The sequence below is a fragment of the Amblyomma maculatum genome, chromosome 8, assembly GCF_055883805.1.
Source record: "Amblyomma maculatum isolate TAMU_Amacu chromosome 8, ASM5588380v1, whole genome shotgun sequence".
NCBI classification, from domain to species: domain Eukaryota; kingdom Metazoa; phylum Arthropoda; class Arachnida; order Ixodida; family Ixodidae; genus Amblyomma; species Amblyomma maculatum.
In genome coordinates, this window is record NC_139351.1 from 116,641,417 (window position 1) to 116,922,733 (window position 281,317).

General features: G+C 45.5%; 11 protein-coding genes, 1 long non-coding RNA gene and 1 other non-coding gene across 19 annotated transcripts; 4 read left to right on the forward strand and 9 right to left on the reverse strand.

The window, feature by feature from the left end:
* Positions 1-3,750: 3,750 nt before the first annotated feature.
* Positions 3,751-11,703, reverse strand: LOC146182266 (putative hydroxypyruvate isomerase). 2 transcript variants are annotated; one of them, XM_084577329.1, is made up of 9 exons: positions 9,560-11,703; positions 7,518-7,733; positions 7,348-7,459; positions 7,157-7,256; positions 7,020-7,095; positions 6,863-6,924; positions 6,721-6,790; positions 6,263-6,397; positions 3,752-6,173 (listed from the first exon to the last, which is right to left on the reverse strand). In XM_084577329.1, the coding sequence occupies exons 1-9, from the start codon at positions 9,636-9,638 to the stop codon at positions 6,121-6,123; spliced, it is 903 nt and encodes a 300-aa protein (XP_084433455.1). In that variant the 5' UTR covers positions 9,639-11,703; the 3' UTR covers positions 3,752-6,120. The 2 variants fall into 2 exon arrangements, with proteins under 2 accessions (XP_084433457.1, XP_084433455.1); XM_084577331.1 differs by lacking the exons at positions 6,863-6,924; positions 7,020-7,095 and having other exon boundaries at positions 3,751-6,173.
* A 140-nt stretch (positions 11,704-11,843) lies between these two features.
* LOC146182267 (isocitrate dehydrogenase [NAD] subunit gamma, mitochondrial-like) lies at positions 11,844-16,072 on the reverse strand. The gene is made up of 2 exons (XM_084577328.1): positions 15,183-16,072; positions 11,844-12,626 (listed from the first exon to the last, which is right to left on the reverse strand). The coding sequence occupies exons 1-2, from the start codon at positions 15,673-15,675 to the stop codon at positions 11,935-11,937; spliced, it is 1,185 nt and encodes a 394-aa protein (XP_084433454.1). The 5' UTR covers positions 15,676-16,072; the 3' UTR covers positions 11,844-11,934.
* A 2,472-nt stretch (positions 16,073-18,544) lies between these two features.
* LOC146182268 (uncharacterized) lies at positions 18,545-22,421 on the reverse strand. The gene is made up of 3 exons (XM_084575922.1): positions 22,237-22,421; positions 21,229-21,975; positions 18,545-19,534 (listed from the first exon to the last, which is right to left on the reverse strand). The coding sequence occupies exons 1-3, from the start codon at positions 22,419-22,421 to the stop codon at positions 18,586-18,588; spliced, it is 1,881 nt and encodes a 626-aa protein (XP_084432048.1). The 3' UTR covers positions 18,545-18,585.
* A 6,108-nt stretch (positions 22,422-28,529) lies between these two features.
* Positions 28,530-37,611, forward strand: mRpS35 (mitochondrial ribosomal protein S35). Its single transcript, XM_084577332.1, has 8 exons — positions 28,530-28,766; positions 29,271-29,347; positions 30,066-30,291; positions 31,658-31,797; positions 33,992-34,101; positions 34,762-34,831; positions 35,560-35,685; positions 37,204-37,611. Exons 1-8 carry the CDS (start codon positions 28,622-28,624, stop codon positions 37,426-37,428), a joined length of 1,119 nt encoding a protein of 372 aa, XP_084433458.1. The 5' UTR covers positions 28,530-28,621; the 3' UTR covers positions 37,429-37,611.
* Positions 37,612-40,024: 2,413 nt separating this feature from the next.
* Positions 40,025-46,949, forward strand: LOC146182270 (uncharacterized). Its single transcript, XM_084577336.1, has 4 exons — positions 40,025-40,177; positions 40,884-41,285; positions 41,818-42,184; positions 45,012-46,949. Exons 1-4 carry the CDS (start codon positions 40,173-40,175, stop codon positions 45,744-45,746), a joined length of 1,509 nt encoding a protein of 502 aa, XP_084433462.1. The 5' UTR covers positions 40,025-40,172; the 3' UTR covers positions 45,747-46,949.
* Positions 46,950-47,941: 992 nt separating this feature from the next.
* On the reverse strand, positions 47,942-159,829 carry Kank (KN motif and ankyrin repeat domain-containing protein 2 kank). Of its 3 annotated transcripts, none has more exons than XM_084577334.1 (17): positions 159,525-159,829; positions 91,498-91,547; positions 84,404-84,541; positions 82,398-82,537; positions 81,113-81,277; positions 76,758-76,980; positions 74,916-75,076; positions 72,709-72,912; positions 67,139-68,859; positions 63,514-63,601; positions 60,966-61,115; positions 60,801-60,899; positions 59,557-59,670; positions 58,377-58,577; positions 56,187-56,285; positions 51,322-51,407; positions 47,942-50,351 (listed from the first exon to the last, which is right to left on the reverse strand). In XM_084577334.1, the coding sequence occupies exons 2-17, from the start codon at positions 91,502-91,504 to the stop codon at positions 50,309-50,311; spliced, it is 3,639 nt and encodes a 1,212-aa protein (XP_084433460.1). In that variant the 5' UTR covers positions 91,505-91,547; positions 159,525-159,829; the 3' UTR covers positions 47,942-50,308. The 3 variants fall into 3 exon arrangements, with proteins under 3 accessions (XP_084433460.1, XP_084433459.1, XP_084433461.1); XM_084577333.1 differs by having other exon boundaries at positions 81,113-81,283; positions 159,525-159,828; XM_084577335.1 differs by lacking the exon at positions 72,709-72,912 and having other exon boundaries at positions 81,113-81,283.
* On the forward strand, positions 93,668-102,664 carry LOC146182272 (uncharacterized). Its single transcript, XR_014700343.1, has 3 exons — positions 93,668-93,825; positions 94,541-94,648; positions 102,460-102,664. It is a non-coding gene; the product is annotated as an uncharacterized LOC146182272 (long non-coding RNA).
* An 8,219-nt stretch (positions 159,830-168,048) lies between the features above and the next one.
* Positions 168,049-187,060, reverse strand: LOC146182273 (uncharacterized). Of its 3 annotated transcripts, none has more exons than XM_084577339.1 (12): positions 186,965-187,060; positions 185,987-186,059; positions 184,884-185,045; positions 182,570-182,817; positions 180,948-181,716; positions 178,357-178,968; positions 175,254-175,454; positions 173,705-173,914; positions 172,974-173,071; positions 171,462-171,663; positions 170,335-170,483; positions 168,049-169,475 (listed from the first exon to the last, which is right to left on the reverse strand). In XM_084577339.1, exons 2-12 carry the CDS (start codon positions 186,021-186,023, stop codon positions 169,257-169,259), a joined length of 2,907 nt encoding a protein of 968 aa, XP_084433465.1. In that variant the 5' UTR covers positions 186,024-186,059; positions 186,965-187,060; the 3' UTR covers positions 168,049-169,256. The 3 variants fall into 3 exon arrangements, with proteins under 3 accessions (XP_084433465.1, XP_084433463.1, XP_084433464.1); XM_084577337.1 differs by lacking the exon at positions 186,965-187,060 and adding an exon at positions 186,461-186,863; XM_084577338.1 differs by lacking the exon at positions 186,965-187,060 and adding an exon at positions 186,461-186,860 and having other exon boundaries at positions 171,462-171,624.
* A 1,762-nt stretch (positions 187,061-188,822) lies between these two features.
* LOC146182274 (uncharacterized) lies at positions 188,823-195,715 on the reverse strand. Its single transcript, XM_084577343.1, has 7 exons — positions 195,302-195,715; positions 195,136-195,202; positions 194,838-195,006; positions 194,667-194,758; positions 193,316-193,504; positions 190,962-191,207; positions 188,823-189,771 (listed from the first exon to the last, which is right to left on the reverse strand). Exons 1-7 carry the CDS (start codon positions 195,490-195,492, stop codon positions 189,616-189,618), a joined length of 1,110 nt encoding a protein of 369 aa, XP_084433469.1. The 5' UTR covers positions 195,493-195,715; the 3' UTR covers positions 188,823-189,615.
* Positions 195,716-195,740: 25 nt separating this feature from the next.
* Positions 195,741-199,538, forward strand: LOC146182275 (CDAN1-interacting nuclease 1). The gene has a single exon (XM_084577344.1). It carries the CDS (start codon positions 195,880-195,882, stop codon positions 196,735-196,737), a length of 858 nt encoding a protein of 285 aa, XP_084433470.1. The 5' UTR covers positions 195,741-195,879; the 3' UTR covers positions 196,738-199,538.
* On the reverse strand, positions 198,610-229,830 carry LOC146182276 (uncharacterized). 2 transcript variants are annotated; one of them, XM_084577340.1, is made up of 23 exons: positions 229,675-229,830; positions 228,551-228,595; positions 227,538-227,627; positions 226,966-227,109; positions 225,496-225,537; positions 225,313-225,396; positions 225,147-225,188; positions 224,563-224,622; positions 223,548-223,739; positions 222,885-223,054; positions 221,982-222,153; positions 218,968-219,092; positions 217,785-217,956; positions 216,489-216,551; positions 214,920-214,967; positions 212,464-212,613; positions 210,501-210,677; positions 209,391-209,441; positions 208,151-208,241; positions 206,064-206,143; positions 205,446-205,497; positions 205,100-205,176; positions 198,610-202,075 (listed from the first exon to the last, which is right to left on the reverse strand). In XM_084577340.1, exons 1-23 carry the CDS (start codon positions 229,699-229,701, stop codon positions 201,770-201,772), a joined length of 2,460 nt encoding a protein of 819 aa, XP_084433466.1. In that variant the 5' UTR covers positions 229,702-229,830; the 3' UTR covers positions 198,610-201,769. The 2 variants fall into 2 exon arrangements, with proteins under 2 accessions (XP_084433466.1, XP_084433467.1); XM_084577341.1 differs by lacking the exon at positions 216,489-216,551.
* A 593-nt stretch (positions 229,831-230,423) lies between these two features.
* Positions 230,424-239,194, reverse strand: LOC146182277 (ribitol-5-phosphate transferase FKTN-like). The gene is made up of 8 exons (XM_084577345.1): positions 238,910-239,194; positions 238,166-238,201; positions 237,727-237,912; positions 236,537-236,835; positions 234,699-234,955; positions 232,950-233,083; positions 232,343-232,467; positions 230,424-230,846 (listed from the first exon to the last, which is right to left on the reverse strand). The coding sequence occupies exons 1-8, from the start codon at positions 239,003-239,005 to the stop codon at positions 230,618-230,620; spliced, it is 1,362 nt and encodes a 453-aa protein (XP_084433471.1). The 5' UTR covers positions 239,006-239,194; the 3' UTR covers positions 230,424-230,617.
* A 17,469-nt stretch (positions 239,195-256,663) lies between these two features.
* TRNAT-GGU (transfer RNA threonine (anticodon GGU)) lies at positions 256,664-256,737 on the reverse strand. Its single transcript has one exon. It is a non-coding gene; the product is annotated as a tRNA-Thr (tRNA).
* Positions 256,738-281,317: the final 24,580 nt, after the last annotated feature.

Here is a 281,317-nt window from a genome sequence, read left to right on the forward strand (position 1 = left end):
AGCTAATAAAAAAAAACACACACAATTGTCGAAAGAGACATCCACTAAGAAGTTCACAGCACTTAACCCGGACACACCCCACGACCGCGCCTACCCACACCACACACACACCCCCACTGTTACGGATGGTGTTGAGGGGGAGTGTGAGCGCTGTAGGAGCGGCCCATGACTGTAGCGCACCAAGCGGCCGGCAGCAACTACTTCCGGTCTTGCTGAAAGGCGCGCGATTTGAATGCTAGCATGCGCTGCGCCCTTCCCTGCTCTTTTGGCGCACATTTTGGTTTTACATGGTCTGCTAGTGTTTCTATTTATTTTCAGCATGCATAACAACATGAAAAATAGATTCCCAGTTCTCTAAACTGGTCATCAACGCAGCTGCGCCACAGCCTTTGCAAAACAGTACTGCAGAAAAGACGCCAAGTGCTTTGTGAAATGAACATTTATTTTGCTGCATATAAAGCACATAAGAGATGCAACAGATGTAGACGGATGCATTGACAAAACTTGGCACACATTAGGCGATGTGCACAGTACATAAAAATAAAAATACACAAGGCGACAAACAGCACTTAGGTAGAGACAAAAAATAGCATAACGTTGATTTCCGAATTATGGCAAATGATATGTAACGAAACAGGCATTACACAAACTACACATATATTATGGTGAGGCTACCCAAAAAAAATAAAATAATGTGCCTCTGCCCGTGCCACTACGTATAACGGGCTACACAAACTACACAGTCGCGGCTACCTTAGCAAGGGTAACTTTTATTGTTCAGGGCAGAGAGGAGTACTGACGCTTGGGGGAAGACGACACCGGCATCTGCCGCGCTTCGGCTGCAGTCCGTGGGTTCATGCAGTGCTGTTGGAAAAGGAATGAACATGATGCAGAAGGTTGCAATGAAATGTAAGGCCACTGCACCGTGCACACATCTGTGCATGTGGGTGCGTACTGAAGACTTGGTGAGCAGCAGTTATGGTCCAGAACAGAAAAGCTGTCATTCGTAAAATTTATACAAAAGCTACTCCTGCAACGTGGAGGTCAGGAAATGCAGGCTAACCGAACCTATCTGAAAATGCATTTCTACAGTGAATGAAACAACAGCCACTATACTAAAAATATTCCTCAAAAGCACTGAACAGCTGAAGCAATGAAGCTTGCAGCATAATAAAACATTTCTCACTTTAACTTTGTCCCGTTAAATGCAACGCGACACTACCATAGCGACACCACGCAAAACTAGCCGTTCGCCATAGAGTTAATACACAGACTTGTATCTTTGTATTAACTCTATGCGGTTCGCAAAACCGCGGCCGGCGAGCACGCCATGTTGGCGACGCGCGCCTTCATACGAGACTTTGTGAATCGCAAACCGCCGTGCTGAGCTAAACTGCCCGAAATGCCTCGCAGTTTGACAAAAATGAAACATTGCACCTTGCAGTTGCCCTGTTAAACGCGACACCACGCAAAACTAGCCGTTCGCAAAACCGCCTCATGCCGTGTCACGTCCCCGTGGGGGCCAGCGCACGCCTTGTCATGCCTGTTAGCTTATTGCCCTTCACGCGCAACTTTGTGAAGCGCAGTCGCCGCCGTACTGAGCTAAACTGTCTGAAATACTGCACAGTTTGACAAGAAAGTCAAGAATACATTTCTCAGCCGGGGTGGTGCAGTGGTAAGACGCCCGACTACTGTGCCGGAGTTCCCGGGTTCGAACCCGACCACGGCGGCTGCGTTTCGATGGAGGCGAAACGAAGTGGCGTCCGTGTGCTGTGCGATGTCAGCGCACGTTAAAGATCCCCAGGTGGTCGAAATTACTCCGTAGCCCTCCACTACGGCTCCCCTTTCTCTCTATCCACTTTCACTCCCACCTTCATCCCTTCCCTTACGGCGCGGTTCAGGTGTCCACAGAGCAAGTGTGACAGATACTGCGCCTTTCCCTTCCTATGAACCAACCAACCAACCAACCAACCAACCAACCAGCCAACCAGCCAGCCAACCAACCAACCAACCAACCAACCAACCAACCAACCAACCAACCAACCAACCAACCAACCAACCAACCAACCAACCAACCAACCAACCAACCAACCAACCAACCAACCAACCAACCAACCAACCAACCAACCAACCAACCAACCAACCAACCAACCAACCAACCAACCAACCAACCAACCAACCAACCAACCAACCAACCAACCAACCAACCAACCAACCAACCAACCAACCAACCAACCAACCAACCAACCAACCAACCAACCAACCAACCAACCAACCAACCAACCAACCAACCAACCAACCAACCAACCAACCAACCAACCAACCAACCAACCAACCAACCAACCAACCAACCAACCAACCAACCAACCAACCAACCAACCAACCAACCAACCAACCAACCAACCAACCAACCAACCAACCAACCAACCAACCAACCAACCAACCAACCAACCAACCAACCAACCAACCAACCAACCAACCAACCAACCAACCAACCAACCAACCAACCAACCAACCAACCAACCAACCAACCAACCAACCAACCAACCAACCAACCAACCAACCAACCAACCAACCAACCAACCAACCAACCAACCAACCAACCAACCAACCAACCAACCAACCAACCAACCAACCAACCAACCAACCAACCAACCAACCAACCAACCAACCAACCAACCAACCAACCAACCAACCAACCAACCAACCAACCAACCAACCAACCAACCAACCAACCAACCAACCAACCAACCAACCAACCAACCAACCAACCAACCAACCAACCAACCAACCAACCAACCAACCAACCAACCAACCAACCAACCAACCAACCAACCAACCAACCAACCAACCAACCAACCAACCAACCAACCAACCAACCAACCAACCAACCAACCAACCAACCAACCAACCAACCAACCAACCAACCAACCAACCAACCAACCAACCAACCAACCAACCAACCAACCAACCAACCAACCAACCAACCAACCAACCAACCAACCAACCAACCAACCAACCAACCAACCAACCAACCAACCAACCAACCAACCAACCAACCAACCAACCAACCAACCAACCAACCAACCAACCAACCAACCAACCAACCAACCAACCAACCAACCAACCAACCAACCAACCAACCAACCAACCAACCAACCAACCAACCAACCAACCAACCAACCAACCAACCAACCAACCAACCAACCAACCAACCAACCAACCAACCAACCAACCAACCAACCAACCAACCAACCAACCAACCAACCAACCAACCAACCAACCAACCAACCAACCAACCAACCAACCAACCAACCAACCAACCAACCAACCAACCAACCAACCAACCAACCAACTAACCAACAACATTTCTCACCTTACCGTTTTCCTGTTAAACGCGACACTTAGGAAAACTAGCCGTTCGACAAACCGCGTCAGGCCTGGCCGCACCGCCCGGCTAATACGCCATGTTGGCGCAACGGCGTGCCTTGGTGCCTTCACATGCCACTTTGTCCAGCGTGCTGGGATAAACTGTTCGAAATGCAGCTCAGTTTATTAAACCTCGCCGCAGTTGGAAACTGCCGGAGCGTCACGAACTGCGCCTGAACAGCCGGCGCGCCTGTTCACGAGCTGCGAAACTTAATTGGCACCGGCCGGCGTGGTCATGGTAAACTGATGATGGTAAAATGATCGCATATGCCAGAGCATCGTCTACTCGAGTGCTCTTACGAAATATGGTTTGGCAATAAGCACGCCCCCCTTCCCCCTCCTCTATTTAGGAATCTAGTGCTCCAATAATTATCGCGCAGCAAGAAACAAGCCAGACGGCCGTAAGACCAGCGTTAGACCGGCATGGTGTAAAACTATTCTTTCCCCGTGCAGGCATGAGACGATGGCGCGCATGTGCTTGCGTCAGCTACCTTAACTGCTTCATGATTGAAAATGCCATGTCTTGAGAACTGCACCGGGTGTATTGGAGGAGGTTGCAGGACCACGACATATGAGGATGTAGTGCATAAGAGGGGTGGACGCCGCGTCGGGCCAATGCACCGGGCGCTGCTGGTGACAGTGGCATTCAATGAATGAATCATTCAATCAATGAGTTTATTTTGCATACAATGTACAACAAGAAAGGGTGACAGGAGAAAAAGCTGCTTTATTGCAGCTTGACTGAGCTCCAGTCACCCAGTAGCATTGACGAGAAATGCAATATTTACGTTTATACACAATTTGGCACTTAGAAAAAAGAAAAATGAACATGCAAAATATATAAATAAAAAGGTGCACATCATCAAAGACACCAATAACTAGGTCACACGGTATGTAATAATACAATACATTCTGTACGGGGGTAGTAAATGACACTATATAAACAGTTCAGCAATGCCTTTTTTGCAACAGTCGAGTGATATTGACCTGTAGCGCGTCGTACTGATTTAGTACTGTTGGTAACATATGCTGAGTCATCATTTTACCATAATTAGTTCACGATTTTTACCATAATTAGTTCACGATATCAGAATCAGCCAAGTTGATGGATTATGAAAACAATAGTTACTGAAAGGTTTTGTTAGTTGGGCTAAATCTAAAAAATAGGTCTAAGGTACCTTTAATGACCTATTTATAGGTGGGAACTAGTTTATGTGTTTATGCGCCTTAATAATTTTGTGTGTACGAAAAAATGGTGCTATGTGTTCCAAGGCTGACACCTTTTCAACTGCGCGGAGAGTTAGTTTCTAGAGGACATAAATTTTATGTATATTTGTTGCAGTGCTGTTGCCCCAAACTAAAACACAATAACACAAATGGGAATGAAAAAGAGCATAGTAGATCATGCATTTTACTGCAGCTGGAAGAAAATGGCAACACCAGTTTATCACTCCTGCTGCACTCTGACAACACTGCCTCCCTAGAGCAGCTCATCGGTAGCAGCTATCACGGTGACGAGCATATAACTACGCTGGAGAGCTTGGAAAGTTTTCTGATAAGGCCTGCCCAGATGTTGGAGAAATTAAAAAAAAAAAAAAGAAGTCCCCTTACAACGCTGATTCTTTTTTTGCTGTAATCCAAAAAATTTTTTTACTACGAACTTCAGACTCAATGAATGAAATGCACGCTACTCGATTATAAAGGTATACAGTCGTGCCTCATTAATATGATCCTTGATATTATGGATGACTAAAATAATGGAGGGTTCTTGGAGGGAACCAACTTTTTCAATGTACTTTCGTCAAATTAACGAGTAAGTTCGATCTCTTGACAATGAACAAAGACAGCATGCACAGAGCGCATCATGGCCCATCTAATAAATGGACAGTGACATGAACAAGATCTGTACTGCCTCAATCAGATGATTTAACTAGTGCATTCTGAATGCAAGACACCTTTGGAATGCAAAGCACAAGCTTAAAATAACCGAGTGACCATTTCCTCTTATGGTCTTGTGCATTAGAGCAGAAAGCTTCCCAGTCTAGACATCTTACCATTGTCTGTATTACATAAATGTCTGTGAAGACAACTAGCTCTGCAGCTTGTAGCATATGGAAAGCTACATTCAGCAGCTCATACTTAGTAGAAATGAGTCGGATGTGAACTTTCGTATAATTAGTTAGGTCCTTCAGCCATGAGAGTTGCTTAGGGACGTTAAACCCCATAAATCAAACCAAACCTTCAGTCATGAGACATTATTAAGTGTATCATAGACTATCAGGCACTGTCAAGCTACACCACATTATTTCAAGCATAATGGCAATCAGGCTAGCGACTTGTAGCTTCCAAAATTATGAATAATTTCAGCTGCACAGAGGCAGAATTTAGTCATATTTTTTTGTTTTCTGAATTTCTTTTCGTGACGTGTGACTCATATGGAAAACTCTTATCTAGAACCAAAGTGACCATATTAATGAGGCACAACAATGTATACACACACAATGTACAGTGCACACCTGTCCTTTTGAATGTGCATATTCCGTCTTGTAACACTGCTTTTCATCATCGCCATACAATTGTTCATAATGGTAATATTTAACTAAATGGTTTCACTGCCTTGATTCTACCAGAGAAATACATTTCATTGTGACCGAGCATTTAAAACAACCTCTCTGGCTGTCTTTACACAGTTTAAAGGCTGTATCCATAGTCTGACATCCAATAAAGGCCATCTTCCATTACTCCTGCAAAAAAAGAATAACAGCCAAAGTTACACACCAAACTAAATCCCACGGCTGAAATCTGTAGACCACAGACAGAGAACATAACATACCTTGTGGAGTGTACTCAAGGCCTATCCAGTCAGTATAGTTTTCTTTTTCAATGTGATACAGTATGCACCTGTAATCTATCTCACCAGGTGCACCAGGCTCATTCTTGTGTGGCGCTTGAGCAATCTGTACATAACCTATAATAAAAGGGAAAAGTTTCAGGATACTATATTGAGGCCGCTGAAGGCAACACACTGAGTGACTCAATGTGAGCTGTTCATTAGCAACAAGGCCATATGCTCAAAAACATTTCCCTGCTGCCAATGTACAAGGAGCAATCTCCGGCTAAGTTACATTGCTGTATTAACTGTGTGTAAGGTTACCTGGAGTAAATACTTCGGGTAACCCTACCTAAAATACTGTAGTTAAAATTATTCCTCGCTGCTAACTTCTTATTGGGAGCTGGGAAAGAAAGTTGTGGTGAAACTATTTTTTCACTACCAGGGATAACTTCACTCACCTGCATGACTGAGAAGATTTGAGATATTGTACTGCAGGTTACCCGAGATCATCTGAAGGTGAAACACATCCTGCAAAAAATGTTCTTACATTCAGCCATTGTGCACCATCTCCTAATACAAGAATGTGAAAGTTTTGATTACCAGAAGTAACCGGATGTTCTTGCTCTGTGCATTCTGCTCTATTTGCTCGAGATAACCCACTGCTGTAATGCACAAGCATTATTTTAGGTGAAACATATGCTTCCCGCACACAATGCACAAATTGAAATAAGAAGTGCTAATAACTCCTATGTGTTACCCTGACTGTAACTATTGAGAAAGTATCCCGGTTGGACTTCCTTGCACAAGGGCTTTATAAGACCAACAATTCCCTCCTGAAAAAGAACAGTGCAAATTGCACAGAAGCAAATATGCAACCCTATACAATACCATTACCTTTTCAAGTAAGTGGGCTGCCATCGTCAAATTACTGACGTATGTTTCTTCCATAGCAGCGTTTCGTTCAGGTCCTGTAATTCCTGCCATGATGTGTATTCTGTGGGAAAATGATGGGCAAATAAGGCACCAAATTGTAAAGAAAAAATAAATAAATGTCGATAGGTAACATGCGGGAGAAGAGTATATACTTCTTGCAGTCCAAGGCCTTAGCGTATCTTATTGAAGTCTTCAAGCTGCTCAGAAATTGGGCTTCACAACCAGGTATCGCAGCGAAGCCCAGTTCACCTTTGGTCAAGTCGCCTAAAAGTTGCACAATCAGTGATCGGGGCAGTGGGCACATTAAGTGTAAGTCGCTCACCTGGATGCGAGCTGATCAGCACATGCTCCATACCGGAGTCGATTTTCGCCTTTCCGAGCGTGTCAGCACTGATGTCATATGGAAACTGACACTCAACAGCCCTGAATCCCACCTGCTGGGCTATCCGGTAGCGCTTTATGAGCGGTGCTTCCTTGTAAAAGGTCGAGATGTTTGCAGCAAACTTCGGTTTAGGCCTGTTGAATGGAGCGCCACGCACTAGACCAGGAGACAATGAGTAACAAGCAATGCATTTAGCTGCTGAAAACCGGCGGTGCGCATCCTCGAGATATCAGAAGGTCGTGTAGAGAACTTATCGGACAAAGGACTTAAGTGCTTAGCAGCAAAATCTGAGCTCTTCTTTGTGTGTTTTCCCAGCACCCGGAAACCCCCCCCCCATCTCCAGATATCCACCTCACTATTAACAACCTTCCCATGCCTGTGGCCGACACCATCCGAATTCTTGGCCTCTACCTCCAAGCAAACAGAACCAACACCAACAGGAACCAACATAATATAGCGCTTGCATCGACACACACAGCAGTCTCATACGGCATGTTGCCAAGCGGGCAGGCATGAAGGAGGCCAATCTCCTTCATCTCTTTCAAGAATTTGTCGTCAGTCATATTGCTTACACTGCTCGATATTTACGTCTCACATTCATGGAGAAACACCGCCTGGACTGCCTTATCCGCAGCGGCGTCAAAACAGCCCTTGGTCTTTCTCCCTCTATTCCCAACGACAAGCTCCTCGCCCTTGGTGTCTCCAACACGGTTGACGAGCTCATTGAGATGGCCCTCCTTGCCCAGCGCCAACGCCTCTCACTAACTTCCGCAGGCCGCTCTATCTTTGAACAACTTCGCATTGCTCCTCTCTGTCCACCATCCTCGGCGGTCAGTCTCCCACCTGTCATCAGGGGCATCAAGACTCTCCTCCCTAACAACATGCATCCAACTCATCTTCAGGATGGCAGAGAAGCTCAGGTCGCGTCACTCCAGCAATAATATGCTGGCCGACTTGACATACTTTACATAGATGTGGCAGACCATTCTACTCGGACTGCTGCAACAGCAATTGCCACTGATGAGAACATGACTCTTCTTCATGCCTCCTGCCCCATACACACTTCACATATCACTACAGCGGAGGAAGTATACTATATATTTCTCTCGCGCTCTCCACTTCTAAAGCTATTTCAGTCGAAGCATTTCGCGTACTCATATAAAATCCTCCTAAACACATGACCCTCCTGGGCCCGTATTCCGAGTTTGCATCGTTATCGAAAGTGTCGCTATCTCCCCGACCTCGGGTCATCTGATTGGTGGAAACGCCGGAACGTGATGCTGCCACCGCTTCCGGCTCCGCAGCAGCGACACCCGGTTCCGGCGTTTCGACCAATCAGATGACTCGAGGTCACGTGAGATAGCGACACTTCGATAACGACGCAAACTCGGAATACGGGCCATGGTATGGGCTCCAGCCCACATGGGTCTCAAGGGTAATGAGGGAGCACATGAGCTAGCTCGAGGGCTCACTTTCCGAGCAGCTTATCATCCCGCCCCCCAACATGCCCGCTTGGGTCAGGAAGGACACCATAATCACTTCACGCGACCTGCTCCAACACTATCGTCTTTCTCGCCAACTCTATCCAGGTCCACACCAAGAACTTGCAAAGACAGAGGCAGTCATATGGCGCCAACTCCAGACGGACACTTTCCCCAATCCTAAAATATTCCATAATATATTTCCTGAACGGTATATGCCGATGTGTAAATAAACACTGCAATATCCCAGCAGGCCTCCTTCATGTGGTCTGGACTTGTCCACGACAACACACGCCAGCACCCAAACAACATAGCTGGTAGGCTCGTCTACGCAGCTCTACCCTGGACGACCAACGAGCGCTCATCGGTCTCGCTCTAGAGGCTGCCAGATTCCAAGGAGTCTTGGCTGACTCCCTAGATCTGTACCTTCGGTCCCTTGACTGTTTTAATAAATGTTTACCAACCAATCAAGTCGTGCAGAGAGAATAAATCGGTTCCCACCTAACTTGCGGCGGTTGCTTCGGCATCGGCGGAAAGTTTCATGCACAGCACGAGTGGCAGGACCTGGGGCGCTTGGCATCACAGCAGTGTACGAGCACGGCCGCTCGCGGCCGTGGTGGTACGAGCAGTACGAGCAGTACGAGTGTACTAGAATTTAGAATGACATATTGTGATAAACAATCGAACTGCATCTTTGTTTACAACCACTCAACTACGGTAGAGTACGAACAACCACCTGCCGTCACGCTCTGCTCTACGGCAGTCTTTGATTGGTCCAGTATTCACGTGATCTGAAGGCGCACTATTTAAAAATGCACATTGAAGCGCGCTAAAACTCGTTGAAAATAAGCAGTTACTGCACTCCGTCCTACCATATCAAGTCGCTCTCTCCCTCTTCTCCGTAATGCAGCTATCTCGAGCACCTCACGCATGAGCTTCTTGTCTACAAATTAGAGACTTTTGCGAATGCAGTCATTCCTTCTTTTGAGCAGTTTTTCTTCCGCGCCCGAAGCAGGACAAGGGGCTTTTCTTCGGTGTCAACACAAGTTAACATTTTCATAATTTGTCTCCTTGACCTCCTTGTAAGTGAGGAAACTATGCAATCGAACATATTTGCGCCGAGAGGGCATAGTTCCGCACCCACCTTTGAAGCATATAGTAGAATTGGATTCGATTGCCTCGCGGTACATACGTAGTGAGCCCACGTATACCCCAATTAAAAGTAAACACACACATTGTCTCGCTTGTTAAAATGTGTGTATCTGTCTCTCTACGGCGGTGGTACGCAAGAAGCGGTGAAGACCAATGCGACCCGCTTGCTGAGCGGGAAAGAAGATCACTGGAAAAAGCACTTCATAAAAGCGCGAACAAGCAACGATCTGAAAACAGAGAATAAGCGCCTGAGTAACGAGGTAAGCAGCACGGGTCAAACTCTTCGCGCATCGCTCTTTATAGGTCCGATATTCCAGAGGGACAGCTCAGCTCTTATTCAATGAGAATGCGGCTTAGGGCAAAATAAATGTATAAATATGAACTTCCACTTCCCCTGCCGCTGTTCGGCCTTGAGCCAACTTTTTCAAATTACCTCTCCCCGCTCGCTGCAGCAAGCAAATCGCACCGCTAATGTCAGACAGGCCATGCCATTTTATATTTGTTTGCTTGCTACGACGTTTACTGAGACGCGAGACTCGTATGCTTCAGAGATTCTCCCCTAGCAGGAGGTTAGAGAAGCGGAAAGCGTAGGGCTTCGTGAAATATAGCGTATGAAATATACTTCTATGTTTGTCCTTTTCAGAGTATAAGTGCAGAACTTCTTATAGTGCTCCGAACTTAAGTATATGCTATCCTCGTTTCTCTACAAGTTACAGAAAACAACAGATTACAAACAGTACGAATAATCTGCCACGGCACCGAATCGAATGCTGATAGTGCAGCAAAAGACCAAATTGAATATTTTAAAGTTTGTATGTATATTCGATACTTTATAAAATTTGTTACATTTATAAAATTAATATTGACGAGAAATGACAAAGTGCTAGCAACATGGAGCTGTAACTCATGGAATTAAAGCTGTAGCTGTCGAAAGACGCAACAGTGGTCTGTACCATGGGCACGAAGTGCGAGCAAAGAAAAAAAAAAACTACATTTTGCAAAGGCATATAACCTAGCGCACATCTCAGTTACGACAGCGAGCGAGGGTTGAGCCGAGGACCTGTTATCGGGCATGCTAAGCCTAGCCCAATAGGTTCAACGTCTCTAAAATCCCCATAACGAACGATAACAGAAATAACATCACTGTAAACGAGCATTATGGAGATTTTAACGAGCACGGAAGAACTTGGTATATCCCCATACCCTTGTATTTTGAAGGCACCCCATTAATTCGTACAAAGTTTCTTTTTTACACTGATTACTAAAAATGACCGCTTATCTCCCTCAACAGCCACTCTGAAATTTCGAGGCGCCTATCTGCCCTCCGTGATTTCAATTCCTGAGGCACAGCGATGGTGGACCCTGTTCTTGAAACCGTCAAAGAAAACAACGGAGTGCCTAATGAGTACTTCATACCAGTCAAAAGAAGAAAAAAATGTTGGAAAACCTGCCCATACATATTCGATTTCTTCTGAATAATTTTGATCATACACTATTTGATTCGTTTAGCAAATCGTATGAAAGAATATTCGCACACCCCACATTCAGTACTAGGGGGTGTGCATTTAAACCGGTACAAAACATACACATACCCAAGCGTATCAACCCACTCCTTGAAACACGAACCGCAGAAAGAATGAACCTTCAGTTTGTTTAATTCCTATCCGCAACATTGGGGGCGCACCAACAACAACCACACACAAAAAGAAACTCATACAGGAGTCTCAGGCGCGTGCGCTAACGTGCGGCCTGTTATCGAGTGGCACAGTGGTGTGTCGCTCCACCTCGCGTATCACGTTGTCCACAACGTCTGTCGTGGTCGCCATGCCTCCCAGATCCTGCGTGTGGATTTTGTCCTCGTTGAGCGTCTTCTCCACGGCGTCCTTGATGAGGTACGCGTGGTCACGCAGTCCAAGGTGTTTCAGCATGTCCACAGCCGCAAATAGCGTCGCGCATGGGTTGGCAAGGTTCTTGTCCACGAGATGACTACCGGTGTTCCGAGTGGCGGTCTCGAAAACGGCGTAGTCGCGGCCGTAGTTCCTGCCGGAGGTGATCCCCGGCCCGCCCACCAGACCGCACGCCATGTTGACCAGGATGTTGCCGTAGAGGTTCGGCACTAGCATGATGTCGAACTGCGAAGGCCGGCGAACCAGCTGCATGCAGCAGTTGTCGATGATCATGTCCTCGACGGCGATGTCCGGGTACTCCCGGGCAACCTCCAGGCAGGTGTGCAGAAAGAGGCCGTCCGAGAGCTTCATGATGTTCGCCTTGTGCACCACGGTGACCTTCTTGCGCTTGTGGGTGCGAGCGTAGTTGAAGGCATAGCGCGCGATCTCGGTCGACTTCTGGCGCGTGATGATCTTGAGGCTCTCCACTACGCCAGGGGCGCTGGCGTGCTCCAGTCTGCTGTACTCGCCTACGAAGATTTCGCACAATTACTCCGCATCCAGGCTCCCACTGTATACCAGACGCACCGCAATGACCAACCGATTAGCCAATTCCCTCAGGATTTCATGGTGCAAGTACGAGCGCGTGCATGCTTGCCAGCTATTGGCAAACAAACGAGACCTTCCAAAAACGAACTTCATTTATGATTTAGGTTATACTAACATCATATCGGAACAAGCTGGATCCGCAAGAGGTGAAAATGCTTCTGTAGTTATCGCTCTAGCGCAGAACAACTGCAATCTCTCTCTATGTATTGTTTTGGTTTGATGACGCACAACACTTAAAGCACGTCGGGCCAGGAAAGGAGTGGTCAAGAAAAATACACTATTCATCAATGATCATTGAGTGCGAGCTATTGACGACATCAATTAAGCATTCTTATGTTGTCTCAGTGAGGTCGTGAAGAGCCTGGTAAAAAACTGCAACAGAAAAAGCGAACTGTGCACAGAAGTTAAAACGGCAGCGGTCACCGAATGTGCACTTATATCACAAAAGGGGTAAAAGGATGCTAAAATTGTGCCCTAAATATATGTGAGTATACGAGTTTGCGTCAAATCTGACAATACTACTGTACCTTTTATATATATTTTTTTTTGTATCTATAAGGACGTTCTTGATGTTAGCATCCTAGCTGTCACCGAGCGTGTTCTAGCACAGTGAAGGTTGTTCAAAGAGTAGGGCCCGTATTCCGAGTTTGCGTCGTTATCGAAGTGTCGCTATCTCACGCGACCTCAAGTCATCTGATTGGCCGAAAAACCGGAACATGATGTTGCCACCTCTTCCGGTTCCGTAGCGGCAACACCCAGTTCCGGCGTTTCCACCAATCAGATGACTCGAGGTCACGTGAGATAGCGACACTTCGATAACGACGCAAACCCGGAATACGGACCCTGCTTTGTGAAATCACACTCTTTATCACTGACACAAATTGCTACGCTGGAGGTGCTGATAACGGACGTCGAAGGGCGTGAATGAGCCATGCCGCTACCGGAGATAAGGGCGAAAAATCCTTTGTAGGATTAAAGGCTGACTGTGCTCGGCAAGATTTGATATCCAAAGTTGAAGAATTGATTTACGAATTTATACTGAAGTCCACTCGCACTCTTGATTCCAACTGAGATAGGTCTGCATCGAAGCTTTCAAGCGCATTTGAAACACCTGATGAGTTGTCAATAATCATGAAGAATTGACCCTCAGTTTGTGTGACTGCAAAAGTTGCGAATCTCAAACTATTTTTTTTTCCCCTTTAATGGCTAACTTTCGCCAGCCGTGCGAGAAAACGCAACTGAAACGGTCGCAGCGTCGCTGACCAAGGTCATTATAATAGAATTGCTATTATAACCTCCTTGAAGAACTAACTTGACGTCGCCGTTTCTCCACCGGCAGTAGAGCAAGGTGGTATGGTGACATTTAAATGATAGTTCTTTGTATAAGCAGAGAGAAAGAACGCACTGAAAATTTTTCTGCGATGTGCATTTAAATCACTTCACCTAAAGCATTCGCGTTTTTATTCCATTAACTTGCTTTTATTTTTAAATCTTAGAGAGGTGACAGTGTCAACACCCGCTTTCGTGCTTGAAAGCTTCAAGCACGTTTGCGGAATCGTGCTGAAGGGATCATGTTCGAATGCGCTTGAAATCGGCTGTGTGATGATCTACTGACCTGCATTGAGTTCGATGTATGAACATTTACTCATTAAGGGTCGAAAGTGCTGTATGGCAGGACTTACAATAATGAATCAGCAGGTTTTCTGGTTGGTTTAACGCCCCAAGGCAACTCAGGCTATGGGAGATGTTGTAGTGGATGGCCTCGAAAATTTCGACCAGCTAGGGTTTTTTAACGTGCACTGACATCGCACAGCACACGGGCGCCTTGCTTTTCGCCTCCATCGAAAAACGGCCGCCGCGATCGGGATTCGATCCCACATCCTTGGACAAAGTATAGTCGAGCGCCCTAATCACTGCACCACCACGGCTGGGCCAACAGCTTTTCTGCACGATTAAATTTCGAAAGCTCTCTATTAAAAAAAAAACAAAAACACTTCAATGCTCCGGCAGAATTCACGCAAATGCAGCACTTTTACTTGATTGCCACCGATTAATTTCGCTAAAGCGCTAAATAAATAATTAACAATTACCATCAGCGTAGTAATTTAAAGACGTGACTCTTTCGTATTAAAGAAGGTCAATTATCGGTGTAGGTAATGTTACGTATACGTTTAGTAGGCACACACACACACACACACACACACACACACACACACACACACACACACACACACACACACACACACACACACACACACACACACACACACACACACACACACACACACACAAACACACACACACACACACACACACACACACACACACACACACACACACACACACACACACACACACACACACACACACACACACACACACACACACAATTATCAACCGCACCAGAATCCACGCAAACTGCGTAAACAAAATGAAAAAATAGAACGCTGCTCACAGGCTACCGCCGTCAAACGCACCTTCGGTGTTCTGCCGAATGACTACGATGTCAATGTCCCTGTGCCGGGTCCGAATGCCCGGGTGGTTGCGGCAGTGGACCACATTAACATCCAGCTGGAGTCCATTGCGCAGCGCCAGGTTGCGCGGTTCCACGTTGAGCGGGTTCTGCGTCTCCACGTTGCCCTTGAGGGCGACGCCGTTGCGGCGGATGGAGAGCAGCGCATTGTCCAACGACTCCGGTGTGTCGTCGACCTCGACCTTCTCGAAGTCCACGGGAACCTTGGCTCGCCAGAAGACGTTTTCCACGTGAGACATCATCTCGGGTCCGATGCCGTGGCCGGGAAGCAACGTGACCAGGTAGCGACCGCCGTACATGGATTTGAGGCCGCGCCGAGGCACCGCCAACAAGTCCAACGACCCGAGCGGGCCGTCCAACGACCTGGACGAGGAGACGCCTAGTCCTAGCAGACGACGGCATAGAGAAGGCGGTGCAAGCAGTCGACAGCCGGCCATGATCGTGCGCAGCGCAGAAAAGGGCTGTACGGCTCCACAACTACCACGCCGCTCGGCGGCCTCTGTTCGTAAATTTTACGGCGTGCTGCGGCGTCTGCGAGAGACCGCGACCTGTTGGCTGAGAGGAGCAGACGAGACTTGGCAGCCAAAGACCGGCCGTTGGCTGAGGATCGCATCGCGATAGCAGCCCCATGGGCGTGAGCGTGAGACACATCGCCGTCTATACCTCCTCTCCCCTGCTTCCTTTTATTTGTTTTTTTGTAAGTGCTCGTTCCGCTCGTTCTTCCTGACGGCTCTGCCGCAGCTGCCTCCTCCGTATTTCTGCGTACACATGAGTCACGTCGAAGCGGCCGGCGCCGTTGGACAGTCCAGACCCAGACTTCTGCCGATGCCGCAAGGGAGCACACCGGGTAATGCGAACACCGCTACATCGAGGCACCCTAATGCGAACACACTTGCTGATGGTAGCGCAACAGGTGCATATTCGAGCTGTGATTGTGCGACACGCGCGCAATGTGCGCTTAACATTATTCGTGCGACCGTTTCAACTCCGCGTTATATATGTGGCCTTCTCTGAGCTGAAAAGCGATCGCAGCTGCGACGCTCGCTTCCTCAACATGTCTTAAAACATTTTTTTTTTTTTTTTTTTTTTTTAAGCAGGCGATGCTGCGGAGTGCGATGGAAGAAATGGCAGAAGGTTTTTGACTCGGTTAATTGACATTTAATTCGCTCTTTGGTCTTAGTATGGGCATTACATTAGTGCTGAGGTGCCCTAAGGAAATCACTGCTTCACGAATGCGCTGTGTCCCCGCAGTCGCACTGAAGTTTCCGGTCCATTTGTGCCTTTATGCTGTTTATCAATTTGTGCTTCTGTCGCCCCTGGCAGGCTTCTCTAGTCTCCCGTGACACAGCGAATTCAAGTCATTTTTCTGGATGTGTAGGATTAAAAGAATAAGTTTAATTCCCGAGCAAAACGCTGGACTTTCGTTTCAACCGAAGTTATAAATGCAGCTTAACTACTACCTTTGAAAAGAAACATTCAGTAGAGGAACAGTAAGTAACGAAGCCTTTTAGCAAGCTTATATAATATACAACAAGTACAAGTTTGGAGTTCCACAAAAGACTGTACTGTGATCCAAAAAAAAGAAATGAATATGCAATAAAGAAACGGTGAATGCTGATCACTTCCTCGTGTCTACGTAGCATATGTGACTTGACACGCTATGGCCAGCGAAGCGCATTTTTATGCACGTTCTGGAGACAAAGGAAAACTGCGCGAGTTACAAAATACATGAGCTAAGTAAAAGTACAACTGAAAACTAAATCGCAAATTACGCTTTTCCTCAACAAGAAATTGGCCGCGCTCATGTTTCTTCACATAATAAATCAAACATTTGCTCGACAGTATGTAATATTTAGTTCGTTTACGGAAGCAGGGAGGGATTCACAAATGCTTCGCCTGTAGCCAGTAAAATACGGCTAAGAACAGGCACTTTCGAAGCCTGTCGAGTTTGTCTGTGCGCCTTCCGGCACGATGGCAGTGACGAGGCAAGGCCGGTGGAATAAACGTTGCTTAGAGATTTATATAAAGTTGCTCAGGGTTTTCCTAATTTCTATGCGTCTATGTGAGTGGGTTGAATCATTGGAAGTGAGACTGCCACTAAAGGAAAATCCCAGCTCTTGCTCATCAGTGACGTTTTGATGGACACGTAATCACCGATGACACGCAAACAGCGAACTGATAAGACCGCACACCAAATCCATGGGATTACGATCGTAAGGAGTCTGCGGACACTCCCCGCTATACAATGGGTATATGTAAAAACGTCCCCGGATCAATGGTTCCTTCGTCCATGTTCGTCAATGTTCCTTTGTCCCATAGATGTCCTTTTATTTATGTCCAAAGATAAACGGAAGCTTACGGCCCCAGTCTTTCATATGCGATCACAACCCTATAACCCTTTTGTCATTTAAGCCGCCGCTATATCGCCCACCTACATTGCCCCTGCATGCACTTGATAAACAGCCGGTGTTTCCTCGTTTTCACCAAGCGCCCGTTATCGGCGACGTCACACGGGGGCAATCTGAACGCGCACTTATCGGCGGAACCTCGCCCTAGAAAAGTGGGTCACACCTGCGTGCTCATTCAGGGTCGTCAAGGCCGTCGGGTTCGTACGCGCAGATTGCTGCATCTGGCAACACGCCCCTGTCTGCTTTGGCAGCGCAACTCGACATGCTCTGTCGACACGGGTACTCACAGGACTTGCATGAACATCAGCTGGAAAGGAAACGGGGAGGCTCTTCGTGGATTACTTCGCTGCTACCCCACGGAACCAGGACAGCTTAATACGGGAGTCGTTTCACAAGGACAGTGACATTGCACCGTACTCGGGAGCCTTTACTCCTCAATTGAAAAGCGGCCATCGCGGCCGGAACCGAACCCGCATTTGGGGGTAAGGCTCATTTCCACGGCATAGTTAGTGCACTACAAGATAATTTCATTTTTGAATATTTTAACTTAATTTTATCCGAGGCTACGGGCACACGCCAAGAAACTAATTGGATCACTTGGCGCGAAGTTTGGTAAATCTATAGAATCTACGTTCATATATCTTCTTTATAGGAAATAAGCAGTTATATGAGGACCAAAGCATGGGCAAGAAACGCGTAGTCCTTGCAGACACTCCAGCAAGGGCCAATTCCTGCCATGAGGCTAACTGTTCATCATCTCGCAGATAATCTCTAAAAGGAGTAAGTTGTTGCAGCGCAGTTGACCTGGAAATAACCCCATGCCCTTTTAGCCCAGCGCAGTTGGTCTGGCAATGACTAACTCCCATGCTCTTTTCGAGACAAGAGTGTAGACACGTGACATTCGAACCGAGGCTTTAATTGGCACAGAAAATGCGGGAGCTATTGTTGTAGCACGTCGGCAATTTTGAGGTGGCGCACAATGGCGCGCCAACATTCAGCGTTGAGCTTGTCGCACTGAGTGCTTCCATCTGACGTTGGGTGGCACGAAAGAGATGTCTTGACAATGCCCGTGATGACGAGGTAATTGTCGAGCAAAAAGTTCCTGGCGGACGCTTTCGCCAGCAGTGCTTCGCATTCCGTCAGTTCCGAATTCTTCATCAGATGGTCAAGGAAGCATGGTTTCTCGGAGAAAAGTTCGAAACCTTCTGCGCACCGCCTGTCCTTGGCGCGAAGGACAACAAAGTCGAAGGCGCGGTTCAAAACGCCCCGGTTCCGCCACAACATGTCGAAAATCGCCGACCGCGTACGTCTGGACATGCATGTCTCTGGGATTTTGAGTTCCACGATGACCGGGTTCAACGAGAACCCACGGGCCAGTTCTTGTACCACCTGGTCGGAAACCAATTCCAAAACTGTGAGCTTGAACTTTGTGATCCTCCTATTGCGAGCGAAGAAATCCGACATGGCTGAAGCAGTTTCAACGGCCAACACAAGGCTGGCCACAGACAGTTCGCGTATGCTTTCGTTGGCTTCCAGGGCGCTGAGAATCTTCGGGATGAGTTGACCTTTGTCTCTCTGCATGAAGATGTCGATGCTCCTGATGGATCGATTGACCCTCAGCATCTCACACAGCGCTGTTGCCTTTCCTCGTGTATTTTCGCCGATGAGGGCGCTGATTGCTCGCACTCGGGTGTTGGAAGCGAGGGCATTGAAGAGAGCATTCAGCTGGGCGTCGGAGATGTTACATATGTCGAGCTTCCCGAGCTGTTCAGGCCAAGATGCATGACTGACTAGGCGAGCCGACAACACCAGCAGGTCAGGATCACTCAACGAAAGCAGTACGCGGTTATAACCGTCATCGTGTGCCAATTTTCCCGCGAGGGCTAGCCTGAAAGACGAGAAATGGATTTCTTTTTAGTAAACGAGAGATGCAGTTAAGCAGCGCGGAAAGTTGGGCGAGTTGGTGCACGTTCACGATGAAAACAATAGCACAAATGAGCGCGACATCATTACCGTCCTTCACGTTCCTTTTGAGCTATTGTTTTCATCGAGGTACAGTTATTATCTCAACAGCGCTTTGTAGGCGGTGGTGAATAAGGGAGAAAAAAAAAAAAAGAAGACAGAAAGAAACTTATAGCGCCAAACTATGCATGACGTGATGCTCCTCCGGGGTGGCGCAGTTGTTACCGCGCTCGACTACTGTTGCCAAGGGTGCGGGATCGAATCCCGGCCTCGGCCGCCGCTTTTCGATGGAGGGGGGAAACTAGGCGCCCGTGTACTATGCGATGTCAGTGCACGTTAAAGAACCCCAAGCGGTCGAAATTTCCGGAGTCCTCCACTACGGCGTCTCTCATAGCCTGAGTCGCTTTGGGACGTTAAAACACACAAAACAAACCTATTATGTCGTGATGGCCAGTCGTCTAGCGCCAAAGTGATACGCCAAAAGCTCATCAATCGCAGTATGTGCGGCGATATAAGACAACACAGATCCAATCGCACACGTCTGTAGAACACTCGCGCAGTGTTGTGCGCAAAAAATGATGCGGAATTCTTATTGATAAATTGTAAGTGCGCCTAAAGGAGTTGCCATAGGTTATCGTACAAATCTTATCGCAAAAGTAAGCGTATGGGAGTAAAAATTTTAGACAGTCAAGAGGACCAATTTCATTTACGTATCCATGCGACTGCTGTTGTTTCACATGATGGGTGAGCTTTATTGGATATCATTTATTTGCGAAGCAATAATGAAATATTGCAAGATATATTGTTATAACCTTCCGTAGCGTATCAAAAGATCCGCTTTAATGTTATTTTTCTAAGTTCGCAACCGGCAGTTAAAACTTGCATAGGAACACAGTGAACTGTTTCTGAAAAATAGTTCTAAGGTAGCATGGAACATTGTAGGACACTTTTAAGAACATTTTGATAAAAATGGTATGAGCTTCCAACGGATATCGAATTTTTGTTTCTGTGCCCAAAACAAGTAACTAAGCGTGGCACAGAAAAAAAGAAATGGGATTCGTTTTTGAAAATAGGGAGTAGACTACAAGCCTACTAAAGGAGGACCTGCGTATATATTGATTGTTACGGTGCAATTGTACAATACTTAAAATTATGCTCAGAAACATTTTCCAAAAATTTTTGGGTACCTACGTAGGCTGAAAAGATGTATGACTTTCACAACTTATTCGTATACTGGACGATGTACTATCATGAGCAATATCACACGAGCGCGAGGCAGATAGCCTCGAAACCCACTTGGGGCGATACGGTGCGGCCGCTGTGGGAAACAAAAGGGAAAGGGCGCAGTTAACGGAACCATGGCTCCCTTTCCACTTTGTTTCCCACAGCGGCCGCACCGTATCGCCCCAAGTGGGTTTCGAGGCTATCTGCCACGCGCTCGTGTGTTCTTGCTCATATTGCTCATGATAGTACACAATTCCCACCATTCAAAATAAAGATCAAGTAACTGCTAATAGGTAAAGTAAAACGCTGTCGTTTTCGCACTCAATGGACACATGATCCGAGGGGCTACGAAGTATCTAGGGAGTGAAAATATGCGGACGGCATTAGCCAACGTACCTGTCCCCCCTGGAAGCTGAGAAAAGAGGGAAAACTATCTTCTTTAACGTGGTGTTATTGCGAAGCGCGCCGCACAGTGCCAAGACGCCGTGCACGCGCACCACGGCACCCGTGAAATCCAGTATTTGCAGAGCGGTATTCTTCGAGAGCGCTTCAGCCAGGCGCACCAAACAGATGTCGGCGATGTCTCCAGCCAAGCCCAGCTGATGGAGGCAAGTGTTCTTGCTCAGTGCCGACGCTAAGGCAGGCCCGCAGCTCGCATCAATAACGTTCCGCGAGCAGATCAGCAGCGACTGCAAGCTGGTGTTCATCTCAAGTGCAGCAAACAGGTCCTTGAGTGAGCTGCTACACTTACCGATGTACAGTTGGAGTGCCGTCAGAGTTACGTTGGTCCTGATGGCCTGGGCTACGACGGAAATATTTTGCTTTGTGTTGACTATATATCGGAATTTCTTGACACTCGCCAAGCCCTGCACGAGCTGAGTGTCTGGGTCCGCGCTGAGGAAGCCATCGTCTTGATGCGTGCACATAGCAACAGTCATCGACTCGCACTTGTCGAGACCATGTAGAGCGCCGACTATGCGCCGCGATAGTTTCGTATCGACGACCTCGACAGACTTGAGCGAGGTCGAGTTGCGCCTCAGCAGTTTGATCAGTCCTGGTTCAAGGCTGCCGTCACTGGAGAATATCTTAAGTTCCTCGAGGCCTAGAATGGCCTCGATTTCTTCTTCCGGCAGGAAGCAATGGCTGGATTCGTGGGGAGCGGTGTCTGCGCATAACCTTATACCAAAGCCGCGAATGCTACAGACGTTGCTTTGTCCTGATGGCGGACGCAAGCGAATTGGGATAGGAGCTTGCTCCGAGCTGGTGTCTTCGGGACGAGAAGTGCACGAGAGATAAAGCTCATTGATACAGCCGCCATGATGTTCGACGAGCCACGAAATTAGAAAAGCCGCTTCGCGTGCTGCGGTCTTGCGACGTTTATCTACGGCACCGTGCCACACGTACCGAAGGATTAGCCTTCCTGGATGGAACTCGACGAGCTCGTAGGAGAGTCCCCAGAGTACTTGGTTCCAGGCTGGCACCTCGGTAATGAGCCAGCACCTGTCGCTGGGCTCTTTGGAGGAGCACGCCCTCGCAAAATCAAGACGGTCCTTCCAAGGATAGGTTGTTGGTATGCTGTTGCTGCACATGGCTCACCCTGGCAGAAGAAGAGGTGAAGGCCCGACGATGTGATCGCTACGTACGGGTTCCTTCGAAATGGAGAACTGGGCCTCGCGAAGGACTGCTCGCGTTCTGACGTCACTACACGCGCTACATCGCAGGCATGTTCGTCTTCCTCTTCCAAGAGCCAGCCAAGTGGGGGGATTAAGATGGTATTTCCGGTGGTCTCACATAATGTGGTATATCTTATGACTGTGATGCTAATGATGTATATGCGAAACGACGGCTTAGTAAGCGAGTATAAAAGTGAATGGACGTGAATGAGGATCCCTAAAGTCAGTCGGCATTCGGGAGCTTTTGAATTTAATGCGACATACCTCTAAATGCGGAAGTTTCCCCTCCCCTCCCCCCTCCCAAATTTTTTCTCACTTGAATGGATGAGGAATGTCAGTTATGACATGGGAGCATTTGAGCTATGCCGGCTGTTTAGCGAAGATGAACCAGAATTTTTAATAGGATTTATGAGGTGTACAGGTGACTTCATCGGCCTTAGAACATCATTGTTGGCTGACTTTAGAAAATCGGTGAATCATGATAACTAGTTGGCTGCTTAACTAAATTCGAATAGTTTACTTTTGGCTATCACGGTTAGATATGTACTGAATGCAATCAGATTTGCAGCCGGCAGTTAGTAACAATCATATAAATTTATAACATTTCGAAAACGCGATCAGCGCTGCGGCTCAACGCGTCCACCGTGTGCCCCTTTGGAAAAAGCGCGCGCAGCGAAGCGATGTCAATGTACACGTCACTCCGGAGCCTGATGTTAGCCTAAATAATAGAGAAGCTGTCGCATGGAGGTGGCTACAAACTAATACCTTCACGAACCCTGTCTGGGCGTTTCACGCGCTGCCAGACCTTAGGGACAATGATCTGTGCAAGCACTGTGGGGCGAGATGGACCCTCGACCACATAATTTGTGAGTACCCACAATCCCCAGTGATAGGACTAAATATAACATGCAGAGAAGCCCGGGATACCCTGCTGCCAAGCGCGGAGCCTGCGATCCAGCACCGCACCGTCCATCTGGCGGAAGAGGCCGAATAAGCCAAGGGCTACCTGCCAGCCTCTAATCCGCGGGCTCACGACTCCCCGTCTTCCCCGGCACACGTGCCGGGGCGGGGAATTCGAGGACGCCCATTTCCGATGGAAATAAAAGTTGTGCAACCAACCAATCAACCAACCTGCCACATGAATTGCCGTGCGCCGCCTACGCTGCAGAGGTTGCCGCTGGTAGTGGTGTTCTAGCCCACACAGAACAGAGGCCACGCTGCAGGTGCACCACTCAGTGACGTGTAGTGCATGTGATTGATGTCGCTTTGCGGTCTGTCGTAAAATCGTTAAGCCGCATTGCAACGCCGATGGGAAGTCGCATTTTGAAAATTTTATACAGTGATATGTCTATAACTAGCTGCCAGATACAAACCTCCAATTGTGTTTAAGCATCTATGTATAATAGTTAAATTAGAATTAATTTGAACAGCTCCCTATACTCTTGGAGAGAAAGAAGGAGAAAACTTTGCGGTCGAAAAAGAGTTACAGGAGCTGGTGGCTTAGGCGACTTCTTCGGTAGAGTTCGGGTTGCGTAGCACTTTCTCTGGGGCTTCTATATGAGGGAGAGCCTTGAGAGGCGGAGTCCTCTTACGCAATCTCATAGGATATGGTTAAGGTTGGCTGTTTTCCGACACTTTATTAATGGAAGTTGAGCTGATGCAGTAAGAAAACATGTTCGCGTAAACAGCAGGGTTGGGAAATGAGTTCGTCTGCAGTTTCCTACAGACGACTTGCTATCTTGCTAGGGACTTATTGCATGGTGGTGTGCGAAAACTCCTAGAAAATTTAAAATGTTCGAAAAGATCGCTGTGTGTTATCAGTCCCCTTATTTCGAGTTCCCCTGAATCGGGTTTCGTCACTCTAGAATGCTATCAGTCTAGCGGGCAGCATTCTGTTGCTGCAGCGAAGGAGGCGGGAAACACTGTTTCTTAAAGGGCCACTGTCCAGGGTCCCTTTTAAGCAAAGGAGCCCAGTGTTTCGATCAGGTACCGGAGATAGTCTGTGCAAAATGCTACAATGACACGCGCGCCGCAAAGCATCGAAAATACAATTCAAAGCTCCCACATGCTCTCCTTGGGGAGCCAGCTTCCCCGTTTCCTGCGCTGGCCCGTCGAGCCACAGTAATGACGTAGTTCCAGCGTACGACGTCCATTGGTCCGTCTCGCAGACTGACGGGTGATTTCCCTCGCCACGGCCAGACTGATTCCAGCGGCGTGCGCTCCCTCGGCCGTTCTTTTTTTTCTTTTCGCGCTCGCGGAGTGCCACGCCCCACCTCCCGCCAAACGCAGAGGAGGAAGGGGAATTTGTCTTGCGGAGGCTAGATGACCTCGGGCAGGAGAGTGAAAAACTTTTGCGAGGAAACGGAAGGAGAGAACCATGACAGAATCGGGTGATTGAGGTGGCTGTAACTGCGTTATTAGTTACTCTTTTCAAAAACATTTTGCGGCCTTGCGTTCTAGGGGCGAAGTCTCACAGTCACCGGGGAAGAAAATATTTTCGACCGGAGGGTGGAGAGTGGGCAAAGGGCCACTGTCCAGGCAAGGACCTTTTAGGCGAAGGAGCCCAATGTTTCGATCAGGTACCGGGGATAGTCTGTGCAAAATGCTACAGTGACACGCGCGCCGCAAAGCAACGAAAATACAAATCAAAGCTCTCTCATGCTCTCCTTCGGGAAGCCAGCTTCCCCGTTTCCTGCGCCGGCCCGTCGAGCCACAGTAATGACGTAGTTCCCGCGAACGACGTCCATTGATTGGTCCGTCTCGCTGTCTGAGGGTGAACGATCGGTCTACTGCTCGCTGCGCGCTTTTTCCTCGCCACGGCCCGACTGAATCCAGAGACGCGCGCTCCCTCGCCCGTTTTTTTTTTTTTTTTTTCGCGCAGGCGGAGTGCCACGCCCCACCTCCCGCCAAACGCGAAGGAGGAAGGGGGAATTTGTCTTGCGGAGGCTAGACGACCGGGTAGGAGAGTGGAAAACCTTTGCGAGACAACGGAATGAGAGAAACACGACAGAATCGGGTGATTGGGGTGGCTGTAACTGCGTTATTATCTACTCTTTTCAAAAACATTTTGCGACCTTGCGTTCTGGGGGCGAAGTCTCACAGTCACCGGGGAAGAAAATATTTTCGACCGGAGGGTGGACAGTGGGCCTTTAACTCCTACGAAGGAGACGAGCTTTTGTCGCCGTGAGGAAGTTGTTTGCCTCAGCTTCCTCAGCCACAGCGTTCTCTCCTAGCTCTAGCGCAAACAATGCACTCCACATCACTTAAAGGCCTAGCCTCATATATACCCTGATATAACTCATAAACCTCATATAAATCTCGTATATGAACCTCCGATAACTAACTAACACGGTTTCTTAACTTCTACGAAGGAGACGAGCTTTTGTCGCTGTGAGGAAGTTGTTTGCCTCAGCTTCCTCAGCCACAGCGTTTATCTCCTAGCTCTAGCGCAAACAATGCACTCCACATCACTTAAATGCTTAGCCTCATATATATACTGATATAACTCATAAACCTCATATAAATCTCGTATATGAACCTCAGCATAGCCTCCTACCTCAGATAACTGACTGACTGACCGACCGACCGACCGACCGACTAACCAACCAACCGACCAACGAACTAACTTTCCAAAGTGTTCAGTAAAACGGCGAGTCGGTACATAGACAAAAAAAAAAAAAACAGCGCAGAAATGAAACAATAGCGAACACGGGACCATCGCTGTCAACCTTGAAAGTAGGGAAGTCGAAGTTGAAAAAAAAAGTTTTGTTTTCCAGCAGAAGCCATCAGCCGCGGCGACCGTTTGGTGGTTAATTAGTGAAAAGACATTTAAACGCGCTGCACAATTAAGGCAGTGACATACCAGCGTTTTAAACGAAGAAAAAACTTTTTGTAAAGCTCGGCAGCAATAAACGACACAAAGCCGAAAGTGAGTATGAGACGCGCAGGAGGCTCGGTGCTTCCATGACACCATAGCTCGGTGGAAACGACACGTTCGCTGCTGACGCGTTGGAGTTACTACGGTGCCATATCCGAACTGCCTACTCTACTGCCATGCACTTTCTTTCGCTCCGCCGTTCTCAAATTAACTAGTGACCACGCTGTTGGTAATGTCGAGTCTAATTTTTCTTGCTCCAAGCGGTGCAGCAAAACAGCTTTCTATTTTGAAGTGTGAAGATTGTGTAAGCGACCCATCTATCAAACTGTGTATCTTTATGAAGGCAGGTTTTTGGGTCTTGAACCTATAAAAAAACATGCCTCTTTATATATATTGTTACGGACGACAAGGAAGAAGAAGCGGGCAGTGGCGCGGGCAGGAGCGCTCGCGCTAGGCCCGCGAACATTCATTAAACGTCATCTACCATCGTCATCGGTCATGTTCTGTCTCCTGTCTTCATCGGCTTGCCGCTTCGTAACATTTGGTTGGAGGTGCGGCGTACGGCATCCCCATCCTCGCCTTGGAGCATCGACGCCATCTTCAAGCCGGGACCATCACGTCGAGGGCCCAGTGACATCGCCGAGCAGCTTCGCCCCAGCCCTTCAAGCTCAGACCTGAACAACTACCACCGCCCAGCCCCCAGCCCGGACCTGAGGACAAGGAGAACAGACATACCAATCAGAACCGAGCCGAAGGACCCGAAAGACCCGAATGACCCGAAGGAACCGATGGACACGAACACGCAACCCCCGCCCAAGCTGCCCGACGTGACCTCGAGCCATCGGTCCCATGGACTCTGGTGACGGATGGTCGACAGCTCCAAGGGAGGCGGATCCCCCACGCATCAGGCATCGTACCGGCAAGCCGTTCTATTCTTCCTTCTTCCTCTTCTTCTTCAAGCATCCAGACGCGCCCATAATCATGCCACAAAATCATTAACATCGCTAACTTCCTCGTCCACGATCGGGACGATCGCTCGGTGGCCCCGGGTCATGTTACGGAAGACAAGGAAGAAGAAGCGGGCAGTGGCGCGGGCAGGAGCGCTCGCGCTAGGCCCGCGAACATTCATTAAACGTCATCTACCATCGTCATCGGTCATGTTCTGTCTCCTGTCTTCATCGGCTTGCCGCTTCGTAACATTTGGTTGGAGGTGCGGCGTACGGCATCCCCATCCTCGCCTTGGAGCATCGACGCCATCTTCAAGCCGGGACCATCACGTCGAGGGCCCAGTGACATCGCCGAGCAGCTTCGCCCCAGCCCTTCAAGCTCAGACCTGAACAACTACCACCGCCCAGCCCCCAGCCCGGACCTGAGGACAAGGAGAACAGACATACCAATCAGAACCGAGCCGAAGGACCCGAAAGACCCGAATGACCCGAAGGAACCGATGGACACGAACACGCAACCCCCGCCCAAGCTGCCCGACGTGACCTCGAGCCATCGGTCCCATGGACTCTGGTGACGGATGGTCGACAGCTCCAAGGGAGGCGGATCACCCACGCATCAGGCATCGTACCGGCAAGCCGTTCTATTCTTCCTTCTTCCTCTTCTTCTTCAAGCACCCAGACGCGCCCATAATCATGTCACAAAATCATTAACATCGCTAATTTCCTCGTCCACGATCGGGACGATCGCTCGGTGGCCCCGGGTCATGTTACGGAAGACAAGGAAGAAGAAGCGGGCAGTGGCGCGGGCAGGAGCGCTCGCGCTAGGCCCGCGAACATTCATTAAACGTCATCTACCATCGTCATCGGTCATGTTCTGTCTCCTGTCTTCATCGGCTTGCCGCTTCGTAACAAATATATATATATATATATATATATATATATATATATATATATATATATATATATATATATGAAAATCAGTTGTGAGTCTGCGCTTGTTGTGTTTCCTTCTCGTCCTTGTATCTTTGTGAACAGTACCTTCATCACGCTTGACCGAATTGGCGAACAATGCTTTCTTCAATTCAAATTGGTCGCCATCGTCACTGCAAATTTGACATCGATGTAGAAATTTAGAAAGCTACTAGCGCCACACGGCATGAAGTGGTAGATCTGAAATATTGGTGTCATGTTTGCTGCGCACGTCTGGAAACGAAGAGGGGCATGGTTTCGGCGTGGTTTGTTTCGCGCGTAGTGTTCCTTTGGTGGTTCGCACTCTCAGCTGTGTGATTGAAATGCCGCCTGCACATAGCATCGCGTTTCTTCGCGATGCACACTACTGCCTCAGAAAGCTTTCACCTGCATCAAACACTGTACTGTCGCGGAAGATGTCTTTCGTTTCTGCTGAAGACAAATCGGACACTGTGAATTTAGACGAAGGTGAGTGATCGCATTAATGTGTAATCAAAAGACTTTTTTTGTTCTTCTAGTCATTCGTTATTCTCGCTGATTTAGATGACGTCTAGTTTGATAAGTTTAATTACTTCTCCCGGGATAGAGATTTCACACATTTGACTGCAACGGAGTGCATTAGTGATTGCTTTCGCTCGTGGGGCATCGTAAACTCACACTGACGTGATTTAACTGGTTAGGAAGCCACGCTGTGATCATGCCATTTCAGTACATTATGTGACTAACTAGTCCATTAATAGCAGCACACTCCAAAGCTTCACGACTAAAAACAGCGCACTCTGTAAGACACCAAATGGAACACGAAAAAACAGCACCAGCACTTAGTGTGCGCTGTTATTCATTATGAATTTTCACCAAGTAGCCCAAACATGCTTTGCTACGTTCCAGCGCGCATTCTAGTTGGTGTAGTGTTAGGCAGGCAACCAGTGAACACTTCACCGTTCGCATGAATACCGTAATTCTTATTCACAGATCGCAAGTTTCGAAAGCTGGATCTATACAAGCCCAAGGAAGCGAGGAAGCCAAAGAGGGAAGAAATCAAGTTCGATGTAAGCTTCTACTTCTTTCATGTGTTTATTCACCTGCAAGCCGAGCTAGCAGTTTGCTACAGGCTGTTATCGGCCTTTTTACTTTTGAGCCTGAATTTCGTTGGAAGTTTGTTTCAAACCTTGAACAAGGTACCATTTCCACCAGAGGTTAATTAACGGTTTGTCGCTTGCGCATAGTTCATAAAAGAGCACTGCTCGGGTTGTGGCGTTCTTGATGTTGGTTGATGTTGGACTTCGTTGCTTATACACTGACCTCCTTATTTATAATGTACAGTCATCATTAGTTATGCCATCTTGAATGATTTTGTTGAAGCAGTGTGTAAAATGTGCTTCGAGACGTGGCGAAACGTGCATAAAATCTTATGGTATAATGGAAAGTGCATGTTTTAGGAAGTGTTATATTAGGATGCAGCGTAAAGAAACTGCAGTCGGCATTACCTGCAGAGTGCTACCAACCTTTCTAGTAAAGGAAATTAATATTTTGATGTTTAATGAATATAACATTGTTAAGTAAGCCAAAGGAAGCAGCAATGTAATGCTTTTTAACGTGCCTTTGTTCAGCTTTTATAATGGTTCCTCCTCGTTACAGAGGACTTCTATGCTGGTCATGAATACGAGCACAGCTCCACTGTGTGCAATCTATCCCATGCTGTGCGCATGCTCAGTGCATTCAACTTCGAATTCAGTTCACTTCTTTGTTCGGCTGCTTTGCGAGCAGGTCCCACAGCCACGCAGCGAGCGTATGCCTGTGGACCAGGACTGGCCTAGCGTTTGGCCCACGGCGCAGTCCTTCCGACCCTCGGTGGTACCACTTCCACTGCGCCAGGGGTACAACCCCAAGGGGGCACCACCGGGCAAGTACGCCAACCTGGAGCTCATGAAGGTTCCTAACTTCCTTCATCTGACGCCCGCCCATCTCGCCAAGCATGCGAAGGTCCTCCGACGTGAGTGATCAAGTCGTGGTTGTTCAGCACTCTTGAAGCAACGATTGGCTGTACTGACCTTCATGCTTACAGGACGCAGTTATTGATCACATTGCAGTTTTGATGAACTGAGGAAGTTTTGGCAATGTTTGAATGTTGCAGTTTTCAGGCTGTTGTCATGCCCGAGTACAAGTTGTACTGCCTTGCAAACGGCCTTTTAAAGCGATAGTCATAAAGACCTCATTCTTAAAAAAATCTTGTGGCGGCGTTGTGAGTAAAAAATTATGGTGTGCCTCTGGCCGGTAGTAGTGTCTGGTAGGTGGTAGTGGATTGCACTGATGAAAAGGTCAGAAAAATATATATATATACACTGGAGAGAATATGGGAGTAGTATAAAAACAGCATATCCATATGCACTTGATATTCCTGTCTGTTTTTGCTGTTCCTGTCATTGAGTTCTTGAAAGGGGTAAGAGTTTTCTACAAATGAGGTGTATATCTGTGAATGTGCTACATCTGTAATCTTCCAAACTATTATTCTGTGGTCGCAAATTACGGTGTAACCAGCCACTGCAGTCCATTTTATTTTACAACTTGGATGTTTGGGTACTTTTGCTGGCCTGATTCAGTGCTTGTTAATTAGATCTTGGGACATAGTATTGCTGAATATGTTTACCAACAGATAATATTCAACGAAGCTAGCATGAGGAACCAAGTGTGCCCTCTCCCCACTCTCTCTATCTTCTGGAAGGCAACAGGAAATAGTGCAAGCATGGACAAACTAATAAAATAAGCAGTGAAACATTTGGTACTTAATTATAATGCCACTTGACGATGTACACGATACCCTACTATAACTTATATTTACAAACAGGATACCATTCACCTTGTTCACAATGAAATTGTTGAGGTTAATTAAACAGAAGCACACATTTCGAGCGAAGTGCAGTCATAAAATCCAGCCACACCCTCAATCCTTTTGTTCTCTTTCTAGTCTGTAGCTTTCCCACTGCTTTTTTTTCTTGTACTGGGAGACTAATAATCTGCCAGAAACTAGCTGAAGGATTTCAAGTGAAACTTTTGGTGTTCTTTTGGAAACATTTGGTGTTAGAAGTAGCATTAAGAAGAGAGATTTCTTTTTTTTTTTTTTTTTTTACGCTAATTTGTAGTGAGGTAGTCCGCATACACAGTTCTCTTTGTCATCTAACTACACGAGGACAGACATTATTCGTTGACATAACAACACAATTCTAAACATGCATTGGTAGAACAGGAAAAATACTAGGTTAAGATTTATTACAAAAAGCGAGAGCATACAGGGCATACCAAGGAAAAGTGCATTGCAGGTATCTTACACTTTGCTTTGCGTGCTTTGTTTCCGTTCGCAGCATTCTGCACTCCGTGGCCAGCCGGTCTTGAGACGGATGAAAAGTGTGAGGAACATTTCCCAGTGGAGGTGATCGACAGTGACTACTGCCACGCAAGCCCATCTATCAGGGATACCCGTGCTAGGATAGTCACGCTCAGGGTATGTAGCAGTGTTTGCTTCTTCAGGCCTTGGCATGTGTGCGCTATATTTCTCAGTTTCTCTGCAATACTAGTTGCTACTTTTGGCCATTGTAGATTTTGATGGGCAGCCTTTAAGGGGGGACCCTGGTCTTGAGACAATATTTTTTATTTACTGGTAGATGTTGATAAAAGTTGCACCATTTATGCAGCTTTTTGTGCTGATTTCAAATATGCACATTAATTTTATGTGAGCCATTTAGTTCTGAAGATATTGAGCACTTTATGTTCTTGTTTGGAGGTGAGCTGTCAGTAAAACTATACGAGTTAATAATAAAAACTGTTGTATCAAATCAATTTAGAACACGCAGAGAATGCAAAAATCAAGATTGAATGTCCTGGTTCCATTTTAACCAAAGTTACAGCTTGTCAAAGTTCAGAGGCCAAAAAGCCACCTTCACACTCCAGAAAACATGCAATTTTATAAACTTTCCTCATTAAATACCACAAATTCATTTATATTTTTGCACTGTACATGAGTTTACCTTTTTGGTGCAAAAGGAATTATAGCAATATCATAAGTAGAACCACAGATATCGCACCTCCAAACATGTACCATCCTCAATATTTTGATTTTGAAAAATTGAGGAAAAACGTGATGATAAATTTTTGAAGCACCAAAGCTAACAGTAACTCATTAAAGTTGGTTCTGACTGGCTCCTGATGCCAATGCATCATTTCCCATTAATATAATTCGCCCTCAAAGAATGAAATTTCCGGCGAACGGAACGCATGGTCCGGAGGCTGCCACCAAGACGAGTGCGTTTGCATCGTGACCTCCGCAAAAGTTGGTGCCAAGGTCTGGCGCGCGATCGCCATTCTTACGTTCATGCAGTAAACGCAGTCGGCCTGCAACTAGTGATAAGCGACCGTTGCTCGTCTTGCACCGCGTAGCATTCAGAAGAAAGTTCATTTCGACAAGATTTGGGATTCTGCACAATCCTCTCTATGTTCCGCGTGTCGCGGGACGCTGCTTCGCGACTGCCGCTGCGGCTGGTCGCGGCACTGCCTCCAGGGCGATCTATCCCGGCGTTGAAAGCAGCACTTGCTCATCTGCACCCTCATGGTTCCGTACGCGGCATATCGTGCCGCTCCTCGCTATCGCACTGAGCACGACCGGCTATGCTACGCAGTTATCAGGCCAGATAACCAGATGCGGCGATGCAGCGTCCCCAGCGGGTTTATCTCCTCTCGCTACTTTGTTTTAGGCTAATAATGAAACGGTGAATCTCAATATTGCGCATTTCGCGTTGTGGTTACGATGAGGGAACGGCGCTAGGCCGACTAGGCCTAAAGGAGAGACCTTTTCAAAATGGCACCGGACTGCGAGCAGTCGACGCCGCCAGCCAACCAAAGCTCGCCTTTTGCTTACGTGCAGTGGGAGTCCAATAGCAGGGCGTGTTTCACGCAATTTTGTTCCTTTGTTTTCCGCTTCGGTGGGCTCGCTCATGGTCACCAACCGAGATATAGGAATGGCCTGAATCACGATCTTTCGAACGACACCAAGATTATGCTCGCGGATCGCGTATTTCTCGAACTGCGGGAGATCGAAATTCGGCGCAATTTGACCTCAGTTTAAAGGGCCACATGCGCAGGTTTTCGTCTTTGGAACGCTGTAACACGCAAATTAGGCAATATTTTTCAACGAAACTTCGGAGATAGCTGCGGAAAGATCTCAGAATCGCGAAAACGAGAAGATTGAAAATCCGATTTTCTGACCGATTTTCGGCTGCAAAGACCCGGGTCCCCCCTTAACTAGTGCACGTTTTAGTGGCGTGAATATGCGCGGTTCGAAATAAATAGTGCAAAGCCACACTGTCGTTGATTTAGACTTGGAGCCCTAACGTTATTGGTATGAGCTAAAAAAATCGAAGATGTAATTTTGAGTTAACAGCGGGAACATTGCTGTTTACGCACCAAATGCGTGGAGCCGCGAGGGGGAAAAAATTGCACTGTGTTGCCGGCCTAAACGTTGCTAAGATACAAGTCAGGATGGTCTACTGTTGCAGAAGTAGCCATTGCTACAGTAGCAACAAACTGAGTGTTGCTGTTGGCAACCAGATTGCAGGTAGGTTGAGGGAAACATCATTGACTGCTTTTAGTGTTTGACGGGGTGAAAACAGCACGAACTAAGAGTAGTCTTCACTGTCATGCAGGTGAAGCTGTCTAACCTGGAGCTTGACTACCATGCCAGAGACAAACTTCTTCGGTTGGCTGGAGATCGTTACGACCCTGCTACTGATGTCCTTACTATTGTCACCGACAGGTAGATCATGCTGCTACAGCTCAGTGGAATCTACGTCCATGTTTGTGTTGACTGCCACACTGCGTCCTCAACAGACTTTAGGGTTTTCCTTGTGCACTTTCACGGTCGGCACCAACTGCTAAGCTGCTGTTGAAGGCCATCGTTTTGGAAATGCAACAGTATAATTATGTTTGGTAAAGGCAACCTATCTATCACACATGTATAAATCTCCCCTGTGAGCAGAAATGAAAAGAGTATTTTGCCAAGTTCTCTTGGCCAAATGAAGTTAACTAAAATACTGTAACAGACATGCTCTGAGAAAGAAAACAGAAGTTGTGACTTTCGTGAAACTTATAGGCAAATGCTACCATGTTTTTTAACCATGTCCTAACTAATAAGGCTTTAGTTCCCGCCGTTTTGCCAAAAATTGCAAATTTTAGCATTTTCATAGAATTCTGTCTTAGTGCATATATATAGTATATATATATTTATATTTTAATGATGCTACGTTTGTGGATGTCAGTAGAAATAATAATGGTTAGAATACAAGCACTTTGTCTTGAATCCTCCGTTCTTTTTTTTTTTCTTTTCTTTAACCATAGATTCTGGTAATGAGTAAAGTCCCGCTGATTCCTTGATATGCCTTTTGTTTTCATTACCACCCTTTGTGCCACATTACAGGTGTCCCCTGAAGAAGCAGAACTACGAGTATGCCCATTACCTCCTCACTGCTGTATATCACGAGTCTTGGGTAAGTTTGTGTGAAGCTGAAAGTTGTTGCCTTAAATGTTTCTTCGAGTGTTACTGCATTGTATTGTAGCTAAAGCTCAGCTGGGCAGTATACTAGTGTAGAGTTGCATCTGGACACCTAGGCACCAACATTGTACTTGATATAATGCCAGGAATGTTTCCATTCATTCTTCTCATTTCTCAGTTCTGAATATAATGTCAATTTCCAGAGCACCCATTTGCTTATCATTTCCTTGCTTAATGGGTAGAGCTGCAGCGATGAGAATAGGGCATACACGCTGGGGAAGCCTTGCAATTATCAAGTTCAGCTGGTGCTACCTGAAACTGCGTAGTGGCAAAAAACCTGTAGGAAATATTATTTTAATGACATCAATTTGCAGGGGAAAAGTAACTACTACTCTGTGACTCTGTGCCGCGGTTTTAGCGAACGAGGAGGCGCACCACGCACATCTCAGTCAGAGGAGCCATGTGGCACAGTTCTATCCACGATCTGCCTCGCAAATGGTAAAAGAGGGTAGCAGAGGATGTCGAGCTGTATGTCTTATCGTTGAAGAATGATTAAATGCATAAAATACACATATAAACAGTGCATAGCATATCTTACTACTAGCATTTTCACGAAGATCTGCTGCAATTGTTTGGTATATATTAGTGGTTACGCTTCCGTCTGCCCAATGCTGCTCAAGCACCCATGAGCACCTTACGAATCCTTTCTCCTTACATTTCCAGAAAACAGAGCCGTGGGAAGCAGATAAAGCAGAATCTGACATGGAGTGCTTCTTGTGGGAAAAGAGCCGGTCAGAAGCCAATGCTGTCCAGTTTGTGAGACGTATGCAGCAGTCACTTGCTGTCCAGGTAGGGCTCTTCTCACGTGCAGTTGGTGCAGGATTCCCAGCCCTCTGCATTTTACTGGGAATCCAGAAAGGCGGGGCTTTCGTGTAAAAACTGCTGCTTGCTCATTGTGGTCAGCAGTTGCTAATCATTCAGCTTTGCGAGCCTGGTACCACAGAAGAGTGGAAATCTGGTCCAGTTGGTAGATTTATGAAAAGGAGGAGAGACATACACCACAGTGAACGGTCATCGTGGTGTGCATCTCCTGCTCCTCATTTTTTGTCTAGTTCTCCTATTCACAGTGCCACACTTTCACAATGTAGCAGCCACAAATGATCACATGTACAAGACTAGTTATTGAAAATAGCCTTATTGAGGTACGAAAATCGCCTCTGCAGCACTGTAATACATTTTGTAGATAACAGAAAAGAAAAAGGCCAACGATGTTAACTAGTAAACTGGTAAACCAGTTTGAATAATTAACTTTTGAACTAGTTAGGTGCCACCCGGCTCAGATGATCAGATCAGTTTTTAGAATTACGACATGATTTATCTCAATGCTATGTCTAAGCAGGCTTTAGCTATCTGATGCGAAAAATCTCTCACTTTCAAAAAAACCTGCATTCTCTGCATAGCCCCTTGCACCATCAGTTAATTATTTTGACTATGTACTATGGCTGTGCTGCAGTGCTTGCTGCTAATTGCTGCTCAAGCCTATGCAGGCTGGAATATGTCTATTTAGGACAGGTAGTGACAGTGGATCCGAACCTTAAGAGTGAAGTAATTGGAATAAGTTTGGGGTGGAGCGCATATGGCAGAGGTATTCTCAGATTATGAATTCTATTTTATCAGTATCCCTCAAGAGGAAATTATATGGCCACTATAGCCTGCCTTTACTTGCCTGTTAAGCAGAAAGATGCGTGCTAATGAAAAAGATTGTGCTTAAACTGAGGGAAACAATTAGTGTAATGCTTAGAGACTGGAAGCATGCAGAGAGAATCAGGGAACAAATACAAATTGGCAACATTCGAAATGAAGAAGAAATGAACATGGGCAGGGCAGATGGTCGCTAAGGGCAACTGACGCGAGTTCTGAGAAAAGAAAATGTAGCTGGGGCAGCAGAAAGTCGGGTGAATTAGATTTGTAAGTTTGCAGGCAACAGGAGAACAGGTATAATTGGAGGGATGTGGAGAGGCCTTTGCCCTGCATTCGGTGTAATCGGGCTGTTGATGATGACTTCATTTGGCAAAAAGCTATAACATGCTTGAATCAACTTGTCGTTGCAATATATGTTTCACATCTTCAGGAAGCATATATGCTTGCCCTCATTCACAATAGCATGTTTCCAGGCTATTGGTGCAATTCCACTTGCATGCGGCTACTTGAACTTTGAGATGAGGGTGTAGGTAGGTGAAAGGGACACATTGGTGGATGTATCCTGTGGAGCAATGTGTCCTCTGAGACATCCTTGTCTCAAACTTCAAGCTGTCTAATTTACATTTCAGGCCTGATGTGAGAGCGAATTGTATTCCTTTTCTACAGGATGAAACTACCCACCCCCATGTGCAGAGCCTGTCACCAGAGTGCACAGATGACGACGTAAAAGCTATTGCTGAAGTGAAGGACTATGGGGAAGCTGTGTGTGAAATCCACAATGGAGGGGAAAGCGACCAGGCCTGGGAAAAGTACAAACGCTCGGTCTGCTCACTCCTAGGTCTCAAACATGCTGAACTCAGCCCAATGGCTGGAGAAGTACAAGCATCGTGAGCTGTGTCATCAGAACTTGGGGAAGTGATTCTGCCCCAAAGATGTTTCAGCAGCGTAAGAGCCGTCAAAGCAGTTGCATTGTGAAAGGGGCAGTACCCGGTGTTTGAAGCCTAAAAAGTGCCGCTGCCGCTACTACTGCTTCTGTTTCCACAGTGTAGAGTAATAAAATATCTTGAAATCATTTGTGTGCCGCCTGTGATGGTTAAACATTGTACGATCAACTCTGATGTAACTTTTGGAACTAACACAAGGTCAATGTACAACTGGTCGCGCAACTTGGAAGAAAACGCGTGCAGCTGCCTACTGCCAGCGGCATCAACTCGATGATGAGGGCTCCTGCGAACTGTGAGGCAAATTACTAGCGCACAGAAAATAAGATCTGCCAGAACTCCAAAGAACTAGAAAGTAAACATAATATTCGCGCTCAGGAATGAATGCAGTTTTCGTTTCTTGCGTAAGAAAAAACGTGTCACATTTTTAATAATATTTTAACTTCTTTCTAACGGCCTCTCTCGGCCACTTATTATCCGCTGCGTAGTTGCCCAAAGCTCAGAGGCTCAAGCTCAAATATGGCTCAGACCAAAGCTTTTTTTCATCCGCGGAATGGGTGCGTCGTCGGCCCCGGTTCAACGTTCATCGTTGCGTGCTGCGTAGAGTGGGTTATCTGTAACAAACAGTCAGTATTTCATTCTGCTGGTTGTGGTAGAGCTTTACAGCAAGGCAAAGACTGTCTGTGCTCGATGAGAAATTGATTGCCGCTGCATGTGCGCATTTCCGGACGATTGGACAATGCTGCGTCACAGCTCGGCGGCTCGGCTCGGCCTCCCAGGCACGTCGCAAAAGTGGTGGCTTGTTTTACGGATACACGTCTGCATGAGCGGCGTATCGCTGCATGTTTTAATTGAGTGGTGAAGGTGAGATTTTATTGCTCCCAAGACGCGTGTCGCAGAGCCTTCCGTTCCGCTCCCTTTGCTGCGTGTTTTGCTTACTGCGTCGTATTACCGCACCAACGTTCGCTGAACGTGCTTTAGCTGTTATTACAGTGATGTTCCTATTGTCAATGGGATCTTTCTCATGAACATGCTAAATGCTTAAGTTGTAAATTTGTAACCTCACATTGACTCCTTTCAGTGGCAAATGAAGCGCGAGTAAAATATGGGAATCATGAACAGGGCGATTTATTGGAGCGAAGCTATATCTTAGATATTTTCACTTGTCAGACGCATTAACTTCTAAATACTAGCAATCCCAATTTGAATTGCTTACCTAAGCTCTTACAGGTTGGCGTTCTAGCGCTAGCGTTAGTTATTCCGTTCGTTTGTTTTTGTTGTTCTTTGACGCTGATATGTACTTTGTTTGTTAGCCAGATCTTTCACCCTTTTATAATCTCACCGCGTCTCGTTTGGAGACCTACGCTCAGGAAATTTTGTTATCACGAGGATTTCATGAAGACCGTGACGAATGAGCGGTGGTCGCTCTGCTACACTTAGATTTCATTGTCGTGAAGCGTCTATGTAAGTAATCGTGAATTAATAAAGCCTGGCTTTCTATGCAGCACAGCTTCACTCATTTATGCCCTTAGTGAAATGCCTCAAGCCATGTGGTTCCATCCATGTGCTTGCCAAATTCACTTGAAGGCCCTTGTTCACAAACGTGCCCGAAGAAATAAGCCCCAGAATGCGTTTACATGACGCGCGACGAAAGACTCGGCTAACAACGACGGAGGCAGAACGATGCTATGATAAGGTGGTTAAAGATGCCGTAACAGTTCAGTTAACGTAAAACTTGACAGTAGAAATCCATGTCAAGTAAAGTTGGCTGAACAGTTACGGTGTCCATTTTTCTGCCTTATCCGAGCATCGTTCTGCCTCCGTCGTTGTTGGCCTTGTTTTTCGTTCATAAGTAAAAAGACAATCAAATTCCCCGCCAAAAGCACGTTACTGTGACGTCACAAGCAACGTCACGCGTTTGTTGTGCCTCACAGTTCGCAGGGGGCACTGGGAAACTAAAGCCTCGCTCAGAGCCGACACGCAGGCTTCTATGGGAGTTACGCTACCATTTGTTCTTCTACCATGACTAACATTCCATGGAACACCAATGAGCTGTGTAGTATTAGTGTGTCAGTTCTAAATGACATGCCGGGGCCTTTCGTAGAGATCAGAAATATGCATAAAGCACGTTGGTTTCCATAGTTAAATGACACCAAGAGCTTGAGACACTTGAGGCGCTACTGCAGTTTACGGTATAGTGAAACTCTAGTTTATGACTGATGAATTTTGAGCTTGAGTGCTGTCCCGTGTCAGTACGAGCTAAAATGCAAACCCATAATAGGCGCATCAAACATGCAATATAACCAGGACGGTGGAAAAACCAGATATAGCTTTGCATGTAAATCGCAAATGCTCGTCGAAAACACGTTCTTCTGAGTAGTATTGACACTATGCTGGAAAGACGACCCTATAAAAAAAAATGTACTAACAGTTTATAACATAGTTTACACACACTGCGGCAGTTATGTTGTTTCTGAACTTGAACGTTAAAAATACTTTCACGGACCGCCAGCGGCTTGCATTCGCCTTACAAAAAATTTGCTCAGGCAACAACGGTTACTGTCATGGCCGCGCCCATAAGTTGAAATTTCTTGGGTTCTTCACGGCCTTGTGCCAGACAGCGATAGACGTGATGTGAATGCCGATAACCTACATCTGCGTTTAACGGTGCAAACGGCACTTAATGGCGATAAGATGAGGTGGGTACTGATTTCTAACTAAACGTTTTCACCACCACCACCTGCCTGGTAGAGTATAAATGCTTGGTAAAGTTGATGGATTAGCCGCGCGCTCAATGTGCCTTGCTTACAAAACTGGCTTCAAGAGACCCAGCTCTAGATCCTTCAGTTTTAAATAAAAGTGTCTTCGTTGGGATAGCAATTTAAGCAGAGGGGATGAAAATTATTTGAGCGGAAGACGGGCGGGCAAAAAACAACGCAAATGCGCATACTGAAATACGTAGTTTTCAAAGTTGGTCTTTCTTTCGAGGACTCTACCAGATAAAAACAGTCGCATAATCGAGTTTAAAACCGTTCCGTTCACACTTAGGAAACAGCGTTCGGAGGAAGTCAAGCTGCCGTCTAGTTTGGTGAAGTGCATACTTTTGCATCGCCTGGTGTGGCTCGAATATAGATGCCGCTGAAGTATATGCGTGTTTGCTTGAAATCAAGTTCCATACAGTTCATGAACACTATTCGAACGTTATGGTGAATGGGTACCGAGTTGTAAAGCGAAGTTGAATGGGCACAGTAGAACAAGAGTGCAAGTGCTGCAGTCAACTGCGCTTTACTATTTCTTAAACCGTGAATCGCATAGCCCACCTACAAATTGCGTTCTTGTATTGCCGAATTTTTGGACGAGTAAACCATGACTGCCCCTCAACTCACGCTTTTAACTACTTTCCAGCGGTTATTGGCGGAGGGTTGCGCTGACACCGCGCACCCTCACCCTCCTCCTCGTGCTGGTCGGTTGCGGGCTAGTGGTGTTCATCTACCTGCCTGGCTCATTCGATGAACACTTGGTTCGATCACCGCGGCGGCGAATTCCGGTGCTGCTGGCCTACGAGGGCGAAGCTGAGGTGCACACGTTCTTCTGCGACACACACACCACGCAGTGTCCGCGCATCGACTTCACGCCGGCTTCCGGCTGGCAGGGCGGAATTCCCGGCGTGCCCGACCTACACCTGCTCTCCGCGCACTACGACACCCGCGTGTGGGTGCACGGCGGAAAAAACCGCCACTATGTGCGATTTCTGGGCGTCATCAAGTCTGAGGACGCCGACTCCCTCCGCTTCTTCTGCCAGATGTGGTGGGTGCAAACTGCGCGCAACTTAATACAATCTTAGTCACAGTTAGCGGGCCTTTCGTGCCATCAGCGCTTTCGAACGAGGCCATGAAGAAACAGCGTGTATGAACACTCTTGCCCGTCACGAAATAGTACTCCAGGTGACTGCTGTCTGTATGCGAGACGGGCTGCGTCAAAAAAGAAAAGTCTACGTCGTTGCTGAGAGTATTAAGCATGACACACAGATTTATACGTTGCTCAATACCAGTCGAATGACAGTTTTACAACCTGAAGTCACTGACCTAATGTCTTTCGCTCTATTTGCTCGCATTGTCTGTTCATTAGCAAGTAATATATCTGTTATCGGTACCATTGTTTTTCTTGCTATCTTTGCACAGATAGGCCGGGCATACTTTGTAAATATTTTGAGGGTTTTCTCCTGTTCATTGATGTCTTCTTCTGAGGTACACAATGTTTTACAATGCACAGTCTTTCTTCAACATGAGTGCCGTATTCACAGACTTCGGCTGCATCCACCACTCTTGTTCATTCACAGGTACCAAGAGCTCCCTCGTCCAATTGTGGTGGAGTCTGACCGCACAGAAATATGGTTACCAGCATGGGATGGCCACGCACCCCCTGGTCGCTACTATCGACCTTTCATCTTCTCTTGCCCAGTGCCATTCAATGTTTCTAGTCCTCTTGGCAGTGGTCCTGCCAATGCGTCGCTTGTTGCTGAGCCGTGTGCCTGCCCTCCAAACTCGCTTCCCATTCCAAAGACTCCCGAGAAGGATCCGAAGCACGGTATTGCTGTATGTGTCAAGGGGCTGGATTTCTCGGAAGACATCTCGGCACGGCTGGTGGAATGGCTCGAGCTTCAGTTTCTCCTAGGTGCCAACACAGTGTTCTTCTATGTCTTCCAGGCAAGTTTGAGTATCCCCTTCCTCCTTTTATTTGTTGTTGATGTGCTTATTCGTTATTCATTTTTCCCGTTAGCAATCAGGGAACGGAACATGTTACATCAGGATGCTGTTGGCACTGGATCTCTGCACAGTTTTCTTTCCAATGTGTGTTACCGATTACCTGAACCTTAAATTCTGACATTTCTGCACTATACTTATCAGCAAATTTTATGTTATCTGTACATATGTTGCAATGTATGCCACGCCATAGACATTGATATAACACATGATTAGTTATTTCCATTGTGAACACTTCCTTTTGTGCTTGTATAATTTGTGACGTGTTTGTAACCTTCATGACGTGTCCTGCAACAGCCTCATAAGAGGCTAGCAGTATTTGAAATAAAAAATAAATAAAAATAAAAATGGAAAGGACATTGAGAACAAGTCAGTCTAATCGTTTGTTGTAAAATTTTTTTACTGTGAAATCAATACTAGGACAGCCAGAGCGAGACCTCGGGTGGCCACAGCTATGCAGTGAAGAGGCGTAGCTACGGTCTCTTCATAAAAAAAAAAACGGCCTGCCATGACATTTGAATTCACGTTACCACTATGCCACGGGCAGGAGCTGCCAACTTGGGTCGCTCCTTTCATAAGGGAGGGTGATAGCCTGCCAGAACCGTTTCCATTCTCATTACACCTACGACACACAGGCACGTCCGTATGGCTTGGTTGAAGCCCGAGTTTATATGCGGGCTGGTAGCATACGCTCTTCCGTCATACCCTTAAAGGATGAGCTAAGGTGTCCCCAATAATGTAACACCTTGCACTGATAGGGCGTGATAGGGTAATAATGTAGCAGGCAAAAGAAGCTGCCACCGTTGCTTTCACAATTCAACTAGGGTTGACCAGAGCTAAACCTCAACTAATTTTTTTGGCTATGTTGACATTTGTATGCAGCAAAAGGTGCATTTATTGGCAAAAGAATTGATCATCTATTTCCTTACTGCAAGAATACGGGAAAATTTAGAGCGGTGTTTTGTAAAAAAAAAAAAAATTTCCCCATAAATTTATGCATTCTTTTTCTTCTTCTTTTCTGTTCTATTTTGTTATCGCTTGGTAATTACAAACTTTTTTATTTACATGAAGAAACTAACGGAATGTATATTGGTTAAGAATGAAACAAATATCTGATTGGTCAAAACTTGAGGAATTGCACAGAAATATATATCTAGTCGGAAAATAGAACGAAATGCTGGAATATACATTGTGTGTTACTTTGTCACAAAATGAGTATGCAAACTTACAAAACTCATCTTGCGAATATTTTTGACCAGCAAAAGCAATTGCTAGCACACAGCACTTTGAGCTGCTTCATATTGCAGTGCTAAGGTCGATACTGAGCTTCTCTGGGTCTTCTTCTTCTATCTATTCTTCCTTTTTCGTCTCCTTCTTCTTTTTCGAAGAAAAGGAAGAAGAAAAGAATAAGCAGTGAAATTCCTTAAAACCAGCCAAAACGAAAGTTACAGATGGACACCTGTTGAGAGTCTGGGCTAGGTGAAGCAATGATCATTGTTCGAACTAAAATGTGGCCTATGGATGTCGTCTTTTTTGCACCAAGCTGTAGCTTTCACCTAGAGTGCCAATGCTACTTGCTCAAATATTAAGTATTTGCTCATTAATGCCAAACTTTAGTTTCATCGAGGCCTGTGCTGCTGTGATCATATCCTGCAGCTGCTTCACTAAAGTAACGTCTGAATTAAAGTGCATCAAGGGTGTAATATGCTAGGCAAAATGGCAACAATGGGCTGCAAAATGTAAAGTCTATCTCGAATTCTGTACTTTTTCCGCGGCAACGAGATTCAGTGCTTACTGCGGCATTTCCGTGTCTTTTGTGCAGTATTCTTAATAACCGCATACAGCTAAAATGCATACTTTGCTGCAAGATAAGGTTTTGCACAAAAGTGGAAAGCAAAAGACTGATGGGAATTGGATTGCCCATCATCATAGCGGAAAAAATTTTCATCTAGCTTATGTAGGACCAGAGATATCTGCAGTTAAAAGCAATCCTTTTTCTATTCCCTCTCCGCTCCTACACTGGAGCAAGCTGGAAAACAACAAAAGCATAAAAAGCAAATACAGGGCAGGTCTCTGCTGTCCCCATGATTATGTCAGTCAGTTAAGCCCCTTACTCTTAATGTGACTTTTAAAGGCCTTTAAATACTTTTTTTTTTTTTTACTTTTAAAGGCCTGGTTCTCCAGGAAATCAGCTGTCGACATTGTGAATGCATGCTTTTGGCAGGTATTTACTGGCAGGTGGTACGGCCAGGGACTGATTCGTTGGCGGGTTGCACAACGTCGACACCACGTATCATAGCGAGGTTCACGTCGTCGTATGGCAGGATACATACAAGAAACTGACACCAGAACCCACAAGGCATAGGAGTGGGAATTTTTTAAAATTTGTAAATTCGGCTTGCTTTCGAGAACTTCTTATGGAGCATGAGAGCTCAGCGGTCTTTACTGTAAATAATGAACTCATTTATAGAGACTTCCAAAAATGCTTCATGCATTATTTTTTATTCCTGAAACGACTCAAATTTACTTAATATTTAAAAACCATTGTGAAGAACGAGGTAGTGAAAGTATTAAAAATGATGAATGTAAACATGTGGATGTTCAGAGACTCTACACACTTGTGTTAATGTGTACTCGTCAACTAAGCGACGTACAGACTTCCTGCAGTCCTTACACAATTCATCTTCCATTATGAAGAATTATGTCATGTTTAAAGTACAGACATCTAAATCTACAATCAGGTAGGGTAAAATTTCTGCATTGCTTGCAGGTTCACCCCAAGGTCGACCTGGTGCTACGTTACTACCGACGCTTCCGCCAAGTCCAGTTTGAAAAGATACAGCTGCCAGGATCGGAGGAGCCCAATGTGCCAGCCAAGCGCCGGCAGTACCTTGCCAACAACACATGGCAGAAGCGAAGGCACGAACTTGTGCCCTATAATGACTGCTACTACCGGCATATTCCAACTCACGAGTTCGTCCTCCTCGTCGACATCGACGAGATCGTCTTGCCGCGTCGGCACTCAACATGGAAGGAATTGCTCGAAGACGTTGTCTCTACATCACCCAACATGCTCGCGACGTACGCTTCCTTGGCCGTGCCAAATGTATACTTTTTCGACCATTTTGAGCGCGAGCGTAGCTGGTCGTGGTTTCTGAGTCGTGTCACAAGGTCGGCCAACTACACCAGGCCAGGGTTTGCAGTGAAGAGTTTTTTCACCACAAACTCCTCCCTAGCAGTGTTTAACCATTACACGCTAATCCCACTTTATGGGAAGCTCCAGCGGACTGTCCTTTTGAACAAGAAAGACGTGCAATTAAACCACTACAGGGCAAAGTGCCCCGTAGAAATGGAAGTCCTTTGTCGGGATGACTACTTCCGTTTTACTACAAAGGATAAGACGTTATGGAGGCTGGAGAGCAAGTTTTTCAGTAAAGTCCAGGAAACAAAAGAGGGCCTGAGAACTAAATTTCTTGTTCATGTTGGCAAGGAAGGCACAAGGTGACGTTGCAATCAGTTTGCTGGGCTACTTCTGTGATTGCCAAGACACAGGAGTAGTGAGCTCATCATGGTGCCACTTTACACAATCACCCAGCATTGCTTTGGGCCCTTAGAAAAGGCAATGCGGCCTGTAATGGCTGTGCCAGCCTTTTCTGCCTAAAGTAACCTGTTTCGTCATAAAAGTCTGGAATCCATTGATTTAGGCCAGCTTTAGCTGTTCGTTCGGTTGGTTGGTCATAAAAACAAGACCATCCCAAACAGCCACTACTGCTACGCAGTAATGCGTTTATTGCAGCACTGGACTTGTGTAGTCCAAGTGTGAATAGTGCATGTAGCATGGTGGAAACCTTAGTCATTGTTGGTATGACTTTGACCAGTTTGGGCACTAAGTTCGACGTTTCATACCGGTGACGTCACAAGTGAAGCCATCTGGGTTATTGTCATTCCCTGCTTGTACAGGCAAAATGCAAATCACCCCGTGAGCTTAATAGTATATTCGCAGCCTTGCGACTGGCCCGTAGGTAGCTGTTTTAAACACTCCTTTACAGTGCATTTTTTTTTTTTTGTCATATATTGTGCGTAATCTAGCACTTCGAAGTGCCTTATTCGCGTAAGGAGTTTTGTAGATAGCGTCCGTTCTTGTCACATGCAAGTGCACTTTTGTGAACTTTAAGCCATGAAATTTGTTGCATCTACTTGGTTTTATCTCGTTTATATGGCATGCTTTTTCATGCTTTTACACATTTCATAGTGAATGAATCTTTTACTTATATGAAGTAATGGTTGTCTTTCCATATATTTCACATTGCGAACATACGTTGCCCTTTTTGGCTCTGCTTGACACGTAAGAAAGGTTGTTTGCATGCAACATTCGTGCTTGTCTAAACTTATCCTTTTATCGATGTTGAAGTCCTTGAGGACTGCAGATTTTATTTTTAATCATTGGAAATTTGTTTGTGCTCACTCTTCAAGCCTAAACTGTTCACTATCACATGAGCATTTGCATGTGGGAATCTCATTTCTGTTGCTTTCTTTTTACACATCATCCCCAAGTTAACAAGTAGTAAAAGAAAGCGTGTGAGAACAGTTTATTAACATATGGCTTCCACACGTTCTTGTGTTGTAAAACAACCATCTGTTGACTGACTATACATCGGCTGCTTGAACATGTGAATTTAGAATAAAAAAAACTTTTATGCCTTGCCGATGTAAGGAGTGTATAGAAGAGGCTTCTGAAAGTAAGATTTGATTGCAATGGACATAACTTCTACAGCTGACCAACCACAGGCTTAGGCCTGAGTAAAGTGGTGCTTTGGTTTAGCGAATTCAAAGCAAATAACTAAATTTTTTTCTGAATATTTTCGAAGAAATGCTTTTCATATTTCTGGAACACAAATAGGTTGAATGGCAGGCACGTGCAAAATCCCTGTTACATTATTTACGAAATGCTTTTCATATTTCTGGAACACAAATAGGTTGAATGGCAGGCACGTGCAAAATCCCTGTTACATTATTTATATACATTATTACATGAATTTATTACATGATTTATATAAATCACAAAATACGGACTTTTGAAATTTTTTTGCTCAAAAGAACGAATGCAACAGCTTCAGTCAGCCGACTTTTTCCGTGGAAGGCGAGGGAGATGTGTGGACTCTTGTTGGTGCACAGTGATCATGGACAGTAGGAACGCAAACGCCAGACAAGCACAGATCTGTGCGTAGCACATGTTTGTGTCTGCTGGCTGCTCGCGCCTGCATGCAAAATCAGCTCCGGCACACACATAGGCGCATTTGCCTAGAAAATGGCGCTGATGTTCTTGGCGCACGCGCACCGAGATGCCATGCCAGAGTTAGCAAGATGAACGAAAACAACGCAAAGCAGGCATTTTAGAGATGTTTACTCAATATGAATATTTTTGAGATTTTGAATACCAAGCATTCGGATCAAATTGAATGCCGAATGCTTTACTGTTCGATCAAACATTTTATATTATCAAATCTTTTGGTAGCTGTGTCATGTATGAGAGTCTCATTTTTAAAACTGCTGGCAACCTACGAACTCTGCATACGCATATGCAACTATGCATACTGAGCATTGTTTGGCTGTCCAGATAATGTTGTCACTGTTGTTGAAAACTGAGGAAGAACACAAATAAAAAGTTAAAACTCTTTTTATTTCAAAAATAAAGTGAAGAAATGCAAATCAGTGTGTTTTTGTATTTTTGTCCGGACATTTCCGAAAAGGTCACCCTTAAGTATTTCCTTCGTGTTGATGTACAGATGCCAAAAACAAGCAGATAGAAATGATCAGTAATGAGGCAGTATGTTCTCTCAAGAGCTGCAAAGGGGATCCTCTAGTGCATAAGAAACAAACTAATAGCTAGAATAGATCTGTAAGCACAATATATATTTCTCAAACAATTACTCTCAAATGCACAAACCTAACAGCACCTACATACACGCAGTTGTACGGATAAACACTTACACTCAGTCATAAAGAATGCATAACAGCTGGATGAAAATGGTAAAAATCCATAAACAGTTAAATATATCAAAGCTCGTACAGAAATAGCAGAAGCATAACGCTGGCAATAACCTAAAACACCTATTAAAGGTAGCTGCACGGGCACGTCGGTGTACGAAATGATAAATAGCTTCAAGGCATTAATGCTTATCACACAGCAGAAAAGAATAATATAAATGAATGTCACTTTCTACACAAACTCAATAAGCTTGAAATATGCGTAATCAAAGGCAGTTACGAAAGGCAGTGCACATTAACGAAAGCTGCGGTTTTGCAGAGCATTCGCCTCAAATCTGAGACTCTCGCGTGCATTCGCTCGGTGCTGGAATGCAAAGGAGCTCAAAATAACGTGGGGCAGATTAGTTTGACTAACCTCCACGCATTTAATGGGGGCATCTGAATATATATATTTATATTATTTATCTACAACAGATCTAGATAGACGCTCGGGAGTACACGCTTGGTGGGCTAGCTGGTCCATTCTAAAGCTTGAAATACTTGCAATGCAAAGACCCGAGGAAAGAACGCGCAAGACACATGTTTGTTTTGCTTTGCGAGTATTTCGAGAGTTGGAGAGAACTCTCACGTGTACAGATATCTGTTGTACAGCAACCTTCGATCTATCTTGTTCGGACGCTGCACAGAGCAAGTCTCAGAAGTGACATGCATCCGAAAAGAGAGATGGTGCTACAACGAACCACTCTACTCTATAACCGCATTTTGATTAGGGCTTGCTCAGGATCACAGCATTAGTGTGCAGAGTGCAAAAATATATCCTGCATTATGGTAGTAGTCTTGCTAAAGGGCTAGGTTAAAATGATTAAAAGGGAAAGGCTGAATGGGAAAATTGCTAAAAATAAAATGTAAGACAATATTTTTAAAAGGCTAGGTTACATTTACATTCAAGTGTCCGTTACCTATGAAGCCGAGGGGCTGTACAGCAGATTTTCGTGCTGTAAGGAAAAAAGCTGGCCTGCATGGTACATTATGCAGTACATTTCATCATGACTTCCTTCTGCTCAGCAGTCTTGAAAATGTCTCACAATTTGACGTGCAGCGACTGAAAGGTGTGACAGCTGCCTAGTACAGAAAACTCAACTCTCACCAAAGCTGCTTGACCGACGGGATACGAAAACTGTTCTTGTGCCTGAGCAGAGATTGCAAACTTTTGACTGCGACTTATACAAATCTGGAAGACTTGTTACCCTGAATATTCTAATCTATATTTTGATCTACGGCTTGCACAGGAGGTTTGCAATAATCTTCAACACGTGCTTAAAGACTGGTCGGTAGAAGGGCAGTAACACGATAACAACTTCGAGAATCTTAAACTTCTGCGGTTAAAATATGTAACCTGGGCATTTGGCTTGCAGCTCATTAAGGCACGGGGTTGTTTTACGACCTGGTAAGCAACCAGCTGCACGAGCACAAAGGTTTTCGCGCTGCCCACGTAAAAAGATTTCACAGCACCTGGGCACTAACAACATCAACAGGTTGCCATGACGATACCAAATGCATGCCTGAGGTAAATCACGGAAAGGCATGCACTATTACAACAGTTAAGCCACCGGCTAGGTTACATTGGGTAGAAAGCATTTGCTTTTCACAGTACACAAGGTTGGTTGGGTGATTATATGAAGCACGGACATAGCTCGAGAGAGTGAATTAGGAGTTTTCTTTCTGTAATACGCCCATGTAACAGTCAACGTCTTTGTTCTGACAAACATCGTTAGTCATAGTTGAAAATGAGCTTACAGCATGTAGGCCAAACATTTCATGTACAGGATACGGGCAAGCAAATGGGGAAAACGGGTGTTATGATAAAATAATTAAGGGGTTGGGGGAGGGGAGCAACCAACATGTGCACAACACAGAGAAAAACATAGATTCCAGAGGGTTCTGTTTTGACAGAACCACAGGACGGCCAAGTTAGAACGAGATTCAAATTCAGCCTCTGTTGCACGCCCTGGTGTCACTTGCATGCTGCTCAGTGCAGGTTATTTCCGACAAGAAAGACCACAGCCTTGGTCAAAGATGTCAGTTCACCGTGGAAGTAGACGTTCTCCGTGAGCGAGCAGGGCTTGATGAAAAAAAAAAAAAAAAGATTGAAAGATAAAAAAACAATTAAGCAAGTCTGAAACAAAGAATATTTAGAGCACATGGCAGCGCAAAGCAAAAGGCAGTGGCGCCATCTATCATGCTCTTTTCAAACTACTGCCTCCCAAATGATAAGCAAGTCGCTTGTGTATTCAAGCAAAGCTTGGTTTTCGCATGGAATCGAATTTGCATATCTGTAGCTGCGTTGCATTTGTACAAATATGGTACTTCCGGAAGACTTAAGTAACATGGAAATCATGACATTACATAAAATGCTATCACTGAAATGAAAATAATTATCACGTAAGAGAATGATGAGAATAACATGGAAGGTATTTACGACTGTTTCTTTTAAACATAAACATGTGTTTAGTGAAAAGCCATATAATTACCAGACAACATCCTCAAAAGTTATGCCATCACCAAAAACTGATATAATGATGACACTGATCGGGCAAAGATCTCTGCTGGTCTGAGTGCTTTTATTATAAAAGGGTTCTACTTCTCTAGGAAGTTTTGCAAAAGGCGCCTCCTTAACAGCAGAACTTCATATTGCTAAATTTCGAGTGAAAACCTTCTTCACAAAGAAAAATCAGCATTGCATAGTTTTGTTGAATTCGTTTCAGAGCTGAATAATATTTGGTGTGTATACAGAGCACTTGACTTGATAAAGGTATTAAAATGTTTTGCCGCTAACGGGGCATGTGAGTAGGCTGATTTCAGCCTAGGAATTCTTGAACTAAGGTCAAAACTCTACTTTCGTTAATCATGAGTTAAAAAATTCCTGATAACATTTATTCAATTTAAGATTTCATTCAGGTCACAGTAGCGGTTGCCCGAATAACAACATTTCTACATTCCTTGTGTTCTTAAGTGGGTAAATCAGGAGTTTGGTCGAAGCCTAAAAGGCTAATGACATTACCAATTTTTAACAACTAAGGTGCCCTACTTACCTCGGGGGAGGGGGTGTCCTTGATGGGCGACTAGGTGGAGGTGTCGACCTTGGTGTGGGGTGCTTTCGTGCCCTCAGGGAAGAATACTGAAAAAAAAAAAAAACAATGCGGTGTGTGGGAAGCCATACACTATTAGGGGTGAGCAAATATTAAAAATTTCGAATATGAACCGCATATGTTTGTTATTAAAGTCATATCTGAAAATCTGTTATTCGAAATTTCCAAATATTCAAAAATGGTCGAATACATGGAATATTAAATAATAATTGGTTCACAGGAAAGGAAGGGTACATTATTTGTCACTTGTTTTATGGACACCTGAACCGCAACATAAGAGAAAGGAGGAAGGTGGGAGTAAAAGCGGAAAGAGAGAATGGGGTGCCGTAGTGGAGGGGTCCGAAGTAATTTCGGCTTCTGTAGTGGAGGGCTGAGGTGGTCGAAATTAGAATACATAGTAAATTTTTGAATTAGGTGCATATTTCGCGCTTCACTGCAATGCTTGAGCGTGTGGACCATGCAGTGAAGCATCCTAAAAACTCGATGAGGGCTTTTTTGCAAAGAGCGCCTTCCCGACAGTACGTGCAAAGCAAAGCACACGACAAAACAGAGGAAAAAAAAAAAATTTGTTCTTATTTCAGTTTCATCTCAAATGCAGACAACCATCGTGCATGTGTTCGTCAGATACAATTGCTCTCATGAAAATAGTGCTATTTTTTATTTTCTACCTATTTCAACTGATCAGATATTCAATATTCATTTTTCTCGCATTTGCATTCGATTCATATTCGAAAATTTCAATATTCACACATATCTAGTATTTATAAATGCTTGTGAAGAAAAAAAATGCATATTTTAAATTTCTTTTAATTTCTCAAAAATATTTGCATTTCTCATAATCAAGCATGGTTTGTTGCGACATTATGGAATTAAGGGAATATGCCTATCATCAATAGAATCCTATTGAAAACACCATATTCAAATGGTATACATAATCATAGGCTTATAACCTATTTTGTCTAGAGTACTATGGTGCAGCATTTTGGGCCACTTACTGTGTTACATTTACTTTAATGACATATTTTCACACAACTGCCAATAAATTTATTAGCTCAAACCAACGATCTCACAATACTACTAGCCAGTAATAATGAACACGATGTACTTATGCATGGAAGTCAATTTCCAGAATACTTACGCGCATCATCTGAAAAGAATTTTCTAAAATAAATGCCAAGAGGACAAATGCTATAACTTCCCATCTAAAAAACAAACATATCCAAATGCATTTGGACCTTATGTTAGGCAGCTGTAAAGTTAAAATATAGTGCCATGCGTCAAATGTCTTGGCGCGATGTTCACCGAAACTCTGGGTTGAGGCATACATGTAGATACACCATGGCATACGAAAGAAAATAAATCGAATTAATGGTATGCTGTGCCACTACAGACATACAGCACAGGTAAAGGTCCTTAAAATTTAGTCCTCAAAAATAATAAATATATATATGCTCATCATCATCATCATCACCCGGACTATACCCACAGTATGGTGAAGGCCTCTCCCATATTTCTCTAGTTATCCTGGTCCTGTGCTAGCTGCATCCACTTGAACCCTGCAAAGTTTTTAACCTCATCCGCCCACCTTTCTGCCGCCCCCTGCTATGCTTTCATGCTTTTCTTCCCTTGGTATCCAATTTATTACCCTAAGCGACCATCGATTGTCCTCTCTCTTTGCACTGCACGCCGTGCCTATATCCAATTCTTAATTCCACTAGAATGTCAGTAATTCGAATGATTTCTCTGACTCAATCTGCACTCTTCCTATCTCTTTACATTACACCTACCATTTTTCGTTCCACAGCCTTCTGCGTTGTCCTCAACTTAATTAGAACCATTTTCATTAGCATACACGTTTCAGCCCCATAGGTGAGTACGATGCCGGTAGGGTGCTAGTCATAATCTACGAGTACTTGCCAAATGCGCTTCACCCCAATCTTATTCTCCCAGTTATTTTCCTTTCATGATTTGTATCTGCGGTTACTACCTGTCCTAAATAGACATATTCATCTACAACTTCCAGTGCTTCGCTACCTATTGCAAACTGCTGTTCCTTCCTGAGGCTGTTGAACATTGCGGATTGATATATTGATATATCATATTGATTTTCAGGGCTACCTTTCTGCTTTTCCTGTCTAGGTTATCAATCCAATCATTCTTTGCAATTCATCGCCTGAGTTACTTAGCAAGGCAATGTCATCAGTAAATCGAAGACGAGTGAGGTATTCTCTATCCACTCTTATCTCTAACTGCTCCCATTCCAAGCCTCTGAATACTTTTCTCAGCAAGCTGTGAATAGTACTGGGGATATCATGTCTCCTTGCCTAACCCCTTTCTTTATGGAAATTTTGTTACTTTATTTAAGCAGAACTATGGTTGCTTTGCAGCTACTATAGATATCCTCCAGTATTTTTACACTCAGCTCATCTACACCTTTATTTCGCAATGCCTGCATAACTGCCGAGGTTTCCACCGAGTCAAATGGTTTTTCATATCATTGGCAGATTATATTTCGAGCATTTTTCTATCACTTGGTATTATTAATAGTATGAATATGATCGATAGTATCCTAGTATCCAAAAACCTTCTTAATCCTTTGCTTGATTGAAGCCTGAGGTTGTCCCAATTCTGTTAGTGATTACCTTAGTAAATATTTTGTACGTAACGAATAGTAATCTGACTGGAATGGATTCATGGAATACTAACAGCTTTACTACCTACTATACTAACAGCTCTAAATTGCAGTCATTACATATCCACACACAGTGTACAATATCGCATACTTTGGTGTCTACTTTTTCTGCCACACCTTATAAAGCAATCAGCTCTTATTCTGTCTTAAAATCATCTATTATCCATGCTTTTCATTTTGAAGACACTGCCGTAACATCACAGATAAGCATCATTGATTGCTAGCCTTAAGGTTCTGCTCTAAACTGTTGCAAATTATCTAGTAAATTACTCTGTGCATGTCTGAGCACTACCTCGAGTACTCTAACCACCAAATAAGCTGAATAACCACTGAGCCATGCCACTTACGCTTGCACAAGACGTGGTCAGACCCATTTGCCTGACATGACTTAATAGATATAGTAAATTCTGCACTCTTCCATTTATATGATTGGACAGAAAAAAACGGTTTACAAGTTAATGCCACAAAAACTAAAGCAGTCATTTTTAAAGCAAAGAATAAGACAGTTAAACAAAAGATATTTACTTCAATAGCGTTCCTTTAGAATAGTACCAACATTTAAGACGCTGGGCGTCATATTAAATGAAAAAAATGACCTGGGATGATCACATCTATTTTATTGTAAACAAACTCTCGCAGATAATTGGATTGCTATATCGCCATCGTCACATCTTCCCTTCAAAAGCAATGCTCGCAGTTTATCATTCATTATTTAATTCTCGCCTCAGCTACTGCAATTTAGTTTGGGGTAAAACATCAGAAGAAAACTTAAGAAAGTTACATATCTTACAAAAAAGCTTTTTAAGAATACTTGAAAATGTTCCTAGAACATGCCACACACTAGAACTTTTTCTAAGCATAAAATACTTCCGACTACTAAACAGTATAACTTTCATTTATGCTGCGCTTTAAAACGCGAGATTACTAATAACACGTCTTTTTTTCATAAACTGGCTAACACTGAACTCAGCTACAAAGTCTATGAAACGAGAACGATAAGTGGCATATTAAAACATACAGAACAACATACAGCTGTCAAACACTGGAAAATAAGCTGCCACGTCTCCTGAATTTCCTTCATTTCAATAATATCCCACTAGAATATACCTCATGCAAAAAACTGCTTGAATATTTCCTACTGAAAGACACTCCATTATGAAAGTAAAAATTCTACATGGTGATTTTATTTTGCATGTGAATAATTATGTATGTGGTTTTATCTTTGTTTTTGTGACGAATACTTGTCATGTGCATATGTAGTTTTCTGTGATACATGTATTGTTGTTTTCTAAGTATGATGTACTACTTTTGCTGCCAAAGTAAACGGCTGGGTGGCCTTGTCAAGCTGCCCAAGAGGCAGCTTTTACTGTAGGCATCCTGCCACCATGTACTTTGTGGTGGTGAAATAAAGTTATTATTATTATTATTATATAAAGTGTCTCTGGTGAAGCCAATTTATAAGGTGACGATGGCGACACCCATTACGCTTGCAGAACTTCATTTGATTGTGCCTAGCTACTATTCTGTTAAGCTGACAACAGTGTTGGACATGCCACGAAAACCCCTAGAAAGACACGGCAGATTACAGTGCATGAAAGGTATGATTAAGTTTTTAAACCTGGCTCTATACTTACAAGGGATCTAAAAAACTGGAAAAAAAAAAAAAAAAAAAAAAGAGATACATGCAGACAAGGTTAATTTTGTGCACAAGTCTAAACAGCTTGTTATCTAATAATAAGCCATTGAACCTTGACTGTTAGAGCACTAGTGCTTATTCATTCAAGAACTGTGAGTAGTGCGTTTCAGTATATGAACAACATTAGTGCATATACTGAAACACTCTTCTCACAGTTCTTGATATAATCATGTGTTGCTGGTAGAGTGGCACAAATTCAGTTACATTAATGACCACATTAATGCAACCAAAGCGTACAGCTCTAACAGGCCACACAATTACTGAAAACATAAACCTCAGCTATACCAAGGCTACCACATTCCTGCAAATATGAAGGGAACACCTCAAACAATTGGCAAGACTTTTTTAAAACCGCAATGCCTAACAACTGGCGATATAAGGTGTACTTAAAACAGTCCCCTGGTGTAATGGACCACTCACAGGAGAGCTTCCTCGTGAGAAGTTGCTGTTGGCATAGATAAGGAGAGCTGTGTCCTTGTGCCCTGCCTCCATTGCTATCGTAAGGGCAGTGCTGCCATCCTGTGGGCAAAGAAAGAAGCACGTGTTTTGAACAATTTCTTTCAAGAGTATAGGTCAAGCTTGTCTCAGTTGGTCAAACAAGGCACATTACTCGGCAAAAGCTGTTGCAGCTTTGATTTACCCATTTAGCTGCACATATTTCTTACAACACTGGTTTCTTCATGTACCGAATTGCGCAGCTACATAGACATCGACAGCTAAAGAAAAATACAATAAACGTGCCCGTTTTCTAATGAGAATGCCCAAGTGGATTTTGCACTATGAATGCCTGTTTGGTACTAAATATGCACCAGTCCCAACAGTTGTGTAGGGCAGTAGGCATTGAGAGTTATTATGCTAGAGGTTGTTTCATTAAGGGGGACGTATCACTTGAAAACTTAATTTTCTTTGCGTTAAAGCTAGGTGGATGTGAATCTATTTCTAGTTCTAAGATAGCTCAATGCCTTCCTGTCCCAAAGGTCATGCATAGGAAATAAAAAAAAACTGTACTTGTGCAGTTGCTGGTCACGGCAGTAAGAGCAGCAGAGTGGCACAAAATGATCTCTCTTGTCTCTAACACTCCACTGCGTACAACTAAGAAAATTAGAGTTGTTTCCTTAGGATGCACTATCATGAGACAATTTTATATCTGGTGCATCATTTTCAGTAATTGGTGCCTGCATCCTTTCAAGTCTCAAAACTAGCTAATACTGGTTGCAATGGCTGCATTCTCCACAGTTTACGAAATTATGCTTGCCAAATTCAGTCTACAAATGACTAAAAGAAACGCATGAAATGCTGTGCACAAAAGCTTTGTTTGGCTCAAAATAAAGTGTTGAGAAAATACAAATAAAAGTTATAAAAAGATCCTGTGAAAAAGCTTAGTAGCGACAAAAATATTTTTTTTTATAGCTGGGTATCAGTAGTGAAAATATTTTAATAGTAGTATTACTGTTGCCTGGGAGTGTGAAGCAACGAAGGCAGTACTGAGGAGACAAAGCATAGGAATACCGGATTGCATAAGCCTGTTGTGGGCAACACCGTGATTTCATGTATCCTGCGTTTGGAAATGGTCAAATCTACACCTCATGTAGTTGTAGCAAGTGCTTTACCAGAGTTTTTTTTTAATAATTTCCTAATTTTTTCTGGCCTCAATTTTTTTTATGTGAGAAAAGAATGATCTGGGTTGCTCAAACAGACAAAATAATGAAACAATAGTAGAAACCTTTTTTTTTTTTTTATTTGCATGTCTCCTTAATTGCCACACGTCTGCATTTTCAGTACACTGTTGATAGCTGAACTTTTGTGTGAAACTATTCTGCCAAAAACTGGTTCACACAAATACCAACAGACTTTCCTATGCTTAAGTTCACAATGTTTATAGACTACGAAGCCCATATGTATTTCACTAAGTTCATAATAACTGGAGTTGACAGCATAACCTCCATAAAACCAAAACATGGACGAGGTACTTCTTTTCGGAGAGTTGCGAACCTTGCACACAGTCATATCCTTCAGTAGCAACTGTTATCTACTGTTTTCAAGTACTTAACCTGAAGTAACAGGCAGCGACCTGAACTTTGGGCACCATTATGTTTGAAATGCTCATAGCTATTCTTGTGCAGCACGCAAACAAGCACACAAATGGAAGCTGAATGGTACAAAAAGCACATCTAGACAAGACTCGACACAGACGAGCACTAAAATTCACACTGCCGGTCACAGCACTCCACTGTCCACATCTACTGTCATCTTCAAAGCTTTCCATTTCATAACTGCGAATGACAGACAAACCTGCCTCAACATTTCAATGCTCATATTACTGTCGTCTGCAATGTTTTCTACACTGCGAATGACGGACAAACCTGTATTAAAATTTGAATGCCCGCATTTACTGTCGTCTGCACTGCTTTCCATGCCGTAACTGCAAATATGACGAACAAACCTGCCTCAACGTTTCAATGCCCACATTTACTGTCGTCTGTAATGCTTTCCATGCCTTAACTGCAAATGACGGACAAACTAGCATTAACATTTCATGTCATTTGCAACACTTTCCACGACAAACTACAAATGACGGACAAACCTGCATTAACGTTTGACTCCACTTACATTGTCTGCAAGGCTGACTTCTGTGTCAGGGTGAGCCAGCAAAGCGCGCACAATTTCTATGTAGCCGTGCTCCGCAGCGCACATGAGTGCTGTTGATCCATCATTGTCCTGTACGTTCGGCTCTGCGCCGGCATCCAGGAGCAGCTTGATCATTTCCAGCCTTCCGTGACTAGCAGCCAGCATCAGGGCTGTCTGGCCATTCTGAAACGGAGGCATCCACTGATTTCTCTACCCGCAAAACTGCTGCTGTTGACAATGAGTGCCACCTCAAAAAGTACACGAGGGCTGCGAGCTTGCAGTACTAGCACAGCACAATATTTTAGCAAGCTACGAAAAAGCCAAACGGCGTCTTCAATGGAATGTTGGGTTAGCATTCTTGTAGAGATAAAAATGCAAGAAGCAGGGACAAAAAGCTGCTCCGAAACCAGCTTGACTGCATCCACACCCCAAGCTTGACTAAGCCCCATGAAGCTTTGTGCCCGTTGCTGATAACCGACAGAGTTTTACGGAACTTGTTGCGCACTCTACACAATGAGCGAAGCAGACAAACTGAACATCGAAGACAGTATGCTTAAGTTTGTCACTGATTCCCCCAACTTCATTGATGAGGTAAAGCTACAAAGCTGACTGGGGAATACTGCGCTACTTGATAGACAGAGACAAGTGAAAGAAGAAATAAACAGTTGTAAGTTTGCGCTTCATTCGTGTGTAGTCTTTCACTTGTCTCTGTCTATCAAGTAACGCAGTATTCACCAGTATGATCAACCAACTGGCCCCCGTGTTTGCATTGTTGGCTACAAAGCTGACTAGCTGACTTTAAAAGCAGCTTAACTAAAGCACAGCGCAATTCTAGACAGTATATGAAAAGGAAGAGCTAGAACAGGTAGAATACAAGCCAACAGTGAAATCTAGCTAACAACTTGTACGAGGTGCTCAACCGGCTCATGTCACTGCTAGGTTCTCATTTTCGTGTGTGTTCTAACTTTTGTGCACAAGCACATTAATCAAGCTGACCGCCGAGAATCAATTTTTGCTTAGTTCATTTCACAAGGGTTCAGTATGAATGTCTCTCACCGAACGTCCAACACAGTTTGCAGCAAAGTAACAATACACGTGCAAAGTTTTAATGAATGGTTCTGGATGCTCTTGTGTGCATGCAGGGAACTGTTTTGAACCTTACCTGAATAGCCTTGGTATTTACATCCCCAAGTTGAAACAGTCGCTGCACCACGAGCCGGTGCGTGTCATTTTTGATTTCGGCCAAAGAGACCAGCATTATACAAGTGTACCCTGCCTGTAATAGAACAAAGTACCTTACAAGGAATTCGCCAAATGCAGTAAGAAGCGTACGCTACTGCAGTACTCGAGGTGTATCAGATCTCCAATCAGCGGTCGTGAACACGCTGCACGTACTGCATGCGTCCATGCTGTTTGAGAGCAATTAGTATGTGAACGACAGATACAAACTGCCACTCATCAAAAGATTATAAATTTTTCACAAAAGCAGGTGTGAAACAAAGCATCAATAAGTGGCGCAATGATCAAGCTTGTATTATTTCGTAAGTGCCAACTCACAGGTGAATGTTAAGATAAAGGGTCCAATAGGTCACAATTAACTGTCCTCATAACACTGAGCATAACTCCATTTGGTTTTGATGTTTCTTTTTGGCCCACCTTAAGGCAACAAAATTAAGGTCCCCAGTTATCCCTTGAGTAAGCAGAAAAACATAGATTCAAGCATATTTAGTAGAACTGTGCATTAATTAGCAGTGGCATTCTGTTTTCTGATGCTATTATTGTTACAGACATTAGCAGGAATTACAGTTAGTATATAACAAAAAAATATATAATTTTACCTTGTTCACACTAATGCAGCGTGAGGTGGAGTTTGATAACTCGGGAGAATTTTAAAACAAATATTGCTGCGGTTATAACGCAACCTCAAAATGTTTAGGCCAACTACAGCTGAGGGTTCACCTCAAATACGCACAGATGGCACGCTAAAATACAGAAGCACAGGATAAATTGTTTAGGAACAAATTCTTCGCATCAAAATGAAGCCAAGTAAAGTTCACAACGTTAGAATGTCCTACCGACTAACTTAACTAGGCCTGTGTTGTCAGGTTCCATATTTTATTATGTCAACATGTAAAAAGCTTCGCAATCAGCGGCCAAAATTCCTGACAGTCCTGTACTGCCACTCCAATAATTATGAGGAAGCAACAGAAAGAACTGGGGAAATCCTCAGTCCGATCAATAAAGGCAGCATCAACTGAGTTTATGACTGATACTTAGGGAATTGCACTCACGGCTGTTTCTACATAAACCGGTTAGGTTAGTGTGCTGTCCTATCATCAGTGCTCTCAGGTCAGAAAAACAGCAGCCACTGCGATATGGGCACCAATCACTTGTGCCCGAACCAACCTTGTTTTGCTTGCTGACGTCGCACACCTTGGAGTCCAAGAGAATGCTCACAACATCGAAGTTCCCGTGAGAGACGGCATAGTGAATGGCTGTGTTTCCCTGCAAACGAAATCAGAGTGTGCAGGTGCAGTGATGGCTTTTTACGACAGGTACGAGTGCACATACGTTCACGTCAGCCATGTTGACAATGCGATGAAGCAAGTGACGAGAAAACTCCTCAAATGTGTCCATGTAGTCTTCAACAACATATGGATCTGCTTCGGCAGGACTCGAAATTTGGAACCACTCCTGCTGTATCAGTGACACAGCTGTTTTCTGCAAAAGAATTGTAACATGGCCACAATTAATCTAGACAGCAGCACAGTGTATGAGGACAGTTTCATCATCAGTGAGGAGTAAAGTCCCACAAGCAGCAGAACTGTGAATTCCACACGAGTGATGGCTGGCATGCGAAACAGCACTGATAGTTTCCATATCGGGTGCTAGGACCAAAGCAGTGCACGCCCGAAACCAATTTCTCATTGCACACGCACGTACATGTGCATGCCACATTGTGCACATGTCCCATTATGCACATTTTGTACGTATGTTCCCTTGCTGGCACGTAACAACACTGATGGTTTTCATATCGGGTACTGGAACCAAAGCACATCGTGCACACATCCCATTATACACAATTTGCACATATGCTCCCTTGCTGGCACTTCTACATGTGAATACATGTGCAGTCCAGTCCACTTATAACGGTACTAGATATAACAATATACCGCTTATAACGATCAAATTCTCAAGAGTTATCAGTTTTCCCATTGGCCCAATGTAAAAATAAACCAGACATATATGTCGATTACCGGCGGTACATAGGATACAACGATAGCTTTATCGCCGCCCGGTAGATATTTACCACAAAAATTTGTCTGAATGTTTGATAAAGAATAAAATACTAAGGCGAGAATGATGTGAAAACTCAACAAATGGGGCAAAAACGGACTGTCATGAAGAAATCCACAAACGAAATTGCGTGCGGTTCAGAAATGAGCACTATTATCATCGCCATCGCTACCTGTTGATGCGCAAAGGGTGCGGCCGTATCGTGACCACCATTGCATCCGTGGAAGATGGCGCCGACCACATTGACGACGTGATAGCTCTCGAGACGGAAACAGCAGATTCATCGGGATTTCTGGCAGATTTTCAAGGTTGGAAGCCTCGTGAAAACATACGGGCATTCGCACTCTACGATTTTAACGATCATCAAGGCTAGGGATGTCATGCCTGCAGTTCATCTAGTCGCTAATCGGTTTTGTGCGCGCAAGGAAGACTGCCGCCAGCGAACACGCTACTGGAAGCGATGCTCACAGCGATTGTCAAGCTTCAGCTGCTGCTCAAGCGAACATTAATTTCCTACATTTTTAAGTATGCTTAAGTTATTTTTGTTATGGCTATTGATGTATCCTGTAATAAAGTGTTTAGTGCTCTTACGATGGTTAACGTTGTTCAACCCGATCTACTCATCGCTGGTAGGTAGGCAAGTTTACATGCAATAGAAAATACGTGGATGCGAGTTTTAATTTTGTTTTTCCTTTTTTGTTGCTGGTCCAGACATAACAATAATCGGTTATAACAATCGAATTTTCCGGTTTTCTCAATATCGTTATAAGTGGACTGCACTATACATACTAATGTACACTGCTTCAGTACAGACATGCAACACAGTTGGGTAGCGCTTCAATCTAGCTTGATTCCTGCTTTTAAAATAAGCCCCTGCTCATAGTGGTACTTGCTTGAAAAAAAAAAAAAAGTCCTAACTAGTCAAGAGTACATACAACTCTTTTACAAGTGAACCGACCTATTGTATACAGTCTGTTTCAGTTTGCTTTTTACTGGCTGCCATTAGACTTGTTTCATATACATAGTACTGTATCTATAGTGACAATTTTGTTCCGTATTAAGATTCCTTTTAACAAAGTTTCTATGTCATCTAGTCCATAAATTCCTACTCTGTGCTGACCACTTAAGTTGTCCGTGTTTCTTGCCCTGTTTTGCATGCTTTTTTAAAGATTCATTAATTAAAACACTCTTTCTTGACCTTCAGTCACTGGGTCTTGCCATCATCGAATATTCCCTCATCTGGAAGTCGAAAATCTCTATTTTAGCCCATTATTTCCTCTAGAAGGGTTCATCGATTTGGAAAATTTTAGAACAAGTTTGGTCCTTAGAGCACCCTAAACCTTAACAGACCCCCTTTTTTGCAAAAATTTAGCCCTGCAAATTCCCTCAAAAAAGAAAAATTCCCCAAATGGTTCACCACTGTCTCAGCTCCTTTTATTTAAGCTGCCTTTGGCCAATATCAAATTACCTATCTTTGAAGCAAACTATAAAACCCAAAGTGAAACACTTCCTTAAATAAACAACAGACTACATTTCGAGAAAATTAACTACACGTGTTGAGAACCAAAAATGACAGCTTATCCAGAGAAGTAACAGCATAAATATCAAGTTCCCTTAGCAATTTAGTGCACACTTTTGCAAGCATGAGCGATGACAAATTTGTATTGCGCAAGCTGACTGATTGTTTGTAATGAAATTGAGAAAGTAAACAGTACATGGAGCATAAAAGAAAAAGGAACTCCGTAGCTTAGCCTACTCCAAGTTATAGTTAAGATGTTGACGGTAAGAAGAAAAGAAAAAAAGAAAGAAAGGTTTGACTCACAAGTTTATTGGGGTCCCCCCTCTCAGGTTTCATGAGGTAGTCATTGAGAACCTTGCAGGCTGCCTTCACCTCCTTGCTTGGTTCGTGCCTTCACGCAGAAAAATCGAAAAAGCATGCATTGAGACCTGCACGCTAGCTCGGTTAGAATTAAACCGGAAATGTACAGAAGCAACTAATTAAATAGACGCATACAAAAAGTAGATCAAAAGGTAGTGCAAAAATGCACCGTTTGCATGATGCAGTTTGGTAAGGCATCTCGTGCATGGTATATGAGCACCCAATTGAAGGAGGTAAATTATCTAGCGACATGAACCACAGAGTGCTTAAATAGTATCATGCAAACGTTGCTACATAAGTGAGGTTTGTTAAAAACTGAGTGTATGCACAAATGACCTTGTATGACATTACCAACAGCTATGACACTTGACACTGACAGATGACATCACCTGACGTTAAGGCCGCGAAGAAAAGTTCCAACTTAGTGTGAGTCAGGCCGCCCACGTCCATTGTTGAGCCTGTTCCACATTGTGTCCAATGTGTATCGTAAACTGCATGCAGATGTATGTGCGCCACCGTGATAATGTGAGCAGTTTGTTTGGTGATACGTGGGAAGTATTTGTAGATTACTTTATTGCACTCCTGTGTCTTCCTGAAGGCAATACATGGTACCAACCAGAAGCCCACACGCCAAGGTGCTTCTCTTTCGTGCGTATATGTATTCGCTGCTCTAGCTTCATCAGTCTACAGGAAAAGCCTGCTAAAAACGCTACTAAGCCAGGCTTTTACGTTTGGACAACATAGATGCCATAGATTGAAACAGGATCAGTGATCCCGTGAACTTTGACACTGTGGCGTTGATTTAATTACCTTAAGCTGATACCAATAATGCTACACAGCACTTTTATCATTGATGAACAAGTGTATATGAGCATCTTTGACTGTGAAATCACCATTGATCGCAATGTGCCGAACTGTGGTTTAACGGTCATGTGCTGCCGGGGTGGCACATTCTGTTTTATTCAGCTTTCACTGCTTTTTATTTTTTCACTCGCCCAATGCCTGCCACTTGATTTCACGAGGCGGGATAATGCATACCTGTATATTTAATATTTCAGGCTGATACTTTTGTGAAGTGGCAGGTCAAGTTACAGATGCTATTCTGCAACACAGAAAAAATTAGGCTAGTGGCAGAGTCTAGGATACACATGATTTATTTTTTTTTACGCACGCCAGCGAAGGACAGAAGCAATCATCAGCAATGCTAGCACTTCCTTAACAAGTGACAAAGACAGCAGTGACATGTTGCAGTGACATGGATTTTTAACAAAATATTTACAGCAACAGCACGACGCATGGCAAAGCTATGCTGTAAAAGTGCTTCTGTACATATTTAACCGCAGTTCACCAAAACGCGTGAATCTTTTTAATACCGTTGGAATGTGGGGCAACCGTAATATAAGAATAAACAAATAGGCAAAACGACATGTAACGCAAGTCAGAAATCAACGTTCTTGTGCAGGGAACACGTGTCTTTGTTGTGGGGGAAATAGCAACCGCGACACAAACAAGACGAAGACGAAAAGTGGACAGGACGTGCGGTAACTAACAGCTGTTAGTTACCGCACGTCCTGTCCACTTCTCGTCTTCGTCTTGCTCGTGTTGCGGTTCCTATTTCCCCCACAACTATGTCGAACTAATTGGCCCAAAACTATGCCTTGCTTTAAGCCCAGTAATAATTTTTAGACAAGCAAGCGCCCCACCGCGGTGGTGCAGTGATAAGACGCTCAACTACTGTGCCGGAGTACCCAAGTTCAATCCCGACCGTGGCGGCTGCGTTTCGATGGAGGCGAAACGGAGAGGCGTCCGAGTGCTGAGCGATTAAAGATCCCCAGTTGGTCGAAATTACTCCGTAACCCTCCACTACAGCTCCTATTTCTCTCTTTTCACTTTCTCTCCCACCTTCCTCCCCTCCCTTACAGCGCGGTTCAGGTGTCCACATAAACAAATGTGACATACTGCGCCTTTCCCTTCCTGCGAACCAATTATTATTATTAGGAGCAAGGGCTGTCAGGAGTCTGCACCGGTGGTGGAAAGGTCTGACAGCCCAACAACTTAAACGTTGATTACAGATGCTCAGTGTGCATTAAGAACAACACCTCGTGACCTTTGCTTGTGTGCTCACTAGTTTCCTACTAATAAGTATTTGTAGTGAGGGAGTAATTACTCATTGACTTACATCATCTGATACTTTGAGGACTCATCTTAGGTCCAACTTTCGTGAGATGCATAGGTTGTAGTCCTACACTTGTTGCCATCTCACCGCTATATATTACCTTCTTCGATAAAACGGCGGACGACTGCTTAAGCCAGCTGTGAGAGTTTGCGAAGACATTAGAATTTATTGGGCTCATCTTTCTTGAGCTGTTTGCAGTACTCCCAATCTGCCATTAGTGAAACGCAGATCAAGGTTTTCAAGCGCGTAGTCAACGGTTATGTAATTGACTTCTTTGTCATCAGCGTGCTTTACGAAGTAGACGAACGCAGAATGAAGATGTTTAAGCCCTGCACGTGTTTTGCACATCGCGAGAGCTGCTTCAGGTTTTGTTGCCACATTCTCTGTTGCAACTAACCCGAGTCTGCACTGTCAAAAACATATGGTTACCAGCAGCTTCCTTGACAAAAAGCGTGTCACGTAGCAAACGATGCAATCTGTAACAATACACAATGGTTGTCACAGAGACATTTTCGAGCAGAACGTCGCATTCAATTTGTTCTCCACACAGCCATCAAGTTTTGCCATAAGCTCTACTGATCGAGACTGACTGGACGCATCTGTGTGGTTGTCAAATCTAAGAAGCCTAGCAGACGCGGTTGCTCTTTGGCCTCCAATGGACAATTCCCGCACTTAGGCGGTTTCATAAGACTGCAAATAGACAGCATGTTGTAAAGCTGCAGGAAAGTTGGCAGACAAGGGTATTCATTTTCGTACTTGCATTTTGGATGCCAAGCTTTAAGCTGTCCTCATCCTTTGGAGCAGCAAACAGGGACACCTTCTCAGAGCATGTCTTGTAACTAGAGTTACATCGAGGAATGAAGCACACTCTTCCTATGCTGTCACTTTTCTATCACGCAACGATCGGTGACAATAATCTCTTTTCTTTTCAACAATTTTTATGAAGAGGACGAGAGTGACAGCAGGTGTCAACCAAAGCACAAGCGTTAGCTAGCCCTTGACGTGAGTATCATGCGCTGCCGTGGCAGGGCAGAGTCAGAGTGGCGCCCTCTCTCAGCTAGTTCGCCCCAATGTCCTTTGCAGTGCCTGCAATGGCGGAGGTGCGCTATCGTATCACCTAAGGTACTTCCAGCATCGTGGTCTTGCCTCACTATGGATACCTTTCATGTATAAAACTGCGCATGCAACCTGCTCTTTCATACATGGCAAAAAAAAAAGTACTAACTAATAGAGCTATCCTCTAACTGCAATGATACTTCGAATAATAATATAGTGTTTACCGTTAGAACTTCTATACCTGCATTACTCATTTACAAAAAGCCTTTTATGATGCACTCATTATTACTGTTGCAAAATGCTAAAAGAAAGCAATAACGGGCTCTGCACGCTTACTTCTCTGCTCTCTCCGTCACCCTGGATGGTGGCTCTTTTAGTGGCAGCTGACCTGAAGTTGTCGCCTTCTTGTTGTCGCTGCTTCCAAGAAGCGTGTTTCTGTCCTCATAGGATAAGGACGGTGGAACTGAGGAAGCACGTGGAGCTGAGGGTCGTCTCGGTCCTCGACCTGAGAACCTCGGAATGCGAGACTGCAGGGTGGGCAGTGCGGGATCGAGCACATTCTTGTCAATAAAGTCCTTAGCAACGCTGGTAATCTGACAGCTGCACTTGTCACACAACCGCACTCCCCTAACGCTGTCTGGAGACCGTGCCTCTTCCACTGAAGACGTCATCAGCGTACCGACGGACTGCATTGTGGGCGGCTTCTCTTTCGACGTCGACTTCTCCATGCAGGCATCACAGACCACGCAGTTGACGTCAAAGTCGCCAACACCTACGGTCTCGGTCTGCTTCAGCTCGCATTTTTCGCAGAGCACATCCGTAACAGAGCCGTCTCCGCATCCTTGAGACGTCTTCTCTGGCTGCAAGGAAATGGCGAGACCCACATCCCTTCGGCTGACGTGATTTCCGACGCCGACCGATCGCTGACGGAGCTGGGCACAGCGGTCACACACAACCTTTCTGACATCCAATATACCTGTCCCGGTTGAAACGGTCGGTACCTTGGCCTCAACAGTCGTGACCTGGAGTCCGACATGCCTCCTCTCGACAATGTCGGCCTGCAGCATGACATCGCGTTTCCGCACGGGACCAGGCGAGATCTGGACGCCAACATTTCCTCGCAGAACTCTCTGTGTCTGTGCCCCCACACTTCGCGACCTTCGCGGACGCTGCGGACTTTCGATTGGAAGTGGCTCAACTGGCTGCAGGGTAAATGCAGACACACCGACACTGGATGTCGATACAGCTTTCGTATTTGTGGCACTGTGGCAAAAGAGCCGTTTGGACCGTTCCTCACAGAGTGGGCAGGGCCGCGGTTCCGGCCTCACTGATGTTGGCTCGCAGACGTCAAAAGTCAGCTGCTCCAACTTTTTGCGCACGTCCTTCACAACTTCGGGATCTGTAGCCATCCCCCTGCTTTCAAACTGCTTTTTACTCCTCTCCGAGCACCGCGTACAGCTGTGATGCAATTTAGCTCGTGGAATGTACCTCCAATCTGCGTCTGCTTCATGCACTGGCAACTTCTCCTGAGGGCCTTCAGCACATTTGGGGCTGTGCTTGGGAGATGTCGGAAGCAGTTCCCCACCATCACCGACTGCAACTGACGTGGTACTAACCGAGCATCCCACACCTACCGTCTTCTGAATCCGAAAGGCGCTTGGCTTAGCACGATCTAAACTTCTACTTGGACGCAAAGGCGGAGACTCGGGGAATGATTCGTTTTCTTTCACGTTTGGCGTCATGGAATGTGTAGAACTGGCTGGAATGTCTGCCTGAACCTTGACATCCGAGGTGCTCGCTCTTAGTGGGGTCATACTGGCTGGCATGGACACCTGAATCTTGGCATCTGCAGTGCTCGCCCTTAGTGGGGTCGAAGTGCTTTGGTGTTCCAACTTTCGGATGAACTGGTCAAGGGCGTCTCCAGCGGCGTCTTTCTTTGAGGGTCCCAGGATATGGTTGTCGCCAACACCAACCGATCGGTGGTCCATTTCGTTAGGCTTCGCCTGCAGCTGCAGCATGAGCAGGCGCCTCTCTTCTTTCAGAACTCTTAACTTAACCTGATTATACAGAAAAGGAAAGAAAAAAAAAAAGCCTGTGAAGTCTGGTCAGAAGGTGGCCTGACCTTGTCGCAGCCTCGAAACCCTCTGCTTTTTCTTGATATGAGAAGAAGGAACAAAAGACACATACCCAAAGGACGTGCCAATATTGGCCAAAAAACATTTTGTACATGCCCAAGGCAAAACCTCTACACCCATGCCAAAATTTCTGGGGCAGTTACAATTTACGTGACTGCAGGTTAGTTGTTAGAAGCGCCATCTTCCAAGCTCGAAGCAAGGCATGAGTGGACAGACGTACTACTCATCTGCATAAACATGCACAGTACACTGAAAAATAAAATACAGCTACTTGCATGCACTGTAGTCCAGCCACGCAAAACTGCTGGTGCCAACTTTTCCTTTTCTAAATTCCTACACACTAGCAATTCTGTTTAATTACGGGGATACACAATTTTTATGTCAATTTCGCAACTTGCCTTGATAACAGCTCTGCAAATCTAGGCAAAATGTGAGACTGAACACTTAAGAATTCATTTAGCGCTATTCTGGTGTGACTAGAGCTATGTAGGACAAGACTGAAGCCTCAAAGAAGGTTTAGCAGAATAACTTTTTGTGTGAACCTGGAAAAAAAAAAAAAAAAAAAAAAAAAAAACGCAGAGCTCCCAAGAACAGCCAATCTTCACATAGCAATGCTGATTGTATATACCAGGTGATTCAAGGAAGCGGGCAACTAATTTTTAAAAACAGGCTTTTTTGGAATATGAACACGGCTTCTGCGACATAGCTGTATCAGTGCTGATGGGCACGAGAAAACTGGGGGAATAATGTTCACCGGTAAGGCGTTCAACTAACTTCTGATGATTAAATTCTTAACTATTACAGTTCCTTGTCTTGGTTTCAAACAGAAATTTGTAGCCAGTCTTATATAATATAGCCATATCAGTTTTTAGAATACTGAAAACACAATTACTCTCGGTGCTGCGGCTCCACAAATTTTGGCTATTTCACACCAAACTAAATGCTATCTAAAACATTTAAGACGCTAATTATCAGAACTTAGCTATCCAGCTTAACAGTTAACATTCTTCTTCAGTTTTTCGATGTCTACCAATACTGGTGCAACTGTGTTGCAGAGGCTGCCACCTTATCTCAAAAAGTCTATTATTTAAAATCAGTGGCACGTTTCCTCGAAGTACCTAGTACGTGGTAGCACGTTATAACTTATATAACAAGAAAACTATTACAAGCTGCTGCCCTCCACTGCATGGTATTATGAGCTGCATTTTAGCTGTCACAGCATCTGTGCTCTCGCTGGCCAAAGAGCGCACCCTGACATCAGTTTTTCCACTAGCTCTAGCGTAATATGTAAACCGTTTCTATCCATTGCGTGCTACTCTGAGCTACACTAATTTGCCAATTATGTTAAAGTGCTCTAGTGTCATCATGGAGAAACAAAAGTATTTTCAACTACTTAAAGGAGTATAGACACCAATTTTTGAAGCGTCAGAAGGAATACGGTTGCTTTCCTGGTTATACAGAGATGCTCCCCAAGTAATCCTAACCTCTCATTTTGCCGCAAACATATTTAATTTGGTTCTACATACAAGCCAGGCAAAGACTCAGTTTTTCAAAACCTATCGACAGTGACATCTTTGTGACAAAAACGTGTACATAGGTAAAACAACATGACGTCATCAAACAACTGTGACGTGGAGTCAGCAGAGTACAGCAGAGTAAAGAGCAGTGATGACACAGGATAGCTCACCATGTCTGCCCTGTCTGTATCGACTGGGCACCCCAGGAAAAGTTCTGCGCTTCTGCTCGCTTGACTCGATGGCTTTCCACACTGTCTTCACTACTGCATGTTACAGTTACTTCACCTGGCATTGATTTCGCGGTCGGCTTATTTTTCAAGTGCAATGCTTGGGTATACTTTGTGAGTGCGCACGGACACACAGATCAGACTCCAAAAAGGGGAAGCACAATTTTTTTTACTCGTTTCATTGACGCCGCACTCGTGCAACTTGAACCTGGTGTACATTAAGGCTGCCTGCTGTACTCGGGTCCCAAGAGAATTCCTGCACAAGTGCACAGCTTTCGGCAACAGCGCCGCCCGCTGGTGCACCGGTAGACGTGAACTGTGCCGCCGCTCCCCGCCTGCCCTAGACGTCGCTGAGCCTAGCTGGTTTCACATCGAAGCAGCAACGGACGGCGCTTCGGAGTGCGCTAATGCTGTAATAAACGTTGGACTTTCGCACCACTTTACTGGGAAGCCTATCACATAAAAAATACATTCTTGATTCCCAAGACGCCTTCAGCAGCGGAGCAAGCAGACGCCAGGCGAGTCGCACCGGGCAGCAGCAGCAAAGTGGATGTAGAAAAAAAAAGCTAGCTTGCATCGCTGTAATCACTCTACCAGCACCTCAATATTGGTCAAACAATTCTCCCAATTTATTTGTTATTCGTGGTCCTTTGTACGGAGTTGTTATGCACGCGAATAAACAGTGATCCGCCATAGATTACCGATAGCGGTGGCTATCGGAGCCGATCGCAGCGGCAATGGCTTTGCATGCCCAGATCGCCTTGACAGCGCCAGATGGCGCCACATGCTTGGACCGCACCACTCAGGCCTGCCGCGTCGGGACCAATCAGCGCGTGAGCATGGGAGCTTTAGCGTGGTAGTAGGTCACGATGTCTGATCGGGCCATGCTTTTTCTTTTTTCATTTTTTTTTTACTGCTGAAACAATTTTTTTTGGATGCCATCTTGGAGCTCACAGTGCTAGCAAACCGGGCTGAGAGAGCAGCATCTTCATAGCAATCAGTACCCTTGTTCAGCATGTCTAATTAACTGGCTGATATTTCCTGCATGCTAACTGGCAAGCTTTCGTAGCTGCTGTTGGTTCCTGCTTTTTCACTTGAGTTGCTGGCAAGTGGGTCGAAATCACAGTGCTCGGTAATGTCAATACCATCCGCGCCTTTGGGCGAAACGTCGGAGAACTAATTATGCTATGCTCAAGCACCGCTCGACGACGATATTTTCTTGCATGTGCGATCGCAAGCAGACATAAAACGCTACCTGTATGCGTCATTAGATTGTGTGTATACGTGTCGCCAGTCTTACCAGCAGGAAGTGCTCGTGTGGCGCGCTCGCATCTTTGACGTCATCGCTCACTCGGGCTCGGAGCGCTCGAAACCAAAACTGGTCCTGGTAAATGCCCTGACAATAATTAATTGAGCTGTGTTGGGACTTTTTGGGTCGCAGTCCCTCTGATTTGGACCATCGTAGATTGTTTAGAGCAAAAATCCTGAAACAGAAAATGTATGTGTCTATACTCCTTTAATACTGTTTTGGTGCACATTAGTCTTCACAAATTCACATTCACAAGAAGTGCACCGATGGTTAGCTGACTGAGAAAACTATATATAATCCATTGACCATGCGAACTCAACTGAACATGCCAATTTCTTAGAATTCTAAGCTCAACACTCCTTTTGTCCCACACATTGCCCCTGCCACAATATCAATACCAATTAGCCAATTTACACAAACTAGCCAGACGTATACCACACAACCAGCCATCACAACTTGTTTTCTAATTAAATACACCTTACCTATTTCCTGTGCCACAATATCAATAACAACTAGCCCAATTCACCTACCAGACAATCAGTACACACCACCCCAACTAGCATGAAATCATGCAACCAAATTTTCTGCCCCGAATATACCCCACAACCCTACCATGACATCAGTGCCAGCTAGCCTAATTCACCAAACAACCAATACAAACTAACCAAACTAGCTCCACATCAACCAACCCTTATCTGCGGTCCCACTACAAATATACCTGCAGCAGTGGTATGGTCTTGACCTCATCTTCAAGCTGCATGATTCGCTTGAGACTCGTGGCCATGAGCTCCCGTACGCTGGTTAGGGCTGCACGGTTTACGCCTAGCGGGTTGTTAGGGCTCGTCTCTCGCGCGGCCACCGTCGTCCGAGGGGCGGCGTGGTGACGCTGGCTTGCCACCAACTGCGCCCGCCATCCCGGCAACTGCAAGCACATGGCACGGTGCTCGTCCAGCAGTGACCACAAGTCGAGGAACGCGGCCGCACACACCGACAGCACCCAGAAGCACAGCAACAGTGCGAGGAGAAAGAGACTCGCCACCACCGCGACGAGCATGGTGCCTGCCCGGTGCTACTGTGCCCGTTACTGGGACGGTGAGTCGCCCGTCGTTTGCACTGCCCACGGCTACCGGGGTGCACAGATGTCTTCATGTTGTGCTGAGGGCAGCCATGTTGGCTGCCACATCTTCCTCTTCCTCAACAAAGATAAGGCCATGGCACTGATGATGATGATTTCAGCCTTTTTGTTTCAATACCCTTGGTCCTTCCAGCTGTGTTGTTCTGCTAGACTGGATCAAATTTTTATTCTCAACTACTACGCCATATACCGCGAAGAACAACAATAAACAAGCAAAAGGTAAAAGATAAGTAAAAAGAAGAGGAAGCTTATTTTTCTCGCCTGTGGCTTCTTTTGTATAGGTTTCACAGAAGCAACTACGGAAGCACTGATGCTGATACTCTTATCATTTGCAGGAATTACAGACACATCATTTTTGTACACAATAATCCGCTCCAACCGTCGTCATAATGGTGATGATGATTATGCTGATGTTCTTGTCTGATCACTTCCAATCCTGCCTTTTTTTTCTAAATTTTAAAGACCAGGTTTTTGTACCGCAGACCTTATTTGCACAATTCTGTACTAGGCTGCCTCCCAGCGGGCTAGCTTGCTTCAGATTAATTCTCACCTTAGCCAGTAGCAGTTGCCGACAGTAAAAATTAAGACATAGGGAGAAGAAAAAGAAGTATCCTAAAATTGTCCACTCATAAATTATTTGAAGCATAAAAAATGCTGCGAAATGTCATTAACGCAAAATGACTGGCCAAAACTGATCAGGGCATAAAATCTTTCACCAGCATAAGCACAGCGTCTGTAAATCAACAGCAGAAAAAAAGATCCACTCAGAATGCCTAGCAAGAAATATTTGCTAAGCAAGATCTTTTCAAGCTGGTTATACCTGTGAGTCCGAGTTTGTGTTCCTTTGGCGCGCCCGCTACTGACGACTAGCACCGACTGATGACAGACAGAGGGACTGTGGAGATCACGTGTTCTATCGAAAGATGCTACTAGCCTCAAGGGAGTGCAGAAGAGACATCGTCGAGGCGAGCTGGCGAACGGACACGCAGACGCGCATCACAAGGCAAAGGTTATGTAAACTTATTGTTTCATGAACCCAGTTAAACTCTTTAATCTTCGAGTATTACTTCAGTTATCTAGTACGACTTCTAACATACTGATGCCAGGTACTAAATAACAAGCACAAATGAAAGCACTGGTTTGCTTCAATGTTATGAGCTCTTGCTGGCATTTAAGCAGAGCATGAGAAAAAAAGGAGATAGAAGTTTCTGGGTCAAGAGAGTTACAGAAAATAACTGCTTGGCTCACCTTGCTTGCAAGCACTGCAATGTTGGCAGCAAGACATGCACGTTAGAGAGTATCGCACCTACACTTGGGCACATAAGGCAAAGCATCAGCTAAGGTGATTTCGGAAGCACTCATCCAGGAGCATTCTTTGCCAAAATCAAAATACAAAACCTGGTTATGCGAGAATTTTAAGAAATCAGCTCAAATTTAAGGCAAAATATGCACGTGCTGTGGTTATGCCGAAAATGAAGTCTGATGTACGCTACATATGGCCATGCAAAAAAAAAATTTTTGAAAAAAAGTTTGCATGAGAATTGAAGCACTCCCCCCTTACTCTGGGCAACACGATCGTGAAAAAAAAGGGGGTGTTTAGAATCGAGTAAATATGGTACTATAACTCTGATGCAGGCAAGTCCTTAACAAGTACAAGTAATCTACATTGCAGAGCAGTTTCAAACATATCAGAACAACAATTTGGATTTTTAGGCATACACATTTGTGCCCGAAAGCTGTACACCCGCACCAACGATGGTGGCAGTAGATTTGCACCACCATGCACTTACGTCAGGAACAGCGCTGGACGAATTTGTTGACAATGAAGAAACGGAGCTGGTCGAGCCGCTGCGTGAACGTGTCGGCCCAAAGACCATGTCCAGTATCTCGTTTGCTTTCCGCTGTTCAGCCTCCGGCCAGTGGGAGATTAGCCCTGAGTTCTGCGTTGGCTCTGAAAAGAGATGATGTTGTGCGGTCAGTCAAGTCCACACACAGGCAGAAAATCGCCAGCTGTGTCAACCATGCCACAGAACAATTATGATACCATATTAACTATATCATGGGGGGGGAGGGGAATGAGGGGAATGTGTGCACGTATAAAGGCTTGCTTAGAAGTTCACCTAAAGGCACGTTTCAGCCCTTTAACCGCCAACCCTGAGCTGTACTCGTCATGGCAGATCGTATCAAAATCGCCAATGACGAGTTACACTCGTCTGGCTCGGTATTGCGGTTCTGCCATCTCGAAAGATGACTTACGGTCGTCAATTGCATTGGTGTGATTTTGAACACTAGAGGGAGTTAGTCGACCATAAAAAATGCATTTTGCACCTTTGGAGCCTAATTGAAGGCTCAAAAGAATCCTTTCACAATGCGCATGCACTGTGGGAAAGCCACTCTCTTGAACAGTTTTTTTCTGTTTAACTTTTAGTGTTGAATTTAACCACAAACCATCGAAGTAATATATCTTCAGAACCATAATTACATGGAGAAAATTATGGTCACCTAAAAAAATTTGGCGATTTTGGTACATTTTTCGGAAAATAAATTGGTGGTTAATGGGTTCAAGAATTTCTTAGGCTGGCCAGCAATAAAGGGTGCTAGTGCTGGCACAGTGAGCATTACATATGATTCAAGCATGATAACGCCACAGGATAAAGCCAATCCTTGCTCTTTGTTTCAGATAACTTGAAAAGAATGAATAACTGCTCCACTCTTCACTAGTGGAAAACAGCTTCGTGGGAATGGATCCCACGAGATCGCTCCACTCGACCGAAGATCGTCGGCATCGGCCAAACCTTGCCTGGGGGAACATTCCTTAGAAAACTTCTCTAGTGAGTGAAACATGCTTGACTCTCCAACGTAGCTTTTATCAGGAACTTCTAAGTTGTTGCTAGCCGGTATTGTTTAATGTTGCTAGTGCTCGAACGCTGTCGCATTCCTTTTTTTGACAGGAACAGCCTGCTTAGTTGGCCTGTGCACCGTTGTGCGCACGATCAGAGGGTAAAGTGGTCTCGGCCATCAGCACATGGAGAACAAACATTATATTCCTCTGTTCCACGCAGAGCACCATAATACTCGTTGACATTTTGTTCCTGTCCACAGTAAATAAGAGCAATAGCTGCACCAATCCGTCACCGCTAATAAGTGCACCCAGTCCCAGGCTCACTTGCACCACATGGCCAATCGAAAGGGAGTTAATTACTGAAAAGGTGTGATCACTGGAGAGGGAGTAATTACTGACATTCTCGAGAGCTTCCACTCATGACTCAAGTTCCTCAATTGCAGTTAGCATACTCTCTTTCATAAGCACACCACAGTGGAAGTTTTTGACTATAACATACTACACCGAGATCTTCAGCACCATTAGTGCCACACTACTACTGTATAGCTCAGGGTGAGTCTCTCGATCCATCTACTGCAGTAAAACTACCAGACTTCTTGCATTCATCTGGGAGAAAGCAGACAGGCTGTCAGATGTAGGGACTCGAAAACAACTACAATCACCAAATCTAAACAGCGCAATGATCGGTGAGTTCTCTTAACGGGGAGCGCTGAAAAGCTGGAAGCCCCATTGGAAATGGTGCATAACAGGATGTGACAAAATGAGAGCTGTTTGAAAGATGAGCTCATACCAGCAGCATCGGGAGATACTGTCGCCGAATCTGCATACTTGGGAGCATTTCGAAGGAGATCCACCTTCTGCAGCTCACTTTCAATCTCGTGGCTGTCGTCGAGGTGCCCATTTCCCAGGCCCTTCTCGTGGCTGTTGAGGACGTCCTCAAAGTTGCGGAAAACTTCGTTCAAAGTGTCGTCGTTCGATGCAAGCAAGTCAGGCGGCGGCGCGCTTGGAGGAGCCTAAAATGGCAGCAGGAAAAACACAACAGCAAGAGATCACGGCTCGCCTCACCAATGGAAGCCTATGAGACACAATGAAGCTTGGAAACAGCAAAAAAGGAAGAAAAATTTCAAGTTTTGTAGCCCCCATATGCAATTGAAAATAACACATCATAAATTATTTAACATTATACAATAAAAGTGCAGACAGTCTATGTTGCTCACCAAGCATTCAGCAAATCAGAAGAAATGTATCTACAAGATTCTTTGATAAGCAACACAATGAGGCTGAATATAGAAGTAGAAAATAAACACATTAGACCCTTAAAGGGCCCCTGTCCTCGGTATGGCATTTTAAAAAAACAAAGGCAATGCTTTGATCAGGTATTGGAGATAGTCTCTGCAAAATACTACAGCGATAAGCATGCCAGAAAGCAGCAAAAACACAGATCAAAGCTCTTTCATGCTCCCCTTCGGATCAACCTTCTCGTTCTCTACGCTGGACAAGCAAGCCACGGTTATGACGTCACAGCGGAGATGGCATTCACTGGTCCGTCATTCTGAGTAAAGGGTGAAAGATAGGTGTGAGCCACTAACTGTGTCAGTCACTCGCTCACTTTTTTTTTCAATTGCATCTTTCGATTTCGAATGAACATAAAATCACACAAAAAGAAGACTTCTAGTTTCTTTTCCCATTCCATGCACTCTCTCCAAACACACACACACACACACACACACACACACACACACACACACACACACACACACACACACACACACACACACACACACACACACACACACACACACACACACACACACACACACACACACACACACACACACACACGCACACGCACACACACACGCACACACACAGAGCGAGGGAGAGAGATATGGGCACCCGCTTGATTTTCTAAGAAAACTCCGGAGAGAGCCAGATAGAAGCAGGAAAGTGAAAAACTGAGAGGGAACGGATGGAGAAGAGAAAGATGGTAAAATCGGTTGATTCCGGTGGCTGTAACTGCGCTAATAGTTACTCTTTTCAAGAAATGTTTGCGGCCTTGCGTTCAAGGGCAAAGCTTCACAGTCACCTGGAAAGAAATATTTTCGAACGAAGGGTGGACTGTAGCCCTTTAAAAGCACAGCAATTCTAGGTACCTGTCACACTACACATATTGATGCTTACACCATAAAAGAAAATACACCTGAATGAACTGTCAAGCAGAAAAAAGTAAAAATGTTGCCATGCATACAAGTTTGAGTAATAGCAAAAGAATGCCAAACACATGAAAGGTAAAGTCACTACCAGGAATGAAATAAAAAGCAAGGCACCATCAATCAAGGTGAAATAACAATAAATAATAATAATCAACAATATATAGTAAATAAATATTAAAAGATAAAATTCACCTCAGGCTCGCTATCACTGTGTGCTCCAAAGCAACAAGAAAGTTCGCACAGACTTTTTTTCATCGTCTGAGGCAAGGGGTCTGATTCACACTTAACAACATAGACTAAACACGCTCGAGAGACCGCGTTCGGCGATGCAACAACACGCAAAGTTGCAGCTTTCAGAGCAAAGCACTAAGCAGAAGGGTCACAAAATTCAGGGGGAAAGGTGACAATTGGGCTCTTATCTCTCTTTTCCACGCAATCAGGCATTGCTACACAAAGATTTCAACATTCATAAAAGCGGCTAAACGTGTTATCAGTAAGCTGAGATTTGAGATAAGATTATTTAAGTACAATACTGCCCATTTTCACTGAACAATGGTGGGGTAAGAAAATAAAACTGAAACAAAAGGTGCGAAGACGGAGGACGTGTAATTACAAAGGAACTCAGGTAATGTGATCTCGGGCCAGGTGACAGCTTTAGTGTGGAGAATGTCACAGGTGTCATTGGTAAATCTGTGGTTGAAAACCTAATGGCTAGGAAAAATGAAAACATTTCTCTGGCCCAACATTGAGCTCGATCTCACATGCGCAGCCATCTTTCTCATTCTGTTTCCTGGGAGCAGGACTTACCATTTGCCATGTACTTCTCAGTCTCCCAGACTATGTTATCCACCAAATTCTTTGAATTATTGCCTTACTGCTATTGTCAACAGAAAAAATCTCCGTTTTTCACCTTTTAAAGAGAGACATAACATACAATTTGACATATCACCCGCTAGCTTCGTGAACCTGCATTTAGAGCCTGGACTGTTTACTCTCCTTTCTGATTGTGTACTCAATTTTTTGCATTGCCTGCTGTTTGAATGAGCTCATCATGAATATATTATAGGCCACGGTGGACAAATTTCAAGCAGAATTCGATGCGTTAGGAGCAGCGAGCTCAGCTTGGTTTCTATGCTGGCTTTAGAAATCAAATGAGCAATTCGTTAATTTGTTACATCAACTCACGTGACCAATGAAATGGGAAAAAAAAATATATGGCCGATTTGAATAGTTAATCAAATACGAGGTAGGTGCGTAGCACCACTTATCCTTGTTGTATATTTCATGCATTACCACACACATCTGTGATTTACACTCACTCCAATATCTTCCCTCAGCTCACGCAAGAGGTGGCCAGCCGTCACAAAGACAAACAGCGCCGACAGTTGCGCTTCCAAAACACACAACACACAAACCTGAGGCCCAAACGTTCTGATCGCTGCCCTTTATTGGGTGCGCGTGGGCGGCGGTTTCAAAGGGACATATGTCCAGGCGCCTCCCCAAGATACCGACAGCAGCTCCCTCTGCCGTGCATTCTCCCCAGTCCGTGTTTCGCCGCGATTTATGGCCTCCACGCCCTTTCCTCTCAAACCGAGAGGCAGAGCAGTTAGCGCCGAACCCACAACCACTGTGCTTACGCTGTGCTTTTTAACTTCTCTGGCTTGCCTCCTTCGCGGCACGGTCGAAGCGCGATTTTTCCGAGAATCGGAACGGACCGAACCGACGGCATCGCCCATTTCCATGTGTTTCTATACCTCTTCCGAAGAGGGGCTGCCTGCATGACCGTCATAAATAAACTCGCGTCAAGCTGCCACTTGACCTTGGCCGCCCCTTCAGAATCTCCCCTGTGACAGTGGACCCGCGGTGAACATTTCGTTTCTGGGAGAAGCCCGCAAACTTAAATGTCAATTTATGGGCTTCTGGCTTTCCGGTTCTGCCTTCGTAACCCTTGCACTTCAGCACGTCGAGCATGGCGAACCTGCGCCGCAGTACCAGACGGCCCGGCATCATCCATTGCGACGCGAAGCAAACGCACACATGCTTGTGCAACGCTGCCCAGCGACGGCCGCCACATCCACAACTGACACCCCTCTCTCACTGTCTTACTCCATGTGGTCGCTCCATCCCCTCAGTTTTAAGTCTCGTGATGTGGGCGTCACCACTTTCCCTTCCTCCTCTTCAACTTCATGGAGAGATGGATGGACAGAGAGAGAGCGGCTTCTACTACAGCTCTGCGGCCGCTCCACCTCCTCAATGCTGAGCCTCGAGACGCGCGCGTAGCCACCTTCTCTTTCTCCACTTCAAGTTCACGAAGAGAGAGAGTGAGCGGCTTCGGACAGACATTGGCAAAATCCGTGATTACGGCTAGTAGTGCTACGCACTAAAAAATATTACATATGAGGTGCTGCTATAGCTTGCCATAAGTTTCCTTTTTCTAAGGTTTATATCCAAACTAGAACCCTGAAACCCAGCCAAGCATCCTGGTCGTTTCTTACACCATATTTTGCAAAACAGCCTTACAACCGAAGTTTTCGTTCAGTGGCTTGAAGAAAAAAAAAAAAGAAAATATCCTGCAATAAAATGGTTGTCGAGCTTGAGTATAAATACAATTTATTAAAAAACGAATTTTTGCGTGGCAAAGTAACAGTGCGGCTTACAAGACACACCTCCGTAGGAGAGCTGCAAAATAATTCTGAATTGGGAATTTTAAAATATGCATCAAAATTTCGGTGCACGTGAGAGGTCTTGCATTTTGCTCCTGTCAGAATGTAGTTGCCGCAGCTACGACCACATCTCTGCAAGATCATGCAAGATGCTCAGCTGCTCAATACCGTCGGTGTCTGGAATCCCACAGGGTCAATGCAGTAATTTGTTCACAAAGTCACGCTGTGATGTGGAAACAAGCAAAAGTGAAGGCAGCAAACGTGCCCACCTTCGTCTTTAGCGTTTCCAGCTTTCTTGGCGGGGCAGCAGCAATGATAGCATCCTGTTTGGCCACCTCACTGTCAAGCATCCCGAGATAGGCCTGAAGAGACTTGCGCTGACGCCGTCGCTCCCTGCACTGTTGTCGAAGCTGGTCCATGTTGCTACGGGCAGCCTGCGCCTGTGACCGATCACACGCCATCCGCCACATGTGCGTCACTTCTAGGGGCGAGACTTAACGGCTTGAGTCATCACAACATTTGACACAATGGAAAAGATTTGGTAAATAATCATATTTTCACTCTCAAGTTTAATGCCAAGGCACCCGAGATCAATCTTGACGCAGAGCTGAAGCACTGAATCACCAACAACATACCTTTAGATACTGAAAGGATTTACTTGCAGTTCTGTAACTGTCATAATGTACGTAGCATGGGAGAGGGTGCAGAGATAATTCTATAAGAAATCACAAGTATACTATAGTATTTATTACCTTTGCTTCACTACTGCTAACATTCACTATCATTCAGCGCTGCTTTTGCTGATTATAACTCCTCACGACTAGTATCTAATAGCTCTTTTCTCAATGCTGTGTAATTTACAGGTGGCACATGTTTATGCAAAGATCGATTTGTAAACATCCTCAACATCTTATGAATCCCTACGTGCTAATACCTAAGATGCTCCTAATTTTGGAACAACAATAATCGGATAATGTGGTGTATTGTTAGGAAAGAATGCTAGAGCAATAAAAGACACACAAAACGCTGAGAAAGATGCCGGACATGCGCTAACCTGTGTGTGTGTGTCCTGTGTCTTTTTCAGCTTTCCATGTGTGCCTTCAATTGCTCCTGTGTTCCTTCCTAACATTCCCATCTTTGCCAATGCCAAACGACACATACGCGAGGAAGTGCCTTCAGCCAAATGGTTCCATCACACATGCAATATAAAATTACATGCAGCTTCACGGACGAGTAGCTTAATTCAATTTTACCTCTTCCCTGCCATCTCTCTTATATATAATGGTGCGAAAACTAACGCACAACGATCATTGCTATTATTAACGTTGTTCACCCTGTAATAAGGCAGCAATTCCTCATTAGGATCCACCAAGATTCAGCCGTAAAAATATAAAAAGAACAAAAAAAAATTCATCCTAGTCCCGGGTTCAAACCCAGGACCACTGGATATCCAGGTAGTCGGGCATCCTGCGCATACGTTTGCACTCCACGGGCATTTGTAAAGCTTGAATTGCTCAAGTTTGTGACAGATGGAAGAAAAAAAGCCAACTTTACCTTAAGCGAATCACAGAACTGCACAAAGTCGAGGTGGATGTGGTAGCCATAGGGGCAGCAGTTGCAGCGCGATCCTTCCCTTGTCTTGAGCTCTGCCATAACCTGTTCGTGCAGCATGCCAGGTGTCCATGTGTGATACCCTGGAGGACAGAGGACCATGAGGTAGTTCCAGCGAATGTAGCTCGACCAAAGCAAACAATATACTTATAGATTCTTCTGAAACACTGATGTTGGGTCATAAGAAGCACTGCACCAAACATACTCTGAGAGAACAGCTTTGCAGCACAAAGATGTCTACAAAGTGGCAGAACAAACCATGCATAAAGTGACACACAGCACTACAAAAAAGAAAAGGACTTCAGTGCTTGTGTTGGCAAAAATTTAGAACAGCTACAAAGAACTAACAGTCATCATGCATGATACGATCAGTAGTTTTCATTGACCAAAAAAAAAAAAAAGCTTCCGAATTTTAAGCTGAGATGCTTTAAGCTCCCGCTGTCAGCGATCTTGAGGTGACATCAAGCCAACACCGAGAGCGAACATCCAGGCACCAATTTCCTGTCATCCGGGAACTGAAACGTGAACATCTGAGCCCCAAACGAGATTTAATGAGATGAGTTCTCTGCTCTCTCAGGCTTCCGTGCCCTTGCCAAAGATGGTGCTGCAGTGTCACATGTTTGTGTATAGAATACTGCCCAATGTCGGCAGTCGGTTCAAAGGTCGTTCGGGCATTTGCAATCGGGTCTGTCACTGTGCTACAAAGTCAGGTGATGGCATTTCCCTCTTTAGCAGAGTTTTATACGTGCTCTGGCAGCACTTGAATCCGCGGCTTCTCCTACATTCTTGTCAGGCCAGCATCTCTTCGTGGCGATGTGAGCTTCTATATCACTCTGCATTTCAATGCCGTCACCGTCATAACTGCTTAAGCCAAGCAATGGAGCTTGATAAAAGAAGAGGTAGGAAGCGTCTTGCGAAAAGCAATTTTTGTGAGTTATATGTACGTCGCAGTAGAACAGTGCTCATCCCTGACGAGAATGTGCTATGCGCAGAGCCATTTCATCCTTACATTATACTCTTGATTTCGGGAGAGGCAGTCATTTTTTATGCTATTGTTTGCAGTGCTCCACTTGCAGTTCTTTCGATAGTAATGCAGTCTGTTGTCATATCACAGCAATAATATACAGCAATTAAATGCATATCAAGAAGTGCCAAGTCAATAATAGTTGACTTTACTATACCCCAAGACATGTTTTTTTGGCAACATAGCCAAGGCAACAGAGCCGGAACACGCCTTTTCTTCCTACACAGCAAGTGTAGTTCCCGGTTGCAATTGTTTGCCTAAACACAGTGAAGTGGTAGCAGTCATTTTACAAGGCACATTATTTTCAACATTAGAGAGCCAAGCAAAAATTGAGGACAGTTAAGCTTCGCATCTTTAGGGCATGACACAGCAGCATTAATGGGCCCAGTGTTCCATTCCCCTTACAGATTTTTGTTTCTGTATACACACCTTGTTACTCATTTAATCACTAATCTTTTAATTTGTGTCTTTATTACCCCTCATATACTCATTAGCATACATTGGCAAGCTACCACATCATGTGCAAGACCATTAGACATAGATGTAAAGCCCCATTTTAACCAAGCTGTACAGAGGTGCCAGCGTGACTACGAACTAAGCTTTACAAAGGTGCCAGTGTGACTACAGTGCAGAGTGTCCAGCCTGAAATCCACGGGTCCTTAGGGGCTGGATTCTGATCACACTCTCCTATCTCAAAGGCAAAGCCTGAATTGGCAGTGCCTGCTAATGCAACTACGTCATGTGACCTAGTGACATCACGCAACCTGATCGCCAGCCAGTGCACAGCCATGCCACCTGGCAACTCTCAACCCGCCAGAGGCATGCTCGTGATTTTACACTCATGAGCTCATGATGCCAAAAATGCCAATGCTTCATTTTATGGAGAACAGGATCTCTCATGCTATCGAAATGGAAAGGTGCGCACCCATTTTGACTTTTGTGCGCTTGGGCCTGTGACTTCTGCTGGGGTTTCGTGTGGGTGCTCTAAGTTCCCAGTCTGTCGGAGTGGAGCTGGATGAGCGCAGACTCTCGAGCTTCTCTTGGAGCTCGGACTGGGTTGGAGCTGCATGACAAAGAAAGCCAAGTCATGTGTCATGAGAAACAAAAGTGAAATCATAAAAAAAAAAGCTTGCTACTATGCACCACAGTCATAATTGCTAATATTTTTTTATAATGACCCTCTTCCAATTTAACAGTCAAGTTTTTGCCTGTTATGACTGGCCATAAATGGCTTGGTTTGGCTTTTAGGGTTTATCATCCCAAAGCAACTCGGGCTGTGAGAGACGCCATAGTAGAGGACTCCGGAAATTTCGATCACCTGAAGTTCTTTAACATGCACTGGCCATAAATGGGTATGGCCCAATAATAAATCTTGAGCCAATGGGTCTCATATAAACAATTTTACCTATGCATGCTTAGGCCGACCTTAATTCCAGACACGCAATATTCTAACGAAGTGCACTTGAATAATGAAAATTCCACTCTGACATTAAACGACACATCAAAGGCACTTTCAACAGTTTATGCTGTTGAAATGGCTCTTTGGATTGTCAGTTTATGCACTAAAAGAACCGATAAACGACAGTAATGAAGATTTACAGCAGACATGAAGGAAGTCTACCGTGTATAAATAAAAGGGAGCGTCCTGTTATAGATAAATGGCAAATTTTATTTTTAAATCAGCCCAGACAGCTAACAAAAGGCTTAAGGTGACATTACATTGTGGAACACTGACACTGAAAACACAGCCTAACTATATATATATATCCTCACTGACATGAGCACATAGCATAACTAGCATAAAATTCTCACAATTTTGTACTACATATCCCATAGTGTTCTGCAGAATATTACAAGAGTGTGACAAACTTTTTTACGAAGTGTGATTAAACATTATTTTCGTTTTTGATGAATCACTAGTGCTGATGACTCATTATATGCCTCTCGGAAGCATCAGAGTTGACTAAATATTGTGCCAGTACAAGCATAAGTACAAGCAGATGAACGCAAAATACACCGCTTCTGAAATCACATTTCATACTGTCATAATCTATTCGGAGATGTACTTGGATATACTTCATGAAGGGCTGAAATCATCAATGCCAACCCTACTTTGTGCACCCAGTCTGCCCGCCCACATCTTGCTTTGCATCACAGATAGGTTTAAGTTTATATACCACATGCAGCCATTCTTTCACAGCCATCCTCATGGCTGAGAGGTAAATCTATCTTCATGAGGCTGGCAGGCTGTGCCTGTGCTATCGCACAACCAACAGGACATGTGGCCCAGGTTGGCATCTGTCACTTCAGGGTTCCCTGAAGGGCCCCTGTGCATGGTGACTCAAGCCAGGGCGGGAACCATGCAAATGTCGGGTGTAAGGTCCTAGTGGATGCGGCTGCGGGGGTGGATCTGACCCGTTGCGCCTGGCAGGGTGACGCTTTAGTGGAGGGCTGAGGCAGAGGCAGCAATATCCCAGACGCCAGGTCGCGTTCCACACAGTCCTAACTATATTTATTAAATATTTTTTGTTAATGCTGCAGGGTTAATTTTTAACGAAGGCAGGTATAGTTTATTTTTTCCGGGGTCTTTTCTTTCTCGGAGCTAAAACGTGACACTGCTCATAAACATTCGAAACAGTGACAACATGTTGAGCATGACAGTGGCATCTACGAACCTAACCAGTGTTGATTTCATGTCTTCATCCATAAATAAAGCTATGCTGTTCATATTTTTAGACTGACTGCAGAACAAAATGCTTCATAACAGGAAACGTGGTTGCCATTGGCTTGGAAAGTACAAATTAGAAAACATGATGATCATTATCGAAAAATGTTCAAATCTCAATGGTCCAAAATTCACAAGCAATAACATCTTGCTGTCTCTGATACACCTAGATAATGCAATGTTTGTGCACTCTACACCACCTTTAAGGGGAGATGCGAGGCTAAAAACACAGCCCCCCCCCCCAAAAAAAAAAAAACATCCTTTTAAATTTTTGTTGTTTTGGATTGTGCATGTTAATAAGAAACATCCCACCGAGTTTGGTTGTCAACTGCACAATAGAAAAATAAGAAAATTAACTAAACACAGCCCCCCCCCCCCCCCCCAAAAAAAAAACAACAACATCCTTTTATATTTTTGTTGTTTTGGATTGTGCATGTTAATAAGAAACATCCCACCGTGTTTGGTTGTCAACTGCACAATAGAAAAATAAGAAAATTAACTTTTTTTGCAAGATGGGGTGCACTCACCACCGAAAGCGCCTATGCACGCCGGTTTAAAGACGCAGCCGCTTAGCGGGCAAGAAGCTGGACAACATGGAGTGTGTCTCTAAGTTAGAATACTTGTTTTTCGCGCTCTCTAGCCCCTGCCATCTCGAGTACACCAGACAGCCAAAAAGAAAAACAAAAAGGAAAGGCAAGTTTTGATCAGTGGCAACAGAGGATTGTTTGGTAAACCAAATTAAAAGCTTGAATTGACTAAAATGCAGCATGCAACCTTCGAACATACTTTTTTTTCACAACTGGGAGTTCGGCTAACCAAAGTGCTCGACAAGCTGGAGGTATAGTATGGAACCTAGACGAAGAGGGACGTCCAACAAGCAACCAAGGAAAGCATTTCATGAGTGCAGACAAGAGTGCTGGAGAGCTGTAAAGTTGAAAAAAAAAAAGGCAACTAGAAGCAATCACCACACAGCACTGTCGTATTGAAAAGTATGGCCCTAAGTATGCACCTGGCTGCACCTGGCTGCTTTGATTTATTAACTGAGGCCCTAAATTTGAATAGCATGTTCAGAAATCTTCGAACTCATTTTTCTCAGTTTGCACCTTTTGCAAGAACACAGCAGCTAGGAAAACTACCACTTCCAAACTCTTTTGCCAAAGGCTGCTTTCAAGGTGTATTCCGGACTATATTTTGGGGGGGAACAAGATAAGGTACATTTTGGATTCCTATGTCATAAAGTACCCGCATTTGTCTTTATCCTGCACACTGAACTACCTAAAAGTTATCTAAGCACAAATGGTTAGTCCACCTTCATCATTTTTTAAATGATAATTTTCCTAAGCTGACACACTTGATTACTCATAATGACAGCTACAAGTTTTTTTCTATTTGAGCTATGGTGATGAAGATTAGAATATATTCTAATAGGAAGAAGATAAGTCATCCCTGAAAATTTCATTGGAATTAGTGCAACAGTTCAAAAGTTGACCCTTCAGCCACACTTGGGGAACATGGCTCTTAAAGCTATTTTTCCTAAGTTTTGACTAAATTTGATAAAACCTGGCATTCTGAGTCAGTTTCTTGCACTGATTTCAAATACGTAACTATTTCTTCAATTGGCCAATTAGTTCAAAATATAGAGGAAATTAATTGTTCATAATTTGCAGGAACAATGAAAAAATAACTGCACTACAAAAAATTCACACGGACATTTTGCTAGGTACTAGAAAGCATAATGAATATAATGTTAGGAGCACCTTTTTATATAGCAAATATTAGCCATGCTATAACGGTTTAAGTTACTCTTCCAAATGTGGGGGCCCTACTGCCTGATTAGAGTGAGATTGAGATACTTTGAACTGCTATAGACAAGCGTCATGTTTGTAAACAAAGGTAGCGCTGCGATCGGCAGTGGCATGGGGTGAGCGTGCCTACACAGCACCAAGCGACGCTGCCTTCGAAACCAGTTTGCGCATGCGGATATTTTGAACCGTAAGCTTCACTTGTGTGTAGAAATGGTTTGGTTCATGCCTGGAGAGTAATGCAGCACTTTTAGAGCCGATTACTGCTGGAATTACCTGGCGAAGAGCTGCACTGGCTTCCTTCGCCGTGGCCTCACCAGCGCACGGCTACGAAGGATGACTGTAGTGACTTGTTAAGTTAAATGAAAATGGAAAGCGCAATGTGTAAGAAAAACTAATAGTCAACACCATTCAACTCCCCGGCCTATTGCTACCGAACGAAAGCAGGACAACGATATGAATGACTGGAAGTGTGCTTTTTATATGACGACTCTTTTGATGGGATTTCGGCTGCTCCAAGCACCTTCACTCTAAAGAACAATATTACCAGCAACTATAGGGAACTAGAAATCATATGTCTAAATCACTGTACCTGCAACTTAAGTGACAGAATTCCATCGAATAAAAAGAACTCAATATTTTAGTTCTTTGTAACATTCGCCTATAGTATGTTGCCAACTTGTTCTATCCTGGTCGATAAAGAAAAAAAGGTTAATGTCTGCTTCATCGTATAGACCCGTCAAGGTCATTTACAGGTTAATATATATACATGAGAGCTTTTAAGAATGCTCTCATTTTGTTCTCCTTGCTATAGGAGAGGTGCATGAGCGCAAATGCAACATTCTCCACGATCGCTCGCAGCGAAATTTAAGCGATCTGCTGACCTTTCTTTACTTAGAACATTTTTATTCAAGTGCGCATCATCTTATTCTGGTTATTTTGCACCCCTCATAGCTAAATAAACTTTGGGACATTTAACTTCATATACCATATATACCATACTTAAATATCCTGCTCGATAATAGCTAGGTTGTACGTGGATATTTAACTCATTCGTCAGGTTCCTAATGAACTCAAAAAGAAAATCTGATAGCCTGAGAAAAAACGCTGCGTGACTTTGCCAGAATCATAACAATGTCTACAAGCTTCTAGGACCGGTGATGAAGAGTCACTCATTGAAACTCGCGAAAGTGAAAACAGAAAAGCTATACTTCACAAGACCGGGCCTGTTTTGGCAATATTGCGCTGTAGTGACCGCTCAAGGTAACTGCAGTTACCTTCGCAGCAGCTTTTGCATCCTTTTCTGTACGAACATATACACGGACAGTACTGCAGGTAACTGGGATTTCACACTGCAGCTTTCCTGCCTTCGATTAAGATCATACACACACACGAAATATTGTGTCAAAACTTCTTATGACTTGGTAGTATATACAACAAAATGTGCACAAGCTGCAGGCATTTGCTAATGCACTCTTCGTTGTGCGGCCGAACAGCAACCACAAAAATTAAAGGTTGCAAACTATGTTCCAATTCAGAAGTGCACGCACGTTAGCCGTGAAGACAATCTTTGCCGAAGGGTCTATGTTGCGCTCAACGCCACTGCCCTTCTCATCTCATCGCTCTCATCTTTATCCGACCGCAAAAAACATGAAAGCAGGTGCCGTTTTCTTCTTTGTGCCTTGTGGTGCTATCAACAACACCACAGCTTGCAGGAACATCAGAAATTATGCTCGAAAGCACAGCAAGCGCCGCGCATCCAATGCAGACGGCGCGGACTTTTGTCTACACCCTGAAAGTCACTGCTGTCGCCAGCACCGCCGCATCTCCACTGACATCACGGGCTGACGCTTGTCTATAATGGCGCTAATATTTGTTATATCAAAAAAGTGCTCCTAAAATTGTGTTCGCTATGCTTTCTGGTACCTAGCAAAATGTTCATATGAATTTTTGTATTGCGATTAATTTTTCATTGTTTCCGCAAATTATGATAAATTAATTTTATTTATATTTTGAACTAATTGGCCAATTACAAAAATAGCTCCACATCTGAAATCAGTGCAAGAAACTAAATCACAATATTAGGTTTTATCAAATTTGGTCAAAAATTGAAAAAATAGCTTTAAGAGCCATGTTAAGCACAATTGGTCAATAACAGGTCACAGGGGACCATGAATACTCTGTTAGGCATCAATAAAGGGAAAGTCTGGTATGGACTACAGGCAGTCTGATTCAAAAGGATGAACGGAATGGTAGGAGAGCCAGTCAGCGTCTTGGTATAGTCGGCCTGACTTGTAGGCAATGGTAAATGTGCATTCTTGTAAAAGCAATGCCTAGCTACCAAGATGGCCAATATTAATTAAGTAATGATGCGATACCAGTGATGTCGCCAGCTGAGCCAACTGGAGATGTACCCACCTTGTGCCTCTAATCGGGCAAGTGATCACTTGCATGTATCATGGTTTAAAAATGCGCTGCCTTTAAAATCGAGTCTTACGCGTTGACAATCTATTCCGAGCTATGGTTGGTTAATACTTGAAGTGCTTTCTTATTTCTGGAGGAATAAGAAAGCAACGCTGGCTCAGCAGACAGGTGAATAAAGAGTTACAAATCATTTACATTACTTCATTGGAAGGCACAGCATGGTTAGTGGAAGCCAATGCTAATTTATTTCATTTTTTATTAAGCAGGGAGTACGAAACAGTGGGAAGTGACAGGGATGCTGTTTCTTCACTCACAGCACCTGTGACGTGACGGCCATACGCCAACACTCTATACTCACGGTGCCTTGCAACTCGACTGGTGATCGCAAATGTCAGTGATGGAAATAAGGCAGTGCTCGAAGCACCCGAAATTCTGCACATTGCGCTCAATATGCTTTGGCCAGAATGTTTTATGAATTCCTATCATCGACACTCATATTAACTGTGACATGTCATACTGAAATTGTGTTGCAGTTTTATAACAACACAATCACAGTGGAGTCAAGTACAATGAATGGTTAACCTTTTGTTAACAACAAGAGAAAGTTGATAGGCTGTCGACTCGAGGGCCTTCAAAATGCCCGGGTGACCAGTACGTTGTAAAAAGCTTTTTAATAATAAAAAAAAAGGAGCATACACACATTCAGGATATAATTGTAAATGCTTATAAAAATAATTTACCATCAATTCTCTTCTGCTTGCACACAGGGCTGCATGCAGTTCCTTATTCAACAGCTAATCTGCAGTGCGCTGCGCCAGGCAGCACAAATCTTGGACCCAGTGTTGGTACGATGTTCGCAATATCCGGGCCAATGTAGGGCCAGTCGTTGCCAACGTAGTACCAGCACTGGGCCCAAGGTTTGAGCTGCTTTAAAATCACTGATATTCTACATTACAACAGAAGGGCCAGATAGAGTTCGACAAGGCTATTGGAGCTCATATATACAGTGCTCTTATGGAAGCTGACTGTAAATATAATAAAATTAAGGGGAAAGGAGCAAATACTTACCATACATGATGTGCGTGGTACTTCTGTGCTGGAGACATGCAGCTTAGATCCTGTAGGAAAAGAAAAAGGTAATCATTAAAACTAGAGCTGCAAACCAGGAAAGTAGCAGTTGGCTGCACACGTCCTTCTCGAAAGCAAAATGCAGTGCAATGCCAGTATAGCTTTTCTGGCCCAAATAAGAAAGCTTGCCTTGTCATTTGGATCAATGAACATTCTAAGAACTCAGCCAAACTCACTTAAAGAAGTTGCTTTCCTGAAGACAGATAGATGGCAACATGTCGTTGATACCATTTCGGACCAACTAGGCACTTGCATTTCAGTGATTAACGCTGACCAAATCATAAGATAATTAATATATGCATAAAAAAGGCAGCTAATAAAGGCAGCTAATGCCACCATCATAAAAAGCAACTTTTCCTGCAAACGTATCTTCCCAAGTGTTAGCAAAACAATTTATCAGCAAGGAGGGTTGCATATATTTGCGCACGACTATAGGCATAGAAGTGCATGAGCATAATAATTTATAAAAAAAAAAATGAACAGTGCAGGTTTCAACGTCCCATGATTGGACATCAATACAGATATGAAAGGCTAACATATACCAGGTGTTTCACTTAAGATATAAACCAATTAAAAAATATATAGAAGGCTGTTTGAGCCAAACACTTCTTTTGGCAGCAGCTGTGCAACAAAATATAATTTTTTTTAACTGCAACTGTTAGGTCCCTTTTCATCGAGATTGCTCGTAATGCGCTGTAAATAATGTCTGTATTACTTTTTTTTTTTAATTCCATTCTCGTAGGCACTGCTGCGTAACAATTATAGGGCCGCATGCGGAAAGCGAAACTGCTTGGCCGGGAGTGCGCTAGCCGCGCTTGCGAGAACGCAAGGCGCGCGCCTGTCACGTGATCTTTGGCTGCTTGCCTGCTCCCAGGGTGCGTTCCAATACCCCCTCGTAGACGTCTACTTAGACGGCTACGCGATTAGCCGCCATCTTGGGACGCGTTCCAATTCTCGCGAAGCAGTCTCGCGTAGACGGCTTCGCCGAAGTCAACATCGATGCAGACTACTTTGCTGTCTAAACATGGCGGACAGAGCGCGTTTCGCGCTGAGCGAGTCGTTCGTGCGGTGGTTGCAGTAGCTGTACGGTGGTCGTGCTATTTGCGAACACCGGAGTATGCATATGAACGATCTTTCAAACGTGAGCTGTTACGTCAATGTATGCGCTAGCTAGAGGCTAATTTAGCTGTCTTTATGGTCGTAAGATTCGTAGCAGTGCAGATTCTTGTACCGCGCACTGAGAGGAAAGCGTGCGTTAGATGCTGTTTGTCTTCTTTTTTAACTTGACGACGAGATTCTTCAATATTGATGTTATCGACGAACTCGTCGCCGGGAGTCAGGACGGCTGCTGTACGAGGCACGTGTGTGTTTCTACCTTGCTGTAGTAGCAGTGTCAAACTGTTCCGCGGATTTTCAGTTAATCTGGGAAGAACGAACTCGCCTGACGATGCCGACTTGTTGCGCATTGATTCTTTTGTGCCTGTACATTATTAAAACGAGTTGTTGCCTTTGGTTTCCTCGTCTAGTGACTAGGGACAACAGGTGTAACGGTACAAAGCTTTCGTTTGCTGTAGCCGGTTATCACCTTTCGTCCATAATCCCCTCAAGTTTACAGTATTTTGCATGTTTTCATTCTTACAGCTGTGTGAATGAGACATCTGAGAAGCATGTACACTTCAGCATCAGTAATAAAAAAGGAAAAACGGACTAACGTTCTCTTCCGTCAATTCGTGAGAGGGCTCATTGCGTGAGAAGTCGGTCTGCTACAAGTTAACCTATTAATAGTATATCTAAGTTATGGCGATTACAAATATAATATTGTTGCTGAAAAAAATTGGCAAACCGTTAAAAACGGGATTTTCACCTGTATTGTCGTAAATCTTTAAAGAAAACAGCGTTATGATAGTTTTTCAAACGTTTTAGTTCAAACTTTATGCCGCGAGGTGACGCCAGGCGTAGACAGGTAGGCGCGTTCCAATACGCGAACCTGTAGACGTCTACGTAGACGTCTACGAAGCAGTCTTGCTAGACGTCTAAGAATTGGCGCCGTCTGCTGCGACCCGGTTGCAGCAGCGAAATGCTTCCTGCAACCGGGTTGCAGGAGCAAAATGCTTGCTGCAACCCATGACGTCTTATCCGGTTTAAGAAAAAACGTCACGTCCGGCTATTGTTTTGTGGTCAGGTGGTTGTTTTTAGTAGCAGAATGGCTGGTCGTCGGAGCCGTGGGAGCTGCGTCGCCGTGCCAGCCGTGCGCTCTCGTGTTGTACGGTACGTAAGCAATTTTTTCTATTTTTTAGATATTTCAGTATGCATGTATTGAGTCATTGCCCGCTGTCTGGAACTCTACATTTAGTTTTCAACTTCCCTGCGCCCAAATGTTCTGTTGACGACCATTGAGCCTGCTTGGCCGGCAGTGGGCCCAAACGGCCCAAAGGTGTATTATAGAAAGTTTCAATCGAAAGCTCAACGTAGTTCTACACCAATGAACATGCTGTTAAATACCGTTTATTAGGCCAACCGCACGAAAGTCTCAGTCATGTAAAACACGCCTGACTACCAGTCTTGCGTGCGCCTAAAAAGGGCGGGAAACTTGGGTGAGCTTTCCTCAGCGGTCTGGATGAATATTTATTGATTGTAACGTCTTTGAGCTGATGGAGGGACTTAAAGAGATACTAGGACATGACAAAACAACGCGTAGAAGCAGGAAAGGCGAGGATCACACAGGCCTGTGTGGGAAGCTTTTGTTTCGGTGCACCACGACGTACTAACCATTTGTGCGACGTGAGCCTTTGTGTGACCCGCATTGTAATGACGCGGTGTAGAATAATGATTTCATACCTCATTTTATGACTGCGCACTGTCAAGTGTATGCAGGGCCACTTTCTAATTACGGTGAGGTAAGCGATTTCGCCTTGTACTTGTCTTAATTTCTTTTGTGTGTGTAAACATCGCTTATAAGCTGACGTCTAATATTTGTACGCAGGGACCTTCCTGATATGTGTTTTGGAGTCTAGCATGGGCTTGCTGGTTGCTGAGGCTGAACAAATGGGACTATGAAAGGCGGAGGCAGCATATGCTCCAACGCCACAAGGTGAGCCCTGTACTTAATTTCAAAACAATTGCTGTGCCACCGGGACTGGCCATTTGTTTTAATTTTTACATGGGGAACATGGCACAGGTCACCAGTTTGCATAGAGTGCATAAAGGATTCGAATAAGCAAGCATCCCTGCAGCTTCCTGCAGTTGCGGTGTCCAGCTTGTAGTTCGCAGCCTTTCTTTCTCAGCTGCAATTAATGCATCGCAAACAGTGTGCAATGTAACAGTTGATTCAGACTAAGAAAACCAGACTAGCTCCAAAAACAAACAAATGTTTGCACGAGATGGAAGATCAAACCACGCTATATTGTCTTCTCAATTCGCTGTGAGAAACTAGCAAAGCTGCCTTCTTTAACGAATGGTATTCCTGCACAGATTGGTTGTGTCGCTTTTTTGTGCGTGTGACAAAGTTGCTGCAAGAACTTTATTTATTTATTTATTTGGTTACTATCAGGGCCGTTGAGCAGCTAAAAACAGTGACAACTTCTCCGGGCACCGATATGCCTACCAGCCGATTGTGGCAGGGTTGCTTCACATTAATCAAAGCAGCCTAGCAAATGAGGCTCACTGTAGCAGCAAGAATTGTGAGCACGCCCTCGCACTCACTTGCTTTGTCATCTCCTGCATCTTCTGGCGCAGCAGCGCCGTGCAGTCTCTTTCCGCTCATCAGAGATGATCCTTTTATGCCAGGGGTCTTGGAGCACGGCCAGCAAAGCTGCGTGATGCAGTCTGCCCAGCTCAATTTTCAGCTAACGTTTAGAAAGCATTACCACCAGCCCTAATTTCAAACTAAAATAAGCTTAGACTTAGTACCCAGTTAGTATGCATTCATTTTTAATAAGGCGTTGACCACTTAATCTGCATGAACTTTCATTTGACATCACTATGCCTTCAAAAGCAAGGAGCCAGACATCCTGCCTTTTCTTTTATTTCCAAGTGTGCTTTTTTTTTTCTTGCTGAGGATTATAAGTGTGGTATTTATTAACGGGTATGTCATTTCAGTACCTCTCTCCGAGCGATCCTGAAGCTGCTTTTGTCCGGCATTCAAGCGGAAAGGAGCACACGTTGCTTTTCTTTTGCAATAATGGAAGGGCTTGGTCTGGAAAAAAGAAGTTGTGCTCATTTTTGTTCATTTTATCATTATTTATTGTACTTTGTTTCCTGTTGTTTTGTTATTTTCTGGCTCCTGGATCATGAGAGAAAAGGCTTTGTCAATGCGGCCCACGTAGCAATATGAGTTTGAGACCGCTGCTCTATGCCCATAATGGCGTGGCTATCAATGGATTTCATAATGAGTTTGTCTGAGGTAATTGTCAAGCAAAAAACTACCATATGCCACTGGTCGGCCCGGACACACAACCTCCGCATCATGGTGTTAGAATAGAAATGCGTGAGCGGGCTGCTCCACACCAAGCAGTAAGTGGCGATACCGATGCGCTGATTTCTGTAGGCTGCCGAGAGACTGCGTTGACTGTTGGTGGCCGCGGGTTCGCTGGTTGCCGCAAGGAATGGCAGTCAGTTCTCAACTTTCGCTGACGCCCCCGCTCTACGCCTTTCTTCGATCATGGTATATTCTAAGTTGTAATGTAATGTGGAAAAAACGTGCATTGTTCTCCACTGTGATACAGACTACGTATTCTGCAATGAAAAATGTCAGCTTCTTTCGGTGCGAAAAGATGTCGAACAGCTTCAGCTATGGCGGCCGGCATACCAAGTTAGGACCGAGCTATACAGTCACTGTTTGTGAGGGGCATTTGAAGCCCAGGTTTGTGTCCAAAACATGGATGACAGAGTTAAATGGGCATGTGCTACAAAGCGTTGCTCGTTGCTAGCAAAGGAAGCGGTCCCCACGATATTCTCTGCCGGCCTTGCCTACCTTTCAGACTTCAAAAAGTAGAAAGCCACCCACTGAAAGGCAGCCCCGAGAACCGAAAAAATAAAAGATCGTCAAACCTTGTGGTGTCAGGTGAAGGTAGCACGTGCTTCACACGACACTGAGTGGGCGTGGGCCGGCCCAAAAGCCGGCTGTGGCTCAGCCCACGGGTCGTCTGGGCTGACTCGTGAACATTCTTGCTGGACCCGGGGTGGACTTAAACGTGCGGGCCCGAGCCGGATTCGGGCTTGTACACAGAAAGCCGATGTCTGGTTTATAGTCACTTTGTCAGAGTAAAAATCCGCGGCGTCGCAGCAACGAAACGGATGAAATAACTGCTACGCTCCGAGAGAAAGGTTTAGTCTTCATAGCTTATTTATTTACTTATTACGGCACCGCGGTGGCTTAGTCATTAAAGCTCTCGAGTACTGGGCTGGGATACCCTAGTCTGATCCTAATTGGGAGACAGCATTTCGGTCGGAGCTGAAAGCATGGCAGGCATATGCTATAGATGACAGTTTCATTGAAGAACCCCATGTTGCCGATGTGATCCGAACGCCTGTGCTACAGCATCCTCATACCTTGAGCCGGTTGGGGACCATTACTCCAGACATAGCTTTTTTTTTTTTTTTTTTTTTTTTGTGAGAAAATTCAAAACCAAACGTGGGTATGGTTTTCATTTTTAGCTGTTGATTGGAACGTCTCATAACAGAAATAGCCGCAAAGGCTTGATAGAGTTTAGAAATCTCCTTGACGTTGAAATAAGATAAATCTTGAATGAGCAATGTTTAAATGAGTCAATTAATGTCGTAAGCAATTAGACGTGTGCGGGCCCATTGAACGATTCAAACGAATATATGAAATTACTCCCCTCTGTGACTGAAGAGCAGCAGTCAGACACCGCTCTTGCATGTTTTAAAGCTTAAAATGCCATGTGCGGGTTACTCTAGTGTGATGCAGCGTGGCATTCGCCTAATAAATTAGAGTAACGCTGGATGAGGCTGTTTAAGCTATCAGCGAGCACAGACAGTCTGGTCTGCGATAAGGTGCTTCCGCATATGGTCAGTTTTGTATACCACTGGAGACTAGGAACTGGAAACCTCATACAAACCACTGGGAAGGGCCAACGTCTGAACGCTTTGAGGTTTGGCCTTTTCCAAGGTTGCTGTTCAACACTCGGGACGCCTCAGCCACTGATACAGTCTTGCTGCCGCAACGGCGCCATCTTTCTCGAAAGGGGAAATTGGAGGCGGGGGGGGGACCTTCTACATGCAGAATCAGCGAAGAGCATTGCAGCCAGAACACATGCCGGCCCTGGCGGCGGTGCGATAAATATAGCTATGATATAACAGCGCCTCTCGCACACCACAGGGCGGGCACGCCGCCTGAGCTTCTTGTCTTTCTTCTACCACCGTCGCCTCCAGTTCACAGATACATTAAATTGGGAAAAGTATTGGTTTTCTCTTTCTTTGACGGAGGTGATACCTACACTTAACTAACGGCCGTTTTGGCATGGCGTGAAGACTACATACACATGCAATTGGCTACCTTGCGTATCCTCGAGATTTTAATGTTATATTTTGCTGCACGCGGTGTCTAAATATTAAAGCCTCCTCACAAGAAATCCGATTACTTTCTCTCTCTCTCTCTCTTTTTTTTTTCTTTTTTCGGGGCCCCCTCGAAAGTTTAGACTTGGTGGGGAAGGAGCAAGCCGCTGTGGCAGTGTAAAGGGCAGCACACGAGGAGCTCACTGACTGCCGGCGTCTCACAGTCGGGCACACACCTGCGTCGATCGGCGTCTGTCTGCGTCCCATTGTCGGGGGCACTCCCATGTCGAACGCGCCACTGCGCGCTGTCGGCAAGACGAATTGGAGAAGCGTAGTGTAGATGGCTAGCGAGGACTTGGTCTGGGCCACACCGTCTGCGTCGCAAGGGCCGTTGCGCGCTGTCGGCCAGACGAAGGGGATGACCGCGTGGCCGGCTTGAGGGTACTGACCCAGGGGGGAAGACGCCGAGATTCACTTGAACCTTTTTGTTTCCCGATTGCCCGACTTGGGCTGCTGTCGCCGTCTGGCCAAACACCCCGCGTTCCTTTCCGGTGGGGAATTCTTGTCACAATAGTTGAAAGCGGCAGCTCTCGCGTTTGTCTCGTTGTCGCCATCCTTAACAGGGGACATGGCTCTTAAAGCTATTTTTCCTACGTTTTTCAACAAATTTGATAAAACCTGGTATTCTGATTTAGTTTCTTGCACTGATTTCAAATATATAATTATGTTTCCAATTGGCCAATTAGTTCAGAAGATAAAATGAAATTGTTCATAATTTGCGGGAACAATGAAAAAATAACCGCACTACAAAAAATTCACGTGAACACTTTGCTAGGTACTAGAAAGCATAACAAATACAATGTTACGTGCACTTTTGTATAACAAATATTAGCGATGTTATAGCAGTTTAAAATTCACTGCTCCAAATGCGAGTGCCTTCCTGTCTGATTTAGAGCAAAATTGAAAACTTTGAACTGCTATAACATCGCTAATATTTGTTTAAAAAAAAAGAAATGCTCCTAACATTGTATTCATTATGCTTTCTAGTACCTAGCAAAGTGTCCATGTGAATTTTTTTGTAGTGCTGTTATTTTTTCATTGTTTCTGCAAATTATGAACAATTAATTTCATTATCTCTTGAACTAATTGGCCAGTTGGAAAAATGGTTGCATGTTTGAAATCAGTGCAAGAAACTGAATCAGAATGCCAGGTTTTATCAAATTTAGTCAAAAATTGGAAAATAATTTTAAGAGCCATGTCCCCCTTTAAGCAGAAGCGAAATGCAATACAGCTGACATATTTCATGGTGTGTTTGGAGACTGTAAACGGCCTAAACTAATGCATTCGTTTTCAGCTAATTTCTAAGTCTAGAGTTATCATGGGAAGACGAAAGAGTCACACTGGCCGTACTGCCCGAATCCGTGGGTCTCACTGCCTGTCGGAGGTTGGGCACACTACGAGCAGTGGCGTGCCGCGCCGGCGCGGCTCGTTCATACACAACCCTTCAGACACCACGCTCCACATCATGTTCTACTTGGCACTTGCTGTATTTCATTTTAAACCAGCCAAAAGACGAGACAGAGAATAGAAGCGAACGAGATGAGGCTGGCTTCTGTGTCTCGTCTTTTGGCTGGTTTAAAATGAATGATTACCAACTCGCCCAGTCGTTAACCTTGTTGCTGTATTTACAGGGCATTCCACGTCTGCTGCTGTGGTTTAGTTTAGCACTGATGAACGCTGTCTATGTTGGGATACATGCAACATAAATAGCTTGAAAGTAAAAGATTGCACAGCCATTATTGTAGCTAGTTTGTAAAGCATGGGATGCATAATGTGGAGGTCTCGGACCTCAACAGTGGCATGTTTCTTGTTTTTGTTTTGTTTTCCTAGTTTGCAATGAGTTATTTCTCATTTGAGAGTAGATACACTGCTAATTGCCATTCATCACCAATGCAGATTTTGTTTTTATTAGTTAATTATATGCTTTCCTCAATTTTTTCCTTTTCTGCTAAATAGAAGAACATGAGCCTCTCATAGCCTGTGTTGCTTTGGGACATTAAATCCCATAAGCCAGACCAGCATGAGCCTCGTTTCTGGCAGTCATAGATCTATTTCATTGAACCTCTTTGTTAATAATAAGCTTGTCAAACATACGTCAGACAAAAACATACAGTATTATGGGTGTGACACCATGAAGGTGTCAATCATTAGAAATGTCACAAGTGTTGGGCAGGCATGGAGGGCCCATCATTAACATGTTAAAATTAAGGAAGCTCCGGTGCCACTCAAGCGAAAACATGAGAAGCCACTGACAGAAAGCCGTGGAGTAGGGCATCTGGAGGAGGAAAGGGCTATCCTTGAGTGCAGTCTATCCTCACTGAAGTTATTACTGATCAGTACCTTGGAAATTTTATCAGAACAGGCATGGATAAAAAAAATTATATCCACAAGATAAAGAGTGGAAATGTGCTGCTTATTGATGTGAACTCCGAACTAGTCTAGTGGTGCTTGAGCACATCATAGTGGTATAGTCCACATTTCTCAAGCTAAAAGAGTCATGTTTTTAGTCAAACTTATCGTTCGGGCGTCAAGTATAGAAACAAGCATTGCATTTTCTACTAGTTTGTTCCAAATTGTTGCTAAGGTCATTTGTGTTATTTTAAACATATATACATGTTTTGGCTGTTAGTCTTGCATTTTCAGCAATGCATTGATCTTTGAATAAAAAGGAATCAAATAGGTTATTTTGGTATGTCAGGTATAAAAAATTCAGCTAATAAAATCTTGACTTTAGAAACGTGTTTCAAAACAATTTGAATGTTTCAAAACCCCCGTTTTATAGCTTCAAAGTGCTCGAGCCTGCTTCCACCTCTCCAAGTTGGTTTGTGGTTCAGGTCATTATTGACAATTCTGCATGACTGAATTGATGTCTTCAATTTGGAGTTTTGGGGAGGGTTGCATCCATTGGGAAGAGTGAAAAATGCTGGCCGAAGATAAGGAACGCTGCATTATGAAAATTCCGATTGCTATTGGGCAACCATCTCATGGATGATGGCACTTGAAAGCGTTTTGACTGGAGGTACTCTCACTGCTTGGGCTAGGCCAGTGCAGCACTTCATCTTACAGGAGCATATGCACCTAATTTTGGTCGCATTTTGCTTGTTAACGACATGCAAAACATTACTCTGTACAGATCATCACCTGGTTTTTATCTTCAACCGCTAAATAATTTATAATTGAATTTTTGTCATCTGTTTCAGGGTGTCTATACTCCATTAACACACTGAATGTTAGTAGTGCTGCTACTGCACTTAAAATCAAGTGTTGGTCTCTGTTTGCAATATTTTTTAGCTGCTTTGAGAAGTATGATGCTCATGGACAGCCTCCTTAACAACATGAACTGGTGTATTTGTGATGAGGACCATATATCAGACAGCCAGAGGTTTTATGATGCTAGCATTGTAGCAACTGTTGTGGTCCTGTAGTTCGGTGAGGGATTTGCCCATCTTGTGGTTGTTGCCCGTTTGCTGTGGCCACCCTCAAAGTAAATAGCTATGGTCCTGTCACATAGTTTGAGAACTTCTTGTTACTTGTATGGAAATTACTGTTTGGCACAAAATGACTTATGGCTGCCATCATGTGCATTATAGAGGGCGAGCGACTACATTTCGGTGGAACAGTTCCTCATTCTTTTTCGCAGCCCATAGGAAGGATTTCGCAAGTTTAGAAAAATGAAATGTTCACAGCTGAGTCAGTCGCAATTCTGGAATCATGCTGTGTAGTCGACAAACGCTACAATCCGAGAGCAACGCATGTCGTCTAATGAACAGTGCAAGCGAAACTTCTTGGATGCAGCAGCAAATGAAAATGTGCACACATGGTTTTCAAGATGTCTCAACGTTTATTTATATGCTTCACAACCTACCAAAGCCCGCACGCTTGCGTTATACCAAAGCACAATCAGCTGTCTGTTCTGATGTCTGCGGCCAGTGTTGATAAAGTTCTTTACCACCCATGGTGTCCATTTCTGCTGTGCATATGCACTGCAGTGATACATTGTCACACGCATGCAGAGAGCACTAGTACTGGCCTTACTTAGGGTAACCTTTTCGCTGTTTTGGCTTTTCTCATTCTTGAGCTATGCTACAGGGTGCACACTTTTCTTCTTGTCTGGTTCCTTTGACGAGTCATGAATTCAGCATTTGTGCTTCTTTCCTTTTTGAGGGTGTAGTGACCATATGCAAATCCACTATTAGAATATATGAGCTGCTGCATTAGCTGCAGTCCTGCTATCTTTTTATTTAAATTTGGTACATCTCTGAGTTTCTCTGGGTGTTTTGTTATTGTTTTGAGCTTGCATTCTTTTGTTTTTTCTCCCCGTGACAGCCGATCCTGCACGTGACTGATACTAGTCGAGAGATCACAACAGCTGCCCACCTTTCAAAGCATGGCATTCCCTGGCCCAAGTTGACTGCTCCCTGTGCTACTGGCTCAACAGTGTACTCGCAAGTCTGCACTTCACTTACGAGCGTAATGGCAACACACACACGTTGGCCATAGCTTCTGTGTCAAAATAAAGTATTCCTACTTATGTGCCTTTTCATTCATTATTAACGCACATGATTGGAGTAATAAAATTAGACTGCCTACCTTCTGCATTACTTCTCTTTTTGTAACCTACCTAGTAAGGTAAGTATTTACTGTATGTGTCATAGAACCACATGTATTTGTTATTCCTTTTGAGACGGGAAATAATCCGCAAAACCAGTGAAGTAAGAAAAGTTCACAGATATATTTCGTAGACAATTTTTAGAGGTAAGCCCAATGAAGATGTTTCGAACTGCAGGCAGGGACTGATGATAAAATGGCAAAGTGGGTGGTGTTTGTTGAATTGCATAAGATTTGTTTAATTCAGTATTTTGCAGATGAGCAGCAACTTTCTTAATTGCAATGCTTACTTACACCCATACTGTCACCTCATGTAATGCTCGAACATTTGGCAGTGCTAATCACTTTACTAAAATATTGAAATCTTGGCCCTTCAAAGTGAATTGTGTTCAATAGCGAGGTGACATGCTTGTAGCAATGAGATTCTAACCTTGGATGCCCGCATAATACACTATTGCTGTGCCTCTATGCTACTGGGATGGTGAGGCAGCATACTAAAAGGGCATAAAAAGCGTGTGCAGTAATTCTTTACATGTAACAATAGTTGAAGCCCTCGCCTAATTTAATGTGACTGCATTAAAAGGCCATATTTACCAAAAAAGGCAATTTGAGCGACAAGGATGAGTGGCAGATAGTATGACCGGATGGATTGGTCTGTGTGATGTGAGGACCATGGTATGGTCCAGCTGCCTACCCAAGCAGCTCCTTTGACATGAGAAAAACTCATTGCCTTTCAGAATCCCGTCAGATGTGTTGGGAGTTCATTTACATAATGTGGTAATTAGTAATTTTACAAATTGGTATGTGTGATAAAAGTGCAAACTAAGATTGGTGAGTCAACAAGTAGCCAACTAAATGTACAGGGATGAGGATACAGGAGTCGTAAATGCTGTGGCATGTTTTCCTTAACAGCGGTGCTGAAGTGCCCCCGAAATATTTGTTGCATTTGCTCAATTTATGTGTATTTCAGTTTCTGGTATAACCTTTCCCACACCTTTAACCTTTAGGCACAGTAATTATAAGTAAAATTGGCAGTTAAAAAAATAGCATTGTCAAGATGACAGCGTTCCAAAAATTGAGAAATAGTAATTAAGGTACGTATAGCAACAAAAGTTGCTACACTGTACCATCAGCATACACGTGTGATCCCAGCCATTTTTGGAACCATAAATGCAGTATTAACATCAGTAGTTTATCAATTCAGTTTCGGACTATCCTCATGTTTGACAAGATTTTAATGATGAAACTTTCAGCTTAATGCCTCCAGTAGCCTGAGTATTCTGAAGCATAGCATTGTTGCCTTACTTAATTACTTGGCACACTTTCCAATTTTGCAGTGAGAAATTTTCTTAGCTTAAAACTGAAAAATTTGGCAGTACTCTGTCAGGGACGAAGCAAGCTTTTGGAAAAGGAAAATAGAGTAAATGTCTCCGAGTAGACACCTCATATGTTCACTGTGAATGAAACTAATGAGCAAAAAAAAAAAAAGCATATGCTTTCAAGCAAAGTATTGCAATGCTTAATATTACATAGAATTCCTCCTGGCACATATAGATTTCATATTTCAAGCTGCCAGTTTCCATCATGCAAGGACGACATCTGCTAGTTTCTATACAGCACCTTCGTGCTTTCGCACTGGCAAGCCATGTTTTGTGAGAGGGTACCTTTCTAAGTGGACGCAGCTAGGCTTAACCTGATTTCCATGAAATATATATGGAAGGGTGCTTAAACCAGATGCTATCAGGCTTTAAGTATACCTGCAGGTAAGGGCCCTGCCAACTACTATTTTTAATAAAGAAAATTTGATATATCTTCGTCACTTAGTGTTTGTCATATATACTCCCTCAAGCACAATTAATATGGTCTAATCGAGCTGCTTGGTTGATACTAAAAATGAAAACGCAGCACTGACACCAAACATGGACGGGCTACCGCTCAATTAAAACGCCTGGAGAGAGTGCAACGTAAATCAATTTAATCGCTTTCACTTCTTTCTTGTCGACTGCGACGTAAAGTATCGGCAGCACTTGAGCAGTGGTCACCTTTACAAACCAAGCATGCTATGCGTCTGGTCATCGACTGGCAGCTGTCCGCCGGCGCATCGTCGCCGTCGATTCTCCTAGCGACGCCACGCCCTCCGCGGCACGGATTCAACCCTCTTTGCAGTTTGGTTGCTAATGGCCATCAATTTTCGCTGATTATTGCACTATAAGCAGGTAAGCCATCTCTACTAATTGAGCACATAAATAAAATATTTTATCGAGTTTAGTTTACAGCACAGCCCTATGGCAGTCGCGTAATCGGCGAAGCGAATAAAGAGCACATCAGAGGATGAAAGTTCGGCGATTCACTCTGATGCATATCTTACGCACTGGATTTGTTAGAGACCAATATGGAATAATTTGAACAAATTGTCCTGTATAAACGGTCATTTGGCTGCTGGACATATCATTGCTTGTAAATCCGGCAGCGCAAAATATATAGTAAAAAAAATTACTTCTTTTTCCATATTTTATGTTCACAACAAACATATGCATAACCACGCACTGAGATCAAGTGCCACATGAAAATTCGCGCTTCCACTTCAGTTCGAATAATAGCTCTCGAGGTCAAATGTTCGAATGAGTCGCGTTACATATGCTGTGTATGCAAGGTGGGCACGTGGGGGACGAATTAAACTGCACTGCAAAATATGGTTTGGTTTGGTTTATGAGGTCCCGAAGCAACTCGATCAGGCTATGAGATACGCCGTATATAGTGGAAGGCTCCGAGAATTTCGACCATCTAGCTGGGTTTTTACCGTACCGCGCAGTACACGCGGGCGCCTTGTTAGTATTCGCTCCCATCGAAAAGCAGTCACCCCAGTCAGGATTGAATCCCACACCCTTGGACACAGAAGTCGAGTACGCCAACTGCACCAGCACAGCGGGGGAGGGGGGGGGGGGGGGGGGACTGCAGAAGACACTGTTGCGTTGTTGGGTGCTTGGTTTTGCCCGCGGCTGCTACATTTTTGTGACATGGCCATGCAGTCCCGTTCCACCTAGCTTCCACTGGGCCATCGCAATTCAATCTCGACTTCCTATAAAATCGCAACCATGCAATTCCTGGCACGAAGTCGCCCCCTGGTCGAATTAGCATGGCTTACCCTGCTCGAGTCGCTCGTTTATACACGCTGGCCAACAAAGACGTACGGGATCTGTTGGCTCTTAAATGATCACAACGGTGCACTGCAATGCCGATCGACGCCACGTACACGCTTACGGGCGGCATGCAATTCGTTGCAGCCTCCGCTGCTGCGGGTGCGAGTCGTGAAAAAAGAAACTATGCCGGGACTGCGGGCATTGCAGAATTAACATGCAATTTCACGGGTTGGTTCGGCTGGAGGCTTTTAATTGTGCCCGTGTATGCGGTGCGATAACAATTAATTAAGCAGGCGCTGGTATATAACTGATAATACTTTTTAACTAGTCATGCGCACTAGCGCCTCATTTACTAACAGCTATAGGTTCGCTGAGGTCGCAATTATAATATCTATATCAGTTTTTTAAATTTTGGAAACACCATTATCGTCCCCGCTTTTAGCACATGAATTTAGGCCGCGCATGGCAGAAAACGAAACCTTTCGGTCGAGGATAATTTAGTGCGCGCGGCATATATATGTACGGGTGTACGTTGTACGATCGCTTCGCTAGCCATTCCTCCCGGGCGCTCCCGAACATTATGAAAGGAGTGACATCCGCGGCGGTGCGTGGCGCGTATTCAGCATGCATGACTAGCGTGGCGATTTGCGCTCACCCGCTGTATAGTTTCGGTTTCGCCTGTGTACGGCCGAAACTACCCGAGCAGGTAGCGTAGATGGCAGCGTACTGCTCCGAAGTTGTCACTTGCTCCTTCGTAGCGCACAGGAGGGACGGCAAGCTTCGAGAGCAAGGTATACCCGCACATATGAAACGGGCTCATAAGAGAGCCAGGTCATAGCCTCCTCTATTTCTTCGAAAAAAAATAGAGGAGGTTATGGCCAGGTACGCGCTCGATCATCACAGTGGTTTCAATTTAGCCCGCGCATAAAAATTTCTTGCGCTAAATACGCCAACAGAATTATGTTTTGGGAAAGTTTACACTGATATAGATACTGACATGGGCGTCGGCATGACCCCCTGCATGGTGCCAAAAGATTCTTATTCACTGAAACTGCATTCAGAACACAATTTGTTCATTCTAGAAGGACAAACTCGTGGAAGTTTAAATTTTGGGGCTTGTGTTATTAAATTAAGGAAAAAAAGTATGGGAGATGGAATAAACCCCACCCTTTACAACCCCCTTTACTGATACATTATCACCAGGTTTGATTTGGTTGTTTAATCTGATGCAAAAATTCATAAGAATAGCAATAAATGGACAGCAGAAGACAATTAAGTAGTTCAGTTTGGCAGTTAAAATCTTAAGGGTCACTGTATCAAATGCTTTTTGAAGATTAAGAAAAGGTAGCTAATTTTATTTGAGTTGAACATGCCCATGCTTCTCATTTAGTGAATCCGTATATACAAAGCATTTCTCATCACCTGATGGGCCAGCTCATCAAGACACTTACAGTAATTGTTTAACTGTGGCTGCTTCCTCTTTGTACGAAATAAAAAACTAACTTGAATTTGAGGCAAAAATTTCTAAGAAAGGAAAAGGCACGAGTACTGAGTCATCAAAAGTGCCTTAAAATTGAGATACTCGCTTAAAATCAAGAGACTTAGCTGCAGTATATGCAGCCAAAGAAGAAACAGAAAAAGGCTTTTGAAATGTCAAAACAAGTGATTTTAATAGCACCCCCAAAATTCAGCAAGAGTACTGGGCAATTTTAGAGTGTATGGTTAAAGCAGAATTCATTTTACCCAAATTTAATACTCAAGTTGGCTGTTCTGCCAATGCCAAATTTTTATAAAAAATTTTAACACTTAGCACAAAAAAAGCCTAGCCCTGAAGGCTTTTGCTTTCTTTTCTAGAATGCATTCATACCTTCAGTTAGAAATGTTAAGAGAAGCACAATCAAAAGCGACCATTCAGAGCTTCATTGGAACTATCCAAAATATAAGTTATGAACTGCAAAATAAAACGATCCAAGTTTAAGGTCTAATTGTGTTTTTTAAGTTTCGCTCTCAGCTATGCTGGTTCCTGTAGACCTTTCCTCAACTCTTTAAACTGTACTTCAAGACCTAGTAGAAGTAGTAGTAATAAACTTTATTTGGCTACAAAAATGAGTGCCAAAGAGGTTTGCAACTTATAGAGCCAGGGCCATCTGTCACTTCGACATGGAGGACTCCAGCCAGGTACACCAATTAAAAGAAGGAGAGTCAAGATGAATGGGGGACTGAATGGCAATGGTGAAAAGGAAAAGCAGTGTTCTAGGTTAATGCAAATGAGAGATATAGTTGGGACAAGATGCTTTAGGTGGAAACGGTAAAGAAAGAAATGCGCTGGGAGAAGGAGGAAGAAACTTTAATGACACGGAGTATTAGGCACCGAGAATGTCCCGAGTACGGATCACCAAAGCCAACCAGTCCGTCAGCTGATGCAAGACTAGCCAAGCCCACCAGGTCTGGAAACAAAAGTGAGGAAAATGAAATGTGCCGGGATGGTGAGAAAATTTGTTCCCATTTTACGTTTGACATGAAATTTAGTGACAGAAGAAAGGAAGAGGTGTCAAAAGAAGAATGAGATAATCTCGAAAATGCCTGGAAAGCAGCTTCATTCATCAAATTGACAGGTTGAAAGAAGCCGGCTATCCGGAACATGGTGTCATCTCAGTTGCTGAAGGAACTTATAAAGAAATGAAAACAAACGGCAAGGAAGCTATGCCTAACACAGCGGACAGAATACAACAACAAAATCTGGTTGCAATACCCTATCTGCACAGCATATCGCATGATTTGAAACGAATAGGCAAAAAAGTAAATATCGAAGTAGTTTATACAGCTTCGGAAAAGTTATTGAAGCTTTGTAGGATCACTCAAACTTGTGGTGTGCAGCAACGCGCATGTAGCATAAAACACCAGACTTTATTTGTACCCTGCAGCACAGGTGTGGTGTACGAGATCCCACTAAGCTGTGGGAAATGTTACATTAGACAAACGGGTAGATGAATGAATGGCTCTGAGAACACAATTATACCTATGAAAAACTTGCAAAAAAGAAACATCTGCGAAGGAAACGTTGATTTGCACTGCAGCAGGTGCACAGGTTGTATGCCCTGGCTTCTACAGGGCTTAAAGCCAGGGGGTGTGTCAGAGACCCCCCCCCCCCGTAATATTTAAGAGGGGTCTGAGATCCCCAAAAGCTTGAATTCAAGCATGAGGACTGTAAGAATACAAACCAAGTAATCATTGTTTTGTTCTTGTCAGTGGTGTAATTGGAAGATTTCTTCTCTATCGTTTCAACAGTTTCACATTGAGTATTAATAAAAACCAGAGATGGAGAAAAATAATGATTTCTCCCCTTTGTATAAAACGATTTGCAAAACAGGCAACCAGCCACTTTCTCTCTTTATTTCCCTTTCCACCAATGCTCGAATCAGTACAGACCCCCTCCGATTGAGCCAGACTTTAAGCACTGGGCTTCACAAAACAAAGATTATTGGTAGAAGCAACAAGCAGATTACAAGAGAGATTCTGGAGGCAAGAGTCATCAAACAGAAAAAGGGCTTGTGCGTCAGTGCACCTTCAATAATGCTCAGTGAAAAAGAACTTGAGATCCTGTAAGTAGCGTAGGTTTACTCAAAACGCTTAGTATTGTTATATCTTTTCTTGTATGGCAGTTTCCGGTTCTATATCTGGTGGTTTTTAAGGCTAACGACACGACTTAATCCTGCTCATTCATACTTTACATATTGACAACAGAAGCCCATATACAGCTCAACCTGGCTTTTTCATTTGTCTTCATCGAATGTTTAGCGGTGAGGCATGTGCTTGCTCATGGTGTATACTACTTCACTTGTGTTTTGGATTTTTGTGATTTCTTGTTTATTGTTATTTATTTATTTTTTTGTCAGTGCTTTGTTAGGAGAGAAAACCGGTATATGTGTATATGACGTTTTGACTTCGGCTGAGTCACATGTTATGAAAATGTGCATAAATTCCTCCGTTTTCCAATAAACCTCAGTTGACAGTCGGTGCTGTGTTCATCTCCCTACCTCTGACCACATATATCTCAATCTCAAAGACCTCATTCCAATAGTAACATGCACAAGTATTGATACAGTCATAAATTTATTACAACGAACAAGACTTTGCTGTCAACCATGATGAACTTGACTTTCTGCAACATCTAATGTCAAAGTGAAAGTGATCGCTCCTTCTGCTTATATGCTTTACTTATTATTAAGGAGATTATTAAGTTGGTTTAGACCTCAAGGCAGAATATTAGTTTAAATAGTTTAGTCACACAAACAAAAAAACACGGAAAAGAAATTATAACCGAGCTTTTTCTTGGTTGAAGCGCCGTATAGAGGAAGAAAGTGAATATATTTACACAGGTGGAAGCAGGCTCAAGCATTTTAGAACAGCTCAGGGAGCAGTAATAAAGTAACTTCGGAGCAGCTTTGAAACAATAAAACGAGAGTTTTGGAGCAATCACATTATGTCTTGGAGCAAGATTCTAGACTCGCTTTTAATAATAGAATTCTAGCTTCCTCACTTAACTCTGACTGTCGAATATTTCGAAAAAAAAAAAAAATCACCTCCAGTGTCGAACTATTTCAAACGCTATGCGTTTAGCGCAATACCCGTACTGCAAAAACGCCGCGGGACGGCATACAGCCGCAGCACCTGTACGGCAAAACCAGTCAAAGGGTTAAATAGCAGCAAATGGAATGCTGCCTTCTACACTTCATAATTGAAGATCGTTTAACTAAGAGATTTATACTGTTTTGTAAGATTCAAAGGTGGACTTCACCACCTTGATGCACTCAAGTATTGCCACTAGTTCGAAGTTCACATCAATGAACAGTACATTTCTGCTTTCTATCTTGTGCATATTCTTTTTGATCCTGCGCCTGTGCCGATAAATTTCTTGGTACTGGCCAGTAACGCCTTCAGGGAAGGTAGGTGGCACTTTAAGTATAGCCTTTTTCCCCTTCAAATTCATTACTTTATGGCCCTCTGTGGCTGCTCAAATTATTGCTTGAGCTATCTTAGTTTTAGCACACTGGCGATAGGCCCTGTATGACTTTCCAACACTTTTGAAAACACATTTAGTGACTGGCACCTAAGTGGCATCACCTCCATAAGAGCTCCAAGTGTGCTTTTGTCTGTCGTGGGCATGACAGGCTAGATGGTGAAGCACCTGCTTGTATTCACAGCAGAATCGCTACAAACAAACCGTGTAGTTCATTGCAGCTGGACAAGTTTCCAATGGCTCGTAGTCATCATCGGCCAGACTATACCAACTGCAGGGTGAAGGCCTCTCCCATACTCCTCTACCTGTGCTAGCTGCATCCACTTTACTCCTGCAAACTTTTCAACCTCATCCGCTCACCTAACTTTCTGCTGTCCCCTGCGACGATTTGCTTCCCTTGGAATCGTTTATTACCCTAAGCGAACATCGGTTGTCCTCTCTACGCATTACACGCCCTGCCCATGCCCATTTCATCTTCTTGATTTCCTCAAGTTATTTCTCTAACTCACTCTATGTGCTTCCTATTTTTTAACGTTACACCTACCATTTTTCATTCCATAGTCATCTGCGTTGTCCTCAACTTAAATAGAACCCTTTCCGTTAGCCTCCATGTTTCAGCTCCATAGATGAGTAAGTGTAAGATGCAACTGCTGTATACCTTCCTCTTGAGCAATACCGCTAAGATACTAGTCATAATCTCAGAATACTTACCAAATGCACTCCATCCCAATCTTATTCTTCTAGTTATTTCCCTTTCATGATCTAGATCTGCGGTTACTACCTGTCCTAAGTAAACATATTCATCTACAACTTCCAGTGCTTCGCTACCTCGTAGTAGTCTGGTGCGCCTGCTTCACTCGCTGATCTCATTTCCCTCACCACAGGCGATTCAAAAGGCCGGAAGTAGGTGCTATATCAAGAGCACAGAACATTTTCCGTAACGAATTCCTCAAATTTGCTTATAAGCAAACATTATGCTGCATACTTTTCTAGTATATTAAAATTTTATACATATTAGGCTCGGGTGAGATGCATTACACCTCTGCTACCGGTGTGCTGCCATCGTTTTGACTACACCAACCACATACCCTGTATACAGAACTCATAACAGACCATTGCCCAGCTGCGCTTCTCATAGTCGCTTAACTTAATTTTCTCGGATTGCGGTTCTTGCTGTCAATACCAGTAATGGCCCACTCTGCGGCAAAACCGTGCTCCACTAAATTTAATGTCACAACATTGATGCAGTCGAATTGGAGCAATTTTGGAGCAGGGAAAGCAGGCTGGAGCAGAATGAAGCAAATGGAGCAGCACTTCCACCCCTGCATTTAGGATGAATGCAAAGAAAGGAATACTGCAATCAAATTCTAAATTCTAAGTTCATTCTAAGTTCAAAAGGCAAGCCACCATGTCAGTGTTATCACTCAGTATCCTAATTTCTAAGTTCAATATCACAGGAAAGACAATTGTGCCAAGCTCAAGCTTAACACTGTTCAACATGATCCAGTTACATATATATATATTCCTGCCGAACATAATCACAGTTCCCATATTGTAAGGAATCTTTATCAACCATGCTTTTACTTATGTGTTTATTGATACCTCAGAGGTCCTAATGCAAGACTTTACAATGATAAATGGCGACAGGCTGGTGGTATACATGGCTATGATTAGACAGGTTCTTCGATGGCAGTACTGAAGCTTACAGGATCACTGATGACGGATGATTCCAGTTGTGAACAGTGCTTGCGAAAAATGACTCATGAAATGTAGTTGTGTGGGCATGCAGTGAAACGCCACTTTTACGATGACCTGTGCGAGGTGTTCTATACACAGGTTAGCCGAGACGACTGCCATGAGGTCTTGTATGAAAAGCTTGTGATAAAGGCAGGGGCATGAAGTTTAGTGACTAGAACAGAGACTGTAACAGAGATTTCATGGCAGAGATGCTGAAGGAGTATTCGAGGGAATGAAACTGGTGGCATGGTTTTTAACAGGCTCATAAGGTTCAGTAAAGTTACAGTAGTGTGGATCAACTATATGATTGGTATATTAAAGTTGTGATCACACAAGGGTTTTGTAATCTAGTAATTTTACACAAAAAGGTGCCAGCCATGGGTAGGTTATGATAGAGGTATCCAACAGTTCTATTAGAGTAATTAGTTACATGGCTTACAAGGCAAGACAATGTTAAGCCATTAGTGAGGTGAACCCCAAGGTACTTAAACGAATTCTTTGAAAAAGTAGTACTAGTGTTAATTTTGTAAGTAGTGAAGTATCATGTGATCGCATTGTGCGCGATTGGTATGTAGTGTCACGTGATGCTGTGACGTGTGTGAATGGCAACGCCGAGAGGGGGAGCGTGGCACTTATTAAGAAGTCAGCGCGCAGATCGCTCGTGCGGGTCTCTTAATCTGTACGGCCCAGCATGCCGAATAAACATGTTGCTTAGTCGCTCTGCCTCTGCTTCGCTCGCCGCGGCTACAACATAATTGGCGACGAGGATGGGATTCTGCTGGACTACGTAAAACGCATCGCGGCGTTCGTGATCCCGCTGGACTACGTAAAACGCATCGCGGCGTTCGTGATCCTGCTGTACTGCGTGAAACTCATCGCGGCGTGCGTGGAAGCACCGGCGTTCGTGGAGAGCGTTTGGGCGAGGCACAGGGATGGCAACGCTTGGAAGTTTCGACCAGTTCGTCGAGGACGGAGACGAGGATTTTGGGTCCTACGTGGAAAGGTTCGAGCACTTCCTGAAGGCCTCCCAGGTGAGCGACGACCTCAAGGTCTCGATGTTTATTACGGCAATAGGCAAGAGGGCTTACAAGACGCTGAAGACTTTGCTAGAGCCTAAAACGCCAGAGGACAAGACTTATGCGGAACTCGTAGAAGTGCTGGGAAGTCATTTCACCCCAAAGCCCATGGTCATCGCAGAACGATTCAAGTTTAATCGGCGGTACCAGCATCAGGGAGAGTCCATAGCAGCATATGCAGTGGAGTTGAGGCGTTTGGCAGCTTCATGCGAATTCGTGGAATTCCTCGATGAGGCTCTTCGAGACCGCTTTGTAGTGAGCCTCTGCGACAGCGCAACGCAAGCAGAGTTGCTGAAGAGAAGCAAGTTGACGTTTTCAGACGCCTGCGACGTTGCGAAAAGCATCGCTAGCGCGGAAGGAAAGTCGGGAATTTCAACCGACCGGGACGCAAGGTACAGTCGACGCCGTACGTCATAAGCCAGGCGGTGGGAAACGCCAGCAGCAGCGTTCAACCGGTGCAGGACTAGCAAGGGACCGAGTGTCTGAATCGCCGGTCTGTTTTCGGTGTGGCTCAGCGCACGAAGCATCGAACTGCAAATTTCGCAAGTATCGTTGTCGTGCATGCAAGCGTTACGGACACTTGGCGAAAATGTGCAAGTTCAAGTCTAGAGACGCGGCTAATTCGGTAGCTGTGGAGGACGCGGATTGTGACCAAGTGTTGTTGTACAATGTCTATTCTTGTGCAGAACGCCCAGGGCATTATGAAATTTGTCTCAAGGTAGCCAAGAAGGATGTTAACATGCAAATAGACACGGGTGCGTCTGTTTCCATTGTGCCAGAAACGCTATACAGGAAATTGTGGCCCAGTCTACCTAAAGAGCCTTGCCACATAAAGCTGAGGACATACGGTGGGTCGCCGCTAACAGTCACAGGGAAGTTGACGGTTCCAGTCGAACATAATGGTCAGTGCAAGCAACTTCCGCTCATTGTCGTTAAAACCGACAACAATAGCGACATTGCGTTGCTAGGGCGTGACTGGCTGGAGGCTCTTAAGCTAGACTGGTCAAGTGTGCATGGCGTGTGTTTAGACAAAGTTGCGGCGCTACTTGAGAAGTACGCAAAGGTGTTCGAGCCCACTCTGGGGCTGATCAAAGGTAGTCCAGTCAGGCTGGTTTTGAAGGAGGGGAGCAACCCCGTATTTTGCAAAGCGCGACAGGTGCCATTTTCTTTGAGGGAAACCGTGTCACTTGAATTGCAGTCTCTTGTGAACAGGGGAGTGTTAGTCCCTGTACAGAAAAGCGACTGGGCGACGCCCCTAGTTGTTGTGCCTAAGGCGAACAACAAAGTCAGAGTGTGTGGGGACTTCAAGGTTACATTGAATCCGTGCCTGCGAACTGACCATTATCCACTTCCCGTGATGGAAGATTTGTTTGCAAAGTTGTCAGGATGCAAGTATTTCACAGTGCTTGATTTGTCGACAGCGTACCAACAGCTGGAACTGCATCCGGAGGCACAATCAATGGTGGTTGTCAATACACACCTGGGGCTTTTCAAGTACACGCGCTTGCCCTATGGCATCACAAGTGCACCTGCTATTTTCCAGTCTGTCATGGATGATGTGTTAAAAGGGCTTGAGCGGGTAAGCTGCTACTTGGATGATGTGCTTATCGCAGGTTCAACATTTGACGAATGTTTTCATCGAGTGGAAAGGGTGTTGGCACGGTTTCTAGAAAGAGGCATGCGATTGCAAAAGGAAAAGTGTAAATTCTTTCAGACATCTGTCTCTTACCTAGGCCACATTCTGGACAAGGGCGTTCGGCCATCAGATGAAAAGGTGAAAGCGATAAAAGAGGCACCAAGTCCAAAAGATGCGGCACAGTTGCGAGCTTACCTGGGCTTGATTAACTTCTACGGGAAGTTTGTACTGAACATGTCAGCTAAGCTTAAGCCTCTGTATAATGCTCTAAAAAAAGAAAAGGGATTTCAGTGGTCACAGGAAGCTGAGCAAGCGTTTCAAGAAAGTAAGAGTTGGTTGACACAAAGCAATGTGCTGACATACTATGACCAGAAAAAGCCGATAGGACTAGTGTGCGACGCTTCGGTTTACGGCGTAGGAGCCATTCTTTTTCATAAGATTGGAAGCGACGAAAGGCCAATTGCCTATGCTTCCAGAACGTTAAGTAAGGCAGAGCAGGGTATGCTCACATTGAAAAAGAAGCCTTGGCTGTGGTTTTTGGGCTGAAAAAGTTCCACAAATATCTGTTCGGGCATCGCTTTGAGATTTACTCCGACCATCAGCCATTGGTAGGCTTGCTCGCTCATGGTAAGCCCGTACCAGTGATGACAGCAGCCCGCATGCAGCGCTGGGCTTTACTGCTTGCAGCGTACGATTATCGTTGGGTTTACCGCAAAGGTCGAGAGGTTGGAAATGCTGACGGTTTTTCAAGGTTACCACTTGCAAATCGCAATGATGTCTCGGATTATGCACATTTCTTTTCAGTTGTTGATGAAGTGCCATTGTCTGCTGTTGAAATTCAGAAGTGCACTCGAACTGACAGAGTATTGTCGAAAGTGCTGTGTTATACTATGAGTGGTTGGCCGCCGCATGTTAAAGATGATGAGTTAATGCCTTATTTAATTCGTCGACATGAGCTATCTGTAGATCAGCAGTGTGTTACATGGGGAAATCGAGTGATTATACCTCGTGGGTTGCACAAACGGGTGTTGCATCTTTTGCACGAAGGACACCCCGGGATGACGCGCATGAAAATGCTCGCCCGTAGCTTTGTGTGGTGGCCTCAGCTCACGGAGGACATTGAGCAGATTGTGAAAAGCTGTGACACGTGTCAGTTAACACAAAATGCTCCGCCACGTATTCCACTGATAACTTGGGGTTGGCCAACTCGCAGATGGCAAAGAATCCATCTGGACTTTGCTTTTACCGATAACCAGTGGCTCCTAGTCCTAGTGGATGTGCATTCCAAGTGGACAGAAGTGTTCGTCATGCCATCCACCTCTACCGAGAAGACCATTGAAAAGCTGCGGAGTGTCTTTGCGTCCTACGGACTGCCAGAAGAAGTAGTTACGGACAATGGTCCACAGTTCTGTGCCAAGAATTTCGCAGACTTTCTCCGCAGGAATGGGGTGCGGCATACCAGGACGCCACCGTACCATCCCGCATCAAATGGAAGCGCAGAGCGGTACGTACAGACCATTAAGCGGGACCTTTTGCGACAGGTTCTCGACGAGAGAAGAACAGGGATCAAGAAAACCTTGCAACATCGGGTTGACCAATTTCTGTTCACGTACCGAAACACACCAACCGCAACCACGGGGCTGACACCCGCAAAATTGTTTCTGTCATGGAAGCCGCGCACACGCTTGACCTTTCTCCAACCGAACTTGGAAAAACGTATGGACGACAGGTTCTACCAGACGAAAGAGAAGGCTAACGAGAGAGGGCGGTCATGGAGATCATTTGAGGAAGGCGACCATGTGCTCGTCCAAGGACTACGTCCTGGGGAATCGAAGTGGTTGCGAGGCGTTATAGAACAGCGGTGCAGTGCATCCACCTACAATGCTGACAACCTACGTCCGTGTTCGTTTCAAAGTGTGGAATCCGGGCCAACTGTGTATCCTTCTGTGCCTAGTTCAATGCCTGATTCTGTACCGGAAGAGTCGTCTACTAAGACCCCTTCCTTAGATACGTCTGAGCCACAGGATTCCTCAGCACCACAGCCTGCCCAAGCATCTACGTTGCGGGGACAGAACGCCAGTTCGCCTGCAAGGTCCACGCTGCCTGCACCACCGCTCCGGGAGCATGCGCCACCTCCGGACACGCCACCTCTTCGGCGCAGTGCTCGTTCTCGGAAGCCTCCTGATCGTTATACCCCATAGAGCGGGTGTAAAACAGTTATGGGAAAAGGGAATGAAGTATCATGTGATCGCATTGTGCGCGATTGGTATGTAGTGTCACGTGATGCTGTGACGTGTGTGAATGGCAACGCCGAGAGGGGGAGCGTGGCACTTGTTAAGAAGTCAGCGCGCAGATCGCTCGTGCGGGTCTCTTAATCTGTACGGCCCAGCATGCCGAATAAACATGCTGCTTAGTCGCTCTGCCTCTGCTTCGCTCGCCGCGGCTACAACAAGTAGGATGTGTTGTTTTGGCAGTGGTGAGAAGAAATCAACAGTTTAAAGCTTCTCAGGGACGGAGGCCACATAGCACATCACTATTGTATGCGAATTAGATATTGATATAAGGCAGAAGCGTCGGACGAGTTGGTTACAGAGCAGCGAAGTACACAGTCATCAACTAAAATGTGGATGGTAGAAGTTACTGAAGGGAGATCGTTAAGAGTAAGGGACAGTGCTTTGTGGAACACATAGCTGAAAGAAAACTTTGAGAAAGAAGACTGGGTATTAGCAGTAACAAACCGCGCGCGGTCGGTCAGAAAGCCTTGAATCAAACTAGTGGATAGAGGTTTGTTCAATTCAGGCAGCTTCAGCAGAATGCGGGCAACGTGAAAAATGCGCGCAGACAGGCGACGCAACTTGGGAAAAGCGGTAAAAGAAAATCGAGTACCGAACCTGCTGGATATTTTTTTCGAAGTTATTGGGATATATTGAGGGCGAAATGCACCATTTCGGCTCCATATTAGTGCCTATACCCTGTGCGATTCAGGGAACGTAGGAACGGGTGAATGCTAAATATTTTTTACACACTCTTGCACACTACGCGAACGCGCACACCTCGTGAATAACGCGAAATAGAAGTGTCCTTTCGCTAAGGCAGTTTTGGGAAAACTGCTAGCAGCTTCGAAAAGACCCGTTTTATCTGGAGTGTCCGGCACTGCAAAAGAAAGAGCACATAAACACCCTTCCAGAATCAGCCAAGCGATCACATACGGTGATTACATAAACACCGCAACCTTCAAAACGAAAGCCAAGACCACCTACACATTGAGAATATTCTTCTTCCATGGCAGCATAAACCAAATCACGATCCCCATACACAGGCCTTTTACATACGCTCTTGGTTTCTACTATGCCACACTGTGCACCATTCATGCTTCAAAAATAAATCCAAGACGCCCTGTTCGTAAGGCAACACGCAAATATGATTTGTTGCAGAATGAACGGAGAGACCAACGGGGTCCGCAGGTAGGAGCACTCTTTCAACTTCTGTGGATGCATGAAGCCTCTAATGCGTCTATCGCCTCTGTCGTTACTAACGTAATCCATGAAGAAACTGCAAGATGAGCACTGAGGCACGAAATGTGCACGGCGCAAAAATCGCGATTCACACGACCACACATTCCAAACGTCGTTTACAAACACACGACATGTGATCTGCCTTGGGCTTTCCTGCAAAAACACAATCCGAAAGTAATAAACAAAGCCAAGCCAATCCATGGGTTGCAATAACGATTTGCTTATTTTCACCCGGTTGCACCAAGCTTCTAGCTTATTCCAACCGGGTCGCAGCAACGCCGGCCCTAAGAATTGGAACGCACCCCCAGTCAGGCTATGGTGGCTAGAAAGGTTAGGTGACGCGAGCTGGCCGCGAGCGCCGCTCCTACATTTCATGCCTCTCGTAGGTGGCGCTGCTCTCAGCACTTCGATGCATGCTCGGCTCGCGCTGGGGCACAGCCGGTCTCGAGGGAGAGCGCGCGCTCCCCCTCGAGACGGGCCGTGGCTGGGGTAAACTTTGGTGCGATTGCAGTGCAGTCATACCAACAAAATGTTAAAATTATTGTTACCACTTGAAATATTTTAACCAGGTAAGCAAAATAGGCAAGTCAGGAGTGACGTCGACTGCTAATATGCTCTTTGGCACCGTGAAAGCGGGCGATGCGGCTGTGCCGGTTGTTTTGCTTGTCGTGCTACTAAATGCTGCTTAAATGAAGAAGTTTTGGTCTGAAGATGCATTACATCATTTCCCGATGGGCACAGTGGTCGAAGTTATAAAGCTAAATATTTTGGTTTGGTGTCGTGAGTTTTAAAAAAGCCAAAGCGACTCGGGCTGAGGGGCGTTGCAGTAGATTACAGAGAATGCAGATATGACAAGCGATTATTTAACGTGCGGTTACGTCGCACAGTACGCAGGCATCAGGCTAATTTCTATTCTTTGTTGTCTGCGAATTTCCGGTGAGTCTAAAGTGGGAAAGCGCAATTTTTAGCCAGATGATAGCCAGAACGTGCAACATGCGATGTGAAACGGTATTATAAGTACAGAAGGAACAAATTGCAGTTTTATTCACAAAAACCTCTCATGGATAAGCAAAGTTTTGTTTATTGCACTTAAGGGCAAGAATGCTGGAAAGAAAAGTGAAATATCACAATGTTGAGGTTGCTGTTGATGGCCTCAAATATACATGTAATACAGGTAGAATAAACACAATTTCCAGACACAACTGCTCACAACCAAATAGCAAATTAAACAACCCACCTCAGTTTCAACAGTTTCATTCTCCCTTGCCTTTCTTTCGAAAATGAATTCTGCGTCTTCAGGTGTAGTCTGCTAAGAACATAGAACTTGATCACTTTGTCACAAATTTAATATGTCCGTGACAACCAACCAGCTGCAGTTTGGTCATTTGGAGAATGGATACCAAGTCAATAAGGCTGTCTCTTCGGATTTCACGCGCACTAAAACAGCGAGTAAAGGTGTTTTCATGGGATGTCACAGGGGCGTTTAGATTGGTTGATGGAAACATAAGACCGCCTATGTCAACTGCACTGGTAATTAACTAGAATAGCAGCTTGAGCATATGTTGGTTATGCATCTTGAGGTAACAGCGCGGAACGTGGACGGGAGCACAAGATTAGAAGACGACACAACGAGCGCTGACTTTCAACTGGTAATTAAGACACGCTCAGTTCCGTTCTTGAGACTGAGGAGTTGGTGCCAGCGATGCATTTCTTCTCCACATATCCAGCGATATAAAATATCAGCCTTGAATAACTGGCCTGAGTGATGACAGATGTGTGTTCGATGCCACAGTCTTTGAGAACTTCATTTGCCTCACTCAGGTCTGGCACATAAGAAGCTGGTCATGGATGGTGCTGTCACTAATCTTTTTTTTTTAGCAATTGACTGGCCTTTTGCCTGACATTAATGCTTCATTATTTTTTTTTAGTTATTGATTGGCATTTTGCGTGACAACCGTGCTTTCATTATTATGTTTTAGCAATTGACTGGCCTTTTGCCTGACAACAATGCTTTCATTAATTTTTTTAGCAATTGACTGGCCTTTGCCTGACAACGATGCTTTCATTAATTTTTTTTTTAACAATTGACTGGCCTTTTGCCTGACAACGATGCTCTCATTAATTTTTTTTAACAATTGACTGGCCTTTTGCCTGACAACAATGTTTTCATTATTTTTTTAGCAATTCACTGGCCTTTTGCCTGACAACGATGCTCTCATTATGTTTTTTAACGATTGACTGGCCTTTTGCCTCACAACAATGCTTTTATTAATTTTTTTAGCAATTGACTGGCCTTTGCCTGACAACGATGCTTTCATTAATTTTTTTTTTTAGCAATTGACTGGCCGTTTGCCTGACAACGATGCTCTCACTCATTTTTTTTTAGCAATTGACTGGCCTTTAGCCTGACAACGATGCTTTCATTAATTTTTTTTTAGCAATTGGCTGGCCTTTTGCCTGACAACGATGCTTTCATTAATTTTTTTGTTTAGCAATTGAAGGTAATTTTGCCTGACAACGATTCTTTCATTTTTTTTTTTTTTTTTTTTTTAGCGGGGGGTTTCTAAACGCAAGAGAAACAGAAAAGTATGCACATGTACTACATACTCCCACTAGCACCTCGGCAAGAAAAACTACATAGGCACCAAACAAAACAGGATAACCTGAGCTAGGGCAAAGCCGATTGAAAAATAGCACCACAGCTCAAGCAGCATCTACAGGCAAACAAGAACGAACGAACCGGCGTGCGCCGGAGAGAATGCATCGAAGAGCTGACAGCAGCGCCACAGCGGCGACCAGTGGCGGCGGCATGAACCGAAGGCGCGTTTTCTCCAAGCGGCGGAATGCGCGGTCGCGCCACCTCTCCCTTCTAGCCACCATAGTCAGGCGCTGAAAAAGGAGCGCGTGACACCCGTACCGCTGCGCGATGCGCGCTCGCATCGCGCATAGTGCATAGTGTATAGTATAGTGATTATAGTGTATAGTTCACTATAATCAAGTGCAACACTACCAAAGCTACAGCTCTTGTTCGCGCTCTCCGCATCCGCGATAAAAAATAGTGCCTGCTCTTGACGAGAGAAAATAATAGTTGCTTTGTCTGCAAGCTTAATACATCTTACATTTGCCATCAACTTCATAAAAAGCACATTTTTTAGGGAGAAAAGGTCGGATTTGGCTAATCTGTATGTTTCTTTATGTAGTTTTTGTTCGTGCCGCGTTTTGCTGCCCCGCAACCTTGCCAGCTGTGCCACCAGATGGCGCTGGCTGTGCCCTCCGCGCTGCGCATCTCTTTTTGAGAAAATGGTTCTTTGGTGCGCATTTTTTCTATAAGATCCGCTCTGTGAAGATGTCTAAGCATGCGAAGCATGTTATTGCAAACGTGTATGCTAGGAATAGAGCCCGTTTCGGCAGGAACCACTCTCCTACAGAACGAGCGCATAGTGATACGCCTCCTGTTCTTTTTCCTTGCGGACTACTTGCGTAGCTTTCGCTGCGTTGCACCTGATGTATGAAACGGAGTATAGTGCAGAGGCTAGCTGCGGTGGAGTATCGAATTAGTTGGCCTGTTAGCGCAGTGGCCCGTTCAAATCCCGTTCAGGGCTGAAGATTTTGTTTTGCTGCAGATATGCCGTTTCGACAGAAAATTTCGTCATATTTCGGATAAATTCGCCCTTACGGCAGGAGGCAGGTTAGGAGCGCGATTGCCTTCGAGAGTGAGTGGGAGTTAAAAGCGATTCAAGCCTCGCATTTTTTTCGGTACACGTCGCGGGTTCAGAGCAATACAGAGAAAGCTGTACAGCCTGTCAATTCTTTAACAGTACCGCGCGAGCGTCGACTGTCCGGCGCTGCTGCACTTGAAGACGCAAGAGATGACAAGGCAAGCGAGGGCAAGGATATACCCACAATTCCAGCTGCTGCATTGAGATAACCTCGCCTGCTAGGCTGTTCTGATTAGTACAAAGCAACCGCCACAATCGGCTGATAGGCATCGGGGCCCGAAGAAGCTGTCACTGCTAGTTTTCATCCGCCATATGTGCATATAGTGCGAATAATATCTTGAAAGTATTCACATTTGCAAAAAACGGCCTAACATGCTCAATAATTCTTTACAATCGTTACCGTGGCCAAATTATTGTCAAGAACATTTAATATCGTCACCTTGATTACATATCCAAAAGAAACCTACTCAAGACAGATGGAACGAGGGACCAGTAATATTTGGAAGTTACAAGTCAGCACCAATCGAAAACCACAAGCATACAGCAGTTAGAACAAGCGCTCGCAGAACACGGGCATGAAACTCTATTCAAGGGGTTGCGTCCGATGACGCAGAACAGCCAAGCAGACGACACTCGCTCAAGCAGCATGATTACGCCCCCTTGCTCGTTCCCTCTCCCGATTTCCGTTCTGCTTCGACTGGGCGCCGCTGCACTGGGTAGTCGACGCTCGCGCGGTACTGTAAAGAATTGACAGGCTGTACATATTGTACCAAAAGTTTTTGTTTAGGTACACTGGCCTCTTCGTCGTGGTCGCTCGGTTAAGCGAAGTAAGCTATGTAATCGCCAAAGTTTACCGCCCACCACAATCGCCGCTCCCGCACTACGCAAGTAGCCCATATATGTCACTCGTCGTGCGTCGTCCGACGTAATTTGCTCGAGGACAAGCTTAATCTGCAGCAGGGGAAATTGTCACGCGCTACGCACGGACTGATGTGAAAGAAGTGAAAGTGACTGCGTAGCTTTGGAAGAGGAGGCTGACGAAGTGCGAGGAACGTTGGCCTGACTACCTGTTCTATATACCAGAACACTCAACTCACACGGTCCATATGCGAAAAAAAAAAAAAAAAAGCGTTCTTACGGTTCCGAAATTCTGTGGATTACGGGACCGTCGAGGTACCCGTGGTCAGTAACGTAAAACGTGTTCAAGTGATAAACTTTGCGGCTGTAGATCAGTGCGCTAACGAGAAAAGCCATCCCTGAGGTCAAAGTCCTATTTGAAGCGGAGTTTCACATCTGGGATTTCTAAATATATTTAAGGGATAAGAAAGTGCGCGTCGACGCAGGCGCATTTCACACTGGTGAAAACACACGGTCTCTCTCTTCTACAAGATGGTGACACATTGTTAAATAGGAAGACGCCGTTTCGGGTCACGAAGATTACGCAGTCCACCACAAATATCTACAATTTTCAATTATCATCTCAAATAATGTTTCGTTGTGTAAGGAAGGAAGCATACCTCAAGAGGCGAAAAGCTAGGCTAGCCTGAGTAAAAGTATTTTGCAAATTAAGCATATGTGACTTAAAACGCGCATATGTCAACACGTGGAAACGAGCGCTGGCATCCTGTAAAACTTTGTGCGCACTCCGCGCCCATGCCGCACAGTCACCTGACATATCGTATCTATCACCACCTCTGGAAGAAGATGCCGTGGTTTACCGTCGAACTGATTCGAAGTGTGACGTCACCCGCCCGCGTCACGTGTCAATTGCCCTTGAACGTAGCTAGTGGGACCTAAAGCCCCTCAAGGTGGAACCAGGTGGGACGGTCGCGACTGCTGCCCTCGAAAAAGCCGTCGCTATGACGCGGGTTGTACTACTGCCGGACGCGGGGGAGCGCGGGTATTTAATTGCCGCGCACGCATGCGCTGCTTTCGCCGTGGGCGCGAAGAATGCACCAGGGCGGGCCAGGCACAAGCCCTGACAGAAGGCGTCGGGGGTTGACTTTAGTACACCTCTGTCGGCTGACGGCACCCGGATGAATGTTTCGTGCGTCTCTAAACGCGTGCGTCAACATCGGTGGGTTTTGCTGCGAATCAATTTACATTTGGAATTCAATCCAATGTTTGGTGTACTCGGTACCTGCGTGACTTCTCAAGCTCCTCCTAGTGTCGGTGGCCACTGGCCGAAAGACATTCCAGCCAAAAATGACAAGGTGCAACTTCTGGAAACAAAAACTGGAAAACCGGAGTCCATTTAAATACAGATCTTGGCTAGGAAAAGTATACCTTGGCCCTAACTTTGAGGCATTCTTTCTTCAAGAACTATCATTCTCGTCGCCGCTACAGCACTATGAATTGTGGGGCCGCATGAGCCGACCCATCAGTATAGGCAATAATCATAAGGCTCAAGAATCAATAAACGTTTTCACCACCACCGCGGACGAATGCAGAACTGGGCGGCCGGGAACAGCGTTAGCCCGGGTGTCACCGTTTCGCTTCCCAGTTAGCCTCCGTTTGTTAGTCAAGTTGAAGGCTAGTCTGAGATAGGGATTCGAACCAACATGTCACCACGTGTTTGGCGAGGGTGCCGAAACTTGCCTATTAATAGAAATCTCTTGCCTATTAATAGAAACGCTCATGAAATTACGATACACATTTCAAAACATTGTAATTCTCAAAAAATGTATGAGTTATATATCACTGCCCTGCTGTCGAGACTACACATTCACCTGCCGGACAAAGTGTAGTGAGTTTGCCAAACTCACTTCACGCCGAGTGTGTTCGGCAGCGAGTGTCATTAAAGTTCATCGTGTGACACGATGCGAATGGCACTAAACGCGAGTGCACTCGTTGAAAGTGACACTAACCTTGCTCGTCTGAGCGGAGTACAACTATAGTACCTAGAGCACTATAGTATAATCTAGAACTATTGGGCTGACTCACGCCTGCAAAAAGAACTAAGCAATTCAGCAGCGCCGATAACAACAATCGTGCCTATCGGTCGTCGGTCAGAGAATGCCGGTTGCATTCGTCAGCGCTAAATTGAAAGTTTGCGCAGAACCACTCAGATAAGCGGCCAAAGGAACCTGGAAACGTCTGGAACGACACGGAAACGGTTCTGCTTCGCTGCCATCACCTGGTAAAAATTGGCGCATCACAACGAGCATGAACGAGATCTTTCTATCACAGTGATAAGGCCGCGTGCTGGCGGCTGTCGAAAACAACAATAAAGCTGGTTTGGTTTGGTTTGTAGGGTTTAACGTCAGAAGCGACTACGGGCTATCAGCGACGCCATAGTGGAGGACTCCCAAACTTTCGACCACCAGAACGTTGCATGTACTGACATCGCACAGCACACGGACGCCATAAAAAATTAGAGCACTACAGAATTGCAGTAATGCGAAAGCATGGATGCTGCTGTTGGTTGCATCTAGTTGCTTAATTCCCTTCTTGTTTGAGTGAGTGAGAAGACTCTATTTACACCGACATGGACCTCGGGGCAGGGGCTCAGCCAGTGAGAGGGTCTCCTTGCCGACTGTCCTGCACCGTGGCCGCAAAGTCTTGGAGTAAGTTTCCTCCGTCAGGCGTAGGACGATCTTTTGTTCATCCGCATATGGGCTGCAGATGTAGGACTCCCAGGTAATTTGATCAAGGGGATCAGTTTCTTTAGCTCCCGGAGAATCGGGGCACTGCCAGATTAGATGATTTTGACCCAGAGATCGCAAGCCTCTGGGCCCCCTGCCAACTCATTATGCCGAGTATTTGGATCCATTAATACGCGTAACGCTTTAATAGCTGAGGAGACTGCGATAGCGCTAAGCGTACAGGCACTGAAGTCAAAACTATCCTTCCAGATAGTAAGGCGGCTGTTAGGAACTTCGGCAAATGCCTAATTTCCAAGCAGGCGGCCAGTCTACTGAGAAAGCACCCGCTAAACCGGGAGGTTTCAGTCATCTGGGTTCCAGCTCACGAGGGTCTACCAGGCAATGAGGCTGCCCATCACCTCGCTCGAGATGTATACACCCGAGCGGCCATAGAGAACCCGCCACCCGGAGACAAAGACTCCCTCATCACCTACAAGGAGCTCTCCCCGACTAAACAGAAGGATCTATCCACTACCAGATAGGTTCCTAATACCCTCAGAATGCAGGGCCTGGCAAAAAAATTCAGGCCAGTCGTTTCTTTCCTCACTTCTTGTCTGCCCATTTTAGTGTTTGGTACTTTCAAATTGCGCGCCAATCCCTTCCTATGCCTTTTTTTTCGGCTCTACTTCCGTTTGCGTGACGTCACATCCTTTACGTCATATCCACTACGGCACCCCTCTCTCCGCTTTCACTCCTACCTTCCCTCTCCTATCATTTGCCTCTCATCCGCGTTCGTTGCAGTGCTATACCACTAGGTGGTGTTGGTGGAGGATGGGAGTGAAAATGGAAAGAGAGAAAGGGGAGCCGTAGTGGAGGGCTACGGAGTAATTTCGACCACCTGGGGATCTTTAACGTGCGCTGACATCGCACAGCACACGGACGCCACTTCGTTTCGCCTCCATCGTAAAAGCAGCCGCCGTGGTCGGGTTCGAATCCGGGAACTCCGGACAGTAGTCGGACGTCTTACCACTTTTTTGGAATAACAGCGCAAAGGACGAGGACGAAGATCAGGACACAAACAGCGCTGACTGACGAGTGATTTTAGTTCCAGAAGTTGGCAAGCATATATACATGGCTTGAAGCACGGCAGAAAAAACAGATAAAACAGATGCAATGCGCATGCCGAAACCAAAGCCAATTATCTCTTTTTACGCATTGCCAAGAACGCAAGCTCTTTGTCCGATAACGCAAGAAAAGGAGTGCTAATGCATCGGTCCCCAAGCTTCAAAATTCTTTCGGCTTCAATAATTTCTCTTGTGGTGCGGTCTTTATTTTTCTGGTAAGATTTGCATTTATCGAAAAGGGGTTTGCATTCTGTTTTACGTTGCTTAGTGCATGTGAGGAAGTGAAGAGGCAGGTTACGGTCCTTGGAATTTTCCACATCCTTTTTCGCCCTGTTTGCCCTACATAAACTTTCCCACATGACAGAGGAATCTCGTAAACTAGTTCCTCAGTACAGTCAACAAATCTGTTCTTATGTTTAGTTTTGCAAGCACCAGTTGGCTCGGTCACGGGATGACTGGCGCGACTAAGCGTTGAGCTTACACGGAGCTGAGAAGGCTACTCGTACCTGAGAACGTTGTGCGATCTTTTTTAGATTATGCGACAGGGTATGAATGTACGGGATTACAACTGTCTTTTTCTGCTTGTTCAAGTCATCAGGTTGTTGGTTATTTTTGTTTTTCCGTTCCTGCCTTAGCAAGCCTTCAGCAACGGAAACCAGCATATGATGACCAGATGATTGCAGGGCGAAACTAAAGTCAGTTCGGTGCTCACAGGATTTTTTAGGGCATTCTTAAAACAAGAGATAACTACGGCTCTTTTTACCAGCTTAGAATGAGCCGAATGAACCTGCAGTAGTGGCTCTTAGAACGAGGTTCATACGCCCAACACAGCGCCTTCGCGCTGTTATTACAAAATGTATTACCAACAAGCCGGCACCTCAACGCTTGTCTTACCACTGCACCACCCCGGCGGGTGATCAAAATTCGAATCGAGCAAGGACCTCAGAGTTCACCGTTGAATGGAACGCGTCCCTCTACCGAAATTGGAGGAAAGGTGGAGTAGGTTACAAACTCCGTACCGTTGACAAGCAGATCAAGAGCAGAGAACAAGGAAGAATGACAAAAGAAAGCGACGGACACCACTATTCAACGCCCACGCCCGCCAGTCAGCAGCTGCTGCGCACGAGCAAGCATTCGCGAGTGCAGAACACGTTGTGCACCCAGCTCCGTCGATGTCCCCTTCAGAAACATCGGGGCGTGGAGCACCCGGTCCCCGCGCGTCTTCCCTGACACTATGCATGCAAACGAGGTGCGCATAATCCGTCACGCGTCTCGGTCGTATTTCAAGTTGTGCGAGTTTTTCGGAGCAACTCGGAGAGCGCGAGCGAGGTAAAAACACACAAAAAAAAGCTCGGGTGCACTACGGAGACGAGGTCACTGCGAGCCAGAGGACGCACAGTTGTGGACAAAAGTTTGCGGAACGCGGGTTCGCTAAAAAAAAAATTACGGCTAAGTCACTTCGCTCGTCACTCAGCTGGCATTTTTCTAGAGGATAGGGCGCGCTTGTTCAATTACGCTTCAATGCGCATTTTGTAGAACCCTTTTTCTCGATCGCATTGAAATACGTTTTTTTTCTTTTTTTTTTTTTTTTTTTTTACGCGACCGCACCCTGCAAACTTTTGTCTAAGACAGTACATTTTGAACGAATGATTCACTAGGTATCATGTATCATGATCTACGTAGGAACAAGATTTAAAAGCAACTATCTCCCATATAAGCTGCTAATGTATACCACGCGGTTAACTATTCGCGGGCCCAAGGAGGTCCGTGACTTCCCGGATGATTGGAGGACGCCATTATATGCGAGACACTCCGGTAGCATCGAGCTTGTTGGGATACATATGCATCCTCTACACGTGCGCTGTTCGGGATTTTTTTTTTTTTTTTGGGGGGGGGGGGAGTAACTTTAGCCGCCCCAGCTGCACTTCACACCCCCGTGGCGACGACACCACGGAGGCATTTGCGCATAGCCCGTACATGTGGCACCGCTCTACATTAACACGACTGAAGAAAATGCGGCGGCTGTAGTTTAATGTACATACCAGCTGCTAGCGGGCCAGAAACGCTTCGCTATTCTAAGAAATGTCAGCAAGGATTGGGCAAAGTTCCCGGAAGATTTCTTTCGTCCCGGAAAATTTAAAACCGAAAGCCTTGTTGAAGAGCTGAGGGTTTACGTTTGAGGTGCTCACCAAAAAGTTAGCTTTGCGCGCCATGAATCGAGCGCGGAATAGAGGAAAACACTTATTGGCGCATGCAGAGGTCGAATTAGGCTCAAAAATATTTGAGCAGCACAGGGAGCAGTAATAATGTCATTTTGAAGTAACTTTGGAGCATTAAAGCGAGTTTGGACCATCCTTGTTATGGAGTGGAACATCTTTCTAGGGCGCCTTCAGAAAGGATAGACGACCCTGAAGGGAAACCTTTTTCTCTTCTTTATTTCACTGCCTTTACCAGCGACTATTCACATTTTTATTTTTTTCTTCTTGAGCGACACTGGAGCTTCCTCAATGCTGGCAATCGATAGACTCTGTATGGCTTTCTAACACCCTTGGCAGGTTTCTGCAGTGATTGGCACTTTCACGGAATCACCCCCATAATGCTTGCTTGACACGCTTCTTATTTACGCAGAGGGTCCCGTGGTGAAGTATCTGTTTTCAGAGCAAAATCATTTAGAAAGACTTTTGTAGTTCCTTGTATCCGCACAAATATCCTAAAGACTTGCGGCAGAGTTACGGTGTTTGCTTTGCTCGCCGTTCTTTACACCGACGATTGCTGAGCGGAGGTACTATGTCACAGGCACAGAGCATTCTTTTTTTTTCCGCAACCAATTCCCTCCAATGGCTGGTGGCTCATTTTAAATTGACTAGCGAGCCTATATTTATTACGACGTTAAAGAACCCCAGGTGGTCGAAATTTCCGGAGTCCTCCACTATGGCATCTCTCATAGCCTGAGTCGCTTTAGGACGTTAAACCCTACAAACCAACCAACATCCTTATCTTGTTTACGAAAATTTCTCACGCATTAGGCCCATGCGCTACATGCGTTATACCTCTGCCACAGGTGCGCCGCCATCGTTTTGAACGTTACGGCCTCACATCGCGGATGCGCAACTCAACGTTAAGCGTCAAGGGCGCTGCGCTTCTCAGAATGAATCAAATTGGAGAGGAGCACATTTACGTAGACAGTACATACATCGTGTTACTGAGCAGCGAAAACGTAGAAGCAGCCGCTTTGGGACAATTTTTGTGATGCAGTCGTTCCCGAATATATCGAACTCGAAGCGGAGCAATGCTTCGATATATCAATAATTCGATATATAAAACCTGCCAGCAGTTGCGCTCCTCTACAACCCTGAAGCTTGACTATTGCGCACCCAAGCTAGCAGCGCTCATCTTGCACCCTCCACTCGCCGCGGGTACGCGACCCCCGAGCGAAGCGCACGTGCGCGCACCCGCGCGCTCAAGCGTCACCTCACGCCATGCGTCGAAAATTGGGGTGCACTGGCACGGCCACCTTAATCGCGCAAGCGGCCCCACCGCGCGCTCCAAATATTGTCGTAGGTATAGACTGGTCACTGGAGCGTCAGAGCTCGCACGTCATTGCGCTGCACTGCGCAAGTGCCGTTGTTGTTGGGGTGCATCAAAGCTGCTGCGGACGGTGCTGTGGGAAAATCAATCGCTCGTCAAAAGAAGTAGATAATTCTTTTATTTGTAATAATAAATGCAATCATAACTCGTTTAAAACAGGTTACAGTTGATTTCGTCGTCTCCTTCAGCAGCAAAGCAAGCTACGCGAAAGCCGCTTCACCACAGGACTACTGCATCGAACTCAGGCTTCTCCACATGACAGCAGTGTCGCGTCAAAAGCAAGCAAGCCAGACCAAAGGCCACTTCCAATCGGACTCGACGGTCACCTCGTCAAACGGTTTTATAGCTTCAACGCTGACTACAGATGACCAAGACTGCATAGCTGACCTGGCTCCTCGTTCGAAAGTGATATAATTCAAATTCCTTTATTTCTGTCATGTAACCGTGATAAAGGCCTGTTGCGGGTGCACGGCGCGGAGTTCGATATATCGAATGTTCCGCTGAACTGGAGTTCGATAAACGCGAAATCTACTCCCATACGTTTGCAAGTGATTTTTAAGGGGATATACACTCAGAGTTCGATATAAGCAACAATTCGATACATCCATGTTCTATACAACCTGGATTGACCTATTGTGTTTTGCAGCAGGGAAGCCGCCTGAAGCAGAATGGAGCAAATCGATCAACATTTCCACCACTCCCAGCATGCGCTGCTCCAGCGGCAGCGCAGCATGCAGGCACAACGAAGTGACCTACAAAAGTTCGCTTAGCGTTAATATTCCCCTTTGTTCCGCCTTCGAGCTCTACTTGCTATACTCAGGTTCGGCGCCGTGTTCTCCACGGTGCAACACGACATGCTTTTGCTAGCGGTATACTGTCCTCGTTGCTTGCATATTTTACCTGCCGAGACTGCGATCGAAACGAATTCGAGCGCAAGCCGAACAAAGCCGGGCATGCGGAAACCAAAACGACGCCAAAACGAGTGTTCGAACCCGACCGCGGCGGCTGCGTTTCGATGGAGGCGAAACGAAGAGGCGTCCGTGTGCTGTGCGATGTCAGCGCACGTTAAAGATCCCCAGGTGGTTGAAATTACTCCGTAGCCCTCCACTACAGCTCCCCTTTCTCTCTTTCCACTTTCATTCCCACCTTCCTCCCTTCCTTAAGGCGCGGTTCGGGTGTCCACAGAGCAAGTGTGACAGTTACTGCGCCTTTCCCTTCCTGTGAACCAATTTAACTTTAACGCCAAAACGAGCCTGCTTTTCCATACCGTTCGGCCGCTAATGCCAGCCAGTTTTCGCTTATTAATACGCTAAGTTGGTAAACCCAGCTTTAGCAATTTCTTTGAAGGCGAAGCCTTTCTTGCCTCACGTTTCGTGTGGCCAGAAAGTGTGACCACAAAACGCCCTTCGCACCTGTTAATTATCCAGATCGATAATAATGAAACCAATCAGATAATTACGTTAATTACGATCTGATTAATGCTAGCCACGGTTAGTCATAGTCATAGAGTCATGGTTACAGTTTCTGACGTCACGTCTCAATATATATGGCGCCACTAGATGCAAAGACGCGTCTGAGTACGCCAGGTGTTGGCGGAACTCCGCGTGCAACACAATGTATTAGAAGTGTGGACACACAGACTCGCAACGAGGCCAACAACAAGAGATAAATGGTTTCTCATTGCCGCACGTAAAAAGGCTTAAGCGTGCCCCGGAAATTTTTATTAGTAAAGAGCAGCTGCATCACTTTTCGAGAATTCCGCGATAGGCTTTGCTGAAACGTCCGGTAAATTAATCCGGCAACCTTGCATGTAGCTAGAATTTGATCTTCACTACACGTTTTAGGCTTTTCTCGTAACGGTAATGCCTGGAAAGTATTTTTGCGCTACTGTTCAAGGCCCCGCCGGGGTGGTGCAGTGGTAAGACGCCCGACTACTGTGCCGGAGTTCCCGGGATCGAATCCCGGCCTCGGCGGCTGCGTTTCGATGGAGGCGAAACGAAGTGGCGTCCGTGTGCTGTGCGATGTCAGCGCACGTTAAAGATCCCCAGGTGGTCGAAATTACTCCGTAGCCCTCCACTACGGCCCCCCTTTCTCTCTATCCACTTTCAGTCCCACCCTCATCCCTTCCCTTACGGCGCGGTTCAGGTGTCCACAGAGCAAGTGTGACAGATACTGCGCCTTTCCCTTCCTATGAACCAACCAACCAACCTACTGTTCAAATTAATGGCGTAATCGACGAATAAAACTTGAGCTTCTCCTCACAACACTGAAGTTTTGCGGAGAAGCTCGGTGATGACGTCACGGACGACAATATTTCTTATTTTTGTTGCCTTCGCCCACATCCTGTAGTGCCTTTTCTGGTGGTGCTTATCAACATTTCTATAGCTTTGCTTTTGGGAGCTTTGTTTTTACTTCTTCAACCCAACTGTGTCATGCCGGACACCTACCGGTACCGTTAATGACGTCATCACGCGTCCCCACCCGCCGCTGTGCAGTGCAGAGAAGCCTGATAGCCGTGTTGCTATCGCTAGTTGCGCCATTGTTTCCAAATGCTAGCGCCAAGATATTTCGCATGCTTAAGCTGCACGCTATAATCATTCTACCGCTGAAACCTCACTGAAATCTGAAACCGGCGCAGGTTCCCTTAAGTTTCATTCGCAGTCAAAAGTTTGGCCTTTATCCATCACTGGGTAGACGAGGCTTCACATCGCATAACGACAGTCTGTCCGGTCGAGCATCGCGGATGGCAAAGAATTCCACCGACAGTACCGGGGGTATCCAGACGGCCGCCGCGGCTGTTCCATTACGGGTCACGTAAAAAGAGAAGGGGAAGAAGCGGCTCGGTGTTATGTTTGCCGCCGCTCCCTTCTCTTTCTCGTCGTCGTCGGCAGCGGCGCGATAACGATGGCGGCACCACGAGATCGCGCGCCGCCGGCGTAGGCTACACAACGTAAAGCACCCACACACAAAAAATCCACGAGAAGAAAGCAAACGAGGCCGACGCACCGCCGGACGCTGACCGCGCGGCGCTCAGCGGACGCCATGGTCCTCTGGACGGGAAACGAGAACATGCAAAAAGATATAAAACAAATACAGCGCGGGACAGCAGCGGCGTGAAGGGATCCTGAGCGACGCCCACGACACGACCGACAAGCTGCGACCGGCCGCCTAGCGTAGCGAGGGCCCGCTGAGCGACCTACGCAACTTTCCAGAACGAGTGCGCGCGTGTGCCTCTCTCTGCACACTATTTGGACAGAGCAATGGCCGGCTGCCATCAACCCCCCCCCCCCTCCCCCCCTTCACCCTCCCCTGTCTCCTAGCACCTCAACCAGCTTCAATGAAGTTGTGCGAACTGCAGAGCGATGGATATCGACCGCACTGTCGAACTCGCTTATGCGCCGATTTCGACGGGAAACAGAAAGTAGGAAAACGATGGCTAGCTATAACTGGTTATGGCGGCACGGGTCCGACCTCTTTTATAATGCGAAAGCACTCACACGCTCGTCAGGACCGAGAAAAGGTTTTGAGCCTCGCTGGTTGTCATGGCAACTGCGATGCAGCCGTTGTCGAGCCCCCGGAGAGGCGAGTGGGACGACGGCATGCATATAACAGATACCACATTGACAGGGCCCCTTCGCCCATTGCCTCGGGCGCGCCATTCCCTCGTATGAGTGGATGGAGCCAGATTTCCCTAGCTCATTCGTATATCAAAATTATGACGCAACCGTTCTTTGTGCAGCGTTCAGGGTGACGTCATACTATTTCGCTTTCTATTTAGCGTCCATATGCTGGTCAAGTTAGAGGCTGTGTTTGCGACAGGGATTCGAACTGACGACATATAGTATGTGCCTCCAATAAGACGTTAACGCTCTGCCAAAATCTACCAGTCTCCCAATGCTCAATCACCAAGCAAAACAACGCTAAACCATGTCAAACAGTGCTTTCGCGCGTCTTACTTCGCGGTATACGTCATTCGGTACAACGCCGAATTCGGTGTACCAGGGCTCCGAAACAGTGAAGGCCGAGCTAAGCTCGAGGACTGTCACGGTCACAGCAAAGATTTCTGAATACCATCAAGGGCAGGGACACGCGCTCGAACACGGAAAACAAGACAACCGGCACTCCGAAAATACCCGTCGTTGTTACACGAGAAACAGATGGCTGGCTCGCAGTCGTGGGATAAAGAGCAGGCCGCTGGTAGGGGTCGAAGTTTCTATACAACCTTCACGTTTGTATGAAGACAGATGAGCATGTCTGAAACCATGCACAAAGCAAAACTCCTATCTGCACAAGATGAAGACTGGAATTTTGTACAAGCTCAAAAAAAAAAAAAAAAAAAAGAACGAGTTTCCACAGCACCCCTTACCCACAAGATCCAAACATTTCGGCTGCCCTACAATACGTAGCCTGCAGACGTTCTGCGTCCTTGAAAGGCGTATTCAGTTCACTTCTTAGAGTAGACACGACACGGCTTGCTCTAGCGCAACCGATCTCGATATCTCAGGCTCTCCTTTCTTTCCTATGACGCCACGATGTTTGTAAGTTCCATATATAGGTTACAACGAGAAAACCCTAAAACGTGTAGTGAAGGTCAAATTATAATGCGAACTGCTAGCTACATGCAAGGTTGCCGGATTAATTTACCGGACGTTTCAGCAAAGCCTATCCCTCGTTATTATATTTTTAATAATCTTTCTGGGATATAAAGATGACGTTCGCGGCTTAGTAATGGCAGAGTTGGCTGATTTCTGAATCCCGTGACCTATAACAAGTGGGTCACAAATTTCTAGTAACCTTATTTTATTCAAAACAGTTTGGCCCCTGTCTGCATTCTGAAATTTTCTGCTAGCCTTTAACATTAACAACAGCTATACACTGTTGCTCTTGGCGCATGCAACTCGACAAATTTCGGCAATCTAGAGCGCCTTTTGAAAAGCGAGCGTCTTTACAGAGCACGCGGCATCACTCGCGAGACTGCGGGAATCGCACAGGCGGGCAGATTACTCACTGTTCTGCTTTCTTTCACTTTCTGGGGGGCCATGGTCGGTCGAGGTGTAACACGAGAAGACCGCGCGCCAGCGCGCCGAGGCTACCCAATGCTTGCGGAACCCCCTCCACTACACACATCGAGCAATGCCCGTTCGCGGCAAGACCACAAAAATTGCCTCTCCGCCCGCACATGCAGCCTGTCATCGACAATGCTGTCGACAGCAGAGAGAGAAACGAGGGAGAGGCTATCTATGAGGCTCGGGTTATAAGCCGAGAATAAACAGCGAGGGTCAGGAAAGCTCTGCGGCCGGTACAGAGGCCTTGCCTTGAAGAGCCATCGCACTGGTGACTGTATACGGGGAGCAGAGGCAAGCACTCAGGAACCGCTCGAATTCAGGAAACACGCGGCTCTGGGTGTATGTTTGGGCACGAATCCGCGACAGATGCGACAATGTATAGAGTGACTGTTGAACAGAGCAGCAAGGCATCAGTAACAACTGAGGCGCAAGCAGAAGGGTCCACTGATGCAACCAACTGCGGTATAGGAGAGGTAAAAGGCGCTTTTAAGCGCATTTTGCCCCTCTGAAAACCGCAATGGAAACTCTGAAAATGACTTTCAATAAGGACACGCTACGAATCACACCCTAGTCAGACCTCGATCTGACGGCGATATCCCCCTCCATGTCTTTAGAACACTTTCCCATATCTGGAGGGGAACAACCAATAAAGAAGAAAACGTCGAGCGGGCCTTACATTCGCAGTAACGTGCACATGCACTTCGGTGGATGAATTAAGAATGGGACTGTTCAAACACGCACAACCTAATGGCACGATTTCAGTTCAGGGAGACTACACTACAGCGGATGCTAATTCCGATTTCGAAAGTGGAACGACTGCTGCTATGGAAGGTTATGCGATAAAAAGGACGACACGAAGGTAAACACGACAGGACGAGCGCCTGTCGTCCTGTCGTGTTTATCGTTCTTCGTCCTGTCGTGTTTATCGTTCTTCGTGTCGTCTTTTTTAGCGCATAACCTTCCATGTCATTACAAGATTCAAGCCAACTAGCCCGACAACAACTCTTGCTGAACACTGCTGCTATTTCTTCCCGACTGTATTTTACGTTGATTTGTTTAACTGTCTTTTTCGCTGTGCAGCTGTTGAGCAGGCTTTTCCACAGCGCTCGAGCGGCACTCTGGGGAGCCAAAGGAAGCGAAGTTATAAGAAAGTTCATTAAAATTTCCTGTTGGGTGAGTTGGTAGTTCATTTTGATGTAGGTATTTTAAGCGCAAAGAAAGACAATGAAAAGAGGCGACACACACGCGCGCGCACGCACACACACACACACACACACACACACACACACACACACACACACACACACACACACACACACACACACACACACACACACACACACACACACGCACGCACGCACGCACGCACGCACGCACGCACAAAGACGAGCGCGCGCGCGCTGTGTGTGTCGCCTTTCTTGTCTTTGCGCTTAAAAACCTTACATCAAGTTATAAAAGAGGTGTCCAGGTTCACGCACAATTAATGCTTGCGCCGTGACCCAATATAAAGATTTAAGCCATCTGTATGTCTTCTCCATGCTGTTTGTCAGCGTACGGCCCTTTCGCTCTCTAGACATAGTCACGTCCGTGCTCGACAGATTCAGCCCCGTATACGCGGAACCTATCAAGACCAGAAATAATGGCGCAGAAATGTTCGTCGTTTCTCCACCAACCAACCCACATGTATACGCATACGCTGGGCGCGAGTGCGTGTCGTAGAGGGAACGTTCGCGGAAGAGTTAAGGCACGTACTACACACGGGGCGCGATAAAACGCATCAACGCGCAACTGCTCACAGGCAGGAGATGCTAGCTACGAATGTAGCGAGAACGAGGAGGTTGAGAAAGAGAGAGAGGTAGACCGCCTCTTGAGACGAAAGCTCGGGAGCAGGCAGAGGGTGGGGATATAGTATATGTGTCCGCTCCGCGTAGCGCTCACACCTGCCCAGGTGGTGGCCCTCCCGTGAGCGAGCATTTCCGGTGTGAGTGACGTGCAGCCGGGACTCATTCGTCACGCAAGAAGGCGGCACAGTGGGAAAAAACGCCGAACACAAATGTGCAAGAGGGGAGGCGCGGTCGACAGGCGTTGCTACCAGACTCTCGTTACCGGAACGCACGTAGTACGTAAACAGGCAGCTGCAACACGGAAGAGAACAGCCCGTTTTCACACAGGGGAGAACCGAAGTTGAACCCGTGGCGTATGCAGCATATTCTAGAGCAAAACTATCATGAGAGAAAACAAAATAAGGTTATGAAGCGACGGCTCCGCTTCCGGCTCCCCTATAGCTGATACACATCTGCGTCTTTATTATCTCGCACATACTCATTATCACAGTCATATGAGAGCCAGTTATGTGATATAGACCACTAGACATAGATAAGAAACCCAACTTTTGCCAAGCCTTTCGAATATGCCTGTGTTGCCTATGACTAGCAAGTCTGACTAGGGATCCAATGGGGCCCCACGTGATTCTAATCCCATCACACAAAGGAGAAGACCGAGTTGGCTGCGCCTACAAACCAGTGACGTCACACAACTCGCCGACCAACCAGCGTCCGGCCGTATGTCACCTTCCAACTAATTACTATGTATAGTGGAGGCATCTTCGCAATTTTTCGTTCACAACACCGACTCCGAGGACAGACAGGCAATTCCAGTAATCGTGTTTCCGCTTTTACTTGTACCACATATGCAGATATTGCTGCCAGTGTGAAGTTTCTCTAGCTCGTCAATGAAGATGACAGTAAAAGCTGATATGGCCTTTTGCCAGCTTGTAAGTCGTACGCTTGTTAAGAGGACAGTTGGTCGGCTCTTTGCCGTTAGCGACGCGTTCGGCTGCCTTCTTGCTTTTGCGTGCGGCTGCACGTAGCATCCTTGGATGATCAGGTGGTGAGCGCTCCTGTTCCCCGGCGACAAACCCGTGTTACGGTACATCCTGTGGAGCACTGTGGACTCATCAGTTCCCATCAAACGCTGTAGTACGACTGACGCCACGATGAACATATCATGATGCACGAAGTGGTTCGCTATGACAACAATAATAAACAACCCGTGTGTGTGTGTGTGTGTGTGTGTGTGTGTGTGTGTGTGTGTGTGTGTGTGTGTGTGTGTGTGTGTGTGTGTGTGTGTGTGTGTGTGTGTGTGTGTGTGTGTGTGTGTGTGTGTGTGTGTGTGTGTGTGTGTGTGTGTGTGTGTGTGTGTGTGTGTGTGTGTGCGTGTGCGCTCGCGCACCTGTGGGAGTGCGTCGGGTAGTCTTTTACAGTGTGGTAGCGTATGACAGCCTATTAATGTGTATGCGTGAGCCAATAGAGTGCATAAATCAAGGAATTACTGGTTAAAGGAAAGCTGTAACACTTTCAGAAAAAAAAACAACGAAAAAAGGTGCTGCGCGGCATTTTATAGTTTCGTATTCCGTTGAATAAAGCTATCTCGTTAAAAAAAAAAAAAAAAAAAAAGGTGGAAATAAACATTGACGAAAGTTTTTACAAGAAAACGCGCACCGGCTCCTCAGGGCTCCGAGAAAACTGCGCCGCTTGCTGTGATAGGCCAGTACCGTCGTGACGTCCCGGCCAAATGAAAAACGCCAGGACGAGCGGCGATCACCATTGCTTAGTTCATCCCAACTTTGCCCGTAACAACACAAAAGTCCCTCCTACTGACAGTGAAACAGCCGTGTCCCGTGCCAGCGACCAGCATGTATATACCAAACTTCCTCGTCCCATCCATCCACCCACGAGACTCTCTGCCGTTTCTTTATTGCGTTTGCCTTCCAACTGAGACATAACAAACCACTCGTTGACTTCTCTTTCTCCCCCGCCCAACACACTCAAGCAATTGTTTTGCACCGCGTTATACTACAACGACCCTGACTTGGCAAGTACCCGAAGGTGTCCACCGCGCTACTCCGCTGAACACTCTCGCACTGGTCCGTTTTCATTTGCACAGATGCCCAGAGCTCTGCAGGTAAGGGCAGAGACAACGCACGCCCACACATACGCTCATACTTGTTGCTCAGCCGAAGGAACTGAAAGAGCCGCAATCGCATGCAGCGGCGGTGGCAAGCAACATTCCCCTCGATGGGAGCGCGCTTATAATTCCCCTCGAGTCACTTCGGCGGCCCGGTTTGCGCGCAAATACAAAACACAGCCACATATACGACGTAGTACGTAGTTAAGTCGGTGCCGCCGGCACTACCGAGGCAGCGGCTTCATTATCGGCACCGCAGCGAGAGACACGAAATTCCGCGCCGCCGTTTCTGATCGCGCGTGGGTGCCGCAATTGCACGCGCCCGTTATGCAACCAGCAGCTAGTTCCATTCAAGACTGGCTGGAAGGCTACGCGCGCGCGCATACACACACACGCCTCGAGCAGCGAAAGACAAGAGATGTGGAGAGGTAGAATAAACGCCGAGAGCATAACAAGCGAGCAGAGGAAAGGACGCGATGTCTTGGCGCCCTTCCAGCTTCGCACGGCAAGATGCGCGCAGCGGGCAGCGGAAGCTACGGGAGCTCGCGCCTATACCACGTGACGCACGAGTTAACTGATCGATAGCTGTTCTAGTATAGTGCCAAACGTGTTATCAATTAAATGAAGTTAAATTACTGGCTCCGAGGCGGATCGCTTTCTCGACGACTGACACAATGTTGCTGAATAAAGTGCTTCGAAAATCGAGGGGTTCGAGCGTGACATCGCGGTCATGGAGCCACTCGTCGGCGTTCACAGCCAGACCAGCCAGACCTCTTTAATCACTTACAAATGTGCACATCCGCCACTCCGCAGAGGAGGGAAAGAAGGCAATGGCGCCGCCTGTAAACTGGTAGCCAGTTGCTGGTGCAGCTGTGAAAAGTGTATGCAGCGCTGAATAGTTAATTTATCAGCCACATGTGACCTGACATCCTGCTGTCCCCAAAAAAACAGCAGCGCCAGGTTTTCATTTTCATACACCGCGGTGGTTTTAATGATTCAAGCATTTGTCACATTGCTGGGCTCGATCAACAGCGCAGCCGGGCACTCAATGGTTTTCCACCATCGGTGCTAGTTTGTCCCTGGTCTAAAGCTCGGCTTTACAGGGATGTGAAATGTTCAGGCGGAAGTGTCTTTGGACATCTCCTTCTACGTATCGTTGGTGTATCAAAGCTCTAAATCCCACTGGTGCGATATAGCCCATTTTTGTCTCCGCAAATGCATGGTGTACAACCAAAGAACCGCGCCGAATCCCGCGGTCTGCGAGCATCATTTTTGAACTGAATTTAATATTGTGATCGTTCTGGTGCTCTTTCTTCATTTAATTAATTCCCTGTCGACCATGTTCACTGATGACTTGATAGTAGTGTATTTATATGCCCCAAACCTTAGTGTACTTTTTTGTTGTGTTACGTCATTGAGCCTTTCATTTTTGCTGTTGTGTTTTGTTGCTTATTATTAATTTGTGGCCTTTGTACTTTTTTTTTCTTAATATTCGTACTTACCTATTTTCTGTATGCTCACCCTGCGAAAATCCCTTCCTGCGATTGCAGTATAAATAAATAAATAAATAAATAAATAAATAAATAAATAAATAAATAAATAAATAAATAAATAAATAAATAAATAAATCACAATTCATACTGTCGCCAAGAAATCGGACGCAGAACGTGCGACGCATCAGTTTCGAGAGATTGCTGACTACAATTCGAGCCGTGAAAGTCGAGCGGCAAACGACTGGCCCAGAACGACGCGACCACCCCTCTTGGAGTAAGAGGGTAGCGCAGCCTCCGCAAATCGGTGATGTAAAGTACTCAAATAAAGGTATTCAGCCGGCTGCACTGATACTTATTTAGTGCGCTGGCAGCAAACACACACTACGAGTGACAGGGCACTGCGTGTGATGCAGCAATGAAAGCATTAGAGTATTGCGACAGAACATTGCAAATGATGGAGCAGGCTGAAACTGATAAAACTTTATTCACAGGGAGGAATAGGGGAAGTCAGCTAGCGTGCTGCAGGCCGTGGATACTTTTGGCAACGCCGGCCCATTCGACGGCCTTGAACTGAATGTCAGGGTCATCGCTGGACCTTAGCTTGTCCCAAGCTTCTTTAGAGGGTCAGACAAGAGTTCTGAGGGAGGCTTATGAGCTTTGCACGCCCAGATCATATGCTTGAAGTTGTCTTTCTCCCCGCAAAACCGGCAGAAGGGATTCATATCCTTATTTATGAATTTTGATATGTAGTTTGGATTGGGGAGGGTCCCCGTCTGTAGCTGTCTCCATATTACTTGTTGTTGTCTGGTCAGTGTTTTATGGGGTGGTGGGAGTGTTCTTCTCATTGCTTTGTAATGTACAGTGAGTTCGATGGTGGAGCAGAAAGCCATGGGAAATGCAAGTCTACCTAGGGCTTTAAGTCTAGCACTGAAACAGCGACTCCTTTCGCCGGGCTTTGGAACGTGGCGATCCAAGAGAGAGCTGCACCGTTCTACGCACAGCCAGACTCGGCACAAGATGAAGAGGGCTACGGGATCAGAAGCAAACGGATTGGGCACGGCGACGGCTGCGGCGGCGCGTGGGAGTAGCGCGATGTATTATTTCCACGAAAGCATGCAGCGACGGCGACCCCGGGAACTGCCACGGGCAGACACAGAGGCCGGCGTCTCAAATGAATTAACGGGGCCTGCGCGGCGCGCCAGTGAACAGCGAGCACGCACACCGCGCGCGCGGTTTCTCGCCGAAGCTGCTCTCTTCTCTCTTCTCTTTCGCATGCTCGGTTGTATCAAAAAGGGACAACGCTCTGCGCTTAGCCGCCAAAGTCCACAGCACAGTATTTCCTTGTTTGTTTACGAGCATTATTAACTTTAGTAGGGTGAAACACATGGATGGAGTCGCGGGTTTCTTTGCTCGCTCTGCAGCACAGTCAGCAATTTTAGCGATTGCGCGGCGCTGAATGCGAGCGACATTTTTGTTCAACAAGGTCACAAAATTTAACACAAAGTAACTGAAGCAAAATGTTTATCAGTGCGACTTAACTGGTCACACAAAGTATCACAGATCTACCTTCCTGCAAATGCAGCTACTCCAATGCATTGAAAAGCTATGATGCGCATGGTGTGAACAGGCAATCCCACACTTCCCATGGGTGCCCGAAGGTTCGGTACACTTATGCACCAGTACAGTGCCCACATCGGTGGTTCCATGGTGGCTCAGTAGTCGCGTCTGTACTGGCTAGAATTTGCGAATCGGTCTACAGGCCACCAGCAACAAGCGCGCCCAGACAAAAGTAGTACTAACACTTACGAAGCGAGCAAAACCAAAAGTAAGAAGCGGGAAGGGAAGAGGAATAGGACGAGAGAACCACGGTAAGAGGAGAGGGTAAAGGAGGCGGGAGACGCTCTCAGGAAGACCCGATGCTTTATCAAAGCCGCGTCGCGTCGTCATCGCGTGTCAACGAGCCGAGACACACAACTCGCGCGTGTCGGATTGCAGAGAGGATTGGCCGCAGCCCCATTCTCCTCGCTTAGCAGCGACGCAAGGATGGTTCGTCTTGCCGAGCGACGAATAACTGGTAAGGGGTTAGTGTACGAAACATGACCCCCGCCTCCCTGTGGTGAAGGCAACCACAAGTCGCCGAGCAGCGCATGGTCAACCACCACTGGCGTCTGTCAAAGCAGATCTGGCGCAAATAGCCCTTTGGCGACCTTTCGTGGCAATAGAGCAGATAACATGCCGCTCTCAGAAACACGAAACAGAGAAACGACATTACGAACGAAAGTGAGATCGCTAGAGAAATGAAGCAAGTTTTTTTAATAATGAAAAAAAGAAAAAAATGCCGTCCCTGCAACGCAAACGTCAACGACTGCCGTTCATCTCCCAATGGTTTGGTTTGGTTTGGTTTGGTTTGGTTTGGTTTGGTTTGGTTTTGTGGGGTTTAACGTCCCAAAGCGACTTAGGCTATGAGAGACGCCGTAGTGGAGGACTCGGGAAATTTCGACCACCTGGGGTTCTTTAACATGCACTGACATCGCACAGCACACGGGCACCTTGCTTTTCGCCTCCATCGAAAAGCGGCCGCCGAGGCCGGAATTCGATTCCGCGTCCTTGGGAACAGTAGTCGAGCGCCGTAACTACTCCGCCACCCCGGGTTATGCAATATTATCTAGTTAGTTACAGAGTTTTATGGCACATAAGAAGCTATGGCTATCATGAGCTAAACACAAGGTTAGATGATTTGTTATGTAAAGTGTCTAAATTTATGATACTCATATTCGATTTAAAACACTGGCTTTCTTAAGAAACACACACGAGAAAAATCGACGAATGCTAATTCACCTAAAAGCAATGCAGGATGAAATGGGATGTGTTTTTTTTGTACAATACAGTAAAATATTTTTTTCCTTAGCTCTTTAAGATATGACCATGAGATAAAAATGTGATTAACTGTGAACGAGCTCGTCACCACACGTTTCACATACAGACTTGTCTTTTAATTATCAGTAGGAAATCGTGGGTGATGTGTGTGTGTGTGTCATATGCGTAGTCGGCATATAATTGCTTCGATAAAAGGTTCTTAGTGGCAGCCTGATTTCCATTCTTATAAAATGGGTTTTACAGAATGAAGCTTGTTTGCTTCTTTTTCCCAAGCATGCCTGTCATTTGCTCCTCGGTTGCAATGCACAAATGCAATCACTGTGGCTTTGCATTATCATCTCTATGCCAATTTCCTAACGCAGAAAAGTTATGCTTTTTGGGGGGGAAAGGGGTTGCAAGATCACGGAGTTTGCTCATATGTCAAAGGGCAGGATACCGACAAGGAAACACTAAGGAAGAAATACTTATGCGGAACCTCGATCGGCCCAATTGAGTCACTTTCGTTAGGAGCAGGTGCCAATTTTCTATAAGGTATAAAAGGGCGGGAACAGAAAAACAGGCACTGCCGCCACAGCCATTCTCGCAAGTATATACAAGCGCGACGGCGTGCAAGGGAAGGGATTCCGGAGGCTGACACATGTGCATTATGGTTACGTCTCCGAATACTGAAGCAAGTTCTGCTTCCGACAATGATTTCCTATGCGCACTCCCTTGTCTTTTTTATGAAGGCACCCTCCCTAAATTCGTAACATTTTTTTTAAAGGGGGGATTTTGTCTAACAGCGCCGCAAGACGGTCACGTACGCGAAGGGGCACATTTTCTAGAGCTGGCTTGTGGTGGAACTAAGCACAACACAACAAAGCAAAACAAAAAATTAAAATAACTACCGCTTCTCTATGCCCCCCTATACCCGCTAGAAATTTATACGCCACCCCAAATTTTAAGTTCTGGGGAAATCTCTGGTTTCGAAACTGCATCTTCATCACGCAAAGAATACGGCAAAAGTATAGTAGGTTATACTCCAAATACACGATACATCAATATTTAGACTTCTAAATGTTGGAAGGCAAATAAAACCTGTTCTTGTCGGCGCCACAGGCGGCCAGTTTCGTTTCGGTATGTTTCGGTGTCGACCCATAGCAATCACAGCTATATGTGCACTTTTTATGATCATGTGGTTTTGTTTTTGGAGTACCTCGGTCGCGCGGAGCAGCAGAGAAAGAAAACTCTCCTATGACGAAATCCTAACCTCGGCAAGCGCTTCTCGATAAAAAAAAAAAAAAAAAAAAAAAAAAAAAAAAAAAAAAAAAAAAAAAAAAAAAATCTGGTATGGGATTTGTAGAGGACTGGGTATAGTTAGTGCAGGATAAAGCTGCATGTAACCGGATGCAGGTGTTCTGCAGATGCCCCGATATTACTCGCCGACCCTGCAGGTTGCTAGTAGAAAAAAAGGACGGTTAAAGAAAATAGGGCTAACTGCGCCGAACAGGATTTGAACATTAGCCATTAGCAGCTTTACCCGTTACAACACGCCACTTCTGGGACGCTTTCCACTATTAATACTTGTATAGCGTATAACAGATTTTTTTTTTTTTCACAATGTTTTCCTTAAGCATTGAAATTGTCATCGCAGGTGCAAACATACCTCAGGAAGCGTTGAACGAAATTGGTTCAAAACAATAAATACAACAAATGAAATGAAAAAAAAAAAATGCACAAAACAGGCCCTGTTTTCCCCTTTCTTTACATTCTGTCACAATACATGCATGGTGCACCCATTTTTGTTTATTTATCTTTTGTGTCGCGGAATTCGTGTTTTTGTACTTTTTTCTGTATTCTGTTTTTGTATCTAAATCTGTCGGCAATGCATTCTTTACTATGTATATCGTTATTTATTTTTAGTGTTGCTTCATAAAATTTCTTACAATAATATTATTCTTTATGTTGCCTATCGAAATCTATTACCATGGGAGGTCCCACCTGCCGTCTTGTACCATGGGACCTCTCGCTGTATATTCTTGCAAGTTGTTTTTTGATTCAAAAATAAACTTTCAACTTCAACTTCAATTGTTACTGCTTAAAAGCGGCCGTGCGGAGCGGTCTTTACTCATCTGCGGTGACGGTGGCTCGGCGATGTCAGCGCCGCACCCAAAACTCCGCTGGCTATCAACAAAGCACCTATTGCCGGTACTCGGACGTCCTTCACATCCTGCTATAGACCAGCGCTTCAGCCCTAAAAAGCATCGCACTATGTGCGGAGGCCAAGGTGGAATTCAAGCCGCGGTTTGCCGCGAGAACTTCGTTGGGAAGTTCGACAACGGGATCTATGGTTGGTGCAAACAATGTCACGGCTCCGGCCCGCGGTAGCTTTAATTTCGGCTGCTGCTGCTATAGTGCGCCGCTCACCAGAAATCATGAAATCTGCGTTTGTATCATGGTTTTAGTAATTTTCACCACTACGTAATGGGGGGTAAAAAACAAGTTTGAATCACAGCGGCGGAAAAAAAAAAAAAGTAAATTTGTTACACGTAGCTTCCCGCGCGCGGAGAATGCTAAATTTTGGGGGTGGCCCAACTAAATTCAAAGGCACCACTGAGTTGGCCATAGTCAAATCAGGTCGGACACAAAATTTGGTCAAATTCAGACGAAGTAAAATTTCTGGGGTCAAATGGGACGAAGTTTGGGAGTGGACAGCCTAAACTTGGAGGTCACGAATTCGAATTAGGCAGAAAGCAAATTTGGTTCATTCAAATTTAAGGGGGGGGGGGGGGGGGGGGGTCCAGATGGCGAATTTTTGGGGTAAGCAGGAAGGACCAATAGCACAACACTGGGACACGGCAGTTCAAGGAGTCCATCAAAATCCAAACGCTGCCAATCACGAGACTGTCCGACACTTCTGTGTTCTCAATGATCATGAATGGCGAGAGGCGGAGCGAAGCCTTGCGACCCAGGATGACCAGTGCCAAGTGCGAGTGTCACCCTGACGCGGACAGACACTTTCTATGTACGCACTTTCTGCGGGCGCCTTTTTACGCAACGACAATTAATCATTACCCATTTAAAAACATCTGCAACATCGATTCGATGCAGGTCAGCAATAAATGCGTAATTTGGTTCTGGACAATTAAGAGACGGCAAACTCATGAAATGCCGTACTATTCGATTTCGCTAACATAAAATTTATGGTAGGGTTGTCTGTCGCGACTAAGGCTATGAGCGACGCCGTAGCGGAAGGTTCGTTTCCGACCAAGTGGTGTTCTTAAACGCTGCTCATAACCTTCAACCTTAAACTCGCCGTTCTCATAGTTGACGGACGCCTTACGTTCGCCTCCATCGAAATGCGGTCGTCGCGCGCTGGATCGAACCCGCTTAACTTGGGATCAGCAGTCGAGCGCCCTAACTACTGAGCCACCGCGGCAATACGACAGTAAAAGCATCGGATACATTCGCGCAGGCATCCGCATTCGAGATAAAGACGAGTGTGCTCCCCGTGTAAGCGGATTAAGGTCATTTTACAACCACGCGTTTTTACCATCATTACCTGAAAGAAAAACATTTAGCGCAGGCCAACTTCAAACTCTCGAAGCACGTCTTAGGTCTGCCTCGAGGAAAAACACACTCCGAGGCCGAATCCGCATTTTCGGCCAAGAGAAGTTAACATTTTTTTCCCTGCATTACGGCATCGGTGCTGCTTTTTTCTTGATTATTAAATATGTACGGATGGTGTGGAGATCACCCCATAGCAACAATGTCGCCAGACAATGTGTGGCCGCCCGTGGTGTATTGATGACGCACCGACATTTTATTGCTCACCACATGATCACAATGTAGAGGCAGTAAGTATGAAGGCTATTTTGAAAAGTAGGGTGTTGTAGCTACCGATGTACACGGTGAGGAAGCTAAAGAATCGTTGCCGTACATCTGCTGCAGTTTTCTAATAAATGTGCAAACAGGAAGCCCATTTGAAGCGCTGTTCATAAGCTTGAAGGACCACGTTTCTGTCCATAAAACCGGAGGCTCCGAAGAACGAAGGCGATGCGAGCCAGCCATGAGGGCCTTGACTCGGGAGACCTAGGCCAAGGACGTGCATCGGGAAAGTCCTCGCACAGAGACCACAATAAAAATGCTGCGCAGCTGTCGCCAGCGCGCCGCGTCTCTTCAAGGATACACACAGATTCGTTGTAGAATACACAGACTCAGTCGTAGCATGCATGCACCGAGTGTAGATTGCACGAAACTGTTCCTGAATACAGTGAATATGCCATAGAACGCATCGAGTTTGTTATGGAGTGCACTGAGTTTTATTTTGGAGTGTGGACAGCCGGCTGTAGGATGCACAGAGTCTGTTGTGGTGTGTATGCCGAGCCTGCTGTGGGGTGTATACCAAGCCTGCTGTGGGGTGTATACCAAGCCTAGTGTGGGGTGTATACCAAGCCTAGTGTGGGGTGTATACCAAGCCTGCCGTGGGGTGTATACCAAGCATGCCGTGGGGTGTACACCAAGCATGCCGTGGGGTGTACACCAAGCATGCCGTGGAGTATATACCAAGCCTGCTGTGGGGTGTATACCAAGTCGATTCTGGGTTGTATACAAACCCGGTTGTGGGGTGCATATCAAGCTGGTTGTGAGGTGTATGCCAGGCCGGTTGTGGCGTCCTGCGCACATGTACATAATCTGTTGATAACGTTGGCTGTATACTGAACTGCTGGGGAGGGCTCGTTTTAGTATCCTCGCAGCACGGCTTCAACAAAGTCGCTGGAAGGTTTTCACTTTCCATTCAAAAATGTCAGCGTTCTGCTCTAGCTATACACTGTATGCGACCACTACACGCCGATGAGTGGTAAGTGCGAGGAGGAGAAGGGGAGGTAGGAGTGGTGGTACTGTATTATGATGGGAAGAGAGAAATAGGAAAGGTGGTGATAGCGGAGGAAAACAAGGCCAGAGCAGGCAAGTGCAACGCGGCGGAGGCAAAAGTCAAAACTAAGCTCACGAAGGCGTTGCCACAAACAAATTCACAAGAGCTAAAGCCGCACTCCTTTCGTATTTTCTGTCCTCTTTCCTTCTACTTCCCTGCGTACTTGATTGATCCCTTTTCCTTCCTAATTTCTCTCCTTTGGATATACAGAGATTGTTTTTCCGCAGTCGTGACAGAGGCGTCATACACCATGAGAACACAAAGTCCCCAAAAAAAGCGTGTTCCCACGTGCAAGACGCGGCATGCGCCCGAGCGCCCTCTGTTAAGCTCGTGGTATCTCGCGTCCGCGAGATGCGTCAACGAGATTCTGCGAGATTCCGCGAAATGTGCCGGCGAGACGCCGCAAGAGGTTCTAATTTTCCTCTTTCGTGAAGGCATTCATTCTCTCATGTCGAGGAGAAGAGTCCTGAAATGCTGACGACGAAGCCAAAGAAAAGAACGTAATGAAACTATAACAAGTACACAGATACGCAATATAGAGGAAGAACAGAAGATGCAGACAGAACAGGTAGAAGTAGGAAGAAGGAAAGGATTTCGCCATTAGGCACTTCAACGAAGCTAAATGCAATAACGTATTTTTTTAAACAGAGGACGGTATGCGTGCGCATCTGCGATACGAGCTACAGGGCAGTGCTCTGGAGCAGGGCAGCGCTGAAACACCGTTCTATCATCCAAAGCAGCAGCAGCAGCAGCTATGGGCGCGTCCGAATTGTGTCCGACCGGTTCGGAGCGCCTGCGGAGCGACAGCATCTACAGGGATCCGCGTCCAGAAGAAAGTTCAACGGAGAAAATGAAAATGAACCACGTGAACAAGCGAACACCGAAAACTAGCCCTATAAATTTAGCTCTGACGATGGCCTGTGCCTTGAGCCAATAGAAAAGCACCCGCCGTCAATTAAAAGTGCAGTCAGAACACAGCCAAGTGGGTCTTGTCTTATGGCAAAGACGATACTTTTATTGAAACAGCAGCTTTTATAAGCGAAAACAGGTCCGGAAAAGGAAGATGAGTGTCGCTGCTACAACCGGCCGTTTTGAGGACGTCAGTCAGAGATCCCCGAGTTAGGCTAGAACACTATAGTCACTTCTAAAGGGTGCATGATCATGAGTTCTTTTCAACCTTGACGTCATGAAATATAACTGAGTGGCGAGGGAACTGCACTTTGTAAAGTCATATTTCCTCAACGAAAAATGAGTTGCATGCTTGCTTCAGAACGCAGCATGGCCAGGAAAAGTTGTACGCAGAATCATCTTTTACTGAGGTTTAAAACTAGTTGGCCTTACTGTCGCTTTGGAACTCTGCAACGTTACGAAGGCCACAGCTGGCAGTGGTACGGGACAGCATTCCAGAATACGGTCGCATATATGTCTGATATAAGATGTGATAAATGTAGGTTTTGTTTTTTTTTTTCTTTCACTTTAGTGGTCGCGGGCCAAGGAGTTCCAAAGATAACGCCATGCCAGAAACGAGGGCAGCCAGCCAGAAATGACAGCAGGGGAAACCGACAAATAACGGTACAATACATCATCAATGCGCGAACAGCGTTCAGGCTCAAGGGAACGTGTACCTGGCGCCCGCAAAAGCTGTCACAACGCTGCACGATTTTTGTGTACGGGCGGCTATAGCATATACATTAGCCACACGGGCCACAGTCCAGAAGCACAGTTAGGACTGTCAGCACCCCCCCCCCCCCCCTTCCCAGCCACCACCACTCCCGTAGTTTTCTTTCAACCCTTGTACAAATCCAACGCGGAACGGGCACCCGCCGCGCTAGAAACAGCAGGCGCCGTTACACGCCAGTCACGTAACAGAGGAGACACCCGCGAAACCGGTTACTAAGCTCCGATATATTACCTCTCAAGAGGCGAAAGCGTTCGTGCATGCGGTACCAACGTACACTGACACTGTTCGGCGCACAATGGGCAAAGAAAAATACAAAAAAGGAACATTTGGCCTGTCTATCGCAAGCAGCCTGTAGTAGCCGGCATTGCGCATGCACGGCCTGTCGCGTAGTCTTCAATCACTGCCCACGTTGGTCTGCTTCATGATCCCGCTGTCTGCAACAAAGCCTGTCAAAGCCTGTGTGACGCAGCATAACTCGGAGGTAGCCAGAAGCTTGTTCGAGTTAACCGGAGTTCGAACTAACAAGTTCCCGGCAAAACAAAAACTCCCCCTTGCACCCATTCCCTGCTGAAAAAATTGAGGCAATAACCTCACATTTTCTCACTCAATTCACATAACAAATCGCGTACGAGTCACATATAATTGTATAAGGCCTCGTAGTTTCTTGTCCATTATCATAAACTATGTACGACATTTTATGATAATGATGTGCACCGTATGATCTATGCGATTATATGAGATTTTATGAGGTTATTGCCCCGTAGAACTTTTGTTTTTTTCAGTAGGGTTGGCCCTAGGAACGAGGGGGGATCGCCAGAGGTGCGGGGTCAAGGAGTAATGTGAGTACAAGATGTGAAGCTTTCGGGCTCTAAGTACTATTCCCATACAACCACGGCAACAAAGGTTGGCGCACTAGGCTGCACCGGTAAAGTCGCCGTATACAGGCCAGTACACCGTCGGTGCCCCCTGGAGGCTCGGACCTTTCGCCGCCTCTCGAATACGCGAAAGTATCGCAACACAGTACGGTGTCATCTCGGATGAACCAAGAGTTCGGATTATACATGATTCCCCACCACGGTGTTTCCAAATGGTCCTTTTTCATCGTTAGATAGAATATCCGCGAAGCACCTTTATCAGATCTGACAAATTATCTGTTATTGGAGGTATACCCTGTGTAGACAGGAAGCGGAGAGAACCTAACTTCTAAACTTCGACCTATCGACGCGCTTCTTTTTATAACGTATCGATCGCTAACTGGAAAAGCAGTCTCCCCTGATGGGGTTGGGGCAGGTAGGTCACCGCCGCTTGCGGCGGGGGCTAGCCTGCCACCGAATTTTCATCGATTGTAGGCCGTCATTGCACCCGCCACCGCTTCGGTGGTGGATGACGGCTGTTGTTGCGGAGCGCTTCTTTTCCTCTTTCTCTTCTTTCTTCTCAATTTTCTTTTCTGTCCGCACGAGGCAGCGGAGGTGGCTCAGCTACAAAGCCAGTAGCAGGCCTGTTAATTTTCTTTTCCTTCTTCCTACAGTCACAACAACAACAACAACAACAAAGCTGAGCCGAGAGATATGACAGGAGAGGCGCTCGCGTTCCTCTCCGTTAAGCTAAGCTACTGCGCTCAGATTATGCAGCATTAACCGCGCAGAATCTACACGCATAGGTCCCACTTTGAGAGTCCCTGAGCCCCCCACAATTAAAGGGAGTTCCGGAGAGCAGGTACGTGCGTCCGCATAATCACGCCGGTTGCTCAACGACGAAGCAAAGTGAAGAAAAAAAAAAAAACAAGTGGGAACGCGGGGTACATACAGCAAGCATGTGCCTTTGCGGAAGCCGATCGTGTGGCACGGAGCCAGGCTCTTATAAAAAGCGTGTGATGTAGTACGGGCGATCGCGAGCGTACTCAGCCTCACGGACAAGTTCGAGGGCGGAGACGACGACGACGAAAGACCAGTGTACATGTGCCATGTTTCGACCGATAAAGCATGTGACACATCATCGCAAATTTGTGCCCATACACACACGTACACACAGGCGAGGCACTCTCTTTTGAGAAGAAATATTAGGTATAACGCACTGCGCGTCCACTTTGAACAGTGTACGAGGGACACCTGGTGGTGCCCGTGCGGCTTGTCCATTGAGAACGGTGTATGTTATCCTGGTTCCACATACGTTCCAGATTTAAGCGGAACCTTTTGAAATGTTTCACTTATAAATGGGGACTTATGTGGAACTAGACTTCTAGCCTGGAAGTCATGGCTACATTGAGTCGGATGGGGCGCGCGAGCGCAGTATAGCGTGCGCACCGCACCGTCCGTGATCACGTGGGCTAGCTGTCGCACGTCCACAGACTTATGATAGAACTAGGCTTTTGAGTGAGTGCGTTTAAATATGAGAAGGAAGATTACGTACATCCATCGCTGCTTTTCAACCCTATAAGAAGGCAGCTTTTTTTGTTTTATTTTTAAGCAAGCGCATCTCAAACCGAGCTAAGTGCGTATACGAGCGCGGCTGCTGCCTTCTCAACCCTCATTCTAAACTCGCGTCACTTCTGACCACCGTCCTCAACGATTGGTACAGCTTGGCACCAAGCTACCTACGCTGGTCCTACACCTATCGTCACATGGCTTTTTCGAAGCACAAAGTACATGTGAAAGCTTCGAGCACAAATAGAGAACTGGAAGCATTCTGACCACGAGTTCATCATGCACGAACTCGTACATCCGCTTTTTGACATTACTAGATCCCACTTCGCACTCAGCCGTTAGAGTGCCTGCAGCTAGCACTGCAGCTAGGGCGGCTTTGTTGCTTCAATACGCGGTACGACCGTACAGCGTGGAGGAATAGCGTTTTAGCTTAGGACAATGGTAAATACATCACGCTGACATTTATTAAGTTTTATTCCATTACGGCGAGACTATTAATCGAAAATGAGAGAAATTAGCAACACTAAAATCAGTTAAAAAAGTTACGAGCTTTTATAGTTGCCGAGTAACGCGCTTTAAGAAAGAGCTCTTATTGTTGCTGCCACTGTTGATACTCCCTTTCTTCAAGCAACATGCGAGCCAACGGCGTGACGTGACCACTGCGTCACGTGACTGCGCGTTCTCGTCGTACAGACATATTCCAAGAACTGATGGGAAGCGTTGCTCAGGCACCTTGTCCTCTGGAGTTGGTCAGACATCTTGTCATCTGGCCTTGTACCGTTGCGCTGTTGTACTAGAAACCAGAACTATTACGGCCATATTTTCTAACCTGAACCGGCTACACCATAATACAATATTTTGGGCGAGTTGGTTACGTATACATTCATTATTACAGCGCAAGGACGGCACAGAACCAGAGGAGGACACAACAGCGCTGTAGGACACACAGCGCTGTTGTGTCCTCCTCTTGTTCTGTGCCGTCCTTGCGCTGTAATAATGAACGGCTACACCAGTGTAGCAAAACTCCAATGCATCCAACGGTGTTTTACTACACCACTGCAGCAGCCCAGTCGAAAAAAACTACAGAAACTTTTCTGTTGTTAGGACAGAATTTCTGTACAGTTTTTGACGGGAAACCTGTTGTGACAACAGAACGTTCTGTATAGTAACATAAGAAATTTCTGTATTTACAACAGAAAAGTGCTACAGAACTACAGACAACAGAAATATACTACAGAAAAATCTGACGTTTACGACAGAACTACGCAATATTTTGTCGTATTTTTGACACGGTTCTGTAGTTTTTTTCGAATGGGTGGTATAGGTGAAAAAAAAAATGGCCCTATTGTCCAGATAAATGTGACGACAGCGCGATGTGACGTCATATGCCACACATCACGTGACTAAAGCGGATGGGGCGATGCATGCTTGTTTGAAATGTTCGAGAGAAAGCTCGCACAGCAAAAAGAAAAACAAAGCCTCACTCACGCAAAGTGGTAGTTCAACTTCAGTTGATGCTATAATGCACAGAACACTGTGGCATATTGCGCATACGACCGTGTGACACCAATGAACTTCGTGCTACTGTACAGATGCGTTGCGCTAAACTGAACAATTAATTAATTAATTGTTCATAATTAATGCATAGTTATGTATTAATTAATTATTATGTATTATGTATAATTATGTATTATTAACATAATTAATACTACTTTGTTACCCATCCCCTGCTTTTTTCAGTTTAGCGCGATATCTCCGCGCACAATTAAAACGCCAACCAGTTCCCGTTCTTGAGCATGAACCTCGCATCATTTCGAGTGAGTGATCCTAAATGTTTTTGTTTGTTTTTTTACTCATGCAAACGAACACATCAGGAAAATATTACCGATGTCAAACCATAGCGTAGCAATAGCGCGCGGGATTTCTACTATCAAACGAGACCTCATCACATCAAAGAACAAGATTGTTAGCACATTGAAATTTTCATCCAGACGGGCCTCTAGTGTCGGCAGCGAATTCACGCATCCAAGCCTCTAAGAGCACACACTATTTGAACGTTCGTTCAACAAACGCGTAGGCAGGGAGCATTTCAGACGAAAGAGACGTTGTCAGATTTATAAACCAGCTTCACGCGAGAAAAGAAAGGTTATCTCAAGCTCGCGGTCAATCAACGAACGCAAGGCCACGTTACCGCAGACAGCAGGCCTGGGCCACTGATCCAGCCATTACAAAGGCTTAGGGAAGACGATACGAATCAACCAACAAGCGATTTTTCCCACGTCCATCGAAGATTAGAACAGACTGCCTGCACAAGCTGCTTTATAATATACCAAATAAAAACTGCATCCGGTTTAGCTAAGTTGGCCAAGTGTGTGCGGCAGCACGTCGCGTTCCATTTCGCTCTTGGCTAAGGTTTCAAGTATAGCGAACTATAACTATAGTTTCATAAGGTTAGGCTTCAGGCAAAGAAAGGCGAATTCGTCGATTCGGGAGATCAGCGCTATAGCGCAATAGAAAATTGTGGAACATTAATTGGAAAGTGAATCTTCCACTTCCGGGACCATTCCCGGAATGTCCCACTTGTGGCATTCCGGAGACTGAGGAACATGTATGTATATTAGTGGTGTGCCAAGTGTATACACACGAAATGATAATGGTAGCCATTTCCTTCAAGCGTTTGACAATTCAGACCTCTCACAAAGGATTTACTGCTAGGAAAAAAATGGAAAGCCGCACAGGGGCGGTAAAGGCAATGTGGGCTCCTTGACGTTTCTTCAGCGACACGAGACTTCACTAACGCTTGTGGTACAAGCTACTGTGCCCGCGTATTTGTTTGATACACATTCTTACCGCCATCGACACCCATCACGTTCCACCACTCTTCCCCTTCCCCATTGCAGGGTAGCAAGATATTCAACATTCCGGCCGAATGGTCCGCCGTTCCAATCAATAAACACATCTACCTATCTACCCCGCCGTGGTCGTGCACTGATTAGGGCGCTCGGCCACTGTGCCCAAGGATACGGGATCGAATCCCGGCCGCGGCGGCCACTTTTCGATGGAGGCAAAAAGCAAGGCCCCCGTGAGCTGTGCGATGTCAGTGCACGTTAAAGAACCCCAGGTGGTCTAAATTTCCGGAGCCCTCCACTAAGCCGTCCCTCATAGCCCGAGTTGTGTTGCGACTGTAGGAAGAAGGAAAAGAAAATGCACGGGCCTGCTACTGGCTCTGTAGCAGGGCCACCTCCGCTGCCTCGTGCGGGCAGAAAGAAAAATAGAGAAGAAAGAAAGAAAAAGAAGAGGTTTGGGACGTTAAGCTCCACAAACCAAACTAAACCAACATCTACTTATCTAGTGGCACCGCACCTTTGAGAAGCGCGAGATCACCTGCGGCGAAAGCACATATATTGCTCTCTTGCAGAGTCCAGCGATGCTATCTGTTAAGCAGCCGTAGAATTGAAACCCAAGCTCGGCCGCAGTTTGGTCATGTTTACATTCTTTCTACATATCCAGCTGGCTTCAGACAAACACACAAACAATGGCTTATCGACTGACAGCCATAGTGCTGACGCACCAGAACCATGTACCTCAAGCCTGCGAAATTACACCGTGAAACAGTTGCTGTTTTGTTGTGAGCTGACCTGTGAATTGGCTCCGCTGCATTGTTAGCTTAATTGCTTTGCTATCGGCCCGTCTAAAAGCATTTCAGTAACACCTCCCCACTTCCCTTCTTTGCACGCACGCACGCACCCGTAGGTTGACATATCTTTATACTGCGATAGGTATAGTGGACCTTATACGGCCACCGCCGCTTGAACCGCGCCATGACAGTCATCGTCTAGCTCCAAATTGAGTTGAATAATATTCATAACAGCGGATAAGATTGCGAAAAAATAAATAAGGTTGATAAGAAGATCGCAAAAGAATTAACTGCCTGATATGCAGCATGTCCAGCAAAGAATTTCATGAACGTGCTGCGACAAAGAAGAAAAAAAAAATCGGAAGCTGACATTTACGAACCGTTGCAGATAAATTTCTTTCGCGCACACTGTCAGGCTAGGCATTACTGCTGCTATTAAACATAATTTATTAGAGCTCTACCAGCTATCTCGCTCTGAGCTAGCTGGCCTGGCGGTAATGAAAAGCTGAAGCTGCTCGTTGCACGTGGCCCAGCCGGTAATTTCACGGCACTGCATGCGGAAAACGTTGGCGCGGTTTAATGAGTTGCTTTCGAACGCCATCGATGTAGCTGTGTAGGTCACGCTCTGCTGCTTAGTTAACAGCTGTTAGTTACACTCGGTTAATGACGCATAACTGACTAAACTACCACGCGCCGGCGCCACTGAAACAGTGTAACCGAACTTGCCTGGGACTCGCAGTATCTATAGAAATTAATAAATAACTGCATGTAAAACATTGCAACAAAAATCTCTGGAATCCAGTTAACGAAAAAAGCAGGACCTCGGCACATATCTACAGAAATGCTTACCTTAGATGGCTAGTTCAAAACTATTTTTTCACGTTCCAAGGTACTGCAAACCTGAATTCGCGCGCCATCAGTTTTTATTAATCCGCTGTAACCATGCTCTCGCTTTCGACTAGCCAGCTGTAACGAACACCCGCCTATTACGAATCGGTAACGGCATCCGCGCAATGACCCGTTATGCACAGATAACAGCTTCGTACAAGTGATACCAACGGCACGGAACGCCTTGTGCGCGGCGTTCGCAGCGAATTAATTACGGCTCCGTAGCTGTTCCACCTTTTTCACCAAGCCATGCGACCCAGTTTTTTTTTTTTATTATTATTGTTGTTATTACTGCGTACTAAACCAATGACAGTGCGCTAGACTCGGCGACTGGCCCATAGCCTGACGCTTCCGCCTCTGTGCTCGTGCAGCCGTGTAATTATGACAAGGGTTTCCGCGTGAACGCTCGGCCATGCATGGTGTAACGCACTGTGACCTTTCGAGCACTCACGGTATAGTGCTCTACTCACGGCAAAAGAATCACCAGTCTCTTCTGTACAACGTTTGCAACGCCTACAATTTTTGAAGACATGTTCAAAGTGCTTTACACTCCACGAATGCAAACTGAGGCCGGCCTTTGAAACGTGTGATTTTTGGTTTACCACATTTAATTTTGACAGGTGTTGGTTTCTTTGGTTTCACAGCATCTTATTAGTTACAGTATAATTTCGCCAGCATCTTCTAGCAGTTTCAAATTTCAAGGAGCCTGCATGGGTACGCACAGCACAGAGCTTGGCAAATACGGAATTTGGAACGATGTAGACGTAGATCGCTCTTCATGATTGTCTTAAATGAGGATGCGAATTTGGGCAAGCTTTCTCAATTGGCTTTTTCCCGCAGTGTACTCGAGCTGTTCATAGAAAGGAAGTTGTCATTAAACACACAACTCATGCAGCCGACGTACTACGAGTACAACACGAACTTTCCTTGACGAACGAGTTCAATATCTTGCTGCTAAGTCATGCAGACAATGATCACTCATGGCCCGCATGCTGCAGTCGGCTTTGTCAACGCAGGAAATGTCACGTTAAACGTTTACGTAAGTCCCGGGAGCACACGCAGCGAACCGTTTCGACGGCGCGCCGAACTCGGCAAGAGAGACGTGAAGGCCGCTCCAAGTTTGGCAGCCACCCGTGCGCCTTCACCTCCGCGAGACACACGGCAGCCTCTCTTTCTCCAGCTTTTTACGACCCGAAAGAATCAACAGGTAGGCCAGCCAGGGGCGTGTGCGTTTTTGGGCTCGGCACTATACTTACGCACGTCTGAAACTGCGGCGAAAGGCGAAAAAAAATAAAAATAAAGCTCAAAACGATATTTGGCTGGAGCGACTGCGATTCAGAACCGTTCGCATTTGAAAGAGCGCTCGTCCGAAACCTCCATCCGTGCGCCTATTCAAAACCTTCTTTCCGAGAAGACTGGCGCAAACGTCTTCAAAGAGAGCTGACCTCGCCGCAGAGTTGTTACGAAGAGAAAAAAAAAAAACGAGAGCATTGTTTGGGAGCACCTGCGAGGCTGCTTGGGCATCAGCTTGCCACGAATGTTATCGCCGCACTATCAGCGACGACGGCGATAAGCTCAAGTTGCGACGCACATCTCCGCGCCGCCAAATACGAAAGGAAAACCGGCAACAAAGGGTTGTCAGCTGCGAGCGCTGAAACAGTGGAGAAAGAACGGGTTAAAAGTCTTCCCCTGCCTTACCTTAAAAGACGAATTGTCATCGGTGACCACCTGCGAATCCTTTCGGAGAAACAGAAGGCGGGACGGGACGGAGGCGGCGACGGCGTATTCCAGTTGTCAGGCAAAAGCGACAGCGCGCAGCTAGTAGCGGCACTCACAGGCGTAAGATCTCTTGCTCCTGAAGCAACACTTGTGATCTGACAGCCCACAAGACTTGCTTGTTTTTCTTGAAGTGCAGTTCGTAACTTGCGACAGGAAAGCGGGCGCGAAGCGAGTGGGCCGCAGTGGGCTGCTGCCCCCACCAACGTGCATTCAAGCCTACCCTGCGCTAAACCGTGCCCGCATAAAGTTGTTACCGCAGTTCTCCGCTAGGGAACCTTTAGCATACTGTTCTGTAGCGCAGTTTATTTTCTTTTATTTATGCAGTCACTGAATAAATAATTGCGAAAGTATTTAACTTAACTTACTTTCATTTGTTTAAACAGAAATAAAATGTAATATGCTTGCTTGACCTCAACCCTAAACCTCCTTTATCCCAACATCAAAACTAAGTTGACTGAGGGCGCCACCACACCGTGTAGCACATAACGACAGCGTAAATATAGGCTAAAGCGGGAGTTTTGAATTTGACAAAAGTGCCAAGCGCGATGAGATCGAACGGATGAGTTTTATTCTCCTACTTTAACCTGTAGTGGTCTAAAAATGACCATGCACTCACGTTAACTTTTAAAAACTTAAATCTCGGCCCTCAAACGGGAAGTTTAGTACACGCAGGTGTTTCCGAAAATCAACCATGTACCACTTTTGCGGCTGTCACTATTTTGATCAACTTCACGCATGACTTTAAAAGTAAACTCCGGAATCTTTATACCTCCTCAGATTTTACCGAAGTTCACACGGTACGTTCCTCTCTGTTTTCTAGTCCTTGCGTAAAATTTCGCAGCGCAAATTTAAATTTTCAGACTTGGTCACTTCAACTGAAACAAAACTATACAAGCTACCTTGCACGAGTTACATCACTGGATGCAGAGCACTGAAGTCGATACTCGACTAAATTTCGAGCTTCTTTTTGGTTAAACAAACCATGAGTCAGGCTGTCGCTTAGGTATTGTGATAGTAACTACGAAATCATTTAATCGGAACCTAGTTTCGGTTTCCCAATTCTTTTAGTATTCAAGAAGCACTTCTTGTGCCAGAGAGAGGAGAATCTGAGGAACGTGGTTGAGTTGTCAACTCGAAATATTTAAGACCCCGGAGTTGCTCTTACATCTTCCTGCATAGAGACCCTGACTGAGAGAAGATTTTCGCAGACTCCATGCAAAGCAGTGCTACAAAGTTGGAACTGCAGGCAAATGTAATAACATTTTAGAGGATACCAGCTCATTTTGGAATTACGGCCAACGAAAGAACAGGCAAAGCAGCTTAGAGTGGTTTTCAGCATCAGAACAAGGACAAGATTTTTGTTGCAATTAAAATAGCTGCACACCTACTGGCTATAATATACGCCTATAATGAAGAAAAGAATCAGGTCTACAGCTTGCTAATTTCCTCATTCAATAGATCTCTCATCTAAATGCTCACCCAGATTTTCTTGCCATCTATACAAGTGTTTACCATCGACTTCGTCTGAATGTTGCATTTACAATTCCCAGGTAGAAATTTTGACCAGCTCAGCTCGTTTATATGGAACAATTCCCATTTTGAACCAGTGGAGACCAGTTGGTTCTCAACTGTCTGAAAACAACGCAAACTCTCTATTCCATTTTTAATGAAGATGTATGTTGATAAACGTGCATACTACAAAAATTGTATGAAGCTACTAACCTGAACTCTAGAACTTGCTCGCATCTTACAATTATGCACCCATGAAGAGAACATTGTCGGGTCACTTGCAGAACATTACAATCTATCATCCGTTTACTTCTAGCATTTGTCGTCGGTGCCTCTCAGCTGAAATTCAATGACAGCATTATTAAATATTTTTTTCCCTTTTTAATTTTACTTCATTTCCTGCAAACCTGTTTTTCTCTCCATAATTTCCTTCCTCACACAGAAAGATTCTTAAATGCTGGCAAAATTCTCTGCTTTTCATTAAAGAGTTTCTCTCTTTGCTTTATTCATGCACTCAAGTATAGTTTCATTCAATTGCTAATTTCTCAGATAAAATAATAAATCTGCCAGCACAAACAGAAAAAAAACTGAAGCAGGACCTATTGCTATTACTGGGCAGAGCGAAGGAAAAAAAATATTCAACTGCATTTTTTTTTTGTATCTTACAATGGTAAACACCTTCCATGCCAATGCCACACCAAGATCACATTTATACTTTATAATTTGCCACTAATTTAGTAGGGAAGTGGGTCTGGCGGCAACAAGAGATGAAGGCAAACTAGACAGCTGGACGATACTCGCGATTCATTTTTTGTTCAGCACATGAGAAAATAAAACAGGGTAACAGGAAATGAGATAGTGTGCCGCAGACTACAGGTGGTCTCTTAGATACGCAGCTTCCATAGCTTTATGAGCTGTTGGTCAAAGAAGTCAAAATACCAGAAGCTTCACTGGTGATAGTGATGATGATGACGGCTGTCCCTGTCGGAGTGGCGGAGCCAAGAAAAAATTAATGATACAACACACACACACACACACACACACACACACACACACACACACACACACACACACACACACACACACACACACACACACACACACACACACACACACACACACACACACACACACACACACACACACACACACACACACACACACACAATTGATGTTCCACGCGACGACCACTTAGTTCACTCTGGTGCGTTCACAGCCGGAATGCTCTTCTGTTGCACCGCCCCATTCCACCACCAGTATTCCAGGCGTCGCTTAATGGTCTCCACTACACTTCGCTCCGTCTTGCCAAAACCCAGGGCAGCGGGGAGGGCTGAGGCCTCCGAGATCGGTGTTACACCGGGGCACTCTAGGGCCACATGTCCTATCTTTTCCTCCGCCATTCCACACAAATTTCGCGCGCCATACGCGCGTGCGGAGCACTCCGCAGCTGGCCTCCGCCAGCAAGCCGCTACCGCACGAATGTTAAAACAGTGCTCACGGCCGATGGCTGTCTTCGCCACTCGGTAGAGAGTCAAGGTGGGCTTCGCCATCGCTCCACTCATCCACTCTTGCGTCTCCGTCTTCTGCACCTGGTCCCGGATTTTCGCGCTCGTTGCATTGCTGGGCTTAGCAGTCGCCGACGCCATAGAGGAGGGTGCCACCTCGAAACGACGCCGTAAAATAGCCGTCCGACTGGTCAATCGCGTCGATAATCCCGCGTATATGATGTGCACCAACGTTTGGTGCGCCAGATTCGGCCGGCAACCGAAGGAGCCTGGCCTCATAGCTCAACTTCGCTACAGCCTCACGAGCTGCAAATGAGGACCAGCCGAGATATATCCCTGTGCACCCTCCACCGGTGTGCTCCTGTGGACCCCCAGCGCCATTCACCCTGCGTCCATCTACCGCATTTCCAAGAACTCCCTTGTGCCGGCAGATAAACACAGTGCGGCGTTGGCGTACGGGAGCCCCGGCGGACCCCCAGCGCCATTCACCCTGCGTCCATCTACCGCATTTCCAAGAACTCCCTTGTGCCGGCAGATAAACACAGTGCGGCGTTGGCGTACGGGAGCCCCGGCACAGCCACCATCTTCCACAGTGCACGTACTACCTCATACTTGTAAGCCCACAGCGCTTGTCGGTCCAAGATCCCTCTATCTCGCGCCGCTTTGGCTTTGAGGGACTTTTCCTGCGCTGTCAGTAGTGTTACGTTTCGCCACCGACAAGTGGGACAGAATTGACGCGGCGCATAGCAACAGGCAGAACCGCGAGCGGATCGGCCGTTTCGGCGCCGTTCATCGGCCGCCCAACGCTTCCTCCCGCGGGCAAGTCTCGACGTGATCCTGCCACGCGCCAAATGTGCGTGCGTGCGTGTGTGTGCAAATGCCGGCCAAGCCTGGAGCTTGAGGGAGAGTGCGTCGCCCTCATCCGTCTGCAGGAGGTGGAGGAGATGCGGTCGGACCACCTGCGAATGAGTCATCACGTCTTGTCCAAACGTGTTTGGCTCTCCTCTCCCGAATTCCTTGTGAGGGCTTCCCCCTTTCCTTGTGAACTGGCATGCCTATAAAAAGCAGCGGCAGACTCCGCTGCGACAGAGACTACTTTGACGCGCCGTTGGCACGATCTCCGGGTCAGCTTCTCTGCCCGTTTCTTCATGATGTTGTAGTAAAGGTTGTTTCGTTAGAAGACGCCTCGTCTTTGCTGGGACGGTTGATGCCGTCCGCCGAGCCACGGAGCCGCCAGGCCAACGCTACCGAGGGGCCGCGAGCCGCATGTAACAACTGGCGTCAGCGGTGGGCTGAGCACGCGAGCCACGAACGTAATAACTGCATGGTGGCAGCGGTGGGATACCACAGGCACACGCGACCCAAATGTAATAATAGTCAGGGTCACAGCATATAGGCACACTCCCAAGTATTTAGCGGCTGAAGCGATGCTCACCGCGCCTCCCTGGAGAGTCCACGTCTGCGTCTGGTCGAGCTCTTCCGCACCCCACACCAGCACAGAGCACTTCGCAGGACTAAACCTCAGCTGAAGCCCCGACATCCCCGTGCCGCAGATGTCCAGCAAGCTCTGCAGTTCAGCGGGTGAGTCCGTCATGACCGCATAATCATCCGCATACACAAGCGCAGGTATACGCCGGACAACTCGCAGGCCAGCCTCCCGATGTTCCATGCTGAAACCCAGTCCAGACACTTCCATCAGGCGCGTCACGTTTGCCACGTAAATCATAAAGAGGAGCGGTGAAGGGGGCAACTCAGTCGGAGACCCCGCGGAACTCCTATCGGTGCCGTACTCCCCCCGTCCCATTCGACACATGCCCTATACTCCAGTGTACAGCTGTCGTGACAGGTCCACCGGGTCCACGTCTTGATCGGTCAGCCCGTACTCTTGCAGTAGTTACCATAGCAGCTCGCGATTTACGCGGTCATATGCTTTCGAGATGGACGCATTAAGTGAGGACAAATAAATTGTCCTCAATGCGTCTGCCGACTCAGAAACCCGTCTGCAGCTCCCCGAGAATCTTCTTTTCTGCCCAGTTCTGGAGTCAATTCCTGACAATTTGCATCGCCATCCGGTAAAAGACGGGCGTGACGGGTCACGTGACCCGTCACGCCCGTCTTTTACCGGATGGCGATGCAAATTTTCAGGAAACGTGACCCGTCACGCCCGTCTTTTACCGGATGGCGATGCAAATTGTCAGGAATTGACTCCAGAACTGGGCAGAAAAGAAGATTCTCGGGGAGCTGCAGACGGGTTTCTGAGTCGGCAGACGCATCGAGGACAATTTATTTTGTCCCCACTCCCTTTGTAGAGTGGGCGGACTCTGCTCGACTTCCAATCTGCAGGGATCCGGGTTTCCGTCATCACCTCGAATAACATATCCCCCACACGTTCGCGTGCTCTCAGCCCGAGCGCCTTGATTAAACTCATGGGAATGCCATCGCAGCCCGCCGCTGTCCCAGCGTCCATTCTGCCAGCCGCTCGCTTGACGCAGATTGGCTCCAGCGTCGGTGTCGTCTATGGCAGAGGTGTCCGCAGTTTGCCACATGGCCTGCCCACCAAGAGCACTCCCAGAGCTAGCTCCCGTCATCAACCTCTACGAGCGCCTTCCACCACGCCTCCAGCAGCTGCAGGCAGGCTGGACCCTCAACTGGACCTGTGCTGAGATGCGCGGAGCTGTCTCTGAGGGGCCGTTCTTCTTCCCTCCTGTATGTACCGCCAGAAAGGTCGACGGGCCTGCCTGCCCGCTCTCTGTAGGCCCTCCATAAAACGCTGATCGAGGTTCCTGATTCTTGTCTGGACAATGGCAGCCGCTTCTCTTTTGCAGGCCAGGTACTGTTCCCAGGCTACCGTCGCTGCTCCTTGATCACCGCTCTGGCAGACGTGGCGATGACTCCGGCTGGCCGCCCGTCTCTGTTGGATGGCCGCTGCTACCTCCGCCGTCCACCAGCCTTTCGCTCCGTGTCGGCCAACTTTCCGTGCGGGACGCTTATTGAGGATCTCCTGCATAGTTGCCACCATTCGCTCGTAGGGGTCAATCTCGTTCACCCGTAGCCCCAGAAATATTGCCATCATTTGCAGTTAATCTTCCGCAGGGTGCCGGGCTGCCTGTTCTTCCAGCCGTCGGCTGTGCGACTTTACCCGGTCAAACACCAAGCGTATCCGGTTGTGGTCACTGGCCAGGTTCCCACTCCCGTCTTCGTCGATGGTCACGCTATCCAGCGCCTCGTACAGTCTATCCGGTTGTGGTCACTGGCCAGGTTCCCACACCCGTCTTCGTCGATGGTCATGCTATCCAGCGCCTCGTACAGTCCATCTGACATGAGGCAGTAGTCAATGCAGGAGGCTCTGTCTCGGGCCAAACATGTAACCATCCCCCGGCATTTCTCCGCGAGGTTGACGATAATCAAACTTTCATTCTTCGCCACATCCAGAAAAAGTTTGCCATTGGGGTCCATGCGACCATCAAGCTCCTCTAAGTGCGCATTAGTCACCTACTATCAAAATGTCACACTGACTCCGGCGATCACGCACATCCGCACACAAGCAGGCACTGAAAACCTCATTCTGGCCTGCCGGCACCCCCGACCACCAGTACACCACCGCCAACGCCACAGGCCTATTTGCCACACTACCCGTGAGCCACATATGCTCTCGGCACGACGGTCTTTCCCGAGTCCACTGTTAAGAATCCATCCACAGGCACCCTAGTCCTCCCCCTCGCCTTTCGTTTGCTTCTCGGTTGCAGAGGAGGTGTTTCCGCATCCCTAAGGTGGGTTTCTGCCACAGCGAAAAGCGCGAACTCGTTGTACCGCATTTCCTTCGCCAACTCTGCCCACTTCTGCTGCCTTCTGGCCCCTTGCATATTCAAGAAACCGATCCTCAACTCGCTACTTTGCCGTTTGCGACGAGGGCCTCTGCGTCGTGTGCGGCGCGTGCCTCCCGCATCTTGACGTTCCGGGTGCCGGCGCGATTCCCCGCAGGGGCTGCATCAGTTCTTCACAACGCTGCCCACTTCTTGGCCAGGACGCTCTCCAGAGCCTCCTGGATGAGCTGAACCAGATCCCTCTGGCCGTGAGTAGGCTGAGTCCCCCGTCGGTGGACTTGTTGGCCAGTCAGATGTGCCCCGGGTTCGCGTGCGGTGGAGCCCAAATGGGACAGGTCTCGTCCTGAACTTCCGCGTCGCCCGCTGGGCGGGTGCTCGTCGGAGCGCTTCGTCCAAGCTTGCTTCCACATGTCTTGACGACGCGGTTTGCCCAAGCCTAAAAAAACTGTTGCTGCCGTGCCATTGCTGCGGCTGATGTTCTGCGCCGCCGCTGCATTATAATGTAGGCCTTCTTTGTTGGATCCAGTAGCCATCTCCAGTCGGAGATCCACTTTGTTCAAGTCCAGAAAGCGGTTGCCTGTCTTACGGCACCACTTCTTGATTTTGGCATTCGTGAAGACAACTGCAGCCCTAGTTTCTCCGCCTCTGCTGTGTATCTCCGGAATGGAGCAGACAATTAGGCTCCCAGGCTGCTCCATCCACCGCTGCTCAAGTGCACAGACTGCTGCCTCTGGGTTGCCATCCAGTACATCATGAATCCCTGCATGCAAGATGTACTTTCGCAGGACCGGGCAAGCACACTGCTCGTACTTGATTACATAGGTGATGGTGTCGGCCATCGTCGCTCGGGCTCCGTGTATGAATTCAAGCGATTCCGGAGCTGCCAGCTCAGCCACCACAGAATCCGCCACAAGGCCCACATTCCTGTCGCCGACTACCACTACTTCCCGCCGTGTTCTCATGGGGGGGGGGGGGGGGGGGGGGCGATCTGTGCGTTTCGATACGCACGAGGACTGCTGGTCTCACGTCACCCACCGCTGCCTTCTGTCTCCTTAGCATTCTGCATTTGGGCACCGCACTCGGAAGCCCGTACTTGAGGAGCCCCTCCACTGAGTACCCACTTATTCCTTTTGGGACGCTTTTTGCGGGAGCTCTGTTGCGCTCCGACAGCCAACTGTTCTGGGGGCCTGGTGCTGGGGTCGTTTTCCTCTGCATTTCCGGGGCCACCAAAGGAGCTTTGGGACATATCGACTGCATTGACTGCATTTCACTATGGAGTTGAGGAGAGCATGTTGCCGGGCTAGTTGGTGATTCATTAAATAAAAAATTTAGCGCAAAAATAGAACACAAAGGACAAAGAAGAACACAAGAGACGTTTGACGAGCGCAATGTGATGAGTCTTATGTGTTATTCTTTGTCCTTTGTGTTCTATTTTTGCACTAAATATTTCACTTCACTATGGAGAATGGTCGTGTGTCCAACAGGTTTAGAAGGTGGAAGGAAGGTACTCTGAGCACTTGACTGCGTGAGCTCTAGCTTTCGAGAGAACCGAAAACAATGTGTACCATTACCTTACTTGATAGAAATAGGGCCAGAGAGAAGCAGTTATGCTTGAAAAGGTTTATTTTATGTACATTGTATTAACAGATCACATTTCATAGTCATGTGAATCTACACAACTGCCTACACAGTGCACAATTAGAAGCCTTGTAATGCATGCTTTTGCTAGTAGCCAGAAAAAGCCTACACACACCCCTAATAAGTTGTGCACATTAAAATAAAAACAAAAAAAGGCCCCTACCCAGCCACTTATCAACAGGTCCAAGCACCTCAAATGAGGCACAAAAATTTGTGGCATTTCTAATCCTCAACGTAACAAAAAAGGTGAACACAACACAAAAAAACACTTTCAAATGCTTTTCCCACAAAAGGCAAGGTTAACAAGGTTGATAAATAAATACACTATAAATTTTCTAACATCATTTCACTAGTCAGTTTAAGTGTAAAAATAAATGCACTAAGGCAGCACACTGCAATCTTTGTATAATGCAATGCCATGGTCAAATGACAATAGAAAAAAAGCAGGCTGCCATCATTTCTCAAGACCACCGTTCTCACAATGTCTAGATACAATGGGTCAAGCCAGCGATACGTTAGCCGCAACTTTATCATGTTTGTGTCTACGTCGTCCTAAATCAACGGGTTGGCAACAAATGCAAGCATTGAAAGAAACAGTCACATTCCTTGAAACTCTCAGCACTTTTTTCAGAATGCCTCATGTTTTCAATTTTTCAATGCAAAAGAAAAAAAAATGCATTTTTGTTCCAGTTTAGTTGCAGTGACAATGTGTGCCCTCAAATAAGTGAGCCTAACTAATAAAGAGCACTAAAAAGCACACCGAGCTTTGTCCACACTGCAAAGAGCATGCACAACAAGGCATGGTCAAGCCAAGTTTAGGTTATGATGCTTCGACACAGGCCCCAATGGATCTCCTAGGTTGACAGTACTCTGCCTCAGTAGTTCCTCTGAAACAAACAAACATCAATTCGTAAAGGTGCGACCTGTAAACACAGTGCTTGGGGCCCTGTGTACAAAGCGCAAAATAACACCCACTCAATCCTTCAAAATACTTCTCCGAGCTCTGATCGGTCAGAACATCGAACAACTTCACGAAGCCAAACCACGTCACGGCTGTTAGATGACGCACTGATTGGCAATGCACCAAGCGAATACACGGTTTAGGATCCGGGAGGGTTTTTGGTGGGAATTCAGAAGTTGTTGGAGGCGGGGTAGGCAATGTGGAGTGACCCTCGCTAGAGCAGTTGCACCGGAGTCACAGCGGGTAGCAGTGAGTTGACGCAGTTCACCCAAAGGTTGGCACACGGAGAGTGGTACTCGCGGCCGCTGTACGACAGCTTGGAAGATGCAATATCAGGATTGTCAACGTGCAGAAGGCAGACACCGCATGACTTGGCTGACTCCTCGGCAACGGGCAGCCACTTGGCGTTTTCCGCAGGAGGTAACTTCACCGTCTGCGTTTAGGAATGACCCCCCGAAATCAGCACACATCGTAGAGAGGGCAGGCAATCTATTGACCTTTAAATCAATTCGTGGCTGACAAAAATCATCAATTTCATTCGTAATATAGTGAAAAATGTGCAAGAGATAAGACTCATAGATGCGGAAGAAAGGAACAGCATCTGAAACTCAAAAAGAAGACCTCAAGTTTGTAATGAGTGAAACCCGCATAAATATATAGTGTCCTTTTCATTTTGATCACTGCCAAATATAAAACAAAAACCACCAGCAAGATGTAGTGAATGAATAAAAAAAAGAAAAAAAGAAACAACAATGAATTAAGAATGATGCTTTTATACACACAAAAAAATCCTGATACACTAACCAACCGGACTAAGTCAGCTACAACCGAGGCAGCAACCGGGACCAGTTAGTTGCACATTTCTGATGGAGCTCTCGATTCTTTCTCATGGAAGTGTAGTGCGTTAGTTCCATCAGAAATGAGCTGCAGCCTCTATCTTCAGTTGCTTATATATAGCCAATTTCATTACAGTCAACCCTAACATGCTAAAAGCTTCCAAGAGAACGCAAATTTCCATGAAACTTTCAGCTACTGAGAGAAGCTACACACACAAGCACCAATTACAAAGTGGAGCTTCTGAGCTCGCACAACAGGAATACAGAAGCAAATCAGCAGTATTACACCCTTCCTGCCTTCTTTCTTTTTAAACACAAATTCGAGACTTATGCAACCCATTTAATTCATGATCCATTTGTATTTCTTTACACCCCCCAGACAAGCATAAAGACTTTGCTTTATGCTTGTGCCTTCTGGTGCCTTGCTGGGTAGCAAGTGAGGTGAGAGAGGCTTACAAAGAGGCACGAGTTCTCGAGGTATGAGGCCAGCCGCTCCCAGGTGGTCCGCACCTCAGAGCAGAGCGTGTCCAAGTTCTCGGACTGCAGGCCCGTCAGTCGAGAGGACAGGGCAATGCGCTGACACACCTTGTACACCTCAGCCAAATCTGCAGTAAAACAGCATAGGACGAACATGCTACACATTGCTCTCCATCAAAGAGAAGCAAAGACTGCCATGCATTTTTTCCCTCACCGAGCGACATACCTGGCCAATTAATAAATTAAATCTTTCCTTGAAACAGCCGTCAGATTTGAAGGTGATTTTGTACAGTACGCTTTTGTAGCAGGTGGGGACTTCTAAAGAGGTCGACAACAAAATGTTCACATGCATAAACAGATGAGTAATAAGGAAGCGATTACTTACTGGCATGCACCTAACATTTGCCTAAGCGCCACCACGGAGACTGCAGATGAGGTCAGTCTTGTATGCAACTGTGAGCCCAGGCTAGTTCATTGCGGTTGAAACTGGAGCTTGAAAGCTGAGTCTTTCACCATCATGCAGTTTCTATACAATCAGGTATGCTGTGCAACAATGTTGAACTTTAAATCTTCTATTGATCATGCTCACTACCAAAGCAAGGCGACAGTTTGTTGCCAGATTGTGCACGAGGCGTGAGCACCAAACAGAAGTTTTGTCATTGGTGGATGGCAGGACCTCGAAAGTAGTGCACACGTTTCTCCTTTTGATGTAATTTTGTCAGAACTTTGGAAGGAGACAGAGGTGAAGGACCTGAGTGGGCATAAAGCAGTCGCCACAACAGCATTATCAGCATTTTTTCTTTTTTCAACCCATCCCTTAATATCGAAATGACACAAAACAACTCCACATATATCACTCCAAGGACAGAGGTAACAGAACAGCTCAATTCCACATTACATGAACTGACCACAAAGATAAACAGGCAAGTTGCTGAAAAGCAGACACAGTTCCTGTAAATGAAGAAGATTGCTATTCTGCATCTTAAAATGAATTCTGTAACCAAAAGAATGATACATTTGAGAGAAGACCATCAGAAACAGGTACTGATCACTGCTCCAAGGCATCCTACGGTCACAAAGAAGAGCAAACACCAGCAGAGCCTCACTGTGAATGTAGCTGGTGCCTTCTTCAGTGTCGAGCGCCTCCCTGCAAATCTGACTGCTCGCCTCTCGGTTGAAGATGGACTCTGCCTCCGAGATGAGCTCACGCACACTCTCCAAGCAGCGCGTCCAGCTGTCGATGCAGGCTGCCTCCCCAACTGGTGTATCCTGGGGGAAGCGGAACACATGCTGTGTTGCCACAACATGCTGAGCGTGGAGAATGGTTTGGTTTGGTTTGGTTTGTGGAGTTTAACGTCCCAAGTGACTCGGGCTATGGGAGATGCCATAGTGGAGGGGTCCGGAAATTGACCACCTGGGGTTCTTTAACATGTGCTGATACTGCACAGCACACAGGCGTCTTGCCTTTCGCCTCCATCGAAGAGTGGCCACCACGGCTGAGACTCAATCACAGCGCGCGCACACGCACGCACACGCACAAAGGTGTACTTATGGTTCATTCATGGCGTATGTATATCCTTTAAAGGTGTATTCATGGCTTAAAGGGACAAAACACTGGCCAACATATGTCATGAAATTATGGTGGAGATGAAAAGAGTTTGCCTTATATAGTACAGGCCGAGTACTACAATATTAAAAAGAAGAGGCTTTGCAATTTTAATTAGACACTGGAAATCACATAAAAACAACTGAGGCGCCATCTAGTGGATAAACCCTATTACTTTCAGTGTAGTACCCCACGTGACTATATGTCAGCAAAATATCGCTGATTTTCTTAAGTGCACACTGTTCTTTTTTCTTCTACGAGTGCTTGTCATAATTCATTATATTTTGCACTCTCTCCACTGTGCCCTTAAATAACCCCCCCCCCCCCCCCCCCCTTCTTTCACATCATGAAAGCATGCTTTCAGGTTTTTCCACTAGATGGCATCACAGTGTTTGGAATTCCGTGAATGAAGTGATGATAGTACCCAGTATAAAACTTTCGTCGACGAGGCATGCGTTATTGTGCCGTAACAGCCTTGAGTGTAAAACTGAAAAGGACGTTATTCTAAGCAAAAAATGTCGAATTACTGCATGACGAGCGAAATTTATATTTGTTTTTTGTATGCCTTTTTTGTCGACCACCAGTCGTCATCACGGTCACTGCTCATGGTTTCCAGCGTAGAACTACATAAAAATGGGTGAATGCATTGACCGAAAAATTCTCGGTAAAAATGTTCTACAGCGTTTCTACCAAAACCGTTATGGAATCGAACATTTTAGACATCACTCCTTCCATTTCACCGAAAAAATTTTGAGACCTAAATTCCGGAAACACACATGCTTTTTGCATTGTCGTGTCTTCCTGCGCTGCTAAATCAAGGATCGGTGCCAACTTTCCCAAATCACAACCTTAATGAGAGTACTGTCGGTTGTGTGCAAAAGTGAAGAGCACAGCATTTGCACTGTTCAGCTGATGGTCTTAATGGACACAAGCTTGAATGGCATTACGAAAACTAATACATAAGGCGAGCACAAAGGTCCTCGTTAATGCGTGACTGGCACAGCTGTCTCACCTGGTTGATGCCCCGGATGACACTGTACTTGTCCAACAGCAACACCGGCTGCTCCGCCACAGAGGCAGAACCTTCAGGCTGCGTGTCGGAGGTCGTGTCTGGAAACGAGGCCGAAAAAGGCAGTCATTGCTAGGGCACCGTGTCACTGCTCTGCTGTGCTTTCATTCAGCCTCACGTGACACATTCATTTTCATCAAGCAACCATCATGAGCCCTAATCCTTCCCAAGTCACTTCACGGTCGTCACGTCTGGGAGCGACCCCGTCAAAACTGTTCAGCTCTCTAATTAAGAAGCACGGAGGCAGCCTTGCCCAATACTAAACGTGCTATATACGTACTATGTCTCATCATTCGATGGCAAAGAAGCCGCAAGTATGAGCTGTACGTGGGCACCTAAAGATTGTGTACAGCAAAAAGGCAAACTGGAAGAAAAGGTACACTGAACTCGTATGAATCTGTGATATGCGACTTCTACTGCGTACAACTTCGATGAGGTGAAATGGCCTTCCCAAATAGGCTCATGAAGCAAAGAATTTGTGTGAGAACTAATATTATTGAAAAGAAAGGTTAACAAGAATTTGGTGTTTGTCAAAGAAGGAAGCCAGTGTTTCTGTGTTTCAAGCAGCATTACTCGATGCGTCTTCCAAAGTAGATCGAATATGTGAACAGCAAAGTACAGGTATTCAGTTTAAGCTTTGAAAGATAGTTTCAGCAGGAGTGAACTACTCTCACCCGACGAGGTGGCAGCCTCGGACACTTCCTCCTGACTGTCGGCGGGGGCAGCCACCCGGGCGTCATCCGAGCACCCTGTCCTGGCTGAAGCAGACTCATCATCATCACTGTTGCCTAGCCGGAAATCCAGGCTTAGCACTGAACCATGCCGGCTGGACAGTGACCCTTCCCGGGCTCCAAAGTCGAGGCTGTTCACAGACAGCCCATCACCTGTACATGTAAACAGTGCCCTATATGATGCCCTTGCACAACAAAGCTGTCTTGCAGACAAAATAGCAAGAGCTTCAATGACAAAAACCACACTCAAGACCTATTGCAAAGCGTGACTTCTGATGGGTGCCATTCGGTAAGAAAAAAAATAGAAGAATAAATGCAGCATCCCAATCTCAAAGCGAGAGTCACAAGTTAAACATTAAATTAAAAAATCAACACTGACACATCTGCAACATGCTCTGTTTTCTCGCAGAATATGTGGTGCACTATCTCGGGTATGCAACTGCATCGCGGGAAACAACAAGAAATAAACATTTAAAATAAGAATGAAGCATTTGATTTCCCGCCAATAAGTGCGTTATCAAACATGTTATCTCTAAGAATGCAATTTCGCCTTTTGAAAAAAAAAAAAAAAAAGAAAAAAAAAAAACGAAACGTGAGCATTGGACTCGTCACGCTTATAGATAAACATAAGTAAAATGTTACTGACCGCCCTCACTATCGCTTGAGATTGGGTGTCTGCGAAAACTGCAAGAAAGGAACAGATCTGCTGTGATATGCAAAGACCAATACAACTCAATAGTCACCCTTTTGAGCTCAGCATTACAAGCGCTGCTCACTTCAAAGGAGGAAATGAAAAGGGTGTGCTGGTGATTTGAATTAGAATGCGTGCACAATATCCACATGCTGCTCAGTCACGACTACACAAAATAAAAACAAGCAGCAACGAGACATTATTTATCGAGTGATCCATGTAAGCAGAACTTTGGGGGCCCTTTTTAATAACTCGCTCAAGCTTACTTGAGAGCATGCAGGGTACAAGACATTTCCACTAACGCAAGACAAGCTCCAAGATTTTCACTGTAGTTACTGCATACAGCAACGCCAAAACAGCAACCATGATATTCAAAATAATCAACACCAACCCAACTGTGTCTGCTGAGAACCAAAAGCATCTCCCGTATACCTCCAATAAACACAGCTCCATTTTCACTAAGTTCCTAACCATGCCTACCGGCCAGATGCTCTGCCACTCCCAGCTATGTATACATTCCAAAGGCGGTTTGTTTTTCGCTGCATCGAATACCTCGCACATCGATTTCTTTTTTTGGTTTTAACTATAACATATAACTGGCATTCTTACCTTATATATTCCACTATCTTGCAGTCTCTTAATATAATTGCTATCATCTTCTGCACTGCACCCCATTAGAGTTCAATCGTTTCTGTCAAGTGTCTGTCCCGCAGGTTAGTGCTGGCAAAGTTACAACTATTACACACTCACCAATAATGGAATTAAAGACATCCTGCAATAAATTATGTAAGCATCACTGACCTAGTGAGATGGTATCGTTGGACTGTGATGAAAAGGGTCCAGGGTTGTAGAGGAGACCACCAAACATGTTAGCGCGCTTATCGGGAGTTGCCGGTGCTGGCGGCGGAATGACTTGGACGTGGCAAAAGTCGCCAAAGTCCTCCTCATCTGCTTTGTCAAGTTCTGGCAGAGGGTTGTGCCATGTCTCGGTAGTGTGGCCACCTGTGAGGAACCAGCTCAGTCAGCCACAAGCACCTTCAGAGTTATACTTTGTACGGAAGTGTTAGGCCAAGGAAATGCCTTACACAGAGCTCCTTGCTTGCCAACCGACAACTGTTTTTCGGAGAAATGTAACATGGGCCCTCATTACAGCCCAAAGACACAAAAAACACAGTACGATAAAAAATGACGACAAGCTTGTAACCATTTTAAGATGTTTCGAGCAGGTGATACATAGGGAATGACAGCCAACATGTGCCATAGTATGCAATACATTATACACTATTTTTACTTGTGTAATTGGTGCTTTTACAAAGTGTTATCATAATAAAAAATTTTAAAATATATTATCTCCAACAAGAAAAACATTCCCCAATTTACATAATGTTTTGCAAAAGAAAGTGTGTTTGTTATAGATATAGCATAGGGGATGGTTTACATAACCGTGCCTGGTCCTTACTCAGGCAACAGGCCTCCATGAGAACTTTTCCCTAATATATTGAGCAGTGACCAACTACTAACCTGCTGCAAGAATTTGCAGGTTTACAGGTATTGCGACAAATACCAGAATATTTGTATGTTTGGGCTGGCACACTGAAGACTCATCAGCTATCCTGCTACCACCTTTTTTTAAGCAACACTTGCCTGTTGTAAGGCCTACTCACATTCCCTCCAGACTTCACTAATAACCATCAATTAAAGTCCAAATTAATGTTAACTCACAACACCTGGATGCCTTGTTCATTCATAAAATCAATCCCAAGACTGAACATCCATTATCGTTCGGGCTAAAATCAACACTGAATATAATTTATTAATGATCATTTAATGAACTTTTACGCATTAAAAGCAATAATGGAAGACGATTCAAAGTAGGATGAGGTGGATAAATTTCAACCACCAGGCATCTTCAAATGCGCACAGATTCGTAGTACACAGACGCTATTGCATTTCAGCACTAGAAATGATGTCCGTAAGGCTGAAAACAAAAATGTAATTAAAGGTAAAAATGTAATGTAATTCAAAGCAGATGTAGATTGACTTCACTTTGCCTTGCTCACAGCCATGACCAGTTCAAACTGTGTTAGCGGGCATGCCTCAATTGGTTTCGTGTTTGGCTTCTAATTTCTCCCCATTCACTGTCAAGCCCAAACTTATATTGTTAAAATTAAGTAGTTTCGAAAACCAGTGACGTCAGGTTGACTATCTAACAAGTTGCACGAAAGCTATGAAGAATCTTCTAAAATCTATTCCGATTAAACTGGGCACTTCTTTAGCAGCGGTCTTAGCCGTAGCTTATTCAACAAACATGTAAACAATTGTCAAAATTAGGCTTGACCGCAGTTCAGAAAAGAATACGGATTCTGTAGCCAGAAACACATACATACTATCAATTTCAATGAACATCAGCAACTTTATGCAAATACTGATCTCAACTTGCAGCTAGTAACTTCTTGAATGTTAGCTCATATGCGGCAAACCATTACTGCAAGCTATGAGATCCTTCACAGTGGAGGGCTCTGAATGCATTGTGAATGTCTGGTTTTTTACTGACACACAAAAGCTTTGGTACGCACATTTACAAAATTGCACATTTTGTATCTTGCCTGTGCAAAACACGGCCAGAATCACACCTATTTATTCTACTACTTAAGCTATATTCTTTACGTCGTAATTCTTTAGCAGAACCCTTGAGGCGGAAAGGCTGAGCGTGAAAGAATTTGGGAAAGAGGATCTTGGTATGGAATTCGGACTACCGGACCATATGTATAGCAGTATGTACTTATCTCTTGGAATGGAGTCGATAAACTTGATTTGAAAAAGCAAGCGGGAAAAGAAAGAACAACAGATTTTTCATTAAAAAGAAATGAGAAGGTGCTGTAAATTAATTATAATGCCTAATCTCTGCAGCGAAGAATCAATATATGGGCACTTTGATTTAAAAAAAGACAGCCACAAAATTTCAACTGCTAGGACAATACCAGAATTGTTAAAAAATAAATATGGACATTTATGCATTTCAACTGCAAACTGTACTAGTGCCACTTAAAAGCTGTGCCATCTTTTCCTGAAAGACTCTCAGACACAGTGCCGGAAAAGAAATTATTCGCGTTCCTCCACTTATGCATTAAGTTTTCAGGACAGATAGACGCTGTACCAATGGGTTCATGGACCATAGCACTGTAGAAAGAAAATGTGTTTATTCAGGCTCTGTTGCTTAGAATCACAGAAAATAAAAAGAAAGAAACAGCCCGAAATCCAAATAAAATATATGACAACAGCCGTAAACACTAGTACTAAACTATAATGAACCATCAAATTGTTGGGCCAGTTAGGCAGCTTAGCTTTTAATCACTCTATTGTGTACTCACCTCAAAGGCACAGTATGCTGCTAAGCTAAATGATGTATAGATGTCAACTCCTCAGGTCACTATATTGCAAACACATCTTCACTTAAAATTCAAGCCAGCTTTCAGTTCTCTCACAAAACACAAAACAAACCTGAGTTTTGAGTACCCTCAATCCTGAAAATTCACATTTCTCAACTGCCTGAGAAAAAGTGAAAAAGTTTGGCATGTTGCCAGACACGACTGTCACATATGACATTTATATTAACTTTCCAGAATTTTTACACAGGCAGAACAGTCATCGGGAAAAGTAGCCTGAACTGTACCTTCAACGATTACATCCTTCAGGAGTCAACTATTTGAAGTAGAAATTGATGGCGTAGACCATACCAAAGGCAATCTTGCAGCTAATGTCAGTCGTATATGTGTTTTATTTACGGCAGGCGGTACGTGCCATGAAGCATGTAATGTCTCGGTTGCATTCGCACAATTTAGTCGGCAAGCCAAGATGGGAAGTCAAAGAGGAGGCTCTGAATGGAAGAAACAGGCAGCCTTACCAGCGTCCACGATATCTGCACTCATATTTGTGCCCTTTGAATCACTCGTCGGGGCATCTGTCACACTCCACGACAGTCCATTGTCACACAGTTCTTTGAACACACTATACCGGTCTTCAGTGGGTACTGTTGGCTTGAAAGCCTCGGGAAATGCTGTCTGGAAGTCGGCAAAATCGTCGTCAACATCGTCGTCAACTGCCAAAGATTGCTCTGACATCGAGACATTGTTAGTCACGGAGGCTGCCTGCGAAACCGGAGGCTTCAAAGACATCAGAGAGTCCAAGTCAATCTTGAGGCCAAAGTTGAATGTTTTTGGCATCTTTGGGCTTTCGCAGATATTGTTCCGCTGATGAGACAGCTGGAAATTATGCGCATGCACGGTGGCCATCTTGGAAGGTCCCAACTTTGGAGAGTCCGGGAGAGAGTTGGCTTTCCGGGAATCGTGCATAAAGGTGGGTTCTACGACTGGTGCCGGGCTGGATGTGACCCTTGACAAGCTGCTGAGCGGGAATGATTTCACTTCACTTGATACACTATCCGTAGAAAGAGGCTGCTGGGGACGAGTTTGCTCTGGCGCTGATTTAAAGTCGTCAAATTCGTCATCGAAGTCTCCTGGGGCAAAGACAGAAAGGATAAGGCGAGACCAGTCAAATACACTGCGGCAAGAGGTATTTTGCTGCAGCTCTGCATGATCTCATTTGAATAATCAGCTAATGCACAAAATGTAGAAAACTTGGGGAAAAAAAGAAAGTTTAAGGCAGGTTTGTACTGAAGACAGCAGTAACCCTTTAACTGCCAAACTCAAGCTGTACTTGTTATAGGAATTTGTACCAGTATCGTCAATGACCAAGCATACTCATACGGTGATCGTTGCCCTGATTCTGCTGCAAAGGACAAGTAAAAGTTGTCAATTGCATTAGATGCAGTTTTTAACAATAGACGGCTATAGTTGTTCGTGAGAAAACCATACTTCATGCTTTTCGCAAGTGTTTTAGGTCTGGCAACTGTCTTTCCACTACACATGAATTCCAGTGGCAGCAATGTTCCAAGAAGAAGGGGCGCTTCTTGGGGCAGTCCTGATGGCAGAAAAATTCCACCAACACCAAAAAAAGCAGAAGGCAACACAGAGATGTGTTGTGTACGCATGTGCCCATTCAAAGGAGGCAGCAAAAAAGCTACGCAAAGAAAGTGAACGCTGTGCAAGACACTGGCATGCCGGCCTTTGTGCAACACCCTGCTCCTAGATCTGCTGCACAAAATTTTTATTAATCACGAAAACTTGTTTGCGTTAAGATGAACTGACATCTACATATTTTTCAGTGTGTTAAGAGAATATTGCAACAAATAAATAGTATACTTCGAATTTCAGTACATCGTTGTCCATTACAATGGCATACATTGAGGGAAAGCTGCCCTCAACAGCGGTTTCTTCATTTATAAATTTCTGGTGTAATCCCAATCAAAACCAATTATGTAATGTATTTTTAGAATCAAAATTGCATGAAAAAATTACAAAAAAAGGCAATTAACTAAGTCTACAAACAGAACATAACTGTATTTCCCATCCCAGCTCTAGACCTATAACTGCTTCACAAAATGCATAAATGGCAAAAGTACCTGGATAATGCTTTAATAACACCCTGTTAACAGGAAGGAAACAGATCTAAATAAGCAAACTCCAGTTACTGCAAGTAGGTATAAAAGTTGACTTGCAATAAAGGTAAAAAAACTGTCTTCACACATTTAATCAACCTAGTGTTTTCTTAGACAAAGCACCACCACAACTGCTAGCAAGCATAACAAAACTGAGAGGTGTTAAATTATAGCGGGCACTGACCAGAGTAACCAGGATTCAAAAGTGCACTTATCAACCTTATCTAATAGGACACAGAATAGAAGCATAAAGCACAGAATTAAGTATCATGCTAAACAAAATCATGAACCTTGCCAATGGAGTGAAATAGAGATTAGCCTATATTTACGTTCTGTTACCCAAACTTCATTCACAAGGGAGAACAAAATTGAATGCATAATATACTGGGCAAATATTTGAATGAAGCACAGTCTAAATACGCAAACCTAGCATAAAAGAATAAGAATTGAAGGTATATGCTTTGTCAAAAGTTTAGAGCCCATGGAGTCTGTTTCTAATCCGTCTAGTGACACCTCTTTAGCATTCTTGAAAGTCATTCACATTGTAAAGGGTAGGGCAAGAATTCTCCTTACATTCAGTAAAGTTGGAAAGTTGGAACTCTGAGAATGCATAACAAACCGCACACTGTGGCTCAGAAGCAAACTCCCTGGGCTCTAAACTTTTGACAAAGATTGTACATTTATAAAAGAAACTAGCTTGCACACTGCAGATAGCAAAACTATAGTGGACTGAACATTTATGCCAGTTCTACAGCAGAAACCCTGCAATTTAACTTCAGGAGAACCACAGCCGCACCAATTTTGGTTAAAAAAATTGTGGTCCACATTGACTTGTCTCAAAAAGAACCCTCTATTTGAGAAGCAGTAGCAATCTGCACAAAACAGGGGCAGCATGCCTGCATGCATGCAACGCTAAAAGCATCTAGTACTGCCCATACCTGAACCACTTGGTGGAATTGTGGGCACCGGGCATCCGTGGTTCAAAAGTGATGGCACAGAGGATGCAAACAAGCCACCATTTCCCACAGCAGCACCACTGCACTCGCCAGACGCACCGGCCAAGCTGCAGCTTGGAAGTGCGGGTGACAATTTGGGCACAGCCGAAGTCGTCAAAGACACAAACGTCACTGAAGGATGCGAAGAGGTCACAGGTAGCACCGAAGGATTGGAGGGTACTGCAGCTCCCAATTTTGGGATGGCGGGCACAGTTGGCAACGGGCTGGCAGGTGGTGCTGCTGTCACCAAAGAAGCGGAGGACGTAAATGTCATTGTGGCCGACCCAAACGCGGCAGTAGGAACAGATGACACAAATGGTGTACCAGGAATAGAGGACACAAACGCGACAGGAACAGAGGACACAGGCGCTGCAGCAGGAACAGGTGACGCACACACCAGCGGCACAGATTTTGCCGCGGACGACACAAATGTCACAGCCGAGACAGACGACATGGGGGGCATTGCTTGAAGAGGTCTTGAGCTAGCGGACGATGGGAACAAGTTGGTCGAAGATTGGTACGTCGGGCAGCAAGTCACAGAGGGCTGCTGCAGGGCAGGTGGCGAAGGGGACGCTGACATCTGGCTAGGCCAAGCCTGGGGCAACGATGCTGGCGGGGGAGCAGTGGAAATGTTATTGACAGGCTGGGCAAACATTGGGACTGGAGGCTGTGGTAACCGGTTAAGTATCTCCAGCTCAGGAGGGTGGCCGGCCTGCAAGTTGGAATGCGAGACCAGAAGGCAACATTTCACTTCCCAAAAGTAAACTGGGTGAAAAAAGGTGGCGCTCGGCGACACACACAAAAAGAAAGAAATCGCTTCAGAGAACATAAAAGTATGACGAAACCTAGCCTGGGAAAAGCAACTACCTAATCCAAAAAGTTTGATGTAATTGTAAAACACCAACTAAAAGCATCCCCTTTGATAAATTTCATGTATGTGCCTGCCATACTTAACAAGCTGATTTTATAATAAATGATTATCACACATTACATTAAGTTATGACAAATCAGAAAATACAACATGAATGAACCATCATAAATTAGTATTAAATATCATTGCTCCCACTGTATAAGATAAACCGGTGGCAACAAGCCAATCCCAGCAAACTCTCTTTGAAATACTCTCACACAGGAAGAGCCCAAAGACAAATATCACTTGCCGCAGCCCCCAGGCAAATCTGGTAAAGTTTGTGTGCCAACAAGAATGAAAATGCTTATAGTGAACAAAGACAACTACATCACCTAATAACGTCTGAAACTGAAGCAGCCTTTCAGAAGAGCATTTTGTAGCATTGAAATGGTATACTATCAACATTCCATGTGTTCATTTGTTATTACAAAGCAATTTCAACACCTGAAAAAAAGAAAAAAAAGGGGGGGGGGGGGGGGGGGGGGGGGGTATTTCACACCCTAAACGTTGTTTGCAGAAAGGTATAATTTTGACGAGCCATTCCTTCAGAGGTAAAATAATAAAAAAGAAATCTTGAAAATGTCGACACTTTCTATTCACTGGGCGAGAGTCAGTGGCCAAAAGGAAGGAACGTGTGGTCTTTGCAAACACCCACCTGAGCGAGTGCAACCAGCGCGAGGGCTGCGTACAGCTCGGACTGGGTGAATGATCCCGGCACGGTTCGGCTGCACAGGTCCCAGATGCGGCCTAGGGCAGGGCGTGACAGCCCTGATGACATCAGCAGTGAGCAGACCAGGGAGCCATTGATGCCGGCTGGGCCGGTCACTTGCCGTTCCAAGTCCCGATACACAGAGGGCACGTCCCCCCGTTGACACCACACGGGGAGACGGCCAAGAGGTGCCTCTGCGCGACACAAACCGCACAGCACACGGGAAATTAAGAAACTTGTCTGCCAAATTTTGCAGCAGCAATGTAATGTGTACACTGGGTCTCAGGCTGTAAGGGACTCCTTGCATTTCTTCAGACTTGATTGCTAAGCAAACAACCGGTTCCCATGTAAGACGTGCAGGAAGCTCTTCACCAGATTCGATGCCGAACCATTTGCAGTGGGTGGGGTAGCAAACGAAGCTGTTTGATACACACCTTTTCCATTCCCTACTAATGCTCATAACTGTTTCCTCACGAAGGAACTTTCATCAAAGGCTCCAAGTTATTCAGATAGCAGACCTGTCCTCAGCAGCAGTACCAGCAAAAGACAGCCAGAAATCCATTATTATAGTAAAATCAACAAGAAATACGGACCTGCACCGATTGCTAGTATTGAACCTTGGCATCAAAATTAGAAAATGATCTACATTCTGCAAAGATTCTGCACAGTATAGTACACACCAGTGACAGTTTTGAAGGTGATAAGAACAGATTCACCTAGCTAAAAAACACCTGTTTTGAAGACGGCAAGACACACAGTGTTACTGTGATGGAGAAGCAACACAAGCATATCCCGCATGCATTCCTGCAAACGACTCTCCCCTAATTAGACCTCTCAAAATGCAATTTAAAAAAAAAAAAATCACAATGCCCTATATCTGCATAATAAAAACACTGTCTACTTAAAATAAGCCATGACAATTTCTTTCCAAGAAAGGAAGTGTGCCTCAGGCTAAAACTGCTCTGTCGGTGTGATGACATAACTATAGCCATTAACACATGCAGTTGGTATGGTGTGGACCCATGTGGTATATAAGGTTTAACACTGGCTTTGAGGGGCACTGCAGTGAAACACTCTAGAGTAATTTTGACCACCTGGGTTTCTTTAGCACGCACTGACGTTGCACAGCACAAGAGTGTGTATTGAACTGCATAAATTTTTAGTGCTTGGGATGCAAACAAGTTCTTAGTGATGCAGCCTTCTTCATCCCCTCTAACTTGCCAAATTATAAAAAATAATTTACCAGTTACTATGGGCCACATTGCAACATAATATTGTGTGACTTTTGGTTTGGTTTGTGGGGTTTAATGCCCCAAAGTGGTCAGGCTATCAGACGCGCCTTAGTGGAGGGCTCCGTCAGTTTCTACCATCTGGGGTTCTTTAAAGTGTACTGACATCGCACAGCACATGGGCGCCTTACTTTTCACCTATGTCGAAGAGCAGCATAAATCCCGGCCGCGGCAGCCGCCACAGCCGGGACTTCATTTCACATCTTTGGGCACAGCAGTCAAGCGCCGTAACTGCGCCACCCTGGCGGGGCATTTGTGTGCCTTTTATTAGCATCCAACAATTGTCCTCTCTGCCTGTCGAAATGTGTATGCTACGGGGAGACAGTGGTGGACACTGTAATGCATATTTCGGACATTTCTTGGCTGAATGAAAGCCAAATTAAGGAGAGGCCAGGGCGGGCTTTGCCTTAAGAGTAAACGCACCTGCATCATTAACATCCCCTTTTCATTTCGCAAATTTTTAAAATATGCTTTTTTTTTATTTGTAGATTTTAGAACGAAGGAAAGGCGTAGTATTTGTTTTCCTTTTCGGTGAACACCTACTATTATATTGTAAATTGGTTTAAAGAAAGGTGCAGTATCCCTCAAAGCTCTCCGTGGACACCTGAACCATGTCATAAGGGAAGAGACACCACCTCAATTACAGTCCTCCATTTTTACCGCCACATTCTGAACACTTCCGACAAAACCCGAGCTAAGACTTGGGTACAGCAATGGCTATTCGAATGAACGAGCCACACACACTCTTGCGTAATACAACCTTAGTACAATATCAGAATAGCAAAAAGCATATGGAGCTACTGTGACACACATGCACAAAAGAGACTAATAAAACGCAAGGCACTGCTATGAGTTAATTGCACTAGCCGGTGAGGCAATAGCAGTTACAAACTTCAACGCTGCCATGTTACAGAGTTGCTGTCAAGCTGAATGGCACTCATGGAAGCGTGTTAGGGCATGTCGGGTCTCACGTGGAGCATGTGCAGGCAGCTGCTGCGGTGGTCGCGGCATGTTGAAGCCAGATGCGTAGGTGTGCTTGGTGGCGCCGGAAGCACTGAGCCGCGGCTTGGCAAAGCTAGAGCCTCGGCTTTGCTCAAACAGGTTCGAGCACTCCATCATTTTCTTCTCCAGTGCTGAAAAGAGGAAATGTGGAAAGCAACACAGCTAATGTGGAAAGCAACACAGCTTACATCTAAAGAATAAATAGAAAAAATAAAACAGTTTCAAATTGAAGTGCACAGGATGAATGACACAAACGTTACCACAGGACATTAAATATGTCCTGGCTCCTCCTTCACACCTCAGCCTGCCTGCCCTCATGAGGTTGGAGAGCACGATTAACCAGCAAATAGATAACAAAACATACATAGCATATGCAGTACATGTGCATTTTCTTCCTGTACTCACTCTCTTAGTGCATTAAATATGCACTACACAACCATGTATCTACTCTAGAATAGACCATGCAAGCATGAACTACACTACCGGGAGGCCCACATTTTTTAATGGGGGCCTAGCAGCAAGATTTGATACCAGAGGTGGCTTACCAGGCATTCAGACATGTAAAGAAATTGTAGAAAGCTAGCTGCATCTAGTCGTCAAAAAGTTTGGAGCCCAAGGGGTTTGTTTCTGAGCCACACTTTGTGACTAATAATGCATAATAGTGCTGCAGATATTCTCAAGCTACGATATTTTACTCAGTCCCCTCAAATAGGTAGGACTTCCATAAATGCTACAGAACTACCGTTACACGGATTAAAAGCAAACTCCGAGGGTTGTAAACTTTTGAAAAAGGGCATATATTTGACCTCAGAACGAAAACGCAATGATTCGTACGTCCGCTGTTATCGTCAACTTTGCAGCATTGTTACTCCTCTGCTATTGACACTTAGAGTAATATACTGTGCGACAAATTGACCCATGAGGCGACAAACTTGCAACCGAATCAGAGAACAATGCACCAGCCACATAAAAAGTAACACGCTGACAGGCCAGTACGATGCAGGCATCGCGAAGGTAGCAGAATTAGCAGAGACACCACTCCTTAAATGATGGGCACTAAACCAATATTTACCGCTCATAGGTTGCTTGCTTCCTTGCTTGCTGGCCATTTTGCCCACCTGAACCTTGGCCGCGCCGCCAGGCACCTGCGAAAATGCACTCTCTATTTATCGATGCGGCACAGGCGACAACAAACCAGACAGTCGCAGACACCTGCTGCTGTTAACTCGCGAATTGTCAGACGAGCATGCGACAACATCACAGAAAAGAAACGTGAGAACAATGAGCCAATGCGCGATCGTCAGCTCCTACAACGACATCATCTGCATGCGCGACCTGTCTACGCAGGAAGAATTGCAACCACCCTCTTCAACTTATTGACGGAGGCAGTGAGAACATCGATGGGGCGCCAACCGATAATCGAAAGGAAGAGAGCTTTGGCGGCACAGGTGCTTTTGAGGTGCCGTCACGCGTAGATAAAAGAGCAGCCTGATGTGCGCGAGTGCAGCACACGAATGCCGCAATATCGCAATTTCCGTTCACGAACCTGTGCTACAGGCTGGCGCTTCTGTGACACAGAGCAATTTGACGAGAACTTGCCACAGCAACTGTCTGTGCTAGCACCTGTACAGTGCGCGAGCACCGACGTATAGCAATTCCGGGCTGGGTGAAGGTCGCGAGTTGCGCCGCGACTCTGACAGCAGTCGGGCGAGGCGGTTGCGTTTCCACAATCCGCGCTCAACGCGGGTTCATATGCTGCTGCAAGCGGTGCGGAAGCGCGAACATCCGGCTGATCGTGGCACCGAGAGCGCCCGCACGCCAGCCATATGCTCATTACATTTCGTTTTCGTCCGCCAAGGAAGCAATAAGGCTTCACAACGTCTCTCACACCGAGTGGTGGCGAACAGCCTCTACGCCGGGCCGATCTTTGCGTCCCGACGAGAGATAAGGTTCGCGTTAATTGTAAGGACGGCATGTCAAGGAACTGACGTTTAAGACAGCCAATTCGTGGCAATTAAGCGCTCGAAATATCCCCAAAAGCACTACTCACCTCTTCGCGGCGTCTGCTTGCTTCGCTTGCTCGCTGCGCTCGACCACCTCGCGGCTTTTCAGCATACTAAAAATATTCCATGGTTGCCGCGAAGCGTGACACCTCGCCGCCGTTTTCTCAGCTGCTGTGGGTGACACGTTCAGCACGAATCACCTTTGTTTGCTCAATGCACATCGTATCTTTTCAGTAAAAAGTAAAGACACTTGTGTCTGCATTCAGCAAGAAAGGTAATGTGCTTTCAATTGGCCTGTAAAAAACTGCGCCAAATGAACACGAAACTGAAACTAAAATTTTAATACGACTAGTCGCACGCATTCATTTACTTCCGAGTAAAACAACGCAAATAGGTTTAAAAAGATGCTCAAAAAACTTCATGGACTTTTTGTAAACGTCCAGAACTACGAATTTAATGCGAGAAGGGGTTCATTACTTCTGGCTCATCAATGCAATTTGAAGACCACGAAAAACACAAGGTAATTAAGTGTCCGGCTTTTATTTTGCATAAAGTGCGTAATTACCATACATTTTTTACAAATAGTCCATACCGGCCATGACGGTCTCTTTTTGATAAAGGCAAAAGCAAGGCGCCCATGTACTGTGCAATGTCAGTGTGCGTTAAAGAACACCAGTTGGTTGCAACTTCAGAAGCCATCCGCTGCAGTGTCCCTCATGGCTCGAGTCGCTTTGGAATGTTCAACCCTATAAGCTCTTATCTATTAGATATAGAACACCCAGAAGGTAACGAATAAAAAAAAAATCCTGGCGGTGCAAGTCTTTCCTTAAAATGATGCCGACATTGTACACTGTAGCTAAACAAACTAATAAACTCGTTCCACTGCAGACAAATGTGTACAATTCTCGGGTAGCAGGCGATTTAAGAATTTATTAGGATACAGAAGTGTGACGAACAGGAAATGAAGTGAACAGTAAATGTATACTTGTCGCTTCGTTAATTTCAGCCGCCATGGTTCTTTACCTTACGTCCCTAGAAACGGATCTAGGGACTTTATCTTTACCATGCTATGGTTTTGCTTGGTTTTACCAGCACTGCTAGTATTGGCCACCTAGTATGAACAGATTACTGATAAAATGCTAAGCTAAAATGGCAACAAATATCGGTGCTATATATGCTACTGCAAGGAAAAATGATTTCATGCTATTTTAGCTTTTCAGGACCAGTAGTCCTGTCATATTTAGTGAAAACGCATGTGGACACGAGGATACAAAAAAAAAAATATGTTGCAAAATATATATAAAAACATTATTTTTCACGTTATACTTTCCATAAAACGTGGCCTGCTGGGCTGGCTGCGAGAATGAGCGGGTCACCCCACCCAGTCCCGAAAGTGAAGCACCAGGCTAGAATAAGACTATATTATTCTACATGCTGCAAAAAATTTGAGGGTTTGTTCTGTGCCTCATGAGAGATAGACAAAAAAATTTAGGGTAGACTTATACTCTGACTTCAAGGGTATTATGTGATGTTAAGTGCTCCTGTCTGCATCTCCTCTGCAGATTCTTGTTCACATACATCCGTTTGCAACTCGCTTACGCTTTAATCGTATAATTTGCACCTCTATTATACATATTTACGGGGAAAAAAAAACACCTGACACAGATATCTACAAAGCCCCACTTTAACCAAGTCGTACAGACATGCTTGCATGGCCTAACAGTAGCGTGTCTTACTCCTTGCCAAGGGGACTGGAAGGTTTGATTTCAATCTCACTCCCCCCCCAAACCCACCATATGAAACTAGAAGACTGAGTTGGCAGCTCCTGCAATGTCATTAGGCCTCGTGACATTGCACAACCGACCAACCAATCAGCACAAGGTAGGCCACCAGAAGTGTCTGCAGTTTCGTCCTAAAACAATGTAGAACATTTGTTTTATCTTGGCTATACTCGCCATTTAAACATAGCATAACATATAACGACTGTCGCACATAATATCATGCACAATGAATGACGATGTATGTCTCCGCTTTGTGTCTATTGGCTACATGGATTGATAGATGCGTTTATTGAATGGAAAGGCAGAGAGGTCGGCCAAAAAGTTGAGCATCTGGCCTGGTACTCACCTCCAGGTAAGGTAAAGAAAGAGGGTCGTGATAGGTGATGATGTGGAACAGGTATGACATAAATACACAGGCACAATAATTTGTCTCACAAGCGCGAGTCCAGTCCCGTGTCGCTCAAGAAACTGGCAAAAAGCGCACATTGCCTGCAGAGCTTTCCGCTTGTCCGGCTAAGCGCCAAGTAGTAAATCCTTAGAGGCCTGCTGTCCAAACGCTTCAAGGAGGTAGCTAGATACCTTTTGTCTTTCCTATGGCACACCAGCTACAAGCCTCTTGCACTATTCATCACGGAGTTCCTTATGTCTGTCCATAACCAAGGTCAATGGATCCTTGCCCGCATGCGGACTCGATGGAAATAATTAAAGCCCGCCCACTGCACTGTCTACTGGCTAGTCATAAACAGCAGAACACACAACATATAATGACTGTCACACTTAGCAATGCCACAGGCAATGAATGATCATATCTGTCTTCACTTCGTGAAGTGATGTGTCTACGACAAACAAACAAACAAACAAACAAACAAACAAACAAACAAACAAACAAACAAACAAAAAAACACCAATCAGGTGAATCACAACATTTCGCTCTGTGGAGCGCTTTCTTCTTGTGTGCTGCTTTTAGAGTCCCAAAACTTTTTGAGCTTGTGAGGCGGTGGTTCCCGATCTCCTCCTGTGGCTAACATCTGTTTGCTGACCTTGGCTATTGTTGTGTAGCTGCAACCGGTTACCTGCAAAAAGGAGGAGGGATGACCATTAACCGCTAGTTAATTATATTATCACTTTGTATAAAAATATGCAGACACGTGAGTCAGCTACATCAAACCATCTGCAGTTTTAGGAACGTTCTTAAGAAACATTAAAGAATGCAATGCATTAAAAAAGAAATACTACTCCAATGTGTGCCAGGATCACAAATACCTATATACTTGGAAACAGGTATACAAAGTAGCATCCTTTTAAATATAAAACATCATATCACTGGCAATTTTTTGCTGTTGCTAAGCTGATATAAACAAGCTGAATTATCCATTTCTACTTGTGATAAAGACAAAGTGTGGTTGCACGCACGCGGAGGAGAGAAAGAGGAAGTAAAAAGAGTACAGAACAGCTGTAGAGTAGTCAATTGCTGCGTTACTGTTTTGATTTACGATACAACACTACTTTCACACAGTAGCAGTGGTAAGTGAAGCATATACTAGTAGAAACATATGCAGATAGCAACCCAAGCAACCCATGCCAAAAAAATGAAATATGTTACAAACAGAACATGCAAAGCATAAATCACTAGAACAGGCCAAACATTTCAAGATAAGCAGGATGAAGCATGGTCTTTACATAAGGAATAATTGCAATAAGCAGTTCAAATTTCACTATAGTCAGACAGCCATAGTGACTTGTCTTAAATGGCTTATTACAGTGGCTTTTACTAGTCAGTAGAGTTCAGTTCCATTTTCGACAAAGCTTTTTGTTTTTACTATAGGGACAATATGAAAGCATCGTAGCTTGCGATTTCTGCTGTACAGTAACATTCAAGATGTTAACTGCCTTACACGCTTGGCAACCATCTGCGTGCAAATGGCTCCCAAGACTGGACAACGCACCTAAGAAAAATGAAACATCCTTAAAGCCTAGACATACAGAATACAAGTGCAGTATGTATATCCACAGCCAAAAGTTTATCAAAGGCAATAATAGTATCAAGCAGTAGTTTATCTTGGCTAAGCATTAACACAAAGAAACATTAATGAGCACTCATTTCTTATCACAGCAGTAGTACATCTGCTAACCAACCCAGTACACAGTCTGATATCAGCTACGTGCAAAGTTCATGAGAAAATTCTGTTAGTCCTTTTTTTTTAATTACTTCTATATTATGTACTTTCTCAGCTCACTGCTGTCCACATCCATGAAAACATACCCAGGAGATGAATTTGTAGCAGTTAGTTGAGTTTGGTCCGCTGGGGGTGAGCATCTCAGCAAGCACGCGGCGGTTCTCAGTCTGGCCCAGCTGTGAGCGCTCTCGCCACTGGCTGACGAGTGTGGCGTAACGCCGCGCCAGCCCCGCGCACCCTTGCTGGCAGCATCTGTCCTCGGCCAGCTCGTCAAGGCTCCTCAGCTTTCCCAATGCAGCCTTGCCCTTGGTTCGTTGAATGCGTCGCCCTTTCTGCACCATATTTATGAGTAATCATGAATCAATATCAGCATCAATGAGCTGCGTTCACTGCAGCGCAAGGGCTTCTTCCACATCCCTCTTATTAACCCTGTCCTGTGCCAGCTGCGGCTATGTTGTCCTGACAACCATTTTCCTCTTGGGGTCCACCAGCCCCTGCACCGATCTTGTTTCCCGTGCATTCTCCTGGAATCCACTCCATTACACTTAATGGTCATCAGTTATCCTACCTTCACATTATGCCCGCCCTGTCCACTCCCATACTTACTGATTTTTACTAGGGTATGGTTACCTCACATCTTTCCTTCACCTACTCTCTCTCTTTCTTCTTTCCTTCTCTCTTCGTTCTCTGTCTCTAAATGATGCATCTACCCTTTCCTCTATGTTACACCTAGATTATTATGTATAATGCATGCAATATCTTTTTGCACTATATAAGAAGCTTGCATGAAGTGATGCATGCTGGGTAATCCGTCATGAAGTTGTCGCTGGCAGCAGCAGACGGCGGGCAGCGCTTTTTACAGAGCCTAGATTTGAGCAAGTGCCCTGTCGTTTTTGACGGTCCACCGAGCAAACACGCGGCTTTTTGTGCGCTGCCCTTATGTGCGTGCAATTGTCAGCAGATTTCTCAGGAATGCACGCCTCGGCGCTATGCCCGAAAAATCGGCCGCGCTAAGAAGAAATGCAAAACAGTGAGACATGGACCTGTCCAAGTTACGCCTGAACGACTGACCGCAGTATGCGTTTGGACATGGCTGCCCGTCGACCTTGCCGACATTCATGATTTCTTGCTCTGGCGAGTAGTTTTTTATACTTGCCCGGATTGACGTCGATCTCGCGTGTGTTGGCCCATGCGAGCCATTCGCGCTGGCGTCGCTGGAGGGATCGTTTGCCTTCTCACATACATGAAGACATATTTTTGGAATTGTGAAGAATCGGCAGTCGGCCTGTCCAAATGTGCCAGCATCATCTGCGCGCACTACGCGGCCACGTTGACAAGGCTAGTGTGGCAGTGTCGTGTGGCATAGTCTGCTGTCAGCGACAACATCACGGCGGCTTACCCAGCATGCATTGCTTCATGCAAGCTCCTTATATACTAGTACTAAACAAGGAAGCGAGACCGGCAGGTGTGCCATCAACACAAAGCACCATGGAAGCCATTCGTGCTCTATAAAGAACCCAAAGCATTATTAGAAGTGTTACTGATCACATCACATCACATACTCACCAGAAAACCAAGTTGTGTGGCATCGTGGTACCTCAAAAGAAATAACGCTATATTCACCTTCTGAATAAAATTCAATTTCCCATTAAACAAACGCAGCAGTTTGCAAGTACAAATAAGGCAACGGAAAGCAAATCATCGTGAATCTGATACCTTTGAAAGCTTATTTCGTTGACAAGCCTATCCTAGTTACTACATATTACAAAATATTAAAAAATATGAGTCCAGTTTATCGGTTTTTCTCTTCGGTACGTTCCTTTATCATCCACCAAAATGCACACAAAAAATATAAAAGATTGTGATTAGTCCCACAAAATATGGTAATAAGTATTCACAAGAACTACACAGACTATGCAGCACATTAACGTAGCATTTTGATGCTACAAAACAGCAGATGCTAATGCTTTAAACTTCATAAAATACACATGCCTTTTGCATGCTCTTGCTCATGCACTAAAACAAACATTTTCACAGCAATGTTTACAGCATGCACAAATGTTTGCAAAGGACACATGCTGAAGGTGTGGATGGATATTGCATGCACCCTTCATGACAAACAACAATTTAACTAATATGAGGAAAATGGAGGCCACAAATAATCAGTCTCGCAGATGGACCGAATCAATGTTGATGACATGATCTCTGCACATCTTAGACATTTTCACACCTTTTGGTTTGGCTTGGTTTATGGGGTTTAAAATCCTTAAGTGACTCAGGCTAAAAGAGACGCTGCAACGAAGAGCTCCGGAAATTTCGACCGCTTGGGGTCTTCAACGTGCACTGACATCACACAGCACACAGATGCCTAGGTTTTCCCTTCTATCAAATGGCGGGGCTTTTCACACATTTTAAATTAAGATTCAAAACAGTCTCTCACGCTTGGCTCCGTCTTGAGATACCGGTGGAGAAAGTTGTTGGAATAGAAGAGAATCTTCTGCGTCGCTCGCTCGCACAGCTTCAATTCTCTCAAGCGAGGCCGGTGCTCGTTCACGAACTGCTCAAAAGACTCACTGTGCTTCTGGCCATTGCCCATACCCACTGCGTGGCTTTTGCCAACACGTTTCACCTGCAAAGGAGATTGATGCCTACGTTGCCACAACGTGGTCAAACTCTTGGCAGCAGCACGACAAAGCAAACATTCTAGCATAGGGATGCAATGATATTCCGCCAGAATATACTTTAAAAAGGCAAAGAATAGAAATAACAGAGGACTCCGAGCCATTTTGTGTCCCATGTACTAACAAAACACCCAGAAAATAAGATTAGGCGACTTGCATGTTCAACATGTTCAGACACAAAGCGAGGCACACATATACACTCAGCTCTTAAAGTCTGGCTCCATCGGATGGGGGTCATCAGTGATTCGAGCAGAGGTGGAAAGGTAAACAGAGGGAAAGAGAAAAAGCGGATGGTGGCCTGTTTTACATATTGCTATCCAAACTGGAGAAATCGTTATTTTTCTCGATCTCGGGTTTTAGAAAACGTGTTAATAGTTTTTATTAAAACTCACTGCGAAACTGTCAAAATGATACAGAAGAAATGTGCCGAACACCCCTCAGACTTTAAGCCCTTGCACATACTGTTACAGCAGGATATATTACTTGCTGTACATCGCACCTCAAAATTTCTTTGCAAATGTAAAAGGTGGAATTTTTGAAGGTGGAAAATTTGAAGGTGACACATGGGCTGGATGCCACTGTGATTGAAGGGCTCCAGATAAATTTATACGCCCAGTGGTTCTCTAGCACATACTGACATAACACATCAAAGAGAATTTTCGTATTTTGCCTACGCTGCGGCTGGGATTGAACCTGGGGCGAAGGCCAAGGCAGCGCTGAGCCACTAAGGTGGGTCAAAGCCCTTTTTTCCAGCTAATAGTATGGTCTTTTCTAGAGCAACTGCTTGTGTGCACTAGCATTTCCATAAGCTCCTGCCCATCAAGTTTTGTTAACAGTTTAAATATGCACTTCATAAATATCATGTAGGTAACCATATTCAATCAATGTTTTTACTCCCACCCCTTACGTAATACCCTCAATGTGGGGTCTTTAAGGTAATAAAATGAAGTGAAGTGAACGTCACGCAGAAGGCGAGATCTCCGCAGTTAATTATTCTATATCTCTACATTTGTTCTATGTGGTTTATATCCTAAGCCATTAACAGCAATTTGCCGTTGCAAGGGAGAGTGAGAGAGAACAATAACAAGGAACGTGATATGTCGCACTCACTTCCTCCCAGTTGTAGCATTTCTGCTGCGACAGTTTCTTTGCTTCCTGGAGCAGCTGCAGCAAATTGCGAACTTTCTGATCCGAACCATCACCTGTGGAAAGCAGCTGCAGTTGACGCCTATCTCAATGCAAATCCCTCTGAGAAAACGTGTTCACATACTGGGCACTCACCGCTAAGGTACTTTTGGATACACGCACAAGGCCCCCGCGGTGGTCTGAACTCCGGGCAATAAAGACGTTCGGCGTTCGGGTCATCGTACCCCTTGGCGATGTTTTCAGCGAATGCCTTCGCATCGCCCAGATATTTTGTTTTTTCCTCTTCGAATGCTTGGTTGTTTTGCTGTAGAAGAAGCAGGAAACAGATCAAAGCAGACATGATGATCGGAGGATAGCGGTTACGCGAAAAAACCATGCAATTAAGGATGTCGCGCATATGCCCGCAAAGAGCCAACACGCCTAATTAACTTACAGCCTCTTTGTATCCTACGTCTAGAGATGACTGGAGGCACACGGCGCAAAGAAGTCTACTCGCACCTCTGGAGGACAGATGTAAGGGATGTTTTGTCAACGAGCGGCACTGGAGCGGATAATTAAATAGCACGAAGAAAAGCGTAGCATGTCAATGAGTTACTTGCCTAATGGGGACTCCGCATTTCTTACAAGTATTGGATTCCTTACGAGCTGTTTTCTTCTTCGTTCTGGCGGGCAATCTCACGTCTGGCGAAAAAGGTATAGCAGCCCTAACCGTTCTACCGGTTCTACTTTTTATCTCTGCAGTGCTTGCTGCATGGCTTGCCGGTTCGGGTGCCGCGAGCGACGTAGCCATAGTTGTGGCTCTATCACTTTCGTGATTTCATGAAGTTTGTGCTGTTTGGATGGCAGCGTCTGTGACAGAGCAGCCAAGAAATACTACTGTTTTTTAAACCAGGCGCTTCATATTTCACAGCTACTTCAAGACACACAGAGTTCGGAAAGCGGCCGCACGGAGACACAATCAGAAACTACAGAAACTCGCACAGCTGAATCAGCCGCTAAACACTTTCGTATTCGAGAGCGATGGCTGTTGAGTTGAACCGCACCGCAGTATCGAATTTTGGCGGATTTGACAGTTTCGGCTTCATTGTTTCACGCGCTTCGTTCAAAGGTTTGCATTGGTGAAAGCTGCTTCATTTGTGAGTAGTGTGTTGATGCTGCGTGAAAAGTGCAGTTTGAAATGAAGCTTGACACCTACGATGCGATCGTGCGAAAGCTGCACACGCTGAATTTGCGCAGTTGTTTAGCTGAGGTGCGATGTTGTTTTCCTGACGTGGATGTAGTCACCCTTCGCAGCATCATTTCATCCGAAGCCCAGCGAAACATAAAAAAGACGTACCATGTTTTGGTGTCGCCTCCAGTCGCGGACGAGCATTACAAATACTTTAAGATGTGTGCCGATGCGTGCGAACCGCCGGGTTATCTCCTGCGCTACGCCGACGAACAAGGTGTTTCGCCAGCACTCATGGCGCGCTTGATCGTCGAGAAACGTTATGAAACGGAAGCGGAGCGTCCATCAAAACAGGCTATTAGCCAGATGCTCAGAAACAGCGCCAGCATCCAGGACGGCGCACTGGCGGCCGAAGTGTTCTTATGCGTCGTGAATGACAACACCTACGGTCCTCTGGGCGACGCGATGAAAAGTGCAATCGGCCTTGAATACGAAGTTCACCTGAAAACACAGCTAGAAACCATGGGGCTAGCTTTTGTGGACGAGGACGTGCTCAGAGAACGCGGATTTGACAAGACTCCTGACGTCAAGTTGGAGCTGCCGATTATAGTGGATGGAACCGTCGTGACTTGGGTCGAGAGCAAAGCGCAGTTTGGCGACCCCGACTGCCACAGAATTTACTCGCGCGACCAATATCAGAGTTACTGGAATCGTTTCGGGCGCGGCCTGGTGATATATTGGTTCGGTTTTGTCGATGAAATCGTCGGTAGCCGTGATGAAGGATTCATAGTTCGCGACCACATGCCCAAGGATGTTGCGCGAATGGAGGACTTATTCAGGGTGTCTCAAGCTGACACGCAGTTATGACATGATGCAAGCTTACTGCGTCATTTCTGTGTACAGAGTGCAGCTTGATGGCCGGCAGGCTTGCGATGCGCGCGCGCTTTGGCTGTGTCCCATGTGTGCTAAAATGACGTCCATGCATCCTATGCATTATAATTAGACATCTTTAGCATACCGTGTGCTGTGTCACCGTTATTTTGGGGGTGCTCTTGAACCCGCCCATTGCCAGAGCGGCAGGCGTGCGCGCACCTGCCGAGCACCTGGCGCCCTTACATCGATCTGCGCATGCGCACTGACGGCGCGCGGGTTCCAGGTAGCAGGCTGTCATAACTAATGCTACGTTAAAACAGCACTAGAACCACGGACAGATAAAAAGACACACACATAATTCCTATTTGTCCGTGTTCCTAGCGCTGTTTTAAGAATGTCGAACTAACTCGCCCAAAATCCACTTTGTCATGACTGCATCATTTACTCCTTTCTGCTCCAAACTGCTTTCCCTGCACCTTAAACTAGCTGCAAGGTATTTTGACCAAATTTGGCAGAGCAAATCTTTCGCTGTACAGTGGGCCCATTGCATTGCCTACAAAAAATACTACTACGTAGTTGCCTAACTTACCTTGCATACTGTGAGAAGTGCAGCAGGGCGGTTGCATGTTGCACGCATGGTCAGAACAATGGTTGCACACTGATGGCAGGCAGAGGTATAATGCATCTTGCACTGGGCCTAATACAAGTAAATGTTTTAGAAACTAGTAAAGTGTGGAGCGTAATAAATGTTTACTCGCAAGTAAATTAAGATGAGTCAAGCGAATGGAAGGAATTGTGAACAAAATTGTTCTGTGCGCTTGAAATAGCATTTTCTCCCAGCCTTTTGAATAGCCAATGGTATGAGAAGTGAAAGCAGCGATTGAAGGGGACATCGCAGACTATCATAAGACGCTGGGAAGCTCGCCCAGCGTACATGAGTTGTTCTAATGGTTCTGCTGTACTGTAAGAATAGCAGGTACTTCATTTTTGAGCCTTTCTGTTAATAAGCGTGCCAAGCACACGTCAGACAAAAGAATACCTGAAGTGTTATGCCACGAAGGTGCCAATCACTAGAAATGTTCTCACGAATGTTGGAAAGCTGCACAGGGCCTATTTCCAGTGTACTGAAGTTGAGGACGCTCACAGCGAAGCATGAGGCACCATCATCGTAAAGCAGCGTGAAACAATACATGAACAGGAACCTTTCTAGAAATAATTCAATTGTTAGACAGTGCTTGTCTCGTCTCCTGTTCCGCTTCGTCTTGTGTTTTGCGCTGCTGTATAATTATTCCATTCCAACTCGCCCAGTTTTCTGTTCACATGAGGCAGCACTGGCGCAAGGCAGTGAAGTAAAGAACCTGAAGGAGAAAAAATGCTGCCCTTCAGCGTTGCCTGTCCTCTCTGGTGTCATTACTCACCAGTGCCCAAAAATTTTCAGCGCAAGTGTTGGACAAAATATATATGCATGAAAGAAAGAGCAGAAATGTGCTGCTCATTGATATAAATTCCAAACTAGTGGCAGTGCTTCAGCGCATCAGTGTGGCGAACTCTACGTTTAAATCTATTAATTTAAACTAGCCTAAACATTTACTCAAACTTCTGTTATGAAGTGTAAAAGCAATCACTTCGTTTGCCAATAGTGCTTCAAATTGTTGCTCACATTACTTTTTATCAGAATCTGTGCATTTTTTATCACACAGGCAACATTTTGCAGTAATCACATTTCCTTATGACAGTGTCATAATTTGGATATCGTTGCAGTGACATGGTCATTCAACCCTTTTGGAGGAACTTGGTACTGGTAGCATGGTGGTGAAATGGGTTGAAATGCAGGGTGTTGGTCCAAAAAAAGCAACAAGGCCACGATTCAGGTATTCAAACTCGCACTGCACTCAACAATAACATGCATATGGCTTTTATTTAAAAGGTATACATATCTACATAAAATGCAAGGGAATGTTAAAAGAATCAACTTCAACACGAAACGCAATTGTCCCACCACATGAATCGTACTGGGAACAAGAGATAACATAGCACCAGGCCAATCAGCAGACACACAGATAGCATACTCTCTTTTTTAGCAGCCATCATGGATGACAATATGCTCTAAAGCTGGCAAGAATTGGCCATGACATTTGAGACAAGTGCTATAGTTGCTGAAGGAAATACAATCGTGACCCAGCTCTGAAGTGAGAGAAGTGCTCGCACTACTTTTAACCATTTACTTCAGTTCGAACACAGACATGCATGTAGACCTACACCACGACTTGCTTTCAAGAACACTGGATCCACTTCACTTGCCTAAAGGTGCGCGACACATGTATGCTTATTACTACTCACTACTCTTCACGGGCAGTTTTGCAAGTATTGTGAAGGCAGCTATTGCCCATGCATTCATCACATATATGGCTGTGCAGAGTCTCAAAAAAGCAAGTGCCACTTGCAACATGCAATGTATTTCGTGGCGGCGCATAGCTACGCAAGTTGTTCCAAGACAGCTTTCCTGTGAGGTGCTGCTGGCAGACAGAAACAATGTTTCCCCACCAACTGCTTAAAGCAAATGGCAATAATCGAAGGCCTGCAGTGCTTACACCCTAAGAAAAACAAAACAAGCTAAGTAGACTAGGCAAAGAACATGACTGCACTTGTCACCTGGGAAGACATCTTGATGTGAAACAGCCATAAGCTGAAAGTTGCGTCACAGTTATGTACACAAGAAAGCATCAGCTGTGTTCAAGCACATCTTAATATTACAACTTATTAACAATTATAAAAAAAAAAAAAAAGACAATAAAGTGAGCTTCATAACATCTTTACCTTTATGTACATCCTCTTTTAAACATCTTAACCAAACACTCAAAAATTGTACAGACTAGCCAAACTATGCAACAACGCACCACACCTGTGAAAGGAATGAATAATATACATGGCTGACGCATTGTGCAGGCCTGCTGGCCCAGAGACATACATTTTCCCAGCATTCCGAGACTATCAGTGCCATCATCATAGGTGGAGCTACATGACTGACCAAATCGCTGTGTACGCTGTGGACTATGACATTGCAACACTCGCTCACGTGGACGAGCCGGATAAAGCAGCACGGCTGAAATCCACATAGCTGCGTAACTTGGCAGTCCGCTGGCTACATTTCTGTCAGACATATGGACCCACCTAGTGAAGCTAGCCGAGGCAAGTATGGTACACTCCCTAGTGGCGAGAACGTCGAGAGGCAAGCTTGCATACAGATGTCTTCAGCTAACGTCGGCATTCCCACTGCTGCTACAAACACGGAAGTTGCAACGTCAGGATAGGCAGCTAACAAATGTGCGTGTCAACCGGCACTGACCGTCAGCAGCCAAACAAGGACCACTAACCATTGAACTTAAAGCTGCAACAGGCCGTCAAATGGAGGAACCGATACGCTAGCAACAAGAGTCCTATCAACAAGCTGTACAAGAAGAAAAAGAAATGCTCTTTAACAGTGTCAAAACACTAAGCCTACGATCAACTACCATAAGATTTCTCCAGAAAACATTCACGCAAACACATGTACATGGAAATCCGGTAAGGTGACAAAAATAGAGGAGGGGGCGGTATGGCACGCAGAAGAACAAAGCTGGAAATTGGCTGCATTTGATTCCCTGAACACATAAAATGTAGCTCCTTTCCCACGTAACATAAGCTCTTTAGAGCTTTAAGAGTGGTACACAGCTGGGAACAGGCATCCTCTGCATGAAATATTTACTCACACATGTTGCTAACTTAATTAGGGAGATTCAAGTAGCTGAATGCGATGAACCACACTCCACCTTACGACAAGATAATATGCAATACTTGCATTGTGTTCAGCTTTAATTCACATGTCAGCTGAAGTAAGCTGCGACATCTTGTTGTAATTGCAGAAGGCATCGACATGATGCTCCCAAGCCTATGGTCGGCCCACACTTGGCCCTTGCTAATATGGCCAACTAAAACTCATTGGCCCGACTCCAGTGGTTCGCTGGGATTGTGAAGTTTAAAAGTGGACTGAAAAAATTGTAGAACTCGTATGGCATCACTGCTCTCGGATATATAGCTTGATGCCCACGATTGCAAGCAAGCCCAAGCACTTCATACCATTCAGTCCATTAGACATACATATGCTCACGATTGGCGCCATAGTGAACAGACAGTGGCCTGTGAAGAGTGCAAGGCTTACAATGGATGAGCTCGTGCGAGCCACAAGATATGCCAACTCATGCTCATACCCTCCCCGAAGAAGCATATAGAGCTCAGAGGTTCACTTGTGTAAAAGTGTGGCAGTAGACCAACTATTATGATCCCCCCAAACGTTTGGTAGTAGTAACCTTCCCTTATCACCCCAATTGTTCCGCAACACAAAAGTGAAATAAGCCAAACTCTTAACCTGCCAGGGGCTTGGTAGTAAGAGAATGGCTACTAATTTTGTTCACACACAACACACTGCTTGCAGATGTGTCCACTGGCAGAGTGCAAGAGATTCGACAATACGGCTTCATTCCACAAATAAAAAAGTCACTTCAGCTGCGGAGGACATGCGAACACGATGCAGTAGTCAATGGTACTCTGTTCAAACATCCTGTACTGTAGGCATGGCTATAGATGAATTCTCTGAATCAACTCTTCAACTTCTATCACTCACCAGGCCACAGAGGCAGTGGACTACTGCTGCTGCAGTCTGATGTTACGGATAAACCATTGCCTTCTGCATTTCAGATATTTGGGGACAGCTGTAGGTAATGCAAACTCAGCTCAGCACTCTTAGTGGCGTTTGGAATACCATGAAAGTGAAAACGCAAAATCGAGATGTGAACTGTCTCCAATCAAAGGGCTGCATAACTTCCCAAAAGAACAAACCCAAACCGCCAGCTAGTTCCAGCTGCAGCCCATGTTGAAAGACAGAAAGGCAATGCATAAATAGTACAGCGACGCGTGGAGGGAGGTAGGAGTTGGCGGTAGGCAGAAAACAAAGGTGCGTGAACGAGCGTAAAAGAGTGTGCGCATCTTCTCAGCAGTTCCCAAAGTCCGCAAAGTTCGCAAACGACTCCGTGGTCGAGCCACCTGCTGTGCTGGCGAAAGGGTCGTCGTCTGCTGGCAGGGGTGGAGCGGGAGCAGCACGTGTGGGTCCACTTGCAGACGACGCACCACCTCCCCGCGAGCTCGCGAGATGCTTGGGAGGTGCCGGTCGTGGTGGCGGTTGTTTGCCCTTTTTCGGCGGCAATGCAGGTGTCGGACTTTCGGCGCGTGCGGACTGCACAGGTGCGAATGGGTCCGTGCCGAATGGGTCGGCGATGGCGGCAGCAGGGGCAGACGTCTGCAACAATTTTATTCTAGGTGAAAAATCTGCCATAGTGGAGTGGAATGTCCTTCCAGACAGTGTTGTGAATGAACTGAGTTCCCTAAAATTTAAACAGGTATTGACTTCACCTTTATTCACTTTAATGCATGTTTATTTTTACGTGTTTATTGTGTTCACAGGTGTTCACTTGTGTCTGTACTTTATGCTCCCAACTTCATTTTTTGTGACCTGTGATTACTACTTGTCTCCACCCCCTAATGCCCCACTATGGGGACCTTGGGTGAATAAATGATGATGACAACTACGACTGGCTAACTGTGCTCAATGTGGACAAGGTGGCGCCACTGTTCAACAACTGCATGTGCGTGCATTTTTGCCAGAATTAAGGCAGGCAGAGTAGTATTGGGCTTCAAGTATTTTCAAATATGATTATAGTAATTGCACTGATGGCCCATACAACGACCAGTAAACGGTGAAGTGCAAAACTGTGCTAGTCCTCAAGGCATTACTGAGTGCACTGCACTTTACCAGGGCCAAGAGAAAACAAGAAATCACAACACATACCACCCACATATCTTCAGAACGCAAACAATTTTCTATCAGGTCAGAAGTGCAAAGCATAGACCGAGCGAAATCTCTAATTTCGACCATACAATTATTATGATGCGGATTTAGCCATAATATGAATCCTAAAAATGTCCCAAACAGAGCGCATCATACTGCCACCTAGCACCTTTGTCGCTACGGTCTATCTGAATCGTTACGCCGAGACGAACGCGATACCTCATGGCACAGCTTCTGAAGTTGAGGAGTTTTTCATGCACAACATTGTTTTACGGCACGGTGCCCCTTCATACATCATTACCGACAGAGGGACGAGTTTCACGGCGCAGCTCATTGACCAGATCTTTCAACTGAGCTGCACGCTCCATCAAAAGACCACAGCGTACCACCCGCAGAGTGACGGCCTCACCAAAAGATTGAACAAGATGATTATGAACATGCTGTCAATGTACATAAATGTGCAGCGCAAGACTTGAGACGAGCAGCTGTCATATGTGACCTTTGCATACAATACGGCTCTGCAGGAAACAATGTGCTTCATACTATTTCGACTTGTGTACGGACGTGAAGTTAAGAGCATACTTGATGCTACGCTCCCATGTGCACATTGCACGACAGCCGAGCTCTGATGCACACTGCTACAACCTCCACCACCGAAACGTCAAGTATCAACCTAATGTACAAGTCGCAGTGTGGACACCAGTCCGCCGCCAAGGCATGTCTGAAAAACTCCTTTCGCGCTACTTCGGGCTTTATCGAGTGCTACGCCGAGTCAGTGATGTCACTTATGAAGTCATCCCAGATGGCGCTGCCCAACCGAGACGTTGACAGCCCTAATCCGACATTTTGCAAATTATGCGACTTAAGCCATAGCATCAACGTTAACATATTGCCGCCAGTGGAACATATTGTCACGTACACGGTGACTAAGGATACCAATGATAGCAGGTGGTAGCCCAGACACAACAACACAGTAGCACAGACGCAAACGTGCAAGCGACACTGTCGTCCTTTTCAACTTCGTCCTCCTTTCACACCTCAGTCATGCGCCACCTGGCAACGCTAGGTGGCAATATTCTTGTTTCCCCTCGTGTTATTTTTTCACGCAATTTCTTTTTCTTTCCCCCGGAACGGGGGAGTAATGCCACCTAGCATTGCCAATTAGCGCCTCGCTAGACAAGTAAGGATGGAGAAAAGCTGGTCGTGCTTGCGTATGTGTGCTGCTTCCAATGTTCTCCTTTGGGTTAAACCCCCCTGGTCACAGAGTATGTGACAATATACAGTATGCTACAGTTCAAAATGATGTGAACAATTTTTCAGCCGAGACAGATGATACAAACACTCAAATCCTTAGGTGTACGTCAGCAAAATTCCAGTGATGAAGACCGAAAATGGGCTACTTGGTGGCAATGAGCAAATACAGGTCTGAGTAAACCCGCAATTTTTTTTTGGCCAAAAATGGATTATTTCGAGTTCCCTAGAACCCCAGATGCACCTGCTCTGATTGACAGGCTTCACTGCATCATACAAGCAGGTGGTGATAGTGTAACAAGCCTTCGCGCCTTAATACTGCACAAAAGTTCACCTGCATTTGGTGTGAAAGACCTTTTTTTTTTTCAAAGATAACCGGAGGATCCTGAAAAGAGAGAAAGCGTGGCAAAGCGCTAAGTTTGACACTGTCGGCGCCCTGCACCACTGGGCAGCCGGCAGACGTCACGGGGAATACACAAATTCACACGGTTTGTCGCATGCTCTGTCACAGCTTGTTCACCAGTATTTAGGAATTACGAAGAAACAATACTGCCATTTCAGCACAAAATAAACTCACCGAATAAATAACATAATTTTTGCATTTTAGTGTTCCAAGTTGGTTTGCTCTGGATCGTACAAATTTTTCGCATGCCCCGAAGAATTCACATCACTGATATTCTACTGCACTACAGCACTTCTATTGAATCTGTTAGCAAAGATGACAGAAGTTTGGAGATGAAAAGACTAACAAATGGTGAAGTGACCCTCCCCTCTTCCTTTTCTGCAATAGCATCATTGTTCCCATAATCTTTCAATGTATACGCCCCATGCTGGACAGCATGAATTAGCCCTGAATTTTATGAAATCTGTGTCCATTAACAAAGTGCGATTCGCCCTACAAAAGCATCATTATGGCTGATCCCCAACAGACTCCGAGTATACTGCTAAAACACCGAGCCAAGCCATTACAAAGTATTTTGTTCATATTAGCATTTAAAAAATAATTAAAGAAGTTCACCAAAGTAGCCCTACCAATTGCGAAACTAGATTTGTGTCCTAATTATTAATTATTACGATTAATTTTAAAGTGGGTACAAGCTGCTTCAGCTTCTCTTGTTCAGTCACGCTGAGAAGACTATGCAGAATCCAGGAGGACAACTCGGATTTCTGATAAAGAAATTTTATGCAAAGCACATAGCAAGTAAAATCATGTAACCTACTCACCTCATCGGGACCAGGATTTGCAGCGCCAAATGCTGCTTTCCCCGTCCCAAATGGGTCAAAAGGATCTTTGGTGTCAGCTGCACAGCAACAAACGAACCAAACTTCACTTTTTAACGGCTGAAATGGTTATTCTCACAGCTAAAAAAGAAAGCGGCTCGACAAAGACCAGATATACAACAAAACAAAGGAAACAGTAGCCCTTGCTTCCAACTGTGCCAAGTGCTAAGCAAGGATTTTCTGTTTTTCACATCAATCTTCAGTAATGTCGTCGGTCAATGCAAGAGGAAAGTAAGCTTCAATGCTAGCAATGGCCTAACCATTTTTTCGGCTCGGAATCGTAGCTTACCGACAGGCACTTCTGGGGCGTCCTGAAAGCTGGCAGCAAAATAGTCCTCGTCCTGGAACACAACATTCACTGAATTATAAGGGCTGTTTGGTAAAAAAAGCTAGTTTTTGCTACCATCTCCTTCTTCCTTCCTTTTCAGTTAGAAGGAAGGAAAAAAGAAATGGTTGCAAAGACTAGGGCTACAAGCTAAATGTATGCACCTTTGTACAGATTCTGGGTGTTGTAGACCATAATTATACAGGAAGGTCAAGAAAGTACAGCTTGAAAAAGCCAAAACAACAACAACAACAAAAAAAAAGTCTCATTTCAAGCACCGTCTGCTGTAATTACTACGCTGGTCAAATGAGGTATTCGTAGACATTCTTTTTGTCAAGCCGGTAAAAAGTGGTGGTAAGCAAAGAATACCAGAACAGAATTTTACACCACAAGGAATGAACAGAACACTTTTAATTCAGTAATGCCTTATTGTAACTGAAAAAAAAAAAAGCGATTCATGCGGCATGGTTATTTTCTGGCCAAAGACATTACGCATATCACGACACGACACACGCGTGCAACTCCAAGCAACTGAACAGGGCGGCATTTCCCAAATCGTGTGCAAATACAAACGACACATACCTTCGTCTCGGAACTGAAAGTGCTCTTGAATGGATCCCCAGAAAAGGGGTCCTCGGATCCACCGCCTTTGAATGGGTCAACTGCAGAGAAGGAAATGCGATGATTCAAAATGCGTGCAATCAACCAATAGAACGTATACTAAATGCTAATTTAATCTAGTAGTATACAAAACAAATTATTTTTATATTATAACACATTTCCAACAAGTATCTCAGCGTTACAAATCATCCAAGCAATGACAACATGAATCAACACTCATTGTTAAAGGCATCGTTACCCTGAAAATCCAGCACTAGCGCTGAGAGAAAAAAATCGCAGGCATGGCACTCGCAGGTGATAGACGGCAGATGGCATGGCCAAGCATTGACAACGGTTTATGTGACTTAACGAGACCGCATGATATCAAAAAGTTGCAAGGAGCTACCAACTTTGGTTGCTTACTTTGACTTAGGAAGGGGGAATAAGAATCAACTTTCTAGTGCTCTTGGATTCCCAGTCACACACGCTATCTCAGGGCCATGCAGGCATGTGCATACGTTTAGGTTGAACCAGGCCTCTATATGTCGGGTGGTCGCCTAACAATTGGTAGCTGGATAATGCGGTAGCTTATTACTTTATTCTAATCAGAACGTGTGATATTGTCAGAAATCATGTAGGAGGGCGCTACAATATATTAGAGGCACAAATTAAGGAAATAGTGGTTTAAAGACTACAATTATGCGAACAAGGAAGAGCAAGGAAAACAAAAGCCAGGGCCATAAGCAAGTTAGTCTCTTCTCTTTTTTTTTTTGCAATACCATCAACACATATAATACAGTCGAACCCGGTTATATCGAACCTGGATATATCGAATTTTGGTTATATCGAAGTCACGGAATATCCCCTTGAAAATCCCATGTAAAAGTATAGGAAAGCCGCGTCATATATCGAACGCGCGGAAGGAATGAGAAGGGACAGTTCTGGACAGCGCCGCGCCCATTCTCCAAAGGCGCGCGCATCTGCAGTTATCGTTTCCCGCGCGCCAACACATGACGTTTGCAAGCCATGTGCGTGGGTGTGCCCATCCTTTTGCCGAGCTCTCTCCTTCAGCACGCGCTACACATGCGCCAAGCCAGCTCAGCCAGTTTTCAGACAGACGTGGGACGCTTTCTCCAGCGTGTGTTGCGAACCCTCTGCGCGCAACGGCTGACGTGGCTATGGCGCCTGCGGACGTTAAGAAGCGGCAGCTCTCTTTTTTTTTTTTTTTTTTTCGAGTCATTCTTTCTTATCGTTGTGCTGTACGCGCGACGTAGCGCAAGATATGGCGGCTGCGGACGTTAAGAAACGACAGGCTGCTGCATTTTCTTTTTTTTTTTTTTTTTTTCGCGGGAGCTGCTTATCTTTGCATGTATGAATCAAGGGAAGCACGCCGTCAGCTGCTGCGATCATGACGCCCGCCCCAAGCGCGGCGTGATCAATCGAACCGGACTTGTGCAATCAAGCCGTCACGGGAACTCTGCCAAGTTCACTCCCCGCCACCGGAGGAGCTATAAAAAGATAAACGCGTCCTGACGTTATCGCTGCGCAACATCTTGGCACGCTGCCAAGAAATGAGCTGTGGATGCGACGACCGAAACGGAGTGACGCGCGCCATCGGCATGCAAGCGAAAACACTCGCGATTTTCTGCCGCAGCGACACAGAAACCTTGTTTTGAGCTGCCGCGGTGGCTGGCTCGAGCGGCGAGCGGGACGCAATTCCAACAAGTTGGAAATTTTTCGCTCTGTCGCTGCCACTTGTCGCTGAGGTCGCTCAATCGCTTGCATGTGAGCGAGCGGGCCTTAAAGCATTTTTTTTTTTTAAATTCTCGGGCGCAAAAGTGGAGAGAGAGTTCATTATGCGAGTGGGTTGATTGCGCGGCAAATACGGTATCGTTTTTTCGCATCGTAAGTGCCGTCACGAGCCAATTTCTGTATATCGAATTATCGATATATCGAACTTTTTTGCGATCCCCTTCGAGTTCGATATATCCGGGTTCGACTGTATATAAAATATTATAATACCATTAACACATTGAAAATAAACTTGAAAGCAAACTCGGTGCCCTCACCAGACTTGAAAGGATCCTCCCCACCGAATGGGTCTCCCAGGAACCCATTCATGTCGTTGAACATGTCTTTGCTGCTCTTGAACGGGTCATCCTGAAAGGCAATGGTGGCCAAGCAGGCCCATTTTATCCAGCGCAAGGTATTTTCTCTACCTGTGTTACAAACTGCATGTATTTGAATAGATATAACTTTCACTTAAGAATACAAAATGCAGATGGCACATTGCTAATATCACCAACTCTGGAAGCAACCTACTCAACGAAACAAGCCAGGAATTTCAATGAAGTTATCATTACTGCAGCCGGTGGAAAAGATCTTGAATTTTTACTATTACAACCCCTCTCACTCAAAACAGCAAAAATCTTTACTGTGTTGTTGTCCTTCCCATACATCAGCTGTTGGCGATTCACGGTGAGGATGCTCTCTGGTAACTTAACTATTCGTTAAACACAGTGCCAGTCTAGAAAAGAAACAGAAATGCCTTCCATCCTGCTCTAACTATCCCAATATGTGACGATTATTTCTAGTTATCGCACTTTACGTTATCATGCTTTCGACTTTGTCCACATTTCATGGAAGCACGACGTTAACACAGAGTAAGGTAGTTTATTAACCATGTCTTTAGTATAAATGAGGGAAATGAAATACGCATTCAGTTTCCCACACAAGGAAAAATGGGATTGCATTTTCACTGTAGTGTACCATGTTTTTACTTTAATGTCAGTTTACAACAGAAAGCAATCATGTTAAGTTGGCTTACGCAAGAATTCAAAAGGTGGTTGCACAGTGTGGTAATATAAGCATGGTCCTGCTAAATACAGACTTATTAAGATTTAAGCTAGTTAAGAGTAGCTAACTTGGGATCAATGTTAAATGTAAATTAAATCTCACAGGAGATGAAAATAATATATGCACGCACACTGTCACGCACACCTTGGGGGGCAACACACAATACAGCATTACTGCATTTATATGCTTAGCATGCCAAGAGTGGTGGACAGCTTCGCGAATGCTGTTCATTAATGAGTGATGTCTCACAAAAACCAAAACTAAAGGAGACTTGAAAAACCCTCACAACAATAAAATCTAGAGACTTTTTCGAGTAGCTCAAAATATACTATTACACGTTACACGACTAAAGAACAGCTTTCCGCTTAACATACATAAAGTAACTCTTCCGTGGCTCCCATGTGTTTAGGCCCATTGCTTGATAATTTCAGCGCGCAGAAGTGCACTAGTTACCTTGCCGTCGTCGTCAGGTGCACTCACAAAGCTAGTGGGACTGCTTCCTTCCTGCAGGAGCCAGAACGGAGAACCAAGCAAAAATAAAAAAGCAATACAAACAAGCAAAAATAGAAAGCAAGTACAAACAGCCCACTTGGGTGACACTCTCCCTGCCTGCCGGTCCCGGCTGCCACAAAGGTTGCACAGAAACACAAGCATATTATGTGGCTCTGCAATATCCTTTGCTACACTTGCGACGATGAAGTGATTTTATAAACGGGCCTATTTTCTTCAAGAAGTCAGAGCATAGAGAGCCCAGACCTCTCCAATCCACACGTTTAGAAACTTCCTTCTTTATACCAGAAAGCAGTTTAAATGAGACTGCAGTCTCATTTACAACTAACGACGAATAACGACTAACGGTGTCACTTTTTATGCCACTAAAAATTAAATGTGGCAATTATAGCACAAAATACTAACGATGCAAGGCATTCTTACATTCTTGATTGTAATTTATGTCAACTCTTATGAGGTACCTGAGCGTTTGCTCCAATTTTGATGTACAAACATATGCAAAAGACGTAGAGCTGAGCTGGAAGGTACAGTTGTCTGTTATACTATGCCTCGTCCTGTCTTACACAGTAGAGGCTCGAGACAGCAGATCATTTCAGTAAATAAAATCCAGACTATGTAAATACAGATATGCGCTTCTACTGGCCTGGCTGGCTGGCAAAGTACAGCACATAAGGTGGAACCAAATGAAAGACTAGTACAATTGACGGAAAATAAACAAATAAGTAAACACTCATCGAGCCTAGTGTAGGTCTAAAACCACTTGAGGAATCACTACACCAACTACCAATTTCAGCATTCCTGAGCCTGTCGCATGCTACTGGCACACCGCCAAATGCTTGCGAGATGTCAGATTTACAAAAGATCTGAATTCGCGCACAGCTTGACTTTAAAAGGTCCTCGACTGAATGCTCCAGTTTGCGCTCACTCCTGCAACCTGCCCCGTGAACTTTTCACGAAGGTGTCCCATGAACTTTCTTAATCAGCAGAAATGGCAGCTGGACTCAGTGAAGAAGATGAACTAGGCCAAGAAAGAGAGAGTGACCAGCAGCTGACCGTGTTGGAGAGTTGCTGGTACTCCGGCTCGGGAAGCCCTGTGGACAAGTGGTCTTCCCGCAGCAGAGACTCTGGTACCAGGCCTGGGTCACCAGCCTGGAGGGCACGCTCAACTTGTGACACCCACGTCTTGAGCTGCACGTGCTGTTCTTCTAGGGCCACGTGTTTGGCCTTCACCTGCCAGTCCAAGGCGCCAAAGGTAAAAGAAATCAGAAAATCACCATGAGCCCGAGTTGAAGGCACGCCTACAAAAGAAAAGTATAATCAATGAGTCAGCCCCCTTATACCCTAAGTAATGCATAGGCTTAATATGTGCAGTGCACCTAGGCATGGTATTATCAACATTACTTTAATTTGGTCAGCATCTGCATTGCTTGCGATGATTTCATTTATCCCTGTAAAGCAACATAAACTACAGCATAATGGGCCACTTCAGAAGAACCCTGAAGCCCTGGTAGAGAGAGAAGCCTGGGTGGAACCGTTGTCGTACAGGCACTGGACGCAAAATGTCATGGCTAAAATATGCATCAGCAAGAGCTCACCAGGTGCAGGGAATGTAGGTGCAGGAGTGTAGGATTAAACATACCCTGAGGACTAACTGCTCTCCTTAAATGCAAGCTTGCTGCCTCGCTATGTTGTGACAACTAGAATATGGATAGGCTGACTTGAACACACAGACCTGCGCCTGATGCAGAAACATTAGCTCTCTAGCCTCGTGTACTTAACAGTTCCTTTGTTCTTTTTTTCCTCTTGACAAGGTGGCTTCAGAGTTAATTCCACTACTTAACAGTTCCTTTGTTCTTTTCTTCCTCTTGACATGGTGGCTTCAGAGTTCATTCCACACAGTGCCTTAGGCATTGGTCTCAACCTCACATCGCCTATATCAACCCACTATCAAACATTCTTGCTTCACTGAGGTCCCTTTAAAGTGCACAAACATGACCATTTGAGAACATATGCCACCCCACCAAAAAGTTGTGGGTGCGCAGACAAGTCAGATAATATTGAAATTTCAACAAATACCGAAATCTCAATCTCAGCATAGCAGAAGATTACATGTTGCCCGAAGCTACTAACTGGTAGTTCAGAAATCTATAAATTTTAGCATTACACTACTGCAATTGCAACAATGTTAAAGACACACTAGAGAACAACGAGGAGAACAATATGGAGAACAATAGCTATAAAACTGTTTTTAAACACTATTCCCAGGAATCTGTCACTTTGCCTGAGCCAAAATTCAGAGGTCAACAGATCTCACGGCACCTGCAAAATCAAATGAACTACCCTTGATCACTCACTCCATAGATGGCACTGATATCTGATACACTAGAAAGCAACCACAGGGAGTAGCTATGTTTCGAGGAAAACTTTAACAGCCTGTAAGATCACAAAGGCTCGAGCGTGCACCATGCAAGGCTGTGCAACAACCTTAATGCTCCACAAGACTGCAGAGGATTTTGTGTAAACAGTGACGGAATGAGACCGTGTACTGCGCGATGGCAGGGTACATTAAAGAATCTCCGGTGGACAAAGCTTTCCGAGCCTGAGTCTATTTAGAACAGTAAACCCAATAAAGAAAACAAAACTGACGGTGGCAAGAACAGCAAGGTTGCGCCAGAATTAGCACCTCCAGACTATACAAGAGCTTGGTTTACTTTGATCGAACCTTCAACCAGTGAAAGACTGAGCCTATTATATAGGTTTACGCCTGAATCTGTATACAGGGTTTAATGTCCGGGACATCGCAGTGGGGGGCTCAGGGTTAGTTCCGGCCACCTGGAGTTCTGTAACGCGCACCGACATCACACAGTGCCCGGGCGCCCTGAGTTCCGCCTCCATTGGAATGCGACCACCACGGCAGAAGTTGAACCCGTGTTCTCTGACTCAATAGTAGAATGCCCTAAGCACTTAGTCACTGCAGTGGGGTTGTTGATGCTTTGACCGGAGAGTGGTGTCCCACCTGGCTGATCTGCAGCTGTGTGTCTTGCTGTGTCTGGCTCAACACCTGCAGCTGGGCTTTCTTGCTGTCAATCTCGGCCTGCAGGGCTGACTCCTCTTGGCACAGACCCTGGAGCTCAGCCCGCTTCTGCTCAAGGTCACGCTCTTGCTCCTGAACAAGCCGCAGCACAAGAATGGCATCAGTGTCAAAGACGTAAGCAAACCACGCAATTTCCATCAATATATATTTATATATACCGGGTGTCCCAGCTAACTTGAACCAAGGGTTACAAAATAATATATTTAAGGTAGATGAGTGAAACCAACTGCATACAACTGCCAGCCTCCTTGCCCACTACAAGCAATTTTTTGTTTTGAAATTACTTAATTGGCTAATTATGTTATTTTTCTAATTTTTTAAATATCCCTTTTAGAACAAGAATGTGAATGGGAAAGTTGGAGAGCGCCTTCAGAAACCCCCATTCCAGTGATTGCGATAACGAAAGCATCTCGTATATCTTTTTTTCCGGGTTCAGAAGAAAGCCAGCGAAATACAAATAAAACCACATGACAAGCCCATTCACGCGCCACGATTGTGGTGCTCTCAGTCAATTTCCATCAATATATATATATACTGGGTGTCCCAATTAACTTCAACCAAGGGTTACAAAATAATATATTTAAGGTAGATGAGTGAAACCAATTGCATACAACTGCCAGCCTCCTTGCCCACTACAGGCAATCTTTTGTTTTGAAATTACTTAATTGGCTAATTATGTTAATCTTTCTAATTTTTTAAATATCCCTTTTAGAACAAGAATGTGAATGGGAAAGTTGGAGAGCGCCTTCAGAAACCCCCATTCCAGTGATTGCGATAACGAAAGCATCTCGTATATCTTTTTTTCCGGGCTCAGAAGAAAGCCAGCGAAATACAAATAAAGCCACATGACAAGCCCATTCGCACGCCACGATTGTGGTGCTCTCAGTCATGGTTTGAGTGAACAAAATCAGCTGCGGCCGTGTCTCCTCGACCCCGTCAAAGCGGCAGGCCGATATAGCTGCGATGGCGCAATGGCTTCTTCGCCCACGTCAGACAGCCGGCCCACGTGAAGGTGCAAGTAGCAACGAGCGCAGCGAGTTGACACCTCGACATTCTAACAAGGCATTTGCATCATCTTCTCTCCCATCAGCGAACGTCACGACAAGCAGATGAGCGATAAGGTATCAGCCACTGAATCTGCGCGTACTGGCTCGGGTAAAGTGGCGAGATGACATCGTGTGACTGGACTCAGATTCGTGCTCGCACCTTCATTTACTGATACTTTATCGCCATCCGCCTGAGGTGACGTAGGCTGCTGGGGTGCGCAGGCCTTGCCAAGATCTCGGTGGCGACGGGCGAGCTCGAGCTCGCACCAACCATCGCCAACATTCCAGCCTGCCGCTGCAGCGGGACCATCGGGTAACGGCCGCAGCTGATTTCGTTCGCTCAAACCACGACTGAGAGCACCACAATCGTGGTGCTCAAATGCGCTAGTCACGTGGTATTATTTGCATTTCGCGGGCTTTCTTTTGAGCCTGGAAAAAGAGATACACGTGAGACTATCGTAATTAATGGAATGGGGGTTTCTGAAGGTGCTCTAAAACTTTCTAATTCACAATTTTGGTCTAAGGTGAATATTTTGTAAGTTAGAAAAATTAATGTAATTAGCTAATTAAGTAATTGCAAAACAAAAAGTTGCCTATGGTGCACAAGAAAACTGGAAGTTGTATGCAACTGATTTCACTCACCTACCTCAAATATATTATTTTGTAACCCTTGGTTCAAGTTGGCTGGGACACCTGGTATATACATAAAGTATAATAACAACAAGGGGACAAAAATTCAGTGCTGCCTAACAACTTGCATCTCTCTTATTTGGAAAGCACGAACTATGCAGGCAAAAAATTCCAAATGCAGCTGTCAGACATGGTGTGGAGGACCATAAAATGCGATGTCTTTATGGCTTATATTTTGCCCTCACTGCGTTCCCCAATGTCAAAAGAAACCGATGCATCTTAACAAGCTCCTTGCAGCAAAATTTCTTAAAACGTTTTTCAAAAACTTCCACACTACTATATTAAATAAGTGCAGAGGCATTTTACACGAGCTCAAAAGGCATATTCAAATTTAGGAAAAATATCCACATGTTCCATAATAGTTTCATAGTTGCAACTTCTTTAATACAAATATTTTTTTTTCCAGAGATTTTTTCGACCTCAAAGTGCCACTCAGGACAAATTGAAGTTTGGCCATGTTGACAGATCACCATGTAATAATGGCAGCCTCTACTTGCATTTAAAACAAAGCTTTTGTAAGCAAGCCGCAGTAAGTTTTTCTGCGCGAAGCAACTGGAGACGCTTTGACATCGGCAGCCATAAGGAGGTGACAAGACAAAACAGAACGAGCACATGCACACAAGAAGGTTTTCTGTCACTCACCTCTAAGAGCTTTGCCTGTTCTTCGAGCTGCTTCTTCAGTGCAGTGACCTAGGCACACACAGTGGCAAATTGCAGTAGCATCGCATCAGGCAACAACCCAAGGAAAATTTGATTCTTTTGAAAGAAGGCTGTGAGAATGTGCAGAGAGCATAAATTGGAACACGAACTCCGGAAAAGGCAGACACATGCGAAAGAAGATGGGCAAGCATGCAAAGAACTGTTCAGAACTTTGGAAGTTCTTGTAGCAAAGGAAGCACCACTCTACCAGCACATTTGTGACTGCTATTACTGCATTTCGGAAAAACCCAGCTTTGAAAAAAAAAAGCTTCCTTGAAATTAGTCAGAGAGTGATCGACAATAAAGTACAAACAGGCACAGTATCGTTTTGTCCAAGCGTACTTATCGGTACTGCGGAATAACAATGGGCGAGGTGGCAGCGTGCCCTGACCAAAAGCGACCTAAATATTTCAGTGCCCTGACCAAAAGAGGATGCCCGCAGAAGCTTTTATTCAGTACCTATTTTGGACTACCGAAATCCGTTTCCTGGAAGTTGAAGTTCAGAGCTTTGACCACATAATTCTTCCCATGCTCGATATTGCGTACAAGTGCCGAGAGCTTCATCTTGATTGTCAATCAGTATCGATCAACTGCTGTGATCTGTTGTTAGGAGCACCACTGAAACTTCTCTGCGATGTGTGACAATAGTCACTGATGCTTTACAAGAGACCCGTTTAGGCTCGCCTACAATGATAGGTACATGCTAAGAGACATTCGTAATAGACCACTAAAATGCAAGATAAAACCAAATGCCCAAGTTTTAATGGAAACAGAGTCGGGGATTTTATGTGACTATGGCCAAAGCACAGCTAACCCTGAAGTGAGTACGCCTTAACAAGGTTTTACTGCGCTCGTCACTTATGCCTACTGCTATTTGAGTTGCGTATCAGTTACAGCTCGTCACCACACTGGAATGCATGCGAGTAACCCATAACAATGCTCCTTTGATATGTTCTTCACGTTCCAAACCTTAAAAGTAGCTCTGGAACATTTTACGTCAAAGCTGCCATTTTCTTGACATCAATGTCCTTTCTCTCTTGTTGGCTTTGTTCTTGCGCATGATGGTATACCGGTACAGGTGAAGTGCAGAGCTTTCAACACGCCCGATGATGCTTGGCCAGTCATACATCATAATGCCACACACAATCTCTAAAGCTCCCTTAAAATTGTATTCAAGAGTGGAAATTCTTTTTATGCATAGCAAACAGCATGTTGTGGCATTTACCCCAAGGAAGGAAACAAGGCAGACATTACTCACAATGCATCACACAACGTGCATTTCATTAAACATACTACAAGGGCATTAAAAATCCAAGAAAAGCTTGAGTAATTATTAAGGTGATGCTAGCCACTGCACAAAATCTTTCACTCATGCAAACAGAGAAGAGGGATTGTGCATTCATAAAAATGAAGAAGCAGGTGGCATGCCAGCAGCGGACAGGAATTGGTCTAGGCTCAAAGAAATTTAAAAAAGAAAAAGTGAGAAATGCAAAGTAATAGTGGTATGTATACCTTCGCTCGCTCTTCTTCAAGCTCGTGTCTAACTTCTGTTAAGTTCATATCTAATGCTGCTTTCTAAAGAAAAAAAAGAAAAAGAAAAATACATGCACATCTATTTACGATCACATTCAGGGATCATGCATGTAGAAATGCCAAAATCCACAAAACTAAAGGGAAAAAACAATGCCAACATTTGTAGTGCGAAACCAACAATTGTGGTGTCAAGAATGTTGGAGTATGAAAGCATCAGAAATATGCGATTGTGTTCTGCGGATGGCAATATTCCAGCTACACAATGCATACATAGAATAAAACGGGGAAAAAGGCTGTGGTTGCCTCTTCGCTCAGGCATGCATTCAGGGAAACAAAGCACTTTGCATAGGATCTAAATAAGCGGCAGTGAGGGTGCTACCGGAGGACGCACAATGCACACGGTGCAACGAGGCCTCAGCAACACACAGGCGTGCAGCACTCTCTTCAAGTGCGCAACAGCAGGGGTAAGTCTCCTCCACAATGTACACACTGTGAGCACGCTCTTGCGCAGTCAAGTTCTTAATAACTTGACCATTGCCACCCAAGAAAACAAGCGAGGGATTTTGTTGTGCGTCGCACTTAGTTTCCTTGTCACGGAAATTAAATTTCAATGGCTCATATGAACAAAAAAAACAATAATGCTAAGGCAGACCTCAAGCTTCCCCACCCTTTACTTAACACGTTCTACTTCCCCTGTACCTCACCACTGGCTAGCATCACTGAAAGCTCAAGGAGAGCAGCATTTTTGCAGTAAACTAGGAGGCACGCCCTTTCATATATTCCAATACCAAACAGAACTATAAAAGAAGAAAAGTTAGCAGCCGGCCTTCAATTTATTTCACTCTGATTCAGAGTTCGAAAGAAAGAATTCTCGTGCCACTCTGAGCCATCACCAGAAGGTGGCGACCAAGTGTTTTCATCTCCACTATGCATGGTGCAAAGGCGGCTCTTAATCGGCACGTTAGGAAGCATGGGCAAGCACAAGACACCCCATAATAAGTAACAATTGCAGCACACTAATCGACAAATTCAGCAGCTAACTACAAACACAACCTAAAGGAGTCATTCTGTGCTCAGAAAAAACAGTACTACAGATGGCCACATAAGTTTTCTTGGGCTTTCTTTGCCGACAATCGTTTTCTCATCTACTTGCTACCGGGTGATCTTCCCGTGACATTCTCGCATTCTCGTAAAATAGTGTGGAAAAATAAAACAAAATAAATGTTTCAGCAAAAGCCTTCTAGCAACTACGTCGAGATATGCCCCGTGAATCACCTGAGCGCCGAGCTCGGAGAGTCGCTTCTGGGCCTCCCTCTTCTGCGAGTCCAGCTGCTTGAGCATGGCGGACACTGTCTCAATCTCGGTCTCCAGGTTTCTCAGCTCTGCACTCTTGGTCCTCAGGTCTGTCTCGGCCTGCAGTATCTCCTGCTCTAGTGTTGACTTGTCCCTATGAACACAAACAGCGCACACGAGAAAAAAAAAAGAAAAGCCCACATTTGGCAACACATTTCCAAGTTATCATTACAGTGTTTTCGACTTTGGGTCAGGGCAGTTAGAGAAAGACCAATCACATCTATTTTGCTCTCAAAATAACACATTTAATACTTCGCGATTTTAACCCTTGCAACCAGCGACATAGCCACACACTTGTTTTTTAAATAAGTGCTTTACGTTGATGGTCGTGGGGCATGAACACAGATGTGATCATTCAAACACTATAAGACCACCTGAACCTACTACTACTGTTGTAGATGAAAAAAAAAAATGAAGAAATAAATATTGTGTGATTAGCTCTACAGGACCCAGCTCAATCAAAAACGTTTCACAGCTAACAAGAAACAACATTCCACATCACACGAACAGATGCAGAAGACCCCGTCATCTCTTTACATCAATATATTAATGCGCGGTTTCTTTCCTGCATTCATTTGTTTCGGACTGGACCTCACATGATATTTGGAACCAAACTACTATTACAAATACTACTATTGCAATTTCTTCTTTCCTTGCTGCCCTTGGCAAAGCCCTCTGCGACCTTCCCTACCGGAAATCTGCAAGCTACTAGGAGAAGCCAACATTTCAATGACACTGGGGCCACGCAGTGAACATGGGTAAGGGAGATGGTAACTATAAAAAAAAAGACCACCTGATCTATGCTGCCCATCTCGGTGTGGCTGCCCCATCAAGGACAAATTTTTTCAACTATCTGAAGTTTCTGGGAAAGCTGATAGTGGATGCAAATAAGTTATTAACCCCTTATTGCCTAGCACTGCATGTAAAATAGAGAACACTTCACCTCGTATATAGCATTCAAATCACATCTACCAATTTAGTCCCATCAGCTGCTTACCAGCATTTCACTGTCATTCTCTATATATGTAATACATCTTCATCATCCACAAATTCAGTAGAAGTGAACAGAGAGCAAATGCAACGAAGCAAGTGAGGAAACACTTGCATCTGCAGTGTCTTCATCTCTTCAGTGATCATGTCAAGTTCCTTGTTCCCAGAGCTTGGGGCTCCCACGGGTGGTGGTGTCGAACTGGTTAGCCCTTCCAGACCAACGAGAGGACCACCTCCGTCCTGAAAGCCAAGATAATATTTGCAGCTGAGTATAGAAGAAAACTTTTTGAATCATGCTAGTGTTTACTGCGTTCATGGCTGAGGCATCGCCAGTCAGAACCTGCATGCATGTCCATACATCCCAGCAGTTGTTATACAGTCAAACGCCAGGTACATTGCGCTTTAAGAGAACTGCAAAATATTTCAAGCTCAATATATACAACTCAGCAGTGAATAACATTACCCGCCACCTAGAGTGCTCCCTCTGAAGGTCCTTGCTCTAGCGGATGCACTTACCAGCTTGTTCAATCACTGATCTCTTAATTTGTGCCTCCGTTATCTCATACATACTCATTAGCAGCATAGTCATAAGCTATCATATCAATGTGCAAGGCTCTCCAATATAGATATGAGACCGTGCTTTAACGAAGCCATATCAATGTGTCACCCAAAGGCGAATGCCCGACCACATCACCTTTCAGAGGCGTGCTTGTGCTGTACCCACAACACTAATGCCGGCGCTATGTTTTTTGCTGAATGGGACCCCTAATTGTATTGCATTAAAGGACTATAGACACCAAATTTTGGTGGCATTTTTCTTCTTGCTAATGATGCGTAAGTCATTCCTGTATATCGATCCGCATGCAGTTTTCGCCTACAACAGCTAAGTAATTTATAATTGAAATTTCTTTTCCCCCCAGTTTCGGTTTCGAGAGCCGAGAGATGGCTGTGACGTCAAAATCATGTCTTGATGCGTGGCAAGAAAAAACAGCGATATAATCGCTCATTCTTCACTTGTAGTGATCTCTGTCCCTGAGGAAGGCTGTTTTTATCACTGCAGTGAAATCAAATGACACAGCAATGATAATATCGCTGTACTTTCCTCCCTCACGTGACCTAGACTTGACTGTGATGTCACAGCTATCACTCGGCTGTTGAAGCTGAAACCGAAACAGGTGAGAAAAGAAATTAGATTATAAATGATTCAGCAGTCGTAGGCGAATGTGATGTGGTGATCCGTGTACAGTAATGTCCTAGGCATCATTACATATGATAAAACACGAACCCAAAAGTTAGGTGTCTGCAGTCCTTTAAAATGACACCACCAACCGAAGCTCCTGCCAGTTACATGCCGCTTTCCTCACACCACATATTTTCAGTTTTACGACTACCCGTGTCAGGGCGGCTGCCAGTAGGGCAGCCTAAGGCTGCACTCGAAAACTGCTCCCCGTATGAATTAACCCATTCGCTACCAAAGGCGGCGAACCGTCATGGACGTGCACAGTGGTCATATTGCCAAAGCTGTTATCAACTTCATCGGGTAGGCCGGGCGCCTGTTTGCAGCGATTTGTAAGTTGCATTTAGATGTTGGCCATGCATATTTGATGGACATTACTTGTTTGCTTTGTCAACAGATGGCAGCACTTTACAGTGTTGTAGAAACCTGTAGAGTTTTTTCTTCACTGTTTAAAGTGGGTGGTAAGGAAAGCCATTTCATGCACGCTGCATGTGGCAGCAAATGGGTGCTACTTGCAGCAGCATGGCACGCCATTCTGTATGTCCCATATTTCATTAAGAAAATTTTGGTATATGTATTCACAAGTGTTATACTTCTGTATGGGATTGCCAAAGGAATCCTTCAATATAAGTAATAATTCGATGTAGTGAAAGCTCGTTAATTCAAACCTTGTTAATTCAAATTTTCGGATAATTCGAACTAACTACATGGTCTGGTCAAGCTCCATAGAGCTCTGTGTAGAAAAAAACCGTTAATTCGAACGCGAGTCGGTTCCACTACGAACAATTCTAACTATGTGTGTGCCGCCCATCTGGGCAGCTTGGTGCACACACGTGGCCAAAGGAAAAAAAAAAAAACTCCGCGAAAGAATGCCATGGTTAGAGGCTGCGCAATGTCCAAAACCGGGACAGAAGGTAAAATCAGGCAAGGCTTTAGGTAAAGCCATGGAAGAGTGGGTAAAGCCTCAATGGCGCCATGACCGCCCAGGCGACCAGCGTCGGAGGGTAGGGGTTGGCAGCTGCGGCGATGGCTGCCTGCTCTATTTTCCGCGCAAACTCCGAAGCTCGCAACTAAATACTCGTTAATTCAGAAATACGGATAAGTATGTCAGCGCAGCCCCAGTCAATGCCCTTGAAAGGCTACGACTTCGGACAGGCGCTAAGGGTTATGCGGGAAAAGCATTTTTTTTGTTTTTGCGAGTCGTCCATCCTTTCATCCATCAATCAACGAAAGCACATGGTCAGACTCAATCATGACGGCAGCTTTTAGCACTTTTAGCATCGTTCGCTTCAAAAGACATTTGCTGCTATCACGCTTCACAATCATTAAGTGGCAGTAGACGGTGCCTGCTCCAATCGCCCATGGCATGCTAAAGCGAACATACTGAAAATGAGGCTTGCACAACCGGACAAACGCTGGCACTCTGCCAAGTTCGCCTCCCCCCTTGCTACAGCCAACGTCTAAAGGTAAACACACCGTGTTTACCGTGTTGGCAGTGCGCAGAATCTTGCGCACTGCCAAGAAATGCATTGTGGACCGTGACGGCGCGAAACAGAGGAATGAGCTAACGGTGTCACCTTCTTTCTTCTTTAAATCTGAGAGGAAAATCGGGGGGTATCATGAGAGCGCGTTCGTTACGTGAGTAAATACAGTAAATTTACTGTATTGCAAATGGTTCTAGTCCATTCTATAATTCAAATTTTTTCCCCCAGTCTTGTGAAGTTAGAATTAATGAGCTTTTACTGTACATCCCCATTTATTATATATATATATCCTGAATCAACTGCATGTGTCAAAATGACAGATTCTTCAGCATAAGTGCACACACAAACAATAAAAATCTCTGCACAACTGACGTGTCCGGCTATTCGATCACGGAGACAGTAGCTTACCAGCGAGCCAACTGCTGAAGCCTGCAGCTTGGGCCTCAGTGACGGTGGGACCATCTCGGGCGTCAGCATAGCAGGCAGTGATGCGCCTTTTGATCTCTCGGCCACCAGATGCATGGCCAGACCAAACTGCTCGGCATTCAGGGTCCCATTCTGCTTGGTGTCACAAAGATTCCTGCGTGGCAAAGAGCAGCGCCATGATAAAATTATGTACTACTACGTACCACAGTCCAAAACACAAGGCAGGAGTTGAGCTACAATAAGCTGTGCTAGCTAGTGAACGTGCATCTAGGAGAAATACTTCACTAGCAGTACCCAAGGACGAATTACCACTTGTGTTATCATGGTACCGTTGTTTGTTTTTCCTTAAAGTACAAGGTGGAAGATACAGCCTACCCTAATTCGCAGATCATCAGGTATGATTCCATTTTTCTTCTCGCAGCTTCAGTCAGTTCACCTTAATTAAAGCAATACAACTTGCGAGTGGGTGTCTCTCCCTCTTTCTCTTTCTTTGTTTGCTACCACTGCCTATGTGGTGATGGAAGCTTCTGTAGTGAAGTAGGGTGCTGCAGATAGGAACCCATTTGCACATTAAAATAAGGTATACATGAAAGAACAGGGACGTCTCACTGAGAACACAACACACAAACGATGTTGTCAATTGTGGTGACCCACCTTGCTCCATTTCCTTAAAGTCACTACATTCCCTGAATGAAAAGTTAGATCCCCAGTTATTACCAATGTAGAACAATGCTCAGCAGTTCTGTGAATGCAGCTTGGTATAAATCTGAATAAGGCTACACAGGCAATACCTGCTATTCAAGTTCTTGTCCACAACAACAAAGAAAAATGGGAACCAATACTAACAGCAAAAGCTGTCAAAACATGACCAATCCACCTGCTCACCAAATCTGAGCCAGGTCAGCCTGCGGCAGCCCCGTCTTGAGGAAGGTGCCCTTGACGTCTGCTCCGCTGACCAGTCCGTCCATGTCAGTGTCGAGGCCGATGAACATTTGGTTGAACTTGGTCATCTCGGCCGCACTAACCACCCACGGGATTGGGGGCTTGTGGAGAGCCTGTTGCAGGAAGAAAGTTTATGCAACTTTTGATTCCAGACCATTCATTCTTTGCTTCATTGCATTCCCGCAGAGGTTATGCCACCTGAATTGGCCTGGCATAAAACCAAAGCTTTCTGTGAAAGTTTGGTGCAAAAGGAAAAAAAAAAAAAAAAAATAGTGGCACTGGCACTAATGGTTGCACAGTTACAACATATAGCAACAGCTCTCGATTAGCACATGTCAGCAACCGGTGCTTAGTTCACCAGGCTAAGACCCCTGTGCTAAAACCCTGTAAAGACCTGTGTAAAACTAACACACCTGAGAGGGATGAAAGGAGCTGTACGTTACCATTGAAAGGCCGATGGCATAACTCATACATGGCTGAGTCATGCCAGACTGATGGGTAAAACAGTCATATGAACGGGGTCAAAATACCAAAACATGACGCCATTGGCAGTACCAGCAATACAAACCCAGCAGGCATTGAAGCAAAAGGACCCAAATCACTCACGTTATGCAAGGCAACGTCAGCTGAGCCAACTGACGATGGTGTGCTGGGTCTTCGTCGCAGTCCAGACATGGGGGAGAAGTCTGGCGGTATGGCCATGGGCAGCGGACTCTGCTTCGACCGAGGCACCAGCACAGGAGGCAGGACACTCGGGATGGGACAGTTGTCCAAGGCCTTGTACACTAGGTGCATTGCCTGCATGCCGATGAGGAGGGGCGTTCTTCCGGTATCAAACCCTCGATGCACACAAGTACACCCGTGGACAAAAGTGGTATATTCCACGCGCTGCCAGCCAGATTTTTCCAACAGAGAAGCAATTATTTACGAGATATGCATAATGTGCCCTCCTTGATATACTTGCCACCTTGTCCAAGCAATTTTGGGTGGCACATTTTTTTATACTGAAAAAAATGCGATCGCTGCTGTTCGCTTGGAGTATACCACTTTTGTCCACAGGTGTACCTACTAAGCTTGGGTTAACGAGACCCGATTCCCTCTCTAGGTCAATCTGCATTAGGCAGATTATTAAGTAGCTGCCTAAGGTTTTAGCCCCAGTAAGCACGTACCAAACAGAAAGCGTCTGCCCCTATTTAAGACAGGCCTCAATCTCAGCCCCCCCCACCACATCACAGGACTACAAGGAGCTACTTCTCTATGAAACTACAGCACAAGAATGAAAGAGCATCCTATGCTAAATTCTAAAAAACGACTATGCTTAAACCATAAAGTAACTTTACTTGACTGCAAACATTTAGCTTATCACTAAAAATCTCCATTTCAAAGCGGTTGCACTAAATATGAGCGAGCTCTCATGATTTCCAGGACATAATTTTGAGGCAGGCTGTCAAGCATATCTTGCATGGAGCTCGTTTTCCATGAGTCACGATATTGAGTTTTACCAAACAGGAATCATCAGTGCATTGCAGAAGGCCCAAATGCTGTTGGGACTAAGCTGGAATCATTCTGGAAGTTGAAGCTCCCAACGGCCGTCCGCTGAGCCATCGACGATATTACTCACCACAATAAACTCCTCCTCGCTCAAGGCACCGTCCTGGTCAACATCACTTAGGTCCCAAATCTAGAACAAATTCAAGAAAGAAATGAGCGGGAAAGCCAATCGACTGCAATGCAACATACAGTGATTTTAGAACGTGTTACAGGCATCCTGGCGGCTCTGATGAAGGTGTCCAAGATTCAATTTGGGGGAAAAAAAATTGTTTTCTTTTTGGTGGAGGGGAGGGGAAGCCAAAGTAATCTGCACCTCAGATTTTTATTCAATATTTTAAGACTGCTGTATAAGAGGTAGCATTCCAGTCTTATCGGCTAAGGCAATATTAACAAACGCTCCCTTGAAAAAGGACAAACAGGCAAATAAATATCCAATGCCAACAGTTCAAGGGGGCAAAATAATGAGACAGTAAATAGAGAAAGCTATAGTAAACTTACAAGAAAGAGCAAATGAACGTTCAAAGACTATAGGGTAGGTTGAAAATTTAATTGTGTCACAGCTTTACTCATTGAAACAGCAGCAGTAACAAAAAAAAAAAATGCTGCACCAAAATTCATACTTCATTTTTTGATTATGTTTAACTGAACACCTACCTTGCCCAGCACATCTAAGGGAAGCTTCGAGTTCAGCATCACCTAGGAATGAGGCATACAGCATTGTTAATTTGAGTCCCAGCCATGGTCATGTACTTAGATGTACGTGAAAAACCAAAGCAAGACTAAACCAAAGCCAAAGTCAAGCCAAAGCAAAGTGTCTCACCGGCTTCACCTTGGTGCCAGGCAGCTTCCCACTAACAGGCCCCAGAGAGTTGAACATTTCCACATATTTTGTGTGTTCTAAGGGCTTTTGGGAAAGACAAGGCAGAAACAAACGTGTGCTGCTACAAAGGAACTTTCAAAGACAAAAAAATTATGTAAAGCATGCACAAGCGCACTTCCTTACCTTCACTGACCAGTCTATGTTGGTGCTGCGAATCTGATCTGCCTGCAGGAAGAGAAAACATTTCCTAGAATTATTTTACACCCAGAATTATTTTAGAATCCAGACCTGGCACACAAATATCTTATTCATTTTAATCTTACTTTAACATATGGCAAGTTTTGCACGTTTCACGTGTTTCCACTCCCGTTGTCGGTAAAGTTGATGAAATCTCTGAAATTTACATTAGATAGACATGTCCTTGATTTTGCTTCAACAAAGCTAACAACTTCACCCCCAAACTAGCAACAAATAAGCTAAAGTGCAAACAACAGAACAGAATCACCACGTTTATTAAAGGCTCGCAGAAGTGTGTGCTTACAAACAATATGTATAAAAACTGTGCGGTGCGTAACGCCACAATAGAAAGAAACTTGAAAAACTACAACATTTCAGCAAACTCTTCACTGTGAGGCAAATTTCTGGAAAGGAAATGGCTACCACACCATATAAAATCCATCGTTTTCGCACAGACGTTCCACCCATGCCCATCTATCTCTCCTTCTCTGCCCCTTTTCAAACTTCACTGGTTGAAAGCAAACCACGAGGTTTTAGTGCGCGTTCACATTTTGTGCTAGCGACAGGTGCAACAGACAGATGGCAGCACCTGTCAAGTACGCAGTTGAAAGTTTGCATATGCAATCAGTGCCTCGAGGAATCGGAGCACACATTTCCCAAGCAAGCTTGTTTTCGACGCGTTTCCTGGATAGTAGACTAACTTTCAGGCACTCCCTAGAAGACATTGTGAAAGACAATGTTGATCCTTCTTTGAGTGTGAAGATTCTAGCTTGTCTTTCTAACTGCAAAGCTGTGCTTAAGTGAGAGTTAAGCGTAATTATTAATGCGAAAGCGTTACTTCGCTATGTTCCCAGATTTCTGTCCGCAGACCGTGTCCGCAAAATCGAGTCCGCAGCAGTTCGGTAATTGAGAAGAGGTAGAGGTTAATGAGTGGTGTTAATCGATAGAGGCTGCCGTAATGTTGCTGCAGAACAAATAATTAGGGCAATGAGTTAATTATGTAATTAATTACAATAACTGGTTCACAGGAAAGGTGCAGTATCTTTCACACTTGTTCTGTGGACCCCTGAACCACACCATAAAGGAAGGGAGGAAGGTGGGAGTGAAAGCGGAAAGAGAGAATCGCACAACCGCAAGTAGAGCCAAAAAAAGAGCATATGAAGGGATTGGCGTACAACTTGAAAGTACCAAAGACTAAAATAGGTAAACAAGAAGAGAATTAAGCTACTAGAAACAACCAGAAGCAACCAACAGCAGCATCCATGCTTTCGCGTTACTCCAATGCAGAAGTGCTCTTTATTTTTCTCTAGTTTCACTGTAGAAAGCGAGTAAGTAAGGGCTGCACTTTTCTTCTGCGATTACGATAGGCCTTTACAGGTGCAAGTACTATAAGGAAACCACAGAGAAGGTTCGTACCATGTTTGGTGCAGGCACAGGAAGAGTCAGATTTGCCAGTGCAGGCGCCTTGCCATTCTGCACAAGAGCTACCAGCTTGAGGGCAACGAAAAAGCCCCGCTTGTCGAGGAACCCCTTCCCGCCTGCGTCAGCAAGGTCCCAGATCTGCATAACAAAAAAAATTACAGGCCCCCGCAGCACAGCACAGAAAAGCAGACAAAACTACACAACAGCGAGCAGCTACACAGCATAAAATTCTTCGAAAATATTTTACACCTCGCAGGTTTCACACCCACACGCAACACTCATTTCTCTACTAGGCAGAAGTTTCTACAAGTAATCAGGTGGAAAGCCGGCTGTAAGTCCTGCAATCCAACCTCTCTTCTAAAACAAACTTAAAAGACAATTGTTGCCGGGTGAAAAAGATTAACAGCAATTCCAATCAATGCTGACACCTCAACTGTTGGAGTGACCACAGGTAAGAATGATCTATGCTGAGCTATGGCGACTGCTGGAATCACTGAAGTAGCTTCGAACTATTCAAGCGGTTTTATCATGCTTTAAAAAAAAAAACATGACGAATACTACCATACCTTACTAAGAATGCCGTCTGCAAGACCAGACCGCTTCAAGAATGCAGCAGCCTCAAGGGCCCCAACATGATTGATGCCCGCTGGATCCACCTGTAGGCATTGACCATTTGTGTCACATTTTGGTATAGTCATGAAATTTCCATGAAACAGCATCAAAACAACCTCTAAACACTTGTTACTGCATTAATGCGGGTTTGTTGTATATGAAGGTGCAACAAACCGACATGAATTCATGCATTTATGTGAAAATAACAATGATAAAAGGGGCAACAGGTAGATGTAGCATGCCATAGGAAGCATTAAATAAGCACAGACAGTAAATCTTTGCTTTCATGCTTTTACCTTCAAATGATGTGTTAGACGCTAGTATGCACGGATCACTCCATCATATTCCTCTGCGATCAGTAAATAACTTATAACCGATTTCTTAGTAAACAAGTATAATCACAGATATGTAGTTTTAATTCACTTTAAGGCTTAAACCAGTCTGCTTTAAGAGCAGGGATGGCAACGAGTGATGAATAAGTGGTTATATTGTAATTTTTTTTTCCATGCCTCACATGACTTAACACTATATGCATCACAGACACTGCCAGGTTGATCAAATGTAAACAGGACGCAAGGAGAAATTTAAATATATATTATTTACCAGTCGTAGGCAAATGCCACTCGGTAATCTACTTGAATCTACAACAAAATAGATTGTAAAGGAAAAGTCTCATGCTATGCCAATGCCTCATCGAGGTGAAATGCAAGTTAAACATTCCTGAACAAACAAGACCACACATCCCGAATATGCACTGAAATGTGTTCTGCTCTTTTTAAATGCAGTAAAGTGAACAAAGTTCTACACCGCCTAACAATCCAAGCACACGGAAACAGAGGGTGTGGCCATGCAGAAAAAAACATTGCAAGTGAAATGAAATATACAGCTGTGCTCATGAAGTTGGATGAACTGCTGTTGTCTGAGCTAAGGACATCAATTACTCGGCGCAGAAGAAAAGATTACGTACCTGCTGATAGAAAGCCTCATATATTGTGGTGTGATTTCCAGCAATCTGTAATGGCATGATTCACGAACTGTTGAGATTTGAAGCACGGTCTGATAACGGTAAACCAGCATAAGCAAGATGACATGCAGAAGTAACAAAGCGAAAGTAGGCAATTAATCTGCCCCGCTGTGCGCGGGCGACGCGAAAATCATGAGCAAATGTTTGCTACTGCCACACCAACTGCAGCAACATTATACTGCCGCGTGTGGTGTTATCTGTGTTGTCCTGTGCCGGTTAAACTCTGCGAAATGTTATCTTTACTGCCATCCGCGCGAAGCTTGGGCGTACCTTATCAGGCCAATTCTCAAACAGAACGCTTTTAAACGTACTCGAACAGCCAGAATCTCGCCACAAACACTGACCCTAAGGAAAACCGACACACAACCGAAACCGATCCGCAAACTGCTCAATGCGCGCGACAGTCCTGCTGGCGTTGAGTGACTGCCGATACCGAAAGCAAGCTCGCTCATCAAATTCCTTGTATTAGTCTTTTGCCAGCTAATTCCTCTTCACGCAACACACTGAAGGAAATAAGGGCACCATAACGGAGTTAACTTGGCACAATTGAAGACATATGAAAAGGGCACGGTTTTAGGTGTGTCGGCGAGGAGCATAAAACAGTCAACCAAGGCCCGGCTCGACCATGCATGGATAAACTACGCACAACTTCACGCTCGTGTAAACACTACTTCTACAAGCAGGCACGTCCGCTCAACGCCGTCGCACGGCCCGAAAGCATTCCGATGTTGACACATCCTACAACGACAAGTTGGTCCGCCAAAAACGGACCACTGATGTCTGACGGCTGCTCGTCAAGTTGACGGGTGGAAACGCTGCAGATGTCAGCGAACGCGCTTCCTGATGCTGTGCGTTCCGTACAAGGTTCAAGCGACTGCGGAACGCAGAAAATGTGCTGAAAATTCATTTTACAACGATAATTAACCCTAATCGAGCGAGTCTCCACGGGGTCGTGCAGGCACTGCACACTCCGCCCCCTCCAAATAGCCACCTTGTTTGCGGGCGCTCAACCGCTCAGAAGTCTCGGCCCCTTCAGCGGCGCGTTCGCCAACTCGCAACGGTCTTACCTGTGCGAGTGTGGGAAGGGCAGCCATCGTAACAACGCCGAGAAAATCGCCGACACCTCCGTAGCAGGAGAGTGCGATACGACTGCGGCTAGATTTCCGTGATCCTTGGCTTGGCAAGGTTGCTGGCCGGCGCTCGCACCTGGGACGGTTTTAGCGCTTTAGGCTTTCAGTGCTACCCGCGAAATAGTCATCCAATGTATACCAAGATAATATTAAAAGGATTATAATTTTCCTACAACAGGTGCTAGATTCCTCAACGGCTCCAGTGAACACCTTACCGAAAGCAGCTGCACTACAAAATAGCCCGTCCAATCCACCTATCGTCGCGCTTCCTGGAGGCCGGTAATTTTGAAATCAAGTTAGCTCTATGGGAATATACTAGGCAATATACTGCGGGGAACGGAACTTGAAAACCGAGAGGAGAAAAAGTTAACTGGGGTGGAGAGTGGCTGCGAGGAACGGAAGATGAAAACTGTGAGAAAAATATTTACCTTAGCAATTATAAGTGATGTACAAGCAACAGTGACTGTCAAAAGTAGTTTACTGTCTGCAAGGTAATGCAATGAATACACCATTGGCACACTACACCGAAAGAAATGTAGGCATGTAGTTCTGCCCAGTTATAAACCCTCCAATGGGTATTTTTGTCATTAAGTGACAAAGTTTGTGGAAGCCTTAACTGCCAAACATGTTACTCAAAATGTCAATAGCAACTCAGTGGTTCAATGAGGCAAAAACCAAAGCTGGCATTGCTGATATGATATTTTTATTTGTAAATTGCTCACCAGACTAGAGTTCTGCACAAGCATGCAGGAAAACGGTTTATTCATGCATACAAAGGCAAATGAATGTACATCAGAAATGCACTGTGTGCTTAACATGGCCCTCCTGGAACCAAACCATGGTGACAACAAACACTACGTCATCTGCAATCAAATCCACATCAAGATTCCGGAAGCGGGAACAGCTTGATGACATGAGCCCACTCTTCAACTGGCCACACACCATTTTCTTCTACATTGGGAGGGCTTGCTTTCCAATCCCATCTCTTTATTGGCTGGAACCAGTTGGAGCCATAGTTAGCTTCAATGTACTTCTGAGTCTCACATGGAATCCGCAATTTGATGTCCAGAAACTCTGTCCAACAGAGCTTGAATTTCGGGAATGAGTACCTAGACAGAAAGCCAACACGTCATCAATGCACTGCGGCAGAGAGATGATGCGGTGTGCACTCGTATTCTTCAATCACCAAAATTTTGCCACTATCATGACAGCAAAGGTTTAGTCAGCGTTGAAATTGAGTTCACATTGCAAGTCCAAAAGCACAACTCGCCCAGTACATGACAGATGACCGGCTACATATTTGTGAAAAAGCCACTCAATGGTTAATTAAGCTCAAGATTTGTGTAGAAAATTTTGGTGTTTGGACTAAACTGCTAATGTACACAGCAAAGTGCAAGAGCAAATAGGCTGTGTGAACCAAATTATGAATGTTATGCACTGCGGCAGAGAGATAATGCGGTGTGCACTCGTATTCTTCAATCACAAAAATTTTGCCACTATCATGACAGCAAAGGTTTAGTCAGCGTTGAAATTGAGTTCACATTGCAAGTCCAAAAGCATAACTCGCCCAGTACATGACAGATGACCGGCTACATATCTGTGAAAAAGCCACTCAAAAAGCTTCATCGCAAAGTCCCATCATGGTACTCGCTATATGAATCTGGCTGTAGACAAGAGGGCTAGCTATGATCTTGGTGGAAACGGTGTTTAAGAACTGTGCGCAAAAGCGTGGTCAAATATGTGAATGAATAATGCAATAAAATCTCGTTAATTAAGAAATTGGAATAATTGGAATTAGGAGCACGGTCCCGATCGGTGTCCATGTTAGTTTATGGCATCGCATGTTTGAAATTTGGACATTGGCGTGCTCGCTCTGGTTAATCGGACATGAGATCATAGCAAAGTACGACCCGCATGGCAAGTGATAACAGAGATAAGCCTCCTCGAACCTGAACTGCTTGCAACAGTGATGCATGTGCACTTCGTTTGTGTTATGGCAGACAAAGAGATGATAAGTTCTCCGTTTCTGAAATAAAGCTTCATCACAATGTTTTGGTTTTGCTTTACCCTAGCTTTATGTTATCCCGCAGCTGTGACTGGGCGCGCACGTCGGCCAGTCGCGTTGTTTTGTACGCTGCTTGTTGTGTTACTATTTTTACTTTTATTCTGTGATGGCGTCACGCTGTTCTAACACCTGTGCATATATCCATAGCTTGCATCCATATGCTGCCTCCAATACACCGAAGCTAGGCACTCATCACATGCAGTTTCATTATACTGCATGCTTCAACACGATGTTTCACTTTGGCTACTGTGCTGTGAAGCATCTTCAAAACATGACGGGGCTGTTTTGCATTCGTGCATCACATTGGGGAAAGGGCAGTGGAGGCCTTCACGATTCTGAAGCAATTCTTGAATGTTCCTTACAGCCTGCGTAAAACAAAACCACTTGATGAAACCAGGATAAACGAGAGTTTACTGTATAGAATAAGGTGATGACATTAACTGAGATTGAAAGGCTGTGTAGCTCAGCCAATGTGGGAATAGTTCTAAAATCATCATCATATGTGCCAGAAATAACAAGCCTGTGCACGACAACGCTTACTTGAACTTCTTTCCTGTCCTGGCTTGCGTCCCTCCATTCCAAATATGGTCATCCTCCTCGTAGAAGAAGAATATGTCCAACTTCACATCATGATCTCTGAAGGACAGCTCATAGCTGTCTTCAACCTAAACATACACAAAATGGAATGACTGCAGTTGGTCAACACGAGCTATGGCCATATTTTAAAGCGACAACTAACAAAAGTAATTTTTTCTCTTGAAGAGTATTGTGTATATGTCACTTTTATTGCTGTCCCAGTGCACAAAAATGTAATGCACATGATAGATATGATGGGCTGTTATATGCCTCAGTTTGCCTGAAAAAAACTTTACACTGGAATTAATATTTATCTACTGAGTTGCAAGATCAATGAGAGCATCTTTGAAATGTGATCGACAGTGTTAACCCTCCTGAAATAAAAAAAAAAAAAAAAAAATCCCTCATTAGGGGCGCCTGTGCACAGACCCTGTTTTCTAGTTTGGTTCTCCTGTCTCAGCCAAGAGAAATGTGAAAAGTAAGAAAAAAATAAGAAAGAAAGGTATCATCAAAAATCGTCACTTAAAAATGTACTCCTTGTAGTGCTGAGGCGGATAAAGGTGTACTGTACCTTTCCGAACAGATGTGTGAGGGGGATGTCATGAGTTGAAAACGCAGAAATAATCTCAGGCTTGTAGTCCTTGATGAAGATTCCAATGTCGACGTCAGTCGTGTAAGGAATAACATCACATTGCCTGAAGAAACCTGGTTAGATAAAAATAAAAAAACAAAGCTGTGCATGTCACAATGCTCTTCTACCGAGCAGCACCTTGCCAGACCCTGCTACTCTTCTCTGCTCGAGAAAAGCCACTCACTCAGACTGCATTACATTCAAAAACCAACCAAGAGCAAAAGTGCCACACAAAAGGAAAAATCATAAAATGGCTCAAAATGCGAGTGTACCATTCCATAAGCAACACTGCAGTCATCAAACATAACAAAGTATTACACTTCAAACGGGCGTTAGGTGTTAGTGTATGTAACATGTTTCGTCTTGGGATCAGAATTGTCATGTACCAAAAATATTCAAGCTTATATGTTTTTGTAGCTCCATTACCAATTGAAATAAGTGGCCGATACGACTAAGGTACAATTTCAGGCTATGTTCTTCTGGGCGTAATGAGTGTGCAGGCTTACATTGTGCATATTTTTGCAATGCATTTTATATATGCATTAAGTAAACATTATTTTTCTTCGCATTTCACATGTTTCTTTAATGTGTATCTCATCAAGGCACACTCTCTTAATATGTAGTTCTGCTTTGGACATGATGGGTCACTGTGAACATCTTGGTTAGCATGTACCTATCGTTGTGCAAGGCTCAAGAGGTCTCTCATACAGCACCTGATACAAAGGCACAAGCCTATATTATCATCATGAGCTACACAGTGCATAGCAGGGAAGCTTCATTGGCACTCCTAATACTGCATTACCAGGGTTGCCATCCTCTAGTAGGTTAACAAATCATTTAAATAAGCTGTTATCAGGTAAAAGGTACTACTGCTCTGTGTATTAGCCTGGATGCTAGCCTGTTCATCCTATATATACTGCAATGTCTTCAGAATTCAATATATATATATATTAAGGCGAAAGCCTCTAATGCCTCATCATTGTCGACAGAAGGCTGTCAGCAGAGGCTCCACACTTTCGAGAGTGGGAGTTAAAAATAAATTAATTAATAAGCTTTTTCTCTATCGGGAATCGAACCTCCATCCCTTGGATCCCCAGCCCAGTGCTGTACCAACTGCGCCACGCCCCGGACCGTGAAACCTCTTCATAATTCCTCTTGTCTACCGTAAGCATGATAGCGGGATTCTGCAAGTGACGGATGCTGCGCCTTTCCTTTTCTGTAAACGAATTATAGAATGCCGGTGAACTTTGATGCGTTCAATGAAATGCTGGTTGTGTTCGACAAGGGGCGCGCGATGTACTGTCACGAAAGGTCATGACGTCACCAGGCGATTCATGCATATACGAAGCTGACCCCGCCGAGTGTCCAATCCAGGCGTCCATGCGGCGCCTTTCATTTGTCGCTTCCTTGAACGCCGCACCACACAGCAAGCAGAAGCAGGCCCAGATGCCTAGGAGGCGATAGTAAAGCAGGCATTAGCGGCATTTGAAATTGATTTACAGTATAGAAAAAGCGCAGTATAAAGGAAGGGAGAAAGGTGGGAGTGAAGGAAGAGAGGGAGATAGAGGTGCCATAGTGCAGGGCTACGATCCACCGCGCTGTAATGGCTTTCGCCTCATCACACTTTAGCAGCTCAATGTGCCCTCTAGAATTTTTAATCACACTCTGCAACTGACTACAGGTGCTCACCAAGGCAGGTCCCACTGCTGATCCAGAAGGGCACACCGAGCTCTCCCAGCAGCTGCTTCACTTTGACAAGCAGCCGATGCACTTTGAGTCGAAAAAGCTCAGCTTCAGGGGTTTCGTCCCGACCATGGATTGCGTGGAAGAGACGAGCCCGCGTTGTGTTGCACTCAATGAAAGGCTGCTCATCAACAAATGTGTCAAACTGTGTCGGGGCGAAGGAGTGTGTGCCTCCTCCTAACTCGCACGGCAGGACTTCCACTCTGCAAAAAATAAGCAGCAGAAAAGCAGGCACGGTTGTTTAGGATGCCAGACTTGAACAGCTGATCAAGGACCGTTGACGAATGAGATGGTAAACAAACTTCCAAATATGTCCACGGCTAGCATATTTTGCCACAGCTTGCATTTCTTTTTTTTTTTTTTTTGCAGTGACAGTGTTACTCAGGTAACAGAACAGACCTTCAGCGTTTTTAGCTATGATGCCTAAATACTGAGGAGTGTGACAAAACTGGTGCTGTTGCTAAAAGCAGAGTTAAATGATCACATGCATTAAGACCCTTCTGAAAGTGTGAAGAAGATTTTCCAAACAAAAGCGGAAGTAAAGGTGCAAGGCTATCCCCAATTGTGCCTTCTGGGTTCTCAGTTTCTTCAGCATTGTACACACAATTCTGTCTAGTCAAACACCTGGTATTTGGTGTTTAACATTTTAACACGTGGGCTATGAGGAGGCCATAGTGGAGAGATGAAGATTAGTTAGCACACACTAGCATCAAGCAGCACATGAGCATTTTCAATTTTGCAATACCTTCCCTATAGGACAGAGATAAGTAGAACCTCGTTGATACATTCTCGGTTCATACGATTTCCCGCTTCATATGCTCAACATCTCGGGCAGTAAAAACATCTCCCATAGAGTTACGCTATTCTTCTCCCGGTTAATACATTGTCAGATAACACAATTTCCCAGTCACTATGTTCGAAATTTTGATAGTTTGTGGTTGTATAATATGTTTTGCGATCAACCGGGCATGTGCTAATGAGCGCTCACGACATTACAATCTGATCAGTGGCGCTCACCTGCCATAGTTGCTTTCCTGCAGTGCCTAGGTGCGAAGGGAAGAAGCAGCAAAGAAAGCCAACGAGCCTACATATGAGGAACCCATTCCCGCGGAAACACTACTTCATGAGGAGAAACGCGGTGGCTTCTTTGCGATACCTTATGGGCACAGGGATGAACCATTTGACAACAACAACTATGCGCTTGCATATGAGTGGGCCGGGCCTGGGGAAAGCAGCATGATCAAAAACGCGGCAAATATAAGTTACTGCGATGGCTTCTCCCCATATCACTGTTCCAACCGGGCGAAGCATCTGGAAACAACCAGGGAAGCAATCCCGGCAAGTCATTGCCTTCTATGAACCAGATTTGTTACTAAATCTCTTCCACGCTTCGGAGAGTGCAGATACAGGCTAAATTCTGCGAGAGCTAAAAAAGCAGCTGTGCATACTGGTAGTCTATAAATGCTAATCTACACTTTCATGTAATAAAAGTCTAAATTCTAAATGCCTTTGTAACTCATTCAGCAGTTCAGATCGTATGTTTACCGAGCTAATATGTTTTTTTCTTGCATTAAAAAAAAAAAGGTATCAACAAGGTTTTACTGTACAAGGTACCTTCCTACCCTGTATCTGGATTTCACATCAAGGAGTGCAGGAAATGAAGTGGGATTAAGTGAACCTTGCCAAAGTTGGCACTCTAGCTTCGCAGGCATGGCTACGACTACATTTGCAGCTAGCACGAGCTTAAAACATACTTTTAACACTACTGCACTTAAAATGCTCACTTGTCATAGGCACCGTCACTCCCGAGAAACTGTAGGCTACTGGCGGACTTGATGAGTCTGTTAAACGAGACATTCTCAGTCTTGTTGGCGTCCTCATCTAGTGCAGCTGCTGCATGCCACCAGAAGTTCCCAGGTCGCTCGTGGAAGACGACAACGTGAAGGGCATTTTGCTTCTGGGAGATGAGGTAGTGGGTGGGGATGTGCACCTCCAAGCCATGGGCCAGAACTTTTGGGTTTGGGACGCTCAACTTAGATGTGTGGTAGCCCGCATGAGACAGCAGGACCAGGAAGTCATGCTCCTGTCGGGGGACCATGAAGAGATGATACAATGCAAATAAGTCTTCACGCGAGAGTTACTGGGAACCAATTAAGATTGGCCTGAATCAATAGATTCGAGTATTCTAATAAAGAAAGAGCTGCTTTCAATGAAAAATGAAGCTTCTGTGAACTAGATGATCCCCACAAAAATTAAATGCCGAAATTGCCATCACCGTGTATTTTCCGAGCAAGCTGCAATGACATCAACACATTTTTTAAAATGAGGCCAAGCTACATCACCACTTCATTCGTAACAATGAAATCACTGGGTCCCTTTCAATATTGATCTCAAATTTACATCAAGAGGCATCAAAAAAATACAAACAAAATCCGACCTTACTTTCTCAGCAATAAGTGCGTCCTTTGGTGCCAAGCAAACATTACCATAGCCACAAAGTCAATAATTAGAAAGAAAAGGACAGAAAACATTTGTCAGCACTGTACCTAATAAGTTGGTCTTCTTGCTCAAGGTAACTGTAAAAATTGTCACCCTAATCACAAAGCGGCGCAAGGCAGTAAAATTTTTGTTCTCATCCTAATTATTATAGTTAATATCAATAGCAGTGACAGCAATCACCTTTGCTAAAGAGTGGTGTAGCAAGACAGATCAACTAAAGTTCTTTTGATGCAGCTTTTACAAATGCTGCACTTGTTCTGGGTAGTGAACTCAAGCTACAACATTTTATATGCTGTTGCTGCCCCATTTTTTGAATAACTCGTGCTGACTGCCATTGGATCTTGTCAACCCCGTTTTTGGCGTCACTTTGTACCTCTAATAACCACTTCTTTTCGTCGATTCCTGAATCAATAGCAAAGCTGAAACATGCATAGAAAACATGATGTGCAGGTAATAAAAGACAAATTCAGCTAACCTTCTGACTGGCAAACTGCCCCAGTGAGCCAAACTGTACGAAAGCATGCCCATGGGGTAGGTCAAAACAAGAGGGCCGCTCAGAAAGGGCAGGCTTGTCTGCAAGGCACTGCAGTATGCCCGCATCCAGAATGAACAGAGGGAAGTTGGTCTGGGCTGCTGCATCTGTTACGTCTCGGATCAGGTTCTGAAAAATTGTGCCAGTAACAATCAGGTGCATGAAATTAATTTGAAAATGGAGCTAGAGAGATCATCTGTTTTCATTGATATGCTTCAAATCCTGCTACACTGGTAATGTTTGTAATTTGCAACTTTCTCAGTGCAGTGCAAGGGACACGAAAGAAATGCATGAGCTCATAGTTTACAGCATAAAATTACGGAGGGCACGAACACCGTAGATGTCAAGTTCTAAAATATCTGCAAGCATAGAGCAGACTTACCCATGAAGGGCTGAAGTGCTGAACGGAGTCCTTTTCCTGCAAGATAGTTGGGAAGAACCGTACTGTATCACTGTGAGGTTTTTTTGCATGCACTACAGCATATAACAAAGGAAAAATGAGACCCAGGCCATAATATGCAGGCAAATCTGGCGAGAACGGCTAACCAAAGCATGCATACTTTAAGTGTGAGTGCAGTAAGGAGTGCATATACAAACTCTGCTCTAACAAGTACGGGAAAACTGTAGCTGTATGATGTCTTCCGGGTACCATAAGCGGTTGATACGATGTAAAAAGCAGCTGCTCTATAACTGAATAACCCTAAGACGACATCTCATGTTCAACCTGATTAGCTGCACATTATTACTACAAATGGTGTCTGGTTCTTTATGTGTGTGTGTGTTAACATAAACCACCAACTCCAGCTTCGTAGCCAATAGAATAACTATCTGAATACATGCTTTCCATAACCTCAATAGAACAAGGAGCGCAGTTTCTAGCTGTGCGGTTCAAACAAAACGTACGAAATTAATATTTTAGTGTACCTCATATGCAGCGCTGTTTTGCTGCAAGCCACTGTACCTACCTATCGAGGTGCCGAAAATTCGTGGCAAGTTAAATTTAGCGATGCAGTCTGTACCACATCTACATACATGCATTATTACGCTACCAGCAGGAAACAACGCTTCGCGTTGAAAGCTGGTGACGCGCGGCTCTCATTAGCAACTAGACCAGGGAAATTGTTACCTGCTTGAAGATGTACTGAAGGACAACAGATTGAACGGCGAGCAGGACAGCGCCGCAGGCAAGCAAGCAAACGAGTCTGAGAGCATTTCTTCGCATGCAGCACTTCGTTACCAGTAGGATGTGCTCGCGTCAAGAAATCTGAGCTTCACATCAGCTCCGCTCTTGGTTTTAAGCTGATTTGTATTCTAAGCGTCCGGAGCAATTAGTTGGCTTACTGGAAGCACAGACGTATGGCATTCATATCTCGTCGCCAACAAAACAAATCACAATCACGCGTTGGCTACACATGGAATCGAAGCGGATTGCGTTGGATGATATTGGATTAAACATAGTGACCGCGAAACGGAAACCAAAACCATTGCCAAACTCGCGGATTTGTTTTCTTTTTTTTTTTTACATCTGATGACGTCACAGCCCGCTACATTCAAATAATTCAAGCGCTGCCGTTAACACACGTCTTACGTGGCGGTAAAAGTACCTCGTCGCAGCTGCCGCGTAACATGTTTTCCACCTTTATCTCTCAAGAGTACCCACCAATGGCTGCCACCCAAGCGACGCAGACTCACGAACAGCGAGCTGAAGAGACGACCATTTTGCCCCATCAGCGTGAGCTGCGTACGTTCTAAGGAGAGCCCGAAGATGACTTTGAAGAATGGCTCCGAGATCACGAAAGATACAGCATATACAACCACCGGGACTCTGCCACACGTCTGTACAACGTTGTTTTAAGGCGAAAGCCTTTAGTGCCACATCGTTGTCGACAGAGGGTTGTCATGCAGAGATGTCACGCTTGAGAGCGAGACCGGGAATCGAACCTCCATCCCTTGGATCCCCAAGCCCAGCGCTTCACCAACTGCGCCACGCCCCGGATTCACAGGAAAGGAATTGCGCAGTATCTGTCACACTTGTTTTCTGTGGAAACCTGCACCGCGCCGTAAGGGAAGGGAGAAAGGTGAGAGTGAAAGCAGATAGAGAGAAGGAGGAGCCGTAGTGGAGGGCTACGGAGTAATTTCAACCATCTGGGGATCTTTAACGTGCGCTGACATCGCACAGCGCACGGACGCCTATTTGTTTCGCCTCCATCGAAACGCAGCCGCCGCGGTCGGGATCGAGCCCGTCTATCGGCTGCCGCCAGGAATATCCTTAAATGTTGCCGTCTGGTATGACGATAAAGCTGGTACGAGTTCCGGCTTACTCTGGCAGCAATTCCTGGAAAGAGAAGGCTGACGAATATTTCCGAAGTTTTATTGGCCGGGCGGTGAGTTCCTCGTCTCCCATTGCTCAAGGAAGGGCTTGCTCTCATTCCATGATTACGCGCCATTTTAGCCTGGGAAGGAGCATCTTTCCTCCCCATACAATTCATTGAGCAAGGCCCAGGAGATACTCTGGCGCCAGCTACGAACCTGCTCCTTTCACTGCCCAAAATTATATTCTTGCATATTTTTGTATATTGCAAAGGCGCAGGCATATTCAAAGAGCAGGTCGACCCCAAATGCAAAGAATGCGGCATCGATGTCACTTTAGACCACATTACATGGGGGTGCACGGCCTAACCGCCACCTGCCGATTTGTTGCCAGCTCCATAGCTCTGGAGGAGCAGCAGACCTTGCTGCACTGCTCGGACCCCAACACCCAGGCTCGGGCCACTGAGCGGGCCGAAGATATCGCCGCCAGGACACAACTGACGGCCATTTGACACGGTCAAAGATCCCACTAATACCTCAACTCTAAAAACGAGAAAAGTTAGTTTTACCATCCATCCACCGTGCGTTAGAATTGTACAGTGGGGCACGTAATCATTTCCTCTGATATAGAGCAAGCCCCATAATGACTAAAATAGATAGCCCTAGTTCTGAGCAGTGGGAGGACCTTCTAGCCGACTCGGACGCGCAGCATCAGCTCATGCTGGTGCAGCGAGCCAGAGCCGCTGCTGAGGTCAACGGACTCCTGGTCAGAGGACTGCCGATCACTGCTCTTTCCTAACTCACTACCCCTAACCCCCAATTGTTCCCAAATAAGTTTATCAACCAATAAATCTGTATACTTTACCCCCATCCATGGCTATGAGCCTTCCTATTCAATAAAGGACGTTCAAATCCAGCCATCCATTCATGGTGTCCACTGCGCCTTTCATTTTCTGTAAACCAATTCATTTATTTCGTGCACCGACATCGAACAGCACACGGACGCCTTTGCGTTTCGTCTCCATTTAAACGCGGTCATTGCGGTCAGGATCGAACCCGGGTACCCGGTCAGCTTACGAGCTTGCATTCCAACGCCTATTAACGGTGGCTGCATTTTTTTTTTTTTTGCTCTTAACCGCTAACACATTTTTACGCGTCGCTGGCAATGACTCGCACTTGCAAGGGAACTCATGCATGTGGGAATATAGTGGGCTCACTTCTGAGCGATGGGTTGTTTTAACTGCACCGCTGCCTTTCTTGGTCGTTGTCAGTATTCACTCCTTACATGTACTTTAGTTTTTAGTGGCTTCCGTCACAATTTGACATGAAAAACGCATTAGGAATCAAAATTAAAAATCGTACAAAATTTATGCAGAAAAGCAAGCACAATGAATGGTTGACAAAAGAATGCATTTTAATTGGCGGGGTGAAACCAAGTTAGGAGGTGCGAAAGAAAGGCACCGCTAAACGTCGTTATGGTTGCTGAACTGACACACACACGCTGGAATGTCGTGTGTGCCGGCAGTGTTCAAATAATGATGAAAGTAGCGCTTCATTTCTCGCATTAGCTTTGATCTTGAGCAGTTATACGTTCACTGCAGCGTTCTATCACGCACTGTTTCAATTGCAAGGCTTGCCACTGCCCAGCTTGAGGCCAACGTAGTGCGCGAGAGCCATGAGAAGTACTGCGCAGGTAAGGAGTAGCCAGGGTGGAATCACCGGCTGCTGTGTGCGTTCTGGCCCATTCTTAGTATCTAGTCCTGACCACTCAGCCTGCCCGAAACTCTGCGTGGCTCCTTCGAGGGCCGAAGGCTCAATAAGCGTCTGCGTTGATACGCTTGATCTTGCACAGTCGCGGACCGCACCTGAATGGGTAGAGAAGTCCCGCTTTTCCGGTGCAGTAGCCGACCCGTCGCGGCTTCCAAGTGCCGGGCTGCGGTCTCGCTTCTCTGAGGATGAGCTGTAGTCCATATAGGACCTTGGCTTCCACCTTTTTACTGTCCCGTGCTGTCGAGTTTGAACCAACGTAGGGTGAACTGCATCGGTCCGCAAAGGTTTACGAAGTCGAGCGAATCCGCTTGCTGGCCTGAGAGAATACTCCGAGAAACCTACAGAATCAGGCGTGTCTTCTGAGAGTACGGGCATGGCGGGTGATTTGTTAACTCTGATTTTGGGACGGGCACCACTCATCTGCAGCAGCACTTCATCTGTGTCTCCCAACTGGAGATTTTCTGGGCAGGGAACGTTTTGAAAATTCTCATTTAGTGGGTCACCTTCCATGGAGTTGATCAGCTGGGGTTCCTTCAATACAACTGCATTCACTGGGGAAGTAGTTCTCGTGTCGTTTGTTGATATTGGCACGGGCATGCCGGCAAGTCTTGCTTCGCCAGTTTGACGAGCGCGCGTTAGGCTGTCTACTTCTGCTCCGGTTTCGTTCAGCAGGCACGCGTCCTTTATTTGGGCTGCTGGTTTCGAACAGTCTTGAGTTGAAATTTCGGGCAGGAGGTCATGGGTTGTGGGTGAGACCGTAAAGGATTCAAGGGAAAGTTCGGAAACAGAGGTGCCGAAGCTTTCTGTCGGTTTGTAACGGCTAAGATATCTCGTAGGATATGTCATCATCTGCACTCCTTCATTCCGTATTTGAGGTTTCACTTTTCTGCAGGTGTGCTTGTGCGGGAGGATTGTCGTCGCAACCTTCTGTTCATCCGGTGTCCCAATCCTGGCTTTTTCTTGGTTGACATGTGTCATCAGAAGGCATGGTGTCATATCTAGCTCTTTACGGTTGTCCTCTTCACTGATAATTTTTTTAAGAATCGGTGCCACATCATTGTCTTCGTCCGGAGGATTTGGCATCACATCTAGCTCAGTATTCGTTGGTTTATGCTCGACTTCTTTGCCAATGAAGTTTTTCTGGAGGGCTAAATTCAAATTCCCCTCTTCATCCGCCTTGTTAATCCTGGCTTTTTCACCAGTGAGAAATCTCGGAGAGAATGATGTAACGTCTAGGTCATGATCCGATCTTTTAGGATTAAACTCTCCGCGGATAATGAATTTCTGGAGGATCGATGTCACTGCATTCTCTTCAACCGATGTGTTAAGCGGTGTCACATCGTTCTCATTGTCCGATGAGCAAATCTTGTCTTCTTCGCGGCTAACACGTCTCGAAGGCCAGGATGTCAGATCTATCTCTTCATCCTGTGTTTTAAGCTGGTGAGGGATGATTGGTGTCCCATGTGTCCCTTCATCAGGTGGTTTAGGCTTTTCATTTTCACAGCTGAGAAAAATCTGAGGATGTGCCGTAACATCTAGCTCACCTTCCGATACTTCAGGCCTGTCTCTTTCGTGGCTGCGATATTTCATGACCATTGATGTCACTTCACTGTCCTCACCGGGTTGATTAATGATGGTCTTCTGGCTGCTGAAAAATGACGGAAGGTCTTCCTTTGACGCTTTATTATCTCCCTCTCTGTGGCGGAGATATTTCTGGGGTGCTCGTGTTTCTTCTTCCAGTTCATTCTCTGGTTTAATTGAGCCTTTTTCGGGGTTAACCCATGGGAGGCTTAGCATGAAATCTATCTCTTTAGCCTGTGGTTTAAGCTTTTCTTGTGTGCAAATGATGTAATTCTGTAAGATCGCTGTCTCATCATTCTCCTCATCCCATGATTTAAGCTTGTCTTTTTCGCAGCTGATGTATTTCTGGTCAATCGGTGTCACGTTGTTCTCTTCATCCGCTGCTTCAATCTTCGCTTTTTCATGGCTGACACATCTTGGAGGGCATGGTATTGCATCTACCTTTTCATCTCGAGTTCTGAGCTCGCCCTCTCCGTGGGTGAGATACTGCTGGAAGCCTGCTGCCCCCTCCTTCTCTTCACCCGAAGTCTTAGTCCTGTTGTTTTCGCGACTGTGATTACTCGGAAGGTATGGGGCCACATCTATCTCTTTACCCAGCGGTTTAGGGCTCTCTTCCTCATAGACAGTGTAGTTTGAGAACAATGGTATCAAATCTGTCCCTTCATCTGGTTTGTTAATGCTGCCTATTTCACGGCTGATATGCCTGGGGGCAATCACTGCTACATCTTCTACAGGCGGGGCTGTAGTCCTGTCCTTTCCGCGAGTAGGATACCTTGGAAGACACGGCACTTTCCCTTTCATTACGTAAGGTACATTAACCTTGCCCTTTTCCCGGTTAGGGTTCCTAGCAGGGTACCGTGTCACATCCAGCTCCTCACACGGTGTCCCTAACCTGTCATTTCCTGGCTTGGCATCGTAACCAACGAGAGTTGTCGCGGACCCATTCTTACTTGTGTTTGTGGCGCGGCAACTTGCTTCGAAGGAGTCTTTAAAACGTGACTTCCTCTCTGGTTCGGCTTTTCCGTGATCCTTATTTGATGCGGTCGAGCCCGTAGGAATGACAACCTTGGGCACTGTTTGGGTCATTTCTTCCTCCATAATGACGCTGACGGTTCTCGTAGACACCATGCGTCCCACGTCGCTGTCTTCCATGTTTCGCTTCCATGAGTTTGAATACTGGATGGTTTGTTGGGCCTTGAATTCAGATGAAACTTTGGTCAGCTGCACTGCGTTGCCTTCGTAATTCGAAGTCGCCAGGTCTCCAAGGCCTTTGCCACCCACCGCCTCTGGAAGTGCGTCTGCAGAGCTCGCCACTGCTGGAATAGTAGATTTTAGGGCAGGATTGCGGATGATCAGGTCTTTCGAGCAATCTTCCAAGGCAGCACTCTGAGGGATAGGTCCTGCGGACGCTGTCGAGACTCCCGAGGCAACGGAACATTGGGATGGAGAGCCAGCGGACTTTCGTCGACTTTTACGAGTGAAGTAATAGTGAAACACTTGCTTGACTTTCTTTGAAGACTTCTTAGGCGTTTCGACGGCGGCGGAGTGCGACGACGGCTCGGTCATGGCTTCCTTCTCCTCAGCAGCCGATGCCTTGCTGGTCTTGTCACGCATGCGACCCCCCAGGATGGAAGGGATATACCGCGCTTGAGATGGTGGGCGCCGGCGGTCCTCCATCTCTTTCAGAACGTCTCCCGGGTGGCTTCTACTGATCGAACGGCTGCTCAACCGCCGCCACGAGCAAGCTGAGCGTGCGAGCTTCTGCTTTGTCTTCGCAGAGAGCAGGCCGAGGAGGAGGAGGAATAAAGGCGGGGATATTATTGACAAAGGAAATCGGTTTGCTACACTACAATGGCGAAAGAGGGCGATGGGATATAAAAATGAAGGAGAAAAAAGAGTAAGAGGTTAAGAGTAGTCAGTTGGCGAAAAGTGAACTTGATAGTCACAGCTTGTCGTGCAGGCCCGGCGCTCACAAAGACGGATGAGTGCCTAGCAGGCCTTCACCTCAGATGATCGCCGCGGCCACTCTTCGAGGATTTTCATCTCAGTCACAGGGCGTGAGTCATGACAGTCCAGTACACGGCGTACAAATCGTCTTTCGACAGTGTAAAATTTGGGACGATCACAAAGAATATATGAAATGGTATCCTCACTGACACAGATGTCGCACGCATGGTTATCAGCCATGCTGATAACAAAATAGTAGTGATTTGTGAAGGCAACACCAGGCCACAGGCGACACAGCCGTCGTGATAGGGCGGGTGGAAATCGGAGCTTCAGATCAGGGTCAAAAGACTGATTGTACGTCTGTTTGAAAACTGGTCGGAATCGTGACCTCAAGGGTCAGGCGTCAGTGTTCGAAGCTTACTTGCTGCGGCTGCTCCTGAGAAAGGGGTGGTCACACGAACGCCCTTGTTTTGGGGTAATTGCCTCTGTTGCTGCTGTGTCCAGGGAGCCACTAGCAGATAATGTCGTGCCCTTCATTGACGGCAAAATGATGTATTTAACGGACGTCCGCGACCAGTTGCTTGTGAGTGACTACGAAGAGGGCACGAACCCGCAGTGCTTGTAAGGTGCAGAAGTAAAGAAAGCCTAATTTCAAGAACAGTTAATGCACGGTTATTGAATTGTCGGCCGTGCTCTAACGCGTTCGGTAAAAGAACGGAGAGAAATCGATCGTACCAATTGTAGAATTATGAGGAAAGCCCCTATAAACAGTAAGGTAAACTGTTGTGAATTACTCTTCACTTGCCATGGGTGGCATTTTATGATAAAAGAAAAAAAATAAAAGAAGAAAAGCATGACTTTTCCCGAAATTGTTTTCAACAATAACGAGTTACCACCATATCTTGGCCAATTCTCCCCTTCCCCGAATCGTCGATATGCGTCACATCTAAGGAGGCTAACAACAGCAACAACAAAAGCGAAGCGACCATGCGCGGGACTTTTGCCTAGAATAAGTGATTGGTTGGTTTGCTGTGCTTGGTTTATGACGCATGAGCAACTCAAGCTATCATGCTTTAAACGCACGGTGTACAGTGTTTTTATGGAGGATTAAAAACATCAACATTTTATAGCTTGTTTAGATACAATGTTTCTCGTTAAAACATTTTAAACACAAGACATATCGACAAGTGCATTAGATTTTCTTGTCTTGCAGTGGAAACGATCGGGTTGATAAATCAGGGTTGCATGAAGGGGACATTTTTATTGTTTGTTTTGATAACCCTCCCTGCTTTACCCGTTATACTGTGTGGTCTCGTATGAAGAAAAAAATTCTTATTTTTTCTTGTTCCATTGTTTTATCTCGCGATTTACAGAATTGCAGCATAGAATGGGCATTAATATTATATAAAAAAAAAACGAATATAACAGAGACAGGTTCCCTGCCCGTGTAGCAACAACATATTACGAATATAACAGAGACAGGTTCCCTGCCCGTGTAGCAACAACATATTGCTCAGTTCGTTCACCAACAACGGTCTCAACATTAACATCTGGTGGACACTTCTCTGCCATCATCTTCTTTATCACTAGTCTGACTAACGCACATTGCAGGGTTATGACCCCTCCCATAATCCTCTAATTAACCCGTTTCTGTGCTAGCTGCACCCAGTTGACCTCTGAAACTTCCTTATCTGTTACGCCTACTTAATCTTCTGTCGACCCCTGTTGCGCTCGCCCTCCCTTGGATCCACTTTGTCACTGCTAGGGACCATCGGTTATCCTTTCCTATCATTACTCGATCAGCCCATACCCATTTCTTTGTTATTTTTTATTATAATGTCATTAACTCGCGTTTGTTCCCTCACCGATTCGGCGCGCGTCATGTGTGTTCTACAAGAAAACAAACCAGCGAAAAAAGACGCAGGACACAGAATAAGACACACACACAGATGGTCGTCGGACTTACAACTTATTTACTATCACCAAGTACTTATAACCACTTTCCCGCGCTAGCGCACATGCAAAAAAATAAAATAAAATAAAAATAAAAATAAATAAAAACACAGTGAGGTCGCAATTCAAACATATAGAAACCGACACCCTTTCTCAGTGATAACTAGAAAGGGATCACTTATGCAAGCCAGATTATTGTTTTTGATTAAAAATGCCTCGAGAATCTCGCGTTTGATTACAGTCTTTCACCTGTCAATTATTCTAGGGCGTTGAAACAAAGGTGAAAAGTCTCTGTATTTTTTTCATATGCAAGGCCAGGTTACTTCCGCTACCTGATCGACAACAGTTGCCGTGCTCTCTGCGCAGTTCGTTTGAGATATTGGCCAGTGTGCCCGATGTATACTTCTCCACAGGACGTGGGGATAGAATACACAACACCGAGAGCACACTTTGTGGATCTGGATTGTAGTCTTTCGCCGTCAAACACGAACGTGAAATTCTCGAGGCATTTTTAATCAAAAAGAATGGGCCGACTTGTCTACCGATCCCTCTGTGGTTTTCACTAAGAAAGAGTGCCGGTTTCTATCGGGTGTTTGAATTACGACCTCACTGTGTTTTTTGTATGTGCGCTTGCGCGGGAACGTGGCGTTGTGCTAATAATAAATCAGTAAGTTCGGCGACCGTGTGTGTGTGTGTGTGCATATTATCCTATATACTGCGTCGTTTTTCGTAGTTTTTTTTTTTTTATATTTTATCCTAGGGGACATGAACCAACTGGCCCAGCAGTTAACCCTTCTGTCATGCGTTTTAAAGCTCTTTGCTATAAAGTACATTTATTAAGGCGCATGGCAGCGTCTAGTGCACTCTCGCGGTTTGTTGGTGACCACCGAGACCTCGTAGCATTGCTCGCGCAGATGGTAAAAGGTATATGTAAAGCAACCCTGAACCTTGACCGCACTCCCTCGTGGTGAGTGCGGTCGTGTATAGAGAACTCCGCCAGAGGCGCCATTTGCTTGCTCGGCATAGCTCCTTTCTACATGTATACGTGTATAGCTACTCAACGCGGGATACCTGCAGTATGCAGTTCAGCGCCGCCATCGACTATCATCTGCAGAATCCAAGCACGAAATCATTGAAGAGCAGATTAAAGGGACTACCCCCCCCCCCCTCAAACACACACACACACACACACACACACACACACACACACACACACACACACACACACACACACACACACACACACACACACACACACACACACACACACACACACACACACACACACACACACACACACACACACACACACACACACACACACACACACACACACACACACACACACACACACACACACACACACACACACACACACACACACACACACACACACCTTTCCGTCATCGGGCTCTTTTGTGAGAATAGTAACCCAGGCCCAGATCTGACGGGCTTAAATTCTACGGACGGAAATGAGCAGGACTGAAGAATAATGCGTTCGAATAGCGCAGCGCTACATGATCATTGAGACTATGCATATGCACATGTCGATAAAAACTGGTTCGTAAACAGGTAAAGCATTATTGTATGCTCTTTATTTTTTTCGCTCAATGGCGCCCAGGTGGCCCTGCAGGAATGACAGAACTGGAGGAAGTATGCCGCAGTGGGGTTTAAATAATTCATAACAGCGTTACATTTATCGTCTAGAAGTTTCGTTAACGTTTCTTCGGGCTGTCGTAAACAGGCTATAATAGCGAGAAACTGCAAAATTCCCGCGTGTCAGGATAAAAATGGCGCAATTTTAAACAGGAGCAGTTACGTGCATATTAATTGTATACGCATTTCAAAATTCTCAGTTCTAGTATGCAGGGAAATCACATTTAACCATTGATTACCATTGATTAGTGCGTGCGAGTCAGAGTACATGTCATGAGCAGGCTTACCTAGAGCGCTGATGCGATGTTCTGCTCTGGAACAGGTAGAACTACTAGCGCATGTAACCAGGACACTTGTTTTATGGTCGCAGCTAGGGCTCCCTCCTGCGTCGTTTGCGTGTATTTGCTGCCACGCTAAGGGGCGACCATTATTTCTGAAAACGCGTACCTTCTAAATCCCCCCCCCCCCCCCGCCCCTTTTTTTTTTTTTTTGCCATGCATAGCCCCGCCACACCCAATGCTAGACCAGCGCAGGAGCGAATGATAGAGTTGTATCATATATCTACTCAGAACACCAGACAATGGAGATGTAAGCACGCCTGCGCAATGTGGTATGCGCGCAGCAACCGCAACCGCTCCCCGCGCTGCCAGCGCCCGTTTGTTTGTTCGCAGATCCTCAAAAAAAAAAAAAAAAAAAAAAAAAAAAGTAAAGTAAAAGTCTGCATAACATGAGCGATTAAGAATGCAGTATAAAGGCTGGTTCACATGCAAGAAATTGAGCGAACTCAGTAGCGAGCGACAGCGACGGGGCGAAAAATTTACGTGTTGGAAATGCGTCACTCTCGCCGCTCGAATCGCCGCGACAGCTCAAAACAGGTTTTTTCGTCGCCGCGGCAGAAATCGCTAGCGTTTTCGCTTGCATGTTTTCGCGTGCGTGAATAGTATGCGCTGAGTCTCGCAGGAGTATTATTTGCGGAATCCGTGTTGCGCGGCTGTGAAGGAGAGGTACGATTCCGGAAAATTAACGAGGTTAGATAGTTCCAGCATTCTGCAGCACTTCCAACTGCAACAAATGATAAATAATCGAGACAGGAGAAGCAGAAAGGAAGGCCTAAATATTAATATGCAGAAGACTAAGGTAGTGCTGAACAGCCTGATAAAGGAATAGCAGTTTAAAATAGGTAGCGAAACATTGGAAGTGGGGTATGCGAATATGTCTAATTAGGCGTCAGGACAGGTAGTGACCGCAGGTCCGGACCACGAAAGGGAAATAACTATGAGGATAATGGGGTGGAGCGCATTTGGAAGGCGCTTAAACGTTATGACTAGCTTACCGGTATCACTGAAGAGAAACGCGGATAACAGTTGCATCCCACCGGTACTGACCTGTAGGGCTGAAACGTGTAGGTTAACGAAAAGGGTTTTACTTAAGTTGAAGACAACGAAGAGGGCCATGGAACGGAAATTGGTAGGTGTAACGTTCAAGAGATAGGAAGCGGGCAGAGTGGGTCAGAGAAATAACTCAAGTTACTGGCATTCTAGTCGAAATTAAGAAGAAATGGGTACGGGCAGGACATGTAGTTCTAAGAGGGGATAACCGATTGTCTCATAAGAGTAACCAATTGGATTCAAAGGAAAGGTAAGCGTAGCAGGGGGCGGTAGAAAGCTAGGTGGTCGGATGAGGTTAAAAAGTTTGCAGGGGTCAAGTGAATGCAGTTAGCACTGGCCCGGGTTAACTGGAGGAGATAAGAGAGGCCTTCGCCCTGCAGTGGCTATAGTCCGGCCAGTGATGACAGTGATGAAATACTAAGCTAAATAGCTCTTTGCCTCCCATTTTTTTGGCAGCTCTCCAGTACAGGCCAGTGCGGTTTGTTGTAAGTTCAACAACAGCAGCGGTCACAGCAACGATAGCTGCAAGAACGGCGCCAATGACCCGACTGAGGATGATTATCTTGCCCAGCAACAATTATTCCTTGTGCTCCGTCAACATCGCCCCTGAGTTCCCAGAGCGCACAGAGGATAAACACCGAGCTTAGTCGCAGCTGGCGTCCTCCAGTAAATGGTTCCCTCGTATGGGCTGCTCAGATTATTGCTCATGAGTGTGATCTTATATAAACGCCAGATATGGTCTTGTGTTCAGTTAACATGGAGTCTAGCGGTATTGTCATATGGGTCATTCTATAACTTAAGGGCTGCAGAGCAGCATTATCTGATATCTGATATCCTGGCAAATCTCCCAGCAACTAGACCATGTACTGCCTTTTACAAAACCATGGAAGGTCACCGCACTTATCTTCCCTTGCAGTTCACCCCTGCTTCAAGACCATGCGCACCCATATGGAGCCTACATCAACCTCAGATTCACATTTCAATTCCTGGCATAATGAATAAAGCTGGAGTACCAATGCCTGCCTTGTAACAAATGACGCTGGATCACCTTCATTCTAAGCACAATCGCCGAATACATGTGCACACGGATGGCTCAGTTACGCCAGCCAGCTCCGCGGGGTCAGTGGTAGTACCGGCGAGGTCCGTCTTGATAAAGCTAAAGTATACACATCTCACCTCTTCGACTGGTGCGGAACTAGCTGCCCTACGGGCTGCAGTCGAATGCATCAGCCAGAAACTCCCCCAAGAATGGTCAGTTTTCACTGACTCCAAAGCAGCGCTTGAAGCCATGCAAGCGGCACTACGCCACGGTTCAAATGAACTCATTGCAACGCACGCTGCATCGCGTCGCAATATCCAAAGGTCACGACATTATCTACTAGTTATCTACACTATTATCTACGACATTATCTACACTATCTACCAGGACACTGTGGCATTGCAGGAAATAACCAGGCGGACGACGCGGCCCGTTCTGCCCACAACGACGGACTTCCAGTCCAAATTCCGTTAACGAGAGCCGACGCAACGAGCCGGCTTCGCTGTTTGGATGTGGAGCTGACCCATTCAGCGCGGTACATCGGAGAGTTCTCCAACCGTCACCCCAAGACATTGGACACCGGACTGCGCCTGCGTATTACCCACCACCCAACACGTCGTGAAACAACGTTACTGTGCCGCTTATGGCTTGGCGTTGCTTTCGCAAACAAATACACCTTCGTGATCGGGATGACTGACAGCCCTGCTTGTGAACAGTGTGGCATTGACGAAACGATTACGCACCTCCTTTGTGAGTGCCCTGTTTTTGCAACTGAAAGACATACACTACGTACTGCATTGTATCGTCCGGACGCTCACCCCTTAAAGGAAGGGATGATCTTGGGACCATTGCCTTAAAAGTCATCTGCGCTCAAAGCCTACAATGCACTTCGCTTTTTAAGAGAGACTAGCCTGACTGACAGACTGTGACTCTCACCTCCTCTCCTCTTCTACCCTCCCTCTTTAATCCCCCTATTTCCCCTTCCCCAGTGAAGGGTAGCCAACTGGAATTATTTCTGGTTAATATCACTGCCTTCCGCCCTCCTTTTCTCCTCCTCCTTCTGTTCGCTCAGCTATATATTCCGTTCTCCCAGAGTCAGTGATTCTGACAAAGGCCGATCTCATGGCCGAAACGTTAATCAATAGCCTCAAGCGCGGTGTTTGCTTTTAACTGTATCTAACCGTGCCATGTCTACCTCTTCCCCTATATCGCATGCTTGCGTGCGTGACCCCATTATACGATGCCGGCCGTCGTACCGGAGGTGAAGGGGGAAAAAATTGGCAGTGGTGTAGCTCCGGTTAAACCTAGTTGAGTTGCGAAAGCAACAGCTGCATGGCTACGCTTAGGATAGCTTCGGCACGTCACTTTTCCGGCACCGGCGGAGCGCGCAACCGAGCGCGCCTTTAAGCGCGCCCGCGACAGCAGCTTCGACACCAGCTGCTACCTCTGACGTCACGCGGCACATGCGCAGCTTGGCCCACGCTGTGCCAGCGCGATTCAGTGTTTGTTGCGAAAGCGACTACGCTAGTCGTCGTGCCACGCGAAATGGCACGACGACTAGCGTAGTGTCGCTTTCGCAACAAACACTGAATCGCGCTTCATTACAGCGCTCTTTTGACGAATATGCTCGGTAGAGTGATTAGTATTCATGATAGTCTATAAGAAAGTGCTAACGCTGTTTTTGTCGGAACCAGCACCGCAGGCGACGTGGAGCCTGGGACGCGGCGGTCTTGATTGATGACGTAACTTAGTATTTTCAACATGGCGGTCACGTACTGTCGGTGGGAGGAACTTCGTGTCTCAATTTCAGTTTACTTATTGACGCGTAAGCATTGTATCACTATGTAGGCGGGCTTAGCGTAGGTATGACTTAGTCGGCGTTGTAAAAGAGGAACTAGTTAGTATATCGGAAAAAGAAAGGTACCATAGGACAGAGCGTCAAGGAAATATGTGCGTGACAAAATGGTTGATGTAGTTTAATTAGGTAATTAATTAGAGCAAATACCAATTGGTTCACAGGAAAAAAAGGGCGCAATGTATGTCACACTTAATTATGTGAACACCTGGACCGCGCTGCAAGGGAAGGGAAATGGGTGGGAATGAAAATTGAAAGAGGACCTGCAGTGGAGGGCTTCGGAGTAATTTGGATCAACTGGGGATCTTGAATGTGCATTACAACGAAGAGGGCATTAAACGGCTACATTTTCAATTTTGTCCGTCATGATTCCGTCTACAAAACCCCACAGGACAACCATAGGAGTGCTAGTCAGGCTCAGAAAAATGAACATTTTCTTTGTTGTTTTTCTAAGTGTCAATTCAAAAATATCGCAAAGCACGCTAACTGTATACGAATAGATGTTTTAATTACTACCTACAATAACGACAATGCGAAAAGCAGAACATGGTCCGAAAGAATTTCGAACGCAGGTGTTCAAAAACCATAAATGCAAATTGGTTTATAAGAAAGGTAAGGCGCAGTATCTGTCACACATCTTCGTGGGCACCTGAACTCAGATGTAAAGAAAAGGAGGAAGGTGCGATTAAAAAAAAAAAAGAGAGCACCCTAGGGGAGGGCTCTGTAATGTCGCCTCTCAGCCCTCCTCCCACCCGCAGAAGCGCAGTGGATAAGATGCGCGACCGACTACTGTTCCAGAGTACCCGGGTTCAATCCCGACTACTGGTTACCGCGTTTTTAAGGGAGAGAAACGGAGGGGCATCCGTATGCTGTGCGATGTCAGTGCTGTTGTTGTGGCTGTAGGAAGAAGGAAAAAAAAATGCACGCACCTGCTACTGGCTCTGTAGCTGAGCCACCTCCGCTGCCTCGTGCGGACAGAATTAGAGAGTATGTATAGAAAAAAGAAAAAAAAGAGAGAAAGACGCGCGCCGCAACAGCCGTCGTCCACAAAGCGGTGGCGGGTGAAATGACGGCCTACAACAGATAAAAATTTGGTGGCAGGCTAGCTCCCGCCGCAAGCAGCGTTGACGTACCAGTCCCATGCCATGTAGGGCCATGAACGCCCACCCTTCACGGGTCTCCGATGTCAGTGTTGTTGTTGTTGTGGCTGTAGGAAGAAGGAAAAGAAAATGCACGGGCCTGCTACTGGCTCTGTAGCTGAGCCACCTTCACTGCGGCGCTGCCTCGTGCAGACAGAAGAGAAAATAAAGAAAAGGAAGAGGGAAAGAAAGACGTGCGCCGCAACCACAGCTGTCGTCAACCACCGAAGCGGTGGCGGGTGCAATGACGGCCTACAACAGATAAAAAATCGGTGGAAAGCTAGCCCCCGCCGCAAGCGGCGGTGACCTACCTGACCCAGCCCCATCAGGGGAGAACTACTCCGATGTCAGTGCACGTTAAGATTCCCAGGTGATAGAAATTACTCCGGAGGCCTCCACTACGGCGCCCCTTCCTCTTTCCGCTTTCGCTCCCACTTTCTTCCATTCCCCCGCCGGGGTGGTGCAGTGGCAAGATACCCGACTACTGTGCCGGAGTACCCGGGTTCGAACCCGACCTCGGCGGCTGCGTTTCGATGGAGGCGAAACGAAGAGGCGTCGGTGTGCTGGACGCCTCTTCGAGGTGGGAGTGAAAGATCCCCAGGTGGTCGAAATCACTCCGTAGCCCTCCACTACGGCTCCTCTTTCTCTATTTCCACTTTCACTCCCACCTTCCTCCCTTCCCTTACAGCGCCAGTTGCGGTATCCACAGAAAACAAGTGGGATAGTTACCGCGCCTTTCCCTTCCTATAAATCAATCAGTTTTTTTCTTTCCTGTGAATCAATTTATTATTATTATTATTATTATTATTATTATTATTATTATTATTATTATTATTATTATTATTATTATTATTATTATTATTATTATTATTATTATTATCTGAACCACACCATAAGGGAAGGGTGGAAGTTGAGAGTGAAAGCTTCAAGAGCGAAAGAGGTGGCATAATGGATGGCTAGGGAGTAATTTCGACCACATAGGGATCTTAATGTCCACTGGAATCCCAGAGCACAATGTAGTCTCTCCGGTTTGTCTCCACCGAAACGCAGCCACCAGCTGTCTGGTTCGAACCAGGGTGCTGCGGCACAGTAGTCAGGCATCTTGCCCACTGCGCCACCTAGGCGGGGCAACATAATTTATCTTTAAATTAGGCTTTGGGGAAAGGGAGGTTCATTCTAGTTATGGGTGGACACCATGGAGTGGTGAACACCTGCGCCTAACCAGATCATTATAAATTAAATTGACCTATTATAATTATATTGAGCTGCCATTTCACTGAGTGCACTCACCGGTATACCTACCACTTCATCGGATATTTTTTTGCATAGCCACTGCGCAGTGTCCTCAAGTCGAAAGTGCCGTCTGGCTTCGTCCCCACTATTTGTTCCAATGGCAATAAATTGTTTCTACTACCACCACCACCACCTGTCCAACAAGTGAAAAGACTCTTCGTGCACCCATCTACGCCGTTGCTCGCGTCGACTCTCCTATCACCCTTCCCCGGGCCCTGTGTGTGTGTGTGGGGGAGAGAGATAGAGAGCAAATGTGTGTGCGCGCGCATATGCATAAATAAAAAGTATTGTTGTGGGAACTTGTGGGAAACTAAAATTGCCCACTGAAGTAATTTTCGTAATCACATGCATGCAGCACTCACATTCTATTATTTTCGCCAGAGCATTGCACACAAGTATTCCTATTGGGATAAGTGGCTGTGAAGCATAGTGTGTACGTTAAGAACTTCTTGCTGGAGGAGTCGGTGCATGTTATTGTAGGAATTAGTTGCGCAAACAGAAGATACACACAGGAAACAGAGAAGACTCAAAACACTTTCAGTCTACCGTTTCCTGTACGCGCGCACAACACGTTCCTACAAAAACATACTGCATGCAAGAACACTGACAGTAAATCGCATACCTTGAGAAGTGCAGAAATTGTGCGATTCAGGTATAAAAAAATAAGACATTAAAAGACTAGAAGCTTTTGTAGTTATCATCACTTGTAGACGAGTTGCGGAAACTAAATGCACTTTTTCTCGCAGGTATTAAACTGCGACATACGTGTGAAACATCGAATATATTTTGTGTTCGACTACAAAACGTTTATGCAAATGCTTGCGTATCAACCATAGTGGAGCGCATTTTTATGAGGGAATTAATGGTTACTCTGTACCCATGTGAGCACAACGGCTACAAAGCGAAGCTAAACAGCTTGCACACAAACTTCATTGCGAAAGAAAAATTCATCCTGGTCCGGGGTTCGAACCCGGGACCACCGCTTCACCGAAGCAGTAGCTCTGCCAGCTGAGCTAACCAGGAAAAGTATGCCAAAGTTTCTGTGAAAATTGTATAGCTTTGCTTTGTAGACATACGGATGCGCTTGGGTGCATGGTAATGCACAATTACTTACTTCAATTACACTGTGCGTGAGTGCAAGTTTTGCTCATTGGTGAACACTATAGCAGTTACAAGGAGAAAGCTGCTCAGCTAAGTGCGTCACATATATTGCAAGTCACAATGATTGTAACAAGACAAGAAAATCCTCATACATGTACGGAAAAGTGTTAAATCACACACATCAAGGAGACTGTGTGTGAGCAGAGATTATGACGTGCAAAAATTGCACCGTTGAACAAAATATATAGCACATAAAATTACACGCGAAGGACATAACATGGGAAGCCTAGTTGGGATGCACAGTAGGCACATTGTAGGTGAAACAACAAAAGCACCCGTGTATGTGCACACTGTTGGCGCATATGTCAAAATCCACTGTGGAGCAAATTAATCCGAAGCTCACTACCACTGCATCCCTCATAGTGCATACGTCTCCTGAGGACATTAACAGCGTTATTTTGCAACTTTAAAGGGAAGGAAGGAAAATCAATGCGTAAAAGGAAAAAAAAATGAACATATGGTCATCACGATGGCTGATCGGTTACTGTAATGAACTGCTGACAGGAAAGATGCGGGTATGATACCGCCTGCAGCAATGCCATTTCGGTGGAGGTAAGATGGTAGAGGCTTGTGTACTATGTGACGTCAGTGCCCGTTAAACTCTAGATGGTCGAAATTATCCGCAGCCTTCTACTATAGCATACCTCATAGCCTGAATCGCTTTGGGACGGTAAACGAGAAATGAACAAATTAAACAAATACTAGATATCAAAGCTCCTTCTCCTAGATAAAGATACAAAAACTATGCAAACAGCAAGAAAACAATACATAAATGAACCTCATTTTGCAGAGGCTGTCAAAAAACAGTAACGAGTAAAAAAAATATTACACATGCATACTCCTCTGTGTCTTCCAGAGGGTGTCAGACTAAAAATGAAAGATGTAAGAAAAACGCACAAATGGCCCTCTGCATTTTGCAGATTTGCCATAAAAGTATAACGCTAAAAGCAAAAAAAAAAAAAAAAAAACAAAAAAAAAACATGCATTACCGAGGGAACGTAAAAACATAAATAGCCCCCTGCATATTGCATAGGGTGCCATAACAAACGTAACAAGTAAAAATATATATATACATAAATAGCTACGTACGTCTCGCAGAGGATGTAAGAAGAAAAAATTAAATATGTAAAAACAAATAAGTGGTCCTGCTCATCTTGGAGAATGTGGGACAAAAAATGTAGCAAGGAAACAAAAACATACAAAGTGCCATCATCAAATCTCAAAGGCTGTCAATAACACGTAAAAAAATACATAAATAAAATACTGCAAATTACTTTGATGCGGAGGGCGGCGGCTGCACTTGGACATGTAAAATGATTATGTACACCTCCATAGTTTGCACCAGCGGCCAATGGAAGCGGCAATGGTAACCTAGTCACCGCACAGAGGCAGCTGCCACCTCCCGCGTTGCTGCTGTCATGCTCTGGAGTGCCAGGGTAAGATGCCGCGCAGACGCCGCGGCTTCTATGAGGTCCTGCATATAAAAGAAACTTGAAGGAAAAATAAAATCGCTGCAAACGGATCATTTTACCCCAATTTAAGTGTGAGGTACTGAGATATAAAATGCCCCGTCTATAAGAGACGGTAATCATGTTGAGACAGTAATCATGACGGCATCATGTTGCATTGCGCAGCTTCAGCTATGCTATTGTAATGAGTGTTGCCTACACGTACCTACGTGTTCTATGAACAAAATTGTCTAGAGATGGTTCACATACTATTTGGTGAGGGCACTTCTGCGTGCAGGCTGCTTGTCCTCGGCCCGCTGTCCACCGAGACACGAGGCAGATAGCTCATTTCATTTTGCAAGGCACAGCTCCGCACGTTCATACATGAATATCTCGAAGTTAATCCTATAGGTGAATTTCTCAAAGCACGTCACCCTGATATTCAGTCAATAAACCTTCATTATCGGCAAGCATGAAATTTTCCAATTGTGACATCACGACAATGCACACACTTCCTGCCTGGACGTGAGGAAAAATGGTGGCGCGACGCACTCGACACTCGCTGTCCCTATGTAGGGTGACTCGATACCAGCGCTACATCGAGGCACCCTATCCCCATAAGGATGACGATGCCACCTAACGGCCCAGACAGCTTGCCGCCTCACGCGTGCCCCTGCGACAAAATGCGGATAAGCATATACAGTCGTGCCCCGTTAATATGACCCCCGTTAATATGGACGACCCGAATTATGGACAGTTTCTCTGGGGACGAAATCTTTTCAGTGTATTTATGGCTCGTTAATATGGAAACTCGCTGTCCGGACAATGGACAGGGGAAGAACGCACGCGCCCCACTTGGGCCCATGTATTTTTGTCTCGTTAATATGGACAGTGCTTGAAAAAAAAAAAAAAAAAAAAAAAAGCAGAGGAGTCCGAACGCAAGTTAAAGAAGGGCGCGCCGCCCGCGAACCTAAGCGACGGCTGATACGGCGGGATGCCTGAACGAGTCCTGTGGGGTTGCAAACAACCAAAGCGGGCGTGTCGCCGTTCTAATGGAGGGGGAGCGCAAGAGCAGAGAAGAACGTACACAGCAAACCGAGGGTCATCGTAAGAAAGACCCCGAAAGGGGGGAATCCGGAGATTTCTGGGTGCAGCGGAAGTGCCGCCGCAGTCGGGAAAACAGTAACATGTGATTGCAATAAATTCTGCTGAACGTGAACAGAGAGGCCGATAAAAGCGTAGGAAAGAAATTACAGGAAGAAAGACAAGTGCCTACAGTGGCGGTGGGAACTGAAGTTTTCTTTCCCAAAGCGCAGTGTGTGTTCCATGAAGCCGTTAACGTTTTTCGGTGAGAGTTAAGACACACTCACAAAGTAGGGCGACAAAAGAAAGGCGAAGTACGAACACGCAACCGGGACCGGGCGTCCCGTTCTGGAAGCGCTTCCCTCATGCTCCTGGTTTTCGTCCCTGTTGTGCTGCCGAACTGCCAAACTATATGCACACTAGGCGGTACGCATGTCGGCTTCGCTTTGAGTCAACGATGCGGCCGTGACAAGGTCTGAGCTCTTCGTAGTCGGCTAGCCGTCGTTCTAAACTGTACTTCAGCTTGCAGTGTTTGGTTTAAGGGAACACATAAAAACGGCGCCAAGAAGATGGGATTTTCGATAGCCCTCTGCATAGCAGCTTGCCAACTTGACTCCCTTGCTTCCTTATAGAAACAGTACAAGGCAAAAAAAAAAAAGAAAGAATCAGAAGAACGAAAAGGCAGGTTAACTAGGCAAAAAAGTGCACAGCATCAGGAGCCTGTAACCCTCAACTTGAGTCTGGCTTTTGGCATGGCGGGAGTTAAACGCAAAAGAATAGAGCTGAACGCAGGCGCGAAGAAATCTGTGAATATAAGCGGCAAAAGACATCTCAGTCAATCCAAGCTGCGAGGGACTATAGTATCGACAGCTCAGCTGTTTCCTCGCCTCAGGAGAATCTCAAGCAGCTACTTAGCGGCTACTTTGCTCAGGGAAGAGGCCATTTTGGAAGTGGCGGTGAGTAGAGAATCAGACGCTGATTCATCGGCCAGCGAGGAGTTTGTGCTCGAAAGTTCGACCAACACAAAGCCCAACATCTCGGGTGTCATGGTAAGCGAGTCGCTTCAGACTGCACTAAATTTTTTAAAGACAATAATGACAAGGATAATGCACTCAAAATTGCCGGTGTTCTGTGGAATTTTGAATCCAGTGCACACCGTTATGTACAAAAGCAGTCGTTAATTACAATTTTCTTTTCTCAATAAAAACCTTTTTGTTTTTATTCATGACTCGTTATTATGGATGACTCGCTTTATGGACAGTTTTGGTCGGAAACCAAAGTGTACATATTAACGAGGCACGACTGTATGCAGCTGGCCGCGGTACAGCCAAGGTACATCCGCCTTGGTACATCCGTGCCGACCTTGCCATGCCGATCACTTGGCTGGACCTTTCGACACCATTTCGAGTGAATAACGGTTTATCACGCCTATTACCTGGCAGCAGCTTCGTAGGGGAATTCTACACACAGTGAACCGCAGGAAACCTATAACTTGGTTTCCATGTGAGCTGGATTTCCATGCGCGCATTAGCACGGGCTCTGCATTGTAGCTAGAAAAGAGCAAGGGCGACTGAGACTACTGCAACAGTTCGTCTAATCTTTCTGCTTGTCCTTGTTCGTTGCCACGATTTCTTTTTTTTTTTTTTTGCCTGAGACACATAACACGCGATTATGCCGCCACAACTTTATTTTTCCCGACACTTAGTACTTCAGCATCGTCCTGTATTTCGTACTGAAAATACTGCACAACCACACTTCACATACCTGCCACATGTTACCCTTAAACCACTTTTACCATCGATAGTAAGCATCAACCAACAATGCAGACTTACCTGAGCAAGTTGTCTTCGTCCATTTCCGTGCCCATGTGCTCCTTGCGAGTATATCACTGTAGACCTCTAGCCTTCCTACCTTCCATCACATTATCTGTGCGCTATAAAATGTAAGCACAGTGCCTTGATTTTAGAGGACAAGTAAAAAAGATCTTACACGACCATCTGGAAGACGTTTAAGTAAAGAGCATTACCTCTTTGGTTTATTAGAACTGAGATTAATGAGATTAAAGCGTGAAACACCGCGTAAAATACGAATATGTACGTTTCTTTTCCCATTATCAACACTCACAAACATTTCACTGGTACATATTGCAACCAAATATAAGTTTCTTATCAAAAGTCAGGCCTAGAAATTTGGTTTTTCTTACTGGAATTTCCACTTCATTTAGGAATAAGGTGGGATCAATATGTAACCCTCTCAAGTGAAAGAAGAACAGCTAGGCTACTTGCAAGTCATCCACATAAACTGAATATATAATTGAATTCGGAATTATTTGCGCTATCGTATTCATTTTTACTACGAAGAGAATGCGGCTTAATATACACCCCTGAGGTACACCCTTTTCTTGGAGTTTCTGGAGAGGGTTGAACCCAGGCGAACTCAAAATGCGCTGTCACACAAGAAATGTTTCAGGCAGTTAAGCACCCTGCCACGCACACCTAGGTCTGCCAAGTCTTGGATAGTCCCGAAACTTCCAGCAGTATCACAGGCTTGTTTTACAAAAAAAGACTGCCAGACAATTCTGTCTGTGTACTCGTATTTCTAGTCGGACGAGGTGGTCGACTGCAGAGCATTCCTTCTTGAAACCACCTTGGTGAATAACAAAAGGTTTACGGGATTCAAACGTAAATGGTAACCGAATATTCAGGATACTTTAAAAGCATTTCGCGAGGAAGCTTGTGAGTGTTGTGAGTATTGCCGGCCTTAACAAGCCGGCGGCTTTCCGGGTTTGAGGAACGGTGCTATTATAGGAACGGTGCCTCCGGTATTTTTCCTGTGACCCACGTTTCCTTAAACGATTTTAAAAGAGCTCCTACAGTAAGTTCAGAAAGATGTGTAAGCATCTGGTAATGGATTTCATCTCGGTCATATGCAGTCTGTTTACCGGTGAATAGTACTCTGCGGCGTTCTTGTAGTGTGTTTAAAATGTTACAGGCCTCCAATCAAGCACTTGTGGGGAATCTATTTTTTTAGAGGAATTTTTCTGCATCAAAGAGTCTGTATGTGCAATGAACTAGAAACTTCAGACACAATATGTCTGCCTGTTTTTCAATACTTGTTTGTCTATCAGGGCCTGTCAGGAAAGGAATTCTAAACGGAGAGAACCTGCCGTTCAGCTTGCCAACTTGGTCCCACATTTATTTTTATGTGACTTAACTGTTTACGGAGGATAAATGGCTCTACCAGGAGGCTTTTTCAGCATCGCGAAGGATGCGTCGTGCTTGTCTCTAAAGTTTTTAAAGTTTATGAGATTCTCCTGCGTAGGGTATCTACGAAAAATTCCGCAGGCCTTATTTTGTGTCATTTTTGCTTGTCTACTTTCTTGTCTCCACCAGCTGTTCCTGTTTATCCGTACAACTCCAGATGGCTGAGGTATGGCTAGGCGTGCACAGTAATGCTAAGCTCCTCAGGAAAAACAGTTTGGTTGGTTGGTTGGTTCATAGGAAGGGAAAGGCGCAGTATCTGTCACACTTGCTCTGTGGACACCTGAACCGCGCCGTAAGGGAAGGGATGAGGGTGGGAGTGAAAGTGGATAGAGAGAAAGGGGGGCCGTAGTGGAGGGCTACGGAGTAATTTCGACCATTTCCAGTCTAGCTTTTTCTCGGCAGAGAGGATAGTCTGCTAAATGCAGTTTCCAATGGAGCGGTTTTGTGGTGATGACTTTTGGTGAAGATGAACAGGTTAGTACGGGTAGTAGACGCAGCCACAAGGGTTCTAAAGCGTTTCATTTAAAATCAGTAAAAATGGAAGGTGAAGTCTAAACAACTCAGTGAAACAGGTGAGGTCTAAACCATATATCTAAACAACTCATTTTCCTCGAGCTCGGGGAGCAGTAGGTATAGGCTTACCTGTGTTCAGTTCCTCACTTTCCCAGAAATGGAAATAAGCATTAAAATCCCTTACTACCAAGAACGGCTCTGGTAGTTCCTTTAAAAACTGCTAGATCATGGATGGTAACTAAAAAGCATGATATATATATATATATATATATATATATATATATATATATATATATATATATATATATATATATATATATATATATATATATATATATATATATATATAGACATGGTTTGCTTGTTACTTATGGGGCAGAGTTAAATTCAAACAGGATGTCACACAACTTTCCCGATTATCTATTTTATTTTCAACAGTTTCGGACGGTGGACCGTCCTTCTTCAAGGTAGAATTGAGAATGGAGAATAAGTCCGCACATTACGCCACTGTTAAGAGAGGGAGAAGGAATTATATCGGCGCTCTAGAAACCTAAAGGACCTATTAGTTAAATCTAAAACGACCGCCAATGCTAACCCTAACCCCGGATGTAAACCGTGCGACCAACCACGCTGTAAAGTTTGCAATCATGTGCAGGCGACAAATATTGTAAAAGGCAACTTCTCTGATTTCACCTTTAAGATAAAAGAATCCTTGAACTGAAATAGTGCCAATGTGGTATACATGCTAAGCTGCGGTGTGTGCGGTATGGAATACGTCGGCCAGACCGAAACACCATTCAGGTTTCGTTTCAATAACCACAAGGCCCACGTCCACACACTGCCAAATCTCCCCTTTTCTAAGCACCAGAGCCTTCCAAACCATACTTTCGAAAACATTCGGGTCATTCTCATTCAGTCAGGCTTCCAAACAAGTCGGCAAAGAGAACAAAGAGAATCGTACTTCATACACAAATTTCAGACTCTATACCCTTGGAATTAATGAAACATTGGGAAACTTTGCCTTTCTCAAAAGCCTACATAACTAATAGACGAGGCATTTGCCCACTCATAAGAATTTGGCCTCCCCCCTCTGGTCGGTTTTCTATCCCGCAACAAACGTCTTCACTTAGGACACGCTCGGAGAGAAAAAAAAAAAAATAAAAAAAAAAAAAAAACGATGGCGATGGTCCAGGAAACCTCTGTGTGTTGTGTTGAATTACTTGTTGACTTTAATGCAATGCTTGCGTAAATTGAGCTAAATTTGCACCAATAGCCGAAAAGAGGTTTCCACGAACACAAGTGCCCTCTCCCGCGCTCACCTTCGATGCCGGCGAGCCTGGCTAGTAGATATTCCTCGGTAGTCGCAGGCCAGTCCGTCAGTCATGGGTGGAAAGGCGTTGAGGCGACTCGGGAACACGGCCACAAAGTTAGGTTCACCACCAGGTTAGGCACTACGCTACGAAGTTCGGCACACCACCACCACAAAGGTACAAAAGCAGTCACCGGTCGGAAACTTCCATGTATATAGCCGCTGCCCAGTCAATTCAAACGGCAGTGCAAAGTCCTCTCATTGCGGCCGAAGCGAGTCCAACTAGAGCGTATTGTTGGTTTCAGGGTAGCGGTATCCAACAGGGAAGAAAAATACTTCAGCTTTGAACACAAGTCGAACCAACTGCTGCGAAAACAGTGCAGCGTCGTCTCCTGGTCTCTCCGGCAATTAGAAAACTTCTGCAGGGGCTGCCACTGCATACATATACGCAAAGGAAATAATTATTCCTGAACATAAGTTCCCTTCCAGTCTTCAAGTGCGCAGTAGCCTACTCCTGACGCGCAGTCGCTAGTATGGCGATACTACGTCCAGCAGAGCAACGATCAGCACGACTTCTGAGGGGGAATGCTGTCTTTTCATCCCCGAAACCCGACCACTTGCGCATGCGTGTTGCTGTCGCAGACAGATTCAGACAGATCTTTTTCTTTCTTTTTAAGGGTGCTGTCTTTATTGCGTTATCAGCGGCCGATATTGGCGCTGCCGCGACAGTTACAGTGCACACCGCTGCTCCTGTGACAGACGGCCGCAGTCGCGTTTCCAAGGGTCAGACGGTGCTTTTTTTTTTTTTTGTCTGTTTCATGCGTGGCGCGACTAAGCAATATCAAGATCTTGCTTTTGATACGCGCTCTGCTTCGTCGTGTCCGTTTCATGCAGGTGCGCGCGATTATCGTTCTTGCCTCCAGTAGTATCATGCAAGCTAAAAAGGACTAGGGCACAAGATGTTCAAGCAGTCTCCGAGCCCTCGACGTTTCGCGCATTAAAGTTTTCGGTTTCGTGGAGCAAGGATGCACCTTCTAGCGAGTTTTAATCGCAAGCATTAAGTGGAACATAATTTAAATGGATCTTAAATGATGTGAAGGACTGTCGTGACGCTGGGGCTACGTCGACCCGGCCTTCACTTGGTAGCGTGCAGAGACTCGGGGTTGAAGTAGGATTGAATCTTCGAAGTTGGTGAAATTTGTACAAGCAGGTTTAATGGCACTTTGAGAAACTTATTTACAAGATTATTTACACGAAAAAGAAGGGTACATCAGCAAAATGGCAAGTGTTAAGAGTTCATAGCGAGGAGCGACTGGATGAGCCGTTTACCCAGGGCTCAGAGCTCCATTTCGTGCTCTGCAGCGTCCTTAAAACCCCCTATGTCCAGCCCCTCTCTGAAGATGCTGACCAACCAAATCCAGGGCACGCCCCTCAGATATCGGCATCCAATCGAACACATCACTGCACTGATGGTCTGAAGCACTGACTGGCCCGGCATTGTTTCGTTGAGCCTGGTCACTTGTTGGCGGGAAAAGCTTGGGAACGGCGAGGAGGTACATTTCTATTCTTCAGCCAAGAATCGATAGGCAGCTGGTTCCGGCAAGTGGATTTACTTCTCAGAAACCCAAGTGCACGTGGGCGCCGCATACGCTCCCAGCATTGTCCGTTTTCGACAATTGCAAATCTTTCCTGCATTCCCGGGAAATCATTTAATGGCCGTATGCGTCATGCTCCTTTCTTGTCCTGCACGTCACGGACATGTCACTCTGTCGTCTCCTTTGGATAGGAGGCATTCATCACCAGAGGATAGCACTTCTCCACTGGAAGGGTGAACAAAAGAAAGAAAGCACTTCCTGCTATTTCCCGCAGGGGGACGTTTCTTTGTGTTTTTCCAGACGTTCTCTTGACAGGGTCAATTTGGCATTTGCAGGGTGTCCACAAAGCAAAACAGGCTTACAAAAAGGATTTATGGAAACAGGCTCACTTAGAGCCATGGGACCATCACCACATCTCCACAGCACTTATCCATGCCCACAGGCGAACAATAGAGCGCGCAAATGCGGATGCATGGTCGTAACAAGGACGCCCGCTCAGCGTCAGCACCGAGTAATGTCAAGGTGCGAGGAACCGAAACCAGGCAGGCATATATATTGCCACGAACCTTCTCATCTTTATTTGTTGCTGCTGGCAGCCGCCTGCGTGCGGCATTATCACTTTGCATGGGCAGCACATAAAGATCTTGGGATTATTTGCTTATTTAAGCTCAGAATCGCCGAGATCGATGTAGCTTTTATCGTTTTCTTTGCCTGTCAAGATGCTCCGACATATAGCTGTTCCTAGACTCTAGCGCCCCGCGTCTGTTTCACAATGTTATAGGTTTTTCTAGTCACCTTATGCGACTTTATTCAGATGTTTCTGCAACAACTCAGCGTTGAGGGCTGACGAGTGCAAAGGTCATTCGTGCTGGTCGGATATTAGGAGCATCCCCAAAGGTGGATTAGATTTGTAATAAGGAACTACTTACTGATTAACATCCACTAAAGCGCAGCCATACAGCTACAAAAGCAAGATGTACTACTTCGTACTTCGACGGCCGGCAAGCACGTTTTCTTTATCGCCGACGCCGAATTGCTTCAATATTTTGACAGCCCAATAAAATGTTTATTTTAGTGAAATGCCAGCGTCTTTGATTGTTTCCTACGGCCTTGTCACTACCATGTGACATTATGATGTCGACTGACCGTACTCCGATGTCTGCGGCTGTCAAATGTAAGCAAGGATGGCGCGAGGGGCTTGCCGAGGAAAGCAAATAGGTGGAGGCTTGACGGACATATTTCGCTATTAAGCAAATGTTTCAATGTGGGGTAGCTTCACCGAACAGCGTAGTGCACCTGAAGTAGCAATTTCCTACCACTCACCGATTTACATCGGCCTGCAGATAGTGTGCGCCTTCGTCGCTTCGGTTGCTACTACAACTGTTAGCTTTCAGAAAAGCCCCCGTCCACAGTGATGAAGAGGTAAAGGCGATCGTCTCCTATGGCCAAATGCGGGATCGAATTCGGCCTGCGGCGGCCGCTTTTCTATGAAGGCGGAAATTAAGGCGCGCCAGTGTGCGGAGTGACGTAAGTGGGCGTTGAAGAACCCCAGGCGATCAAAATTTCCGGAGCCCCCCACTAAGTTTTCACATTCCGCTGCATGGAAACCGTCCTTTCGCCGATCGAGAGCACGTCGTTCGTAAAAGAACACGTGCGCAGCGAAATGGTACTGCGTGTCGTGGGCAATGGTAGACGAGGAAGTTATGCGCATGTGCAGGATGTTACAGGAAAAAAGACCCGGCATTACATAGCCAGGCTTATCGCCCAAGTTTACGAACAAAATCACTGTGTAGAGGGAAGGCGTATAAGTCACTAGACGCGGTGTGGCTATGGAGTTCAAGAAGCTATATTTGACGTTGATTTCACCGTCCAAACATGTACCCAAACAGTAAACCTGTGCAATTCCCATAAGCGTTTTGCTGTACACATCTTCAATATCGTACTCGGTACTTAATTTTCTTCCGGGAAAAATAACCTACATTGAAATCTTCCTATTGCCGCGCTTAGCGGGCTAATTGTGAGACATTCTTACAGCGCACGAAAAACACACGGACGAAGGTAAAAGAAGCAACATAAACGTCGGACAAGACGAACACGAACAAAATGGCGGCGGCGGCAGCGCACGCTTCCTATTTGTTGACGTTGCACCTACACATTTGTGTTATATTTACGGAAAATGTATATATGGTCACGTAAATGTACGTTAGCTTTATATTTACAATTAAGAGGGGGGGGGGGTGCAAGGAAGACAAAAAAATCTTAAACACGCAGACAAAAAAAAAAAAAAAGTCACAACGAACGTGGAATTGCTAAGCATTGAGATGTGTAGTCAAGTAAGATCAGGAAATTTAGATTCCAGTAGAAAACTTTGAATTGAGTAAGAAACGTACAAGCAGCTGTATACACGGGAAACATGTCTCTTAAATCTAGCTCAGTGCTGTAACGCATGCTGTAGCCGGAAGGATAATTAAAACACGTTGTCATTGGCAGACGCCTCCCATGTGCACTATACGGTGAACTGCATCCATATCATATGTACAAGGTTGAAACCAAGGCTCATGTTCTTGCAGAAGTAAAAACAATTCTTAAGTATACTATCGTGGAGATACTTAGATCTCGCGGCAAGGCGAAACATTTTCCTGGACTTTCTGCCCTCATCTGTATCATTTTCACTGATTTGCTTCTTTTGTCTTTTTGATTTCTTTATTGCTCCTTTTCTTTTCTCTCTTTTAGTTGTCCTTTCTCTTTTTTTACTATATTTTCTCTTTTGGTACTTGCTTTCTTCTTTTACTATTGACTGACTGTTTTCCATGTTGTAGGGCAATGACAAGGCATTAAAGATTTGGAACATTTTATCACGCTTTTTGCACAATTTTGTAGTATTTGTGGGGTTGTAATAGGGGGATGAATGCGTTTTCCCTGCTTAATCGCGGCTGACAGACCAAAAACCGCCGACCCCACCCAGTGATCGCGTGCGGCGCTACCGAGCGCCCGTCGACCACTGCAGAGTATAAAGGAGGCTATGCCACTGCGGGCCGTGCTCTTGGGAAAAAAGGAACAACACGTGCTGACAACAAACAGGCATTTATTGCTGCAGTAAGAACAATGCCAGCTAGCAATAAAACACGCTAATGAATGCAGGTTGTCTGACTCCCCAGCAAGGCTACAGGCGAATATGTTCGCCCACGCTAGGGCAGGGGATAAACTCCGAGGCCCGACAGAGCGACAAGGAGGGACAAGTCCCGCGAGGCCTTCGAGATTGTGATCTTATAAATGGCAGCTATGGTCTTGTGTTCAGTTTATAAGGTTGTCGTGGTGACCAGCGTTGTGGTCATCTGGGCCAGACTGCTCGGGCAACATTCCGCGACAGAGCGAGCTGCTGCAACTTATATCAACAGTCGCAGGACAGCAATACCTAAATATCTGTTTCGCTGTGCTGCATCCTTTTAAATGGTCCTTGTCAGTCCTCTGTGGCTGAAGATATTGCCGCGAAACCTTCAAAACAGTATTTGTTGTTCTTTAACAGCCGCTGGCATACAGGCTTATCACTCTGATTCTGGACCGCGTATCAGTTCCGTAACCTTTGTTACTGCTCGATGTCGCGAGTCACACCTTTATCAGTTTTGTTGTAGCGCAAGACGCACCGAGATCTGTCTCGAAGGTTCCGGCCACTCGGTTGTCTTTCCACAATGTTCCAGCCCGTGCTGGTAGCTGTTTGCGACGTTATCTAGATTTTTTAACAAAAGGACAAAGCGCTAACGACTCATTCACAAGAGAGAGGACACGGACAAGCGCTTGTCCGTGTCCTCTCTCTTGTGAATGTGTCGTTAGCGCTTTGTCCTTTTGTTAAAAAATGCTGCACCAACTAGCCCAACAAAAAGTCCTTCTTGAGTTATCTAGATTGTTCTGTGCAGCCTTTAAATTGAGCGTTGCCGAGTGTGACCAGCATTCTTTTTCGACGATCGACGAGCACGTTTGTTTCTATCGCCGCTGCCGAGTTGCTTAGTTCTTTTGCGGGCGCAAGTCAGCCCAAATAAAGAGTTTCTTTAGTGCAATTATCGACCCCCTTCATTTGTGTCGTCGACCTCCACACCACTACGTGACAATATCTTGAACTAAACGGCGGTTGTCAGGCATCCTTCTTGGAAATCACAGTCGAAAGTTAATCAAGTGATTTCACAAGCTTCTCTATGCCAGAACATCTTTTAGTTGATTTCAGCCCCCCATTCTTGCGGAAAGCCTTCGCAAGTGAAATCTTTTATCCTCTGGTTTTGGAGTGGCGGGCGCAGTACACGAGAAATCTACTCCATTGCACAGCCTCGCAAAGTTTTTTTTTTTTTCTTCTTCTTTTCCGCCTCTTGAAAGCGCAGTATCCGTGAAACACGATCACCCCGGGGGACCTGTTTTCAGTAGCTCACTCCCTGTGAAGGCTTCAGGAGAAGGACATTTGCCGGACCGGTTTACCGAGGCTACACGCGCCCTGAACAGACTGGCGAAGCCTAGGTTTGTGCAGATATCGAGGCGCGTGAATGATCTGTCAGCAATATTTACGCACTGCACTTGATCTGCTTAACCCGTAACAAAAAGGCGCTGGTGAACCTAGTCGCGTCTTCTTTGCCGAGTGGAGGGAAAGCGGGAAAACGCATGTATTTGCAAGGGCCCTCCCCAAGAATACCCCAAAGAGCTTAGTAGTAGGAGATACAAACACTGCATCTAATTATTCCGCAGCAGTTCGTTGCGTGATCGATGACCGAGGAAACGTCGTTCGGGCCCCGTAGGCAGGATTTTCCTCTCAATTTGTTCCCCTGCAGCAAGCGAAGCTCTTACGTACGATATACAGAGAACTCATCTAATTCTTATCCGGAAATTTTGGACATAGTAGAAAGCCTCACTGAGGTGTCCGTTTATTTTCAAGTCTCCCTCGTACCAAAGGCGGTCACACGCATCGCGGACTGCACCATGGGGACTTTCCATAAAGTATTTTATTTGGCCGCCGCTCTCCTGTGCTGCGCTTGTATTGAAAGATTCAGCATAGTGTAGAGAAATACTGGTTTTTCTGAAAGCCCACTGCGCACGCGCGGTGGCATGGGAGGGGCAAGGTGTGGGCACAACGCGCTCGCCATCGCGCCGACGGAAACGGCGGCTCCTAGCGTGTGTTGTACCGCAGCAGTCTCCAGCGCTCTTCTCATCTCCCGCCTGCTGTCCTCACGCCCGGGCGGATTCTAAGATGATGACTTCCCACTACTGCTGCAGGCCTCACTGTGCCCCACCCGCGTGCAACTTCAGGCTTTTCCAGGCCTCACACCACGTTCCAGCTCTCCATAGACTTCGTGCGGCTTCCTGCACGCCACAGCTTGCCCTGACGTTGGCGCAGCTGTAGCAGCGCAGAGCCGTGGTATCACGTCGCCCTGCCAGCCGCAACCACGTGCGACGATTCTGGTGGCCGCCATGGTTCACCCACCAAAACAGCTTATTTCCCTCTGAGCTTGCCTTTCCCCAGTGGTTCAAAGCCGTGCTCCTAAGTAATCAGGAAGTAGAAATCGAGCATTGTACACATTTTACATCACCCTGAAGCACCAATACAAATGTCCGGCTAACCCCAGCAGCTGGTCAGCACGCTCTTTCTCCGGCATACAACGCCACAATGAGGCCGCTGCTGAAGTACCACGCAGTGCAGACCATGTCATGAACAACACAAAACTCTGCGACCACCGATGTATTTGAATCGCAGAAAGATTACGACGCGCTTGCCCTCGACCATTCTTTTATCGCTTTATCGTACAATATTGAGGCACGTTACAGGGAAACGCAGACTGTGCCTTGTAGGACAACGACGTTTTATGGGGTTTAACGCCCTACAGCGGCTCAGGTTTAGCGGGATGCCATAGCAAAATAAAGAACTACAGCACATGGCAAAACGACGAGAAACAAAAGTAACACAAATAAGGTTCAAGCAAAAAAATAACAAAGAATATGCAAGGTAAAATCAGTAAATTTGATGGCAATAAAATAAATTCACCCCTGATAAGCCGGGCAGTAGGCGAGGCGAAAACAGCGTTATGCGCTGTTTGATTTCAACCTTTTGAGGACCTTTTTTTTTTTCCCTACTTCGAAAATGGGGTTTTTTCTTCTGCAGGTTTTTACTGGAACCCGAAAATGCCCTTAGAACTTACTGACGTGATGGTGTACTCGAGTTCACTGTAAAGGAGGGAAACTGTAAGAAATGATTGAAACCAACCACAAACTAAAGGAAACTAAAGTACTACCGGTGCCACGCAAATACATAAATGGTATGGGGTGTGGTGTCTCGGTTAATTATAGGGCTCTTTTCGGGGTGGAGAGCAGGAATCACACACGAAATAGCGGCAGTAACAGATTTAATCAGAGCTGGATGTCCCTGCTCAACTGACGGTCTTGAGGTGGGAGATGGTGGCCATAGCTGCAGGCAGCGCTGATGGTGACGGCGGCGCCGCCGGGATTAGCGAGCCGTCTTCGTATCTTCAGGCAGTCGTCCCTCGGGAGACGAGGATGGGTTTTCTCTCGTTCCTCTCGGCTTCTGTTGCTTTCCTTGTCACCTCGGGTCCTTTGTTCCCGTTCCCGGAACCCTCGCCAATCTCGCAACAGCGCACGTGTAGCCGTCATTAGCGCGTTGTTCCCGCATTCCAGCGTGTCGTTCAGCGACCCTTCTTCGTATCCGGTTTTCGGACAAAAGGCGACACAAGCATGCAAAATTGTGGAGAGGTCGGTGGTTCCCAGAACTCCGCGCCATCCTATCCCAACTTCAAGGAAACACAATACATTTTGTCCTATATTTTTGTGCCTGAAAGGAGGGGGCAACGAAAAGGAGCGGGAGTACTACAGTTGGATAAAACTTGCACCAGTCCCGTTCAGTGTTCACAGATGAATCACTTAAATGAGGTCGTGCCTAGGTTTGATATTTTAGCCCAATTTATCCTCTGATTTTTGAGAAGATCACTGACTATACTCAGTGATCTTCTTTGTACTTTTTCAGTAACTGAAGTGAATAGGCTATAGCCTATTCACATCTAAGCAGTGACTGAAAAACTACCAAGAAGAGACTAGTTAAGTAATTATCTTCCCGGCGAGGGTAAAAGTGAGTCATGAGTTGGAGAGGGAACAGATTGCCAGCACTATATATTTGCTTCGAGGGCTCCAGTAGACACAGTTTGTGCTGTTGAAGACCAACGTGAGTGTGTCTCCAAAGACCAACTACGACGGCTTAGCTGGTCCGACAGATTGCACTGAACCGTTCGACAGTTCTTCGCGGCAGAGAACAGAGTCCATGCTCCAAATGCCAGCGTTCCAATCCTCTGCGATGCCCGGCACCTCTGCAGCGGCAGCTTCTAACATCAAGGGTCCTTGCGGTAAGTCGACAAACTCTTGGAGCATTTTCTTAAGCGTGGGTCGTTCCATGCCAGTTGATCCGCTTCAACCTCATGGCGTTTTGAGATTTGGGAAAAATGTAAATGAAAAATAGAAGCGTCACTTCAAAAAGAAATTGGTTTAAGATGAGCATCAATCGCCACATACGTTGTGTTTGAGGGGCAGACATGTACAGATATGCCTTCTTGAACTCGAAAAGATGAGAAGAGGGCGACGTACATATTATGTTGAAGTACAACAGAGATAGAGACGGAAATAAGAAGAGAAATATACTTTCTCACTTTTAAATGTGGACTATGTTCTGGTGGCTCGGTAGCAGATACCAGGACTCTCACAAACGTCTCCTAATTTTTTTTTTTTATTTTCACAATGAAACAGCCACCGCTACCAGCACCACCGCCACCTAAGAGCTTTAGTTTTTGGGTCCTTCTTTCTGGCCGCGTTTTACTTGCGTTGAGGCTCATTTGGGAGGCATTATTTATTGCTCACAAATACCACTATTTCTGCAAATACGCCAGCGACAGCGCTGGAAAGCACCATATGGACAAGAGTATGGACAAACTGCCCGACTATATCTGGCGTTCCCAGAAATTCCTTGCTCGTGCATTTCTTAGCGCCGATTCACTTGACGGACCATTGGTTCGCGGATCGCGAATCTCGCGTTTACACCTGACTACTATCCTAGGTCCGCTGTCGGCCCGCAGGTCGATCAAGCGAGAAATCTCTCCTGGCCTATGTGTCACGAATGACGTATCGGAGGAGGGGCGAAGGGTGCGACCGCCACGAGGTGTGGCCTGCTGGGCAAAACATTCCTCTGCTGATGGCGTGGTGCGGATGATTCGCTCTCGTCTCTTGACAACTCGCTGTGTTTCTCAATGCCGTCAAGCCCTCGGACGGTGGAATGCGATATTCAATCGAAGATGACCAACGGCACGTGTTTCTTCCGTTCTAGAAGCGGACAAAACGTGTTTTTCAGCTGTGAAAGAGCGTATAGCGACGGGCTTCATGCGTTGGCAGGCCCTGATATTGTTCCCTTGCGGACAAAAGTAAACAGCTAGAGCACGTGGTTTGCTTGTAAACGTTTTCCCGCTTTGAATAATTGAAACATGCATGGCAGTCATGTTATGTGCGAACCGGTAGTAGGCGCCAGTGCCCTTTTATTTGGACAAATATTGTTTTATCTCCAGTGCAGAAAGCGTGATTTTAATTTGAACGAAAAGCGTGCTCCGTTTACTTTTATCTGCACCTGTGCATAGCACTAATAACATTTTGCTGTATTCACGTGCGTTCGCGTATTTCTGAAAGAACATGTCTGCTTTATTGCCCTTCAGAACGAATCGTGCTTGCTGACCGATCGCGCCCTCAAAGTTGCGGATGGCATATGCTATCAATGACAGCGCTTTTAGAGATTCTTGCTCGGCATTGCATTTGCTCAATAGACCATTTGCAGAAATCTGCAAGTCAGCTTCTCTGCAAGGCTTGTTTTCCAACCAAAAGGTCTCGTTCCCAACCACACAACGCAAGCGGCGTTGACATACCGTCCTAGTCTCTCTCTGCGGCAGATTTGGCCGCAGAAATGTGATTATCGTAAAAATAAACGCTTAATCAAGCACAGAATGTCGCATTTTTTTGTAAACACACGACCTGCTCTCGGATCGTAATGTATTTGTTTTCTCCCTGAAGCGAAATTTGTAAAAAAAAAAAAAAAAAAAAAAAAATAATAATAATAAAAAACCGTGCCGTGCCGCTGGTAACCGAGCGGGCATTCCGATGTACGCTCATTCGAACGGACCAAACCTTTGTGCGACCTATGTGCGCTTTCTACTTTTAGCAGAGTAGCGTTGGAATGATCTTTCGTGGTTTTAACACAAGTGGCAGCGTCGTTTCTTTCACGTTCCTCGCTACGCGGTTATTTCCGCTCGGTAATGCATTTGTTTTCGCGCCGCTTCGTATTGCCATGTATTTCGAGCTGGGCGTCGCGTCGGCAGTTTTCGAAGCGCGGAAATCGTAGAAAAAAAAAAAATGAAAACGCCGCATGTATTCCAGAGTGCTAGCATCTTCTAGGCCTTCGAAACGGACGCATTGTATTGTCCCCAGCTTGCCTCAACAGGGAAGACAGGGCCAGGTTCACCAGCTTCCTGTTGTCGTTATTGTCATGGTTTAACAAGGCGGGGGGGGGGGGGGGGAGGGTTAGTGATTCAAGGTACGCTTACAGATGACTCACACGTCTCTGCACAAACTAGGCGAGACCAGCCCTCTATGGCTGGTCTCGACCAACTACTGTATGGAAAATAAGCCCACCCCGATCCTCGGAACGAATTTCTGCACAAATTCTCGGTAACCCGTCCCGTCAATCGTACTTAGCCTGGCGGCCGCAAGAGGGGTGCGCGACTGGTAAAAGGTCCATTATCCGCTATTGTTTTGCTTTGATCCTAGCGGCGTTTTATGGTACCCTGTTTGTGCACATTGCAGTGCGTGCGCGAAAATGACACGTGGTCTGATCATTGATTTTTTGATGATTTTATTGAGCAATTTCCCTCTCTATATATCTGCCCGCCTATCGATAAGTCGCGTAACCGCACGACACTCCCAGCCTTTGTTGAAATGAAAAGAAGCAGCTAGGAACCTCTTTGTCGCCATGGTGTCGCAGGGAGGCAGCGCGAAGAATGGTTTGAACCCCGTCACGCTCTAGGAGACAATCCCCACACCGTTAATCCAGTATTTCACATATCAGAGGTGGCATTCCAACATTGTACTCTTAAAGCACCTCTCCCTGAGTCATCTTGAAGTTTACGTGAAACATTCCCTGGTTTACTTAAAGAGGAGAACGACGTCCCTCTGCTACTTCCGTCGAATAGTATGAGAGTAGTTCAGGGAACGAGACCCTTTTATTGAAAAACAAGCCTTGCAGAGTAGCTGGCTTAGTGCTGCACAAGGTGTTCAGACAGTATTCATTTGTACAGTTGGTTTTGCACACCACGCAGTCTTTCATCGAGCACGACAATTTGGGGGACATGCTGTAGGCAAAACGCCCGTCGTCGAACAAGGATCATTGCAGCCAAATAGCGCTTTTTGTCGAGCGTCCATCTTGGCGACTGTTCTCAGCGTACTGCAAGCGCGCAGATTGCGATTTGGTGTCGTGGACGGGCCTTCGCCCTCCTGCCGTGTAGTTTGTAAGGTGCCACCCTAGCTGGATTTTGCTCCGCGACGTCAGCGCTCTGTTTCTGGCGGAGCGAAGAGAAGCTGCGGCCGCGCAGCGCACGGTCGACTACGGAGCCTGCGCAGTCCGGCCGCACGGACACAAGGAGCTGGGGCAGGAGAATGAGGAGGAGGAAGAACAGCGGCGTAGAGACGCGTGCAAAGCCAGTGCTCTTCGCCAGTAGGGTTCCTCATTTTTGCTGTTTTCGGTTCCTCGGCTGACAAAAAAGCTGATTGGAAACGTGTGCTTTTTTTTTTTTTTTTTTTTTTTTTTATCGGTGCTTTCGAAAGCGAGAAACTGTGATTAACTGATAGACTGTCGCCACTGCCCGCTTCAGGTCCTGAAAAACGATCGCCGCGAACATTGGTTTCAAAGAGCGCTTGTTGGCGGGCTCTGAGACAGAAAAAAAAAAAAAAAATCATGAACGTGGATTCGCTACTCGAAGGGGAGAGGCAAGCGACAAGTATTTTGTACATAAATATATATATATAGGGGGACACTTAGGCTCCATCGTTAAGGGTATGAAGCGATAGTGTTTCACACACACGAATGATGTTTTTTTTTCTGCTTTATATTTCAATTTTAAAGGATTTGTTATCCCGAAACTTAGCATCAGCAACCATTCGCTTTCTATTTTTGTTTCCGCTGCTTTTTGTTTCCGTTGCAAGCTTTGGTGCAGTAATTCTTTGTGAGCGAGATAAAGTCGGCGTCATCGTTTGCAATGAAATGTCTTTTTTTGTTTGTTACATGTTAACGGTCACCGGCACATGTGCTATTTCTTTTTTTTTTTTTTTTATGCCAAAGGCGACCAGTATCCCCTGGATGTATTTTGACCGTGCACACGTGGTTAGTCCCAAAATGCAGTTGCAGTTAACCATTAGGGGCTCAGAAAAGGCCACTGTTATCTGGTCAAGTGAAAATATGTAGTGGCCAGCTTCAAGTGCGACCTCATGTCACGGCTAATTAAACCGATCGATATGCTAAGCTCTTTGGACCACGACGTCCGGACATGGTGTTTGCCAAGTTGCAGAAGATATGCGTTTGCATACAAACTTCGCCAGGCGTGGGTGCGTTGTGATGCGTTCTGAACCCGGTTCTAGGAGTGGGCGGAGCCAGCAGTAAAGAGACACCGGCCGGCCCTGCCAAGGCAGGACTTCAGCGGGGAGAACCCGGCCAGCGCTGGTACACATTAGTGGATCCAAGTGAGTGTATACATCGTTTCTACTGTTCAAGGATTTTCGTACGTGGTTGTTGCGGTTGGCAACTTAATCGCCGTCGGAGATGGTAATATTTGAGCGGAATTCCTACCCATGAGTGTGTCGAGGACTTTTTGTAGACCGGTGAAGGTGATGGCGGGAGGAGGAAGGGGGGAATAGATAAAGCAACATGCGCGGTATAAAACATTTGCATTTTGTCCTGGCAAATAATAATTGTAAAAAAATGCTACGTCACTTCAATATGGACAGCTTATATATCAATATACGTACGTGTGCGGTCCCGCTTAAATAGAGTTACTAATCTGCAGCACAGTCGAAAAAAAACTACAGAACTGTGTCAAAAATACGGCAAAATATCCTGTAGTTCTATCGTTACCATCAGATCTTTCTGTAGTATATTGCTGTTGTCTGTGGTTTTGTAGCATGGTTCTGTTGTAACTACAGAAATTTCTGATGTTACTACAGCATGTTCTGTTGTCACAACAGGTTTCCCGTCAAAAACCGCACAGATATTCTGTCGTAACATCAGAAAATTTTCATTACTTTTTTCCGACTGGATGCTGTTTATTTAGTTGCTGTTAAAGTACGTAAACTTGCTACATAAGCTTTTCAGCCATCTCATAGAAAAGGGGGAACAATTCTGCGATCTTTAAATAAAATGCCTCAAAGCTTACAGCGGTAATCTTTGTTATCCTGAAGCGCCATCCTCTAATTTCCAAATTCAGTATGCTAAGCATGCTGCCCCAGATTTTGCGAATTACCTCATGTTGCACCTGGTTCAAGGCTCTTTTCGGCCGAAAATCGGTAAAAAAAAAAAAGAATAAGGTTTTTTATCGCTTCATTTTCAGGATCCTAGCTGATATATTTCCTCAGCTATCCGATGATTTCGCCGAACAATACCGCTTTATTCGTACGCTATAGCGTTGCAAAGTCCCTAATCTGCGCATTTGCCCGTTAAATAGAGGTCAAATGACGCCGAGTTTGAACGCCCGAATTTCGAGAAATACGCGCTCCGCCGCTATCAATCTGGTTCGAAAGATCGCGATTCAGGCTATCCCCACATTTCGGTTCGCGAAGACGAGCAAGCCGCTGAAGTGGGAAAACAAAGGATTCGAAATTGCGCGAATCACACGCTGGTATTGTCCTCAGTACGTCCTCTGAAAGCCGTCATCAAAGTGGCGACTTTGGTTGCCTAGCTGCCGGCGTCGACTGCTCGCGTCTTGGCGGCATTTTGACACGGTCGCAGTTGTTAGCTGCCGGTATAGCGCGCCGCCGGTCCGTCATCACAGCCACAGCGTGACACGCAGAATGTTTAGATTCACGCTCATTACTGGCCTAAAATGTGAAGAAAGGTAGAGATAAAAGGCACGCAGGGGACGCGGCATCGCCCCATCATGTTATGAAGCGCCGAATGCTCCATGGCCCGAAAATGGCGTAGCCGGTGGTGTCTGGTGTAACAGCGAGAAACGCGCACGATCTCCTCAAAGGCGATTGCGGCCTCGTACGAGCAGTGTAATCGTGACGGTGCAGATGATAAAGTGATGCCAAAGCAGCTTCCACGGGCGTGGTCGGCAGGACGAGCCTGGCAAAGTTGAGGCGCGGCGGTCGCGAAACAGCACCCAGCGATCGACGTAGGGACCGCAAAGCTTGACAAACTATGCAATCTATTACGAATGGGACAGGTATGATAGAAGTGCTTTGTTATGATAGAAGTGCTTTGTGGTCAGAAGGGCCGTCTATTATTTTGAATTAGTGCCCTTCACGACATCAGAAGCCAGAAAATGAAGGTAACAATTCGTTGCGACATTCCCCCGTAGAGAATTTGTGAACGATAGGAAAATAACATGCGTCCTATATCATCGATCCAACGTTAGATTGCCTCACCGTGGTGGTGCAGTGGTTAGGGCGCTCGACGACTGTGCCCAAACATGTGAGATCGGATTCCGGGCGCGGTGGCCGTTTTTTGATGGAGACGAAAAAGCAAGATGTCCGTGTGCTGTGCGATGTCAGTGCACGTTACAGAACCCCAAGCGGTAAAAATTTTCGGAGCATTCCACTACGGCGTTGGGACTTTAGATGTGACACTGCAGTAGAATCATAAGAAAAACAGTTTTTCGTAATGATTACGTCTGCGGTGTGTGTGTCGTACAATTGGATATTTTCCGAAAGCATAATCTGGAACAGGTTCGAAAGTGACTTCAACCAACCACATTCAAAGTGATTCTAACTGTGTTCACTAAATTTCCAACTGCTCTTTTTGAACGACACACACATTAGCATTCGATCACAAGTGTGCATGGTTCAAGTTGTCCTTGGGGGCTGCTGCTTCTTCGCCCTGCAGACCAACATGGCCCATCAAGCGACCAAATGAAGGCTCGAGAGAAAGTGATGTCATCGCTGCAGCACTTCCTTCGCAAGGGGTTCCCAGGTGAGGCAGCCATATTGAGCCAGAAAGACACTGAAGTGGTTTCTTGCTAAACGTGTTATATTGAGTGCATCCCGGATTATGTGAGAGGGCGCTTCTGCTGGCATCGTTTCGTTTAGAGGTCTAGCTGACGTAACACCTGAACAGCAACCCATTTTGAATAGAAGGCGAGGATATGATGAGACGCAAGAATTGTTGCACTAGTTTCACTGGGCATTTTCTCGCACAAGCGAGCGACGAACACAGTTTGAGGTCGTCACGGGAAGGTTTGAAATTTTTTCCGCTGTACTAAAGGGAACTACATGTCAGCTCCCCATACAGGGTAAACATTTCCTGCGCATTTTCATGTACAAGTGCCCCCAAAATAAAACAGCACGCGAACGTGCAAAATTTCTTTTCGTAGCGTGCCCAGCAAGCGTGTGCAGGGTCACCCGGATGTTCAGCTTGACACTTGTCAGCAGTCCGGTCACGAAGGAGAGAACATTTTCCAAAGGCGCTCCGCTTTATTTTCGGGCACTATAGTACGTTTATTTTTCAAGTAGATTTACGTTCTGCATTGTCCCTTATTGAAGTCTTCGCGTGAAAACTGAACGTAATGTAAATCTGCATAAAAAGATATTCCTGACTTCTATTAATTCCTTTATATCCATGCTTGTTTATGCTGCGCCCCACCGTGGTGGTGCAGTGGTTAGGACGCTTGCCTACTGTGCCCAGAGATGCGGGATCGAGTCCTTGCAGCGGCGGACGCTTTGCGATGAGGGCGAAAAGCAAGGACGCCAAGTGCTGTGCGATGCCAGTGCATGTTGAAGAACCCCAGGTGGTCGAATTTCCGAAGCCCTCCACTATGGCGTCTCTCATAGCCTGAGTCTCTTTGGGGCATTAAACCCCATAAACTCAACTTAATGATACTGCACCGCTCCTTGCGCGGAGAACACTGTTGTTACCCGGACCTGAGTTTTAACTTTTCTGATGATTGAGCGTGCTTC

Excerpts from the sequence above, each read along its gene's own strand:
- LOC146182276 (XM_084577340.1), bottom strand. The coding sequence starts at position 229,701 with ATGGCTGCCCTTCCCACACTCGCACAG. Across the intron at positions 225,397-225,495 it reads ACATAGACTGGTCAGTGAAG|CCCTTAGAACACACAAAATA; the intron begins GTAAGGAAGTGC and ends CTTTCCCAAAAG. Across the intron at positions 225,189-225,312 it reads CTGGCACCAAGGTGAAGCCG|GTGATGCTGAACTCGAAGCT; the intron begins GTGAGACACTTT and ends CCTCATTCCTAG.
- mRpS35 (XM_084577332.1), top strand. The coding sequence starts at position 28,622 with ATGCCGCCTGCACATAGCATCGCGTTTCTTCGCGATGCACACTACTGC. Across the intron at positions 31,798-33,991 it reads CTAGGATAGTCACGCTCAGG|GTGAAGCTGTCTAACCTGGA; the intron begins GTATGTAGCAGT and ends ACTGTCATGCAG. Across the intron at positions 34,102-34,761 it reads CTTACTATTGTCACCGACAG|GTGTCCCCTGAAGAAGCAGA; the intron begins GTAGATCATGCT and ends GCCACATTACAG.
- LOC146182266 (XM_084577329.1), bottom strand. The coding sequence starts at position 9,638 with ATGCCAAGCGCCCCAGGTCCTGCCACTCGTGCTGTGCATGAAACTTTC. Across the intron at positions 6,791-6,862 it reads AGAACATCCGGTTACTTCTG|GATGTGTTTCACCTTCAGAT; the intron begins GTAATCAAAACT and ends CATTTTTTGCAG. Across the intron at positions 6,174-6,262 it reads CCTTGAGTACACTCCACAAG|GAGTAATGGAAGATGGCCTT; the intron begins GTATGTTATGTT and ends CTTTTTTTGCAG.
- LOC146182267 (XM_084577328.1), bottom strand. The coding sequence starts at position 15,675 with ATGGCCGGCTGTCGACTGCTTGCACCGCCTTCTCTATGCCGTCGTCTG. Across the intron at positions 12,627-15,182 it reads CATTCGGCAGAACACCGAAG|GCGAGTACAGCAGACTGGAG; the intron begins GTGCGTTTGACG and ends AAATCTTCGTAG.
- LOC146182270 (XM_084577336.1), top strand. Across the intron at positions 41,286-41,817 it reads CGCTTCTTCTGCCAGATGTG|GTACCAAGAGCTCCCTCGTC; the intron begins GTGGGTGCAAAC and ends GTTCATTCACAG. Across the intron at positions 42,185-45,011 it reads TGTTCTTCTATGTCTTCCAG|GTTCACCCCAAGGTCGACCT; the intron begins GCAAGTTTGAGT and ends CATTGCTTGCAG.
- LOC146182275 (XM_084577344.1), top strand. The coding sequence starts at position 195,880 with ATGAAGCTTGACACCTACGATGCGATCGTGCGAAAGCTGCACACGCTG.
- LOC146182273 (XM_084577337.1), bottom strand. The coding sequence starts at position 186,748 with ATGAGCATATGGCTGGCGTGCGGGCGCTCTCGGTGCCACGATCAGCCG. Across the intron at positions 181,717-182,569 it reads CGCTGGTTGCACTCGCTCAG|GCCGGCCACCCTCCTGAGCT; the intron begins GTGGGTGTTTGC and ends TCCAACTTGCAG. Across the intron at positions 175,455-178,356 it reads TGCAGATATCGTGGACGCTG|GTGGCCACACTACCGAGACA; the intron begins GTAAGGCTGCCT and ends GGTTCCTCACAG.
- LOC146182274 (XM_084577343.1), bottom strand. The coding sequence starts at position 195,492 with ATGGCTACGTCGCTCGCGGCACCCGAACCGGCAAGCCATGCAGCAAGC. Across the intron at positions 195,203-195,301 it reads AAATGCGGAGTCCCCATTAG|AGGTGCGAGTAGACTTCTTT; the intron begins GCAAGTAACTCA and ends TCTGTCCTCCAG. Across the intron at positions 189,772-190,961 it reads GCTACAAATTCATCTCCTGG|GTAACCGGTTGCAGCTACAC; the intron begins GTATGTTTTCAT and ends TCCTTTTTGCAG.
- LOC146182277 (XM_084577345.1), bottom strand. The coding sequence starts at position 239,005 with ATGCGAAGAAATGCTCTCAGACTCGTTTGCTTGCTTGCCTGCGGCGCT. Across the intron at positions 234,956-236,536 it reads AGTGACGGTGCCTATGACAA|AGTGGAAGTCCTGCCGTGCG; the intron begins GTGAGCATTTTA and ends TATTTTTTGCAG. Across the intron at positions 232,468-232,949 it reads TCACACATCTGTTCGGAAAG|GTTGAAGACAGCTATGAGCT; the intron begins GTACAGTACACC and ends GTGTATGTTTAG.
- Kank (XM_084577333.1), bottom strand. Across the intron at positions 81,284-82,397 it reads AGTTCTGTGATTCGCTTAAG|GCGCAGGCTGCCCGTAGCAA; the intron begins GTAAAGTTGGCT and ends GATCGGTCACAG. Across the intron at positions 72,913-74,915 it reads CGTCCAGCGCTGTTCCTGAC|TTGCCGGGATGGCGGGCGCA; the intron begins GTAAGTGCATGG and ends ATGTGCTTGCAG.
- LOC146182268 (XM_084575922.1), bottom strand. The coding sequence starts at position 22,421 with ATGTGCAGCAACAGCATACCAACAACCTATCCTTGGAAGGACCGTCTT. Across the intron at positions 21,976-22,236 it reads CCAGGAAGGCTAATCCTTCG|CCATTGCTTCCTGCCGGAAG; the intron begins GTACGTGTGGCA and ends CCACGAATCCAG. Across the intron at positions 19,535-21,228 it reads TCAGCTTCCAGGGGGGACAG|GCTAGCCCTCGCGGGAAAAT; the intron begins GTACGTTGGCTA and ends CTCGTCTTTCAG.